Source organism: Hemiscyllium ocellatum, chromosome 5, assembly GCF_020745735.1.
Source record: "Hemiscyllium ocellatum isolate sHemOce1 chromosome 5, sHemOce1.pat.X.cur, whole genome shotgun sequence".
In the NCBI taxonomy this organism is placed as follows: Eukaryota; Metazoa; Chordata; class Chondrichthyes; order Orectolobiformes; family Hemiscylliidae; genus Hemiscyllium; species Hemiscyllium ocellatum.
Genome location: NC_083405.1, coordinates 104755540 through 105043897, shown reverse-complemented (window position 1 = coordinate 105043897; position 288358 = coordinate 104755540). Strand labels below are relative to the sequence as shown.

Here is a 288358-nt window from a genome sequence, read left to right as displayed (position 1 = left end):
TTGACTCATCATTTTGCATCTGGATCAAAAACAACCCAGTCTTGAGCATCTAATCTCGACTGGTTTTCCAGTGAGAGCACTGACAGAATGCTACATTGCTGATAATATTATCCTTCAGACAAAATATTGAACTTTTGTCCTGGCTGCCTCTTTGATTGGATGTTGAACACTCTGGCTTAGAGTTTCTGATCAAAAGGCTCAGAGTAATCCATCTAAAATACTGATGGCATTGCAATGGGAAATTCTGGTCTCCTGTGTCACGATTCAAAGACGCCCATGGCGTCATCTTGCTGCCTTGGCCAACATTTGTCCCTCAAGTAATCATCGAATCTTATAACAGAGAAGGAGGGGATTTGGCATGCTTTGCTGAGCAGGCTCTGACAAAAACAATAGAATTTTGACCCACAGTCCAACTTTTCCACAGAACCCTGTGAATCTCTCCTCTGCAAGTACATATTTTGGTTGCCTTTGGAAAGTTAACACAGAATGTGCTTTCAAGGAATCCATTGAAATCTAAACAAACTACAATGCACAGAAATACTTCCATATTCCTTCATTTCTGCCAGTTATTTTAAATTGATTACTTGTGCTTTCCTAATCACTTGTTAGAGCAAATATCGCTATATGATCTATGTAAGCCCTTCATACTTTTAGAGACATAGTGTCATAGAGATGTACAGCACAGAAACAGACCCTTCAGTCCAACTCGTCTATGTTGACCAGATATCCCAATCCAATCTAGTCCCACCTGCCAGCTGGCCCATATCCCTCCAAATCCTTCCTATTTGTATACCCATCCAGATGCCTCTTCTATGTTGCATTGTACGAGCCTCCACCACATTTTCTGGCAGCTTTTTCCATACACGTGCCATGTTCTGCGTGAAAACGTTGCCCCTTAGGTCTCTATTATATCTTTCCCCTCTCACCGTTAACGTAAGCCCTCTAGTTCTGGACTCCCCCATCCCGGGGAAAAGACATTTTCAATTTATTCTATCCAAGCACATCATGATTTTATAATCCTGTAGATGGTTACCCCTCAGCCTCCGACGCTCCAGGGAAAACAGCCCCAGCCTATTCAACTTCTCCCTATAGCTCACTCCTCCAACCCTGACAACATCCTTGTAGGTCTCTCCTAAACCCGTACAAGTTTCACAACATCCTTCTGATCGAAAGGAGACCAGAATTGCACACAATATTGCAAAAATGGCCTAACCAATGTCCTGTACAGCTGCAACATGATCTCCCAACTCCTGAACTCAATACGCTGACCAATAAAGGAAAGCATACCAAAAGTCTGCTTCACTATCCTATCTACCTGCAACTCCACTTTCAAGGAGCTATGAACCTGCACTCCAAGGTCTCTTTGTTCAGCAACACTCCCTAGGACCTTACCATTAAGTGTATAAGTCCTGCTAAGATTTGTTTTCCCAAAATGCAGTACCTCGCATTTATCTAAATTAAATTCCTTCTACCACTTCTCAGCTCATTGGCCCATCTAATCAAGATCCCGTTGTAATCTGAGATAACCTTCTTCACTGTCCACTACACCTCCAATTTTGGTGTCATCTGTAAACTTATTAACTATTTTGATTAGTTCAATGAGGTTTCCCCAAAATCTCTGCACTCCAAGCTTCATCTCTGCTCATAACTGAAGTCCTTCTTCCCTAGTACCATCCTAATAAATCTTCTTCACATCTACTCCAATTACGAATATCCTTGTTAATAGCTTGGAATTGTACAGAAAGTTTGAGCTGAGGCCTATCCACTGTTCTGCAAAAGTTTAGATAACTTTATTGTTGTGATGTTTAATTCTCCTTTACAGAAAGGAAGGATTCTGTCAATTTTCTTATTTGTCTTATTACCTTGCCCTGTCAGTATAAAAAATTCTGATTATGCACCCGAGGTCCTATGTTCTTGTACTCCCTCACAATGGTGTAATTTATATTCTATTGTTGCTTCAGGATGTTCCTCCCTTAGGATATCATTTCACACTTATCTGCATCTGCACTTCCATCTGCTAAAAACATGTTCAGTTTAGCTGTCTGTCTTTGTCCTCCTGAAGTCTGCTGCTATCCACCTCACTAAGTAATAGACCTTCATGTTCTGTACAATGTGAAGACAATGAAATTGTACTCTGAATGTCAGTTAATTCATATGTGGGATAAACATTAGGCCTAACACCGATCTCAGGAGTCCCCTCTGCATACTTCTCACCAATATTATGATTCCTGTGAAGATTGATAACTTTTAATGAGAGAGATGAATTTTCCAATGGCCAAAAGAAAATAATTCCCTATGATAAAGGTTCAATTTTAAGACTTTTAGTGTCACGAAGAAACTAAAATCAAGATTAACTAAACAACCTATTGAATGTTATTGCTGAACTAGCTGCAGAGAGGCCGATATCTTGTGACCAGTATTTATTTATATTTGGACTGTATGTGAACTAGCTAGTCAGAACTAGGCACTAGAGTGAGGAGAATCCCCGAGACCCCTGTTTTTTTTATAAATTAAACAATTACAAAAGAGGTTACAGAAAAACACAGTTAACATTTACAGCTGTACACAACAGCAATTTTACAAGGGAGAGGAGCAGCAAAGCTAGGCCCCAAACTCTACCGTTCAAATAGTTTACAGGGAATTGAGGCAAACCACAAATCCCAGTTTCAAATATAAAAAGACAGCAACAATGACATTTGAACATAAGACAATCCTGTTACAAATAGAAAGTGCTGACAATACAGACCCAGCAAGCCACCGTCCCTCCCACCTTCTGACCACTCTAAGGCAGTTCTCCCCTACATGCCTTCTGGCTCTCTGTCCACCCCATGCCCCTTCCGGTTCTTGGTCCGCCCTGACACACCTTTCGACCATCTCTAGGACAGCCCGCCCCGGTACCCGCCCGGGGTGACAGCGCTGAGGACGGCTACCATCCTTCTGGCTCTCTGTCTACCTCTACATACCATTGGGCTTTCATCCATGCCGATGCACCATGCGGCCAGTGGGAATCCTGGCACACCTTCCAGCCACCTCTAGGACAGCCCGTCCCTTTCCCAGGGACAACAGCGTGCAGGGTAGCCCACAAGCCTTCTGGATCTCAGCCTGTCACTATGCGCCTCCTGGCTCTCGGCTGCTCTGACACACCTTTCGACCACCTCTAGGACAGCCGTCCCGATCACCCCTTCTCAGGACAACAGCGCTCAGAACGGCCTACCCACCATCTGGCTCTCAGGCGACTGGCATACCCATTCTCCGGCTTTCAGGACAGCCTACCAATCTTCAGGTTCACAGGTTGGCCTACCCACCCTCCGGCTCTCGGGATGGCAGCTTTCAGGACGACCCATGAGCCTCCCAGCTCACAGTAAGACCTGCCAGACCCAGGGACATGCAAGACAGTGCAGGTGATAACCCAACAAACCATATGACAGTTAATTATCAACAAAAAGAGTCCTTTTTAGTCCAGAGTCCATTAGCACCAACATTTTTCTTCAAAATGTAGAGTCCATTTCCAGGAACAGAGTCCAGTCCAGTAAACAATGTGCATTGTCGGAAATAGAGTCTTCTCCAACCTCCAGAGTCCGTTACTAAAAACAGAGTCTGCAACTAAAGGCAGAGGAAGGCAGTAAATGCACACCGCACAGGTGTTCAGTCTCCATAGAGTCCTGGCACATCATTGGAAAACCAGGGACACTCACAGGAACACAGTACATTGTACAGGCGCAGTTAACTCACTGGGGTTTTGGTCCACTCCTAAATGCAAGATCTTCTCCAAAACTCCAGGATACAGCAAGCGCTCACCTCCCAGCACACACACAGGTATTCAATCTTCAGAGGCCCAGTCCCAGGGCTAGGCCTCCCCACAGGAACAGCTCCTCTGGTGAAATGTATGTTTCCACAAGGGCTCAGTCCAACCACCAAAAACAGTGAAGACACTTACAAAAAAAAACAAAGGAAACTAGAGTCCAAGGGCTAAGCCTCACTAAAAAGGAATGCCAGTTAACAAACTGGCTCAATATTTCAGCCAGTTCAGGAATCAGGTTTCCCCCTCCCAAAAAAAAGGAAGCAGAAACTAACAATAACATACTGACTGACTCTGTGCTGTCTGCTGCTACAATCCCCTAAACTGAGAAGACCTCAATCTCCTGTTTATTATTTTATTTTATTAAACAAATTACAAAACACAGTTTACAAAAAAAGGTAATATTTACAGCTGCATACAACAGCAATTTTACAAGGGAGAGGAGCAACCGTTCAACCAGTTTACAGGGAGATGAGGACAAACCTCGAATCCCAGTTTCACATATGAAAAGACAGCAACAATAACATTTGTACATAAAAAGCCAATCCAGTTACATAATAAAAAAAGTGCATACAATACAGACCCAGCAAGCCCCCATCCCTCCCACCTTCCAGCCACTCTAAGGCAGCCCGCTCCTACGCACCTTCTGGCTCTCAGTCCACCTCATGTCCCTTCCAGTTCTCGATCTGCCCTGACACACCTTTCAACCACCTCTACGACAGTCCGCCCCAGTACCCGCCCAGGGTGACAGCGGTCAGGACAGCCTATCCACCTTCTGGCTTCACTAACCACTCTCAGCACCTTTCGACCACCTCTGGGGCAGCCCACCCCAGTACCTTCCCAGTGTGACAGCGCAGAGGACGGCCACCCGCCTTCTGGCTCTTGGTCTGCCCCTATGTACCATTGGGCTGTCACCTACCCAGATGCGCTGTCCAGCCAGTGAGCTATCCTGGCGCACCTTCCAGTCACCTCTAGGACAGCCCGTCCCCTTCCCTGGGATGACAGCGTGTAGGGTAGTCCACAAGCCTTCCGAATCTCAGCCTGCCCCTATGTGCCTTCAGGTTCTCGGCTGCTCTGACACACCTTCCGACTACCTCTAGGACAGCCCGTCCCGATCACCCCTTCTCAGGACGACAGCGCTCAGAACAATCTACCCACCTTCTGGCTCTCAGGGCGACTGGCATCGGGGTGGCCTACACACCCTCCGGCTTTCAGGACAGCCTGCCAACCTTCAGGTTCACAGGATGGCCTACCCACTCTCTGGCTCTCAGGGTGACAGCTTTCGGGATGATCCATGAGCTCCCCAGCTCACAGTAAGGCCTGCCAGACCCAGGGATATGCAAGACAGTGCAGGTGATTAAATCCAACAAACGACATGATATAGTTAATTATCATAAAACAGAGTCCTTTCTGGTACACAGAGTCCAGATATAGAGTCTTCAAAAATAGAGTCCATTCCTAGGAATGGAGACCACTCCAGTTTTTGAGGTGCATTGTCCAAAATGGAGTCCACTCCAAACTGCAGAGTCCACGCCTGAAGGCAGCAAATGCACACCCCACAGCCCACAGGTGTTCAGTCTCCATGGAGTCCTAGCACATCCTTGGAGAGCCAGGGCCACTCACAGGAACAGTACATTGTACAGGTGCAGTTAACTCACAGGGGTTTGATCCACTCCTGAAGGCAAGGTCTTCACCCAAACTCCAGAATACAGCAAGTGCTCACCTCCCAGCACACACAGGTGTTCAATCTTCAGAGGCCCAGTCCCAGAGCTAGGCCTCCCCACAGGAACAGCTCCTCTGGTAAAATATATGTCCTCTGCAAGTCTGAACACATACAAAAAACAAAGGAAACTAGAGTCCAAGGGCTAAGCCCTACCACAAAATTAACACATTGTCCTTTTCTCAAAAAAAAGTGTAACACACCGACTGTAACCAGCCAGTGAAACAACAATTCTCTAATGAGAACTGAGTTACACCTGAAATACATTATGTGCATCAGGAGTTTAACAATCGGTCCTCACTAAAAGGAATACCAGTTAACAAACTGGCTCAATAATTCAGTCAGTTCAGGAATCAGGTTTCCCCCTCTCAAAAAAGGAGCAGAAACTAACAGTAACACACTGACTGTAGCAACAGACAGTACAGAATCAGTCCCCTAAACTGAGGAGAGTCTGAATCTCCTGTTTATATCTGTCAGCCAGTACTCCCTGATTGCCCCAGGTTAACAGCCCCAGCAGGGAACACATACTCAAGAAGATCCATCTGGCCAATTGTGTCCAATCACTACAATTGCTCTTCTCCAGAACCATCTCTTGAGGACAGGGTAAAATTCAGACAAGTGTCTTATGTTTTCTTTGCTATGAATCATCTTTCCTTATTAAAGGATGGCTAGGTAATTACTTGTTTCTCTGCTGTGCCTGGTTCATTCCAGATTTTATTCTTTGCTGGAACTGATAACAAGCAGAATTGTTAAGTTCTCCCAGCTGAGTTTTAAATGTCAATGGAATGACTTGCAGTGAATACATTCCTTGTATTAACTACTAACTTGGGTTGAGATCAAGCTGTTTTTCCTTTCTGTTTCTGTTGTTGTTCTTACTATTGGTCTTTAACTGTTCAATAATGCTGTAAACTCATGTCTAGCTGCAGTTTAATGCTCATCAAACACATCAAAGATATAAAAGGTCTGAACGATGTCTCCCCAAAACAAGCTGATATGAATCTGCCACTTGAAAAAAAGAAGTACCTGTTAGTAAAAAAACTCAGGCGAATTGAATGACTAGTGACTATTTGAGAATTTATTCTATGTCTCAATGCTATTTGGAATAAATAACCCTTCAAAAATTTTGAACTAAGGCTGCTTTTCTAATGTCAAAATGTGGTTCTGTTTTCCAGAAGGAAGCTTGAGGCACCTATTGGATCTAACTAAGGAATTCCTTCCTAATTGGAAGCTAAGGGCTGTATTAATAAAATGTTGTTATGTGTGGAACATTTTTTAATTCACTTGTGCTCAACTGCTAGCATACAAATGTTTATTAATGGGGAATATGCTAATGTATTTTATGTAGAATAAAGCCTCAAAGGACTACAGTGACATATGTATACCCACAATGAATGGAGAAAAGCGAATACTGCTTGAAAGATACCTCAAACAATATGTTTAGACAATAGTATTTTGAGTGCAGTTCAAAAATAGAATGCCAGTGGAACTTTAATTCAAAATGATATATTTTCAATTTAATGCAATAAAACTGAATCAGTCCCAGGAATTTATGAAAATACAAGATAGAAGGATGGTTGGCCTGTTTGACAATTGACAACTGGTAGAGTGTGATAGATTCAAACTTACAGACCCCTGAATGTGTGGTTTCAAACATATTCTTGAAAGGAGTCAGGACATCCCTGAGCAAAAGGAAAGTAAATCAGACAGTGAATGGATGCCCAGGTATTTTGTTGCACATCTTTGTTATTGGCTATTAGTGACAACTGCCAGAGACCTGGAATTGAACTTTAGCCTGGTAAATCCAGAAATCAGTTAAAATCAATTTTAACTTGTATCCCCTTTGCTCACCTAACAGAAATTGAGCGGGTGGGTGAAGGTCAATTGTAATAAAGACTGCCCATTGATTCTGTTCAGTGTGTCTTCTGCCTTTAAACATGCTTTATCAGGACCAGTGATGCATTTAAAGTTAAAAATCACATAACACCAGGTTATTAGATTACTTACTTACAGTGTGGAAACAGACCCTTCGGCCCAACAAGTCCACACTGACCCGCCAAAGCGCAACCCACCCAGACCCATTTCCCTACATTTAATAGGCCAACAGGTTTATTTGGAAGCACTTGATGAAGGAACAGCATTGGACTATAACCTGGTGTTGTGTGATGTTTAACTTGGTACATCCCAGTTCAACACCGGCATCTCCAAATCATGTATTTAAAACATTGCTTTGGGTCATAACATATCCAACCATTACTCACACACAACCCACCTCTGATCACATCCAGACAGTAAGTTAAATTGCTTTACCATCAGGACTGCTTGTGGCAGTTACCACTCAATCAGCAGCAGGTACGTTTGAACATATGAGCTGGGAGCAAGACTTTTGGACCTTCAAGCATGCTCTGCCATTCAGAAGATCATGGTTGAGCTGACCGTTCTATGTTACTGGCTATCATTTCACCCCTTTACGTATCAAGAATCTATCAATGTCTGCCTTAAAAATATTTAAAGTCTGGTTGAAGATTTGTAGCTCGGGTGTCCGTTGTTGTGGTTCTGTTCGCCGAGCTGGAGGTTTTTGCTGCAAACGTTTCGTTCCCTGGCTAGGGAACATCATCAGTGCTATTGGAGCCTCCTGTGAAGCGCTGCTTTGATGTTTCTTCCGGTATTTATAGTGGTTTGTTCTTGCCGCTTCCGGGTGTCAGTTTCAGCTGTAGTAGTTTGTATGTGGGGTCCAGGTCGATGTGTCTGTTGATGGATGTTCTTGCCGCTTCCGGGTGTCAGTTTCAGCTGTAGTGGTTTGTATATGGGGTCCAGGTCCATGTGTCTGTTAATGGAGTTTGTGGATGAATGCCATGCCTCTAAGAATTCCCTGGCTGTTCTCTGTCTGGCTTGTCCTATGATGGTAGTGTTTTCCCAGTCAAATTCATGTTCCTGGTTGTCTGAGTGTATGGCTACTAGAGATAGCTGGTCGTGTCATTTTGTGGCTAGCTGATGTTCATATATGCGGATTGTTAGCTGTCTTCCTGTTTGTCCTATATAGTGTTTTGTGCAGTCCATGCATGGTATTTTGTAAACTACGTTAGTTTGGCTCGTGCTGGCTATTGGGTCCTTTGTTCTAGTGAGTTGTTGTCTGAGTGTGGAAGTTGGCTTGTGTGCTGTTATGAGTCCTAAGGGTCGCAGTAGTCTGGCTGTCAGTTCTGAGACGCTCCTGACGTATGGTAGTGTGGCTAGTCCTTTTGGTTGTGGCATGTCCTCGTTCCGTGGTCTATCTCTTAGGCATCTGGTGATAAAGTTGCGTGGGTATCCGTTTTTGGCGAATACCTTGTATAGGTGTTCCTCTTCCTCTTTGCGCAGTTCTGGTGTACTGCAGTGTGTTGTGGCTCTTTTGAATAGTGTCCTGATGCAGCTTCGTTTGTGTGTGTTGGGGTGGTTACTTTCATAGTTTAGGACTTGGTCTGTGTGTGTTGGTTTCCTGTGTACCCTTGTGGTGAATTCTCCGTTGGGTGTTCTCTCTACTAACACGTCTAGGAATGGGAGTTGGCTATCCTTTTCCTCTTCTCTCGTGAATCGTATTCCTGTGAGTTTGGCGTTGATGATTCGGTGTGTTTTTTCTATTTCTGTGTTTTTGATGATTACAAAGGTGTCATCGACGTATCTGATCCAGAGTTTGGGTTGGATTTGTGGTAGGGCTGTATGTTCTAACCTTTGCATAACTGCCTCTGCTATGAGTCCCGAGATTGGTGATCCCATGGGTGTTCCGTTGATTTGTTCGTATATCTGATTGTTGAATGTAAAGTGTGTGGTGAGGCACAGGTCTAGTAGTTTAAGTATGCCGTCCTTGTTGATAGGTTCGGCCTCCTGTGTTCTGTTATGTATGTCCAGTAGGTTGGCAATTGTTTCTCTGGCTAGGGTTTTGTCAATTGATGTAAACAGTGCCGTCACGTCGAATGATACCATGGTTTCTTCTTTGTCTATGTGTGTATTCCTGATGATGTCCAAGAATTCCTGTGTTGATTGTATGGAGTGTTTGGATCCGCTGACTAGGTGTTTCAGTTTTTGTTGTAGTTCTTTGGCCAGTTTGTATGCTGGTGTCCCTGGTAGTGATACTATGGGTCTGAGTGGGATGTCTGGTTTGTGTACTTTGGGTAGTCCGTAGAATCTGGGGGTGTTGTTGCTTTCAGGTTTCATTCTTTGCTGGTCCGCTTTGGTTATCTGTCCGTTTTTTTGTAGATTCCTTAGTGTGTTGATTATTCTATTGGTGAGTTGTGGTGTGGGGTCGGAATCCTTCATTTGGTAGGTGTTGGTGTCTGCGAGTAGTTGTTGTGCTTTATTGATGTAGTCTGATTTATCTAGGATGACCGTCATTCTGCCTTTATCTGCCGGTAGTATGATTATGTTCTTGTCATTTTTCAGTGCTTTCAGTGCTTCCCTCTCCTTGGTGTTGAGGTTATGGGTATGTCGTTTTCTTATCATCATAGGTACGACCGTTTGTCTCACTGTTTGTTGTGTCTCTTCTGTCAGTCCATTGTTCCTGAGTGTGCATTCTAGTGCTGCTAGGAAGTCTGCTGTGTTGGCATCCCTGTAGTTGTATTTGAGTCCCTTGGCCAGTATAGTTCTTTCCGTGTCTGTGAGCTGTCTGTGGGAGAGGTTTTTAACCCAGGTGTGTGTTGTAGTGTCCTCCTGTTTGTGGGTTAGTTTGTCCATTTTTTCTTTTAGTGCCGTTTTTTTGCAAAGTTTTGTCCTGTTCTGTCCTATAGTGATAGCCTGTTCTATGGTCCGGGTCCATTCCTGATTAGTGGTTTTTAAAATTAACGACTTTTGGCGCGCAATTTCTTGCTTGTATTTGTGCAGTCGGTTGTGAGCGTCTGTGATCATTACCTGGACCATCCTGAATCCGTTCTTCTTGGCTGTTTCCCTGGCTTGTGGATTATTTACTGGAGGGTGTCCGTTGTTGTGGTTCTGTTCGCCGAGCTGGAAATTTTTGCTCGGACACCCGAGCTACAAATCTTCAACCAGATTTTAAACACTTGCGGGCGAGAAACGCTGAGACAAGCCAGGAGATGGGAATCCTGCGCTAACCGCCTAAGCGCAACACATGAACAACTCCGGTTCCTCCACGAATGCAGTAAAAATCAAACCCTGCCACAATGTGTCAAGTACAGACCTCCAGTAAATAATCCACAAGCCAGGGAAACAGCCAAGAAGAACGGATTCAGGATGGTCCAGGTAATGATCACAGACGCTCACAACCGACTGCACAAATACAAGCAAGAAATTGCGCGCCAAAAGTCGTTAATTTTAAAAACCACTAATCAGGAATGGACCCGGACCATAGAACAGGCTATCACTATAGGACAGAACAGGACAAAACTTTGCAAAAAAACGGCACTAAAAGAAAAAATGGACAAACTAACCCACAAACAGGAGGACACTACAACACACACCTGGGTTAAAAACCTCTCCCACAGACAGCTCACAGACACGGAAAGAACTATACTGGCCAAGGGACTCAAATACAACTACAGGGATGCCAACACAGCAGACTTCCTAGCAGCACTAGAATGCACACTCAGGAACAATGGACTGACAGAAGAGACACAACAAACAGTGAGACAAACGGTCGTACCTATGATGATAAGAAAACGACATACACATAACCTCAACACCAAGGAGAGGGAAGCACTGAAAGCACTGAAAAATGACAAGAACATAATCATACTACCGGCAGATAAAGGCAGAATGACGGTCATCCTAGATAAATCAGACTACATCAATAAAGCACAACAACTACTCGCAGACACCAACACCTACCAAATGAAGGATTCCGACCCCACACCACAACTCACCAATAGAATAATCAACACACTAAGGAATCTACAAAAAAACGGACAGATAACCAAAGCGGACCAGCAAAGAATGAAACCTGAAAGCAACAACACCCCCAGATTCTACGGACTACCCAAAGTACACAAACCAGACATCCCACTCAGACCCATAGTATCACTACCAGGGACACCAGCATACAAACTGGCCAAAGAACTACAACAAAAACTGAAACACCTAGTCAGCGGATCCAAACACTCCATACAATCAACACAGGAATTCTTGGACATCATCAGGAATACACACATAGACAAAGAAGAAACCATGGTATCATTCGACGTGACGGCACTGTTCACATCAATTGACAAAACCCTAGCCAGAGAAACAATAGCCAACCTATTGGACATACATAACAGAACACAGGAGGCCGAACCTATCAACAAGGACGGCATACTTAAACTACTAGACCTGGAGATCCAAGATGGCGGCGACTCAGCAAGTCTGAGTCTACAGAGCCCTTCCCAAAACCTGGGTAAAGTGGGTTTCCTGTCCCCACCACACTTGCCAAACCACCCAAAAAATTTCTTTAATCTTAATTAGCTGCTGAATATTATATTTAAATAGTCTAATACTGAGTGGATAATGAGTAAATCAAAGGGACCCCGCAGCTCTCAGAAAACAAAGACCCCTCCCCCACCCTCCTCTCCTCTGGCTGCAGCTGATGTAAAAACAGGCCTTGTAGAGATGATTGCCAGGTTGGAATCGACACTCGTCAATTTCATTGCAGAATCCCGACAGAGATGGAATGCATTCGAAGAAAAGCTGCAGAAACAGAATCACACCATGGAGGAGCTGCAGGGCCGAGTGGAGGGGGTGGAACTAAAGGCCACGACCTCCGAGGCTGCAGGTCAAACAGTTGCAGAACAGGTGCGAGCTCTGGAGCAGAGAGTCCGGGCCTTTGAAATTTACATCGATGATATTGACAACAGAAATCGGAGAAAAAATATTCGGTTGCTGGGCCTTCAAGAGCAAGAAGGGAAAGAACAGTTAGTAGTATTTCTGGAGCGATGGTTGCCCCAGCTTTTAAACCTGGGGGCTGAAACTGACCGGGTAAGGGTGGAGTGGGCCTACCGGGTCGCAGTACGCGGATCTGGCCCAAACCAGCGCCCACGCCCGGTCCTGTTCCGGCTGCAGAGTTATAGAGAGAGGCAGATACTCCTGGATGCCTCCAGAAAGCTTGGAAAGGATCCTAAAGCTATGATTCATGAAGGATCCAAGATTATGTTATTTCAGGACTTCTCCCCGGCTTTGGCACGAAGAAGGAAGGCGTTTGATGAGGTGAAGAAATGTTTAAGGGACTAAGATATTCAATACACCTTACGCTACCCAGCGACGTTATGCTTTACCCACGAAGGATCCGAGTATAATTTTAGATCGGAAGAGGCCAAGAAACTTTTAGACTCGGTTAAATAAATCGTAAGAGACAATTTATGTTGGCTTGCCTCTCCCACACTCCGTGGGGAGAAATGGATACTTTATTCTACTTTACTTTTGCCTCTGGGAGCGGGGTTGTCTTCCTTGCTATGTTATTATACTTAACTGTAATCTGTTGGAGTTGTAATTTTATAGTTATGTGTGTTTGTACGTGGCATTGATGCTATTAGATATACTCAGGTATGGGTGGGGAGGGGTGGGGGTGCGGCGCTCACTGTTAACTCTAGCTCGGTATTATATCTAAATCCTATTAAGGAGCGCCCGGGTCGAGGGTGGGACACTGTTTGGGAGAGGATATGGTGGAACGTTGGAAAGGTAGTAAGGCCCCCTGAGAACAGGGGGGGAAGATCTCCATTCAAACATGTTTAATTTTTTTTTTGTTTGTTCTTATTGTTTGGAAATAGCCTTCTTTTTATCATACTGGTATGAGTGTATTAGAGAACATTTTCTCTTATTTGAAGGATGTAAGCGACTCAACTATACACTCTGGATGATTGTGGATTAGTTGAATTTTGATGATTATATATTTAAGATCTATTTTTATATTAATGTTTGTGCTTGAAAATTCTGCTTATTTTTGTAAATTTGTCAAAATGTTAAATTCCCAATAAAAATATCTATAAAAAAAAACTACTAGACCTGTGCCTCACCACACACTTTACATTCAACAATCAGATATACGAACAAATCAACGGAACACCCATGGGATCACCAATCTCGGGACTCATAGCAGAGGCAGTTATGCAAAGGTTAGAACATACAGCCCTACCACAAATCCAACCCAAACTCTGGATCAGATACGTCGATGACACCTTTGTAATCATCAAAAACACAGAAATAGAAAAAACACACCGAATCATCAACGCCACACTCACAGGAATACGATTCACGAGAGAAGAGGAAAAGGATAGCCAACTCCCATTCCTAGACGTGTTAGTAGAGAGAACACCCAACGGAGAATTCACCACAAGGGTACACAGGAAACCAACACACACAGACCAAGTCCTAAACTATGAAAGTAACCACCCCAACACACACAAACGAAGCTGCATCAGGACACTATTCAAAAGAGCCACAACACACTGCAGTACACCAGAACTGCGCAAAGAGGAAGAGGAACACCTATACAAGGTATTCGCCAAAAACGGATACCCACGCAACTTTATCACCAGATGCCTAAGAGATAGACCACGGAACGAGGACATGCCACAACCAAAAGGACTAGCCACACTACCATACGTCAGGAGCGTCTCAGAACTGACAGCCAGACTACTGCGACCCTTAGGACTCATAACAGCACACAAGCCAACTTCCACACTCAGACAACAACTCACTAGAACAAAGGACCCAATAGCCAGCACGAGCCAAACTAACGTAGTTTACAAAATACCATGCAAGGACTGCACAAAACACTATATAGGACAAACAGGAAGACAGCTAACAATCCACATCCATGAACATCAGCTAGCCACAAAACGACACGACCAGCTATCTCTAGTAGCCATACACTCAGACAACCAGGAACATGAATTTGACTGGGAAAACACTACCATCATAGGACAAGCCAGACAGAGAACAGCCAGGGAATTCCTAGAGGCATGGCATTCATCCACAAACTCCATTAACAGACACATGGACCTGGACCCCATATACAAACCACTACAGCTGAAACTGACACCCGGAAGCAGCAAGAACATCCATCAACGGACACATCGACCTGGACCCCACATACAAACTACTACAGCTGAAACTGACACCCGGAAGCGGCAAGCACAAACCACTATAAATACTGGAAGAAACATCAAAGCAGCGCTTCACAGGAGGCTCCAATAGCACTGATGATGTTCCCTAGCCAGGGAACGAAATGTTTGCAGCAAAAACTTCCAGCTCGGCGAACAGAACCTTAAAAATATTCAAAAGCTTTGTTTCCAATGCTTTCCCAGGAAGAGAGTCTCCTAGCCCTCTCTGAGAAAAGGCTAATTTTCACCTCTGTGCTAAATAGGTGACACTTTATTTTTAACAGTGACCCCGGTTCTAGATTTTGCCACAAGAGGAAACTTCTTTTCAAAACCCATCTGATCAAGAATTCTTTAGGATCACATTTATCTCAATCAAGTTGCTTTTTCATCCTCTAAATCCCAGTGGATATGAACTCACCCTGTTCAATCTTTCATTAAGAAAACCTGTTCATTCCAGGTATTTGTCTAGTAAACCTTCATTGAACTAATTCCAATGCATTTCATGCTTCCTTAAAAGAAGGAGACCAAAACTGTACACAATGCTCCAGATATGGTCTCACCAATGCTCTGCATAACTGAAGCATAGCTTCCCTACAGATCTATTCACATCTTCTCACAATAAACAAAAACATTTAATCAGCTTTCCTAGTTATTTGCTTTACTACTAAAGTCTCTTTTTTGGTATGTTTTTGTGGATGAAGGTTTTTGGAAAGTTGTCCCAGTGGCTGCTGGACTGCTGTAATGTGCAGATTCTCCCACAGTGAGGACAAGTGAAGATGTAGTTACTGGGTGTAGTTAGATCTATCTGCCACCTCCTTTTCCCTTTCCTGTTAATTCTCCATTCAGTCTCAAGTCTGTCTATTGCACTTGAGAGGAATTCCCACCACAAGTGAAAATGTGTTGCTGGTTAAAGCACAGCAGGTTAGGCAGCATCCAAGGAATAGGAAATTCGACGTTTCGGGCATAAGCCCTTCATCAGGAATGAGGAGAGTGTGCCAAGCAGGCTAAGATAAAAGGTAGGGAGGAGGGACTTGGGGGAGGGGCGATGGAGATGTGATAGGTGGAAGGAGGTCAAGGTGAGGGTGATAGGCCGGAGTGGAGTGGGGGCGGAGAGGTCAGGAAGAAGATTGCAGGTTAGGAGGGCGGTGCTGAGTTGAGGGAACCGACTGAGACAGGGTGGGGGGGGGGGGGGGGAAAATAAGGAAACTGGAGAAATCTGAGTTCATCCCTTGTGGTTGGAGGGTTCCCAGGCGGAAGATGAGGCGCTCCTCCTCCAGCCGTCGTGTTGTTATGTTCTGCCGGTGGAGGAGTCCAAGGACCTGCATGTCCTCGGTGGAGTGGGCGGGAGAGTTCCCACCACAAGGCCTGGTGAGTCTTATCACCATACTATACCAAAGACACCTCCTTAACTATTTATCTATTTACCCCTATGGAGTTCTTCACATTCAGTTGCGTATCCATCTTAATCCACACCATTTCCAGAACAACTTGGCAATCAGTGATTTTCCTGGAATTCACCAGCACCCTTTACACTCACCTCATCTTTCAAAGTCTGTTGTTGACTCAGACAAACGCTGTCAGTCTGGAGCTGCCCAGCAAGATTCTTGACCTTTGCTCCAGACATGGCAGACATGCCATTATGTTAGCAGGCACCCGAAGCTCCTCCAGGATGGGCTGGTGCAGAGGTGGGACTTCCTTTCCCCAAAAACCAGCAGTGTAGGCCACAATGCCAAACCATTTCACATCGGTCCAAGATCGCACTCAGATCAGTGCAGTCTCTGCATCTGGAGGAATACCCATCTGTTTATGTCTTTCTACTACCTCACACTCATTCTATTTCTGCTAATTCCAACACCTCCCGTCAAGGCTCATGCTCTACCACTCTGACTGCAATACCTGGAATCTCTTCTCTCATTCACTGTAACCCACCCCTATAAACCCTACTAACCCTTGCATGCTCTTTGCATTGCCTGCTCACTTACTCATTCCACCTCTCCACCTACACCAACAGTAACCACTGTGCTACTCATTTTCATCTCCTTTTATGCCTCCTCCTTTCTCATATCCTGGGGAAGGAAGGAGAGGGACCTTCCATAATAGGATAGGAAGAAACTAAACAGTTGGTAATTGCCCAAAATTTGACTCCTCACTCCTATATGGAGAACATTCTGATCCTGACTGCCTCAAGTGGCTGATTTATGTTTATGCCTCTGGCCCAGTATCAGAGGCTGCTCTAAACTTACTGTACCAAGTCACCATAGACTAACTTTAAAGGCAAACCTCATATAGTGGGATTTCAATATCACTTCCCAGAACATTAGCCTCGAGTTCTAGATGACTAGACCAGCAACATTACCACTGTGCCCCCACTTCCTACATGGATATACAATTGGCTTAGTCATAGAAAACAGAGGGTAGCTGTGAAGGGGTATTTTTCTGACTGGAGGTCTGTGACAAGTGGTGTACTGTAAGCATGAGCACTGGGACCTCTGCAGTTTATAATATATATACAAATAATTTGGATGAAATGTGGCTGATTGGAATAATAACTTCACAGGTAACACAAAAATTGATAGGGTTAGGATAGTGAGGAAGGTCATCAAAGGATACAGCAGCATATAAATCAGTTGGACCGTTGGACAGAGAAATGGCAGATGCATTTGGTCCAGGCAAGTGTGAGATGATGCATTTTAAGAAATCAAATGCCAGAGCAAAGTATACTCTAAATGGCTGGATCCTGAGCAGTACTGATATAAAGAGGGATTTTGAGGAGGAAGTCCATAACTCTCTGAAAGTGGCAACATAAGTGGCTAAGGTGGTAAAGAAGGTGTATGCTTTCATCAGTCAGAGCACTGAGCATACAGTTGGCAAGTTATGTTGCAGCCGTTTAATGGTTTTAGGCCACATTTGGTGTATTATGTGCTGTTCTGGTTGTCTCACTATTGGAAGGATGTGGAGTTTTTGGAGAGAATGAAGAGGAGGTTTGCCTGGACTGGAGTGTATGAGCTATAAGGAGAGGTTGGACAAGATTGGATTGGTTTTTTTTAGAGCATTAGAGGCAGAGGGATGACCTGATAGAAGTATACAAAATTATGAAAGGCATAGATAGGGTGGATAGTCAGATGCTTTTTCCCAGGGAGGAATTGGCATGAGTTTAAGATGAGACAGGGAAAGTTTAAAGGAGATATGCGAGGAAAGCTTTTTATTACATAGAAGATAATAGCTGTCTGGAATGCACTGTCAGTGGATGTGGTAGAAGCAAATACATTAGCAATGTTTACTAGGCATATAGACAGACCCATGAACAGGCAGGGAATAGACGGATATAGACAATATTCAGGCAGATGGGACAATCAGTATTAGTAAGTTTTTATAAATAGTTCTAAGTTTATTTGTTTGGGTAAACTTTGTTAAGAATCAGAACTGAAAATAAAAGAACGTTCGGCTACTTAAAACGTGCATCCTGTGCTTTGTTGGAACTCCAGAACATTTCCTATGTCCTGGGTAACCATTTGTGCAGGAAATGTTGTCGGTTACAGCAGCTTGAGCTTCAAGTTTCGGAACTTAAGCAGCAGCTGGTGCCATTGTAGTGCATCCATAAGGCTGGAAGCCACATGGATAGCACATTTATAGATGCGATCACGCTGCAGCTTAAGGGTACGCAGGGATAGAGGGAATGGGTGACTACTAGGCAATCAAAATAGAACAGAGCTGTAGTAAAGATATGCCCAGAGTACTTTTCACTCTCCAATGAGTATTGAATACTGATGGGACAAATGTTTGGTTTGAGAGTGTTGGGGTCAGAGCCAAGTCCATGACACAATGGTTGGTACAAGGAAGATTTGAGGAGTTAGTGTGATTGGTGGTTAGGGAAACTGAGAGGTGTCTCTGCAGCAACAGATCTGAATCCAGGAAGGTGGGTTGTCATGGACTACAACAGAATCAACAAAACATGGAGAAAAAGGAATGTGATCCTGCAGTCAGAGTATAGAGTGCTAGGTAGAGAATTAGCCAGCAGCACCTCAAAATTAATTGTCTTTTAGGTTTTCCACAATTGACTGAGGAAATAGTTCAGGATAAGACAATTAATTGGATAACTAAACAGTTGTTGCTTGGAACATTTGGACCATCTTCTGTGAAGATGGGGTCTGTTGAGGCAGAATGGTTTGAAACTGAACAGAATGGAATTCCTTGTCGGTATTTGGCTCAAGTTTTTGGGAAAGGTTTAAACAAATTTGTATGGGAACGTGGACATAATATCAGAGAGGGATACCAAGGTACACTGGGAAAAAGAGTAAGTAAATTATTGAGGTTTGAGTATGGGCAATGTAATAAAATCTAAATCAGAGGGTGGAATTGTCTGGGCTCATCCAAAGCAATCAGAAGGGCAAGTTGGAGAACCTAATTGGGCATGAGGTCAAAGTTCTGCTTCTTGAAGGTGGGATGAAATTTTGCTCTGATTTTCCAGGAAACTTTCAGGTATCTTCCAAACCTTTGTTGTAAGGGACTGTTTTGCATTCATTAGCATTTCACAGATATTCATTAATATCTCAGCTCAGTGAAATAATGTTTCTGGGTATAATTTTGCAAGCTAGAAACAGGAAATGCATAACTATACATTTCAGGCATACGCCTGGATCCTCCAAACTTCAGTGAGTACAAAATCGCATCACTAGCTTTGAGCTTCTTGAGCAACACGTTACCTTCTGCAAGTCCAGGTTATCAGCTCATGAGAAGTCTCAATCATATATAATCTGCCTTCCTGTGTTAAATACTAGCATCATTAGAAGTGTAGGCTGACTGAGCCCACTCGCCTACACAAGTGAGGCAGTCACACCAGCTGATTCCAGCACACATGACTGCAACAAGCCAATTAACAGTGGATAGAAAGGTGGACTAGTTGGAAAGGAAAAGTAGGGAATTGAAGTTAAAGAGTGTGTTTGTTGGGGGTACAGGAAGACCGTAAGACCGTAAGAAATAAGAGTGGAACTAAGGCCAGCCGGCCCATCGAGTCCACTCCACCATTCAATCATGGCTGATGGGCATTTCAATGCCACTTGCCCGCACTCTCCCCATATCCCTGGATTCCTTGTGAGATTAAGAATTTATCAAATCTCTGCCTTGAAGACATAAAGGATCCTGGAGAATAGAGAGAGCAAACTGAGATAGGAGTAATGGAGACAAGGTAGGCTGGAGTAAGTTTGTGTAATAAAGTCCACTGCAGAGGCAGTACAAGATCAGTGAATGCAAAGGAGCAGGGTAAAAGATCAACAGGACAAAGCTTTTAGAGAGGTGGTCACAGCAGGGGTTAGAGAGTACTATTACTCCCTCCAACTCCATCATAATTTAGTTCCCTCCTTCTTTCCCTCCCACCCCCTATTGTTTGTGGTTGTTGCACTGCCCCTGCTGAGCAGTGGCTGTAGTCGGCTTATTGCTCCATGGGTGATAGGGGTAATTAAACCACCATGCATCGATAAAAGATGGGCTGGGTATGGGGAATGTGACCAGGATAAGAGCAGGAAAATGCAGGCGAATAACGAAAAGGCCGACAGTCATGGAGGAGATTTAAGAAGGACAGAGGGAAGGAGAGTAGAAGGGGGCAGTGTATTCTAAAGGAGAAGGGTGAAAGGTAAAAAAAGTCAAAAGAGAAGTTATCCATCACCACCTTTATCAGCTTTTTCAAAGCAAGAACCATCAGAGGATGCTCAGTGTAAAAAAGGGACTCCCAGATCTGCATCGAGCTGATTGGGTGCCAGGCATCTCTAGCAGATGTCACATGAGCTATGAATACTACATCATTGCAGTTCCCAATGTCTCAGTTGCACTGCAGTGCTATTGGCTCCCACTCATCTTTCAAGGTTCACACTTAAAACATAGAAGGAGACGTAATGCTCAGCAGCTCATTGACCTTCATCAAAACTCAGAACATGTGCATCTTTTCATGTGCTTTCACTGAATGGGTAGGATATGAAATTCAATACAACATGGTGTTGATGAGGCAAATAATAAATGCATTTAGGCGAAAGGTAGGCAAGTGCATAAAAACAAACAGAGGAGAATGAGATGAATTAAGATGAGAGGATGTTTTTGTGTGGTACATAAACAGCAACTTGTATCCATTGGGTTGGATAGCCTACTTCTGTATTTTGCACTTATGCAAAGTAAATCTCAGTAATGCGCTGAGGAGCTTCAGGAAGTAGCTCTGAGCACGCTGGTCAGCAACCATCTTTGACAATGCCTATCTGTCTCCAGTGAAAAAGGTCAATACAAGCCTGTTAGATCATAGAAACTACAAGGCGGGCGGGCGGGCGGGGGTGCTTGTTTGGAAAATAACTCCACAGAGGCCAGTATCCCATCACCATCACCAAATCACCCTTTATTTACACATATTGTAGTACTTGACACTAGTCCAGCATCCACAGAACCAGTTCTCAGATTGAACAGAACCTTTGACATTCCTGTTTATAATATTTTATTAAACAAATTACAAAACTGTTTATAAAAACAGTTAACATTTACAGCTGTATACAACAGCAATTTTACAAGGGAGAGGAGCAGCAAAGCCAGGCCCCAAACCCTACCACTCAACCAGTTTACAGAGACATGAGGACAAACCTCAAATCCCAGTTTCACATGAAAAGACAGCAACAATGACATTTGTACATAAAAGGACAATCCAGTTACATAAAAAAGTGCATACAATACAGACCCAGCAAGCCCCCGTCCCTCCCACCTTCCAACCACTAAGGCAGCCCGCCCCTACCCACCTTCCAGCTCTCGGGCCACCCCATGCCTCTTCCAGTTCTTGGTCCGCCCTGACACCTTTCGACTACCTCTAGGACAGCCTGCCCCAGTACCCGCCCAGGGTGACATCAGTCAGGATGGCCTACCCACCTTCTGGCTTCACTAACCACCCTCAGCACCTTTCGACCACCTCTGGGGCAGCCCACCCCGGTACCTGCCCAGGGTGACAGCGCTGAGGACGGCTACCCGCTTTCTGACTCTTGGTCTGCCCCTACATACCATTGGGCTCTCACTCATCCCCTTGCACCATCCAGCCAGTGGGCTATCCTGGCACACCTTTCAGCCACCTCTAGGGCAGCCCGTCCCCTTCCCTGGGACGACAGCGTGCAGGGTAGCCCACAAGCCTTCCGGCATCAGGGTGGCCTACCCCACCCTCCAGCTTTCGGGATAGCCTACCAACTTTCAGGTTCATAGGATAGCCTACCCACCCTCCAGCTCTCAGGTGACAGCTTTCAGGATGACTCATGAGCCTCCCAGCTCACAACAAGGCCTGCCAGACCCAAGGACATGCAAGACAGTGCCGGTGATAGACCCAGAAAACACCACAATACAGTTAGTTACCAAAAAAAGAGTCTATACAGTCTTCAAGATATGGAAACCATTTCCAGGAGGAGTCCACTCCAGTATACAATGTGCAATGTCAGAAATGGAGTCTGCTCCAAATTGCAGAGCCCATTGCTAAAAACAATCCGGAACCTAGGGCAGAGCCCACTCCTGAAGGCAGCAAATGCACACTCCACAGCACACAGGTGTTCAGTCTCGATGGAGTCCTGGTCTAGCCTTGGAGAGCCAGGCCCACTCACAGGAACATAGTACATTGTACAGATGCAATTAACACACAGGGGTTTGGTCCACTCTCAAAGGAAAGGTCTTCTCCCAAACTCCAGGATACAACAACCGCTCACCTCCCAGCACACACAGGTGTTCAATCTTCAGAGGCCCAGTCCCAGGGCTAGGCCTCTCCACAGGAACAGCTCCTATGGTAAAATGTACATCTTCCATAAAGGGTCAGTCCAAACACCAATAAAAAGTGAAGACACATATAAAAAGCAAAGTAAACTAGAGTCCAAGGGCTAATCCCTACCACAAACTTAACATTGTCCTTTTCTCAAAAAGAGAAAGGAGTGAAAAGAGTAACATACCGGCTGTAACCAGCCAGTGAAACAACAATCCCCTAATGAGAACTGAGTTACACCTGAAACACATTATTGTGCATCAGGAGTTTAACAGTCAGTCCTCACTAAAAGGAATGCCAGTTAACAAACTGGCTCAATATTTCAGCCAGTTCAGGAATCAGGTTTCCCCCTCCCAAAAAAGGAAGGGAAGCAGAAACTAACAGTAACATACTGACTGTAACACCAGCCAGGTAAAAAATGAGGTCTGCAGATGCTGGAGACCACAGCTGAAAATGTGTTGCTGGTTAAAGCACAGCAGGTTAGGCAGCATCCAAGGAATAGGAAATTCGACATTTCGGGCCACAGCCCTTCATCAGGAATGAGGAGAGTGTGCCAAGCAGGCTAAGATAAAAGGTAGGGAGGAGGGACTTGGGGGAGGGGCGATGGAGATGTGATAGGTGGAAGGAGGTCAAGGTGAGGGTGATAGGCCGGAGTGGGGTGGTGGCGGAGAGGTCACCTCCGGCCTATCACCCTCACCTTGACCTCCTTCCACCTATCACATCTCCATCGCCCCTCCCCCAAGTCCCACCTCCCTACCTTTTATCTTAGCCTGCTTGGCACACTCTCCTCATTCCTGATGAAGGGCTTATGCCCAAAACGTCGAATTGCCTATTCCTTGGATGCTGCCTAACCTGCTGTGCTTTAACCAGCAACACATTTTCAGCTGTAACACCAGCCAGCACAGAGTCAATCCCCTAAACTGAGGGGACTCTGAATCTCCTGTTTATTTTTTTTCCTCCTTTTTTTCTTTTTACCCCCGCACTACCGCCTAACTGCGGTAGTGCTTATTTTTTTCCCAGCACCCATGGTGTGTGTGTGCAGGTGTAATCACAGTGAGAGACACACAAAGTGCACAAATCTTTATTTAAAATCTCCTGGTTTTTTTTATTTTATTAAACAAATACAAAACAGTTTACAAAAAACATTTACAGCTGTACAAGAGATAGCAATTTTACAAGGGAGAGGAGCAGCAAAGCTAGGCCCCAAACCCTACCGTTTGACCATTTTACAGGGAGATGAGGACAAACCTCAAATCCCAGTTCCACATAAGACAGTGACAACAACATTTGTACATTAAACAATACTGTTACATACAAAAGTGCAGACAATACAGACCCAGCAAGCCCCCCACCCCTCCCACCTTCCAACCACTCTAAGGCAGCCCGCCCCTACCCACCTTCCGGTTCTCGGTCCACCTTGTGCCCCTTCCAGTTGTCGGTCCGCCCTCACACACCTTTCGACCACCTCTAGGACAGCCCGCCCCGGTACCCGCCCGGGGTGACAGCGGTTTGGACGGCCTATCCACCTTCTGGCTTCACTAACCACCCTCATCACCTTTCGACCACCTCTGGGGCAGCCCGCCCCGGTACCTGCCCGGGGTGACAGCGCTGAGGACCGCTACCCGCCTTCTGGCTCTCGGTCTGCCCCTACGTACCATTGGGCTCTCACCCACCCCGTTGTGCCTCCGACCAGTGGGCTATCCTAGCACACCTTTCGACCACCTCTAGGGCAGCCCGTCCCCTTCCCTGGGACGGCAGCGTGCAGGGTAGCCCACAAGCCTTCCGGATCTCAGCCCGCCCAATTGCGCCTTCTGGCTCTCGGCTGCTCTGACACCTTTCGACCACCTCTAGGACAGCCCATCCCAATTACCCCTTATCAGGACGACATCGCTCAGAACAGCCTACTCACCATCTGGCTCTCGGGATGACCTACCCACCCTCTGGCTTTCCAGGACAGCCTACCAACCTTCAGGTTCACAGGATGGCCTACTCACCTTCCAGCTCTCGGGGTAACAGTTTTCAGGGCGACGCATGAGCCTCCCAGCTCATGACAAGGCCTGCCAGACCCAGGGATGCAAGTCAGTGCAGGTGATAGATCCAGGAAACACCACAATAAAAAAAAAAGACTCCTTTCTGGTATACAGTCCAAATCTAAACCTAGAGTCTTCAAGATATAGAATCCATTGCCAGGAAGAGTCCACTCCTGTATACAACGTACATGGTCAGAAATAGAGTCCGCTCCAAACTGCAGAGTCCGTTGCAAAAACAGAGTCCACAACCAAGGGCAGAGTCCACTCCTGAAGGCAGCAAATACACACCCCACAGCACACAGTTGTTTAGTCTCCAGAGTCCTAGCCCAGCCTTGGAAAACCAGGCCCACTCACAGGAACATAGTACATTGTACAGGTGCGGTTAACTCACAGCAGTTTGGTCCACTCTTGAGGGAAAGGTGTTCTCCCAAACTCCAGGATACAGCAACTGCTCACCTCCCAGCACACACACAGGTGTTCAATCTTCAGAGGCCCAGTCCCAGGGCTAGGCCTCCTCACAGGAACAGCTCCTCTGGTAGAATGTATGTCTTCCACAAGAGCTCAGTCCAAACACCAATAAAAAGTGAAGACACATACAAAAAACAAGGAAAACTAGAGTCCAAGGGCTAATCCCTACCACAAACTTAACATTGTCTTTTTCTCAAAAAGAGAAAGGAGTGAAAAGAGTAACATACCGGCTGTAACCAGCCAGTGAAACAACAATCCCCTGATGAGAACTGAGTTACACCTGAAACACATTATGTGCATCAGGAGTTTAACAATCAGTCCTCACTAAAAGGAATGCCAGTTAATAAACTGGCTCAATATTTCAGCCAGTTCAGGAATCAGGTTTCCCCCTCCCAAAAAAGGAAGGGAAGCAGAAACTAACAGTAACATGCTGACTGTAACACCAGCCAGCACAGAGTCAATCCCCTAAACTGAGGGGACTCTGAATCTCCTGTTTATTTTTTTTTCTCCTTTTTTCTTCTTTTTTTCTTTTTACCCCAGCACTACCGCTTAACTGCGGTAGTGCTTATTTTTTCCCCAGCACCCATGGTGTGTGTGTGTGCAGGTGTAATCACAGTGAGAGACACAAAGTGCACAAATCTTTATTTAAAATCTCCTGTTTATGTCTGGCAGCCAGGGCTCCCTGATTGGACCAGGTTAACAGCCCAATCAGGGAACTCATACTCAAGAAAATCCATCTCACTGACCTCATGATAATCACTACAGTTTGGTGTTTAACAAGTTAATTCCTCACTACTGTTTGTAATTTAATTGACATTAAAGTGATTGTCAGATGTTCAAAATCTAAATGGCCTAAAGAAATTCTTTGACCTCTCCTCTTTTGAAAAGTACATATTATAGAAAATTGTCATTTATTAAAGGTTATAGACACTAAGAGAATTCTGCATGCACAATGCCTCAGGCAGCATGCGCCTAGAATTAATATGAGTTCTGCAACCATCAGTAATACAAGAGGCTGAATGTATTGTTCATATTGATATTTCGTTTCAACTTGAAATAGGCTTGATCAGCTTCACATCATGTTACTTAATTTAAAAATTCCACTGCACCAAGTATTTGTTGACATTTTTTTGGCTTTCCATTTTGTCTAGAGTATTACTGTTAACTGTTGCAGATTCAATGGAAAAGTATTCCAAGTTCCAATTAATCAAGAATTAGCTGTTTTAACTCCCTGGATTCTATAAAATGTATTCCTCCATAAATATGAAATGTACGAATTGACGAGATGAAATTGGCGAAGAAGCACAGAGGCACGTAGACATTCAATTAGTGCCTAGTAAAACACAAACAGCATAAATAACATGCATTTACATAACTTCTCTCACAGGAATATAATTAGACAGCCTGAATGTGTACAGCTGAAGAAGCTTGACACCATCCAAGACAAAGCAAGCCACAGGAGTAGCACCTAACCACTACATTAAACATTCACCCTTTTGGCCACAGGCACACTGTGGCCACTGTGTTTATCAAGTAATAGATACAATACAGCAACTCACCAAGACTCCTTTAACAAGCACCTTCCAAACTTGCAACCTCTACTACCCAGGAGAGTGAAGGATGTCACCGCTGTCCCTTGATTTGAGTATGCAGCTACGCAGGGTCACAAGCTTTTGACATGTTTTTACATATGATTGAGCAGGCCACTGCTTGACCCACTGGTCCCAAAGGAAAGGGATCTGGAGTACAGGATTTGCTTCCTTTCCTCCTCCATCACTACTCCGCCTCGTCAGTCTGATGACATGACTCAAAACCTGATGCAGCTTGATAGACAGGCTGTCCTTATTCTGAATGAACTAATAGAAAGCTCTTCGCATTCAGTAATGTCAATGCTGCCTATGCTTTCAGGAGAGCTTCAGGGTCTCCCACAATTCATTTGTCCTCTCCTGGAAGGATGATCATTTGACAGTTGAGAATCAGGACCTGGAGTGAGAGATACTTTGCAGCCATCTGGACACAGTGACTAGCACATGGAGGCCAATTTTGGTGGTATTTCACATGAATTCTTGCAGAACTGATTTCAAAAAGCATTTGTTGGATGGTACTCCCATTGAATCTGATAGATGCAGCAGAGATAATGCTGTGGAATTTCTTTAGTGCTCTTATTTGTCACTAATGCACAATCCTACAGTACAGGTGACAACTGCCCTGTCACCAGAACTCAATTGAGGAGATCTTTTTTGTCAATCACTCACTTCCATTATTTGTGGAAGACTGAGATGATGCATTTGGTCTCCTTGTTGGATGTTGACCTTTTGAACAAGGTGGCTGCCATGTTATGGGATGCACTCAGCACGTACCACACTTCATCCTTCAACATACATGGGAAGTGGAAGGTGGTCAGTTTAGTTTTGCTATAAATGCTACTGAAATTGAAGTATTTAACACTGACACAACATCTTTGTTGGAATGAATGGCCTTTGTCAGGTGCATTGTAAATATGGGAAGTAATACTGCATTTTTACTGTATTTAAAATTGCAGTACATGTAAATAGTTTAGTTTATTTTGTTTTACTTCTTTTCCTTTGTGTAATAAATTTCTGTTTTGTTATTAAAACCAGATGTGCAGCATTCTGTGCTTGTGTTTCAGTGAAAAAAACCCCATTAGATAAAAAAGGAAACAAAGTATAATCTATCAAAACAGATTTCAGTCTGGTATCTGGCTTTTCCCGCAGTAACTTTGACTAGCACTACAGCAACTCTCACACTGATGGTGTTTTTGCCATAGATTCTACAACAGGGAACTTTAAACTGGTTTTATCAACTGCCATTCTGGTTTCCATCCTTGGTAGATGTTTTTGTCATCCCTGAGAAGGGAGACACAATTCTGTGAGGACCTCTGGGCCATGGAATAGCCATTCATGAAGTGCTTAACAGGCTGATTTGCAACCTGTAAATATTTCCACAATGCCTAGCATGCATTTAGAGTGGGAATGTCTCCTACTCAGCCACAACTGCATGATTTCTGCAAGGCAACAACCTCTCCACATTAAAAAGTTCCATGCACATGTACTAGGCTGGACTTTGTGGTCAGGATCCTCCTCATTTCAAGGACAACCAAAAACAATAACACAATAACAACAATAACGTCTATGTATAAAATTATGAGGGCCACAGACAGCGTATACAAGGAGAAACATCTCTCCTTGGTGGACGAATCAATAATTGGAGACATAGATTTAAGATAAGGTTTAGAGGTGCGAGGAAATATATTTCACCTAAAGGGTGATAGGAATCTGGGGTCTCACTCCATGTAAGAGTGGTAGACAGAGAAACTGTCATTCCATGTAAAATTTATTCAGACGTGCACTTCACGTGCCACCGGTTGTGGGCGAAGTGCCAGAAAATAGAGTTAGAATAGTTAGGTGGTTGGTTTTGACTGACACAGACTTAATGGGTCAAAAATCTATGCTTTAGACCTCTATGACTCTTAACACCAACATCCTGTGATCAAGGGGTCTTTGCCCATCTGATCTTGCTGTATAGGGCTCTCTGCTGTCTTCACAAAAGTTTTGCATGACATGATAGTCTACCTATTGCTGAAAGTCTCGAGCTTTTCTTCCCGCCGCATGTTCTTTATCTTTTAGATTTATCTTTAGGCATCAGCATTTTGGAACACTATCTGATGAGTTGTAAGTTTGGGTTGTTCCACCAGGCACTTAAGGTATTTTTCACTCAGGAGGTCACATATTTCAGCTTCATTTTCGTCAATCCAGTCCTGACAATGATGACACTCAAACACAATGGACTGGGTAGAGGAGTTTAGTGCAGCTAAGTAATTTAATTCCGGTGTTCTAGAATTATATTAGATGCATGATAATCTTCTGGATCGGTTGTGAGCTACCCTTGAAATTCTTCTTTTTTACTGAGCAGCATTAGGGCTCACATGTTGATCTTCCTCTTGGCGGTTTGGTATGAGATGGATGCTCAACACTGATTAACAGGTCTGAGATCTGTCCAGTAGGCACCAACCCCAATGGATTAAGTAATTCAGATATTATTTAGATCTTTGACCTGAACAATAACATAACCCAGGGACATTCCAGTTCTTTGGTCGAGGATGTATTATGTAACTTTTCATTGTCCTTCTCATGGAAAAGCATATTTGTCGTACTGAGGTTTTAATTAAAATACTTTATCACTAGGAGAGCAGCATTTCCCAGTGGTTCCTTAGCAAACATCTGAGCCATGGCCAAACCTGGAAATAAAGTCTTCCAGATAGATGATTTTTTTTTTCAGGATGGTAGTGAGGACTTCACGAAGGTCAGAGCAGACCTTTCCTTTAACAGTTTCATTGGAGCCAAGAATGAGTGCGTGAGAACTGATAATGGTGGCATGTCAGTAAATATTGAGTCTTAGGTGAAATATCAGGAGTCTTTCATTTAGGTAACTGGAGATTTCTGGCAGTGCATCTGAATCTTATGCAAGAGTCAGTGTCATTCTTTCCTTCCTAGTAGATGCTGTATGCCTGGCTTGTTTCTTCAGCACTCCTCCCCGGGAGGGTGGGTCTCAGGGTAGTGATTTCAATTTTAGTCTCTTAATAGCAAATCTGAAATTGCTATCAGATGCCTTTCTGACCATCGCTCTGGAGATTATCATGTGTTCTGACATTCCAAGTTGTAATATTTAAAGTGTTTTTTTGACCACCAAGTATATAATCTTGCAGTGCGTGGTGCTCAGCCAGGAGAAATAAACAAAGCCAAGTAAAATAATAGGACAAGGCAAATGGAAGCACTATCCCTCCATCCTCATTTGGAAATATATCACCATTCCTTCATTATTGCTGGCAAAATAGAACTTAGTCCCTGAACGCACATGGGTGTACCCAGAAAACACGGACTGCAACAATTCAAGAATGTAACTTATCACACCATCTGAAAGGCTATTAGTTCAGCGACGTTAATGCTGGCTTTGTCAGTGTTGTCTATGTGTGGGAGCATTTTTAAAAAAAAACTGCCACTGAGAGTTTTCTTCATTAAAATTAATGGATGTGGGAAGTTGCTATAGTAGTTTATATGTGGTTTCTTTAGGGATGGCAAGATTATTTTAAGACAATTCAAATTGCATATTATTCTATATTGAGAGGCTATGAAATATTTAAGAAGGAAAAAGCAAAGAAATTGAAGAAAAACAATGCCATAATGTAACTGATATCAAAGTAGTCATGTTTTGATCTTTCACATAAATTAATGTCAAAAATTTTGACTTCAGTTGTGCATGACAATAGTTACCTTACAAGCTGAACTGCCTGAGTCTAACAAAATGCAGGGCTATTTTTGGTAAAGTGAAATTGAATGTTTTTTCAACTTTTACACAATAAATTAAAATTCATTTTTTGACATTTTTATTTGGTTGGCTGTTGAATTATTGTTAACAATTCTTATTTTAGATGTTCCATGATCAATTGGTTCTTTTTTGTCGTTCCTAATGGATCACATTCTTGGTAAATGCATATTTCCTGGTGGTTTTATTGGCAAGTCATTAATTCCGATGAAACGTGGGCATTACTCTTGGTTTTCACTGAAAGAAGATCTTAACCAATTGAGGCCTGGTGTGAGACTTGAATGACAGAGCAAGCTGAGTGACCTGAATGCCCTTGTCTCACTCCTATGGTCTTATGTTGTTAATTGAAGGTCCAAATCTCTTTGAAGGAAACAGCTTTATTTGCATGTGCACAGAGAATCAGTTCTTGTGGAGTAGACTGCTGAGGAGAAAATAAAGTTGCACAGTGGAGCACGGACACAGACTTAACAGCTGTAAATTATTACCCTTTTTTACACAGAGGGTGATTCTTTACACAGAGGGTGATCAACAGCTGGAATGGGTTGTCAGGAAGGAAGACCGAGGTCAGAACACTGGATTTGTTTCAGTAACATCCCGATGCTGTAATGTGATGATGGTAGGGTAGGTGCTCTGAGAAATGGTTCTACTTCCTCCAAACCTACCTTGTATGATGATTATTATGGGTGTTATAAGTAAACACATCTTCCCTAATGAGAGGTGATTCAGAAGAATGCTGTATTTTTTATTGTTTAGTCAGTCATAGGCCAATCCAGATCATGGTATAAAGTGGTGAACCTTTTTAGGGTTATACACTTATATCTTTTTCTTAATATTCGCAAATGCAGAAAAGTGTAGCCTGAATGTTGGCTACAGCAGGATAAAATAATGAATTAATAAAAAAATTCCAGTTAGAGGCAATTTCCTTTGAAGCCCATATATAATAATATTATACAGAAAGATATACAAATCTCAGATCATCTTGAATACCAGTCTACAATGATAATGCATCATTCCTCACCAGTAGACTAATTTCAAATTATTTTATTTGTTCAAAGATAATGTGTATGAAATTTATAATAAAAGGATATTTGCACTGAAAATGAAAAATCTAACAATGGCGTTTTGCAACCTTATAAATGGTGATCATTTAAACTGCAACAAAAAACACATCTCTGAGATAGCTACTGTGATGAATATGAGCTCTGAAATGGCATGAAATAAAATCCATCAAACATTAATAATGCATTTCTCAGCAGGCAGCCTACTGCTTCCTGATTTAACCATCCAGAAGTAATGCAGAGTTGGCAGCCAAATATCATCTTAGTTTTTTGTTCAGTAAATTCCAGATACACAATTTTGCTCTGCAACATTCCAAAGGTATACAGCTACATATGTGCAAGTGCAAAATAACATGAAAAGTTGTCATAAATGAAAAACTCAAACTTCTTGCAGTTTTATTTGCCTGTGTAAAACACACAGGATTGCAAACAAGTTTACTCAGAGAAACGATAATGCCTACCTAGGGATAACAGTGCAAATAATTACATTCATTGGATGAGTTCTGCAATAATCAAGCACCAACTACTGACCAATCAAAGTTTTGACCTTACCCATGCAAATCTCATTCATCCTGTCTAAGAGTTCTTCTAAACAATCCTTCTGTTCTTGTGTCATTAAGAGAAATTGAACTATTCAAAACTTGTGGCTTTGAACAGAGCACTGTCACAACTGTAACTCTTTGATGTGTGAACACCATAAGTTACATTTGGAAATGATTACATTTATGGCAGCAGGTAGCACCGTAGGTGCTCAATACTGAGACAACTCAGCTGCTCGCCAACACATTAAAATACACTGCCGTTCACAAATATTGGCAAGTACATTCATGTGACACACTGGTAGTGGATTTTTTAATCGATTCTGCCTTCAGTAATATAGAGCTCATTGTGTTTGTTATTAACTGGAGTAATCATTGAGCTACTAAATTAACTAGGTGTCAGCTGTGTCTCAGTTGGTAGCACTCTCACCTCTGAGTCAGAGGGTTGGATTTGATCACAAAATTTAGACTGTCACTTCAATGTAGTCATGAGGGAGGGCTGCACACTCAGAGGTGTCATCTTTTGGTTGTCATGCTTTGTCCTTGTATCCTGGCCAACATCTATCCCTTAACTGGCATTAATAAAACAGATGATCTGGCCATTATCTTAATTCCATTTGTGGGTCCCAACTGTGCACAAATTAGCTGCCGTATTTCCTGCATTATAACAGAGACTACACTTCCAAAGTACATCAACGGCAGTAATGGGGGGTCCTGAGATTGTGAATTACATGAAGACTTGCAAGTTTTTAAAAATTAATTTATTGTTAGAATATGGAGCAGGGCTGTGGAACTAAAATTAGGGTTGATTTTAATGGATTGTTCTGTCGTGTGTAAAAACATTGTCTCCCAAATTGAGTCAATCGATTATAATTTTTGAAAACTTTTAATTTGGTTTCTAGCAATCATAACTGAGCAGTATAATTTTGTTGATTCATTCCTCATTCTGATGTCTGGCTTTTCCAAATCTGCTATTTACAAAGTATTTATAACTGGCTGCATTACAATATGATAAATGGCAATTAGGTTGTCATGATTAACAGATGTCTGAAATAAAACCATCCTTTAAAATGAGGTAAACTTCTCAATACAGAACAGACAATGATTTTTCAAAGAATATCCGTAAGATGGAACAATCAACCAACATAGCTGCTTACTTTCAACTGATGTGCAATGGCTCAGTCAGAAATATCAACTAATAATATTTCTGCTTTGTGTGAAGAAGCTTCATTGTGTGTTCTGTATTTAGACTTTATTGATAACTGATCAAAGGTTTCTATGTTTTAAGAAACAAAGCAGCATATTACTGCTGCAACATAATTGAGCACTTAGCTCTGAACTAAAATGTCACTGGTTCAAGCCCTTTGACTGCCTGTCACTCAAGTTGTGTTGCTTTGGTTAGGTGCAATTTATCAATTTGAAACCAAGCAGCTACAGAGCACACTATAAACCACGGGAAGAATGGGCATTCCTTTGCCTGAATCATTGTTCATTTTGGTCTATTATCAAACAACATCAGCCATGAAGTTCAATATGGATTGAGCTAATGGAATTTAGTGTCATAGACACAGTAGGATAAAGTTTAGCATCTATAAATGCATGGGCTAGAGTAAGATCAAATGTCGAAGTATTAAAAATCTGCAATCCAATCCCAGCCAGTTTCCCATCTATTGAGTTTTGCTCCCATGACTGAATTTGGCAATTTAAATATTTTAATGAGGTTTGGTAACCTCAAACTTACCCGCTTTTCAGGTATTATGGTGGACGCTGGCTAATGCAGTCCTCACAGGCCAGACAACTTAAGCAATGTGGGTCACACTCTGAAATAAGGGAAACACCTTTATAACATGGCTTGGAGGGTGGCATGGTGGCTCAGCAGCTAACACTGCTGCCTCACAGCACGAGGGTCCCAGGTTCGATTCTAGCCTCGGGCGACTGTGTGTGTGAAGTTTGGGTTTCTTCCCAAGTCCAAAGATGTGCAAGTTAGGTGAATTGACCATGCTCAATTGATCATGGTGCTAGGTGAATTAGTCAGGGGGAAATGGGTCTGGATGGGTTACTCTTTGGAGGGTTGATGTGGGCTGAAGGGCCTGTTTCTGCAGGGAATCTAATCTACTGTATTTAATTGTAACCCTCAAGCTCCCTGATAGACAGAGGACCCTAGGGTTAGGAATTGTATATTGAATACTATAACTATAGTCATAAAATGGTGCAGCAGAAGTAGGCTATTCAATCCAGTAAATCTACTGCATTATTCAATCTGATCATGACTGAGCTGATAATCCTCAACTCCACTTTCATGCCTCATCCCCCCAAAAACATGCATCCCTCATGGATTAAACATCTGTTGGACGTCAAACATCTTCCTCTGTGGGATTGGACAACTGTTCACCCCCTCTACAGAATTGGGGATCAACATGCCTACGCACAATTCTGTGATTCTGCTAAAAAAATAATTAGACGATCAGAGGCTTGACATTCAGACATTCACAGGTCAGTAGGTGAAAATGCATCCATTGCAACAAACAACTTATTTGTTTTTTTAAAATTTTCTAATCAACCTGTTCAAAGATGTTGTCAGGTACTTCTGGAGTAGGTGGGACTTTGAACCTAGGCTACCTGGTCCAGAGATAGGGGCACTACCACTGTGCCACAAGAGTCCTTGCATGTTCTATTTGTAAGGCAGGGAGCTTAAACGAAAAAACATCCTTGAACAACTTTGCTTGGATGACACTGCACCTGAGGCACCACTATGTCAAAGAAACTTGTGTATATTTTCATAAATTGCTCTAATTGAAGAAGTTTATTACTTTGATTGTGCCACAGAAAACCTCAGTTCACCGTGGGACAGTCTGTAGGAACGTGCCTAGTGAGATGAAGAAGATAGATCTCTGTAATATGAAACATTAATCACAAATGTGTTCTCCATTTATTCTTCTAAGTGTTATTCTTGTGATCCACACAACCACACATATTCCCATCTAAGAGAGCAGGCAAGATCTTTCAGTCAAACCACTTGAATACAGCTCTTTGTGTAGTGACTTAAGGTTTATACTTTGTTTAGTTCATTCATTGGATAGCAGGGGCTGCTGCTAGGCCAGCATTTATTGGCTATCTCAAAGGGTAGGTAACAGTCAATTGCATTGCAAAACCAGGGAAGGATGGCAGCTTTATTCCATAAAGCGTATTAGTGAACCAGATGGGTTTTTCCTGACAATTGACAATGGATTCATCTCCTACTTCTAGATTTTTATTGAATTCAAATTCCACCATCTGCCATGGTGGGATTTGTTTGAAATCATGAGCTTTTGGAGCACTGCTCCTTTGTCAGGTGAAGTCCACTCCACCCGATGAAGGGGCAGCACTCTGAAAGCTTGTGATTTCAAATAAACCTTTTGGACTATAACCTGGTGTCAAATAACATTTGAGTTTATCCACCCCAGTCCAATACTAGCACCTCCACATTGTGGCGGGATTTGAACCTTGGTCCCCAGAACGTTACCCCAGCCTCTGGATTAACAGTTCAGCGATAATGCCACTAGGCATTAACTCCCTCTCTTAACTATTTTTCTAACAAAAAAGTCAGCAACCTGATTAGTTTTCTGTTGTAGAATTTAGCACATCCATTCAAAATGGTTGGATATTTTAGATTCAGCAAGTTATGGATTTGCAGAGTATTAAATGTGACATTTCGATGCCTGCTGTTTGATTGAAAATGCGATGGATGGTGTTGCATTCCCGTCTCATCACTGTTCACATGTCCCCAATGCAATTTGAATGGTCTAGAGGATGACCTATGTCCTATGACTAGTGAGGCAGCAGACAAGGCTAATAAAGGGAAATATTAAATTTATTTGGTGGACCAGGAGGAGCAGGATTAATGTGGGTCACTTCTGCCTCCTTCTTCACACCACCTTGGTATTGCCTGCTCATTTCAATGATTGCCACATGCAATCAGCACTGACATTCACACAAAACAGCCCCTGCTGTAGCTTCAGACATTGCATAAATCTAGGTAGCAGTGGTTAAACCTAACCTGCACCCCCTAAGGTGAAAGTGCACAGTGGTTGGTGATGGTGCTGGCAGTCATGCAGGAAGTAAATCTGACCTGGGAAAGAGTGAGAAATGACACGCAACAGGAGCATGTGTTTTCAATACACATTATGTCAGCAAAACAAAGGAGCTGCTCATCAGCTTCAGGAGTGTGGGACATGCTCCATCCAAATCAATGGTGCTGAGGTGGAGTTGGTCAAGACCTTTAGGTTCCTCGGGGTAAATATCACCAACAATCTGGCCTGGATCATCCACGTCGATGCTATAGTCAAGAAAGCACAACAATGCCTCTACTTCCTCAGAAAGTTAAGGAAATTCAGCATGTCCACAAAGACTCTTACCAATTTGATAGATGTCTCATAGAAAGCACCCTATCCGAATGCGACACAGCTTGGTATGTCAACTGTTCTTCATAAGACTACAAGAAATTACAGAGAGTTGTGAATGCAGCCCAGTCCATCAGGAAAACTAGCCTTCCTTCCATTGAGGATAAAGTGAACACTGCAGAAGCTGGAGACCAGAGTTAAGGGTGTGGTGCTGGAAAGGCACAACCAGTCAGGCAGCATCTAAGGAGCAGGAAAATTGATGCTATGGGCATACGCCCTTCATCAGGAATGAGCCCATGCCTAATGCCAGGCTTATGCTTGAAACGCCGATTCTCCTGCTCCTCGGATGCTGCCTAACCGGCTATGCTTTTTCAGCACTACACTCTCGACTCTTCCTTCCATTGACTCTGTCTACACTTCCTGTTGCTTTAGGGAAGCAGTTAACTGCTGTGCTCTTCCAGCACCACTGATCCAGAATCTGGTTTCCAGCATCTGCAGTCATTGTTTTTACCTTCTTACAACATAATCAAAGACCCCTCCCACTCAATTATACTCTCTTCCACCCACTTCTGTCCAGCAGAAGATATAAAAGTTTGAAAACATTTACTGGTGTTGGATTGGAGTGGACAAAGTTAAAAATCAGCTGCAAATGTGTTGCTGGTCAAAGCACAGCAGGCCAGGCAGCATCTCAGGAATAGAGAATTCGACGTTTCGAGCATGAGCCCTTCATCAGGAATAAGAGAGAGAGCCAAGCAGGCTAAGATAAAAGGTAGGGAGGAGGGACTAGGGGGAGGGGAGAGTCCCTCCTCCCTACCTTTTATCTTAGCCTGCTTGGCTCTCTCTCTTATTCCTGATGAAGGGCTCATGCTCGAAACGTCGAATTCTCTATTCCTGAGATGCTGCCTGGCCTGCTGTGCTTTGACCAGCAACACATTTGCAGCTGTGATCTCCAGCATCTGCAGACCTCATTTTTTACTCAAAGTTAAAAATCACACAACATCAGGTTTTAGTCCAATAGGTTTATTTGGAAGCACTAGCTTTCAGAGCGCTGCTCCTTCATTAGCTACCTGATGATGGAGCAGTGCTCAAAAAGCTAGTGATTCCAAATATACCTGTTGGATTATAACCTGGTGTTGTGTTATTTTTATCTTTGTCCAACAGATTTAGGAACAGCTTCTTCTTTGCTGTTATCAGACTTAGGAACAGACCTCTCATATATTACAGTTGATCTTTCTTTGCACCTTTTCTGTAGCTGTCACACTATATTCTGCATTTTATTCTATATCCCTAGTGTACACATGTAAGGTATCATTTGTCTGGTTAACATGTAAATCAATACTTTTCATTGTACATGGGACAATAATAAATCACATAAACATTATGAGGGAGATGTGAAGGGAGAAGAGGTGTTGTGTATTTACAGGGGCCCAGGAAGCCCTTCAGATATGATCAACAGGCAGTGGAAGCAGAGAACTGTGGTGGTCAATACCAGGGGACAAGGGATAGGATTGCAGTACTGCAAGAAATTGAAGCAATATGCATGCTGTCAATGGCATGCTGTATGAGGCGATGACTTCTTAAGGGCCTCATCTTGCCATCACTGTACCTGCTGCTAAAGGAAGCCAAGCCTACATGAAAAACCCGGCAGCCTTAGCTGTGCAGCCTGGTATTAGGCATGAGGGCCAACCTCCTGTGCAGATCCTGGGTCTATCAAATGCACTGCCTCACAATCTCTATTCCATACACCTGTTTTTAACCTTCCTGAAGCCTTTTAAACCTGGCCTGCTATTCCCTCATTTCCCCCATCCCTCTCAATGACACTCTTTACCCAGTGCTCCTTAGTGTGGTGGGACTGCCTGTAGTCCCAGCAGCGGCTATTATTACTGGATGACATCCAATTGGCCAGCAACACCAAAATATATATCCTAATTCCAAGGGAGGGGTGGAGATCTTGCTTTAAAGCTATTGATACTGTTCTCAGTATTAAGTTGTAACAGGGCAGCCATTGGGATCTTCGGCAGGATCCTCAGACTTTTTAGCTGGGAGAGTGGGGACTGTGAAATCCCATAAACTGCAGGTGGTAGTAACAGCAACACAGAAAAAAAATGACGCAGCAACAAGCCCATGAGTAGTCAATCATCAGTTTAACTAGTACAGCCAAGGAGTCATTCCAACCGCTGAGTAGGTGATCTGCTGCCGAAGAAGCACAAGATTGTTATGGTACAGAATGAGGCCATTGCTCCTGAACCAATCCTAGTACCCAGTGCCAATCTCCGGCCTTTTCCCCATATCTTGATTGCCCAGTTGAACCTGCTTTCACTACATTTACAGCAGTGCACTCCACACACTATCTACTCTGGTGTGAGAAAGCTTTTTCTCATATCACCCTTTGTTCATTTGCACATCACTTTAAATCTATACCCTCCCATTCCTCTTTCTTTTGTGAGTGAGATATGACAGCATATTAGGATGGAGGATTAAGGATAATATGGCACTGTTTCTTATATCAGTGTTATACAGTGATTGACGCGATGAGTAAACTGCTCTACATACCTCTGTTCACTGTCCATAGACCAACTCCCTCACCAACATGTTGTTGCCTCAACAGTGCCGAAGGGAACTTGCAACACCCAAAAAGAGCTCAATTTCTTGCCTTTTGTATCATCCAAAGTGAGAAGTTTAAAAGCGCCTATGATAAATGTGTTCAAATTTAAGAGAGGTTTTGATCTGTGAAATAGGAAATATATATTCTTTCCACCCGTCAGTAACTAATGGGCTTGAAGTTAAGATCACCATTGAAAGAAAGAAGGGGAGATTAAGATAAATGTTTTTATACAAAGGGGTTATTAAGGCATGGAATGACCTACTAAAAATAGTAATGGAAACAAAATCCATAACAGCTTTTAAAAGGGAAATAGATAAATATTTTGAAAAGAATATCATGAAAGGGCATGGAGAAAAGCTGGGGAAATGAGCTTAAGTGGATAGTTCTTTCAGAGGGGCCTCGCTGTGCACTATTTAAATCAAAGGCTCTTTAATTCTGTAAGAATTCTGCCTGCTAACTATTCATATGAGCCACGGATTGGGTTTGCCAGACTGTACCTTGTCAATTATTCTGTAAATGCTTTATTCATTCCGTAATGTCATCAGAATGGGCTGTCGGGAGTTAGCTAAAGGGAAACTGTTTTAAGATCAAAGTGAAACTCTGAAGATAAATGTTATTGAACTGACGATTCTCACTCAGTTCTGTTTGTCTTACCATGATGTATGGTATGAATTAAGCTCCGTAGTGTATATTTATGTAATTCTTACAAAAATTATATTCTGTTTTCAATCAGTCACGTTTTCTTTCTGGGAAGCATGTCATTTTGAACACAATATTAAAAAGAATTCAAAAAGTCATGTCAGAACTTTTGTTTGATTAACTCTTTATTAACTTGTTTCCAGACTTTGTGCTCCATCATGCTATTCAATAGTGCATCAAATTCTACTCATAAATAAACCGGTGAAGTAGTTTTAGCCCATTACTACAACTGGGGCATGAACTGCAATAGAAGCTAACAAATTAGACTTTGAGTGCTCAACATTACAAAGCATAAATGTGTTACAACTTGGATACAGTGGGTAAGAAAGCTTGTTGTTAGTAGTTGAAAAATACAATTAACTCACGAGAAACAGGCATGGGCATGGTTCATGCACATCACCGTAGGGCTGCAATCCCCTGTTCTGGAGGGTAAAGCAATCAGCCAATGTTTCCCCTCTTGAACTCTGTTTAGCCATGTGTATTTGAGAATCCATACAGGAAGGTGATGATAGCATCAAATTTTACAAACAAAGACTCATAAGACCAGAAAAATTAGCCTAATCTTCCTCTCTCCACAGATGCTGCCTTACTTGTCGAGTACTTTACAGAACTTCCTGTCTTTGTTTCAGATCTCCAAATGTCTGGATCATTTTTGCTTTTCTTTTGGTTTAACTGTAATGAAGTTGGGTGCAAACATCCAGCTAAAATATTCTGTTTAAGCTCTCATATAAGAAATAGCCACTTTAGTAGAGTTGAATTCATTCTGTGTCATAGCTTCAGAACCAAAACAAGGCTAGTTCCAACAGGCAAGCTACACCTGAGATCAAAATTGATTCTTTCCCTGAAAGACATGTCCTGCCTTGTTTAAAACTGATCCTTGATCCATGATCCAACATTTATATTGTAAAAACTCATTATTCGAATTGCTCATTCTTCAATTCTCCCTCATGTGCTGAAACCTTGCAAAGCCTTCAGTTACCATCAGCTTTCTTATAGATTAGCTAAGACTTCAATTTAATTTGGTTTTCAAGTAAACACTTCACCGACAAACATCACACAATAAGTTTTAAAAAAAGATTGCGTTTCTTCCATGAATTGACAATCAAAATAAATCATCCAAGCAACATTTAAGCAAACAATAAAACTGGATTTTCTTTTAACAATAGCTATCTTCCTCTGGATCTTTTAAAATGTCAAGCATGGGATTTCCTTAGACTTCTTCTTATTTGTGGAGAAGACTCCCCCCTTCCCACACCCACCCCCAATGCCATTTCATCATGACAGACAAGCAACCTGTGCTGAGCTGCAGATTGAATGCATTGTCGTGTTTAGCTGAAATTGTGGCTCATTTTTGACACAGCCACTTTCAGTCAGCCAAAAGCTTGCTGAGAAAATTGTACTGTACACAGCATTAAAGTGATACAGATTGATTTATGTGGATCGGTGGGTTTCCTGGGTCTCAGTACCTGTTGCATTCTTGTACTTCTCACCATGGCAACCAAACTACTCAAGCCTAATATGGACTGATCAAAGTTGAACCTCTGCCTGATAACAAAAGCAGAAATTGCTGGAGAAACTCAGCCGGTCTACCAGCATCTGTGGAGAGGCAGCACAACTATCTCCTCATCACAACTATTCATCACCATTCTCCCTAACAAGCAAATGTTATGATTTTGTGCTCTCCCAATGTAACGGTTTATAATTTTTAACATCTATCTAAATATGTCAAAGCAAACAGGATCACAAAAATAGAAGACAACAAAACCAATGTCTTCTTCTCTGAATCTAATAAGACAACTAGAGGTATCTAATCCAGCTGCGTATGATAAAGGAAAACTATATCACACACAATGGCAAATTTAGGACTTACCTAAAGATGTTGTACACGAAAACAATGATCAACTTGTGGACTGGACTTCTGGGTATGGTAAGGATGGCAGAACCTGCGAAAATATTTGGATGTGAGAATTGGCTGAGTGGTCTACTTTGCTCATGCCTATCTCGTGCTTCCTTGAACCATATTCAGGCTGGCTTGGTAATTTTAGATGAACACTGGCCATGCCTACATGCCTGAGGTGAATTGTATGCAAGTCCGTTTTTGGCGTGGAGCCTTCTAAATGGAAGTGCTTGGAGATGAGGACATTACACAACATAGAAAATGTGCAAGCTGTGCTTCCAACTAGCAACACCCCACACAGAAAGCAGACCACAGTTTAAAAGATACTCCTTTATTGTTAAACACTGTCTTTTATTACATGGGTCTATTGACTGAACAAGTTTATCATGTCTGGTCAGTAATTTATTCTTTTTTTAAAATTCACTAGTAGGACATGGGTGTCTTCATGGAGTAATAAGAAATTATTTTTGTTCCAGTTCCTAATATGATAGATATTCTGACAACAGAAGCAAGGTCTTTGCCTGAAAAATCTGGATCATTGCTACACTCCCCAAAGGAAAAAAATGCTCAGAAAATAAAATCAATTGCCTGATGTACCCCTTTAATGAAATACTGAATAATCCACATCTCGTCTCAATTCTTCGGGCCCTGACCTCAGCATGGAACATATGGGAGGTGTTTTATACAATTTCCTCTTTCCCAGATCTATCCATGATGCCACAGTAATGATATTACTGGACCACCTCTGTGAAACCACATTCCCACACACACTAACTCTTTGATATCAGGTTATGCTTGTCTACTGGAATTCAGTAATAACTATTGCCTCAGATTGCCCAGGTAAATAAGAATTGATGAAAGACTCTGTCTATTCTTAAGTGTTATCCCTTTGTCACAATTACATATAAAGTAGAGCCCCCCAAAGACATTTTGAAACAAGATTATACAGTTACTCAATGCTACTATTAAGTCTATCCATGTATCTATGAACAGAGAGTCAAATTATCATATAACAAAAATTTCATGCTACAACATGTCGACACTTAGGAATCATAAAAATTGATTTAAAAATGTCTAAATCAGCTTTACATTCTTTCACAATCTGTTTCCATTCTGTAGACATACTAATGTTTACTGAGAAACGTAAAGAATAAGGTCTGATGCAGCACAGAACAAAAATGCTAGTCTTATCATCCAGCCCGTAGGTATAGCAACAACAAGCTACACAGAAATCCTCTGCTTCCCATGAAGCTGATCCTTTCATACTGAGGCCCGATGGGTTTTCCACAGCAATTCAAATAGCAAAGCTCAATTATTAGCTCAGTCTGCATTTTCAGAGGTCAGGATGACATCTGCCTATATTCAACATCTCATATTCTTTTCCTATGAAAAGCAATTAATGGCACATATTTCAGTCGGATATTTCCACTATTATATTTCCGGAACAGCTGGCTTACATAGCTTGGAATTCTTTTGCCATCGCGGTCGTTACTACTGTATCCAAATGATGCATTCTTTTAATCATTTATGTGACGCTCAGAGGCAAACTCAGAAATGGCAAAGGATAGATGATGCTAGGTTGCAACCTAGGGCAGACAGCATTCTCTGAGTTCTTCTGTGAATGTCTGTTGTATTTTATGACAAATGCTCCAGGTTTCCATGAGAATCCTGTGCCTTTTTGTGGAAGTCAAACTACCTTCAGTAATCTTTCAAGGTGGTCTGGTTTGGATTGACGGAAGGTAATCTTGCCTTGGGGGAGGCTGTCCATCAGTTTCCCAGTGGCAGAAAAATCTCTGGCAATTATCTTGGATGCAGGAAGGAATCGATGCAAAAGAACACTCACATGTAGCAGGATATCAATTAGGCTCATTAAGGATCCAATTGACAAAAGCTATCACTGAGCCCATTGGAATTTTGCAGTGGTTCAGTGTTTAAGTGGGGATCAGCATCCTTTCCTGAGTGTAAGGAAGGCTGCTCAGCAAACTCTTGTCAGGATCTAGCGGAGACCCAGTGTCAGGAAGAACTGGATGCAGTGCTGTCTCCTGCCCTACATCTCACACCTAGAGTCACAGTCTGAGGACGCGCATTAGGCCATTTAGGACTGAGATTAGGAGAAATTTTGGCACCCAGTGAGTAGGGAGCCTTTGGAATTTGCCACCACAGAAAACAGTTAAAACCAAAACATTGAGTGTTTTCCAGAAGGCGTTGAATGCAAGTCCTAAAGTTAAAGGATTCAAAGGGTATGGGAGAAAGGAGACGGAGTTGCATGATTGGTGATGATCAAACTGAATGACTGAGCTCACTCAAAGGGCTAAATGGCCTACTCCTGCTTCCATTACTATGTTTCTATGTTTATTTCTGACTTTGCTGACAAGCTCCCCCTGCCCAGTCCCACCCGTCATGACCCTCTTCCAATGCCCCCAATTAAATTCTCATTCTCCTCAGTCCAGGGATCCCGTGATGATTCCTGGTAAAGTTCTTTCAGTACTACTAGCAGCAGTCACTGCTGTGGGTGTCACTGCAGGCAATGCAGAGTTGTCAGCCTCTCTTCGGACGCAGACAGGGTTTCTGCTGCTTAGGTCCTCAATTGCAGAGAAGACCTGAAGTTGGCCAATTAATTGCCTGAGAGGCACCTAATTTGATCGGGCTTCCTCCACAAAAATGACACAGGTTTCGCACTGTAGCACCATCTGATGTATGGGACCCAGGGAAAGGAAAATCAAATTCTGCACGGTATATGATTAGCTACCTAGTCCATTACACATAACTTAAAATTATGTCAGTGTAACAATAATCAAATTCTAATTAGCTTCCTCACGGAAAGTTATACTTTAAAATACAATGTTTATCATTCAATGCATAAATCGAACATACCTGAGAGGTTCAGGTAACTTTCAATCATTGTTCCCAAAGCTTTCCATCGGGGTTGTCTCACCTGATGTTTGGATCTCGTCTATCCTTTTCTAACCTGTCCATCTTCCTACTCACCTATCTGCTCCACCCTTCCCACTGACCAATCACATAACACCCAACCTGCATTCACCTATCACCATCCAAACTACCCTTTCCCCAGCCCCACCCTCTCCTTTTATTTACTTCTGGGCTCCCCAGTCCCACTCCCACCAAATCCTGACAAAGGATTTCGGCCCACAACATTGACTTTCCTGCTCCTCTGAACTTGCATGCTAATGTTTTGTCATCTATGCATGATGATCTCCAAATTGCTCTTGTACCATAATGTCAATGAGATGTTAGGCTGAGGTCCCATTTAGAGAGCACTTGGGTCCCATTAAGGTCCCATTTAAAGAGCATGGAATTGGGAGCAGAGTCTTGAGATGAATGAAAGATTGATTAGGAGACAAGAAACAAAGAATAAGAATAAATGGATACTTTTCCAAACGACGAGTGAGGTATCTTGAGGATCAGTACTAGGACCCCAGCTATGTACAACGTACATTAATGATTTAGATGAGGGAACTAAATCTAATATCTCCAGGTTTGCAGATGACACAAAGCTAGGTGGAAGGGTGAGCTGTGAGGAGGCTGTACAGATGTTTCACTGTGATTTGAACAGGTTGAGTGAATGGGCAAATACATGGCAGATGCTGTTAAATGTGGATAAATGTGAGGTTATCCACTTTGGTATTATTCGATTGTTTGTAAAGTGTGAGAGGGGGAAGTTTCAGCAAGAGCTGAGCATCCTCATGCACCAGAAAGTACACACACAGGTGCAGCAGCCAGTAAAGATGGCAATCTGTATGTTGGCCATTATAGCAAGAGGATTTGTGGCCAGGAACAGGAATGTGTTGCTGCAATCGTACCGGCCCTTGGTGAGACTATACCTGGAATATTGCATTGAGTTTTGGTCTCCTTATCTGAGGGACAATGTTCTTGCTATACAGGGAAGGTTTACCAGACTGACTCCTTAAATAGCAAGACTTGTGTATGAGGACAGGTTGAATCAGTTGGATTATATTTGCTGGGTTCAGAAGAATGAGGAGGGAGCTCACAGAAACCTTGAAAATTCTAGCAGGACTGGAGAGGGTAGATGGAGAAGGGATGTTCCTGATGATGAGAGAGTCCAAAACCAAGAATTGCAGTCTAAGGAAATGGGGTGAACTATTTAGAGTCATAGAGATGTGCAGCATGGAAAGTAACTCTTCTGCCCAACTTGTCCATGCTGACCAGATATCCTAAATTACTGTAGTCACACTTGGCCATATCTCTCCAAACCCTTCTTATTCATATACTTGTCCAGGTGCCTTTTAAATGTTGCAAGTGTACCAGCCTCCGCTATTTCCTCTGGCAGCTCATTCCATATATGCACTACCCTCTGGTCCCTTTTAAATCTTTCCTGTCTCACCTTAAATCTGTGCCATTTCGTTTCGGACTGATCTACCCTGGTGATAAAATCTTGGTTATTCGCCCTATCCATGCCCCTCAGTATTTTATAAACCCCTCAGCCTCCAACACTCCAGGCAAAATAACCCCAGCCTACTCAGCCTTTCCTATAGCTCAAATCCTCCAATCCTGACAACATGCTCGTAAATCTGTTCTGAACCTTTTCAAGTTTCACAACATCTTTCCTATAGCAGTGGAACCCAAATTGCATATAATATCCCAAACGTTGCCTAACCAATGTCATGTACAGCCACAACATTGCTCTCCCAACTCATATACTCAATGCACTGATCAATGAAGGCAGTCATACCAAACACCTTCTGAACTATCCTGTCTACCTGCAACTCCACCATCAAGGAAATATGAGCCTGCACTCCAAAGCCTCTTTGTTTGGCAACACTTCCCAGGATCTTACCATTAATTATGTAAGTTCTGCTCTAACTTGGCCTACCAAAATGTGACGCCTCGCATTTATCTTAATGAGACTCCATCTGCCACTTCTCAGCCCATTTGCCTATCTGATCAAGGTCCTGTTGTACTCTGAGGCGACCTTTTCATTGACCACTACTCCTCCAATTTAAGTTTAATCTGCAAATTTACTAACCATTGCTCCTATGTTCACACCCAAATCATTTATATAAATGACAAAAAGCAGTGGACTCAGCCCTGATCCAGCTAAGACCGAGATGAGAAAAACATCTCTTCATCCAGAGTGTGGTAAGCCTGTGAAATTTGCTAGAACAGCAAATAGTGAAGGCCAAAACATTAGTCAAAAAAGTGTTAGAAGAAGCACTTCGGGCTAAAAGGATTATAGGGTATGAGGAAAATGTGAGAACAAACTCTTGATTTGAATGATCAGCCAGGATTATAATGAATTCCTTCCCTTACAGCATTGTGGGTCAACCTACAGCACATGGACTGCAGGGATTAAAGAAGGCAGCTCACCACTGCCTTCTCAAGAGCAGCTGGGGGAGGACAATTAATGCTGAACAGCTAGCAGCATCCACATCCTACAAATGAATTTAAAAAAAGGCAGAGCAGGCTGAACGGCCAAATCGCCTATCCCTACTAATATCTCCTATGCTTCTATGTTCATTGACCCTGAGGAAGAAGTTTCCAGAAGAGAATGGACATTTGAGTGCTCCAAGAAAGGGCTACAGCAATATTAGTCCAGTAGTCTGGCTATGTTTCAGTTGTAAGTTTAGAAATAACAAAGGATAAGACAAGAAAAATAAAACAGTTATAATCAGGCAGTCAAACTGGACTTTTGTTTTCATTGTACACTACAGATACCATGCCCAGTTTATTTCCCAGGCTGTGTAATTGCTGTTAGTGCACTGTCAGATGCTGTTCAATAGCTCTCACCAAGGTTTGAGGCATCCACTTATTGTTCAATTTGACCACTCTGTTTTGATTTTTGAACCACCCACAGTCTTTCCTACCTCTGTTACTTTGCTCATTTCTCTTCCTCTGAAATATGCACAATGACAGAGAGTAATAGGAGGAGAATCAGAAACTGAAACAAAAAAATACAGTACTTTGAAAGACAATGTGAAGAGAACAGCAAAAAGGAACATGAGGGAAAACAAATGGAGCAAGGAAAACGAGAAAGCAATATTTGCCACAAGTTGAAAATACAGACGTAAAGTAAGGAGAAAGCTGGATGAGAAATGTAATAATAGACAAGGAATCAGATTAACAAAGGAAAAAGAATGTGTGCCAAAAGTGTAGAGTATTCAGGTTTCAGTAAACTGCATGTAGAGGTAGGTTAAGGGTTCACAGTGAAAATTCCCCAATAGAGGGGCAAAAATATAAATCAGATCAACATTTACCTCATGGACTCACTGCTAATAAATCATGATTACCAGAAACCTTGGAGCAACTCCAAACTGTTTCTAAACTGGGTAGAGTATATAAACTTGAGGAAGAAAACAGGGTCACTAGTCATCATGATTATTCTTATTCTGCTATTGAGATATCTATGGTAATAAACAAGCAACATCATCCCATTCTATCTTGGGCATGTATCTAGAGTCATATGATTCAAAGTGCACTTCAGCAGCAGTCCTAGTTATTTTGATGCAAAGAGTTCTTCTTGATTGGACTCGATCTCTCTTCATTCAATGTTTCCATTTCCACCTTTGCTCAGGAACCCTTGGGTCACGAATTCTCAGGCTATATGTCCAGCTCTTTTCCAAAATGTTGCAGCCAGCATTTCAGTTGGACTTTCTGAAATATATCATTCATCACTTTGTTAAAATGCCTGGTATTATAGATCCAACACCAGAATAAACTGGAACCAGCTGGTTGATTGTTTAAGACTGATACATTTCTAATCCAAGCAGGAACACAGTCAGAACATTGATTCTAAACTTTCTTAATGTTGCTATAGTCTCCAATCATATCTGATGTCTAATTTGAAATGAAATGTTTGAAAAGCTCCATCAAGTTTGCCAACAATAGCTTTGATTTTTACCCAGGAGTCTTGCATCGCACTGGCTAAACTGGTAAGCAAATATGGTTTCCAGTTGTACACCCTCTGCATCCATTTATTCGTCAGACCCAACATTATCTTTCATGACCTGAGCTTTTGAATCATTGATGCACAACTGAACATTTCTGACTGAGAGGTTGCTTGTCTTTCTGTGCATGTCATTGTTTTTCTTTATTTATGAGGCATGTTTGCCTGCAAAGTCTAGGTCCCCAACTTCTCCACTGGTCCGTGCAATGTCTAATTTGCTCAGTGAATGTCTGATCACAAAATTAAATCACAATGCTAAAAACCATCAGGGACAAGATGCAGCCTTGTCTGACACCAGTTGTGATATTGAGCCAGCAGATAGCTCATTGTCTATTCCCATCATACACCATGAATACTTATTCAGAATATTGATGAACTTGGAGACATCCCATGGTAGCCCATACACTCATTATGAATTTCTACCCAAACTATTATATAATCCATGAAAGTCAACAGAATTTTACCACCTCTGGTAACTGCCAACTTTTGGCTTGCTGAATTAAATTGCAAAGACACAACGCAAAATTTAATTTGATGGGCGCTGCCATACATTTCTTAGAGCTTCCATCAATGCCAACTCAAGTGTACTAAGAGTAATGTCCAGATTGGCTGAAGGGCCAATGGTCTCATTCCAGTGTAGACAGGACAATAGACAATAGACAATAAACAATAGACAATAGGTGGAGGAGTAGGCCATTCTGCCCTTCGAGCCAGCACCACCATTCATTATGATCATGGCTGATCATCCTCAATCAGTATCCTTATCTCCATAACCCTTGATTTCAATATCCTTAAGGGCTCTATCCAACTCTTTCTTGAAAGTATCCAGAGACTTGGCCACCACAGCCTTCTGGGGCAGAGCATTCCATACACCCACCACTCTCTGGGTGAAGAAGTTTCTCCTCAACTCTGTGCCTGGGGACCCTGCGGAATCCACACTGAAGGGATTGCCAGGGGAATTGAATATTCTGTTAGCCAATTCCCCTCTAAGCTTGCAACCCTCTGATCGCATCCATTTAAATTGAAGATTACTATGAAATTAAGTAAGTAATCATTCAGAAAAATATGCCGTGTAACTCCTGAGTAACTATTCAACTGACTCTATACTTATCTCGCAAATCCCCAACAGCACCTTTCCCAGACCCCTTACACTCCTTCCCCGTCACACCAGACACACCCACTCCCTCCTCCACCCAGACCTGACTCCTAGTTCCCATTTTTCCCCACTGCAGACCTGACATCCCTATCTTGTACTTCCCCCCTTTCACCTTTTCTGCCTGATCTGCCTCTGATTCTCCCCCAGGACTTGCCTCCCATTTCCCGCAATGGACTTACTGCCTACCCCCACTACCTTCATCTTCTCCAGACATGATCTGTCTCTGCTGGGGATTTGCCGTTTCACCCTGCTCCCCTATCCCCTCAACCCTTTCTCCCACATCAGGCTTGATCTGCCTTCACCATCCACTCAGGACCCAAATCCACACCAGATCTGATATTGGTCATTCATGCCAGACAGTCCTAACACATTGAATCACCTACCTATCACTTACCCACCTGGTACACTTCACTGGCATCCTCCTACCACATATCCACTAATGCTTACCCACCTGGTACCCTCCTCTTTTCCCTCTCCTACCACCCAGTTGAAGCTCTATCTACCTGGCACACTACTCCCATCAGCCAACCAGATTAGCATTCTGTGAATCTGGCACTCTACCCCATGACCAAGTATCTCGCCCCATAATAATCTCACAGGGGATAGCAGAACTGTTTAGCCAGCAGGATATCTGTTTATCTCCACTGCTAGGTACTTCAATGATATGAAACAGAACGATGTCCTGGCCCCCATTTTGTTTCTTATCTTCCTCTCTGTGCCCATGACCTTTCTGTAAGTGGAGGTAGCCAGTGTCAGATGAGCAGTAGGACACCCAAAACTCTGGTTCAAATATGATGAGAGGTTCTAAAACTTGGTGATTGTACCGGGGAGTGACTGGCTGACAGCAGAGGAATCTGGTGACACCTCTTGCGAGCTGGAGTGTACCATCACAATGATTAGTGGCTGCAGGTCTTAGTGACAGATCCCAACACCTGAAATAATAAAACCCCACAATACCACTCTGTAGATTCATGTTGGCTACTGTAGCAGAAACTGCCTCTCTAGGATTGGGCTCAGCTGAAAATACTCCATCTGAAATGGATCTTCTAAAAAACATTTTTCATGCCTGTCATTAGCTGGGCCAGCATTTATTTCCCATCCCTTCAGAAGATAGTGGTGAGTTGCTTTTGTTAACTGCTATAGTCCATGTGCTATACGTACAATATCCTTATGGAGGGAATTCCAGGATTTTCACACCGAAGGAACAGCAATAAATTTCCAAGTCAGGATGGTGAGTGGTTCGGAGGAGAACTTACAGGTGACGGTATTCCCAAGTCTCTGTTGCCCTTGTCCTTCTGGATGGAAGTGGTTGTAGGTTGGAAGACGCTACTTAAGATCTTTGGTGAGTTTCTGCAATGCATGTTATATATGGTACACACTGCTATTACTGAGCTTCGGTGGTGGAGGGAATGGACATTTGCACATGTGGTGACAATCCAGTGGGCTTATTTGTCCTGGATGGTGTCAATCTTCTTGACAATTGTTGGAATTGCACTCATCCAGGCACTCATCTATTTATATATGCAGATATCTGAGTGAGACAGTCTAACCTTGAAATTGTTAAACTGCAAACACCCATCTTGCTAATGTCCAATCTGTATATGGTGTGTGCCTTGCAGATGACCTTTAACCTGACTAATATCTAAAGTGATTTTATAAAGTATATGATGAATCTATCAAACCATTTGTCATTTGTTTTGTCCCTATTTAGACCAATCAATACCAGACCCAGAGATAATACTTGAAAAAAGGTACCACGTTAATTCATAGTTTCATGAAAGCATTAATTGTTTCTGTATTCATTTATAATGCATGATAGGGATTATTTTATGAGAAAGTAAAATGATCAGCAACAGACATCAATCTGTTGTAGAGGGATGAATGGTATTTCTATAAAATAGTAGGAAAAGAAAGCAACAATTCTAAACCAAACAGAAAAAAGAAACAGGTTTTAAAAAAACAATAAGTTTGAAAAAATTTACCATAAATTTGCACTTGAATTTTAATAGGGCTGAGTGGAAGTAGGATAAGTTGAAAAACAGAAAGCAATATAAAATGAAGAACTTTTATCACATCAGGCCAGACAGATGCTATTTAAATTTAAACCATTGCTATCAAAAAAGGCCAAATTCATATAGTTCTTGTGAACTGTGTGAGTTATCCAGCATTTAGAAGCATTGCTGTCTGGTTAAATCCCACTTTATAGATCGAAATTTGATGGTCAACATTACTATGAAATTATAGAAAAAGAAAACAAGATAGACTGCAAGGAATGAGAAATAAGCAGAAAATAAGTTTTATGACTTAAAAAGCGAGAAAGACAATAAAATATGCTCCAGTGTATACTTGTTAAAATTCATTATACACACGTGCTTAAAATACTTAACATGACCATTTCTAAATCCTTCTTCATTATTTGAACTCAAACTGACTGTAAGTGGGGTATAATCAGGTATCATTGTGTGCAAATGCAGAAATCCTCACATAGTTCATAAAATCTATTTGAATTTATATTACTTTAATGGCTAAATCTTAAATTCAAGTCAAGTGTACTTGACCTAATGTGGCGAAAGTTCTTCGCTTTCTGTTCCAGTTTGACAGAATTTAAAGGCAGATTGAAACAAACTGGAAACAGATCTGGTATGCAGACTTAAAAAATGAACAAAGGCTTAAGGTAAAATTGCACGGTAGTCGAGCTTCTTTGAAAGTTCTAGGACACACATCTGTTAAAATAGAAATGGGTTCAACAGGTCTGATTCATTTGTTTGGCTAAGTGAATCATCTCAAAAGCAGGCCTTAATCTCACATTGAAATAAAGACTGAAAAAAAACTTTAAAAAGACTTCCATCTATGTTGCACTTTTCATGACCACGAACCACATCAAAGAACTTTACATGCAATGAAATAGTTTTGAAGTGTCATTGCTGTTTTAGTTCAGGAAAAACAGCAGCTAATTTGTGCACAGCAAATTCTACAAGCTGCAACGTCATAAAGTCACAGAGATGTACAGCATGGAAACAGATGTTTCAGTCCAATTTGCTCTTCACCATCCACGAAACCTCCCCAATTTTGGTGTCATCTGCAAACTTACTAACTACCTCCTAAATTCACATCCAAATCATTGATATTATGGCCGAACACTGATACTTGTGGGATACCACTGGTCACAGGCCTCCAGTCTGAAAAGCAACACTCCACCACCACCCTCTGTGTTCTACCTTTGAGCCAGTTCTGAATCCAAATGGTTAATTCTCCCTGCAGTCCATAAGATAGAACCTTGCTAACCAGTCACCAATGAGGAACCTTGTCGAATGCCTTACTGAAGTCCATATAGATCACATCTACTGCTCTGCCCTCATCAATCCTCTTTGTTAGTTCTTCAAAAAACTCAATCAAGTTTGTGAGACATGATTTCCCACGCACAAAGCCATGTTGACTATCCCTAATCAGTCCTTATTCTTCCAAATACATGTACATCCTGTCCCTCAGGATTCCCTCCAACAACTTGCCCACCACTGACATCAGGCTCACTGGTCTATACAGAGGAGCCTCAATTATCCGAACGAGATGGGCGGGCACTATTTCATTCGGATAATTGATTATTTGGTTAATTGATTCAATGCCTCTCTTCTGGAGCTCGGAGTTTTCTCTTACGTCAGCTCCCCATTCAGGAGCAGCAGCACACTGTGCGTAAGCCTCCAATCCCCACCCGCACTATCCCCAACACTGTCCCGGTCCCCCACCCATCCCCACCCCCGCTGCCCCCCAACCTCATCCAACACTGCCCTCTATCCGCCCGCCCCACCATTCACCCCCACCCACCCATCTGCCCCGCCCCCTCTCCGGGGCAGCCAAACTGGACACCAACAACAAGACTGCTGCTGCCTTTTGGTGGGGTGAGTGTCCAAGTAACGCTCATACACACACACACACACATACAAACACACAACTTTTTGACAGGCTCCATCTTTGCCCTCTACAAGACAATGTTGGAGAGATTATCTGGGGATGGGGGATTTAGGGTACACCCCTGTGTAGAACTCCAGGGAAAGTGTGTTGGGGGAGAGAGAGGGCAGGAGGTCCAACATTTAGAGAGGGTACCTGGGCTCCCATCATTCCAGGATAGTTCTCGGTAACATTTCAGTAAGCTGAGAACACTTGATTATTGTAAACAAAAGACATGATCAGTGTTGGAAACACCTCTTTGACGTAATGTTTCTATTGGGATCTCCAGATCTCCTTTGGATAATCCAATATTCAGAGAATGATATTCCAATAATTGAGGTTCCTCTGTATTTTGTTCAGATGATCGAATGTTCGGATAATCAAATGCTGGATAACACAGTTTAGCCAAGCATCGGGACTTTGCAATCTTGTCTGGATAATCTAAAATTCAGATAATCAAATGCCAGATAATCAAGGTTTCTCTGTAGTTCCCTGGCTTTTCCTTACTACCTTTCTTAAATCGTGATACCACGTTAGCCAACCTTCAGTCTTCCAGCACCTCACCTGTGACTATCGGTGATACAAATATCTCAGCAAAGGGTACACCTGATCAGGTCCTAGGACTTTATCCACTTTTATGTGTTTCAAGGCATCCAGCACTTCCTCCTCTGAAATATAGACATTTTTCAAGCTGTTTCCCCACATTCTATTTCTTGCAAAATACTAGTTTGGTATCTCCCCCATCTTCTGTGGCTCCATGCATAGGCTGCCTTGCTGATCTTTTGAGGGGAACTATTCTCTCCCTAGTTACCCTTTTGTCCTTAATAAAAACCCTTTGGATTCTCCTTAACTCTATTTACCAAAGCTACCTCATGTCCCCTTTTTGCCCTCCTGATTTCCCTCTTAAGTATACTCCTAATGCCTTTGTACTCTTCTAAGGATTCAGTTGATCTCTCCTGTCTGCACCAGACATATGCTCCCTTAGATAATCTGATGTGAATTCTGGAATACATATTGATCAAGTCAACAAGGATGACTAACTCCCTTCCTCATCTCAGAAAAAGTGCCATGCAATCTTCTGCATCTATCCCAGCATTAAAGTAGGCTCGATTTAATGCTGCATCTAAGAAGCAGTACTTCCAACACCATGGCACACTGTCAGTACTGCACTGAAGTGTCTGCCTTGATTCTCATGCCAAAGTCTCAGAATTGGAATCCAACCTGGAATCCTTGGACTCAGGGATGAAAGTGCTACAAACATCAGTAGACGTTCCCCTGTCCACTACTTTAGTCATCTCTTCAAAAAAAGCCGACAGAGGAGGGATTACCAGCAAAGACAGGGTGAGTCTGGAGAAGGGTAAGGTGGGGGCAGTGAGTCCATTGTGGGGGAAAGGAAGCAGGTCCTGGGGGGAGGCTCAGAGGCACTTTGGTCTAGAGACAGGAGTGGAGACGTGGGAGACGGAGGCATCAGGTCTGTGGCAGAGATGTCAGGTTCGGATGGAAGGGAGGAAGTAGGGTGCAGTGGTCATGGTATGTGGGGGAAGTGGTGTCAGAGATCTGGAAAAAGTCCCATTAGGAGTATGTCAGATAAGTGTAGAATAAGTTGAATAGTTACTTTGGAGTTAGATTACGTATTGAATTGTATAAATTTTTGTGAATGATTATTTACTTGATCTTAATTGAGTACTTCTCCATTATTCCTAGTTTCTGGCACCTGCCACTTAGAGTCATAGAGTCATAGAGATGTACAGCATGGAAACAGACCCTTCGGTCCAACCCGTCCATGCCGACCAGATATCCCAACCCAATCTAGTCCCACCTGTCAGCACCTGGCCCATATCCCTCTGAACCCTGCCTATTCATATATCCATCCAAATGCCTCTTAAATGTTGCAATTGTAGCAGCCTCCACCGCTTCCTCTGGCAGCTCATTCCATACGTGTACCACCGTCTGCATGAAAAGGTTGCCCCTTAGGTCTCTTTTACATCTTTCCCCTCTCACCCTATACCTATGCCATCTAGTTTTGGACTCCCCCACCCCAGGGAAAAGGCTTCGTCTATTTATCCTATCCATGCCCCTCATGATTTTATAAACCTCTATAAGGTCACCCCTCAGCCTCTGACGCTCCAGAGAAAACAGCCCTAGACCATTCAACCTTCCCCTACAGCTCAAATCCTCCAACATCCTTGTAAATCTTTTCTGAACCCTTTCAAGTTTCACAACATCTTTCCGATAGGAAGGAGACCAGAATTGCACACAATATTCCAACAGTGGCCTAACCAATGTCCTGTACAGCTGCAACATGTCCAATTTCTCAGCCATAAACAAAGGGAATGACAATAGGATGAGGGAGGTGTTTGCTAAAGTAGACTGGAAGCAAAAGACTTTACGATGGGACAGTTGATGTTTAGTGGAAGACATCCAAAACATTTTTTTTAAATGCTCAGCAAAAGTACATATCAGGGAAATGGAAGGGCTGTAGGAAAAGAGGTAATCTGTCATGGGTGTCTAAGGAACTAAGGGAGGCTATATATTAAAAAAGAAGGTACACAAATTGGCAAAGACCAGTGGGAAACTAGAAGATTGAGAAAACTTTGAAGGTCAACAGAAAGCCACAAAAAATGCTAGCTCAGAATATAAAGACAGATAACATAAGTTTCTATCAAAATATAAAAAAAAAGAGTGGCTAAGATAAACATTTGTCATTAACAGGATGAGAAGAGGGATTTAGTAATGGGTTATGAGGAAATGGCTGAGGCATTGAACAAGTAGTTTGTACCAGTCTTCACAGTGGAAGGCACGAATAGCTTGCCATTAATTGACCAGGAGATGAAGGTAGGTAAGGTACTAGAAACAATCATTATTATGGAAGAGGTAATGTTGAGCAAGCTAATGGAACTAAAGGTAGATAAGTCTCCTGGCCCTGATTGAATGCATCCCAGGGTACTAAAAGAGACATTGAGAGAAATAGCAAATGCACTTATTGTAATTTTCCAAATTTTGCTCGATTCTGGGACAGTTCCAGAAGATTGGAAAACAGTCAATGTGACACAACTGTTTAAAAAAGGAGGTAGGCAAAAGATGGGGAAATTATAGGGGCTTAGCTTAACTTCTGCAGTGGGGAAAATGCTTGAATTTATTAACAAGGAAGAATGACAAGACATCCAGACAGAAATTGTCCCATTGGACAGATGCAGCATGGGCTATCCTTAACTAATCTACTGGAATTCTATTAAAACATTATGAGCATGGTGGACAATGGAGACCCAGCAGATGTGGTGTAACTAGATTTCCAAAAAGCATTACAAGGTGCCGCACCAAAGGCTGCTGCATAAGGTAAAGATACATGGCGTCACGGGCAAAGTATTTGCATGAATAGAGCATTGGTCAACTAACACGAAGCGAACAGTAGGGATAAATAAGTGTTTTTCTGGTTCGTGATCAGTGAGTAATGGTGTGCCTCAGGGATCAATATTAAGACCACAATTTACATGGATGATCTGAAGTTGGTGTAATCTGTCAAAGTTTGTGGATGACACCAAAATGATTGGTAGGGAAACATGTGCAGAGGACTGTGAAAGTTTGAAGAGGAACATAGATAGTTTAAGTGAGTTGGCAAATGTCTGGCAGATGGAGCACAATGTTAATAAATGTGAAGTCATCCATGTTGGTAGGAATAACAGGAAAAAGGAGTTTTATTTGAATGGTAAAAAAAACTGCAGCATGTGGCTGTGCAGAGGGACCTGGGTGTTCTTCTGCATACATGACAGAAGGTTGATCTGGAGGTGAAACAGGGAATTAAGAAGGCAAATGAAATTTTTTCCTTTAGTACTAAAGGGATTGAGTTTAAAAGCAGGGAGATTATGTTGCAGCTGTATAGGGTGCTGGTGAGGTCACACCTGGTGTATTGCATACAGTTTCTGTCTCCTGACTTGAGAAAGGATATACTAGCACAGATGGGGTGCAGAGGGGTTTCACTAGGTTGATTTTTGAGTTGAGAGGGTTGGTTTATGATGAGAGACTGAGTAGACTAGAATTATTTTCATTGGAATTCAGAAGAATGAGGGGGATCTTACAGAAACATATAAAATTGAGAAGGGAATAGATAGGATAGAAGTAGAGAGGATGATTCCATTGGCGGGTGAAACGAGGACAAAAGGGCATAGCGTCAAAATTTGGGAGAGCAGATTTGGGATTGAATTGAAAAGAAACTTCTTCACCCAGAGAGTTGTTGAATCTGTGGAATTCCCTTGTCCAGTGAAGTAGTTGAGGTTTCCTCATTGAATGTTTTCAAAGCTAATATAGATAATTTGTTTTGAATAGTAGAGGAATTAAGGGTTATGGTGAGCAGGTGGGTAAGTGGTGCTGAAGCCATGAGAAGATCAGCCATGATCTTATTTAATAACGGAGTGGGCTCAAAGGGCCAGATGGCCTACTCCTGCTCCTTATTTCTGTCTGCTCATGTTCTTATAATAATTTATCCTCAATATTGACCTGGGGCCGAACTCCAGAAATCTGCTTTTGGCCCAATACTTAATATGTTGCTTAACAACAATTTACTCATTCAAATTTAAAGTTAACAACTATCCAGCATCCACTGAAAATTTTATGGAAGAGAATTTCAAATATCGGCCACTCTTTGTGTGTAGAAGTGCTTCTTAATATCTCTTCTGAATATCTGGTCCTAATTCTCAGATTATCCTCTCTAGTTCTAGAATCCCCAGCCAGTGGGAGGAGTTTATCTTTTCTACTCTGTCTATTCCTAGACTTCCTAGATTTCAATCAGATAGTCCCTTACCCTTCCAAACTCTAGAGAATGCAGGCCTAATTTATGTAATGACTTCTCATAACTTACCCCAGAAGGCCTGATATCATTCATGGAAACACTTGAAGTACTTTCCCCAAGATTAATAGATACTTCCTAAGGTGTGGTGCCCATTCCTGCTCATTGTACTCCAAGTGAGGTCTATCCAAGCTTTTGTATATCTGCAGCATAACTTCTTCATCCTTGTACTCCAGTCATTTAGATATAATGGCCAGCATTTCATTGGCCACTCTTGATTACTTTCTGTACCTGATTATGGCATTTTAAAGATCTGTGCACCTGAACCCACAATTCTCTTCGAACATCCAATGTATTTAACTTCGTACCATCTAGAAGGCACCTTGATCCTTTTTTGGTCCAAACGGATAACCTCACAATTGCTTATATTGGACTCTATTTGCCATTTGGTCTGTCAATGTCCCTTTTGAAATTTTCTGCTATTTTCTTCGCAGTTTGCAAAGTTGCATAACTTCATACCATCAACAAATTTGGATATATGACTTTTTATGCCATTATCCAAGTTGTTAATAAATAAATTGAATAATTGAGGTCCTAACACAGATCCTTTTGGGACAAAACTGGTCACACATCCTGCTAATTTGAGCATCTAACCATTATCCCTATCTCTGTTGCCTGCTATTCAACCAATTTCATAGCCACGTCAATGGTTTGCCATCAATTCAATGGGCACCTACCTTAGTTGCCCTGTCCATGATCAAAGTCACTTCTTCAAAAAAAATGGTGAATTTTGTCAAGAATGATCCATTTGTCTTGAATTCATGCTGGGAGAAAGTGAGGACTGCAGATGTTGAAGATCAGAGTTGAGAGTGTGTTTCTGGGAAAGTACAACCAGCTCAGGCAGCATCTGAGGAGCAAGAGATCAAGTTTCGGGCAAGAGCCCTTCATCAGGAATGAGGCTTCTGAGCTGAGGGGGTGGAGAGATGAATACATGCTGGGTCTCCCTGATTAACTGAAAATTTTTAAGATGATCCATTACCCCATCCTTGATTATAGCCTCCAACAATTTCCCCTCTGCGGATGTTAGACAGAGAGTGAGAGAGAGCAACCTAGAACAGGCACTGTCTCTTAATCTGCTATGTGTACTCCAGTGAAGTCATTGGTACTACATGTTCCTGAGAGGTTAGTGAACCTTGACGAGTTGGTCATTACAAGTGGGCTGCTGCTCGGTCAGATGGAAGGGGTTGCTCCTATGACAGGCCATTCGATGACAAATCCGCTGACAAGCTCTACCTCAGAAGCCTCAGATAAAGACTTCTATTGAGTGGTGTACTGGGCAATGCTGAAATGTGAGCACACCAAATACTTGGGGCATTGGAAGGCTAGCTAGACAACCTCTTGTCACTGTCAAAGAGGTTCCCGTTTCCAATATCCCACAGAACAAGGTGCAGAACTTGGGCACAGATCCCTTTCATTCTGGAAGTGGTGGCCAACTGCATTAGCTCATGATGGAGTGTCTAGTGAGTGCTGTCTCAACTTCCATAGAGACACAGCCAGGAGCTCCCACACGGTGCAGTGGAAGGTCAAATGGAGATAATGAGATTCAAACTTGTTGCCGTCATAGCTGTGGATATCAGCACTCTGGCTGGAGGCCAGCAATCTGCCCTCTAATAGCTTACTCGGATTGCTGAGATTTTGCCATGCGGGAGAGGCAGTTTTGGACCAGTGCCCAATTCTGCTCCCCCAAGCCCAATACAACAACATTTATCAACCCACTCCACCAATGTCAGCCCACCAGTGCCTTACCACTGTCCCACAATCAGCCAGCCCAGACTGAAGGTGGCACAAGGCAAAAGCCAGGCCTTTCAGTCCTGAATTGTCGAGGCTGCTGTGTATTGTCCAAACAAAGTCTCCTCCAGTGAGAGTCAGCATCTTTCTTTCCAGCACCCTCACTGTACTGGAGTGCTGGGTCAGGCTAAAGCAACCACCTGATTGAAACTCATAGAATATACCAAGGTTATTAAGAGTTCAATAATGTTAGAACCTGAACATCATCTTCAATGCCCTTTATTAAATCTCACACCCCAGGCAGACATGGGCTGCTTTCAGCACGGCTAACCCGTTTCACTGATTTATGGCCCCCATTATTATTTTATTTTCTCTGGCTTACTAACATGCATCCTTTTGTCTGCCTAGCTGCCATTCTCTGTCATACCCTGAGCTCCATCCCTGCCAACCTGCTCAATCCTTTCCCCTCATGGCTACTTCCACCTCCAACAACCTCCCCCACCCTCCCCCCCCCCCCCCCCCCCCCCCCAACCGCTCCCGCCCAATAGTCTTCAGCATGTACACTACCTTTTCCTAGCTACTATCAGCTCTGTAGAAGGGTCACTAGACTCGAAACATTAACTGTGCTGTCCTTGCACAGATGTTATCAGACCTCCAGCAATTTCTGTTTTTGGCTCAGATTTCCAGCATCCTCAGTTCTTTGTTTTATTTATGACAAAGGTGATTATTTTATTTCTGTTTATATAAATGAGTACATTGCTGGGTAAAAATGTTAAGGAATAGTGGGCAATAGAGGGTCCATATTGTAATGGGCAAGTTGTATCACTGAAATCAGAGACTGATGGTCCACCCCCTCACAGCCTAACTAGAATAACAGAGTCATAGGCATGTTCAGCACGGAAACAGACCCTTTGGTCAAACTTGCCCATGCCAAACAGATATCCTAAATTAAACTGGCTATTCTACCTCCTCATTCTCCTTCTCCTCTTCCTGAGTTGCCCGAGGAATTCCCTGGAAGTAATGGCTGTACCTTCATTACCGAACAGGTGTGGAGGCTGCAATAAACCACCATGAGCTTTGAGAGCTGCTCTGAACTTCTACAGAACTTCCCACAAATTCACGGCATAGAATCTATTGTTTGAGCAAGTCAAACATGCCTGCTTGTTACCAGAAGTTCCAAGGCATTTGTCGTCTGCTTGCACCACTCCTGCAGTCGGCTGGTGGAGGGAGATCATTCGCTACTTCCAGAAGGAGTTTGATCTTGTTCCTGAGCTGTTGGTCTCTGGTTCGAAAGATGATGAGTTGTGCTGACTGACGTGTTAATAACATATTGTAGCTGATGCCAGGCTGATGGACATTCACCATCAGGGTAGCAGTCACGCTCCAACTATTTCCGTATCAGAGGTTCATGTACCTCCTTCCTTTAACATGGAAGCCTGCAGAGTGCTTTAAGTATATGATTAATAAAGTTACCATATTTTGCAATTGTAGCATTAAATTTATAGTAAATGAAGAGGGTCATGTGACTTGTTCTGCAGTCTGCCTGACAGTTTGCTTATTAAGTAAAAGGAAGACTTACATTGTTTTACTGAGAAGAAAGTCCAGGCTATTTATACTTGGAGATAATCGCAGCAGTCTGTGAATTGATAAAGGGTATTCCTGAGGCTTCCAACTGACCAGAAAGATGTCGAAAGTACTTGTTGTAAACAATCCCTGTGTTTCACAGATGAAAGGAATTTCTGGTCAAAAACAACTAATTTACATTTCTTCTAAGATACACGGTTAATGTGTTTTAAATTGCCATGGAGAAGTGGACAGAGAAAGTCATTTTGAGATTGGGTTACAGGTTTCCCTACAAATACAGAATCACTGGCATAAAGCAAAGGTTTTGTGTGTTAGCAGGGAGAAATTCCTGCTTGACTTTGCGAGATATTGTCGCAAGATACAGAAGGGAAACAAGGAAGAAGACCCAGGATTTACTTCTGCTGATAGATTTCAGAAACTCTCAGAAAACTGCTGAAAATGCCTGGAGACAGTCACTTGAAGTTTCTACTTAATGAAGCAGAGATAATGAAATCCGTTGGAAGCTGTAGCATCTGTAGACTGTGTGCTATAAGAACTGTAATTCCATGGAGAATATGATGGGTGAAGAACATAATTGGGAAATGTTCTTGTCAATAGTTTAAAATATAAATTAATAACAAAAAGGAAATAGTGTTTAGTCAGCAGAGCTTTTAGTCACTTGTTACAGCAAAACTTTTAAAAGACTAGGCCATTCTATCAACTATAAGTGTGAATTTCCTTTGAAATGTCATAGGTCTCTGTGGGAATGATAGCAAGAGCCATAGGATCCCTTCAGTGTGGAAGCAGGCCATTCGGCCCATCAAGACCACACTGATCCTCCAAAGAGCATCCCACCCAGGCTCACTCCCACCTTATTGCCTGTGATCCTGCATTTCCCATGAAATATCTAAGCTGGACACCTAAACTGCATATCATTGGACTGTTGGACTCGACACAGACATAGGGAGAATACACAAACTCCACACAGACAGTCACCGAAGGGTGGAATTGAACCTCAGTCCCTGCCTCTGTGAGGCAGCTGTGCTATCCACTGAGCTACCATGCCACCTCTGACATTGGGATTCCCAGTATCCTTGTAAAACCATGCGCTCTTTCATCCTGCATGTCTCTCCTTATATGGAAGGAACTGAAGCCTCCATTACCTGTTGGCTGCTGTAACAGATGGCAACATTGATAACTCCCCACTTTTTCCTGTATAGGTTTGGAGATGGAAAATTTGAGAATGTAAAAGGTGTTCATGACCATTCATAAGGCTTCCCTTGCCCTGCTGTGAGACTCTAGATTAAATTGAAGAGCTGGTACAGTTCAGTGACAACCCTTTCAGTGAGCAGAATTGCATTAGGCACTGTTCCTGTGTTAGGTGTAGCTTGGAAAAGTACTTTTTAAAAAACCCTTAAAAACCCCTTGATGGTAAGAGTAGAGCCTGTCTTATGCTCTCTCTGCCTCTGTCCTTGCCTCTCTGAATTCTCTGCTACAGTTCCTGGCAGATCATGAGGCACTGTCTACACAAACCCTGTAACCATGTCATCCCTTTGTTTTCTGTGACTGTAAGCACCAACTCTCAAAAATCAATTGCAAACACTCAGCACAGTATTTCCACAAACTCAGTATAATCAAGTCAAAAGCACTTGCGATTTGTTGACTGGCCTTTTAAGTATCCCTGGTACAGAAAATTAATGCAATTGAACACTTGACTTCTATTGAGTAACACAGGAATTTATTCAGTGGATCTGAATGTTTGGAAAATGGGCATCTGATCAACTTGTGAGCTGTGTAATGTGATGATATAACCAGTTTCATTGCTTCCAGTATTTGTAAGGAAGGCCAGCGTGAATGCCTTTCTCAAGGTGGATCACTGTATGGACCACAACTCCAATGGTGCTTCACATCCACGTTTCATGCCTGATTAGTCACGTGGACATAATAGCTTACAGGTGCTTAACACGTTCATTTATGTCTAATTTTCTTTCCATTTTAACCGAAGTATTAAGTCATTTATTACAATAGCAGGTAAAGAAATCACATCAAAACATATTAGACATGAGTGTGCAAATATTTGCATAGGCCACTGAGTATTGGTGAGTCTCACTGAATATTACACTGGTTTCACATTTTCTGAGGAAAGCATTAGGTGAAGAAATTGTGTCAAAAATAAACCAAAAAGAAAATACTCCTGAGCTGGTCTCCCATTTGATTGTAGCTCCCAAAGATCAGAGTTTAACCGATAGCCCTTTGAAACCAACCTCTTGTTCATTTTCATGGGAACCTATTTCAATATGCAATAATAAGATGCATTTTCTCTGTGCATTCTTGTAGTTCATTTGCTTAACCTCACAATTACAGTAACAATACATTAATTATTAACGTGCCAATGACCTCAGTTTCCCATCCATACATGTATAAATCTTCATGTTGCTAGAAGAGTTTATTATTCCAACTACATATCTGTCAACCTCCAAAAAAGGGCTTTGGTAGTGTAATGGTCAGCTTTTATTTTTGACTAGGAAACCCGGATTCAAGTCCCACCTAGTCCAGAGGTGTGTAATAACATCTCTGAACAAGTTGCTTAAAAAGCTACTACATTAATCATTTCTTTTAGTAATATTGACTTTAAATGTAAAGCAACAAAAAGGTTGTCGCAGTGGTGACCACTGTTGCCTAACAGCACCTGGGACCCAGGTTCAATCTTGCTTTGGGTGATTAGTCTATGTGGAATTTGCACATTCTCTTTGTGCCCCTTGGGTTCTGGTTTCTTCCCACAATCTAAAGGTATGAAGATTAGATCGATTGGCCATGCTAAAATTGTCTGTAGTGTTCAGGGGTGTGGAGTCTGGGTGGATTAGCAATGGTCAATAGGATTTGGGTGGGATCATGTTTAGAGGGTTAGTAGGGGCTGAATGGTCTTGTTCTGTACTCTAGGCAGTTTAAGAATGTATATCTGAATTGATGCCATTCTTAAATAGAACATTCTTTTTAAGTGTACACTGTCGATAAATGTCTAAGAAGAATCAGTTATGCACTTAATATAATAACGTTATCACGACCAACTGAGAGATAAGGCAGGGAATGAATGATAGTAAATGATGTGTATGCTAAAAGGAAATCTAAATAAAAGTGAGACTCAGAAAGAGATGGGAGAGTTATTATTAAGATGGATATACAAAGTACAGCCTAAAGCCTTAAATAAACGGTAGACAGCTTGGTATTACAGCTCTGCTATTGAATAAATAAACGACCAGTGTAATTTGTAAGAGAAATGTAGTTTCAGTGATTGCTGTTATACATATGTTACTAATGCTCTCTTATCACTGCTGGGGAATTCAATCAAGTATTTTTGCACTCAGTATGACATAGCAGTTTAGACACCATTATTGGTGTTATTGGTGGATGAATGCTAAATTGGTATTTGGTGCCACTCACATTATTATTGTACAGTGGTTAATATATTTATTTTAAATAGAATTGCATCCTGACAAAAGTTGTGACTGCATCAAGCGACTGCAAAAAAAATTCTGAGGTTGATCATTCATTTTAATGCAAATACTCAGCTGAATATTTGCCCACTTTCTGTTTCATTTGAAAGAGTGATGTCTTGACTGAAAATTGCACTTCAGGGAACAGAAGAGTTGAAACCGATTTGGTTTCTTCAAAAATATCTGTAATGATAAATGATGCAGGGAAATATAAAGTTACAGAGTGTTTTTATACATTTAATGGAAGGGTTTAAATTTATACATCCTATTCAAAATAGTCATTAAGCACATTTATTGTGTATCATCTTCATGGTCAGTTACAGAATGGTTACAATACAAAAGGAAACCATTCAGCCCATCATATCTGTACAGGTTTGATTACATAGTTCCAATCTTCGATCTTTTTCCCATTTCTCTGCACTTTATTCCTGTCCAAATACACATCTAATGCCTCTTGAATGCTTCAATTGAACCTGCCTCCATCAAATTTCCAGACAGTGCCATCCCCTGCCCTAACTACTCCGCTGTGTGAAAACGTTTCTTTCTCATATTACCTTTGGTTCATTTCCACATCACATCACCGTGGGCGGCACGGTGGCAGTGGGCGGCACGGTGGCACAGTGGTTAGCACTGCTGCCTCACAGCGCCTGGAGACCCGGGTTCAATTCCCGACTCAGGCGACTGACTGTGTGGAGTTTGCACGTTCTCCCCGTGTCTGCGTGGGTTTCCTCCGGGTGCTCCGGTTTCCTCCCACAGTCCAAAGATGTGCGGGTCAGATGAATTGGCTATTCTAAATTGCCCATAGTGTTAGGTAAGGTGTAAATGTAGGGGTATGGGTGGGTTGCGCTTCGGCGGGTCGGTGTGGACTTGTTGGGCCGAAGGGCCTGTTTCCACACTGTAAGTAATCTAATCTAATCTAATCTAATTAAAGTCGGATCATCAAAGAATTCCTCGCATGTACCAGTAAAGTCAAAGTTGGCTGACAGAAGCATTGACCACTGCTTAAGAATCAACATTTTTAAAATTACTGCTTTTTTCCCTTTCAGGCCAGCTCAATCTTTAATATATATGCAGCAGAGCCTGGTAAATTCAATTCATGATCCAAATGAGGAATGTTGTCTTATGCTAATTAATTATACCACTCTTATAAATTCTGCATGCCTAGTCAGCTTTTCCTTCAGATCAAAAGTATAACCAGCTTTGAAATTTCACTGGCTTGATCTAGTATTCTTTTTCAATCAGTGAAAAGTAGTCTTTATTACCAAATAGTGCAAGCTACCTCCTCAACTTCCATACAAAAAGGCTGGAGGAGTAGGAGACAAAAAAGACCTACCCATATGAGAAAAGGTAACATGCAGCAGTGTAATTTTCAAGCAAACAAACAAGAGAAAACCACTAGCAGATGTGGTGCAAGGCTAATTGTCCATCACAATCATTACATTTAACGGGGTGAAATGATCTGAAATACTTTTACTGGAAGTTTTATGCTTTATTAAATTGGGAAGTGTGAACAATAAACTTATTCACGCCTTTTAACAAAAATAGAACTGTATGATTTGTTTGAAGGGGAATTTCTTTCTGTGAGTATATCATGTACAGAGAGGTTGGATCAACTTGAATCAGCACTGCACATTATCTGCCAGGTTTTTATTGATGGTTACCGAGATTCATTTCAGGCACCAGTGATATCAGATTAACAGCCTGAAGTGTGAATCAAGTATTTCTGTCTTGCCCGAAATAAAAGAGATTCAAATGAGGTATATGAGCTTGATATTAATTTTGTGCTTTGTAGCTATGCACAACATTGAGGTGAGGAACTTACTGCCTACAATGCTGTTGGGAGCTCAACCGTTTAATGATTTAAAAAATAATTGGATGGACACGTAAGAGAAATAAACTTGCAGGGCTATGGAAATTCAGTAAGGGAAAGGGACTTTTTTTTGAGAATCCCTACAGTGTGGAATCAGGCCCTTCAGTCCATACCGACTCTCTGAAGAGTATCCCACCCAAACCCATTCCCCTAGCCTATTACTATACATTTATCCCTGACTAATGTACCTAACCCACACATCCCAGAACACTATGGGCAAATTTGTATGGCCAATTCACCTAGTCTGCACACCTTTGGACTGTGGGAGGAAACCAATGCAGGCAAGGGGAGAATTGCCCTACAGAGAGCCACTGTGGACCTGATGGGTCAACTGGCTACTTTTGGTGCTGTCATGATGCTATGGAGTGATTTTATGCAGCAGGTCACAGTGGGAAAAATAGCAGTTGGTTCCACTTCATTGCGAGAAAGATGACTTCAATCTCCCAGCATCACAGAGGTGGGTGGTGGGAGGAATGCCATTTGGGTTAATTATGGAGCCTATTGTCACTAATGACCTCTAAGCCCACTGGCAGTCAATAGTGGATCAGCGGTGTCATGTGAGTGGAATGGTTCTCCTATTAGTTCAGAAAGTGGTCAGACTGCTTCTTTCTTGGGGTTGTTCTTCTTTCAAAGGACCCATTGAAGCACTGGGCACTGGGAAAGGAAGTGGCTACTGGAAGTCATCTGCCGGACTCTTAACTGTAATCTTCCCTCAACCTGTGCCTCACAGTCCCTAGCACCAGAATCCTAGCAATCCCTGGTCAGCCCCTGAGCAGTAGCAAAGCAGCCATCTCTCTCTCAGTGGCATGGGCACCAAGGAACAACTGTCAAACTTTGATTGGCTGGCAGCTTCCAGCAGGTGGGGTTTCCACCACTGGGACCCTAAATCCTATGGAGGACACAATGCTGGACAGTAACGTGCCTGACAGATGCTAAATTCAGGCAGACCTCCCCTCTCAGAGTACACACCAGCTTCCCACCCATTTCTTCAAACACTGGACAGTAAATATCTCCCAGATGACTCTATAATGCAAAATGGTTTATCCCAGACTCTGAAGGCAGTAAATAACTGAGTACTGGTTATTTTTGCTTGGAAACTGTAAATTTGATCGAACATTATACTGAACCATCAAAACTTTTAATAAGCACAGATTGAGAAGAGACCTTTCTGACCATTTGCAAATTCTAAGTGGCACAAAAAAAGTTCTTTAAAGTTTCTCACTGTTCCTATATGGAGATAGTGAGGACTGCAGATGCTGGGGAGACAGAGTGGATAAAGAGTGGAGTTGGAAAAAGCACAGCAGGTCATGCAGCATCAGAGTAGAGGGAGTCGATGTTTCAGGTGAGTCCTGATGAAAGATTCCGACCTGAAACATTGACTCTCCTTCTCCTCTGATGCTGCTTGACCTGCTGTGCTTTTCCAACCATTCCTATAGCTCTACTATTTAGTCCTGACGAGTGACAACAGCAGCATAGTGAAAGGCATCCTATTTTTTAGAGGTAGCACAGAAACTATCATTCTGTGGAATACTTGGTTTCTTTTGTCCACATTTTGAAAGTGAAGGAGTTGCAAGCTGAGGAGACAGAACTGTTAACCATGGCAGTGAACAGGGAGGCAGGAAAAGACATTGTTATTCTGCTCGTTGCTGAGAATAAGGTCAAAGGAGCAGCAGCACGTCTCATGAATCAGATGAGTTCCAAGATGGCCTAAGGGATGATGGGAAAGAATCTAGAAAAGGTCACAAGATCAGACTGTGGCCAGAGAGCCATAGTGCAAGATTAACATGGTGGGCAACATGACAGAAGGGAAACAGTAGAGAAAGCTGAATGAATACTCCCAATCTTGAGGACAGCAAAATCCATGAACACTTTGCACTTACTTTTTGAGAATGGAGGGCAATGGCAAGAGTGTTGAAGAAGATAGTTTTCCATGAAGAAGAGATACTGGTTTCGTGTTCCCGAATGATCCTCAAATACTGAATACTTTGGGTAAAGGAGAACAAAACCCAATAGTGCTTTATATGGTCCAGACAGATCTGACAAAGAATGGCTAAACCAATTGTAATAGATGTTCATATCTATGTCCCTTTGATCACAGAGCAACGAGAGAATACTGGGACTGACCAAAATGAGAAAGAGTCATGGTGCAGTGGTGCCTGCTTGCTGCGTCAAAGGTTCACTGTTGCATCTTCTAAGTGGGTGGCATGGTGGCTCAGTGGTTGGCACTGCTGCCTCACAGCGCCAGAGACTGGGTTCAATTACCACCTCAGGTGACTGACTGTGTGGAGTTTGCACATTTTCCCCGTGTCTGTGTGGGTTTCCTCCGGGTGCTCCGGTTTCCTTCCACAGTCCAAAAATGTGCAGGTTAGGTGAATTGGCTTAGCTAAACTGCCAGTAGTGTTAGGTGAAGGGGCAAACGTAGGAGAATAGGGTCTAGGTGGGTTGTGCTTCGGCAGGTCAGTGTGGACTTGTTGGGCTGAAGGGCCTGTTTCCACACTGTATCTAATCTAATGAAGACTAGGTCATCAGAGGTGAGGGGGTCAGGCAGGATTGGGACTGAAGAGGTTAGTAGCTGCAGAAATGTCATGATGGATGGAGGGGCAAAGCTTAGATTCTTATATTTTAGCATTATGAGGGATGGAACAATGTGGGAGGCTCTCAGGGAAGCAGATGTGGCCAAAGGAATGTAGCAGATCAAGGTGTGATTTACTGGTGAGAGCTAGAGCAGGATGTGATGAATTGAGTGAAAGTTCCAGAAGGTGTAGCCATGTGGGGAGGCTAAATAACCTGGAAGGTGTCCTTCCCCCTCAACTTGATCTTCGTCAAAGCCACGATGTTAATGTAATCCTACTCCAAACTCTATATCTCTTTCAAATTTGCCGTTGTTACCCTTTTCACCAAAAGATGTACCCTCATCCATTTTGACCCTACAAACTACCACCAGATCTCCAATTTCCTTTTCTTCTCTAAAGATGCAGAGAACGTTGAACTTCCCAGATCTGTAGCCTTCATCCCTGCAAATTTATATTTGATTCTGTCAACCATATTTCTCACCCTGTTATGGTTTTTCAACTTTACTCACTGCACTCTGAACTGCTCCTACAGTAAGGACTCTAACTTGCCATTGTGATGATTTTTTAATTATTTTATTTCTAGCCCACACTGCTTTTTTTCTCTCCTGCACCTCTTACCGGCTCTCAGGTGAATGTTTTCTTCTGAAGTGCTGCTGCTTCCATGAGTGTTGCTAATTGCTTGTCCTTTTACCCATTTGGAGCTTCTAACTTCTGTCTTCTTAATGTGGTATGTTCATAAACTAGTTAATCCATTTTTTTTCTGAAAACAAATTCTCTTGAGCTGAATGGATTTTTTTCTATTACTGCGACCTGAAGGTATTCAGAAAATAATTTGTGCACTGCCACAATGTCATACAGGTGGCATGAATTTGGAGCAAACTTCTGCTACCAGTCCTCCTTTCTGTGCTGAGTCTAAGGGCCTATCTATTTTGCAGTGGTAGCACATAAACCATTATTGAGTTTAACAAGAAGAGGTACTTGTCTTAAGATTGAGATGATCTTTCCAATACTCTCAGGTCTGGACTCTCATCTCTCACCAAACCTCTCTTATTGCATCCTCACTTACACCAAGTCCAACTCACCCATTACCCACATTGGCTAAAAGGCCAGCCATGCTTCACTTTTAAAATCACATTCTTGTTTTCAAATCTTTCCATTGTCCTACCTTCCCAATTTTTGTAACCTCCTTCAGCTCCTTAACACTCCAAGATCTCTGAAATTATCTAATTCTTGCATTTTGTTAATCTCTGTTTTTTATCAATCCATCACTAACTACCTTAGCCCTCAGTGCTGAAACTTCCTGTCCCACCCAACACCACCAAACCTACCCCTCTTCATCGTCAATCTCCCTCGCCACTTTTCAGATGGTTTATAAAATATGTCACTTTGCCCAAATTTTTAGGTTATCTCTCCTGAGATCTCCTTCTGTGCCTTTATTAAATTGTCATAATTTGTGGTTACCTTCACAAAAGCTGGCTGTTGAGTATTTGTGAAGAGTGAAGCATAAACAAGCTGTGATTTTATATTTTATGATGATATTAGACAGAGTTTTTGATATTGCTCCTATGAGATACCTTGAAGCATTTTCCTACATTAAAGATGCTATCTGAATTCAAGTTGGTGTTGCAACTCTATACACAAGAATAAGCAAAATAAAAAGGCAATTGAGATTTGGCAGTTTTCGCGTTTACGAGGCTTAATTTAGAAGCTGTTACGAATGGACACTTCTCTTAATGGATTTCCAGCAAAAGCAAATTACAAATCTTTTAATGAACAACAAGCAAAAGGCATTATCCCTAAGAAAGTCAAAATTGACAAGAGAGTTTATAAGAAAGTGTTTAACTATTATCTGTATTGATTCTGTACTAAGAGCATGTGGTATTGTGATGTTTGTGTGGGAATAGCAGCTTATCTAAAGTAATGAGTATTGAATCGATTGTAATTGGAAGTAGGTTGCATGTGCATCGATTATTCAAGTTGAAGGTAACCAGTTTTAACTGTAAGGTGGTCATAATTGTCATTCATTTTTGTTGACTGTGCTTGGTTGTTTTCTGACCAAATGCATTTCTAACTGCACCATTCATTGGAGAGGACCTGTGGTCACCGATCATATCCGAATTATTCTTCACAAATATAAATCAAAGAACTGAGGATACTGGAAATCAGAAACAAAAACAGAAATTGCTGAAAAACTCAGCAGGTCTGGCAGCACCTGTGGAGATAAAGCAGAGTTAACTTTTCAGGTCCAGTGACCCTTCTTCACTAATGCTAGTTGTTAAATTCTTGTGCACAATGAAGCACAAAAAGAAGAGGCTGTGATTTTTTTTATTTTTATGATGATACTAAACTGTGCTTCAAATGCAAATGAATTTTATCACTGCAATTTTGTAAAAAAAAACAATTTTATGAATGAAACACCTGCACCAAGATTTAGAACTCATCAATCTAGCAAGGGGCAAAACTCCAATTATTTTTGGCAGCTCTATTTCTTTACCACTTATCAAATAATTTTATTATTTTGGCTGCCATCAGTAATCATTTCTGATGGAATGAATACTGAATCTTGTTTGGCAGAGTGCAGAGTTAAACATTCCTAAGTTCTGTGCAGTTTAAGCCCACGCAGACAAGAAAGGTTTGAGGTTTTAACTTCATGCTTCTATAACATCAAAGAAGGATCATTATCATCCTCCATGAGAATATCACTTTAACATCTTGGCAAAAGTTGCTGTGGCTTAAAATAGGCCTATATTTCACTGCAAAGATTACAAATACTGTCCTACTACAACTCCAGATTGTATTTCAATCCCACATTTTCACAATATCGCTAGTAATAAACTTCTATTTTTGATCTCCATCCACAGAAAAGCAAATGTGGAATAAATCATTAATATCTAGACTAAGTTATTGAAACATACATCAGACAATGGCAAACCTATGATTTGCCTCTGAGGCCTGAACACAATGTTTTGAAGATTTTCAGCATCGTGGTCAATTTTCTTGCAATTTCTTATGGTACTAGTGTACCTCTGGTATAATATACAATTCATATAATGGTAATCCATATTACAGTAAATGCTCAATAAAAACAGAACCTGCTTATTGCTACATAGTGGGTAAGAAGGAACCATACTGTGACATACAACTTGTATATTTCAGAAGAAAAGCTTTAGACAGTAATGTACAACAGACATTTCTAATCACCAATTAACTGAACTAACCAGAGTAAATGTAAGGAAAATCAAAATTAATTGTGCAGACTTAAATGGCAATTTCATATTATTATTTCAATTTAAATGATAATAGCTGTTGCTGTCTTGTAAAAATAAAGACAGGAAGAATCATGAATGGAAATGTTACAGAAGGGGTCAAAAATATATTGACAGTTCATTGGCTTCCTATTGAATGTTAAATAATTAGCAGAAATTTCATTTGGCACTTCCTTTGAAATTGTCAAGAAAGACAAATTAGATTTGTCACTATCTCTGGCTACATGGCAACCTTCAACAGTCACCACTTCCTTTAGGCAAGGGCAGAAATTCCATTTTCTTTCCTTGACTGCTATGTTACTTTATCAACCTTCATAACTTGTTCCAAATCCTGAACATCAAGTATTAATAAGCAAATTGCATTCAGATCTACTTGTTTTCACGATGCAACCGACTCATAAAAAAATTAATAATTTTCACATAGTAGACGTGTTAGTGCATTAACTATATTTTCAGTAAAGGAACATTCCCACATGGTGTGCAGATGCCATATTTCTGGATATTTCATCTATTTTGAAATAGGTTGAGATCATTTTTCTTTTTTTTATACTAATGATTACCACATGGTCAAAAAACTGGTGGTCAGCTTTTAAAACTTATGTATGTAACAGATAATGGAAAGTGGAAGTACACTTATGAATTTATTTATTTGTTAGAGGTTGGATATGCTGCAGCAAATGATGTACCTCCTGACTCAATGAAGCCTCTATAGTTCCTGACTCCCCAATGTCTCTCTACCATCTATAAGGTAAAAGACAAGAATGTGTGAGAATAGCCAACTGCCTGCATAGCTCAATCAGTTTGCTTTATTAGCATCCCATCCACAGGCATAAATATCTACTGCCTTTACAACGGCTGCAGTAATATCCATAGAATATACTGCAGTAATTTGCTAGGGCTTCCTCGACAACAACTCTGATTCTCTTGTTTCCGCCATCTATATGGTCAAGGGCGTAGGTACCAGGAACAACATCAATTACACATCACGCACTTTGGTGGTATGTTGACATCCTTTCATTGTCCTGGGAATCCTGCAAGTGGTTTGAGCAGGAGGTCTACCACTATCTTCTCAAGGGATGGGCATTTATTGGCAGTTTTGTCGGAACAAAATTTCATGGACCTCTTACCTCCTGAAGTTAATGACTTGTGAACACGGGCTTTACTAGCCTTATTTACACACTTGGAGCTCAGCCCGGAACCAGTCCATAGAATCACGGAATCATACAGAACAGTTAGAGATCCTTAGGTACCAGGCACATATACTACTACCTACACTAGACCCCTCACTTTCTCATGTTAAACCCATAGCTCTGAATACTCTGACAGTTTGAGTGCTTTTTAAAGATTGTGAGAGTTCCTGCCCCAACTAGGCAGTGCATTCCCGATTTCCACCACCCTCTGGGTGAAAAAAGCTTTCCTCAAACCCGCTTGAAATCTCCTGTCTTGCACTTTCAGATTATGCCCTCTTGTCATTGATCCTTCAACTAAAGGGAGTTGCTGCTTTCTGGTCACCCTGTCGAGCCCCAGTGATCCTGTACATCTCTAAGAGGTTCCCCCTAAATATGTTTTGTTCCAAAGAAACCAATCCAGCCTCCCTGCATAGCTGAAGTGTCCCATCCTCCCAGTGAATTGCCCACAGTGCACTGATCAGAACTGTACACATTACCTCAGCTGTGGCTTGGTCAATGTTCTGTACAACACCTACATAACCAACTTCCCAACTCCTATGCTGGGATGTGAACACCAGAGTGTTTGCCTAGGTACTAGGTTGCCAGTGTGCTGCCATCTCCTGTCCTAATCTGGGATGTGGTCTGTATCTGCATCATCCACAAGACACCACAGCCAAGCTTGTGCTGTCTGAGGAGAAAGGGAGGACTGCAGATGCTGGAGATCAGAGTCCAGAGTGTGGTGCTGGAAAAACACAGAAGGTCAGGCAGCATCCTTCATCAGCAAACTGAAAAAGGGCTTATGCCCGAAATGTCCATTCCCCTGTTCCTGGGATGCTGCCTGACCTGCTGTGATTTTCTAGCACCACACTCTAGGTGCTGTCTTAGTAAGTATGCACTTTCCAGCAAGAGTCAGTACAGAGTGACTGGAGCAGGAAGTCCTGGCTCATACTGCCCTGCCCAGATATTGAGGCTGAATGTACCACTTCCTCCTGCTACAGTAACTGGCAACAATGAGCTCAGTTAAAAATCACACAACACCAGGTTATAGTCCAACAGGTTTATTGGAAGTACTAGCTTTCAGAGTGCTGCTCCTTCATTAGGTAGCGAGGACACAGAATTTATAGCAAAAGATCATAGCGTCATGCAACTGAAATGATATATTTAACAAACCTGGAAATGATATATTTAACAAACGTGGTCCACGCCCCCCCTACAACCCACCCTTCCATCCTGGCACCTTCCCCTGCCATCGCAGGAACTGTAAAACCTGCGGCCACACCTCCTCTCTCACCTCCATTCAAGGCCCTAAAGGAGCCTTCCACATCCATCAAAGTTTTACCTGCACATCTACTCATATCATTTATTGTATCTGTTGCTCACGATGCAGTCTCCTCTACATTGGGGAGACTGGACGCCTCCTCGCAGAGCGCTTTAGGGAACATCTCTGGGACACCTGCACCAATCAACCACACCGACCTGTGGCCCAACATTTCAACATGGAGGTCCTGGGCCTCCTTCACTGCCGCTCCCTCACCACCAGATGCCTGGAGAAAGAACGCCTCATCTTCCGCCTAGGAACACTTCAACCCCAGGGCATCAATGTGGACTTCAACAGTTTCCTCATTTCCCCTTCCTCCACCTCACTGCAGTTCCCAACTTCCAACTCATCAGTGTCCCCATGACTTGTCCTACATGCCTATCTTCTTTTGCACCTATCCACTCCACCCTGCCCCCGCCCCAAACCTATCACCTCCATCCCCTCCCCTACTCACCTATTGTACTCTATGCTACTTTGTCCCCACCCCCACCCTCCTCTAGCTTATCTCTCCACCCTTCAGGTTCTCTGCCTGTAATACTGTTGAAGGGCTTTTGCCCGAAATGTTGATTTTACTGCTCCTTGGATGCTGCCTGAACTGCTGTGCTCTTCCAGCACCACTAATCCAGAATCTGGTTTGCAATATCTGCAATCATTGTTTTTTACCCTTGGTTGGACCATAACCTGGTGCTGTGTGATTTTTTTTAAAGTTTGTATAGCCCAGTCCAACACCAGCACCTCCACATGAGCAAAGGGCTCCGCTTTCGAGCCTGCAGGAATATCAGCTTTTTTTCTCTCAGTGTGACTCAGTCAGTACCACTTCAGCGACCAGTCACCCAACCCAAGCCCTTGGAACAACCGGAGGAATTGTATTCCAAGACCGCGCCTAAATGTCCGACCTAACCATTCGCTAGTTTACATCATAGTGTGATGGGCAGAGTGCTGGGAAGATCTGGCACCCTGGTCAGCACGGAATTGTGAACAAATGTGTGGGGTGCATTTTGAACATTTGATGACAGGAAATGACTGACCAGATAAAAAATTGACAATGTCCACAAAGCATGAGCCGAGGCTCTGTCAATGGCAATGAAAAGTCCTGCTGGCTGGGATTCGTGGCGCACTTTTCCCACCTTCCAATCAAACATGCTTCATGGAAAACAGTCCAGCACTGAGCAGGAATTGCCAGGCACCATGACCATGACAGTGAGCCACATGCATATCTGAATTGCCCATGAGTCAGATTGTCAGGATCTGACCTGGTGCGCCTCCTGTTGGCTGATACACAAAGTTCTGCTGCGTTTGGGAGATGCTTCTTTTTGTTATTTTTATTTTTTTCATTTTTTTTAAAACCCCCACACTACCACCTAACTGCGGTAGTGCTTATTTTTTTCCCCAGTACCCATGGTGTGTGTGTGCAGTGAGAGACACAAGGTGTACGAATCTTTATTCAATTTCCACCACCAGGAAGAAAGGAAAACACCCGAGTGGCCAGTGATAAGCAGTGCTCTTCACAAAAGGGCAATGCTGTGTGATCAAACAGTGAAGGGGAGGGAGATGGTTCTTTTGTGCCCAACATCAATAAACGCGGATATGAGGGGTCGGCATCTAGGCAGGGCCACATTGTTGGGGAATATGAAATAGTCTGAAATGGCTTTACAGCTACATTTTATGTTTATTTACAGAATTCCACATTTGCTCCACGGATGGGTATGTAAACCCGGAGTTGCCCAGGTAGGAGTAGGTCTGCACTTGTTGCTGCATCCGGTTAGCGCTCCCATCTGGGTGAAGGTGGTTGCGTTTTTTTAAAAAAGAAACACTTCTCGCTGTCTGCCTCCAACTGGACAGTTTCGCTTCCCTTTGCGTTCTCCCTGTGTCCGGGCAGGTAAAACATTCTCCCCGAGCCAATGACAGGCTGACAGAGCAACCACTATGGAAGAATTCTGTTTCAATGTGTACTAACAACTGCATGCAGAATGCACATCGAACGATGGCTTTGATGAAGTGTGCACAGTATTAGCACAGGGATTCTGTGTGTGTGTGCACAGCCTTAGTATGAGAATTTTGCACAGGAATTGTTTGAATTTGTACAGTATTAGTGTATTAGTTTGTGTATCACTATTATGTGGGTGTGAAGCGTGCTTGCTCACGGTGTGTGTAAGGTGTTCAGGAGACACGCAATATTCTGCACAATAAGGTTTTGCTTTGCACAGCTGTATATAACAGGGAATTGCAAGTCACGCAGCCAATTCCTTTGGCAGCCCTCCCTCAGCTGACTGCTTTAAAAAGAAACAGTCCACGTCTTTTCTTTTTTTAAAAAAAAGTCTTTCAGGGAGGTGTTGTTCTCCCCTGAAAAGTGCTGATCACCTGGAGCAGATGCGCGGTGCTGGCCGAGCGTGTGTCTGTGTGACTCCGCAGCCCCCTTCGCTTTTCACTCACTGACCGAATTATTTGTGTTGCTGGAGTTTGCTCGGCTCCCGGAGCCTGGGCGCTCCTCCCTCTCCCTCTTGGGCCGTTCAGGACGCTGGCTGGCCTGACACAGAACCGCCGCTGAGGGGAAACCAGCGACTGAGCTGGACCGGGGAGCGCGCTTTGAGTTCTCAGGGACTTGACGTGGTTTGGAGCGGATCCCCCAGCTCTCTTTCTGTTCTGTATCTCTCCCCCACCCTGTATCCCTTGCTAGATCTGCTCCGTGATACTGATAAGAGTTCCGCTGATCTCCCTCTCCGTGTGTGAATACAATAATAAGGGAGTCTTAGTCAATGAATCTCCATTTGTGACTGTAACTGGGTGGTGGGGGATGTGACCCAGGCTGACTGGTCTTAATTCTGACTTTGGTTTCCCTTTAGCGGGGCTAATCGCCCAGCCTTGCATCATTTACAATTTGATAAGCCATGTGAACGCCTTTTTTTTTATCCGCCCCCTTCCCACCTCCCCGTCTCGAACTAGTTTCAGATCTTTGTGGATTTGACTTTTTTTTAATTGCCTTCAACATATTTCCTAGCCAGTTTGTTCTCTCTCCCAGTTGGCTGCTTTCCGTGTCTACTGAGCGGCGAGGAGTCTCTGTGTGTGTGTGTGTTAGGGAAGGGGTGGGGGGAGTCTGTGCAAAGCTTTTATTGGCTCGGGATTTTTTTAGGAAATGGCAACGCCAGACATTGCAACAGGAACCGTGTATCCGCATGCGGCGAGAGGAAGCTGAAAGATGAGCTTGGTGATCGTCCACAATCCCCCAAACTAACCAATTCAGCTCTCAAGTCTGCTGTTCGTTGTTGTTGTCGTGTCGGCTTTCCTGTCTCTCCCTCTCCGTCGCTGGGAGTGTGTGTGTGTGTGCGCGCTGTTTTCCTTCGCCATCTCCACTTGCCAAATGGGGAAGCATCAAGTCTCTCTCTGCCTCCTGGCCGTGGCGATCGGTGTGTCCGGGGCGCTCCGAAACGGTGAGTAATGAACGGCACCCGCTCTCCACACTGTCGCTTCGGGGGCCCGGAACCGCCAACAGCCACCAACCACACCGAGCAGCAAGTGGGCGGCTCTGGGTCCACTCTGGGCAGGGCGCACGCACAGAGTCTGCGGGGTTTGGGGAGCTCGGTTCTGTTCGTTCCATCTTACACCCGGGTTGGGGGAGGGCTCCCCCAGCCTGCTGAGATCTCCCCACGCTGGGAGAGTCCACCCCCTACACTGGGAGAGGGTCTACCCCCATACACTGGGAGAGGGTCTCCCCCCATACACTGGGAGAGGGTCTACCCCCATACACTGGGAGAGGGTCCCCCCACACACTGGGAGAGGGTCTATCCCCACACACTGGGAGAGGGTCTCCCCCCATACACTGGGAGAGGGTCTACCCCCATACACTGGGAGAGGGTCTACCCCACACACTGGGAGAGGGTCCCCCCATACACTGGGAGAGGTCCCCCCATACACTGGGAGAGGGTCCCCCCATACACTGGGAGAGGGTCTACCCCCATACACTGGGAGAGGATCCCCCCACACACTGAGAGTTCCCCCACCTATACACTGGGAGAGATTCCCCCCACCTATACACTGGGAGAGATTCCCCCTCCCCTCCCATACACTGGGAGAGGGGGTGGCAAGTGCGGTTTGTTCAGAGTGCGGTTTATCCCAGAGCTATAGCAGAACCTGAGGTACCTGCAGCCTGAACTAGGGGAAGCTCGACTTTCTCGGAGCTGTGGGACTTTTTCAGGCATGTCCCTTGGCAGGGAGAGCAGTGCCCTATCCCACAGTGTGTGCACTGACCGCCCCCAGTCCGTGTTGGAGAGGGGGTGCTCACTGAGATCTCTCTGATCCCCCTCCCCGTCCTGGACACTGCACCCGCTCCCAGGAACTCGCCTCCCGCTGCCACACCAGTTGCTGGGAAAAGCGGTCTCTCTTCAGGCGGTTCGCCAAACTCAAAGCTGAACCAACCTGAAAAACCCAAGCCTCCAGCAAGTGCCGGCTGCTGTATACCGCCCTGAGCTCCACAAGGGCAATGGTTCCTCTCCCTGCGTTTCTCCAGCACTTCCTGCTCAGTGTGTGGAGGGGTGTTTTTTTCTCTGTTTTAAATTTGGGACTGGGTAAACAAGACACTCCACAGAGATCAGGAGGGCCTTGCGTTCAGAAAACTGAGAATCGGCTTTTGAGGGATTTTTTTTTGGAGTTTACTAAGTAAAGCGGCGAGAGTCAGACTCTCACCCACTTCGGCGCCTGTTTCATGTAGATCCTGCCTGGACTGACAGCACTGAGCACTCCGGCTCTTTCTTATCTGGGCCAGGACACCAAACGCTCCTTTGACACCCAGCCTTCCGGCTCCAGCGTTAAGCCAGTTCGCTGTGCCCTTACCCGGGTTGATCCATGGCGCTATCCCCCTTCCCCGAACCCTTCCCCCTTCCCCGACTGCGACTCCCTCTCCCTCTGTCTCCCCGAGCCGAGGATAAGTTAGAGGGGAGGGGGTCAGTGTGGAGATGGGGTGGGGGGGGGGGGGGGGGTGGTGAGGAGAGCAGGTTAACACTGCACAGCAACAGCCCAGGTTGGAGCTGAAGTGCTGGGACAACATTGAACATGACTAACCCAGTGTTCAGAGTAAAGTTTAACTGTAGGATCAGTGCACGGGAGGCTGTGCTGTCAATGTGAAAACTAGGACACAGGGTTGAGTCTCACTTTCAGCTGAACCATCGTGGGTTTGGCTTTCGGCTCCTTTTCCAAGTAGAGAGATAGGGAGAGCCGGGCTCTCAAAGCGGAACACTGCACTGTTCCTCCATGCGTGAGGAATTTCATTTCACTTCACTTCTCCCGGGCCATCTCTGTTCATTCAGTAATGCCCCTCCACACCCACCTTGAGATTAGAGACGAATGAGAATAAACTGGAATCTTCCATTGTCCTACCCACCCATCGATTTGTGTGTGTGTGTGTGTGTCTGTGTACGTGTGTATCTGTATGTTCTGGAGGTCTGTGTGTCTATGTGTATCTGTATGTGTCTGCGTGTGTCTTTATGTCTGTGTGTACGTGTGTATCTGTATGTCTGGGTGTATCTGCGTGCATGTGTGTCTTTGTACGTGTGCTACTGTGTGTCAGTATGTGTATGTATGTGCGTGTGTTTATGTGTGTACATTTATGTTGGATGTGCGTGTATGTTTGTGTGTGTGTGTCTGTGTGTATATGTGTATGTGTGTGTGTGTGCGCGTGTGTGTATGTGTGTGTGTATGTGTGTTGGGGTTTTGGTAAATTTGGGGGCTCCCAAATTGATTAAACCGACCTGGGAAAAGCGGGGGCTAACTACAAAGTAAAACGCTTTCTTAACTCGGGATTAATCAGAGACTCAACCCCTCCAAACACCCTGAAGTCGAGGAACAAAAGCTCGTTTTGTGAAGTTCCAGATCTTTTATCTGGTTCTGGATGAAGTGCAATGTTAAAACAAATAAACAACCTTCCATGCTCAGAATCCGTTCTGCCTGTGAGATGCCGCCTTCAGTAAATCAGGGTTGTCAATGCTCTGACAATCTCCTGCTAACAGGGCTGGGTGGAAACCACAGAGCCCGCACCCGCATCCAATGTGGAGTTTCAAAACCTGCCAAAATATTTTACAAAACAAGGCAGGATTCTGCCCAAGTATTTGACAAAACGAGGCAAGATATGTCCAAGTATTTCATGAAAACAGATTCAAGATTCCGTTAAAGTATTTAGCAAACGGGGCGGGGTGGAGGGGGGCGAGATTCTTTCCAAATATTTTAGCATATCCAGAGAAACTATAATTCTGCGCAAAAGAAAATGTGTATCCTTATTTGCGAGTGCGAGATGTGAAGGGAGGGAGGGGGGATTCCGTTAGTTCCGTTAGTTTATAAGTGTTTTTCTCACATGTAGATCGGTGTGGAGATACTATACAAATCACCATTCCTGGCTACCTGAACTCTCCGGGATATCCAAACTCTTACTACCCCAGGGAAAGCTGTGCCTGGGTGATCCAAGCACCCGAAGCTTACCAACGGATAATGATCAATTTCAACCCTCACTTTGATCTGGAGGACCGGGACTGCAAGTAAGTCAAAGCAGATTGGGTCGCATTTAGGTGCACTGACCTCTAGTGGTTACACGATATTTACTGGAACTTGCTGAGAGGGAGCGTCAACCCTATTTGTTTCTCTGCGCTGTATTAGACAAGGCTAATATCCCTCTCAACATGAGAAATGCACGCAATACAACGAACACACCTGCTCCCACATGTCAGACTCTACTGGACTATTTTCTGTTACAGTTACCTCAGGAATGTTAACTATTCCGGTTACTCTTGTATGAATGCAATGTAATGCACATCGTTAGGCAAAAAAAAAGATTTCCCGAGGAGGCAAAAGGAGGGAGTATTGTGTCTTTGGAATTGGCTTATTTGTGATTCAGCCAGTAGATGATTTTGGGAAAGACTCCCATCACAATTGATCATTTGAACTATTATATACAAACCAGTTTTTGTGCAATGTGAAGAGAGACACTGCTTCACTTTGTTAGTCAGATGTTGTTCAGCGACTTGAAATGTAACAACCAATAATAACCTTCCATCTTCATCTCAATTACAAAATACAGAAATAACACACTTTTGAGATCAAATTATTTTGCTAAATGTTAGAAACTATTTCTACTTGAATCCCTATGATGCAGGGAAGGCCATTTAGCCTGTACTGATCCTCTGAACAGCATTGCATCCTGTAACACTACATTTAGCATGGCCAATCCACCTAGCCTGCACATCTTTGGGAGGAAACAGGAGCACCCAGGGAAAACCTACATAGACACAGGGAGAACAAACTCCATACAGACAGTCACCCAAGACTGGAATGGAACCCAGGCCCCTAGCACTGTGAAGCAGCAATGCTAACCACAATACCACCATAACTTATATTTGGATGGTAACTCTACACATAATTCAGAAGGAAGTTCCAAAAATGAATTTATACAAAACTGTGTTGCACTGAGAATAGCTGACATTTACAGCTGAAGTAGTTTTCAAACCTTGACCTGTCCAGAACTAGAGGGCAAAGGTTTAGGGTGAGAGGGGGAAGATATAAAAGAGACCTAAGTGCTGGCAGGTGGGACTAGATTGGGTTGGGATTTCTGGTCGGCAGGTATGGGTTGGACCGGAGTGTCTGTTTCCGTGCTGTACATCTCTAATGACTCTATGACTCTCTTAGCGTTGTCATGCAGAAAAAGTGGATGTTTCAGTAGCACAGGCTATGGGTCGAGTGATTTGTGACAAGCAATGTTTTGGGTAATAGATTAGCACAGGTTAAAAATAACATTTTGACAGCTTATGCTTTTAAGTTTGAATACCATTAAATGCATTCTGGAAACTATATTACATAATGGGACACTCTAGATGCTTACAACCTAAAAAAAAGTGTTTTGGCCTTTCCTGCCATTTATCACATGGTGATTGTTGCCTGAGATATTTTTGGTTTTCGTACTTTTGTGATTCATTCTTTATTTAGCCCCTTTGTTGTAATAATGTTTGTTGGTTAGCATCCACATTGCTACCTTCCTGCAATCTCATTGTCTTTGCTCTTGAGTATGAGTTGTGTAAATTCCTAATATATTTCATTGAAATATGTGTGCCTTCTCCAATCATAATTTAAAATCAACCTTAAAATTAAAGTTGTACATTTAATACATAGAAAAACATTATCTGTAAAATTATTCCAGTTGCATCTTTCTAATTCCTAAGAATGGAATATCTGGATAAACTGACTAGTTGGTATGTAAAATTTGAAATCATAACAATGAGGTTTTATACCACTTTTCCTTCTCATTTTTCGAAGGACAGTGCCCCTGTCAGAACAATGTTTTCCAATTTAGCTGAAAAGCCTTTAAGAAAATTTGGTTCAATTGATTTTCTTGCTTTTGATAGTATGTATTACTTATGTTGCCGATAGAAACAATTATACATTTTTCAAGGCGATCAGTCATAAAATGTACTGTGCTGTCAGAAGGCAAATCATAAGATTATTATTGCAATACTATTTATCCTGTGCACTGTCCAAACAAACTGACAGAAAGGAGTTTTACTCGCTGTGAACAACAAAGTCAAGAAGTAGGGAAAAGCTGAGTGGCCTAATACTGCCTCACTTCCTCATGTTTTGAATGCCTTCTAAAATATCGCCATAAATTTGCTCTTTCTATGTACCTTAATGATCTTGAAATTACATTTTATTACACTATCTTCTGCTGCTGTTCTTTTGCAGGTCTTCACCTCTGTGTACCCTTCCCTGATTATTCCAGCCCCCCCACCAACCTTCCTCCATCTCCTAATTTTTCCTCTTAGTACAGTTTGCCGGCTTTTAAAACTCAAGTTTGCCATCATCTAAATACTATCTCCTGACTGACCTCATCTATTATTTTTGTCTTTTAGTCTTTGTAATATTCTGCAAAGCTTTGCTATTGACTTTGGTTTCCAATGAAAACAAGTATTTGTTTATTAGGAACATGCGAACATAGTCAAACTTGCATGGCATTCCTTTGTCTTGCCAAATTTGACACCTTGTCCCAAACTATAAAACACATTCCTTACAAACTACGGAAAGAAAATATCTTGTACTAAGCCATTAGGAAAAGCACAAGTCTGAAATCTGCATCATGTGCTCTAATATTCACAGAGGTTTTTAGTATATTTTACTGAGGCAAGAAAATTTGGGAAAGGCGATTGGAAAAACATATTTTGTGATAGTAGCTTATCTGATCAGAACATAAATTGAGATTAAAGTAAATTGAGCCGTCAGGTCAATTGGATATCATTGCATTTTAGTTTTGTAGAATGGTGTTAAGTCTCTCCAACCCAACTGGAAAATCACATCTATGCTATCTACTGGTACAGTGTGAATGTTCACTCCTGCAAAGAAAGTTTTATTTCGCTGAAAGCTAAGGAAAGGTTGGCACCAACCAGTACTTAGAAAATACTATGTGTGGACAGAGTATTGTTGAATCTAGCCAGATAACATAGCATTGCTTATCAGTACAATGCACTGATAAGCTTCAAGCTGCTTATGTAACCAGAACAACTGAACCCATTAGGGCATTTATTTGCCAGTAAGGTTATCTGCACACACCTCCCCCATCCTCAGGAAAAGACATTCCTCCAGTTGCCACTGATGATACAAACAAGCTGGCAATCATCAGCGGTGCCCTGGAGGGTCATTAATCTTTGTGACTCAGCTATCTGTTTTCTGACAAGGGTATTGACATAATTCTGGCATTCTATTGTGAGATAGAAGCCCACTTGATGCCTAAGTGACTGTTAAGCTTCCCAAGGAGGTTTGCTTGCAGTTGACCACAAAAGAAGTAGGAAGGGAAGTTTGAGGTCTAGCTAGCAGACAGTATGAATTCCTCATCAACTGAATAATTCTCCACATAAAACATGGATTCTTTGGTGAATTCCTGCTGACCACAGCACAACCATGTCATACCATATGATTTAAAATATTGGGATCCAGCTGCAGTTGCTTGAGTTTCTGTAGCTTTCTCTTTACTGATTAAGGGGATATGTGCTTCTCTGGCTAGGCCAATATTTATTGTCCATCCCCAATTGCTCTCAGGAGGATAGTGGTGAGCTGTCTTCTTGCACTGTTGCAGACCCTTTGATATGGGGACACCCACCTAATCAGAATAGGTGCTGGTTACACAATTTCTGTTACATAACCTCCAGGTACCATTTAGAATTAGAACCCTTACAGTGTGAAAACAAGCCCTTCAGCCCAACAAGTCCATACCGACCCTCCAAACAGTAACCCGGCCAGACCCATTTCCCTACCCCATATTTACTTCAGACTAATGCACCTAACCTACACAACCGTGAATGCTATGGGCAATTTAGCATGGCCAATTCAACTAACCTGCGCATCTTTAGATTGTGGGGGGAAACCGGAGCACCCAGAGGAAACCCATGCAGACATGGGAAGAATGTGCAAACTCCACACAGTCAGACATCTGAGGCTGGAAGTGAATGTGGGTCCCTGGCGGTGTGAGGCAGCAGTGCTAACCACTGAGTCACTATGCTGCCCAATGTCTTGCTATTATTGTCAAACATCAAGTTCCTTCATTTTGATTCAAAAGATAGCATGGGTTAGAGTGGTTGGGAGAGCCAAGAACATTAATGGTCTTGATATATTAAGCATTCTCAGTACAATTATTAATATAGCTGCTTTTATGAGGGTGTATTGGCAACGTGATATGTCCATTCTTTGGCAGACTTTCCACCTTTGATACTGAGTGGCAGGTCAGTATAGGCCAATGTTTAGATCAGAGTGGTGCTGGAAAAGTACAGCAGGTCAGGCAGCATCCAAGGAGCAGGAAAATCAACGTTTTGGGCAAAAGCCTTTCATCAGTATAGGCCAAAGCCCACCCTCAGCTATGTTCCCTTCTTGCTACAAATCTAGTTTACATATTTGAAGTTAGTCCATCAATGACCGCCTTTGGAATCTGAAGCACATTTTAGAACTCTGAGTGGAAGATATTTACCAGATAACCTAACAGAAGGAAAGAGAGTAAAAAGAGCTTACATTAATGAAGTGTCCTTCAGGCTCTTAACGTGCCTCAAAATGCGCAGGAAGATCTGCAGTCAACATCGTTATCAATTAAGTGTCTTTTGAAATTGCTGGTTAATGTAGGCCTAGACGTTCTATTGACAAGAATCTTTTGTTCAGGCAAAAAAAGTAGTGAAGTGTCTGCCTGAACAGCTGATTTGAAAAGTAGCCTTATCTCAGTTAATTTAATATTTACAGCCATAAAGAAAGAAAGAAAGGATTCTGAAGGACTCAGTCACAAAGTGTCTTGTACCTCAAACTGCCTGAACCATTGGCATAATTTTTCCACTACTTCTGTGTCAACTGTCAATTCCACTTCTAATTTTAATACTTGTTTCTTGGACTGGAATGAAAGATGCTGTAGTTGTCTGCTAACTTTCCAGATTTTGCAGCAGGAAATAGAATGTAATGCGGATTTTGAAATGTTGCTAGCAAATTGCTTAATACTTGGCTTGAAAGTTGGTGTCTTGATCTACAGTCAGTTCTTAATGCCATCTCTTGTTGCACCTGCACTCATAGTTCAAATTCAAGTACAGCCAGATCATTATGTTTTGCAAAATTCTTGTCTCTCCCTCTTTATCTAGTAAAAAATGAGGTCTGCAGATGCTGGAGATCACAGCTGCAAATGTGTTGCTGGTCAAAGCACAGCAGGTTAGGCAGCATCTCAGGAATAGAGAATTCGACGTTTCGAGCATAAGCCCTTCATCAGGAATAAGAGAGAGAGAGCCAAGCCGGCTGAGATAAAAGGTAGGGAGGAGGGACTAGGGGGAGGGGCGATGGAGGTGGGATAGGTGGAAGGAGGTCAAGGTGAGGGTGATAGGCCGGAGTGGGGTGGGGGCGGAGAGGTCAGGAAGAGGATTGCAGGTTAGGAGGGCGGTGCTGAGTTGAGGGAACCGACTGAGACAAGGTGGGGGGAGGGGAAATGAGGAAGCTGGAGAAATCTGAATTCATACCTTGTGGTTGGAGGGTTCCCAGGCGGAAGATGAGGCGCTCCTCCTCCAGCCGTCGTGTAGTTGTGTTCTGCCGGTGGAGGAGTCCAAGGACCAGCATGTCCTCGGTGGAGTGGGAGGGGGAGTTAAAGTGTTGAGCCACGGGGTGATTGGGTTGGTTGGTTCGGGCGGCCCAGAGGTGTTCTCTGAAGCGTTCCGCAAGTAAGCGGCCTGTCTCACCAATATAGAGGAGGCCACATCGGGTGCAGCGGATGCAATAGATGATGTGTGTGGAGGTACAGGTGAACTTGTGGCGGATATGGAAGGATCCCTTGGGGCTTGGAGGGAAGTGAGTGTGGAGGTGTGGGCTATCCCACCTCCATCGCCCCTAGTCCCTCCTCCCTACCTTTTATCTCAGCCGGCTTGGCTCTCTCTCTCTCCCTCTTTATCCCCTCCCTTCTTATTTTTCTATTTTGAGCTCTAATACTGTGGGCAAAATTTGTAATACCTAAGTTAGACTGTAATTTAAAAGTTGAATTAGATCTAAAGCTTCACTCTATTCCACCAAAGTCAAGCATCCAATCATGATATACTTGAAATAGCTTACATGGTCCAGTTGGTGCTGCTATAGACACGATTGCCCATCTTGATGTAGGCCAGTATAATCATACCCAAGGACGTCCTCTCCCGCCTGTTACTTTTTCTGTTCCATCAGTTGCATCCCTTCCAATGCTGTGTAAGTGTTATGCTATGTTCTGTCCTCAATCTGCTATTACTACAGCTTAAACAAAACACTTTTTTAATAAAGAAATTATTAGTGGACATAATTCACACTGTCTGTGCAATTAGGAACGGACAACAAGTGTTGGCCTAATCAGTGATGTCCATATCCATGAATCAAGAGAAAAAAGGCATAGTGCCAACAATGTCCTGAATAGCTGGAGCAGTATATTTCTACTTGTAAACTCCATCCTGTCATGCAATAAAGGAGCAGGATGGAGTACAATAAGTCCATTTGCTTTCCTAATTAGTTGTTGTACTTGCAATCTTTGTGGTTCAAATGCAAGAGCAGCCAGGTCATTCTGTTCTGTAAACTTCTTGTCTCTCCCTCCTACTGAATAATAGTCTGCCTTTCTATCCTCATCACATCTCACATCCTCATACCTTCACAATCCGTACCAAAGGTTAGACTTGCTGACGGCTTTCAGGCCCAGTGGTGGGACATGTCCCACCTCAAAAAATAGCTCATCGTGTTGTATCTGCTGTGCTTCAAGTGGTAGAATTCTTCCTTCTAAGTCTAAAGGTTATGGGTTCAAATCCCACTTCAGAGATATGACTATAAAGTTATCAGCTGGCACTCCTGATAGTATTGAATTGTGCTGCCTTTCAAATGGCATGTTGAAACTATGCATTGTATGCTCTCTCGGGGAGTGCAAGAGGTTGTAGGACTGTATTTTGTGGAAGAGCAGAAGTATTTTTCCTGATGTCATGCCCAATATTTCTTCCTTGATCAACAGCATTGAAGAAAAGATTGTCAGGTGATTATCACCTGGCTGTTTATTGAACTGCTGCGCTTTTCCAGCACCACACTCTTGACTCTGATCTCCAGCAGTCCTCACTTTCTCCTTTTCATTGAGCCCTGCTGTACGCAAATAGTCTTTTGTATTATCTACATTAGAATGGTGAGTACAATTCAAAAGTACTTCACTGGATGTGAAACGTTTTGGGACTTACACATTTATGAAAGGCACTATATAAATGCAAGTATTTGCCTTTTAGCTTGGCCTCACATATTCGAAATACTGAGCAAGACTAAACAAAATGGGACTAAACTGTATGATTTGCCTTGCCAATTTGAATCAGATTTTCCTTGACTTTGACATGCACCAACAATAAATATTGTGATATCCACTGGCTCAGAACAACGTAACTCTAGAAACCAAGATGCTATGTTACAATGGGGATCAAATATCTTTCGACAGGGCATGATGAAATAATGTCAAGGCAAAAATTCATGGAGGAACTCAATGCACATGTGAGGAATAGTGACAAAGGTCAGGACAATTGCATGGATTCACTCTCAATTTATATCAAAGCAGTGAACACACTTCAATGAATGTAGTTGGTCATAGATGTAAAATAATTTCATTTCGAAATTTCATAAAGAAAATGGTTGTTAACTCTGCAAGCTGTATATACTCTTTGTATATGCTTATATTAAGCGTTTGGAATTTTTTTTAGCCAGTGAGTTACCTGAGAAATAAGATTAGTGGATTGCCTAAATGCAATAGTGGAAGTCCCTGGGTTACGAATGTCCGACTTACAAACATCATGTACTTACGAACCGACGTCAGGCTTCTCATTTAAAAAAAATTAAAAATCCAAATTATGTACAATGTTTCATCCTAACGAACGGGGCGGACTAATTCGCCCGTATCTGGTACGACTTAGGAACAGTGGAAAAAGCAGAACTCATTTGTAACCTGGGGACTTCCTGTCCAGCTAGAATTTGTTCAATACGCTTGTGGTGCAGAAAGAGTGGATACTAAAAATTGACGCCTTTCTTCTACTTCAGTCACATATTTTCAGCTGACCCCCGACATTGTGGTGAAGATAAACAGAAGGAATGTGGAGGAGCGCAGCCTAGCAACCGCAGGGCAATATAGGCAGGAACGAGGCATATTACGTTAAGGAGTCAGGCCAGTCAATTGTTTCAAATGTCTGAAAAAGGAAAACAATGGATAAACATAACAAGGAAGCAAATGGGGTGTAATATTATAACAGTTCAGAGAGCATGAGAGCCAAAACCTTGATTAATAAACAGTTTTTAAGGAGGTCATAGAGAAGGATTGATAATTGATTTAGAAGGGCATTCCAGAGTGAAGGATTCTTCTTCAATTTGTATTGACGCAAAAAGAGAAGATGAATTGAATAGACTGAAAATGAAATTTGTAGGACAGAAGGATATCGTGTGACATCATATAGAAAGGGATAGTAGGAAATATTGTTGAGGTACCAATTGGGGATCTTGGTGAGATAAGATGTAATCTCTTAAATTCAAGTCTAGGTTAAACAGAACGTCATGATTTTGCTTGAGTGGTTGAGAAGGGAGATGAAAATCATTTGAAGAAAACAAAATTCAAGGTGGGGACCAGAAATGGTTATCTCAGAATTTCCAGATGTTCAGTTAAATCTTTTCATTTGACTCATCTGCAATCTAACATCAGAAATGGAAACTGACTGCAGAGGTGATTGTGAATCAGAGAAGTCTCTGTGATGCATGTCCTGATCTGACTCTGAAGTGCAGTATCACCGGTAACATCATGTCACATGGCTGAGGCTTGACTGTGCTGTCAAAGTGTTTCAAAAAGGTATTTGTCATGAGCTTCATTCTGTGCATGCATGTAAAACTGGGAGTGGTGCTCTCTCAAGGTAGTAGAATGGGATTTATTTGTTCTCAGCAGTCTAGGCCCTGTTAGTTGAGAGTCAATCTTGACAGCTACTTCTTTGACCTCAAAATACAAACAGAGCTATTGAATTTAATATTCCAAGTTGACATTGGATTTAGCATCGTTATCATGCAAATCCAATATGCATTTAGAATGCAGCATGGGGTAATAGAGTCATTAAACTGGAGTGCTTCACTCTCAACTGAATATGTTAATTCACCTTCTTTCACAGGCAATTCAGTTGTTTCTCTGTAAGACTTCCTCCAAAATTGCCCTGAATATTCTGTTTTTAAAACAAATGGCATGCATGTCAAAATTATGTCACATTGGACTATTTTATTTTAAAATCGATCAACTTCCTCAAAAGTAGAAGGGAGAAGAGTTTCAGACAATTGTATGCTCACAGTCCATGTTATCATTTGGACTTGAATTTTTTTATTCAAATGATGATTTAGGTTTATCTGTCTTTAAAGATAAACCTAACAAAAAACGTTCAAAGGTAATTATTACTTAACATAATACATTGAATTAAAAATGTCACTGTATCATTATACATATAAGAAATATAATTTTTAAAGAAAAATATTCTTTAAATAGATTACTATCTGACACGTCAGAACAAAATTTAATATATTAACCATAAAGGTATACTAAAGACTTAGTCTTTTTAACAAACAGGTTTTATGGACTTTGCTAATTGGGTGTGACATTGGAATTCATCATAAATCACATGGAATTGACACAGTCAGCAATCCGTATGGTTTTTGTGGGGCGTTAGCTTCTTGAAAGTAAACGGATGCAAGACTGCACATCCTTGAAGGAATCTGTCCCATTCCTGAAGCTAACAATTTATAAATGCAGCATTTAAAATCTGACAATGTTGTCTCCTTAAACAAAATTGGTCAAAGAATTACTGAAGGTCAGGGCTGAACATGTGGGCTTAAAAGGGTCACTGGGTGAAGAACAAATTTCACCAGGTTCATTCTGTTGAATAAATCATTGGAAGGCAGCCTTGACCTTAGGCAACAAATGACTTAACCAAGTACTGTACAATCACAAAACGTTTTTCTCTGATGCTTTGTGTTATTAGGAGATCCAATTAATATAAGGAGAACTCTGACTTTATTTAAAGCCAGGTTGTTTGGGAAGAATTAAATCAAAGATTAGGCTACTAATTTTGTTGGAGTGGTGCTGGAAAAGCACAGCAGATCAGGCAGCATCTAAGGAGCAGGAAAATCGATGTTTCAGGCAAAAGCCCTTCATCAGGAATGGAGGCAAAGAGCCTCCAGGGTGTAGAGATAAGCTGGGGTGGGCATTTCCTCCATGACTACCTGGTCAGGTTGACGTCCCCCAACAACCCAACCCACCCTCCTGCCTTGGCACCCTCCCCTGCCACACAAGAATTGCAAAACCTGCGGCCACACCTCCTCCCTTACTTCCATCCAAGGTCCCAAAGGAGCCTTCTACATCCATCAAAGATTCACCTGCACATCCACCAATGTCAGTTATTGTATCCGTTGCTCCAGGTGCTGTCTCCTCTACATTGGGGAGCCTGGACGCCTCCTCGCAGAGCGCTTTAGGGAACATCTTCGGGACACCCGCACCAATCAACCATACCGCCGTGTGGCACAACATTTCAACTCCCCCTCCCACTCTGCTGAGGTCATGGAGGTCCAGGGCCTCCTTCACCGCTGCTCCCTCACCACCGGACACCTGGAGGAAGAACGCCTCATCTTCCGCCTCAGAACACTTCAACCCCAGGACATCAATGTGGACTTCACCAGTTTCCTCATTTCCCCTTCCCCCACCTTACCCCAGCTCCAACTTTCCAGCTCAGCACTGTCCCCCTGACCTGCCAATCTCTCCTCCCACCTATCCGCTCCATCCTCCTCTCTGACCTATCACCTCCATCCCCGCCCCCATCCCCATTCACCTATTGTACTCTTTGCTACCTTCCCACACCCTCCTCTCTGACCTATCACCTCCATCCTCACCACCATTCACCATAAGTACTCTTTGCTAACTTCTCCCCAGTCGGATATATATATATAATATATATACACACACACACACTCTCTTATCTGTCCACCCTGGACACTCCCTGCCTCTATTCCTGATGAAGGGCTTTTGGCTGACACGTCGATTTTCCTGCTTCTTGGATGCTGCCTGACCTGCTGTGCTTTTCCAGCACCACTCTGGTCCAAATTCAGGTTTCCAGCATCTGCAGTCCTCACTTTTGCCTACTAATTCTGTTGATTACATCTTCCTGTATGCACCATGTGGACACAGAATTCTTCTTCTTCTTTTCTCCTGTCACAACTATCCAATTACTTTGTACTTGTTGTTTACTTCTCATGTGAACATTCTCTCCGTTACATCAAATCAGAGAGCCATTCATAATTGCAAACACCTTGAATTTATAAAGCACTTTGCATTATCAAATAAAGTTTGACGCTGAATCACATTAGAAGATATTAAGACAGTTCATCAGAAAAAAAACATGCTTATAATTGCACTTTGTTAATAGAATCTTACAGAGAGGTGAAGAGAAGTAGAAAAACTTAAAGGAATTGTGGAGTTTAGTGGTGAGGTAGCTAAAGGCACAATCACCGGCAGTGGGATGACACAAATTGGGAATGCATAAGATGCTGGGCCGTAGGATCACAGAGAGCTTGCAGGGTTATAGGCTTGACGTATGGTAGGGTGATGTGATGGGGAGATTTGAAATCACAGGTGAGAATTTTAAAATTTAAGCCTTATCAGACCATAAGTTAGTTGGTGCGGAGGGTGGTGGATGAATAGAGTTGGTATGGGATATAATATGAGGAGCCGAGCTTTGGATGAACTCAATTTTCTAATGCTAATATTATCTTGTATTTCAATTAATATAAAATATGATTAATAAGGATGAGATTGGATAACTGTTGATTTGCTTTGGGCTAATATGGAGATATTTCTTTAAATGAATCATTTCTAAAAATGATATAACTTATGTGGATGGTGAAATTGAAAGGCGGATAAGCTAGGAATGAAATCCATAACTGCATCCTTTGGCAGAGTTGACAGTTTACCATCCAATATACTTCTGGGCTACCATTTATTTTTCATTATCTCCCACTTAAAAGTTGTCTGAAATTGCTTGATTTGCCAATGAGATGGATAGAAATTACTTTTAACTAGATTCTGTGGTCAAAGAATAATTTGGACTAATGCATTCATAAATCGTGCTCGGGTCAATAATTAACTTAACTATGCACAATTGGTCAGTAATCTGCCTTGTGAGATCAAAAACTCTAATACATATGAAAAATGGGGAAAAACAGTGAGACAAAACGTGGCAATGTTTAGCTGTGATGAGGTGAATGCTTCCAAATAATCTTGTCCCCCACCCCCAATAAAATCATAGTGTTGAGAAAATAACAAAGATAGTATTGACAACAATAATAAATAACATCATCTTCTTTGGCTATTATGGCATTTCCAGCCCTAAGGGTGTTATTACTGCTCATCAAGCCTATAATAAACACTTCAGTACCGGTAATGGCTGTAATGTGTTTCAAAAATGAAGTTAGAGGTCTTCCAGACAGACAGCACAATGGGGTGCAGATACCAGACTTTAGGTTACTGAGAACGACATAGATCTTGCCAGAATACACAACGCATATCATTTGGAACCTTTCTTCGGCACTCTGTTGAGAAAGTGCTGGTTAACTGGTTCCTAGCTAGTGTTCATCTGGCATTTGAGCCGACATGCTATTTAGTTCCACACTTGGGCAACAAATACTGTTGTATAAATATTAAGAACTCTTCAGTTATAGAGGCATAGAGAAGTACAGCATGGAAACAGACCCTTCAGTCCAACTCGTCCATGCCGACCAGATATCCTAACCTAATGTAGTCCCATTTGCCAGCACTTTTCCCATTTCCCTCTAAACCCTTCCTAATCATGTATCCATCCAGGTGCCTTTTAAATGCTGTAATTGTACTAGCCTCCACCACTTCCTCTGGCAGCCCATTCCATACACGCACCACTCTCTGCATGAAACAGTTGCCCCTTACGTTCCTTTTCTATTGTTCTCCTTTCACCCTAAACCCACGCTCTCTAGTTCTGGGCTCCCCCACCCCAGGTAAAAGGCTTTGTCTATTTATCCTATCCATGCCCCTCATGATTTAATAAAACTCTCTAAGGTCACCCCTCAGCCTCCAACGCTCCAGGGAAAACAGCCCTAGCCTATTCACATTCTCCCGATAGCTCAAGTCCTCCAACCCTGGCAACATCCTTGTAAATCTTTTCTGAACCCTTTCAAGCTTCACAATATCTTTCCGATAGGATGGAGGCCAGAATTGCACACACAATATTCCAAAAGTAGCCTAACCAATGTCCTGTACAGCCACAACATAACCTCCCAATTCCTATATTCAGTGCTCTGACAAAGAAAGGAGAGCATACTAAATGTCTTCTTCACTATCCTATCTACCTGTGACTGCACTTTCAAGGAGCTATGAACCTCCACTCCAAGGTCTCTTTGTTCAGCAACATTCCCGAGGACCTTACCATTAAGTGTATGAGTCCTGGTCTGATTTGCTTTTCCAAAATGCATCACTTCGCATTTATTTAAATTAAAGTCCATCTGCTACCCCTCAGCCCACTGGCTCATCTGACCAGGATCCTGTTGTAATCTGAGGTAACCTTCTTCACTGTGCACTACACCTCCAACTTTGGTGTCATCTGCAAACTTACTAACTATATCTCCTATGTTCACATCCAAATAATTTATATACATGATGAAAAGTAGTGGACCCAGCACCAATCCTTGTGGCATTCCACTGGTCACAGGCCTCCAGCCTGAAAAGCAACCCTCCACCGCCACCCAGTCAATAGGTGTACTGCTAAAAACAACAAGTACTGGAGATCACAGCAGGTCAGACAGCATCTATGGAGTGGATATTCCACTTCATGGCTAACATCGACACCGCTAACTGCTGGCTCAATGTGGAGAGGATCTGCAAGAAGATTGCGCATATTGACACAGATATCATGTTTCTGCAGAAATGCAAGAAAGCAGGAAAGATCCCAAAAGGAGTACAGATCATGAACCCACTCAAGTTAACCTACAACACAGACTGTCTAAGAGACTGTGCCACTACACCTCTCACTAACGCCCCAAAACATCTCGTGCACCAGCTCTACAGCAGGTGTCACAATCTTGAAATGGAAATAAGAGTCCACATTCTCAGCTTGTGCTCAAGATACAGCAGGACAGTTACGAGACACTGCCAAGCAGTCAAGGCAATTAAACTACACCACCTACATGCACACCAAGAACAAGAAACTTGAAAAACTTGGCATCACCACCAGCGGTAGCCAAGCCTCCCCGGCACCACAGTTGAAAATGGGGAAATCAATGTCCAACAACAGCATCCATGGAGAGAGAGCAAGCTAACATTTTGAGTCAAGATGACTCTTCAGAGCTGAAATAAAGTGTGGAGGGAATAACATTTATGCTATAGTTTGGGGGTTGGGGGAGGTGGTCTGAGTGTAGTGGGTGTAGGGTGCTAGTGAAGATAAAATATTGATAGTACAGATTAAGTGATCGGAATATGAGAATGACAGAACAATGTCTCCTGCCAGACTTGAAAGGGCAGTAAGTGGGACGGGTTGAGGGGAAGACATAGTAACAAGCTAAATGAAAAGGAAGAAATGTTCACAATTTAAGGTGTTCAACTCAATATTAAGTCCAGAATGCTGTAAAGTACCTAGTCTGAGGATAAGATGTTGTTCCTCCAGTTTGCATTGTGATTCACTGGAACACTGTCGCATGCCGAGGACAGAGATGTGGGCATGCAAGCGGGATGTTGTGATAAAATCACCGCCTCTGGAAAGTGTATTGCTGTTCAGTACGCACTGTCTTTAAAGTGTGTTTGAAAGTTTGCTAGCAGTAGCATATCTGGAAGATCTTCACAAAGAAATTTGTGATGCTGCTGCAAATATTTGTATGGAAGAACTTCCATTATAGGGGGAGAAAGGTCAATCAAGTTCAACCTTTGCAAGCTGCAGAATAAGACAGGCTGTCTGGAAATGTTTTATGTTATCCAGCAGCACTCTCAAAACCATCTTGTCCATTCAATGATGTACAATGTCATATAATGCTGCACCCTTACCTACTGCAATCCTATTTTAAGGAAACAGCAAGGCATTTCCTAGAATTACTTACATTCCACAGCCATTACTTCATTAGAAATACAAGAACCATCTTCAAACCGCCTTGGTAAAACTATGACCATGAAGTGTGTGGGTCTCTGAGGAATCTACAATGGATATGTTTTTTGAGCAGTGCTGATTGAGTACAGAATTTTTCATAAATTCATACAGTAGGGAAGAGGCTGTTTAGCCTATCATGTCTGTACAGCCAAGCGTTTACCACTATCCATAGTCGTCCTACTTTCCTGCATAAAACCCAAAGCCTTGAATGGTAAGACATTTCACTTGCTTATCCAAGTTCTTTTCAAAGATTATGAGGTTTCTTCCCCACCACCCTCTGGGTGAAAACATTTTTCCTCAAATCCCCTCTCAACCTCCCGACTATCAGTTTAAAATTATACCCCCTTGTTATTGCCCTTTCAACTAAGGGGAACAACTGCTTTCTATTTGCCCTGTCCATGCCCCTCATATTCTTACACCCTCAATCAGGTTCCCACCCCCACAAGTTTCTCTGCTCCAAAGAAAACAACCCTAGCTTATCCAGCCTGTCTTCATAGCTAAAATACTCCATCCCAGGCAACATCTTGGTGAATCTCCTCTGCACTATCTCCAGCGCAATCACATTCTTCCTACAGAGAGGTGACCAGAACTGCACACAGTCCTCTAGCTATAGCCTATGGTTGATTTCTAAATTCTTCCATTGTTGAGGGAGGTGTTTTGAAAAGATGGTATTGCAGAGTAAGTTATGCTGGCGGTACAGTGGAACCAATTACAGACTGTGTATATAATTCCTGGCATATATCAGGGAAACATTTCAGAAATTGCATTTAAAGGGAGAGGAAAATAATTGATTCTTATCTGATAAATTCTATTGTTTGTGCAGTAGTAACATCTTCTCCAGTATTTCAATAGTTGTGTTTTGAAAGCTGTTTTTACAATATAATCAATACCACGCTGCTAAACATTTCAACAGGCATAAATGTTTCTTGTGGAAGCCAGAACCAAGTTACCCTTTCAAAATTACCTCCAGTATCAATTTGGAATTTGGCTGATTTTCAAATTGTCTCAGCCTTTTTTTATCAGTTGAATTGTCTCTTAATGATATTGATGATAATCATTATTGCAAGCTATCAACCTGCACAGGAAAATGCAAACAGCTGGCAGTTCTACCCAAACACTGTCAAACATAAGGAAATGTATCTCTAAACATTTTCAAGTCTTTATGTGCTAAAATCTCTCAAAAACATCCTCCTAATTAAATGATTTCACTTTCTGTCACAGCATTCTGGTAAAAGTCAGCAAACAATGATGGAAAGCATAATGGAGTATTTCCAATGGTAGAGTAAAGCACAGAGAATGTTTTATCTTTTAAGCAAATTTTAAAGGAGTATGTAGCTGTTGAAGTAGAAAAGTATGTGAGGTTTATGTCCTTGATTCTGAGAATTAATAAAAACCTTGCAGCGTATGTGCACTGTAAAGAGGTCAAACTCATCACTTGAAGCATAAAGAGACAGGCATCTGATTTTTTTAAATGTAGTTTTCCGGAGACTTTCAAGCAGCTTTGTTTACAAGTGATAAGACAATGGAAACTCACAATTAATTATTCATAATCAAAAACTTGCATTTAAGTAACATCTTTAATAGCAAAATGTCCCAAGGCACTTCAACAGGAGAGAAATCCAAAAAGAATTGGCACCAACGCGAAGGAGGATAGGTGACTAAAAGCTTTATTAAAAATGTAAATTTTAATTTGGAACAGAGTGGAAAGGAGTGGGACAGTATCAACCATAAATCCAATTACAATATAAGAACTTAAGGCTAACGTAGAAGTATAGTGAGAAAGGTGAGTCCATTTCTGAGTATACTCTCTTAGGAGTTTATTATAGTCTGATAAGCATTAGAATGGAGACATGAAGTAATACACAGACAAATTAGAGAAAACACACAAGTGATAGCACTGCAGTAATGGCACTTGAACTCTGTTTGCTTGGAGCATAGCTGTTGGGAATGTTACCAGTAGAAAGCTACTGAACGAGATGAATAGAGTTGACTCTAATGCTGGAATTTTTGCCCTTATTATCCTTGGTAGTGCATAATGAGCCTCACAGTCCTCTTCTCTGGGAGATGATGGCTGTATCTTTGGTCTCCTGCAGGACCTTATCCCCAATGAAGAGTGAATGAGAGTGTAGCTTTTGTATGGATTGACAGAAGGAATGTGTTCCTAGGCTGACTAATCTTTCATAGAATCCCTACATTGTGTGGGAAAAAGCCCTTCAACCCACCAAGTCCACACTGAACCTCTGAAGAGTAACTCACCCAGACTCATTCCTCTAGCCCATATTTCCTATTGCACATAACTTACACACCCCTGAACACTAGGGGCAATTAAGCATGGCCAATTCACTTAAGTGCACATCTTTGTGAGAGGAAACCAGAACACCTAGAGGAAATGTGCAAACCACACAGACAGTTGCCCTAGCCTGGAATTGAACCCGGGTCCCTGGCACTGTGAGGCAGCAGTGCTAACCACTGAGCCACCGTGCCACCCCTAAATCTTTCCACATATCTGATTTCATGATCCCAATGCATTGTGGGAGAAAAGTACCTTTCAGCATTTTGGACCATCATAGCAACTTCACTATTTCACAGAACACACTGGATGTTAGATTATAAGAGCAGGGAAGTCATGTTAGAGATGTTATGTGTCATGTTGGTTAGGCCACAGCTGGGGTACTGTGAAAAGGACATGATTGCAGTGGAGGAGATTCACCAGGATGTAACCTGTTTATCTATGAAGAGAGGTTGGATAAGCTCAGGTTGTTTTCTTTCGAACAGAGAAGGCCGAGTGGAGACTTGATTGATGTATATGAGATTATGAGGAACATGGATGGATAGAAAGCAGCTATCCCTCTTAGTTGAAAGATTAATAACAAGGGGGCACATTTTTAAGTAGAAAGGCAAGAGGTTTAGAGGGGATATGAGGGAAAGAAAATTCACCCAGAGAATGGTGGGAATCTGGAATGAATTATGTGGGAGGGTAGTTTGAAATTAAAAGCTTCACAACCTTTAAAAATACTTTGATGAGAATTTAAAATGTCATAACATTCAAGGCCAAGTGCTGGAAAGTGGGACTAGTGTAGATTTAGAGCAGCTCTGTGCAGACTTGATGGGGCCAAATGGCCTCTTCTGTACTGTATGATTCTCTGACTCTATGCTTCAATGGTATTTCTAATATTCTACCCTTTTTCTTAAAAGAAATGCATTTGTGCTTTTAATGAATGCGTATGAGGTGTTGGTTTCTATATAATGACGACTATTACGTTCATCAATTTGAATACAGAGTTGTATAAGTATTACAATGCAGAGGGAAACCATTTTGGCCAATTGTGTCTGCTCTTCAACTGAACATCATTACCTAATGCCAATCTCCTGCCTCTTCTGCTTCTCATTCTACTGTGACAGAAGCTTTTATTTTTATGTTTCAAGATGAATGCCTAATGATGCACATTGTGTGTAAGATATTCCACACTTTCTTATTTTGAATAATTTGGAAAAGCAGAGTACTATGAACTCTGGAAATCAGGAATAAAAACAGAAAATTGCTACTATTTCTGGAGAGAGAAACAGAGTTTACATTTCATGATGGGGAATTCTAATGAAACGTCACTGATCTGAAACACTAACACTGTTTAAATAAATAGGAGAATTTGGAGTTCATATAGGATTGGGATCAGTCAGGAGAATGTTGGACAAGTTGGGTTGGAAAAACCAAAAGCATAAATGGGTTGGTAGATTGAGGTTTAAATTCCACTATGACTTTGCCTGTCTCTCCTCCTTTGTGCATCTTCAAATCTCATACCAAACATTCTGTTCTTCTAATGTGTGCTCCTTGTGAATCTTCCTCTTCCTTTGTCTCCCCACCATTGGTAGCTGTGCCTTCAGTTATCCAAACTCAAGAATTGGAGTACTCATGCTCAACTTCTTCATTGCGATATCTCCCTTAAAGCTCAGCTCTTTACCTACTTTTGTTTAACCCTTCTTTGGCTTGGAGACCATTTTAAACCTGTCACCACCATGAAATGCCTTGGATAATTTTTTAAGGGAAATGTAAAGGTTATAAATAGATTAGATTCCATACAGTGTGGAAACAGGACAACTGGCCCAACAAGTCCACACTGACCCTCCAAGGAGTAACCCAACCAGACCCATTTCCCTCTAACTAATGCACCTAACACTATGAACAATTTAGCATCGCCAATTCACCTGACCTGCACGTCGTTGGACTGTGGGAAGAAACTGGAGCACTGCACAGACACGGAGAGAATGTGCAAACCCCACACCAACAGTGCCCAAGGCTGAAGTCGAATCCAGGTCCCTGGTGCTGCAAGGCAGCAGTCCTAACCATTGAGCCACTGTGCTGTCCTATAGCCATGTGTGCTTTATAAATGCTTATTATTTTTGAGGTAAGGACATTAATAGGTGCTAATGTTGTGCAAGAAATAGCAGAGCTGAAAATGTGTTGCTGGAAAAGTGCAGCAGGTCAGGCAGCATCCAAGGAGCAGGAGAGTCGACGTTTCGGTCTGACCTGCTGCGCTTTTCCAGCAACATATTTTCAGCTCTGATCTTCAGCATCTGCAGTCCTCACTTTCTCCTAGAAGAAATAGCAGATACAATCACGAATTGGATTGTGAGGCAGAATTAATAATTGGTTCAACAGGGCTGGTATGTAATCATTGCACTGGTGGAAGAAGCAGAAGACCATTGATTATAACATTAAAATAATGGAAGGTATTGGAGAATTGGTGCTTGAGTTTTTCAGAAAGGGATGGATAATGAAATAATTGTATTTCAGTTATTTTCTAAAGGGTACCTTTTGCTGTCAGACAAAGTTCTACTTTTCAGATGATTATCTGAGACAGGGAAACATTGAGCAGGTTTGGTTCTCTGCTCACGGAGCTTGAAAGAATGAGAGTTGATCGAAAAGATACATGGAAGATTCTAAGAGGGCCTGACAGGATGGATACTAAGAGGATGTTTCTCCTCCTTGAAGGGAATGGAGATTTAGGCGGCATCATTTGGAAATAGTCATTCCATTGTTTACGATGGAGGTGTGAAGGAATTCTTCTCTCAGGATCATTAAACTTTGGAATCCTCCTTCCCAGAGCACAGTGAAGGCTGGAATACAGTTGCTGAATATATTCGATCCTGAGTTAAACAGATTTTTGGTCTGTAGGGAAGTCAAGATCATGGGAGGCAGGCAAGAAAGTGGAGTTAAGATTACAATAAATCAAGCCATGATAGCAGAGCTGATGCATTGGGCTGAAGAACATACCCTTGCTTCTATTTCTTATTATCTATGTGAGTTTATCTCATCCACTTAAGGAAATATCTGTGAAAAATCATTGCTCTCCTGTAAGCACTTATCTTAGGTACGCAATCTATTGTTATACTTGACTTTCTCTGGAAATTAATCTTCCATCAAACTAAACCAGCTGCTTTTTACCAGGTGATAATTGCAGCATTATTAAACTATTATTTTTTTAATCATCCCATTTATATTGCTGATGATGACAGTTAGGAATTGCTAACTGTGGCAGATTGCCTGATGTGAATCTTCAGTTTACATATCAGCAATAATTAAGTACAGTATTGCTGAATGGCAATACCTTTATTGTCATATTGACTTCATTTGCAACCTGTCTGTTTCCACCACTAGTGCACTTCTCCAGCCTCCACAGTTTACTTCCTGTCCACCCAACTTAAATTGCTAAAATAAAACAAAGAACTGCAGATGCTCAAGATTCAACAGAAATTGCTGCAAAAACTCAGCAGGTCTGGCAGCATCTGTGGAGAGAAAGGAGTGCTAACGTTTTGAATCCAGTGATTCTTCTTCAGAACTGTGTCACTAGAAGGGATACTGGAGTTGAAAAGTTAACTCTGCTTTCTCTCCATAGATGCTGCCAGATTTTTTTCTAAGCTATTCATTTTTTGGGATTTGGGCATCTCTGGCTGAGCCAGCATTGAGTGCCTGTCCCTAGTTGCCCTTGAGAAGGTGGTGGTGTCCTGACTTCTTAAACCGCTGCAGTCCACCAATTGAAAGTTGCTCCACAATGCCAATAGGGAGGGAATTCTAGGATTTTGACCCAGTGAAAGTGAAGGAACAGTGATATATTTCCAAGTCAGGTTCGTGAGTGAATTAGAGGGGGACTTCAAGGTGGTGGTGTTCCAGATGGAACTGGTCATGGGTTCGGAAGGTGCTATCTGAGGATCTTTGATGATGTTCTGCAGTGTGTCTTGCAGATAGCACACATTGCTGCTACTGAGTGTTGATGGTGGAGGGAGTAGGTGCTTGTGAGTGGAGTGCCAATCAAGTGGACTGCTTTGTCCAAATGGTGTCAAGCTTCTTGAGTGTTGTTGGAACTTCACTCATTCAGGCAAGTGGGGAGTATTCCATCACACTCCTGACTTGGGCCTTGTAGATGATGGACAGGCTTTGGGGAGTCGGAAGGTGAGTTACTTGCCGCAGTATGCCTAGCTTCTGACCTGCTCTTGTAGCTACTGCATTTATGTGGTGAGTTCCAGTTGAGTTTTTGATCAATGATAACTCCCATGGTGTTGATAGTGGGGAAATCAGTGATGGTAACAACACTGAATTCAATAGGCTCTGGTTAGATTGCCTCTGTGTCTGATGGGTATATGAATAGGAAGGGTTTGGAGGGATATGGGCCAGGTGCTAGCAGGTGGGACTAGATTGGGTTGGGATATTTGGTTGGCAAGGATGAGTTGGACCGAACGGTTTGTTTCTGTACTGTACATCTTAATGACTCTATGACTCTATTGGTAACGGTCATAGCCTGGCATTTGTGTTGTGCAAATGTTACTTGCCACTTGTCAGCCCAAGCCTGGATATTGTCCAGATCTTGTTGTATTTGAAAAAGGACTGCTTCAGAATCCGAGGAGTCAGGAATTGTGCTGAATATTGTCCAATCATTGGCAAACATCCCCACTTCTTACCTTATGAGGAGGGGAAAATCATTGATGAAGCAGCTGAAGTTAGTTGGGCCTAGGACATCATCCTGAGGAACTCCTGCAGACGTCCTCAAGCTGAGTTTCTCCAGTAATTTTTGTTTTGTGTGACATCACTAACTTGTACCATTCATTCTGGTAGAAGAGATGATATGAAAATCCAATACAAGATCAATCTTCACTTGAAGATTGCATTCCTGAACTAGTCCAGATCTGGAACTGATCACTAAACAGTAATATTGCGAAAAGGCTCTATTGTGAGCAGACATCATTTATCCAACTTCTTGGCATTCATAGCAAAAAAAACCCAAAATCCTGAAAACCAGTTGCACTTGCTTCTTTTGCAAAGCTAACATCAATGTATGAAAAGAACACTCCAAGGGCAGTATCTTTACAGTAACATTAAAGCTGGGATTACGGGTGATCTTACAACTCAGCTTAGCTTTTGGGTCTGTAGATATTTTAACTTTGACGGTTTTCCTCTTTTTGCTGTCTGTGGATATTCATCAAGACATTTTTGCCACTCCAGCTTGGAATTTTAACTGTAGCATTACTAGACTATTTAGTCTGGCTTCACAGTAAAATCCACAGCCACCCATTTAACTGTTGCTCGCTGTTTTAATGATCCGCTGCATTGCTATTGTGCAATGGTGACAGATTAGAAATATGTTCCAATAGGATTCTGAAAGCCTTTTGACTTCTTGGCCTGACTTTATGGATTAGACCACATCAATTAAAGAAGTTTTCCATACCCTTTGTATTTCCGTCAGCACCTGGGTCCCCCCACTGACTTTTCATTTGAATGCTGTTGTGCAGGTTTAAAAACTATTAGCAGCAATGCCTGACCTTTACCCTGCAGGGCAGGGCACCCTGTGGAGACAAATAACGTAAAAAATAGAAAAGAGTAAGATCAAAAAGGTAGTAAAATGTCAAGTGAGTGGACCACAGTTGAATTATTAAGTGATGCTGTCTGTTGCCATTCAACGCAGGGTAGGGCAATAAATGATACTGCTTCTGCCTGTTTCCCTTTCTTTCTTCTGAAATAATTTGGTGATATTTACAGCAATTCAAGTACTTTATAAAAGTAGTTCAACTCTAGCACTTTAATTTTTCAATCTTAGTGGGCAATGCACAGTGAGAAGTCAAGGGATGGACATTCGCCTCCAGACATAGCAAAAGAGGTGTTGAGAAGGGAAAATGTGGAGCTAATGGGCTCTGAGGAGATGGTCACCAATTAGCTTCTGGGTGAGAAGTGCCACTGAGGACTTTCTCTACCCGCTATTGAGTAAGGCCCTTCAGTGGTCAACTAATAGCCAATCAAGGGCTTGTCCTCACTACCACCCTGAGCTGTCCTTCTTGGCAGGAGAGAGAAGTGGAGTGTTCCCCAACTGGGAAACAAGAATGTTTTGCTTGTTGGGTTGGTGGAGGGGTTGCAATACCCCAGCCTGGCCTCTGAAAATCACCGCCTGCCTTTCCCTCTGACCCCCAGGAGCCTGCCCCATGACAGGAAGATTAAAAGTCATGTCCCTTCTCACCTCGATGAGTAGGAAGCGCCTATGGAAACATCCCTATGCCCGCCTGTCATCCTGTATTGATGAGCTGATTGATACAGAATTGGGTGAGTTATCTGAGTGTGGATGGCCTGTCAGTTGCTACCTAACACATTCATTCCCACTAAAAATGAGAAAATCATACCCATGGAATATGAAACTTAGCTCACATTAGTGAAACCAAGGCAGATCTGACTTGTGTAATTACTGGTGATAATAAATAAATAATTTTTCAATGAGTCCTTCAACATCTTGCTATCAGGTCCTCAGGATATAGCACAACTCTCATGTATACAGGGAGTATGATATGTACGCTTATAGCATGTCAGTCTCTGGTGGTTTTCAACATGGGGAGTCGGGTTGAAGTGCATTACTCAGTTTTGATGGATATAGACAATAGAGTGCATAATTGGAGCAGAGGAGAAAAGAGCAATGGCAGGATAGGAGAGAATGGAAGGAAGCAGTAAAGTGTGGAGGAATAGTGGGGAAGGAGGAAGAGGGAGATGGACTGAAGGGAAATTTGAATATTGAAATGGGAGTGTTTTGTTTCCTTACAAACATATGAATTAAGAGCAGGAGTGTGCCATTTTACTTTTTTGAGCTCACTCTGTCACTCCAATGGATTTGACTATAGCTTCAATTCCACCTTCCCCTGATAATCTGCCACTCTTGTGTTAGTCAAGAATCTATTTCCCTTAGCCTTAAAAGTGTTAATTGACTGGGCCTTGTCCAAGGTCCCCGGCATCACAGATGGACAGACTTCACTCGATGCAATATCAAGAAATGGGTGTGGACCCTGACAGCATTCCAACAATAATACTAAAGCTGTGTGCTTCAGACCTAGCTGTACCTCTAGCTGAAGTGTTCCAGAACAGCTATAAAACAAGGATCTACCCAACAATGTATAAAATTGCCCATGTATGTCCCGTCCACAAATAGCAGGATATATCCAAGCCAATTAATTATTATTCCATAATAAGTCATAGAATCATAGAATGTACACACCCTTCGGTCTAACTCGTCCATGCTGACCAGATATCCCAAACCAATCAAGTCCCACATGGCAACACCCGGCCCATATCCCTCCAAACCCTTCCTATTCATATAACCCTCCAGATGCCTTTTAAATGTTGCAATCGTACCAGCCTCCACCATTTCCTCTGGCAGCTCATTCCATACATGTACCACCCTCTGCGTAAAATAGTTGCCCGTTAGGTCTCTTTCATATCTTTCCCCTCTCACCCTAAACCTATGCCTTCTAGTTCTGGACTTCCCTACCCCAGGGAAAAGACTTTGTCTGTTTATCCTATCCATGCCCCTCATGATTTTATAAACCTCTATCAGGTCACCCCTCAGCCTCCAACACTCCTGGGAAAACAGACCCAGCTTATTCAGCCTCTCCCTATAGTTCAAATCCTCCAACATCCCTGGCAACATCCTTATAAATCTTTTCTGAATCCTTTAAAGTTTCACAATATCCTTCCGATAGAAGAGAGGACCAGAATTGCAAGTAATATTCCAAAAGTGACCTAACTAATGTCTTGTACAGCTGCAACATGACCTCTCAACTTCTGTACTCAGTACTCTGACCAGTAAAGGAAAGCATGCCAAATGCCTTCTTCACTATCCTACCTACCTACAAGGAGCTATGAACCTGCACTCCAAGGTATGTTTATTCAGCAACACTCCCCAGATCTCACCATTAAATGTATAAGTCCTGTTAAGATTTGCTTTCCCAAAATGCAGCACCTCACATTTATCTAAATTAAAATCCATCTGCCACTTCTCAGCCCATTGGCCCATCTAATCAATATCCTATTGTAATCTGAGGTAACCTTCTTCGCTGTCCACTACACCTCGAATTTTGGTGACATCTGCAAACTTAGTAACTGTACCTGTTATGTTCACATCCAAATCATTTATATAAATGATGAAAAGTAGTGAACCCAACACCAATCCTTGTGGCACTCCACTGGTCAAAGGCCTCCAGTCAGAAAAACAACCCTCGACCACTACCCTCTGTCTTCAACCTTTGAGCCAGTTCTGGCTAGTTCTCCCTGTATTCCATGAGATCTAACTTTGCTAACCTGTCTCCCATGGGGAACCTTGGTGAACGCTTTGCTGAAGTCCATATAGATCACTTCCACCACTCTGCCGCCATTAATCCTCGTTGTTGCTTCTTAAAAAGACTCAATCAAGTTTGTCAGATGTGAATTCCCACGCACCAAGTCATGTTGACCATCCCTAATCAGTCCTTGCCTTTCCAAATACATGTACATCCTGTCCCTCAGGATTCCCTCCAACAACTTGCCCACCACCGACATCAGGCTCACCGGTCTATAATTCCCTGGCTTGTCCTTACCACCCTTCTTAAACAGTGGCACCAGGTTAGCCAACCTCCAGTCTTCTGGCACCTCACCTGTGACTATTGATGATACAAATATCTCAGCAAGAGGTCCAGCAATCACTTCCCTAGCTTCCCACAGAGTTCTAGGGTATACTTGATCAGGTCCTGGGGATTTATCAAGTAAGCTTTCGATCAAAAGCAAAGTGTTGGAAAAGGCCCTCATCAATTGTTAGGTTGGATTTGTTCTGTTATTTGTGCACATGATATACCTGGCCAATATTTCACATTGTCAGGGAGATGCCTGTCTTATAGCTATACTGGAACAACTTGGCTCAGGACATAGTCAGTTCTGGAGCACAAGACAATTGCAAGTGGCACTGGTAAAGGAATGATCTATTCACTGATGTACAGTTTGGGCCCTTTCAGGCCACTCAACCACTCTTGGTTCAAGCGTGGACAAGGGAGCTGATTTCAAGAGGTGAGTCTAAAATGACTGCCCTTGAATCAAGGCTACATTTGATCAGGTGTGGCATCAAGGAGCACTAGCAAAACCAGAGTCCATGAGAATCGGGCGAAAACCCTCTGCTGGGCAGAGTTATACTTGGCACATTGGAAGATGGTTGTGGTTGTTGGAGGCCAGTTATCTTAGCTCTGGAACATCTCTGCAGAAGTTCCTCAGGGTAGTGTTCTAGACCCAACCATCTTCAGCTGTTTTATCAAGAAAGTCAGAAATGAAGATGCTCAGTGATGATTGTACATGTTCAGCACCATTTGCAAATCCTCAGATACTGAAGGAGTTCATATCCAAATACAGCATGATCTGGAGAACATCATGGCTTCAGCTGACATTCATAAGTACCATTCATAAACGTGCCAAGCCATGATTACCTCAAGCAAGAGGGATTCTAACCATCACCTCTTGACATGCAATGGCGTTACAATTGCTGAATCGCCCACTACCAACATCCTCATGGTTACCATTGACCAGAAACTCAACTGGACTATCCAGATAATTATTGTGGCTATAACAGCAGGTCAGAGGCTAGGAATCCTCCAGCAAAGAACTCACTCCCTGTGTTTCCCACAGACTGTCCACCATCTAAAAACATAAGTTAGGGTGAGATGAAATAATCTTCACTTGCTTGAAGGGGTGCAACTCCAACAATTCTTAAGAGACTCAATACCTTCCAGGACAAAACATCCCATATGATGGACACCCCATCCATGACCATCAATATCAATCTCTTTCATCACCTATGCACTAGTGTGTGATCCAGTTATAAGATGCATGGTTGCATGCAGTAACTCACAAAGACTCCTTCAACAGTATCTTCCAAACCTGTGACCTCTACCACCTAGAATGGCTGCAGACATACTGGGGTACCCTATCAGCTATAAGGTATTTTCAAAGCCGTACAACATGCTGATTTGGATATGACCATTCCATCACAGTCATTGGTTAAACTTCCTGAAATCCACTTCCTAATAGCACTGCAGATGTCCCTACACCCAGGTCTGTAGCAGTGTAAGGACACAATTCACCAGGACTTGAGGGGTGCAGGGTCTTGAGGGATGGATAATAAATCTTGGCTCAGCCAATGATGCCCACAGTCCCATGAAGGAATAACCAAAAATGAGTAACTTCACTAATGAAGAAAGTTTGGACAAATTGGGACTATAATCCTTGGAGAAAGGACCGGGATGAGATTTGCAGAGATATTTATAATCATGAGGGGTTGGGATACAATAGCTGGAGAGAAACTGTTCCCACTTGAGAATGAGAGAGCTCAGATTTAAAGTAATTGGGAAAAGAAGTAAGAGTGAGATGAATAACACTTTTTTTTTCACAGCCAGTCATTTGGAAAGCATTGAAAGAATAACATAGATTAGACCACTAAGTTTCATTTTGTCATCTTTCTTCCCTACTGGCAAGAAAGTACTCTTGAATGGCTAACATTGGGAGCTCATTGTGTATTCAGTGTCGTGAATGAGCATTGTTCAGTTTCTGGAATGTTATCTTTATATACAGCACTTTATTGTAATAGTCTATTCTTGTACCTAAATTTTGATTTATGTGGCAATACTTTTGTGAGAAGTGAAAAAAAAACATTCTCCATAGCAACTCAGCAGGTATCTAACATGTCTGCATATAATTGGGCTGTTAACGTTCTATTAAGTCGGATTAGTCATCAGCAATGAGTAAAGTAGCTGTAAGCTATTGTTTTCAACTTCATATTCAGTTAAAGGGAAACTGCATTCTCATTTTAGAATTCCAGACAGTTCGAAAGTGCATTCTTCACTATGGTTAGTTTTGAGTACTTAATAAGCTAAACTGTTGGAGTCAGAAAGCGTGCACAGTCACCCCACTGTTGCACACAGGATAATAGATGGCTGGCACTGAGTTACAAGACAGTAATTCAATCAAGCAGTTCCGATGACATCATAAACCATGAGAGCAAAGCTCAAGCAATTTTATGAAGGTCAGCAAAAAGGCAGAGATTGAATTACAACCTTAAACTGACCAGAAGCTACTTGTTATCATATAGAACAAATGGTGAGTTTAGTGACAAAACTTTTGGTTTGTAGCTCTTTTTATGTCGGGTTAAAATCAGCCAGCATAGAAATCACTCCCATTTTTTGCTTAAGGTGGATAACAACATTCACAAATCAGTTCTGTTTCATTTCATCAACTTCAGTTAATCCATTAGTTTTATGTTCTGCATGTTTAAAAACTTCTTTTGTTCTCAAGTAATTAAAGTCAAGCTGGTATGGCTGAAAGGGAATAAAGCTGGTATTATACTGTTGGAAATGTTTGCTCTCTTAAGATGTTTAATGGTTATTTTTGGAAGAGGACATGAATTGTAAGTTATTTACTTAAGCAGCTTCATATTCACGTGGTATTCTACATAAGAAAGCTTCTATTTAAATGTTGAGTGCATGTTTTGATAAACATCTGTCAGTGAGGGCACAGGATAAAGATTTGACAGTGTGTTCTGAGGATTAATACCAGATGTGTAATGCTGCAGACAGTCTGTTCAGCATTAAAGGTCACTGTCACAGAAACTTATGCATTCCGTTAAATAGCATATTTATCCCATTTCCAATATTGATGGAGAACCAGAGAGTGGAGCCAAAGTGATGGAAGACTGATGGTATTTGAAGGATAGGAGAGAAAAGAGTCCAGCATCAGATGCTGAAAAGTACTGAAGGCAGTGTAGAGATTAAAAAGAAATGGCAAATTTATGGTGGGATAAAGGAAGTCAAGTTTTGAATGGCAAGAAACAAAGATAAGTGCAAGATCAGGTACATGCGTTTGCATTTTGGGCGACCGTGTGACTAATAGAATACTCCACCTTGTTACAACGTTGAAGCCTGTTGTGCTGAAAGTGTTTGGAAGAGTTTTCAGTCAGAAGTGCAGAGTGGGTAAACCTACTGTTATGCCATTATTTCACTCATTTAGCTTACTCCACTGTAAAAAGGGCATTGGAATCAATAAGGATATGGATTCCAACAATATCGTGTAAGCATTGCTGAAGGTCTGTGTTCCAGGGCTTCCTGCTTCCAAAGTTATTCCAATATAATTGTGAAATTGGCCCTTATACAATAACATGAAGGATTGCCTGTGTCTAACCAATCCATTAAAAAAAAGGATAAAGACCATCAGCAAATGTCTGACCTCTTCAAGTCTTCAGTGAAATAATAGAATCATCAGAATGGGTCTGGCTGGGTTGCTCTTCGGAGGGTCGGTGTGGACTTCCTGGGCCGAAGGGCCTGTTTCCACATTGTAAAACTAAAAAAAAGTGTTATCAAGTGACCATCAAGTGACACCTACTCATTAAAACCCTGTTCACTCACACACACTGTGACCACTGTCAGAACCAGGCTTCGGATCTCCAGATAGCCTCAATCCAGGTATGAACACAAGGACTGTATACCAGAAAAGTGGCAAATGTTGCCATTCATAACACTGCTGGAGGTTTCAATCAAACATCAAAGAGCCGCAGAAGTTTTGCAATGCAGAAAGAGACCATTCAGGCTATCGTACCTGCACCAGCTCATTAACTGGGCATCATTACCAAGTGCCAATCTCCTGCCTTTTCCCTGCATCCTTGCACGTTATTTTCATCCAAATAATCATCAAGTACCTTCTTGAATGCCTCAATTGAAGCTGTCTCCAACACACTTCCAGGCAGTGCACTGTAATCTGAGCAGAAAAGGTTTTCCTCACTATGCTCACTATCCTCATAACTGATGTTTTTCGTCCCTGGAACCATTCTTCTAAACAGTGTCTGCACTGTCTCAAATACGTTCACATCTTCCCTATAAAGGAGCACCTAGAACTGTATACAAGCTCCAACTAAGGTCTAACAAGTGTCATATGCAAGTTCAACATTACCTCCTTGCTCTCTTACCTTATGCCCTATTAATGAGGGTACTCTAAGCTGTATCATATCTTTCAGCAAACCTATGCTAACTGATATGATTTGAGACTTTCTTGATTCTAGGGATGTGAATTGCAAGGTCAGCATTTATTGCCATTGACCTTGAGAAGGTGATGACCAATCACAATATACAATGGGATATTTAATTGACTTCACTGTTTATGGCGAGTGGGATTGCGGGTTCAGAAATAGAGCATTGGAATAGTTAAGTTTAGGATTCACTGTTAGTGGTAGAGACTGAGATATTGTCGATGAGGAGGTAACTTTACCCTTACTGAAAATGGTAGTCATGATGGATTTGAAGCTCAGTTGCCAACCTTGAGATTTGTTGGTATTTTATGTAGCTCAATAATAGCCTGCACTTATGTCGGAATAGCTTCTGTTATTTGTTGAGACAAGTACATTTGTTCACAAGTTGCCAATCAAGTAGTACCTTCTTCTTCATCAGTGATTCCTTAAGGTCAAATTCAGCAGGATATGCATTCTTGATAAAGCTTCTACTCACACACTCAATAGCTTTTCTTCATGAGCTAATTTGCCTCATCCTCATCCATAATTAGTTCTGCCCTCAAAGTCATGCCTAATATCAGTCCAGTGCTTGCTTCAACTGGCATGGCTGAGGCAAAGTGCTGTAATAAGTGTATCATTACTGAAGAAATAGGTTCATTCCTATGGATTTCTGTGGTGTGAAATTAGACTTGGTGGGGGATGTAATGCAGGCAGAATTGCTTTTGCCGGCCATTATACGCTCCGCCTGATATTCAATTCAATTGAAGCCAATGGAACTGAATATCGTGTGGAGCATGTAACAGGTGACTGATGAGATTCAGCATAGAATCAGCTGAAGAGCACTGTTAATAAATATTATTGCTATGACGACAAAGCCTAAGTATTGAATTTAGGCATATGTAATTATCTGTGCATATACCCGAAGTAATGCAGTCTTCATATCTTCAGCATTTCCAATTCCTGCTTAGCTTCCCAGCATCTGGTCTCTATTTAGGTCCACATTTTCAGATACCGCATGCTACAACCAGTTTTTTTTTGCATTGGCATCTGCTGAATGTCATCATCCGTGAAGAAAAGAAATGGTGACACTTGAGAGAATATTTTACATGGAGAATAGAAGGCCACTCAGTATAAACCTTGCTGGCATAACAAAATAAGATGTCAAATATCTTGTTAGCTGCAATGAGAAAATTCAGAGCAAGCATTTTAAAGTTTAAGAATGTTGATGATTCAAGGGTATTAAGGAACCTTCATGAAATTTATTTGCCTGCTGTCACTTTGGATATGTGATTGTGTAACCTGTTGTAACGTTATGAAATATTCTCATTACGTGTCTTTTCATGCTCCATTTTCAGCATGTTCATGGATAAAATTGGGTTTGCTTTTATTTTGTAAAAGTATTCAAATATGCTGACACTTGCAACCCCCTTGGTTAACCATCTGAAACATTGCAAGATAATTGACAGACCTTGAAAAGCCGTGTGTAAGAGAACTGACACTCATCTTCACTGCCTGGCATGGAACTCTATTTCTCGCAATCATCTGTCATGTCTGTTGGATCCGTTGTCTGTATGGAGTCACCCCCCCACCTCAGAAGTGGAGAAGGCATCTGTGCATTTCACTGAAACTATCAATAATCATATGAATTCCCAGTGAAGTGGGTGTTCCTAGTGCTGATGCCTTCGACCAGCGCTCCAACGTGTGCACTCTGTAACTGACCAGGCACACTTATTCGTCCATTATGATAATTAACAAGTGCTTCTGTGCCATTATTGCAGATATACTCTGAGCAGCCATTCACCCTTTCATTGGTTGTAATGCATGTGACCTCCAACAATGTACTTGGAGTAACCTTGTATATTCCTACAAGTACACCAAAAAAAACCTCTCATTAATCAAAAAAACAGCCTGCGCACTGAGTAAATTGACCCCAGTGGAATCATTGTCAAAATAATATAGTTTTGTCCATGACTTTTGCTATTTGCAGGATAGGAACATTTACATTTTGTATTTCCAAATCATAGTTATCTATTATCATCATGGAAGAGAATTTTTAAAAAATAAATTTTATTGTTTTGGATTGGGACATATTACCTTTGTTGCTTTTAATTGCTTTGTAAATATTGTCAAACATTTTCTCCGAGACTGGCATTATTATGCCATTTGTAAAATGGTCTGAGAAAGTATTTCTAAAAATGGGGCTTTGTTTGCATTTTATATTATTCCCAATTTTTCAACATATTTGTCCTTCACACCTTCACTGCTGAGAAAGCATTCAAGCAGCCTGCTCCCAGGCTAATGTCATGAATGCCCCTGTGGTTAGCTACCAGAGCACATTAATCAGGTAGGTCTCTCCCTTTGGATTCCAATCTGCCCAACAAATCCTCACTTTTGGTGGGTAGAGAATAGAGAATTAATGAGTGCTTCCACAGGATATGGATCAGAAAATGAGCAGGTCTGGGATGAGAGGCTAGATATGAACTCAGAGGCAGAAAGTGAACATTAAGCTGATTTTAGATCAGGAAATCCAGAGAAATAGGCTTTCCAAAGGTCCAGCTGAATTTCATGACACATTGTGGCAGCTGGGAGAGGATAGAAAGATGGATGTCTGCAATTAGCAAATATCGGGGAGACATCAGTAGGGGAGATGGTTGGGTCAAGGGGAAGGCCATCACAGTGTGGAGCTAGTGAAGATCAAGGAGACTGGGGTTGAGGTGGGAGTGATGGAGGGTGGGTAGGGGAATGCAGAAGAGCAGTTCCATTGTTGAGCTGGCATTGTCAGGGAAGCTCAAGAGAGATTATAGGTCCAGAGTCAGATAGCGAAGGCCTTGTGAAAGAGATTGACAGGTCCAGGACCTGAGGGGTTGGGGTGGGAAGACCAGGTGTTGGAGCTGAGAAAACCTGGCCATTGTTAAATTCCATATTGTGATTAAATATGGAACATGTTGATATGTTATAATATTTAAATCATATCTGCCTCCTGCAAATGGATTTCCTAATTCTTTTGTGGGACATGGGCATCACTGTCATGGCCGGAAGTTGTAGCTGATCCCTAATTGCCCTTGAATGAGTGGCTTGCTGATTCATTTCAGAGGACAGTTCAGAGTCAACTACATTGATGTTGCTCTGGAGTCACATGTAGGCAGATTTCCTAAAGAACATTCATGGACCAGGTGGATTTTTTCGGCAATCGATTAAATCTAGACAGGGTGGTTAAGAAGGCATTCAATGCTCAGACCTTTGAGTTAAGGCTTGGAAATCATGTTGACAACATTGGTGAGACCTCTTCTGAACCATCATGTCCAGTCCTGGTCTCCCTGTTATAGGAAGGATATTATTAAACTGGAGAGGGTTCAGAAAAGATTTACCAGGATGTTATAAGGAGAGACTGGATAGGCTGGGAATTTTTTCACTCGAATGTAAGAGGTTAAGGGGTGGCTTTGTAATGGTTTTTAAAATGGGGGGTTATAGATAAGGTGAATGGCAGATGTCTTTTCCCGATGTTAGGGGATTTCAAAACGAGGAAGCATATTTACAAGGTGAGAAGAGAAAGTTTTAAAATGACATGAGCAGAAACATTTTTACACAAAGTTGTTTTTGTGTGGAATGAATATACAGAGGAAGTGATGGATGTGAGTACAGTTACAACATTTAAAAGACATTTGGATAAGCACATGAAAAAGAAAGGTTTGGAAGGATATGGGCCAAGTGCAGGGAAGTGGAGCTAGCTTAATTTGGGAACATGGTCAGTGGGGTTTAATTGAACTGAAGTATCTGTATCCATGCTGTATGAATCTTTGACTTTATCTCTAGCTTTCGGCTTTTATTTATTCATTAATGGGATGCAGACTTCCCTTCCTGGGCCAGCATTTATTACCCATCCCTAGTTATCCTTAAGAAGGTGGTAAGCTGCCTACTTGAACCACTGAAGTTCCTTTGATGTAGGTACACCCATGATTATACCAGGAAGAGAGTTCCAGAATTTTGACTGAGCAACAGTGAAGAAACAGTGATATATTTCTAAATCAGGATGGTGAGAGGGTTGCAGGGAAATCGGAGGAAGTGAGGACCGTAGTTGCTGGAGATTAGAGTCGAAGAGTGCGATGCTGGAAAAACACAGCCAGTCAGACAGCATGGAGCGGCACGGTGGCTCAGTGGTTAGCACTGCTGCTTCACAGCGCCAGGGTCCCAGGTTTGATTCTAGCGTCGGGTGACTGTGTGGAGTTTGCACATTCTTCCCGTGTCTGTGTGGGTTTCCTTCAGGTACTCCAGTTTCCTCCCACATTCAAAAGATGTGCAGGTCAGGTGAATTGGCCATGCTAAATTGTCCATATTTGTTAGGAGCATTAGTCAGAGGGGGGTGGGTTACTCTTCGGAGGGTTGGTGTGGACTTGTTGGGCTGAAGGGCCTGCTTCCACACTGTAGGGAATCTAATCTAATCCAGGGAGCAGGAGAATCGATGTGTTGAGGGGAAATTGCAGGTGGTGGTGTTTCCCTGTGTCTGCTGCTCTTCTTCTTCAAGGTGGAAGCGGTCATGGATTTGGAAGGTGCTGTCTGAGAATCTTTGGTAAATTTCTACAGTGTATCTTGTAGGTAGATGCACATTGCTGCCACTGTTCCTAAGTGGTGGAAGAGTGAATGCTTGTAGATGTGGTGCCAATGAAGCAGGCAGCTTTGTTCTGGATGCTGTCAAGCCTCTTGGGTGTTATTGGAGTTGCACTTGTCCAGGCAATTGAGGAGTATTCTGTCATGTTCCTGACCTGACCTGTGCTTTGTAGGTAATGGATAGGCTTTGTGGGAACAGAAGGTCAGTTACTTATTGCAGGATGCCCAGCCTCTGGCCACTCTTTCAGCAACAGTATTTGTGTTGGCTTATCCATTTCAGTTTCTGGTTGTTGGTTACCCCCACCATGTTCAGAATGGGGATTCAGAGGTGTTAATCCAATTAAATGTCAAAAAGTGATGGTTAGATTCTCTCTTGCTGTAGACGGTCCTTACCTGGCACATTTGTACAGTGAATGTTAGCTGCCACTTTCTAGCCCAAACCTGGATATTGACCAGGTCTTGTTGCATTTGGACATGGACTGCTTCAGGACCTGAGGATTCACTATCTGAGTATTGATTGATTAACTGAATTTCCATTTTAGCAGTAACCATTGTGGGATTTGAACCCATATCACAAGAACATTAACCTGGACCTCTATGCTACAGGTCCAGTAACAGTATCATAAAACACCACCTTTCCATCATTTGCCAACCTGCTGCCCTGTCTCTGTTAAAACCAGAACTGACAGATTGGAGCCAGGATTGAGAATTTTACCAGTTTAATATCTCACACAGTCTAAATCTGTCACTTTGGTGGTCTAGTATTCTTTCTCAAATCTCTGTTCACCTAATTTTGTGACATTGTGTTCATATTTTGTTCCTCAGTACTGTGAAAGTCTATATTGTTTATTGAAGTTAGATTAGGAATGGCTTAAAATGCTGCAAAATTCTAATGTAAGTGTTTGTAGGTGTTTGTTGTTTATAAGCAAAGTTATTGGTGTCACATGATAGTCTTAAAATTTATTACTGCAGCAAGTTTGTATAAACATTCATCCAGTATTTACACATTTCATAGCTTTCAACATTTGACGTGCTGTCGGCTGTCACCTGTTTTTGCCAATGAAAGTTTGACTTTATACATTTACCATCCATCACAATTATTGGTAGCATTTTCACCTCCGAGTCAGACGTTTCTGGATTCCAGTCTCACTTCAGGAATTGTGCTATAAGGTCAAGCCTGACTCGTTATTCTAATAGTGAGGGAGTCCTACCTTGACGGAAGTCTGTTTTACTGATGTGATGTTAAACTGAGGCCATATTTGCCCGTAAAAGAACCCATTGAGTAGAGGAGCAGGGGTCATCCTTCATATTCTGGCCTATATTTATCTCTCATTCAACATCATTCAACAGAGGACTGGAGGATAGCGAATGTGGTCCCCTTGTTCAAGAAAGGGAGTAGGGATAGCCCTAGTAACTATAGGCCAGTGAGTCTGACTTCAGTGGTGGGCAAAGTCTTAGAGAGAATGGTAAGGGATAAGATTTATGAACATCTGGATAGGAATAACGTGATCAAGGGAAGGGTGGAGAAAGGTAGAGCGATAGTTCTTGGGGACTCGATAGTGAGGGGTACAGACAGACGGTTTTGTGGGGGCGACAGTGACTCACGTTTGGTATGTTGCCTCCCAGGTGCAAGGGTACGTGATGTCGCTGATCGTGTTTTCCGGGTCCTTAAGGGGGAGGGGGAGCAGCCCCAGATCGTGGTCCACGTTGGCACCAACGATATAGGTAGGAAGAGGGGTGAGGATGTCAGACAGGCTTTCAGGGAGCTAGGTTGGAAGCTCAGAGTTAGAACAAACAGAGTTGTAGTCTCTGGTTTGTTACCCGTGCCACGTGATAGAGAGTCGAGGAATAGGGAGAGAGAGCAGTTAAATGCGTGGCTACAGGGATGGTGCAGGAGGGAGGGATTCCAGTTTCTGGACAACTGGGGTTCTTTCTGGGGAAGGTGGGACCTCTATAAAAAGGATGGTCTACACCTGAACCTGAGGGGCACCAGTATCCTTGGGGGGAGGTTTGCTAGTGCTCTTTGGGAGGGTTTAAACTAACTCCGCCGGGGCATGGGAACCTGGACTGTAGCTTTAGGGTACAGGACCTTGAGTGTAGGGAGGTTATGAATAATGCAGTGATCTCGAAGGAGGGTGCCTCTAAACAGAAGGGTGGATTGAAGTGTGTATACTTCAATGCCAGAAGTATAAGAAATAAGGTAGGTGAACTTGCAGCGTGGGTTGGTACCTGGGACTTCGATGTTGTGGCCATCACAGCGACGTGGGTAGAACAGGGACAAGAATGGCTGTTGCAGGTTCCAGGGTTTAAATGTTTTAGTAGGATCAGACATGGGGGTAAAAAAGGGGGAGGTGTGGCATTACTTGTCAAAGATAGTATTACAGCAGTGGAATGGACGATGGAAGAGGACTTGCCATCTGAGGTAGTTTGGGCTGAGGTTAGAAATAGGAAAGGTGAGGTCACCCTGTTAGGTGTATTCTACAGGCTTCCTAATAGTCCTAGAGAAGTAGAGGATAATATTGCGAGGATGATTCAGGAAAAGAGTGAAGGTAGCAGGGTGGTTGTTATGGGGGACTTTAACTTCCCAGATATTGACTGGGAGAGCTATAGCTCGAGTTCATTAGATGGGTCGGTGTTTGTCCAATGTGTGCAGGAGGGTTTCCTGACACAATATGTAGACAGGCCAACAAGAGGTGAGGCTATATTGGATTTGGTTCTAGGTAATGAACTAGGCCAGGTGTTAGACTTGGAGGTAGGTGAGCACTTCGGGGACAGTGACCACAACTCGGTGACTTTTACTTTAGTGATGGAGAGGGATAAGTGTGTGCCGCAGGGCAAGAGTTATAGCTGGGGGCAGGGAAATTATGATGCAGTGAGGCATGACTTAGGATGGATTGGAAAAACAGGCTTCAAGAGAAGAACACTAATGAGATGTGGGGATTGTTCAAGGAGCAGCTACTACGTGTCCTCGATGAGTATGTACCAGTCAGGCATGGTGTAAAGGGCCTTGTGAGGCAGCCGTGGTTTAGTAAGGAATTGGAATCCCTTGTGAAAGGGAAGAAGGCGGCATATGTAAAGATGAGGCGTGAAGGTTCAGTTGGGGCGATAGAGAGTTATAAGGTAGCCAGGAAGGATCTAAAGAGAGAGCTAAGAGAAGCGAGAAGGGGACATGAAAAGTCTTTAGCTGGTAGGATTAGGGAAAACCCAAAGGCTTTCTATAGGTATGTCAGGAATAAAAGGATGACTAGGGTAGGTATCGGTCCAGTCAAGGATAGTAGTGGGAAGTTGTGTGTGGAGGCGGAGGAGATTGGAGAGACACTAAATCAATACTTTTCATCAGTATTCACTCAGGAAGAGGACACTGTTGCTGATGTGAATATGGAGTCACAAATGATTAGAATGGATGGCCTGGAAATATGCAGGGAAGAGGTTCTGGGAATATTGGAGAGGATGAAAATAGACAAGTCTCCTGGGCCTGATGGCATATACCCTAGGATCCTATGGGAAGCTAGGGAGGAGATAGCAGAGCCATTGGCCTGGATTTTTATGTCGTCATTGTCAACGGGAATAGTACCAGAGGACTGGAGGATAGCGAATGTGGTCCCCTTGTTCAAGAAAGGGAGTAGGGATAGCCCTAGTAACTATAGGCCAGTGAGTCTGACTTCAGTGGTGGGCAAAGTCTTAGACAGAATGGTAAGGGATAAGATTTATGAACATCTGGATAGGAATAACGTGATCAAGGATAGCCAGCATGGTTTTGTGAAGGGCAGGTCGTGCCTCACAAACCTAATTGAGTTCTTTGAGAAGGTGACTAAGGAAGTGGATGAGGGTAAAGCAGTAGATGTTGTGTATATGGATTTTAGTAAGGCGTTCGATAAGGTTCCCCATGGTAGGCTAATGCTAAAACTACGGAGGTATGGCATTGAGGATACATTAGAGGTTTGGATTAGGAATTGGCTGGCTGGAAGGAGACAGAGGGTAGTAGTTGATGGACTATGTTCATCTTGGAGTGCAGTTACTAGCGGTGTACCACAAGGATCTGTTTTGGGACCATTGCTTTTTGTTATCTTTATAAATGATCTAGAGGAAGGGCTTGAAAGCTGGGTAAGCAAGTTTGCGGATGACACAAAAGTCGGTGGACTTGTGGATAGTGAGGAAGGAAGTGGTAGGTTACAGCGGGATATAGATAAGTTGCAGAGCTGGGATGAAATGTGGCAAATGGAATTCAATGTAGCTAAGTGTGAAGTCATTCACTTTGGTAGGAGTAACAAGAAGGTGGATTACTGGGCTAATGGTAGGCTACTTGGTAGTGTGGATGAGCAGAGGGATCTTGGTGTCCATGTACACAGATCTCTGAAAGTTGCCACCCAGGTAAATAGTGCTGTGAGGAAGGCATATGGTGTACTGGGCTTTATTGGTAGAGGAATTGAGTTCCGGAGTCCTGAGGTCATGTTGCAACTGTATAAGACCCTGGTGCGGCCTCATCTGGAGTATTGTGTGCAGTTTTGGTCGCCATACTATAGGAAGGATGTGGAGGCATTGGAACGAGTGCAGAGGAGGTTTACCAGGATGTTGCCTGGAATGGTAGGAAAATCTTATGAGGAAAGGCTGAGGCACTTGGGGCTGTTCTCATTGGAGAAGAGAAGGTTTAGGGGAGATTTGATAGAGGTGTATAAGATGATTAGGGGTTTAGATAGGGTCGACACTGAGAACCTTTTACCGCTAATGGAGTCAGGTGTTACTAGGGGACACAGCTTTAAATTAAGGGGTGGTAGGTATAGGACAGATGTTAGGGGTAGATTCTTTACACAGCGGGTTGTGAGTTCATGGAATGCCCTGCCAGTAGCAGTGGTGAACTCTCCTTCTTTATGGTCATTTAAGCAGGCATTGGATAGGCATTTGGAAGTTATTGGGCTAGTGTAGGTTAGGTAGGATTCGGTCGGCGCAACATCAAGGGCCGAAGGGCCTGTACTGCGCTGTATCTTTCTATGTTCTATGTTCTATATCACAATATTAGATTATCGGACCAATTATCACATTGATCTATCTGGAGCTTCGCAGTAGCCTAATGGGTTACCATGTTTATTATATTATATTGTGGCTGCACTTCAAAAGCAATTGGTAGGCTGTAAGATTCACTGGGAGGCCTTGAGGTTGTAAAAAGTGCTGTGGAAATGTCAGTCTTTCTTTTTATGCAAAATATTCATAGCATGAGTCTAATCTGCCATTGCCATTGCCAGTCACTGCACTGGTTGCCTATATCTCATGTTTACATTGAATTTACTTATCTTCATTTCCAATTGCTGCAGCTGACTTGCTTTGGTATATTTAACATCATGTGACCGGAAGTGTCTATTTGTTTACAGCATTGGAATTAATTGAGTGTCTCAGCAAATAATCCCGAGGCAGTTTAATTAGAAATTTTTAAAAAAGTGTTCAAAATAGTTTTGGTCATGTCCACATTATTTACACAATGTTTTTGAAGTGGTTGAGGGGTTGCAGATCTTTGTGAGAAAATATCTTGTGAAGTTTATCCGTCAGTGGAACCCTGAGGTTGTGTACTCAGTTTGGGCCAGACTTTCATAGATCTGTCATTGTACCTAATACAATAAAATCCTCATTCTCACACCCTGTGATACATCTTAATGTCTGATATAATGACTTCCCTTCATCATAGGGAACCACATCTCACTCTCTGTAGCTCAGTCCTTGCACTCCTTGATGCACATGCCTTTTATGTGATCTCTCAAGATGACATTATCTTGTTGAACCACTCCTTTTAGAGTACTGAACCCTTTTTGATGACATTTTTTAGATTATGTTTGCTTTTGCTGTACAACCCTGTAGTAATGAGGGGCAGCGCTCATCATGCAGCTCAATTCCAATCTTTTTCACATTATACTTCCATTTTCATACCTGAAAATTGCCAAGAAGATGATTGCAGAGAACTGAATACGTTTCTCCATTTTTCTGAGGTTATGTTTAAGTGTGCACAACTTTGCAGTTTAACACTATGTTGTTGACTTTTAAACAATCACCAATGTTCTAAGGCACTGAGAAGCACCAAAACAAATCACATTAGCTAGCACCAAGTGACAGTCATTAGGATGCAACTTCACTATTTTTTCAGGTGTGATATCAGGCAGTTCTGTTGTTTATACATTGCCATTCCTTCTGTCAATACACTACAGTAATTGCTCAGAGCTGTTAGTATGTGACTTGAAAACATCAGCTTAATGTTGACACTCTGTTACTATCAAGCTGCAAAAGTCACTCTTTCCCTGGTGCATAGTTGAGGGCTGCTTGTGGAAGAGTTTGTTGCTGGCAAGGAGCTACACCACCAGCAGTGCATATCAGCAATATGGCCAGTCCTTACATCATTCTGTTCTCCATGAACAGAACAAACATTTCCAAATGCCAAAAAAGCACTCCCAGTAGTTGAGGCTGCATTCCTAGAGTTCAGTAAGCTGTCTTACACAATTCAGTGTGAAAATAACGGTTCCTTTTCTTAATCAATCATATATTCACACAAATTCACACATGTAAACAGGCATGGTAATGTTCAAATACACAAACACACAACTAGACACACATCCACACAAACAGATACCCACCCACACCAGTAGATACATAATAACACTAGTAAACACCCACCAATACCAGTAAACACATAGCCACACCCATAGACACACAACCTTGCTGATAGACGCATAGTCACGCACTAGTTGACACCCACCCACACCAGTAGGTACATAGCCACACCCACAGACACACAGACAAACCAATAGACACATCGTCATGGTAGGACACACATGCCCACATCAGTCAACACATAGCTACACCAGTAAGCATATACCCACATCAGTAGATACACACCTACAGCAGTAGACACACACTCGCACCAGTAGAAACATACCCACATCAATAAATACACATCTGCACCAGTAGTCACACACCGCACCTGAAGGCACACACCCATACCAGTTCAGTAGCAGGGGGAGTATTTGATCAGATGGGAGTGCAGCAGGTGGGGAAATGCCATATTCCTGTCTTCAAGTCACCGGTGATTCCCTGCCACCAATTGTAGTTCTTAAGTGTCCAATTAATGCCTACCTAAAGGTCTGTCTTGATGGCCAGGGACTTAGCATGGGGCAGCACAAAAGTCATGTAGGACAGTGTGCAGACTGCCAGGCTGTCCCTCACTCAAAGACGCTTGATGTTTGATCCAGAGACTTACCACGAGGAAAGGAGAGTGTCTGCTGAGAGCCACACCCTGGCCTTGCTGTCAATGCCTCCCATGACTCAACTCAACTGCAGCCTGGGATCCAATAATGATACTAGGCCTTGGGTGAGTGTGGTCCTGGCAGCAAGCACAGCCTTCCCAGTGGACTGCTGTTCATGGGGTCCTTAATCTGAGGAAAGGCCAATGACTGGTCTGTCGTGTGCCTGAGTAATGCAGCTTCCCTTCCTGGAAAGAGGTACCTTTTATCAGCTCTATAGCTGGTGGCCAAGACCCGTGTCATTGCCATAAGACTTAGACACAAATACACAGACACATAAATACTGTCACCTAAACAATACTCAGGTATGTGCAAATATAGAGGCTGACACAATTCAAATGGAGACACTACCACTACCACTACTACTGAATTAAACTCCATCTGCCACTTCTCAAGCCTATTGGCCCATCTGGTCCAGATTCTGTTGTAATCTGAGGTAACCCTCTTCACTGTCCACTACACCTCCAATTTTGGTGTCATCTGTAAACTTACTAACTGTACCTCTTATGCTCGTATCCAAATCATTTATATAAATGACGAAAAGCAGAGGACCCAGCACCGATCCTTGTGGTACTCCACTGGTCACAGGCCTCCAGTCTGAAAAACAACCTTCCACCACCACCGTCTGTCCTCTACCTTTGAGCCAGTTCTGTATCCAAATGGCTAGTTCTCCCTGTATTCCGTGAGATCTAATCTTGCTAACCAGTCTCCCATGGGGAACCTTGTCGAACACCTTACTGAAGTCCATATAGATCACATCTACCGCTCTGCCCTCATCAATCCTCTTTGTTACTTCCTCAAAAATCTCAATCAAGTTTGTGAGACATGATTTCCCATGCACAAAACCATGTTGACTATCCCTAATCAGTCCTTTCCTTTCCAAATACATGTACATCCTGTCCCTCAGGATTCCCCCCAACAACTTGCTCACCACCGACGTCAGGCTCACTGGTCTATGGTTCCCTGGCTTGTCCTTACCACCTTTCTTAAACAGGTCCACCACGTTAGCCAACCTCCATTCTTCCGGCACCTCACCTGTGACTGTCAATGATACAAATATCTCACCAAGTGGCCCAGCAATCACTTCTCTGGCTTCCCATGGAGTTCTAGGATGCACCTGACCAGGTCTTGGGGATTTATCCACTTTTATGCGTTTCATGACATCCAGCACGTCCTCCTCTATAATATGGACATTTTGGAAGATGTCACCATCTGTTTCCCTACAGTCTGTATCTTCCATAACCTTTTCCACAGTAAACACTGATGCAAAATACTCATTTAGTAGCCCCCCATTTTCTGCGGCTCCACACAAAGGCCGCCTTGATGATCTTTGATGATCTATTCTCTCCCTAGTTACCTTTTTGTTCTTAATGTATTTGTAAAAACCCTTTGGATTCTCCTTAATCTATTTGCCAAAGCTACCTCGTGTACCTGTTTTGCCCTCCTGATTTCCCTCTTAAGTATACTCCTACTTCCTTTATACTCTTAAAGATTCACTCGATCTATCGTGTCTGTACCTGACATATGCTTCCTTCTTTTTCTTAACCAAACCCTCAAATTCTTTTGTGATCCAGTCTCAAAAGGACATTCTAGATATTACAAAGGGGTTAGGCCATGATGGAATTTGAATACAGGGATGAACATTTTATAATTGAAACATTGGATGACCAGGAGCCACTGGAAGCTAGTGAGCACAAGGAGGTGGGTCAATAGGATAGTGTGAATATGGATATGGACAACAACATTTTGGACAAAGTGAAGCATATGAATAATGAAGGATAGAGACTGAGCAAGAGAATTTTGCATTATTGAAATCTGGTGGTGAGAGTTTTGGAAGCAGATGTTCTGAGGCAGGAGTTCAGATGGTTGGTGTTATATATGGCCTGATTAGATTATCTCAATCAATGACAAAGAAATCTATATGAACATTTGTCACTTGGATTCTACTTTCTAGCATTCTGAATGGTAGAGACCAGGGCCTTATTCTATATACCGAGACAACCAATCTCAGCCAGTGAAGCTGTTCGGAATTAATCTTCAATGACTCTGGGCCAGGGAAGGGAATAAGACTATACAAGCTCCCTGCTGCACATTAGCTTTAAGTGATGTGGCTCATTATTCTCATCTTATTACCCAATGTAGAACAGCTGAAGGAATCAGTGACCTTGCAAGCCCCAGTATGACTCACTATCCGAATACACAGGGTATTGTGCCCACTAGAATGTGTGCTGAAATAAATGTCAGGTAAAGATTAACCAGAATGGAAAGTGCTGGGCTAATGGTAAGATTAGCAGAGAGATCTCTGTGTTCAAGTACACAGATCCTTGAAAGTTGCCACCCAGGTTGACAGGGTTGTTAAGAAGCCATACAATGTTTTAGCTTTTATTAATAGAGGGATCGAGTTGTGGAACCATGAGGTTATGCTACAGCTGTACAAAACTCTGGTGCGGCTGCACTTGGAGTATTGTGTACAGTTCTGGTCACTGCATTATAAGGATATGGAAGCTTTGGAAAGGGTGCAGAGGAGATTTACTAGGATGTTGCCTGGTATGGAGGGAAGGTCTTACGAGGAAAGGCTGAGGGACTTGAGGCTGTTTTCGTTGGAGAGAAGAAGGTTGAGAGGTGACTTAATAGAGACATATAAGATAATCAGAGGGTTAGATAGGGTGGACAGGGAGAGCCTTTTTCCAAGTATGGTGACAGCCAGCACGAGGGGGCATAGCTTTAAATTGAGTGGAAATAGATATAGGATAGATGTCAGAGGTTGTTTCTTTACTCAGAGAGTAGTAAGGGTATGAAATGCTTTGCCTGCAATGGTAGTAGATTCGCCAAGTTTAAGTACATTTAAGTTGTCATTGGACAAGCATATGGACGTACATGGAATAGTGTAGGTTAGATGGGCTTCAGATTGGTATGACAGGTCGGCGCAACATCGAGGGCCGAAGGGCCTGTACTGCGCTGTAATGTTCTATGTTCTAAGATTCGGTTGTGATGCTTAGACTACTCAAAATCTATCTCACTTGTGCACAGGTGCTTTCTAAATCTAGCATTCAGCAGGTTGCATTAAGGAAGGAAAGACATGGGATAACCTTTCAAGATCATTGGTCAATGGTGACTCAGGTATCCACATTTTAGATGTATGGAAGCAAGAAAAAGAATGAATGATTATTGAATTCATTAACAATGGAACACTTCTAATTAAATTCCCTGTGTTTTCCCTCAGATATGATTTTGTGGAGGTACGAGACGGTGGAGATGAGAAAGCACCATCCCTGGGAAAATTCTGTGGGAAGATTGCCCCTTCTCCACAGATCTCCACAGGACCACTGCTATATGTAAAGTTTGTGTCCGACTATGAAACACACGGAGCTGGCTTCTCCATCCGTTATGAAATTTTCAAAACAGGTTGGTCACACTGATTTTGCCGCAGTAATTCCATTGGAGGGTTTTGCAAGACATATTGAGTGTTTTCTTTTCCCCAAATTATTTGAAACAAAAGATTCAAAGTTATCCCAAAATTTGTACTGCTGTAATAGTTGAAAACAATTTTGTGCAGTATGCAAACTTAACTTTCATCAAACTTACTTTCTATGGAAATACAGCATGTAAGTTTAATTCCAAAAAAGTGTGTTTTGACAAGCGTCTATTTCCACTGATTTCTGCTAAATTGAAATGCAAACTAATGGACTTGGCTGTCAATCGAACTTTCAGTCATTTTTGGTCGGTTCTCAGTCTGTTCAGTAATGTGCTATGTTGGCAAAGCAAGAGCAAAATGAGATTACTCTTAGTGGTCTCTGTGTGCAAGAACCTCAGAGCCATGGTTTTTACCCATTTGTGCTACATCTGTGATTGATCAAAAATGTCCAAGGAATTTTAATGGGCACTCATGCAGCTAAACCTTCATGTCTTGGCGCAGTTCCCTATTCAGTTTTCTCCTTCACCTTGACAGGCCTCAAGGAACTGCTGCCATTTCGTGTAGGTCAAGAGCTTGTTCTGATAAATAGTAATGTTAAAAATAATTCTTTACAAATCATGCAATCTTGTAACGTAATCCTTGCAACTTTGACAAACTGGTACCATAACTTGATCTTTAAAATTGCAGTTACTCAAAGCCATTACAGTTTACCATTCTGTTAAGTCCAACATAGATTACCTCTTATGGTATTCTGAAACTTGCTTTAAATTTGTATGTGAACACTGAAGCTGAAACCAAAGTCAGAACAAATGTAATGTCAATGACTGTCAGGTTTAATATGGAAGTAGTGCAATAATATAATTACAATAGTCCCACCACCACCGAACTCCCTACCAAAACGCATCCACTATTCCTAGGGAACTAATTCCATGTAAAACAGAGTTGTATTGGCAAGAAATGGAAAATTGGCCAAAACAACAAGCAATCTCTTGGTGTGCAGTAAATGCCAGAGAATCAATATGCAGTACATAACTATATTTGATTAAAGAACATATACTTTAAAGACAAATTAATTCTTTTCATATGAGGGGACACAGCTGGTTTGTTGGAAGTATTTAAGATGCTTGTTGTATCATATTATGTATAGCACAAACAAGTGAAATGATTCAATATTCTTTTACGTTCGCTGTCTCAAGCACTAAAACTGTTTCATCTTCTGAAATTTGCCCCAACCTTAAAGTGTATAAAATGACAACAAATATAGGGCATGAGTTCAACTGCTGCTTTTAGTGCAAGGCTTATACACTGTGGGCAGAAGCGAATTGTCCACTGTTCAAAAAACTCTAACCCTGAAAAACAATAGTCTAATTTCTGTTTGCAGATCATTAACCTCATGGTTCTGTGTTCTGGAGTTTCTCATGAACAGATGTAGACGTCTGTATGGTCTCTGGAAAGGCTTCCTGCTCTAGTTGATACGAAGTAGTTTCGGTCTTAATGAGTTCGACAGAACTATTACACTCATTGCATTAAACCCATTGCTGTCAGTGATGGGTTAATTACCTTAATTCCAGGACATTTGAAGGACAATTTCTGAAAATTGTGTTTAGTGCAGATATACTTGAATGATTTGTCTAATAGGATCATTTGGATAAAAGTACTGTTTTGGTTACCATGGAGGCAGCCCCATCAGAGGACTGTACTGCACAGTTTGTAACAGCACATTGAAAATGATAATGTAAAGCCTAACTCCAGCCAGTTTTACTGTCTCATACAAATTAACTTCGAAAACTGTAAGTGAATGGTTGAAGGTGAGTCCTGAGCATAATGTTTTTCTTGTGCTATTCCTAGTTGGGAAGTTTATAATTTGTTTGCAAATCAATCATGATTCAACAGGCAATAAGGAATGATGTCAGGGTCACAAATCCTTTAGGAAAATGGTGTGAGTCAAAATTTGATCGCAAGACAAATACCCATGTAGATAAGAATTCAATTTTCACATAGTATGCCTGAGGATCCAAACAATCTGGTTCTGTGTCCAATGATAGTTCAAGTTTCGGTCCACCAATAGGAAAGGGACAAACCAGTTTACCAGCCATTCTTTAATTCTCCATGTTGAAGCCCAAGGCTGCATGAGTCATAAAGAGCGAAGGGCCTGGTTATCATCTGGCTACAGATCATAACCTCAAGCCACACAATGTCAGAGTCATTGAGTCATGCAGCACAGAAACAGATCCTTCAGTCCAACTCGTCCATGTCAACCAAGTTTTCCAAACTAAACTAGTCCCTCTTGCTTACATTTGACCCATATCCCTCTAAACCATTCCTATTTATGCAGCTGTCCAAATGTATTTTACATTTAACTATACCTGCATCCACCACTTCCTCTGGCAGTTCATTCCACCCTCTATGTGAATAAATTGCCCCTCAGATCCCTTTTAGATTTTTCTCCTTTCACCTTAAAAAAATGCCCCAAGTTTTGAACTTCCCCACCGTATGGAAAATACATTTGTTATTCATCTTATCCATACCCCACATGATTTTATAAACCTCTATAAGGTCATCCCGCAATCTCCTACATTCCAGGGATTAGTATTATGTTAGGTAACCATAGTTTTACCAGACCATAGACTGCCCTCTCATTATAGGTGGTGTTAAAACGTAAGGGGTCATCATACCTCAGCAAAGGAAGAGATTGAGAACAAGATTCTTTTCATGGTAGCCTTAGTTGGTGTGGAAATTGACCCCGCGATGTTGGCATATGCCACATCACAAACCAGCCATCCAGCCAACTGAACTAAACCCACCTTGTCCGTAAGGGCAGAAAACTGCTGACTTACCCGGTTTGGCCTACGTATGACACCAGACCCACAGCAATGTGATTCATTCTTAGCTGCCTTCTGGTCAATTATTAATGGGCAATAAATGCTGGTTTGGCCAGTGACACCCGCAACCTGTGAATGAATTTTTTTAAAAAGGTACATGTTGAGTCTCTGTGAGACACCTCTGGTATTTTTAAAGGGCTTGACTAATTCAGAGTTGAAATGTGGACATTTGCAAATACATTGATAAGTAAACAATTCAAAGCACTTCAGCATTTCACAGATGTCACGGGTGTGCGGAACGCCAAACATACAACTGAGTGACAAGGATCAGATAATTGTCTTTCTGAAGAATTTACTCATGTCTCTTTGTTGCTGATTAACTGTGTACTGTACTGTGTACTGGAGCAGTATAAATACAACATGTGGATCAAAAAGCACCCCATCTCATGCTTATTTAACTCAGAGAACGGTGACAGTTGTCAAAGACAGGCATTCTGTATGGATTTGTATGGTGTAATTCATCAAAATTATAAACGACAGTTATTTCCTCATGGTATTCGCCGTCTAAGTAGAAGCAGAGTTTTATCGGCTGTTTGCTGGTGGGGGCAGGGAAAGAGTTGCTTCCAAAGTTGAATTGTGCAGTTTTTATTTCTCTATGAGCTAATAACGCGCTATCCCTTGTTAACACTCCTTGGAAGGATTTTCACATTGGTAATGTCCACATGGCTGTCCTGTCCTATTTCCAATTAATGAGACAGTCTGTAACCTTGGAATTTTGTTTTCATGCCTCCCCATCACTCTTCAACACTCCCCACTCCCTCTCCACTGCCTTTCCTTTCTATCCCACCGTCCCTCACAACCTCCATTCCTTTCCTTTGCCCCTCCTTTCTTCACCATTTCTTATCCTGTTCCAACAACAGTCATCCCTCATCTTTGCAATCTCTCACCTCTACCCAGCCTTGAGCTAAATATTTTGCAGCTAAAGATGAATAATTTTATCTTGATTTCCCAAGCGTCACACCATGAATGATTATCTAGTTCAGGAACACAGAGAAGTTGGAATTTCAGATTGGGATTGGAAAGAAAATGCATATTATCTTTGGAATGTGGTACAGCCAAACAATTGCAGGTCTATTGGGAAAGGGCAGGGCAGTGTGACAAGCTAAATTGGTCTTTCAGCATGTTGTCCTGGATATTGTGGACGGAATAACCTCTTTCAGTGCTTTGGTGAAGGTAAGGACGGCAGGTGCTGGAGATCAGAGTCAAAAAGTGTGGCACTGGGAAAGGATAGCAAGTCAGGCAGCATTCAAGGAGCAGGAGAGTCAACATTTTGGGCATAAGCTTTTCCAGCAAAAGATGTTTCAGCTCTGATCTCCAGCATCTGCAGGGTCCTCACTTTCTCCTTGTCCATTCTATAATCCTGTAAGGAAGACATTACATTGGGAAGCCTTGTGGTTTAGCTGAAAGTCTTCCAATTGACTAACCTTAATCCAGTTCGATAAACAAAGTTGTCATTATTCTCCACTTTTCTATTATGATTCCTCTAGTTATCTCCTGTAATCTAGAGCATGCTTTGCCTCATGCAGCAATAGTTTGTCCAAATGGCTGTTTTTCACGGGTCAAGGGCATAAGCATAGAACTGACTCCAGTCCTGTTCTTTTCCAATGTCCAAACATGTTCTTTTCAGCAGGGAGGCGACAAGAGAAATGGAGGAATTTGCATTTATATAGCACTTTTTCAAAACCTCAGCCTTATCCCATTATGTTTTGGAGCCAGTGCAGTACATAGGAAGTGTTATAATGTAGGTAATAGGGCAGCCAGATTTTGGGTTCCACAAATGACTAGAGGATCTGTCTTAATGATGTCAGGCATTTGTTAAATATTAGAGTGAAAACGAGGAAAGATTTCCCTGTTCTTTAAGATAGTCCCATCGGATTTTTAGATCTATCTGAGGACAAGGGCTTGGTTTCCCATCTTAACCAATGTACTCTGACAGTATAGTGATCCCTTGGTACTGCACTGGAGTGTCAGCCTATATTCTGCATTGGGTTGGTCCTGACCCCACAGTCTCCTGACTCAGATCCAAGAATGCCAAAGCTAAGTCATAGCTGACACTATAAAGTATTCTTTGAAAATGATCAAGAGTGAGAACTTTTCTGATAAAAGATGTATGATAAAAGGATGGAATCTTATCGGGGTCTGAGTGATGTGGGCTACAATGAAATGTGTAGCAGAATCAGATGAGAAATCTGATGATGCCCGCACTGATGTTGGGAGCATCTCTTGTCTTCTATGCTTTTGCCAAGCGGTGTAGCGAGTATCTCACTCGACAGCAGCGAGATGCATGCCAAGGAGAATAATAGTTTCTTAAATACTTAGTAATCCCACTAAGCACCTCATTAATATTCAGCTTTATATCTCACTGCATGCAGCAAACAAGCCAGACTTGGAAAAATCCTGACATAGAAATCAGAGCCAGTACCTGGTGATTTCAGTTTGCCACTCACTCCTTGGGAACTCCATGTTGGGCATTGGGCATCAACATTTTAACACATGCTCTGTGGGCATCAGCTACATGCAATCCATATCCATGGACATTGGCATCCAGGATGTGCCAGCCTCTAATAAGCCAAATGACACATTTCTGATCCACTTACAGGCACTTCATTGCGATACCTCATTGGCCAACAGCTGCTATCATTGTAATGCTGCAGCAAGGACTCATGGACTGGACTAGACTGCATCCCCGGGCTCTTCACTTGCTGGCATAACACTTGCTTGCTCTGCGCCTACTTAGATGCTAACTGCATCACTGCCGTGCGTTGCCTTGTCTTGGCGTTTTGCCTTTTGCCCCCTCAGCCAGAGTTACCAGGCTCAAATAACTTATTTCTTGCCATGCAGACACAAAGCCAGGAAACATGGCTGTAATTGTCAGCAAGCCTCAGTCAAGTCAAGGAGAACAGCCTTTGCTGAGGGGGAATTACCAGCACAGAAAGGCAAGACTGGCATCTGATACCAGTCCAGGGGCTTAGTCCATGGTCAGTTAGCCACTCAGGCCAATGGCAGTCAGGATGCTGTATACATATGGGTTGAGAATCAGAGCAGAAAGCAGCCCATGGCCCACCTTGACTCTTTCTACCTTATTGGAAGCTGCTTTCCTCCTGAAATGGAAAAGAGGCAAATATTAAAGGCGATGAAAGTGGGAGGCAAAGCTGTTACTTGCCATGCAGGTGGGGGAAAGACCCAAGCGAGTGAGTAGTGCAGAGGGCTGTTGCAGTGAGAGTGGTGTAGCATGGGCTTTGGGAGGAGGTGAGTGCTGTAACAGCGAGTGAGTGGGAGGTATCAGAGAGAAGATGGTAGTACTTAATGCTGCGCTGTGGTAAAGTTCGTTGACCTTCTTCCTCCAGTGCTGGGCATTCCTGCAGACGCCTGAGACTGCAGTACCCAAGTGACAATCTCAGACCTTGTTGTTGCGGTCTGGTATCAAATCTGTGTGGTTAGTTCAGGGGGAAGATGAAGTCCTGTGTCTACACTACCCCTTAGAGCAGGACCTTCACATCCCTGTCAGCAAAGCAAGGTGCCAATTTGGCCCCCGTTTACCATGTCTAGGGCAAATGTTAGGATCTGTGCAAGACAACCACAGACTCCAGTTCCATTTAGTTCATTAGCTAATGTGGTTTTAGTTTGTGGTGCTTCCAAACTGGGAGAGCCTGTGTAGAAGTCTTCAAGTTGCCGAAACTGAAAAAAGTTTAGGCCATCAGAATTGCAAATGCTTGATGCAAGTAAACTGAGAAAAGAGTCATAAAACTACCTCAGCAGTGCAAGGAAAAGAAATTGGGAAGAGTCAGTTATGGAAAAGAAGGGATAGGAATGATATTCCAATGACTATCTGTGAAAGCATGTGTTGGGCAACAGGTTGAAATTTGGAACAAAAACAGAAATTCCTGGGACAGCTCAGTAATTCTGAAGAAGGGATCCATAACATTAATTCTGCTTTCTCTTCACAGATGCTGTCTGACCTGCTGAGTTTTCTCAGCTACTTCTGATTTCCTTCATCCGCAGTTCTTTGGTTAGGTTGAAATTTATTTGTGTTAAGATCTTTCTAACTGTTTTATGGCTTTTTATTTGATTTTGAGTGATAAATTTATGTTCCGTTATTAAGGAACGCCTGCAGCCTTCGCTGAATATGTTTCAGTGAATCGCCATCATGTTAACCAACTGCAGCATAAACAAAATGATCCATCAAGGTAGGCTTCACTCTGGGATTTGACGTAGCCAGTATTATGATCAGCCAGGACCATAACATTGTTGAAAAGAACTGGACATCTTTATAGCTGTCTTTTTTTTTGATCATCAGAAATGACTTGACAGCAGAGGCCAGAGATCAAACCTGTGACCCACTGGTCTACTGGTCATTTGTGCTAGTGCTGCTTCCTTAAGACTCAATAGCTTTGTATTTTCTTCTCACATGCTTAATCAAAGCTTTTACACATTTTTCACATTTTTGAGTGAGTGAGTGAAGCATTTCTTTCTTGATTGATCAACTGCTAAACGCTAATCATGCAGAAAGCCCGTTTCTCATATGCTTTTCCTCAGTTATCTGTTTATTGGACTGTCAGTCACACATGGCTGTTCTCCTCCCTTTACTACATGCACAGGGACAGCCACGCTAGCTTACTCACATTAAATATTGGATGCGCATACAAAAATTAGATAATGGCTAGGGCAATTTTCTGATGAATGATTGACTGAGGTGCTCATTATTGAATGACCCCAACCACACTGAGCAAGGCGACAAATCACAGCCTTCAGCTGAATGCCATTCTATTTAAAGAGGGTGATGGGTTAAGTGTAAAGGAGGCAGACACATTTTGGAAGTCACAGCAATTGTACACGCTGTTAACATCGAGACAAAAGCTCCTTTTATCAGGATGGTGGAGTTCAAAGTGCAAGTTTGACTGTCAAGATTTTGAAGGCTCTATGAAAAAGTAGCCCTTAAACTGCTAAAACTGCGAAAAGTTAATTTGATTTTATGACACCTAAAGATATGATTACCGTTGCTGCAATAACAATGCAGGGGGAATACTGTCAATGAATATTACATGTCAAGATTCATTTAGTCAGCATACAAGTTGAAAGTTTAATAATAATTCAATAATAATAATACAAGCTTTCTCTTTGAATATTGTCAATTAAAACAAATCACATTTGTTCTCTATGCAGCTAATCTCGGTAATTTCTTCCCAATTATCTACAATTATTGGTCAGTAATTCTAAATGTAATTTACTTGCTTGTGGAATTATGCCAGATACTTTGAAAATCCATCAAAGTCGCAGTTATCACCTTTATCTACTCTACTTATTTAATCTTTGTATACACATACACGATCTATGAATGCGCCGTAACAGGTGTGTAGGGACGTATATAAAACTAGACAGTACAATGTATCTGATCTCCTATTGAGATATTTTCTAACCAACCTTTTGAGAGATTTTCTTACATACCTCTGGAACAGGTGAGACTTGAACCTCACCACAGGAGCCCCTGTTTATAGATTCACTTTACAAATACAAATGTTCCTCACCTTTATCTGTTTCACAGATATACAGTACAACTGTTCTGATTGCTGAAGAGAAATAGCATTGATAACATTTAAAAACAATTTCAAATACCAGTGAATAGCTGAAAGTGATGACACAACATGATTTTGTGTTTTTAAAATTTTTGTCATAAGAAATACCGAGAAATACTGTTGACTATACACTCTTTTGTAGGCAACTTAAAACTACACAGATCTTTTCTCCTTTATATTTAAACTCATGGCACTTCCCCTGGTGTTAGAATTCTTATAGTGAGCAACTCAGTCATTTCCCGCTTCCAAAGTCTTCATGTTTTTCAGTTTTGCTGAGTCGTAATTTTAACAGACTCTACGGACTCAGGGCTCTCTTCCTCAGTTTTCAGAGAATTTCTAAATCCATTATCAGCAATTAAGCGTGCTGTGATGATTCTCCTTCCCTATGGCCATGCCAGAATGAGTGTCTTGGATTTCTTCAATAGCTGTTGAATATGTCTCTTCGACTAGATACTGTCTCCGTCTGAGATCGGGTTTCAGTTGGAGAGGACCTGCTGCTTCCTTTCTTTTCTGACTGCCTCGACTACAGTTTCTCTCCTTCCTTGCTTTCTTCTTCTTCCCCAGAAGCATGGAGCTGGAAAGTTTATGCCCCGTTAGCCCAGTGAACTTCACACTTTCCTCAGGTAGTCCCTTCACTGAGCTAAGCTAGTTGTCAGACTGGACCCTGAAAAATCACATCACTGCTCTCGTTTAGCCTGATTTGGAGATGCCGGTGTTGGACTGGGGTGTACAAAGTTAAAAATCACACAACACCAGGTTATAGTCCAACAGGTTTAATTGGAAGCACATTAGCTTTCGGAGCAACTATCACCTAATGAAGGAGCGTCGCTCCGAAAGCTAGTTTGCTTCCAGTTAAACCTGTTGGACTATAACCTGGTGTTGTGTGATTTTTAACCTCATGCAGCATAGTTTTAATGACATAGTCCAAATCACATCCTATACATACAAATATACTTCACCTGCCTGATCCAAAGGTATAATTCAAACACATTCTCAATGAAAATCCCACCCACGCATTCCTCATCTACATGCATATTGATGTATGCAGTTTAGATCAGAAAATTTATAAAATGGTAACAATACAGAAGGAGTCCATTCAGCCAATTGTATCCATACTAGATTGTCGCTTTGGAAACCCAGCTAGTCCTACTCCACTACCCTTTCCCCATCAGCCTGCAAAGAGTTTGTTCTTTAGGAACTTGTTGGATTCTCTTTTGAAAGTTATGGTTGGATTTGGCCCAACACATTCTCGGGCACTGTATTTACAGCCTGACTATTTTCTTCACAATTTACTTTTCCTCATGTCACCATTTTTTTGCTAGTCACCTTAACAGGATGCTGTCTTGTTCAGATTCCTTCTACCGATGCGATCAATGTTCTCCTTTACTCTGTCTCAACTCTTCACAAGATATTTAACAAAAACATATCAAGATATGCTCTGTAAATTCTTCACTGGGTGCATGTCCGGATACTCAAATGAATGTTACAAAGATGTCAATTAAATCATTTTCCACCGGTCTGCCCTATAGACTTGGAGTTGTGTTTAAAATTCAAATTGAAAGAAAACAAAAACTTTCTGAATCTGCACTGAAGGTGATGGAAATAGCAGTGAGTTATTTTGTGTTTTTTTTAAGAAGTAATATTGAACAACCCTGTGGTAATTTAGATTGGGCAGCATGGTGGCTCAGTGGTTAGCACTGCTACCTCACAGCGCCAGGAACCCAGGTTTGAATCTCACCTCAAGTGACTGTGTGGAGTTTGAACGTTCTCCCCATGTTTGTGTGGATTTCCTCTGGGAGCTCCAGTTTCCTCCCACAGTCCAAAGATGTGCAGATTAGGTGCACTGGCCATGCTAAATTGTCCACAGTGTTCAGGAATATATAGGTTAGAGATAAATAATGGGGGGGGTGGGTTACACTTCAGAGCGTCAGTATGGACTTGTAGGCCTAACAGCCTGTTTCCATGCTGTAGGGATTCTATGACTCACTTCCCCACCCTAATGAGGCAAAACTGAGGACTGCAGATGCTGGAAACCAGAGTTTAGATCAAAGTGGTGCTGGAAAAGCACAGCAGGTCAGGCAACATCTGAGGAGCAGGAAAATCGACGTTTCAGACAAAAGCCCTTCCCCAGCTAATGAGCCCACTGTTTTATTTGAGGGTGAGTCCTCTTTTGGTTCTTTCCCTTCTCCTGACTGGGTGTTTTTTTGCTACACACCATTCCTGGAGGAAAGAACAAGCAAACAAGAAGCTGGATTACTCAGGCTACTCTGATTTTCAGGGACAGCTTTTCAGGATGCTCAGAATCAGGTACAGGGCTAGCATTAAGTATGCACTCCTCTTCCCTATTTATTCTGGTAGCTCAGTGTACAAGAAAAGTTTGAAACAAAAACAGAAATAGCACAACGATGTCAGGCAACATCTGTGAGAGAGCAATTAAGTTAACATTCCAGGCTGAAAGAGTTTGTTGTTTCACTGGAACATCAGATGCCCCCTTAAGTAATGTCCTCAGCTCTTTGGTTTTATTTGTTCTCATTTTTGTTGCAACCTTTTTTGCTGATGTCACAAAGATAGGCCAGCAAGTAAATTGTAAGTAATGTGCAACTGTCCATTTTAGCAGGAAGAATTAAAAAGAAGCATATTATCTAAAAGGTGAGAGATTGTGGAGTTGTGAAATGTAAAGGGCATGTCTTGCTGCTTGAATCACAAAAGATGCAGATGCAGTTAGTTTTTGTAGAGAATGTTATTGGTTATTATGAGGAGAATTATGGAGATTATGATTCCATTATGGAGGGTATTGGTGAAATCACATCTGGAGTACTGTACATAACACTGGTCTCCTTATTTAATAATGAATATAAATATGTTTGAAACAATTCAGAGAAGGTTTACCAGACTCATAGCTGAAATGAATGAGCCAGTTAATGGGAAAGGTTTGGACAGACTAGGCTTGTATCTGCTGGAATTTAGAAGAGTAAGAGGCAGCTTTATTGCAACTTATAAGTTCCTGAGAGGTCTTAAAAGGATGGATGTAGAATTGTTCCTTTTTTGGGAGAGTCCAGAACCAACAGTTACTTTTGCAAAGTAAATAGCTGTCCATTTAAAACCGAGATGAGGAGATTTTGGTTTTCACAACAGGGTTGTGAGTCTTCAAAACTTCAAAAGTGGTTTGATTCCAGCTGATGTTATTACTGTACATGTCAGATCTCAGACTGAAATCTAGCTCAATAGGTTTCGTTTTAGTTTTAATGAGGTGGACTTTCACTGAAGAACAAGAACACAATGTTGCAGATGTTGTTTTAACAAGAAAACAGAAGTTTATTAAGCAAAATGAAATAGAATGAACCAATTGTTTATCTATAATACATATTCAAAGAGTTTTACACACAATAAAAATATTATGATATTAATACCAAAACACTCTTTTACCAATTCTCAAAAAAGTTCCTATATACCTTACCCACTGTAAACCTTTTACAATATTCACACCAGAATCTTTTTAATCTAACAGCTCAATAGGTTAAAAATAGCAATGAATTTAACTTCTAAACTGGAATTACTGATTGTTTATTCATGGAGGTATAATACACCTGAACCTGAATATACTCAACTTCAAGTAACCTCTTCAGGATTTTATCATAACACTTCTGGTTTGGGACTATGGCTAACTCCTTACTGTAACAAAGTCTAGTTTGCTATAGCCTTCCTTTCTCAGGAGCACTACTCTATACATGTACTTCCTTGTAAGGATTTCACAGAGTTGCCCAAAACAATGTACCACTGAACCAAAAACCTTTCCATCTGAGCTACGGGTGTTTCTTTTAAACTAAAAAACTGTTCAGTCTAGAAATTTCCAACAAATCTTCAAGCATAATGGCTCACCTGTGAAATCCTAAAGTAAACACAAAATCATTTGGTTGTTAAAGTAGCCTTTACAAAATGTTTTACAAGTTATCACCATAGCTACCCAAATACCTACAAGTTATTATTAACTTCAAACACATACAAAACCTGTAGATTATAAGTCAGTCATCCAAAGCTTCAAAATAGTCATGGCTCTGCATCTGTGACATAAACTGATTTTTTTAATCATATAATTTGTTTTAAATTTGAGAGATAGATAGATTATTGGTAAACATGAGGGGTGAATGGTTCTAGTGGATGGGCAGGAAGCTAGATTAATCAGATCAGCAATGATTTTATAGAATGGCAGAGCAGGTTAAACTAACCAAGTTACCTTCTTCAGCTTCTTAACCACATATACTTATGTTATGCTATGCTATTAAGATTAAGTTCATTTCCCACCTTAGCTGCTCTGGGAAGCAACAAGGTTTTTGCATTATAACATAAAAGTCTTTATCACAAGAAAACTTGAGTACAGGAGCAAGGAGGACTTCCTTCAATTTTAAAGAACATTGGTGAGACTGTAGCTGATACATTGTGCGCATTTCTGGTCCCCTTGTCTAAGGAAGGCTTTACTTAGAGATTCATCACACTGAATTCTGAGATGGTGGGAGAGATTGAGGAGACTGAGTCCAGAATTCTTCAAGGGATAGACAAGTGAGAAACACAGTAAGGATATTATCCCTACCTGTGGGTTTAGACCAAGGACAGTCTCAGAATAAAAGGCAAACCATTTGGGATTGAGATGAGCAGGAACATCTCCACTCAGAGAGTGATGAACCTTTTGAATTCTCTACCCCGAGGACTGTCATTAAGCTCAAGATTGATAGATTTCTAGTTACTAATGGCATCAAGGGATATAGGGTCAGTGTTGTAATATAGTGTGGAGGTAGATGACCAGATGACCTAGAATAGCAGAACATACACAAAGGCCTGAACGGCCGACCCCTACTCCCATGTTCTTTGTAACAATAGCACCCCTATAATTGTATTTGCATGAGATTCCAGGATATGGTTAATGGTCTAGAGGGAAGCATGATAGTGATTTCCATCGCATTATTGCTTGCCCTTCCTGATGTCAGAAGCTGCAAGGGAGGGAAAGGTGAAGTAAGTTTAATGCGTCACTGAAGTATCTTAGAGAATAGATGGCTATTCTGTGCAGGAAATAGAACTGCTGCAGACTGAATATGCTCATGTTGAGGCTGATCAATTGAACTAATCTGTCCCGAATAGCATTGTACTTCTTCGCTTTTGTCAAGGCCGCATTCATCTTGGCCAACGGTGTCAGTTTGAGAATTGCTGGTCCACAGGCTGGCACCAGATCGGCCCTTCACTGAAGTTAGAGCATACTTGCCCTGTTGGTAGCTCCTAAGACGTTAGCGAGACTGTCCTGTAATGATCCTGCTTTTGGTTATCTCTTACACACTGGAAGAAAGCAATAAGTCACTCTTCAACTGCCTCATCGCAGTCACACAGCTGAGATTGGTGACACGGATATGGATATTGTTGGAACATACCAAATACCTTATCATTCTGTCTCTCAGGGTGTCACAACTCCAATGACCTGTGTCACCCCACACAAAACTAATTTTCTACAGGTTTCAGGTTTTACCCATGTTGATAGATGTTTTGTGCATAATGTAATTTATTCTATTGGCGTTCTTGCTCATTTCACAGCATCGGAACACGATAATTAACTCCAGTAAGAATGAAAAATGATAACCAACTGCATTTAATTATCACATTATGTCTGGCACTGTGCGATGCATCTAAAACATGTTTAAAAACAAATCTCAGCTTCACGATTACGAATCTGGCAAACACAGTGTCTTTATATGAAATTGTGTCACTCAGGCTCAGGAGACCCTGTGTTCAAACTGAGCTCTTTAAATAACCTCAGTGCCACAGGGCAGAGATGGCAAGAGTTTACAAAGTATTCCTACCTAGTTCCAGATTGCTCTCCAGTCTGTGTCCATTTGGATATAAGAAATAGGACTGGGAGTAAGTCGTTTGGCCTCTCAAGCCTGTTCAGCCCGTTCATTACCATCAAGGCTGATCTCATTGTGGCCTCAGCTTCCCTTTCCTGTGAGTCTCTCCATAATGCTTGACTCAGTTATCAACTGAGTCTAACACAGCTTTGAATATGTTCAGTGACCCAGTCTCTACTTCTCTCGAGTGTTGTGAATTCTGAAGATTTGAGAGAAGAAATTTCTCCTAATGTCCATCTTAAATGGACAATGCTTTAGTCTGAAACTATGCCCCCGGTTCTTGGTTTCCCCACATCCCCTCAACATCTGCACCACCATGGCTCCTTGGAACCTTCTCTGTTTCAATAAGATCATTGTTCATTCTTCTAAAGGCCTCATTTGGCAATCTGTGAGACAATTCTTAATCAGGACTGAGGATGTCTTGCTTTAGTTCGATGGGCTTTGTGATGGTTGATGTAATCTGCAGACTACTCCTTGCGCAGGGTAGTTGGTGTTTGGTGGGTTATGTAGATGGGTTGTTTGGAGGTTCCCTCTGAAATCTCGGCTTCTCCTCTGTGGTCTCTTGGCAATGTGGTCAATGCCTCAGCAATGCCACTCTTGTCCATTTTGGTTGGTCTGGGCTCCCAGGAGTTAACAAGGATGTTTAGATCTCTTCAGGAATGGTTTGAGGACCTCCCTAAAGTGTTTCTGCTGTCCTCCTGGAAGTAGTCTATCATAGCTAAGTTCCAAGTAGTGCAGTTGCCCTGGGAGTCTGCTGTCGGGCAGATATAATTAATATAATCTGCCCATGTTTCTTGATACTCAGCATGCTTGTTTGGGAGAGGATGGTGCTGTGGGGCCATTCTGCTCACCGCAGGTTTTGAATGATCTTGGGTTGACACAGCTAGTCGTACCCATCCAGTTGCTTCAAGATACTGGCTGAATGCCAACGATTATAGGCACAATCAGCTCATCTTTTCTCATTGCAAGATTCAATCTATGAACCTGATGCGAACTGCCTCCAATGGAAGTTTATCCCATTAGATCAGTGAATGTATGACATGGATGAGAGCACAGACTTGTTCAGCACTGATACCCGTCCTTCCCATGAAGCCTGTTGATGTTCAAAGCAAATGCAAACCCATGTAAGAAATAAAATGCTGTGCCATGCCCATTGTTTGGTTAATGTGAAAGGCTAGCATTTGGCAGGTATACTCGCAAATATCTCCAACTCAATGTTATTGCTGCTGCTCTTTATAACTTGAAATGCTTGATGTATATCTCTGGAATGCTTATGTTTAACAGCCTCCTTTCAAGCTTCAGAGACTTAATGATTTTTCAGCTTTTTCTGCAAGAAGTGATGAGGCATTGTATAAATGTGTGCTTCTTCATTTTCAATGCTGCTCAGAATAAAGAGGAAAAATACATGTATGTGTGCAAAGCTTGCACTAACTACTGCAATTTATCAGTTCATTTCATTACAACACTTTATAGCAACACCTGTGTCAACACTGGTCGCCCTGTATCCCAATGACAGGCACATGTTGTATGCATTAACTCTTCTACCCTGTGTGTCAGTGCACGATAGGTCGCATCTGGCTAGCAAACAGAATCACTCCCTGTGGAAACATATGCCAGGACTCCCTCAGCTCATAGAGACTTGTGTATCCCACTGGTGTTTGTAAAATACTGCATTCTCCATATAAAACCTTCTTTAAGATTTAAATTAACAACAGGAAAGGTACAATTACTATTTCTCTGGTGGACGGCTGAAATTTCAAGACTCTGCACTTACCTCTTCCTTCGCCTGTGCAGCATTAGGAATGCCATTCTATTTAGTGCTGGAAGTCACATAAAGCCAAGCTATTAAACCTTAAGAAACAGGCTTTTATGTCAAAGGCCACAATTATTGTTCAGCAAGAAGGTTGTATAGGTCTCTGCTTGATCATAATGTACTCCAATTAATGAAGTTTGGTCTAATTATCAGCAGTGGCTTATTGCATTTACTCTATGAACTTGCACAAGGCCAGCACTGGCTGCAGTAGTCTCCTGTCACACCTAATTCTACCACCTCTACCTACTGGTAAAGTGCCACAGGTCATCATTTACTGTGTGTTGTTAATGTTTACATGTGGCAACAGTTATATGAATTAAAACCCTACCAGTCGTTTTTTTTTAATATATACCATTGTTCGGAACATCAAAGATCCTCAGGATTGTAACTGTGCAACATGAAGGGTAAACAAGTGAATGTACAGAGACACAAGGGTGACAGGGTAGCTCAGTGTTAGCACTGCTGCCTCACAGCACCAGGAGCTCAGATTCAATTCTACACTTGGGAGGAGGAACTGTCTGTGTGGAGTTTGCATGTTCTCCCTGTGTCTGTGTGGATTTCCTTCCACAGTCCAAAAATGTGCAGATTAGATGGATTGGCCAGACTAAATTGTCCTGTAGTATCTAAGGATGTGCAGGCTAAGTGGATTAGCCATGGGAAATGCAGGGTTATAGGGTGGGGATTGGGTTTGGTGATGTGCCTTTCAGAGGGTTGCTGCAGTCTTGATGGGCCAAATGGCATCTTTCCGCACTGTATGGATTCTAGGAGCATATCAGGTGATTGCATTTTGGCTGAAAGTCAACTGAAGCTGAAATACATATTTATCAAAATTGATGCTATCCCATTCTACCATCACACACACTACCAACACCACCACCCCTCCCCCTACCTCTTCCAGACCATAGACTCTTCGTTCAAAGGTTGGAAAAATCCAAGGCCCTCCCAGAATATTTCCACTGGACTACAAGTTAGGCCCAAACCTGGAAAATACAGGCCACTCATTCCTTTTCTAAGATTATGCTACATTTGCTCCGACTGATGTATGCCCCAGAGATGGGGCTTTACCATAACAAAGAGTACCATCTCCTTAGCAAGAGCCACAAAAACTGTAGTAACATACTTTTTTGTTTAAGGAGATGGGAAGCAGAATGTGGCATCTCATTTCATGGTGAGCCCCAAAGACAGGAGAGATTAGTTCCTACCACTGCAGAATTGATTGATTGATTATTTATCCGTTGTTATGTGTTTTCAGGGCCAGAATGTTCCAAAAATCTCACTGCACAAAGTGGAGAGATAAAATCACCTGGATTTCCTGATAAATATCCAAACAATTTGGAATGCACCTACATGATCTTTGCACCAGCAATGGCAGAGATACATCTGGATTTTGCAAGCTTTGATCTGGAACCGGATGATAATGTACGAGAAGGAATGTTGTGTCGTTTTGATAGGCTAGAAGTCTGGGATGGTTTTCCAGGAGGTAAGAAAGGAACAATATTTCTTTTCAAAATTTGCATGGTTTTTATTGCAGTTTTTGTTGGTGTCGGTTGAAATCGTTTTGATAGTGTTGTACTCATAAACTATTGAATTGAAGGAAATGTTAAGGATAATATCACAGAATGTGACATGGAGTACGGCAGAACTCATTCATATTTGGGGAAACACCATGACTCAAAAATTGACAACATTTTGAGACATCGTTTTAATTTGACAATTTGTTTTAAGCAAAAACTTATCATTAATTATTGCCCTGTTACTATACCAGGACTTTGGTTGCAGTCTTAAACTGCACAATCTCTAATGCTTGTTTTTCTGCATAGAAATTTTGAATAATGGTTACAATTATCTGATGTTAAAATCAATTGTTCTCTCTGCCATAATGCTGTAAACTCATTACCTCCAAATTGTTCTGGATTTTGATATATAAAAAGAACCACTTGAGAGACCAAGACGTGACAAGGTTACAACAACATGAATTTCCATTTACATAACCTATTGGAAGCACTAAGAAACCCCAAGACTTCAAGAAAGCATATAAAATAAAAATTGACAAGAAGGCAAAGAAGAAGAGATTAGGACAAATTTTTCTACAGGTTAATGAGAATTTTTTAAGTGGAGCCTCAAAGGAGATAGTAGGATGAAAGAGCTGAGGATGTACAAGATGCTAGAATTGACAGAGAGAGGAGTAGCCAAATTTGGTTTGAAAACTGAAGGTTCTAACATGGAAAAGCTGAAGGGTGGGAATAGGGAAAATTCAGTTGTTCAATCAATATGAGTTCCCACAAGAGAATTAAAGCAGAGACTGTGGGCATGAATTTCTGCAGAGAATCCATCATTTGTTTTGCAAACAGTTAAAACCAGAGTGTAATGAACTTTCAGTGTTCTTCCGCCAAAGTTTACAATGGGCAACCAGGAGAACACCCCCACAGATATTCAATCCCAAAGTTCAATGAGTCTTAAAAAAATTAAGTCTTTCAACAGTGTATCTGTAGGGAAGGGGAAAGGCTTTTAAGAAGGCAAAATTCAGTTTGGGAGACATTAATCTTGATAAAGTGGAGCATTTTAAGATGATATTATGAGTTGTAGGCAGTTCATTAACTTTATAATTACAATACTTTTTGAATCTCTGATACAGTGATTTCAAATCTCAAAAACAGCAGAAATTACAAGAGGAATTTGACTTGTCAGTCCTGTGTTGCTGCTATCTCTAAAGCTGTTAGCTGAAGCTAACTAATCTGCTGTTTCTCTGCCCTCTCCCCTCATTCTTTAACATGCTTCCTTTTCAGGAAAGTATCCAATTGCCTTTTAAATAATGTTCATATCTCAGCTTCAACAGGCACTTGTTCATCTTCGAATAACCCTCTCTATGAAATAATTGCTTTTAACTTCCTTTGTTTTCCCTCTCCTAGAAATCTTTGTTACCATTTCACCCACTACTGGAAATAATTTTCAAATTATTTACTACTTAAAATGTTTCATCACTTTGAACACCTTCCCCCATAACCCTTCTTGGCTCATAAGAGAGGTACTATATTTCAAGAATTTTTCATAATTATAACCTTTCATTGCTGATATAATTCTAGTAAATCTTTACTATACAGTACTCTTTTCATGGTTCCATTATGTTTACTATAATGGAATATCTAGAACTGCACATAATAATTGAAAGTGATCTAACCACTTGCCTTACTTTTATACTCAGCACCTCTATGGAACAAATCCAGAATTCTAGGTGCTCCTTATGACATTGCTACTTGTGTTAATGTAATGGTGCAGACACACTTATCTCTAAATTACTCAGTTTTCCTACTTTGTCAAACATTTTTGCCATTTAGGATATTTTACTTTCACTATGCTTTTCACCGAAATGTGTAACTGTGTGTGTCTTTGCACTCAACTACATGTATCATTCTCCTGAATTCTACCTCAGAGTTTGTTATGGCCTTTAAGTAGCAAACTTTAAACAGTTGTTCCTCTTGTACCTGTATCCAGATAATTGATAAAAATGGAAAACCAAAGAGAAATCCCTAGGGCAATGCTCAAGTGCAGCCAATCCATGAAATACTCATTCACCTACTTTCTGCTTTACAAGTCGCAATCATAGCTTGTGGTTATCATCTAAAATGACGAAGAGCAGTAACTTTGAAAGAGAACGAAGGAGATGAATGTCAGAGTGTCATTATTTAGGGATGCCTATCGGGTATATTTTTCCAGAAGCTATTGAGAGCACATCTCTGGGATTACCACAAATTCAATAAGTACATAGTCCATTGTAGGAGGTAAGCAATGAATCAAACAATTTTGTTAATTTGCCTTTCTAAAAATAACTGTGAAAGAATTTATTGTTCTTATGACAATTATTTGTTGCTATTAAATTATGAAAATGTATATTTATCTGAAGGTGCCAGAATCTGCAGCATTGTCAGCAAAAGAATTGATTTCTCATGAGTCAGAAATAAAATGTTAGGAATTTTTGAAACATGTGCCTGTGCTTTGGCAGGATAACTAGCTTCCAAATTGAGCTGAGTAAATTGAAATACAAGGCAGTGTTTGATAACATTAGACCCAGTCATCTATTTAATTATGACCCACTTGACTTGTGTGTGGAATGAAATCAAAGGCAATTTGACCATTAGTGGGACACCTCCCAAATCAGTTGTTTCACATCAGCTAGCCACAGGACTTTGTTACACACTCTTGCGCAAACTGTGTCTGATGTTAAGGCTGAGGAAAGTTAATTGTGACAAAAATTACTATTTAATTCTATTTTCAAGTGTCAGTCAGTATTTGCATTTTGATAATTGTCTGAACCTAGTCATTTTATGAAAGAGTTTGATTCACTGCTTCTTTTAAGTGTGTACCACACGTTTATTGAAATCCTAGTTACCTTGGAAATATATTCAGGAAATGTTACCTGATTGGCATTCCTAAACACAAATGTTTTGATATTCATTCTCTTCTTCCTTGACACATCCTGGCACTAAAACAGATTGATTGGTCTCAGAAGACTTCTAACTGCTTGCCAAGATATTATACCATTTTTGCAATGAAAAAGGAGTGACAATTTAACTCAGACTAACAAAAGTATTTTTGATTAACAACATAAAATGTCTATAAAATTGTATTTGCCAAGAGCTTTCCTGTAGCTCACCATCAACTCTCCTGTCATCACCTATCTCTATATTTTCTGACCTCCTGTACTGGATGTACAGAAATGTCTTCCCAGTTATTGGGAAGATGAAAAGCATTGCCTTCGGTCCCCTGACTGAATCTCTGCCCCTTTTACCAAGAATTAATCCTTTCCATGTGTCTTGGACTGAATCACGCTCTTTATAACATTTGTACTGCATTTGACCATTGATCCACGCAAACACTATGATTGCCTATTTTCAACTTCTATAATATCACCTAATCCTTTCTGTGCCCAACTCATCTGTTTCTGTAATCCTTATCCGTATCTTTGTAACCTAAAGACCTAAGCTATTCCAACACACTCTTGATCAACCTCCTAAATGTTGAAGGACATCAAAAACTCTGCCATTCATGTATTTGCACCAAATTCTGTTTAGCTGGTGCTCACTGACCATCATTGGCTCCTTATTAAAAGAAAATACTCAAATTTAAAACTTACATTCTTATTTTTAAATTCTTCTATGGCTTCATCATTCCAAATTGCTGAAATCTTCTCCAGGCACACTACCCTCTGAGGTATACGTGCTCCTCTAATTTTAGTCACTTGAGGAACTTTTTGTAATCATGCTAATAATGGTCATGCTGTCAGTTACCTGGGCCCTTGGTCATGGAATACCCATCCTAACTCTCTCTAACCCCCTGCCTGTGGAATACCCATCCTAACTCTCTCTAACCCCCTGCCTGTGGAATACCCATCCTAACTCTCTCTAACCCCCTGCCTGTGGAATACCCATCCTAACTCTCTTTAACCCCCTGCCTATGGAATACCCATCCTAACTCTCTCTAACCCCCTGCCTGTGGAATACCCATCCTAACTCTCTCTAACCCCCTGCCTGTGGAATACCCATCCTAACTCTCTCTAACCCTCTGCCTGTGGAATACCCATCCTAACTCTCTCTAACCCCCTGCCTGTGGAATACCCATCCTAACTCTCTCTAACCCCCTGCCTGTGGAATACCCATCCTAACTCTCTCTAACCCTCTGCCTGTGGAATACCCATCCTAACTCTCTCTAACCCCCTGCCTGTGGAATACCCATCCTAACTCTCTCTAACCCCCTGCCTGTGGAATACCCATCCTAACTCTCTCTAACCCCCTGCCTCTGGAATACCCATCCTAACTCTCTCTAACCCCCTGCCTGTGGAATACCCATCCTAACTCTCTCTAACCCCCTGCCTGTGGAATACCCATCCTAACTCTCTCTAACCCTCTGCCTGTGGAATACCCATCCTAACTCTCTCTAACCCCCTGCCTGTGGAATACCCATCCTAACTCTCTCTAACCCCCTGCCTGTGGAATACCCATCCTAACTCTCTCTAACCCCCTGCCTGTGGAATACCCATCCTAACTCTCTCTAACCCTCTGCCTGTGGAATACCCATCCTAACTCTCTCTAACCCCCTGCCTGTGGAATACCCATCCTAACTCTCTCTAACCCCCTGCCTGTGGAATACCCATCCTAACTCTCTCTAACCCCCTGCCTGTGGAATACCCATCCTAACTCTCTTTAACCCCCTGCCTGTGGAATACCCATCCTAACTCTCTCTAACCCCCTGCCTGTGGAATACCCATCCTAACTCTCTCTAACCCCCTGCCTGTGGAATACCCATCCTAACTCTCTCTAACCCCCTGCCTGTGGAATACCCATCCTAACTCTCTCTAACCCCCTGCCTGTGGAATACCCATCCTAACTCTCTCTAACCCTCTGCCTGTGGAATACCCATCCTAACTCTCTCTAACCCTCTGCCTGTGGAATACCCATCCTAACTCTCTGTAACCCCCTGCCTGTGGAATACCCATCCTAACTCTCTCTAACCCTCTGCCTGTCATTCGTCCTTTAAGGCACTCTTTAAAGCCGTAGCTTTTTGACTAGGTTTTTAATCCATCCACCCTCATATCGTATGCGGTTCAGTATTAAGGTTTGTGTGAAAATGTTTCCTTGAAGTGTTTTGGCACATTTTAGTACGCTGAAGGTGCTTTATAAATAATAGTTGTTGTTGTCAATTTGAGACTGTTGACAAGACAGTGATAAAAGCAAGGGACATGTTAATTTGGATTGGCTGGTGGCATGAATATCAATTCTGCAAGTTGTTTATTCACAATACCACTTATTGGAGCTTGATTACATTTTCACAAAAGGAAACTACATTTATTTTATGTACTAACAGCTGGTTTAGATCACGGATTTACACGTGTGTAACATAATCTCAGTAACTAAATGACTTTAAGTTATTGTTTTCACAGTTTATGAGGTAATCCAAACTCCTCAGTGCAGCGACATCGACAGGCTTGTTAATACATTCCAAGCCATCAATTATACAAAGCGTAGAAAATGTTTTTGTCAGATTTGGATTTGCTGTTGCGGTAATAGTTACTTTTAGAAACCACATTGCACTATGTATCTGAAGCAATCAGTATGGAAAGCAGCAGAGATTTCTTTCTCAAATGATGTCTGAAAGCAACCTCCTGTGAGACACAACTGTTTCTGTGCATTTGAGAGTGTGGAAATGTCATCTTAAGGAAGCCAAGCACTCTCAGATTTACGATGAATAATGTACGATGCAAGAAGCATTTTCTGTAGGTTTCTTTTAACATTTGCTTTTGGAGCGAAGGAAAAGCTTCACAGAGAGTCTTTTCTCAGAAGATGATGCAAAGAATCCATGACAAAACACATTGTATCTAGCCTGTGACAGAATTAAGTGTGAAGTTGGATGGCCCTTTGTGTTTTATGTTGCTTAAAATGGAATCAAATATATTCCATCAGTACTCTTTGTCCTCCATGAAAATGAGTGGAAGTCCTGGCACTGTGGAGGAGGTGGGAACATTGATGGATAATAAGTGATTTTGCCACAGTAACATTCCTAGAGCCATCCCATCTCAGTGAAATCCCTCCCCAAGAACTGGCAGAAAAGGAAAGGAAACACACAGAATAAATAAAAGAGAAATGAGACATAGCAACAGAAGCAGAGTTAGGACAGAAGGGATATTGGTAGAGTGAGGAACCTGACTCTTACACAACAGTAATTAGAAGGAGAAGGAAATACAAAAAGAATTGAAGATGGTGGAACTGCTAAAAAGTTGCACAAGAACAATCAGTAACCAGAAATGGTCGATTGGCCTATCTTTAGCAACCCTTTCCGGTATCTCACTGGCATGGTATTGCTTCTTCTCAACTATCTTGACTGACACAGCATGTCAAATATTGCTTACATCTTTCCTATGCTGAAAGCATATGTTATATTTTGTGGAGTTACTAATAAGAGGAAAGGTAAATTTGCCGTAATCCCGCTCTCTTCAGAGAGAGACAACTGGGGTTGAGTTTAACCTGAGGGTCACCACACTTGTGGTGAAGGTAGAGGTTGAGAAGGCAGGACCTTCATGGTAACCTCAGCCAGTGTGGGAATTAAACCTATCCTGTTGCTGTCAGTCTGCATCACAAACTGGCCATCCAGCCGACTGACCCCACCCCTATCCCCATTCCCCCCCCCATAGCTACTAGTTCATAGGAAAGAAAGAAATGTGGGGAATGCTGGCATAATGAAGGTACACACAGAGAAAGAAAATAGCAAAATAATGTAAAAGAAAAATGTAACGTCAAGTAAATTTTAGGAAGAACACTGAAGACAAAATAATGTGTATGTGTGTCTTGCTCATTAACGTACAATTTGTTACCATGCACAAAGATTATCAGTCATTAACTTTCTAAACAATCGTGTTCTCATCAGTGAAGCTATTTTGGGTAGACATTGATTGAATCAAACAATAACATTAAGGTCTGACTATGTTCTGAGACATCAATGCATCACAGTTGAGCAATTCATTTGGATTCCTTAAACTTCTAACATTTAGTCCAGAGCCTTTTTAATGTTAGGAGAAAGTGCAGATACTCTTAAACATTTAAGTGAATGTCCTGGGAATTGAGCCATGTTCGTACCCATGATGCATTGTGTGATACATCTTTTATGCCTGGCTTACTGCACCCTGCTGAAGTGAGCACACAGTTAACAATAAAAACACAGAAATTAACTTACTTCTAGATATTCCCTATGTACACCATCTCCATCGCCTTTGTCCAATGTCCAAACCTGTGAATGTTAAATTATTTCATAAGCTAAGTCATGAACATTAACAAGTATGAAAGAAAACCATCCCAAAGCTGTTGGCTGATCAGGTTTTGAGGAAGTTCATGCTGGTTACAGTGCTGAGCTGGCTTCTACTGTGGGAGTGGGGTGGTGATAATTGCAGTGTAGTTGAGAATGACTCAGCAAAAATGGCTGAAGGATCGTTGTAGAGTGCTCTTGCTCTTCCTAATTGTGCAGGAAGTATGCTTCTGTTTGCATTTTCCATTAGTTATTGGTAGGACTGCAACGAATTGAGCAGACTCATATAGCTGATGGTAAATTTAGAGCAGCATCCTGAAATTAGCTCAGTTACCCAAATTCTCAAATACAGGTGCTGAACATGTTTCTCGAATAGGGGCTCTACACGTTTGGAAGTCTTCACCTTCCAATTTTGACTGACAACCCAATTCTGCTATAGGTCAGCTGTGACAGGTCCAAATTGCCAACCCCACCTTCCATCGTATCCTAACACATTGACAAAAACTTGGTATGCAAGGGTAAATTTCACACCTCGGATACAGCGGATCTGCTGTTCATGTCCAATCAGCATTCTGTCTTTCTTCTTTAACGCATTTCCAGAGCGGTTAAGGAAATGGTCCCAGAAATAATGGATAGACTCTGTTACAGTTCCTATGGATTGGAAGTTTTTTTCATTCATTCAGGGGATGGGGGTGTGCATGGGGGGATGGTGTGGAGCAGGGGCATTGCTGACTCGGCCCAGCATTTATTGCCCATAGACCATTTAAGAGTCAACCACATTGCATGGGTCTGAAGTCACATGTCGGCCAGACCAGGTAAGGATGGCAGTTTCCTTCCCTAAAGGACATTAGTGAACCCCCAGAGGAAGTTTTCCCAACAATCAGCAATGGATTCAGGGTAGCATCAGATTCTTAATTCCAGATAGTTATTGAATTCAAATTCCACACGGCTGTGGTGGAATTCAAACCTGGGTCCGTAGGACATTATCTGGGTCACAATCCAAGTGATAATATCATTAGGCCCTTACCTCCCCTGATGCTAATGTAACCACTTCATTTTTAAAAGGGGAATTATGGACTGATTAGCCTGACATCGGTAGCAAAGAAAATTCTAGAATCCATAATTAATTATGTAATACCACAGTACTTGGAAAACAATGGACTGGATGTACCTGGAGTGGTATGGTGGCTCAGTGGTTAGTACTGCTGCCTCACAGCACCAGGGACCCAGGTTTGATTCCAGACTTGAGTGACTGTCTGTGTGGAGTTTGTGCGGGTTTCCTCCGGGTGCTCTGGTTTCCTCCCACAGTCCAAAGGTGTGTAGATAAGGTGAATTGGCCATGCTAAATTGCCCATTGTGTTAGGTGTATTAATCAGAGGGAAATGGGTCTGGCTGGGTTACTCTTTGGAGGGTTGGTGTGGACTTGTTGGGCCAAAGGTCCTGCCTCCACATGTAGGCAATCTAATCTATTTAGCATGGGTTTATGAAAGGGAAATCATGCTTGACCAATCTACTGGAATTTTTGAGGTTGTGACTAAACAGGGGAACCAATGAATATGGTTTACTTAGAATTTCAGAAAGCTTTTAACACAGTCCCAGGTAAGAGATTCTCAGTAAAGTTGGAGTGCCTGGGAATGGGAGAAGTGTACTGACATAGATAGTGAACTGTTTGGCAGAAAGGAAACAGAGAGTAGGAATAAACAGGTCATTTTCCGAGTGGCAGTGACAAGTGGTGTACTGCAGGGGTCAGTGCTTAGACAGTAGCTAATTGCAATGTACATTAATTGTTTAAATGAGGGAATTAAGAGTAATATCTCCAAGGTTGCAGATGACAGTGAGCTGTGAGGAGGATAAAGAGATGATTCATTGTGATTTGGACAAGTTGAGTGAGCGGGCACATGCATGGCAGATGAAGTATAATGTGGTTAAATGTGAGGTTATCCCCTTTGCTTTTTCCACAAACAGGAAGGCGGATTAGTAACTGAATGTGGATAGATTGGGAAAGGGAGATGTGCAATAAAACTTGGGTGTCCTTGTACACCAGTCACAGAAAGTAAGTGTGAGGGTGCAGCAGGCAGTGAAGAAGGCAAATAGCACATTGGTCTTCATGATGAGAGGATTCGAATGCAGGAGCAGGGATGTCTTGTTTCAATAATATAGGGACTTGCTGAGACCACACCTGGAATATTTTCTGCAGTTTTGGTCTCCTTAGCTGAGGAAGGATGTTCTGACTATGGAGGGAATATAACAAAAATTTTCCAGACTGTTTCCTGGGAAGGCAGGACTGCCATATTCATACAGGCTGGATTGTTTAGGACTATACTTACTGAAGTTGCAAATAATGACTGGGTACCTGAGGGTGTATGTAAAATTGTAACAGAACTCGACAATGTAAATACAGGAAGCAAAAAATACAGGAAAGACTCGAGACCAAGTTAAACTAATCCCACTGTCTCTACACGGTCCATATTCTTCTGTTCTCTGCCTGTTTATGTGACTGCCTAAGTGCCTTTTAAACTTTCCTAGTGTATCCACTTCCACCACCTCCCCTAGCAGTGCATTTCATGATACATCACCCTCTGTAAAAAGAAAATCCTGCCTTGCAAATCTCGTTTAAATCTAAGCTCCCTGGTATTTGATATTTCCGCCCTGTGAAAAAGACCCCAACTATCCACCCTATCCATACCTCGATAATTCTATCAGGTCACCCCTCTGCCTCTGATGCTCTAGTGCAAACAATTCAAGTATGTCCATCCTTTCCTTTTAGCTGAAATACTCCAATCCAAACAAGATCCTGGTAAATCTCTTTTTCACCAACTCCAAAGTCTGCACATCATTCCTATAGTGTGATGACCAGAACTACACACAGTTCTCCAAATGTGGCCTGACCAAAGTCTTATACAGTTACAAGATGACTCACCAACCTTCATACTCAATGTGCTGACTAGTGAATGCAAGCATGCCATACATTTTCTTTATCACCTTATCCAATGTTGTTTCTACTTTCACGGAGCCATAGTCGTGGTCCCCAAGATTCCATTGTGTATTAATGCTCCTAAGAGTGCTGCCATATCCTACATACTTTCCTCTTATATTTGACTTCCCAAAATGCATCACCTCACACTTGTCATAATTAAACTCCAAATGCCATTTCTTTTCCTAACTTTCCAACTGACCTATATCCTTTGGTAACCTTCCTCTCTATCCAAAACTCCACCAACTTTCATGCTGTCTGCAAGCTTGCTAATCAGACTACCTACATTTTCATCCAAATCGTTTACATATTTTACAATCAACACAAATCCCAACGCTGATCCTTGCTGAACACCACCAGTCACAGACTGCCAGGTAGGCGAAAAACACTGCATCATATTTATCAGTCTTTCATAACCTTTATTTATGCCTCTCCTTTCTTCATTATCGCCATTACAGGGGACAACAGTAAGGGCAATTCTGACACAGCATCGATCCAAATATTTCTTCTTCTTCTTTTGAGGGTAGGTTTGACCTAAAGCAGCATGACCTCTGGTGTGTAGGTTAGGTAGCTAGATCCTGAGTCCATCTCAGCCACAATGGGAATGGGCTGCACTGTGGCATCAATGTAATCCTCAGCGGCCATTCAGCCAATTGAGCTAACACCCTCCACCCACAACTCCTGCCTGTCCTTGGTTATGTCACTCTGAACCTGATATGACAGCATCTGAAAGCAGGAACAAGGAAGCAGTGGATAGTATTGAGTAATGGAGGGCGGCACGGTGGCACCGTTGGTAGCACTGCTGTCTCACAACACCTGACACCCGGGTTCAATTCCCGACTCAGGCGACTGACTGTGTGGAGTTTGCACGTTCTCCCCATGTCTGCGTGGGTTTGCTCCGGTTTCCTCCCACAGTCCAAAGATGTGCGGGTCAGGTGAGTTGGCCATGCTAAATTGCCTGTAGTGTTAGGTAAGGGGTAAATGTTGGGGTATGGGTGGGTTGCGCTTCGTCGGGTCGGTGTGGACTTGTTGGGCCGAAGGGCCTGTTTCCACACTGTAATGGTGTAATCTGATCTAAAGTGCTGCAGGACTTTGGAGCAATTTTACGAAGATGTCGTAAAGATGCACACCAACGATTTTGAACAACACAATGCGGGTGGAGATAGAATATGCTACAATAAGAGTAAAGAGTCTCCAGAACACATGAACCTGAACCCATAAAGATAGATTAGTCATTATCGAATGCAACTATAAAGTCAGAGCCTGGTGTACCTGTGATTATCCAGAATAGGAAGTATAATAAACAGAGGAACATTGAAGTCTAGTTCTTGACAATAGTTCTTGACTTTGCTTCTCCTTCCCCAGTGTATCTTGAACCCAAACTCATGTTGTGGCATCAAACAACATAAGATCATGGAGCCCCATGTTTATGGCTATGGGTTTCCACTGAGTTGATAAGACAGCAGTGCTCTGAATGCATCTCCTACTTTTATCCAGAGGTGGCTTGTGGATTCTTCAAAGTGCACTTCAGCTGTTCTAGTTTTCTTGCTAGATTGCCTGCCAATGGCAACTTGCTTGTATGTTCATCAAGTTTGGCTGCCCTTAGCTGCTTAACTACAGAATGACTCAAACTGACGCTTTGGATGTCAGTATTCTTGCTGCTCCATTACCTCCTATTTGTGAGCAATCCATTGCTGCTGCTGTCAATGGACTGTTCCCTCACGGTGATTCTGTCTGGCTACTCCATTGAAGATTGAGGCCAGTTCACTTGCAGAAGTGCTCCTCCTCTTTTCCCAGAGAAAGGGAATTCAAAGAGTTAATTGGACAACTGAATCGTGTGGAGAATGAGTTCCATTAGAATTTGGCACAGCTCCTTGCACTTGAGTGCATACATGGGTGTTAGTGAGTAGACAAATGAATAGGCGAAGTAAATAAATCCTGTTGACCTCAGCACATTTATTTCTGAAACACAGCACTGGGATGAAGTGGGCTCTTGAGCCCATTGTATTCCATGGTTTGAGCATGGCTGGCAGTGCATCTTCCCATTGCAATATTAACCACATTTTTAAATTTACATTCAGTATCCTAACATGACTTATCCCTGCTCCTGGGCTACTGCTTCCAGCTGTGTAAATAAATACTTCCTCATATCTGTTTTTACCATCCAACCTGAGGTTTCACACATATATTTGCAACAAATAGATAATTGGTAGATACCAGTACAACAATTTAGGCAGGAGGGTGAGGAAGGTGGGATGAGTGGCTACAGCTCTTTCTTTCACTTAGTCCTGGGTGAAGGATAGCAGATATTCATTCATACAAAATTCCCATCTTGTCACAGAAGCACCATAGATGCAAAGAAATACGATTAAAATGGAAGGATCTGAAGTAATTGCTTCAGTGAAAACAAAAGCAGTGTCAAATAAAGATTATAGCAGATGGGTAACATGGTCGGAAACCACAGGACAGCTACGAAACGTTACCGAAAGGAATCGACTCAAGGGAGCCCATTAAAAAAATTTAATTGACGTTACTTGCCATGATCAATTACTATAGTTTGACCATTTCCTCTGCAACTGAGAACGCTTAATGCTGTACTAAATTTAGACTCCATTTTAAAATCAGGAGCAATGGTTGTTGACTCATGTTCCATTATTTTTTGATGTCGCTCAGTGAATTTGAAAGCCCCTGGAGTGAGGTATTCCAGACAGTACAGCATACTTTATTGAGTCAAATGAAGATCCCCTGTTGCTTTGTTCTATTGAAAAGCATTGTTAATTGTGTGGTGTTACAGCACGCTGGCTTATGAAGATTGTTTCTCTTCAAACTCCCTCTAGTTGTACACAATAAAGGCATTACTGACGTAATTCTTCAAAGGTGCTTGTGTGCAAACGTTCGCAAGCATCCTAAGATGCAGCCTATTCACTGCTCAGTGTGGTAAAGGAAATTTCCCAATACTGTATTCCCGACACTGAAAGCAAACAATGCTAGAATCACAGCGGGTAAGGCAGCAACCATGGAGAGAGAGCAAACTAACATATTGAGTCGCGATAACTCTTCATCAGAGCTGTATTCATGATAACTATGGTGAGCATAGTGAAACGAGTTTTAAAAAAAAATTTGCTGAATTGGCAAGAGCAGTTTGAAATGTTACTGAAATAAAGGTCAATAATTTAATCCTTGTGCTCAGTACAATGAAATAACCTTAACTTATGATAAGCGTTATTTTATGGTAATCAAAAAAGAGAATGCACCAACACTGGAGGCAGCTCATCCCCTTTGTAACCAATTGGCTGGGTCAGCACAGATTCTGAACTGAGGAACAAATATTCACAGTACCAAGTAATCAGAGTGCCTGGTCTACTCCTGATCCTTTGTGCTATAGAAATTCTCACTGTGGGGAGGTGGCCAATTTGTTTCTTCAGAAAAAGAAAGCAAAATATAATAATGCTTCTGGTTTACTTCTCTTTAAATAATGACCTGTTGAGGAAATCGCTTTTTTCTCAGGAATTGCACATTTCAAATTTTCACAATAATTGATTGCAACGAAAAAGCCTTCCACTGATCCTCCCCCCCCTACTCCCGTCACCATCCCCTTTTTAAATGAGAGGAAACTCAGGCCCCTGGGTTAGAAAATCGAGCTGTAACAGTGTCTAACTGATTGACAAACATCTGTGCTGTGAATTGACATTTTCATATCATTCATGAATATTCAATCAGAGTTTTCCAAGTTGGATCACATGATGTCCCTCACTCGACATTATAAGGTATGATCTAATGTCTGAAATAACTCACTCTTGTTGCCACTGAGTCCATGGAACAAAAAACAATGCCCATGGCACCTGCTTTTAAAATGGAGTCTAAATTTACAGCAGCAATAGGTTTTATGGGATGTACAGGAGACTGTCAGCTTGACCACAATTAATTAGTGCAAGTGAGGTAGGTTAGTGTCTTCTAATGGCTTGTCCCTGTTAATATGTTCTTATTTTATTTTATTGCTTTTTATTTGCTGTTAACCCATGTAGACCTTGTAATCTGTATGTTGTATAATTAATTAATTTTAAAATAAATGGCAAAGGAGTTTCATGCGAATGCATTAACTAATGATGCAGAGCATGTTTTCAATCCATTATTGGCTGTATTCTAGGTTCTGGTTAGGACAGCTGGTTGCTCTAATTTACTTAGCTGAACATATTGTTCACTCCTCTGCATAGGGCGGGGTGGACAATCTGCATAATATATGTGTCCCTTTAGATTCACTTCGCTCAGAGCAAAAGTAATTTACTTTTCACCCCATTACAATTAGGTCTCTACACATATGGAAACATCTGCCTGCATTTTCTCCCAACCTCTCCTCAAGGCGCTCATGGCTAGTGCAGTGTAACTCCACATTTCTTGACCAGACTTGAGCCCAAGTCATGATTCTGGCCATGGTGCGGATCACCAGATCCATCTGCCTTGTCCTGACCTCACAGTCAATGGCCCAGATATAATTTGATCAGTGTTTTGGACAAAACCACCAGACATTGATTAATGTAAAGTCAAAGCAGTACCATTTTTGCTGTGGGTGGGTCTGTTTTAGAGTTGGCAAGAGATGGCAGCTGCTAACTTTAACTCTGGACCTTCTACAGTGGGTTTAATAGACTGCAGTTTTTCTTCTTTCGTAAGATTGAAAAAGTAATTTTCATCTCATTATTTTGTTCATTGTTGGACTGAATTCTATTGTTGCTTCTGTATTCAAGAAGTACATTTACTGTCACTGATTCAAAAGGAAGTACAAACTGTACCGTCATAGAGTCATAGAGATGTACAGCATGGAAATAGACCCTTCGGTCCAACTCATCCATGCCAACCAGATATCCCAACCCAATCTAGTCCCACCTGCCAGCACCGGCCCATATCCCTCCAAACCCTTCCTATTCATATACACATCCAAATGCCTCTTAAATGTTGCAATTGTACCAGCCTCTACCACATCCTCTGGCAGCTCATTCCATACACTTACCACCCTCTGCGTGAAAAGGTGGCCCTTTAGGTCTCTTTTATATCTTTCCCCTCTGACCCTAAACCTATGCCCTCTAGTTCTGGTCTCCTCCACCCCAGGGAAAAGACTTTGTCTATTTATCCTATCCATGCCCCTCATAATTTTGTAAACCTCTATAAGGTCACCCTTCAGTCTCCGACGCTCCAGGGAAAACAGCCCCAGCCTTTTCAGCCTCTCCATGTAGCTCAGATCCTTCAACTCTGGCAACATCCTTGTAAATCTTTTCCGAACCCTTTCAAGTTTCACAACATCTTTCCGATAGCAAGGAGACCAGAATTGCACGCAATATTCCAACAGTGGCCTAACCAATGTCCTGTACAGCTGCAACATGACCTCCCAACTCCTGTACTCAATACTCTGACCAATAAAGAAAAGCATACCAAATGCCCTCTTCACTATCCTATCTCTCTGCAACTCTACTTTCAAGGAGCTATGAACGTGCACTCCAAGGTCTCTTTGTTCAGCAAATGCAGTATATTACAACATGGAATGAACCCTTTGCATCTGTAGCTGAGTGGGCAGAGGGTACATAAACAATCAACGATTGTATATTATGAAAACAGAAAGTATTGAGGCACTCTAGTTTTATGTTATGCTTGGACCAAATGGTCTGTTTTCATCCTATATACTGTAATTCTATGACTCTACGACACTGAGAAAAACTGTCAGGATCTGTAGAGAAAGAATTAATGTTTCAAGTTTAATAATAATTGTGTATTGTGGTTATAATCAAACAAGGTGTGTGTGAGCTTATTTTTATCCATGCCTGGTCACATTTAGTGTGTGTCCTGATTGTTTCCAAATGCAATCTCTGTTTTGAACAATGTGACTGTAATAATTCTGATAGTCCAGTTTAACTCCTCGTTCTATAACAGCGTTTAAGTCAGGCTCAGGCTTGGAGGGCCGAAGGGCCTGTTTCTGAGCTGTAATTTTCTTTGACCTTTGTTCATTCTTCAAAATATATACGATCTATTCAGAGACAACATTCAACCACAAGATGTTACTGATAACATTCCACAATGCAGCAAAACTGTAGCTTTACACCATTCAGCTTTAATAATGGAGAAAACCTACTGGAGTGGTGGAACATTGTTTGTTATTTCGGCTTGGATAAAAATAATCCTTTCTTTGAACACTGATAAGCGAGAAGGCATAGTTGTTTTTGTGAAGGCAGTATCTTAATTTCTGATAAAACTGTTTGCAATTTTACTTGGATGACCTTACTTAGAAGGATGTGAGGTCCTTTTATTTTTATTTTTGCAGGTACCTTGCCAAAAGCGCCAAGACAGATTCTGTTTTCAAGCACCAATTGCATTTTTGACATGCCTTTTAAGTGCATGCAGTATAAACACATACAGCGTTTTGTCTTTGATATTCTTTGCAATGAACGTATGCAGGGAGATGATATCGCCATTCACCATGGTCAAGTAACAAGATGCTGTCAGATATGCATATTATTTTCCAGAAATTTGAAAATGATGATAACAGAAACCTTATTTTAGTTCTTGCCAAAAATCTTCCCAGTGTAAATAGTTGCTCCATTTTGCATAGGCTGATTTGGCCAAGTCACATAAATTTAGTAAGAATTGAAATGGAAGCAGCTGTTGGAACTGAATTGTGACACAGGCTCCAAATGTTGTGACAGCTCACAAAACATCAATGAAATTTAATGAAGAGAAAAGAAATCATTGAGCAGGATTGAATGTGGAATTGGGACGAAATGAAAAGTTCAGTAACAATTGTTGCATAAATAAAGCAAGCCATTCACTTCCTCCTATTAAAATGATCGCCATTTGGCATATAACGTGAGCAACTATTAAACTCTGCAACATTTCTATGGAGGATATAGGCAACTGTCCAGCAGGCAGCTGAGTAAAACTTGTCTTTGTAACTTGGCTATCCAATCACTCATCGGTTCTGATTTCACATCATTGGCAAGTATGAAAAGGTTAATTTTGCGACCATTTTATTTAAAACTCAATTTATGGTTGCTGTATGCCAACTGAAAAAGCTGATGTGCATACTTTGGAGGCCAAAGAATGAGTACTGGAAAAATTAATACAGGAACAGAATGGGAAATAATTGCCAGCAGGTCATGGATCTTGGAATAGGAATTGATATTAATTGAAATGTTGTGTACCAGAATATTTTGAGAAGGTTTGGTTTTAGTTTACTGGTTGAAAGGAGGAAGGTTTTCTTCAGTTGTATCGAAGGTGTCTACCTGCTTTGCAGTATCTACCATTTAGTCTCTGGATCCTTATGAAAATGCTGTGAGATAAATTGATCCTTTTCCAGTAAGAATTTCTCTCCCGGCTCAGCATTCTTCCATTGCAGGGAGTCTGGACATAAGGCGAAAAGAATTATACAGCATAAAAGGCATGAAGAAAGGATGGCAAAGGATGACAATGACTCATTTTCTAATGGTCAGGTAACCATTGGAGCTGCACAGACTGAAGTTAAGTGGGTTGGGACCCTGCAGAAACTCCAATGCAACTGAACCCATGGGAATAGCCCAGGAAAATGAACATACCAATGGGCAATTCCCCTGTGTCTGGAGTCCTCTGACAAAGCTCCATAATGTTCAAGAATTCAAAGGGTTCTAATTCATTCACACTTAGTATTTACCCAGGAAAGGTTAGATAACCAGAAGTTGTCTTGGAGTCCTGGGTAATGATTAAACTGCATAAAACTTTTCTCTCCCTCCCTCCCCCTCTCAACCTCATGGCCTAGACCCCTGACAGTATCCAACCGAAACCTCCCCCTCCCCCCATCAACCCTGAAACTTTGTGGGACTTGATCTCAGTCCTCCCTGAAGAAACAGGAGCCTTGGTTTAATGTCTGATCAAAACAACGGTGCTTTTAGTGATGCTGAAGCACATAGATGCATTGATGCACAGATGCACAGAGCAGTACAGCACAGGAAGAGGCCCTTCGACCTACCATGACATAGTTATGTGCTCAATTAGTCCCATCTGTCTGCACATGGTCCGTATCCTTTATTCCCACCTGGTACAGATGTTGCTATTGTCTCTGGTACCATCTCCCCTGGCAACGTACTCTAACCAGTTACCGCCCTCTGTAAAAAAATGTACCTCGCATGTCTCCTTCAAACTTCCCCCTTTCACTTTAACCTACGCCCCTAGGATTTTACATTTCCATCTTGGAAAAAGACTCCATTTGTCCACCCTATCCATACCTCTCGTAATTTTATAAACTTGGTCAGGTCACCCCTCAGCCTCGAGTACTCTAGTGAAAGCAATTCACATTTGTTCAAGCTCTCTTTATTGTTAATACACTTCAATATAAGCGATATCCTGGTAAACCTCTTCTGCACCCTCCCCAAAGTCCCCACATCCTTTCTATAGTGTGGCGATCAGAACTGTACACAATACTCCAAATGTGACCTGACCAACATCTTTTCCAGCTGCAATATAACTTGCCAACCTTTATATTCAGTGCTCCAAACTATGAAGGTGAACATGCAGTATACCTTCTTTACCACCTGACCCGCTGCGTTGTCACTTTCAGGGAGCTGAGGACTTGGACCCCAGGATCCCTCTGTATGTCAGTGCTCCTAAGGGTTCTGATATTGACTGTATGCTTTCCTCTTGCATTTCCCAAACCACTGCAACTCACACTCCGGGTTAAACTCCGTCGGCCATTTCTCTGTCTGTCTTTCCAACTGGTCTATATCCTGTTGTATTCTTTGATAGCCTTCCTCACTATCCACAACTCCACCAATTTTTGTGTTGCCTGTGAACTTACTAATCTGACTGCCTACGGTCATTTGTATATTTTACAAGTAAAAAATGAGGTCTGCAGATGCTGGAGATCACAGCTGCAAATGTGTTGCTGGTCAAAGCACAGCAGGCCAGGCAGCATCTCAGGAATAGAGAATTCGACGTTTCGAGCATAAGCCCTTCCTGATGAAGGGCTTATGCTCGAAACGTCGAATTCTCTATTCCTGAGATGCTGCCTGGCCTGCTGTGCTTTGACCAGCAACACATTTGCAGCTGTATATTTTACAACACAGGTTACAGTCCTTATCCTTATGGAATACCACTGATTATAGATCTTCAGTCAGAACAGCACTCCTCCATAACAATCCTCTGTCTTCTGTGACCAGAACAACTTTCTATCCACCCTTTAGCATCTCACCATGGATCCCATGTGACTTAATCTTCTGGACCAGCCTACCATGAGAGATCGGGTCAAATGCTTTAGTAAAGCCCATGAAGACAACATCCACTGCCCTACCCGCATTAAGCATCTTTGTCGCTTCCTTAAAACTCACCTTTACTGCATAAAGTGGGGCTGACTAAGCTTAATAAATTCAGTCTTCTCCAAATGTGATAAAGTAGTTGCACTTTAATCCAAACATGAAGTTTTAAATCACAACCTTCTTAAAAGCAAGACATAAAGACACTGTGCCAAGCTGACATTCCACTATCATTGCCTGGTGTTTTTCTAAGTCTATTTGCATTAGTTCAATTGTAGTTTTATGGGCGGAATCTTCCCAGGTCCTGAACGATGTGGGTTATGGAAAGAACTTTGGGAAAATCGGTTGAGATGTCCAGCGAAGCCCTTCTCGATGTCCAGACCAAATCGTCGCATTCTCCAGCCAACTCCTGGGCACTGAGGCGAGATTCTCTCTTGTGAGTGGTGAGAGGCCTATTAGCATGGATTTTTGCTCATGATCACCCTCATTAATCTTGCCTCATCAATATACAGCCTTCCATTCTGTCACCCACCGGATAGAACCAAAGTGCTAGGAGTTCCTGACATATAAATCTGAGCGGGTGCCTAGCGATCCCCAGTCACTGGACCCACAGCTTGGACACCGAGTCATCAGCATCTCAGGGCGCATTGCATGGGTAGCAACCGCATGCATTGCATGTTCATGGACATTGGCATCCGACATGTACCACCCTGTCAGCGACATTGTGGCTCATCTCCAATCTACCTGCAGAACACTTCTGCATTTCAGTGTGTTGCCCCTTGGGTTGCCCTGGTGCCTGTTATTGCAGCACTACTGTAAGGACACCGCATACCTCAACACATACCAAGATGATGCATTGGATCAGGCCATATCTCAGGGTAGCTCATTTGCTCACTTAGTGCTCAGTCACTTTGCACCAGTGTGGATGCTCACTGTATCGCTGTCTTGCTTTAGACCTGACCTTTTTTTCTTGCTTTGGCCCCTTCAATCAGATCTTAAAGACTCACCGTACTTCAGTCCTGCCTCACTGTGTATTGCAGACACAAAGGCCAGGCTCCTTACCTCCAGGGATGATAGGAATGTAGTATTATGAGAGATTGAGTTGGAGAGGATTGTATTCACTGGAGTGAGAAGGAATCTCATAGAAATGTATACATTTTGAATAGAGCGAGACAGGTTAGATGCAGGTACGATGTTCTCAATGGCGGGGGAATCCAGAACCAGGGACAATATTTTAAAGCTGAGAGATAAACCTTGTCACACTGAGATTGGAAGAAAGATTGAGGGGCAATTTCTTCACCCAAAGAGTGGTGAGGCTGTGGAATTCACAACCACAGGAAGTATTTGAGGCCAAAACATGATGCGTTTTCAAGGAGGAGATAGATGTAGCTCTTGAGGCTGTGGGGATGAAGGAATATGTGGTGAGGGTTCAATTAGGGTATGAGTTCAATGGTCTGCTATGGTCATAATGAATGATGGAGCAGTTTTGAGGGGACAAATGGCCTACTCCTGCTCCTAATGTCTACGCCATGGTTGTGAGCCGTGTTCAGTCAGTGAGCATGTTGCTGTATGGCACCATGCTATGGTGTTACAGTGGCATCATCCCCATACTTACCAAAAACACTGTATGTCCTTCACGCAAGCAGCCATTTTCTCCCAGAATGAGAGAAATGGAAGGATTGAATGAGATGAAAGTGATGTACAGCTGTTAGTGCTCTTGGTAGCTGCAGGAAGAATTGGTGACGTGTCCTGAGTGAGTTAGAATTTAATGGAGGGAAGGCATATGGCGTTGCTGTACCTTAATGTCCTTGTAATAAGTTATTGATAGGGAGACTACAACCAAGTTCAGTACTGAATTTGTAGGATAGGGCATAATCATAACTTCATAACTGGGTAATGGAAAGGAGGGGGAGATGCCCCGAAAGGTTTGTGTTGGATCGCTTTCTATTCTGAGGATATAAACGTGATTTGTATCTACAGTCTCAGTGCAAAGCAATTAAATTCACAAGCAGCTGGCTCAGAGCTGGGACCATGGACAGACCAATGTAAGAGTTTATGAGGAAATCTTGACAGGATTTGCACTAGGGCTGATCAGTGCTAAATTCAGCTTGTTAGCGATAATGCAGTGAACAGAACATTGGGACAAAAAAAAGGCCAATTCATTTGCTTTAAGTAATCTTGGTTTGAAGGACTCATATTTAACAAGAACAATGGGACAACGTCATGCCTTTCTTTGACATTTAGCTACACTGCAGAATTTAACTTATAAAACAGGAAAGCAATTTAAACCCACCCCCAAGTTTGGCAGGAATAAAAGTAAATACTGCTGATTGTGACAGTGGATGCACATTCCCCAGATTCAAGCAAATGCCTCGTGCAGTGCTATATGGGTTGTTGTGATTCCAGGGGGACCCAGGGAGTACATGAGTAGAGTTTATTGTGGGACAAACAGTCATGACTTTCCCTAGTGTGTCAGCGCCCAGGGGGAAGGAGGATAATGCTTCTTGGGTAATGGAAAGCTTTCTGCTGAGGAGCCGGAGTGTGTAGTTTCCCTTGCCCCACTCTCCATACCATTCCCTCCCGTTAGACCCTCCAGGAGTCCTCTCTCCTGTGACTTGCTTGCAAGTTGGCAATGGTGGGTGACCCTTCGCTTCTCGATTTGCTTCTGCAGCCATACTGCCTTGTTGTTTTCATCAGGCAGGAGTTAGGACAACAGCTTTCAAATGAGGCCCAGGAGTTAATATACTCCAGGCCTGATAAAAGGACAGTTTGTACCTTTCACTCATCCAATCTCAAATGTGGTTAAAATCAAGCCCTCAGAATTGAGAGGGAGCCAGTAGGAAGATAACTAAAGGCTAAGTTCACAGATTCTCAAGTGTTTGTGTTGATTCTTCATTTCAGGATGAAGAATGGATTTACTACCTTAGGTACCTTAAGAGATATTTTCTAAACAACCTGTTCAGAAATGTTCATACAAACCTCCTGGGGCAGATGGGATTTGAACCTGGATCACCTGGCTCAGAAGTAGGGAAACTATTTGTATCAGAAGTACCCTATTGATATTATTTGACAACACTGGTTATAATGCCAAACATCTGTTTGCTTCAGATGGCCTCCAGGCAATGTTTCAGTTTCTCCAGCTTTGTATGTGTAATTACAATGGATTGGTAGGAACTCCAAATAAAAGTGCAAATATATTTTTACTGATTGGACAGTGATGTTACAACAATAGGAACCGAAGAAGGAAATTCTAGATTTAAGTTGCCTAGCTCCACAAATCCTTTGAGCTTGAATTATTCCCCTCATGTCCTGCTAAAGGACTTTATTCAGGCTGTTAAATTAAAAAAAACAGTATTTCAGAAGGTAATATTAACCATGTTTCCCCCTTGAATGTTGTCTTTGAGCATAGTAAACGCAGAGTATTCCACAGCAATAGTAGACAAAATCATTAAAAATCTATTCATGTAACTGGAATGAAGAGACTTCAAAAGTTCTAACAAGGTTAAGTACCATGCAAATCTTTCAAGGTTAAATGGTGCTGGTTTTTCAACAGACTTGAAGATTAGCCAAATGTACAGTAGAGAAACCTTTATTATTACAGACATACAAAGAACCAGAGGCTACATTCTGTAGCTCATCAGCAATCATTTCTTCATTGTAATTACACTTTCCAGTCATTAATAATTACTGTTTTTTTCTTGAGATATGAGAGCTGATTGAGGAGATAAAATAGATCACTCCTCCTTGTTCTGCTTTCTTGTCCATGTTCTTCTTTGGAACTTAGTTTTTCTTGCATTTGGCTGGGACAGGTTCATTTAATAATTCCACAAGTAAAACTTTAATATTGCATTGCAAAAACTGCAGTGAATTCTTTTATTTTTTTTCTTCCTCAGAATCTCATTGCTACTTCATTAACTGAGTGTCAAACATGTGTGGATATATATATACTAAACAGAATCATACAATTGGGGAAGGCACATCAGCAGAGTGTCTAAGTAGCACCTCCCCTCCCAGGTTGTTTGCCTTCCATTATTCCTGCAAATTAAAATTATCTCCATTTTCCTTAATGGGAATATTTTAAATTGTGTCATGTATTTCAAGATTGGACAATTTGCGTTGCATTTACCTTACAGAGGTAGAAAATAGTAGTCTGTTCTGCTCTGATTTGGGTACTGCTCTTTTTTTCATTCACTCGTGCAACATTACCCATCCCTAGTTGCCCTGGAGAAGGTCATGAGACATATTCTTGAATCACATATTCTCTATGTGCTGGAAGTAGGCCCATACTGCTGTTCAGGGGGGAATTCCAGGGTTTTGACCCAGTGACAGTGAAGGAACAGTGATATATTTCCAAGTTAGGATGGTGAGTGGCTTGGGGAGGAACTTGAGGGTGATGGTGTTTCCTTGTTTTCTGCTGCCCTACTCCTTCTAGATGGAAGCGGTTGGGGGTTTGGAAGATGCTATCTGAGGATCTTTGGTGGCCTGCCTGTGGTGGGAAACTGATTAAAGTCTCGATTTCTAACGTGGGGTTGAGCCCTGAGCTTGGAGATGGATAGCCTCTCCGATTTAGGGGAGGTAGGTGGGCTCTGGAATCAGAGGGGCAAGCTGAAAATCTTCCAACCTCTGAGGGGCATCTTGCTGCCCAGTCCCTTACCACTTCCAGAAGGTTTCAACCATCAATTATGACAATGGATGGGTCTTAAACTTTACTTTTCTTCTGAGAACGAGCGAGAGAGGCACAGTGGGGCTCCCAGTTGTACTCTTGCAGATCACGAAGCTGAACTGAAAAGCTTGGACAAACATCCAACTTCACTTCAAACCCAAAAGCTTCAGGATTTTTCTTCTGAGTTAATGTGTAGCATTAGAGTGAAAACCATGCAGAAGTACAGGTAGTGTTCCCAATCCATATCCAATCTGCAATCTTGGTGAAGCCGCAGCCTGTTCGATCCAAATGTAATGATTCTTGATTGCAATGTAGCTACTGCTGTAATGATGCAAAGAGCTAATGTTCGAACCACTAACAAGAATTAGATTGCTTGGGCTCATCCTCCTTGTGAATAAAAATCACAATGTTTTTCTTGAATGCTGAGGATGTCATTAATCAGACTAGATATTAATCTTCATCCTCTTTCTATATAATTGTGTTAGGTTGGTGTGTACGTATTTTTCTTTCATTTGTAACAAAAATCTTACAATCCTATTTACATCTGCTGTTGAACTTGATGGCAAACGGCATGTTCTCCATCCCCAGTTAGAAGGAATGGAAGAAAATTAATACAGAACTAAAAGCTGTGAAGGTTGTCTATTCTCAGTTTAAGTTTCTGCAGGATATGAATGGATTACTAAAAATTAACACAAGTCCATGAAAATTGGCTTCAAAAACAACATGACTTAAAACCATCATGATAGGCAAAATTGAACAGATATAGGACTTCATTGCCACAAGTGGATGTATAATCACAGAAAGTCCTCTCAGTTTCCCTCATCTCTGAAATCTTCCCCATGTTTTTTATTTCTGCAATGCACAGGACTAAAAAGTACTGCGGGGGCTTACAGAATCACAGAATTTCACCTTGGTTATGGAGAGAGATAGGTGCACACAACAGGGTAGATTTTACAATTGGGGGAAGGGAAATTACGATGCTGTAAGACAGGATTTGAGGAGCATAAGTTGGGAGCATAGGCTGTCAGGGAAGGATGTGGTGGAAATGTGGAACTTTTTCAAGGAGCAGATACGACGTGTCCTTAATATGTATGTACCTATCAGGCAGGAAAGAAATGGTCGTGTGAGGGAGCCTTGGTTAACGAGGGAGGTTGAATGTCTAGTAAAGAGGAAGAAGGAGGCTTACATAAGGTTGAGGAAACAGGGTTCAGACAGAGCAGTGGAGGGATACAGGATAGCCAGAAGGGACCTGAAGAAAGGGATTAGGAGAGCTAAGAGAGGGCATGAAAAATCCTTGGCGGATAGGATCAAGGATAACCCCAAGGCATTTTATGCGTATGTGAGAAACATGAGAATGACGAGAACGAGGGTAGGTCCGATCAAGGACAGTAGTGGGAGATTGTGTATTGAGTCGGAAGAGATAGGAGAGGTCTTGAATGAGTACTTTTCTTCAGTATTTACGAACGAGAGGGACCGTATTGTTGAAGAGGAGAGTGTGAAATGGACTGGAAAGCTAGAAGAGATACTTGTTAGAAAGGAAGATGTGTTGGACATTTTGAACAACCTGAGGATAGACAAGTCCCCTGGGCCTGACGGGATATATCCTAGGATTATGTGGGAAGCAAGAGAGGAAATTGCAGTACCGTTGGCAATGATCTTTTCGTCTTCACTGTCAACGGGGGTGGTACCAGGGGACTGGAGAGTAGCGAATGTTGTGCCCCTGTTCAAAAAAGGGAATAGGGATAACCCTGGGAATTACAGGCCAGTTAGTCTTACTTCTGTGGTAGGCAAAGTAATGGAAAGGGTACTGAGGGATAGGATTTATGAGTATCTGGAAAGACACTGCTTGATTAGGGACAGCCAGCAAGGATTTGTGAGGGGTAGGTCTTGCCTTACAAGTCTTATTGAATTCTTTGAGGAGGTGACCAAGCATGTGGATGAGGGTAGAGCAGTGGATGTAGTGTACATGGATTTTAGTAAGGCATTTGATAAGGTTCCCCATGGTAGGCTTATGCGGAAAGTCAGGAGGCATGGGATAGAGGGAAATTTGGCCAATTGGATAGAAAACCGGCTAACCGGTCGAAGTCAGAGAGTGGTGGTAGATGGTAAATATTCAGCCTGGAGCCCAGTTACAAGTGGAGTTCCACAGGGATCAGTTCTGGGTCCTCTGCTGTTTGTAATTTTTATTAATGACTTGGATGAGGGAGTCGAAGGGTGGGTCAGTAAATTTGCAGATGATATGAAGATTGGTGGAGTTGTGGACAGTGAGGAGGGCTGTTGTCGGCTGCAAAGGGACTTAGATATGATGCAGAGCTGGGCTGAGGAGTGGCAGATGGAGTTCAACCCTGCCAAGTGTGAGGTTGTCCATTTTGGAAGAACAAATAAGAATGCGGAATACAGGGTTAACGGTAGGGTTCTTAGTCAGGTGGAGGAACACAGGGATCTTGGGGTCTATGTACATAGATCTTTGAAAGTTGCCATTCAGGTGGATAGAGCTTGTAAGAAGGCCTATGGTGTATTAGCGTTCATTAGCAGAGGGATTGAATTCAAGAGGCGTGAAGTGATGTTGCAGCTGTACAGGACTTTGGTTAGGCCACATTTGGAGTACTGTGTGTAGTTCTGGTTGCCTCACTTTAGGAAAGATGTGGAAGCTTTGGAGAGGGTGCAGAGAAGATTTACCAGAATGTTGCCTGGAATGGAGAATAGGTCGTACGAGGATAGGTTGAGAGTTCTCGGCCTTTTCTCGTTGGAACGGCGAAGGATGAGGGGTGACTTGATAGAGGTTTATAAGATGATCAGAGGAATAGATAGAGTAGACAGTCAGAAACTTTTTCCCCGAGTACAACAGAGTGTTACAAGGGGACATAAATTTAAGGTGAAGGGTGGAAGGTATAGGGGAGATGACAGGGGTGGGTTCTTTACCCAGAGAGTGGTGGGGGCATGGAATGCACTGCCCATGGGCGTGGTAGAGTCAGAATCATTGGCGACCTTTAAGCGGCAATTGGATAGGTACATGGATGGGTGTTTAATCTAGGATAGATGTTCGGCACAACATCGTGGGCCGAAGGGCCTGTTCTGTGCTGTATTGTTCTATGTTCTATGTTCGATGTTCTAATTGGCATGGTGCAGAAGCAGGCCATTTGGCCCATTCTGTTTGTTTTGGCTCTCTAAGAATTTGACTTACAGCCACCCTCTGCCTTCTTCCTGTAACCCTGCACACAGTTTTTATTTGAATAATCATCCAATGTTATCTTGAATGCCTCAATTCACCCTGCCTCAACCTCATTTCCAGACAGTGCATTCCAAACTTGAATCTGTCACTGGGTGAAAAGGTTGCTTCTCACATTGCACTTGCTTTTTTTTTCGCAAATCACTTTAAATCTCCGCCGCCTGGTTCTTGATCCTTTTACAAGCAGGAACAGTTTCTCCTTATGTACTCTGTCGAAACAATCAGCCATTAACCTTCTCCTGTCTGAGGTAAAAACAATCACCCTAACTTCTCCACACTGTTTTCAGAGTTGATGTTTTTGAAATCAATCCTGTAAGCCTCTTCTGCACTCTCTGCAATGAATCCATATGGTTTCTAAAGAATGGCACTCAGACCTGTATGCAGTACTCCAGAAGGCGACTAACCTGTGGCCTATATAACTTCAACATAACCTTCCTTCTCTCGTACTCTATCCCCTATTAATGAAGCATGGAATACTGTGCTTCATTAAAAGCTGTCTCTACCTATACTGGCACCTTTAGTGATTTAAGCACATATACATCAAGTGCGAGTTGTTCAATGAAGCTTTTAATTCACAAATTAAATTTTAAAGTATCTCAGTTCGATAGATACTGGCATTTCTCACAGGAGCTAAGACCAAATCTAACATTTGGGTCAAGTGGGGATAATTGGACGCAGGCAAGGGTGAGATGGTACTGGGAGAAAAGTGGAGAGAAGGGAAAGGATATGAAGATATCAGGCAGGAGAGGCGAATCGAAGAAATGGAACATGAGAAAATGATGAAAGGTCTCATTGCATTTACTGAGGGGGCTGTTTCTTCATGGATTCTGGATTAGTGGTGCTGGAAGAGCACAGTAGTTCAGGCAGCATCCAAGGAGCAGCAAAATCAACATTTTGGGCAAAAGCCCTTCATCAGGAATAAAGGCAAAGAGCCTGAAGCGTGGAGAGATAAGCTAGCGGAGGGTGGGGGTGGGGAGAAAGTACGCTAGAGTATAATAGGTGAGTGGGGGAGGGGATGAAGGATCGATTTCGCTGCTCTTTGGATGCTGCCTGAACTGCTGTGCTCTTCCAGCACCACTAATCCAGAATCTGGTTTCCAGCATCTGTAGTCATTGTTTTTACCTCATTGATTTTAACCCTACTGTGAATACTCTTGCAAGGATGCCTGCCTTGAAGAAGTTTTCCTCCTCTCTCTACAAGAATATCAGGGAGTCCCTTTCCCACTGCAACTCCCAGGTCATTTCCTCTGCCCTGAAGCTCTTCAACCATGTCGTACCTACCTGCCTATCTCCTTTTCCACCTATCCACTCCACCCTCTCCTCCCTGACCTATCACCTTCATCCCCTCCCCCACTCACCCATTGTACTCTATGCTACTTTCTCCCCACCCCCACCCTCCTCTAGCTTATCTCTCCATCCTTCAGGCTCACTGCCTTTATTCCTGATGAAGGGCTTTTGCCCGAAACGTTGATTTCGCTGCTCGTTGGATGCTGCCTGAACTGCTGTGCTCTTCTAGCACCACTGATCCAGAATCTGGTTTCCAGCATCTACAGTCATTGTTTTTACCTTGTTTCTTCATGGATGCAGGAGAAGGCAAAATAGGAAGGAAAAGAAGATGATGGGTGAAATTTTGTTGGCATGAGGCCACAGTGGGCTTATTCCTCGAATCAAGACACCACGGGCATAAGTCTCACCTACCAATTAGAGGATGCAGTTTTTTTTTGCTCAGCAGCACCACTGGGGAGACAGTGGTTGCTGCTGGAAAGGACAGGCACTGGAGCCCCAGGATCGGAGCAGCCCAGGGCCACAGGGAAGTCATGTGGCAGGAGGGGCAGCAGTAAGGGCAGGTAGTATCGCTCTGTATATGTATCCCCCCCCATTTTCTGATATCCATTTACACCCCAGCCTCCAGACACACGCACACAAGGTGACAACAGGCAACCCTGTACAGTTTGACCTGTTATATGTGAGTGGCGTTATGAAAGGAGCCTTAAGTAGTTGTTCTTTGGTCAATTAAAGGACTGTGGTGAAAATGGGTTCAGATATACCATCATGCTGCCTAATTCAATGCTACTGCCAGGTCCAGTCTCATCAGCAGTGAGATCAGGAAATCCCCTCCATAGTCAGGGCAAAGAAGGGGCGAGCATTGCATCTCAATGGTTCAGGGTCAATTTTCCAAACAGCTGGCAGGTGGTGGGAAGGGAATACTCGGCTTTTGGTACAAAGCTGGCAGAGACCCAAATGGCTTCCAAATGTGAGTAACTTCCCACATGGCCAGGAAAAGCCATATACAGCTCCAGAGTAGGGAGGTAACTTGAGATCCAAGCTTCACATTTATCATTCCCGATTGTGGAGAAAGACTTGACCCCATCTTGCATCAATCATTTTTTTTCGAATACATATATCAAACTTAGAATATAGAAACAAGCCCAACTAGTCTATTCAAATTCCATATGTGCCTCCTTCATCTCACTTTATCAGCACACCCACCTATTCTCTCCATCATGAATGTAGCTTCCCCTTAACTGCACCCATATTGTTTTCCCCAATCACTCCACGTGGCAGGAAATAACACATTCCAAACACTCTCTCAGATTCTGAGATAGTAAGGATGCTGGAAGTCCAAGTTGATAAACATGGAGCTGGAAAAACACATATCTCAAAGGGTTGTGGGGCTGCAGGTCAGACAGCATCAAGGGAGCAGGAACATCAACGTTTCCGGTCAGGACTCTTCATCCTGACCCAAAACATCGACTTTCCTGCACCTCCAATGCTATCTGACCTGCTGTGTTTTTCCAGCTCTACATTTTATTGGCTCTCTCAGATCCAATTCTGTTCTGCGCTGTGCTGACTGACCAACACTGATTCCCAGTCAAGCGTCTCTTCCTGACTGTTGGTGTCAAATCCCTCTGCCGATATCCTTTCCTGTCTCTGTAAGTTCCTCCAGCCCTACAACCCTTTGATGCATCCGTGATGCTCTTGTTTAGGCCTCTTGAGCATTTCCAAATGTATTTCTACCTTCAGCTGCCTGGCTGCTAAACGCTGGACTCCAGTCTCTCCCTCTCAAGCTCACGTTGCTCCTTTAACTCAATTTTTAAAACCAAACCCTTTGACCAAGTGTTTGGTCATGTGCCCAATGATCTTCTTACCCAGATCAGTGTCTGTGCCAGTTACTTGTGTTGCTAAAGGGATGTCTCCTGAATTTCTAAAAAGTTAACTTCAAATTCGTCCACACATATGAACTTTTTATTAAGCTAGCCTTATAAAGGCCCTCTTCATCTTAAAGAGCTTGATGAGGTCACCTCACATCCTGAAAAGTCCTTGTTTTTCCTGACAGCTATTATTTCTTGGCTCTGGAAACATCATCATAAATCTTCCTTGTATGTTTCCAGAAGGATGTTATATATAGAATCAAGGCCTAATTAGACCGATAATCTTCTCCTTCACAAGACATTGCCCTGTTACCGATACCTGAAAGGCTGATGCCCTTTCCTCACTCAGAAACATTCCTGGTATTATTGCTCTTTCCACCCATGTTCCAGACTGTGTGTTTTCATGAGAACATAGTTTTTGTTTTCCCTGCAGCATGAGAACCATGGTCAAAAAACCCAAAAGTTTGACAAGGTTCAAAAAGAAGTCTTTGTAGGAAATCTGTTTCAGATTGGGTAAGATGGGAGCCATGTGAAAAAAGTAATTGCAAAAGAGCTATTATAAAAATAACTATTAGCAGTAATTTCTGGATGAAAATTCACATCAGACTCAAATCAAGAGGAAAATGCCTCATCGAAAACATATGTTGCAATTGGCATTTGCACATTGCCTTATTTAAAAATATGGGCAAATAAGCAATGAATTCTACATCTCTCAAATTGCCAGGGATTAGATTTGTCTTCTGCTCGAACAGGTAATTGTAGAATATGAAATACCAAGCAAAATATTCTGAGTACCAACTGACTTCCATTATATTATCAGTTAACAGTAGAACCACATGACAGTTTGTATTGTACTGCCTTAGAAATGTTTCCTGTATGAAGTATAGCCCAGAAGTAAACATTTTCTGATCCACAGTTAGCCTCTAAAGACAAATTAAATTTTAGATGGCAGATACCAATGAAATTGAAGTTCTTGGGGTGGGTTCAATAAAAGCTAGGAAAGAGGTAAGAGCTAGGAAATCGGGAATTTGGAGCAGTACTTAGAACTGCGCAATTTCCTTCATAATATCCCTTATGGGGAAGGCAACAGCCTAGTGGTATTATTTACTACACTATTAATCCAGAAATTCAGCTAATCTTCTGGGGATCAGGGATCAAATCACACCAATGCAGGTAGTGGAAATTGAAGTCAATAAAGAATTTGGAATAAAGTGAATCAGAAAATTCCATCTGGTTCATTAATGTCCTTTAGGGAAGGAAATCTCTCATCATTACCCAATCTGGCTTACACATGATTCTATGCCTGCAGCCAAGTGGATGACTCTTAACTGCCACTTGAGCAGTCAAGGATGGGCAATACATGTTGCCCTTGCCCGAGATGCCGACATCTCATGAGTGAATAAAAGCAGTGTGGGGGTAAAGGAGTGATATCTGGTGTTGTTCTTGGAATATCCCAGGAATTCCCCACAGGAGTGCAGAACCAGGGGTCACTACATAAAGATAGGGGCTAGGTCATTTAAGACTGAGATAAGGAGAAATTTGTTCACCCAGAGAGTGGTGAGCCCACGGAATTCTCTGCCACAGAAAGCCTTTCAGGGCAAAACATTGAATTTTTCAAGAAGGAGATCGACTTACTATAGTTCTTGGGGCGAAAGGGATCAAAGTGTATGGGGCAAAAGTTGGAACAAGGTACTGTTCAATAATTATTCATGATCATGTTGTTAAAAATCACACAACACCAGGTTATAGTCCAACAGGTTTATTTGGAAGCACTAGTTTTTGGACCACCGCTCCTTCATCAGGTGGTCCTTCATCAGGTCAGAACTACCTGATGAAGGGGCAGCACTCCAAACGTTCGTGCTTCCAAACAAAGCTGTTCACTATAACCTGGTATTGTGTGATTTTTAACTTTGCACACCCCAGTCCAACACTAGCATCTCCAAGTCCTGATGATCATATTGAGCAGCAGAGCAGGCCCAAAAGACTGAATAACTTACTCCTATTGCTATTTTCTATGTTTCCATGAGATGATCTTTTAGGCCATCAGATTCTTTATGTATGGGAGGCAAATATCAATCTCCAATGGCCCCAATCATGTTGTAGCACCAACTGGAGTATCAAATACATCTGAGCAGAAACCCTTCCTTTCATCTGATAAACAACAAAACGTCATCTTTCTTCTTTGTTCATTTGAAAACATCTTGTTTTTACAAATTTTCTCTGGACCCTTGGGACAGGCACCTCCACCACAGCTTCAGAGGCAAATGAACTCAGAGTTACAGAACCTACAGGTAAATGCAAATGGGGTGCAGTTTGAGCACAATTGAATAGAGCGATGGAATAAGCTGGAGCAGTTGGATGCCCTACACTTGACTCTAGGTTCCCATTGTAGCAACCTTTTCCTCAGAATTTGCAACCACACGGGTAACTGGATAAGTTGAGAGTTGGAAGATCCAGGCTGCTATGTTCCTAGTGCCATCTTCGATCACAATGGCTGCAGGATCAGTGAGTTCATATTGACAATTAAAGAGGGGATTTATGCAGCTGGCCGTCATGCCAGTGTAAAGGGAATTGGAATAAATCCTCTTGTTGCTTCTTCTTTCTCTATTCTCCTTTTCCAGAATGCAGCTTCCTGGATAATAAAAACATAGATGCATCTTTTATGGGCCACTGCTGGTACAGAACACTCTCTGGGGTTTACATCATTACATAAGTCTAATTGTGTTGACACTTATTGCAGGGGATAGCTTCCTCAGTAATACTTTCAAGCCCACATCTTTTATAGTGGATTCCTGATTTATTGTTCTTGGGACTGGTTTATAGAACCCCCCGAGGAACCCCTGAGGAGTGCCTGAGACACATGAGCTGAGAGCTACAGTGGTGTCTTGGATTGACACCATGCACTGTCTGACAGTGGGCTAGGGCTGTCACTCCTAATTACAAACTCTTAACTTGATAATACAAGGCATATTATTCAACACATATAAGAATTAAAAACAGACCTGCATTATGCACTGGCAATAGGAGGAGCATAAGACAAGAAGCATAATCTGCAGTAAGGCCACTGTAGCCAAGGGTGAACATTTGCCCACCTCCTTTTTTCTACCCAGCTCCCCTGAAGGCAATGATTCAGGCTATGTTTGGTTCCATAGGTCCCAGGCTTTGTCTTATACCTGCCTAGGTAACTACTATTAGCATGTAAACTTCACAGATTACCATAACAAGCATCACAGCCCATTTAATCAAAATCAGACTAATTTAATATCCCTGAAAACTGTACTTCCTGGAATTATCTATAACTAGCTATTAATACACGAACTAGGTAAAAACAATGACTGCAGATGCTGGAAACCAGATTCTGGATCAGTGGTGCTGGAAGAGCACAGCAGTTCAGGCAGCATCCAACGAGCAGCGAAATCGATGTTTCGGGCAAAAGCCCTTCATCAGGAATAAAGGCAGTGAGCCTGAAGGATGGAGAGATAAGCTAGAGGAGGGTGGGGATGGGGAGAGAGTAGCATAGAGTACAATGGGTGAGTGGGGGAGGAGATGAAGGTGATAGGTCAGGGAGGAGAGGGTGAAGTGGATAGGTGGAAATGGAGGTAGGCAGGTCGGACAAGTCCGGACAAGTCATGGGGACAGTGCTGAACTGGAAGTTTGAAACTAGGATGAGGTAGAGGAAGGGGAAATGAGGAAGCTGTTGCAGTCCACATTGATGCCCTGGGGTTGAAGTGTTCTGAGGAAGATGAGGTGTTCTTCCGCCAATGTGGACTTCAACAGCTTCCTCATTTCCCCTTCCCCACCTCATCCTAGTTTCAAACTTCCAGCTCAGCACTGTCTCCATGACTTGTCTGGACTTGTCCGACCTGCCTAGCTCCTTTTCCACCTATCCACTCCACCCTCTCCTCCCTGACCTATCACCTTCATCTCCTCCCCCACTCACCCATTGTACTCTATGCTACTCTCTCCCCATCCCCACCCTCCTCTAGCTTATCTCTCCATCCTTCAGGCTCACTGCCTTTATTCCTGATGAAGGGCTTTTGCCCGAAACGTCGATTTCGCTGCTCGTTGGATGCTGCCTGAACTGCTGTGCTCTTCCAGCACCACTGATCCAGATTTTTACAGTGTGACGTAACCGAAATTACATATTGAAGCCTGCATTTCTGTAGAAACTTGACATCTGTGTCGATATGTGCAATCTTCTTGGAGATCCTCTCCATTTTAAGCCAGCAGTTAGGGATGTCGATGGTAGTCATGATTTGGAGACGCCGATATTGGACTGGGGTGTACAAAGTTAAAAATTACACAACACCAGGTTATGTGAAGCAACGATTGGACCCTTTTGTATAGAGAGCAGCAATGAACAGATTTCATTAGCAGTCACCACAGGATTAAGCACTTGCAGCTTCCCTTACAATGCTGGAGCGGGGCTGGGTTACACTATTTGAGTATAATTGCATGCTTTATAGCCAAGTTTGGTACTAATGGGGATGGCCTCAACTGGGACCTTGGTTTCATGTCACACAACAGGTGACCCCATTGCACTATACACACACATACACACACACACACACACAGTCACACAAACACACACACAGATGCACAGACACAGACACTCCTACACACAGACTCTCCTATACACACACACTCTGACACGCACACACACTCACTCCTATAGACCCATACACTCATGCAGACCCTGTCTGACACACAAGCTCTGTCTCAGTCTCATACACTCACACATACACACCCACACTCATATGTATACACGCACCTCTCACAGAATTATACCCCTTTACACTCACACTCACGCACATGCACACACTGTCTTACAATCACTCATGACAACCTCCACACACACACACACACACACACACACACACACGCACAAACACACACATACACACACACAAACACACACATATATATGTTTGTGGGGTGAATTTGTACTTGCTGAATTACATTTTACTGCATGAATCCATGTAAGATTCTGTATTTTAGATTAGAATCAGTCTGACCATTGTGGCACAGACAGTCTCACACAGGGCACCTCACACCTTAAATGCATTATCTTGGCCGACATGTTGTCAATTGTGTGACACGATCACTTGAGAATGTAACTTCCCAAAAGTTCTGAGTTACATATGAAAGAACGGAAACCAACATGGTCATTCTAAAGGTGAGAGACTTAACAAACAATCCAGGTCTTTTTCAATATATAATTTCAGTTACATCACGCAGTAAACGTTTACTATAAATTTTGTGTCTTATGATCTTATACTCCAAATGAAGGAGCAGTGCTCCAAAAACTAGTGCTTCCAAATAAATCTGTTGGACTTTAACCTGATGTTGTGTGATATTTAACTTTGTAGATCCCAATCTAACACCGGCATCTCTAAATCGTTATTTGTTATGAGCGCATAATGATTGAGGAGAAATTTAAAAGAAATATATGGGATCAAGTTGCTAAGTGATGCGAATAAGCTGATAATAAGAATAATCAAAATCAGCAGAACCTCAGAAAAGCAAGATAAGCTGGGTTATTTTAATATGGAAACAAATTTGATGATTATGGTAATAATCTTGAGCTCAGCGCGCAGTCTTTCAATAAAAGTTGCAGACAATCAATGCTATGTATTGCCTGAAGAAATCTTGTCAGATGGAGCCCAAGAGTGTAATAAAACCAAATAGTTGTGACTTATATTCTGCTAGTAGTGGTGTAGGATTTCCCCACAGACTGCTGTAGTAACCTCAAATGTATAATGATGCCAGCAGTAGCTGGTTACTGGTTAGTCTAGCAGTTCTCCTAACAGTGATTTCCTGGTGTTGTTTACAGGAGTACTGCTATTCACAGGCTGGGGGATCACTCTGTTTGGAATCTTAATGTCACATTAGTCTTAATGTAATTTTGGCTCCTCCACTGAAAACAAGATAGCATTCATTACAAACATGGTGTATCCCTCATGATGTTGTGCGCCCTGTTTTAGTTGTTTACACAGAAAAGAGAAACTGCTCAGTATTCAAAGAAAATAATATTGAAATAATCAAGTTGACCAACTGCGTTGATAACTGTAGAAGCTAGTTAAGTATTAAGAGGCAAATGTTGACTTTGCGAGATGGTGATGGTTGATACCACACCATCAGCCTTGTTAGACGTCATGCTGATTTGATAGTTGAGCTTGTGGAGCCTTTGAAAATCAATGGGGTTAATGACTATTAAAATCCTGGACAAAGGAATGTCACATGGAACATGTAATGTGTTCATGTGCTGGTTTTGCAAACAGCAATTTCTGTGCTTCACTGTTTCTGCTGTGGCATTTAATATTGCGTCGAATGCACCCAGCTGATTTAAGGATCAAAGTATGCACAATCTCGCACATTACCATTCCCCATCATTGTTGAGCATTTCCTCAGTAATTCAACATGCCTTAAGGAAGTAAGCGAAAAAAAAACCATACCGGATTTACCCAAACAAGAAATTACAGTGACTTACGCTGAAATCAAGTGCTACCCAACAATCTTTAATCTAAATCTTTTTGCGTTTAAAATAAAAACTGGGAGGATTAGAATTCAAAGAGACTGCGAGATATTTTAATAAACTTTCAGGCAATGCTTTCCAAACAGAGCAGTACGTGACCAGAACTATCAGTGTTTGTTTTTTCTGCAGCCTTGAATCTCCAAGGCAGCTTTGTTCTTTAGAGCTTTTCTTGGCAGTCTTCAGCAGGCAGTTCTGATGTGACATAGCTTCTCTTGGGTCTTAAGAATTACCCGCACTCTGTGTACTGATGCTGTCCTTTCCAGTGAGCATTGCACTTAATAATCCTGCAGGTCAGGAAGAATCATCTCAAAGGCCATAAGCCTTTTAGTTACTTTCTCCACAGCAGACTAAACAAGAGTCATTTAGTCATTTTTGTATCCATAAATGGAAAATCAAATTATGAAAAAACATTATCTAGAAAAACATTGCACCAGGGGTTATGTGCCAGCCTTATAAGTGTAATGCTTTTAAGTTTTCTCATTTCTATTTCCTGCCATATTGTTGATGTCTTTGTAATTTTGAGAGGAGTTCTGGAAATAAATGGTTATTTATAAGGTATTTGGTGATTTATTTCCCCCCCTTATGTTGTTAATTATTTTCTTCCTTCCACCATTGTTGTTTCCCTTGCTGTGCTGTTCCTCTGGTTTGTGCAGTATTTCCTGCCCCAGGAGGTTGGGCTGGTGGAGGTGATCTGCTCTCAGTCTTCTGTCAGCATCGCTCTGAACTGCCTCCTTATGTGTGTATTAAAGGAGCCCCAGATTTTGTTTCTTCCTCTTGTGAGGATGTCTCTTACCTCAACTGAGTCAGTCCACACTAACGACCGGGAATATTGTTGACTGAGTGAACATGAACTTAAATTCATACCCAGCAGTGCCATTGATGCACTACTTCAGTCACAGTGTGAAGAGAAAATGGTGTTGACGTCTCCCACTCTGCCATCACAACTTCAGGGAAGCTTCTATTAAAAGTACCAAAATATAAGAAGCCTGGGGCAGATTCCAGTGCATCATTGTCCTTTGTCAAACATTATTTTGCAAAACTTCAAAACTATGCAACCCTTTCCTTTTCTTGGTCTATCTTTCCACCAATAAACTTGAATATTTTAAACAACAAGGCTAGTACCTTTTCGCAAATATTTCTTCCCGTATCCCACTTACTCTTTTCATCTGTGCTGCTGTGTTAATGGGTCTGTGCTTTCACTCATTTTTCCCTGTTTAAAAATATTGGCTCTGACATTTATATCCACCCAACCCCGCCCATTTAAAATTACTTTGGACACATCAACTATTCATCCTGGATGATGATGAAAACTCAGTACCATAGAAAAATATTGTTCTGCATTAAAAAAGATTCAACTAAATGCTTTTCTCCTCAAGAAGACTGAAAGATGATTTTGGTAGAGTTATTTATGATTATAAAATAATTCGGTAGGGTATACACAGAGAAAATGTGTATGTGCTGGAGAACAGAATAAAAGGTCATAAAGATAATAATGAAGATATCCAGTCAGGTACTCAGGAGAAATTACTTTACCCCCAGAGAGTGTGTTGAGTACAGCACAAACTACCATTAGGAGAAGTAGTGTTTTTCAAAATTCATTCACAGGATGAGGACGATGTTGGCTGGGCTAATATTTATTACCCATCCCTAGTTGCCTAGAGAGCAGTGTGAGGTCAGAAATCACATGTTGGCCAGACCAGTTAAGGATGGCAGTTTCCTTCCCTAACGGGCATTAGTGTACAGGTCGTTCTGCTATAACATGCATTTTCTTAACACAAATTCACTATAACACGATTGACCAATTGGAGACAGTTTCCAAAGCGCAAACTTTCAAAGTGTGTATTGGTTATAACGTAATTCTGGCCTCATTAGTTTAAATGGTACTGCTATTACACGATTTTCTTATAACTCGGGATTACACGAAAATGGAAGTACCACGTTATAGCAGAACTGACTGTATTAGATGGGTTTTTCTGACAATCGGCAAAGGTCATCATCAGGCACATAATTCCAGATTTTTATTGAATTCATCTGCCCTGGTGGGATTTGAACCTGGCTCCTCAAAATATTGCCTGGGTCTCTGGATTAACATGTCAGCAAAAACACCACCAGACTGGAGGAACATAAGAATATTTCAGGTGAAGCTAGATATCTGGTCAGCATGCATGGGTTGGACCAAAGGGTCTGTTTCCATGCTGTACAACTCTATGACTATATAAGTGCATGACAGAGAAAGGAGGACAGGATGTTTTGATGGAGTTAGATGCAGAGGGTGAGAGGAGGTGTTTGTAGAATATAAACGCTGACATGGACCTGTTGGGGTGAATGGCTTGTTTTTGTATGGAAGCTGCTTTTTATTTCTCTCGGCAATGAACTTATTCAGGAAAGATTGTTAACTGTGCAAATGAAAGTTGCTACTGAATGTCAAATTGCGGCAATCAAAGGTCACAAGTATAATTCAGAATGTGAACAAAGGTATACCTAATGTTTTCTTTCTCCCTTTCAGTTGGTCTTCATATAGGACGTTTCTGTGGACCTTATGTTCCTGGTCATATTCGGTCACGTACTGGAATTCTGTCTTTAACGCTGCACACAGATACTGCAATCGCCAGGGATGGCTTTTCTGCTAACTATTCCATTGTCCAGAGGAATTTATCTGAAAGTAAGTAAGAATTGCTTTCCTAACATAATTTCTTTGGGTGGACTTTAAATCTGATGTTCACTGTATTGACATACTGAGTAAAATTGCATGAAAAATGTGCCATTGTAATATTCATTCTCAGAAATGTACATACAGCGTTCTTTTCAGACCAAACTAAACTGTGTCTTATCAGAAATATTGATGCCAAGGTAAAAGAAAATGCAATGCTGTTCAAAAACAATCTTTCTATTTAGCACGATCTACTGTAGTAAAATGCCCAAATACAGGAGTGTCATCAGTCAGAATTTGAAGTCAACTACAGAAAGGTGTTCAGGTCAAAACTTTGAAAGTTTGCAAGAAGGAGCTAGATATAGTTCTTTGGCCTAATGGGACCAAAGGGAAGAAAGCTGGAAAAGGGCACTGAGTTGGATGATCAGCCATGATCACATTGAATGATAGTGCAGGCCTGAAGGGCCGAATAGCCTACCCCAATCTTATTCTCTACATGTCTATGAACCAATGAAGACAAAATTAGAAAAGTGGGCAAAAATGTAGCCCAAAGGCTGCTTATTAGGAGGATCCGAAAGGAAGTCAGAGGTGCAGAGAGGCAGCGAAGCCTAGAAAGTCTTCAATATTAGCATCAATCTTGACCCCTCCTTGGGAAACTGGGTGGATATCTTAATACATGATGTTGGGTTTCCACATTGCTTGGGAAGCATATACAAGAGAGAGAGTTTTTATTACTGGGCTTTTCTGTTTATGTTTGTTGATGCAAAACCAATACTAGATATTGGGTTGCAGGGAGTACTGTCGGGGACTAATGTGATGAGGATTACCATATGTCTGTCGCCATGTATTTGGGAGGGGAAGCCCATGATAGGTAATAGGTGTTTGGTGTGTACGGAACTGAAAGAGTGAACTGGCAACTATATAATACCTTGCCATATCCCAAGGGCAATACAAAGTAATCCAGAGCTAACAAATTAATTTTTAAAGACAGAATCCAGTATTGTTGTCTAGTAGGAAGGCATTGCAATTAATTAGCAAGTAGTAAGCTTCCATAAGCTGAGCATGAGATGAATGGCCAATTACTCTTTGCTGATATTCATTGAGAGAAAAATGTTAACCTACAATTAAATCTTCTGGATCTATCAGAATTTGCAGTGGGAGCCTCAGTTTATTACATCATCTGCAAAATATCACCTCCTGCGACATAGCCACAGCATAACACCTTGGAGCATTTTACTGCCTTTAAGGTGCTATATGAGGGCAAATTGTTGTTATTGCACTGACGTTTACAACAATAGTCAACGTTCATTACAGCAACACAGTAACTGCCTGTTTTCCTTGCTTTGTCCTGCTGTTTTCCGTCTAGTGTCCCAGGGGAAAATTGACAAAAAGCCTTGTAATGTAGGCCAGATTTGACAGCAAAGGCCAGGATTCAAAGCAGAATTTTACAGGCAGAAGCAGATGAAGTTTCAGATTCTGACAGTGTTAATTATGACTTTTATTGACCAAAAATTAAAGTGAAAGCTTTTAACACCATCAACCAGGAAGAACTGTTTCTTTTCTGACCATCAGCAACATAATGGATCATGTTGAAATGACAGAAATGGTGCAGCCATTTCTGATGTGCAAGTCCAAATATCTGACAAGTCAGCCTTTTGAAGTTACATACGATTGGCAATGATAATTTAGACATGTACCTTGAGCTGAGTCACTCTCAATATCATTAGAAGGTTTGTATTACAGCGTCATGTGGAGTACTTTAACATTTATCCTTTAATTCTTTCTGTTTGATTTCTTTGGCACTTTTCTGATCAGAACAAAGAGCTTTTTACCACGTGTGGCTACTGTGCAATATGAACGCCATCTGTTTCTGTCATTCTGTTATTCACCGTAAAACACTTCTCTGTCTCAAGGCGAAGAAAGGCATAGAAAGAATTTTTGGCAATTGGCAATAAAGCAGGAAAGAATGTTTCTGGGGAAGTATAACATTAGCAGTGAAAAGACTGGGAGATGGAAAGCCAGCATCAGTGCTGGCAATATTGTGTGTGCCCAGATTACTGCTTAAAGCTGCAATATTCCTTTTCTCAGGAGCTGCTGTCAGTTCCAGAGGTAATCTCAGATATGCCAAGGCAGACAATAATCTCTGTAAACAAAGATTTGATATATGCATGAAGAAAAGAGCTTTTTTTTCTGACACTTAAGCCAACATCTGGGTTCTTATTCATTATTTCTGAGGAAAATATTACCATACTTCTAAAGGGATTAAGCAGTGTTTTTAAAAAAACCTGAAAGCTCAGTTCATAAAGGATTGATCCAAAAGGATTTGAGTTTAGCCTCCAGTATCTGTTGCCTGAAAGAGAAACAGAAAATGCTTGAGATACTTAGCAGGTCTGGCACAATTTGTGTGGGAGAGAGAGAGAAAGTGAGAGAGAGAGAGAGAGAGAGAGAGAGAGAGGCAGAGTTAACAGCCTGGATTTTCATTGAGTCAGGATGATATTGGAGCCCTTGAACAATCAACAGGTCCTGATTCCGTAAACCTTAACTCCATGCCTGGATTTTGTGATTACTGAGAGTGCATAAGACCATATGACCATAAAACGTAAGACCATAAATTAAGTCATTCAGCTCATTGCGTCTGCTCCACCCCATTCAATCATGGCATCTCCTTATCTCTGTCCTGAAAGGTCTTCCCTTTACTCTAAGGCTGTACCCTTGAGTCCTAGTCTCTCCTACAAATGGAGACATCTTTCCAACATCTATTCTATTCAGCCCATTCAGTATTCTATAAGTTTCAATTAGATTCTCCCTCATCCTTCCAAATCCATCGAGTATAAACTCAGAGTCCTCAAATGTTTCTCATATGTTAAGTTTTTCATTCCTGGGACCATTCTTGTGAACTTCCTGTGAACACACTCCAGGGCCAGTACATCCTTCCTGAGATATGGGGCCCAAAACTGCACTCAATACTCCAAATATGGTCTGACCAGAGCCTTATAGAGCCTCAGAAGTACATCCCTCCTTTTATATTCACACCCGCCCAAAATAAATGCCATCATTGCATTTGCCTTCCTAACTACTGACTCAACCTGCAAGTTTACCTTGGAAGAACTCCCAAGTCTTTTTACAATTCAGATTTCTGAATTTTCTCCCCATGTGTCTTTTGGATTGTGAGACTAGATCCATATCAGACATGCATCAATATGGATTTCACTAGTCTCCTCATTTCCCCTCCCCCCTTCCTTATCCCAGTTCCAATCTTTCAACTTAGCACCGACCTCAGGACCTGCCCTACCTGTCCATCATCCTTCCCATCTGTCTGCTCCACCTCCTCTCCAACCTATCACCATTATCACCACCCCCATCTATCTATCGCACTGTCAGCTACCTTCCCCCCCCAACAGCTCCACTCCCCTCCCATTTATCTCACCACCTCACTCCTGATGAAGGGCTTAGGTCTGAAATGTTGATTCTCCTATTCCTCGGATGCTGCCTGACCTGCTGTGCTTTTCCAGCACCACACTCTAGACTCACATCAGACATTCCAACCAGCTGACTCATTGTGGATTGCTTGCCGATTTTTATGGACTCAGGCCAGCTTTCAAAGAACTCCCAGTTCAAGGTACCTCAGGTACCATCAGACCTGTTGAGCTTTTCCAAAGTTTGATGTTAACTCGGTCAGTACTAGCTGTGATACCACTGTGTCCCTGAGCTAAACAAGTCAAAGTCATCCCAAGGTTATCCAGAACTACGATTTTTTGGCTCAATAAAAGTGAAATCTTATTTGTTTCACTTGGAAGGTGCAATTAAATATTTTATATTATTGTGCTTTTTTTTGTTAATCCAGATGTTTACTGTAATGAATCACTTGGCATGGAATCGGGCAAGATTCATGCAGATCAAATTATGAGTTCCAGCAATTATAATTTCAACTGGTCTCCAGAAAGATCAAGACTAAATTACCCCGAAAATGCATGGACACCATCTTCGGATTCCAGCAAGGAATGGATACAGGTAAGCACAGTGATGGAATTGCGTTTTCCACTGAATGTCATTCGGTAAATTAATATCATTATCCTTATCCTCGCCCCTGAAAGTTTGTGATCAAGGAGAATGGTCAACTGCAGAGTAAATCATGTTTCTTCAGTCTAAACATCAAACCAATCAGCTGGTAGTTTTCTTCTTGTAGCAGACATGAAACTAGGGGCAGCGACTATCATAAGGTAGAATTTTATGAGGAGTTTTATTGCTTGGCTCCCCAGTCCAGTTAAAAAAGTTGCTGGGGAAGTGGCTGACATAAAGGATGGTAGCAATAACCCATTGCTGACAACCTAAATGAAAGGTGAAAGTGGGACTTCAGCCCCTCTGATGGACTGGCTGCTGTAACTGTCCCAGCACTGCCAAATCTCAATAGTGGCTGCCTCTGGGACTGTAAGGAATGCCTGTGATGAGGAGGACATGGCTATTGGAAGGAAGTCAGTCTAAGGTTTTGGATGGGGACGGCTATAAGAGCCTTTTGGTTGGGGATGGGGAGTTGAGGGGGTTGGGCCATGTGATGTAACTGAAAGTCTTTTTCAACACTAAATTTTTGCTATAAATTCCATCATACGATCTTACACTCCACAACCACATGATGAAGGAGTATCACTCCAAAAGCTATCCAAAGAAACCTGTTGGACTATAATCTGGTGTTGTGTGATTTTTAACTTTGTCTAATACCAGCATCTCCAAATCAGGACTAGTTTAGTTTGGGAAACCTGGTTAACATGGATGAATTGGACCGAAGGGCCTGTTTCCATGCTGTAGAACTCCATAAATGGGGTCTTTCCGTGGTTAGTGGTATTTACATTCCAAATCAGAGAGATTAGGTGGCTGTCTTGTTAACAAAGGAGCAGCTGAAAGGATATGAGAATAGGTTGAGTAAATGTAAATAAAATTATTGGCTGGTGTACAAGGTAAACAGCAAATCACATGTCCAGGTTATAACTTAAAGTGCAAAGCTATGTAGATTGTAAACTAACACTGACTTCCAAAGGTAGCTGTTGGCCTACATGAATATAGAGCAGGGAGGGAGCCAGTGTAGTCTCTGTGAAGCTACTTTTGAGTGACACATTGTGGTGAACAGCAGCTGTAATGAGCTTGAGGCCTGAGGTGAATTAACAAGTTTTATTGCTTAGATTTGAATGTGATTATACGTACATGACAAGCACAGTTAGAGGATGAACTACTAATAGTTTTTTTTAATAAATTGCGCAGTGAAGAGGAATCGAAAAGATAATAGGCGATAACCTAATATCTTTCTGCCTTTGCTGAAGAACATAAGTTTATTTCCACTGGGAATTTTTTTGTCTAAAAATTCTTACATTTGACAGAGAAGCTGACATGTTGCTGTGAAGTTTCCAGATATCAATATCACAGTACAGTGAGGGTGAAGTTCCTGACTGCAAGGGTTCTACCAGTTATCTGCCCTAACTTGATGGCATTGCCACTGAAATTCCAGAACAATGGTGTACACACTCTTACAGTCATTTTCCTAGGGTTTCTCTAGCTTGAACATTGAGGTAATTCAGTATTGGTTAATCAGGAGAACAGCCCTGAAAATTCACACCCAATGTGTGTGAATGGCAGGGAATCTCATTTGTAGATAACATAGCAGGAATGAGTGACACTATCACTTTAGTCATTGTAGCCTGGCTTCAGTTACATTTTAATAATCATTGAAATTATATATATTTGAAAAAAAGGATTGGATCGAACACAGTCTGGTATTGAGTGTGCCGGGCCAGCAGTGAAGGCTTTGTTGGAGGCTGCTGTTAGACTAAGCCTGAAATCCAGCCTGTTCTGAATCAACCCTTTAAATCATTCTGCAATAGCTTTGATATCATAAATAGTGCAAATCTCAGAAATAGTCTCCCTGTGAATAGCTTGATCATTTTTTACATTGTACCAAACAATTTCACAGAGGAAAATAGATGTATTTTTTCTTTATAAATATCTCAAAGAATCATAATAGTCATAATGCCACAGCCAGCTCTAAAGCCCAGAACAAATCATCTGTCAGGGTAAGAGGTCCCACATCTGGTTTTAGTCTAAGGTGCAATTCAGCTTTTTGTATTGACTTTATAATTTAAACCACCATTATTATTAATCCTTTACTGGGGGCCCAAGGAAAGGTAAACATAAAATTCATTACAGAATTATTGTACATTAATTTTAATTTGACATGCTGGTGGACTATCATTTCTTTGCAAACACAAAATGGATGCAGTATTCCATAAACCTGACTTTCTAATTTGTTACACCTTTTCTCATTTCTCATGTGAAAAACATGCAGTTGTGGGATTACAGTTTACCATCTGCACCAACGCTGTTTAAAGGGATACTCACTTGATGAAAAACTGTTTGCCATCTCTTTAAACTTTGTCTACAAATGCACAGATAATTGTCTAATGGTTACAGCACAGATGGAGGTCATCGGGGCAGTCACATTCATGCCAGCTCTGTCTCCACTGTTTCCTCACAAACGTTTTAACATCAGATGCTTATCCAATACATTCTTGAAAAACACATAATTGAATCGCCCTCCATCATCATACCAGGCACTACATTCCAGATCTTATCCATTAGAATAAGGAAAAGGATTCTTGTGCCAGCTTTTGTTCTTTTGACAATCATCCTGACTCTGTTGCCTGGTTCTCACTTCCCTTGACAATAGAAGTGGTTTCTCCCAGTCAATGCAGCTTAGATCATCGTGATTTTGAATGCCGCCATCAAATTTCATCCCTATCTTATCCAACAGAACAGAGCCAGCCACTCCCAGCTGTGGTGTAACCTCAGTCTCTCATTCCGTTTTGATAAAACGTTTTGGGATCCTCTCTAAAGGCTTCGTGGCTGTCTTCGAGTGTGGTGGCTCAGAAATGTTGACAGTCAAAGTGTTTCACATATGTTCACCCTTGCTTCTTTCTTGCGTTTGTGTCCTGTGCCTTGATTCATAAAGCCCAGAATCCCCTCTGAGCATTCTACCCTGCCACCTTTGATGATTGTGTACAGATAAATCCACTGATGTAATCACATAGGTCATTGCTGGACAGAGTAGCATGTGCTGCTCTTGAGAAGATGGGCTTAGGATACCTTCTGGAACTCTGTAGTCCGTTGGCTGAACATATACTTTAATGCTGTTTGAGAGTAGAGTTTTGACCCAGTGACAATGTAATATCATCCTGAAACATCTTCCAAAAGTCCTCACCCCTTTTATTCACACATCTCTTCATGAACATTGTGTCCTTTTAATATAAGTAATCAATAAATATAAAACAGCATATCCAATTTATCTAATCCTTTCATCTGATAAAATCTTAAAAGAGACCACCTTCCTTTTATCAGCCTGCCTTGCTACATTTGAAGAAATAAATGTCTCTAAATGTGTGCGACAAATACAATTTTCTACTTAAAGGAATTTTTTTTTTAGAAATGCATCAATGCTTTGGAGCTTCAAAGATGTAAGCTGGTGCTGGGAGGTGAAGAATTCTGGTAGTGCATTGATCAGAAGCAATATGATCTTTCACTAATAATGGTGCGAGAGGAGTAAAGAAATCTTCTTAGAAAGATTTTACACAACGGAGTTTAAAATCTTCCAACTTCCTTTTAGATTCTAATGCCTATCTGGCACCTATGTGCTTTTTAAACATGGTCATTATCTACTGTAAGTTAGCATTTAGTTTCAATGTTATTGAAATAAAACATGACTTCCATTGGCATTTGAGGCAATGGGAAAGCTTTGAGTAGGACAAGTTTGGTACCTATTCCATCAGTACTAAGTTAATTTAGAGAGAATGCTACTTAGAATATGATAAAGTTCAAAATCACAAAACACCAGGTTATAGTCCAACAGGTTTGTTTGGAAGCACTAGCTTTCGGAGCACTGCTCCTTCATTCAGTGGTTTTTTAAAATATATTTATTGATTACTTATATTGAAAGGACACAGTGTTCATGAAAAGGTGTGTGAATAACAGGGAAGGTGAAGACCTTTGGAAGATGTTTCAAGTTGATGTTACATTGTCACTGGGTCAAAATTCTACAACCACATGATGAAGGAGCAGCACTCTGAAAGCTAGTGCGTCCAAATAAACCTGTTGGACTGTAACCTGGTGTTGTGTGATTTTTAACTTCGTACACACATGTCGAACACTGGCATCTCCAAATCAGAGAATATGATAGGGACTTTACACCTAGTTTTGGTTGCCACGCAAAATACCTGCAAGGCTCCCCACATCAACCTCACAGAGGTCTCCAGTGCTGATAGATTCGGAAACGTAGCTGCTGTGGAATTGTCTTTTCTACTTAGTTTTCTTCCCAGAAGTAGGTGCAGTAACTACTCCAATATATTTATATACCTTTCTTTTGAAGTGGACCATTACAAAACTATTTGGGATAACGTGCAAGGCCCTTCGGAATGGACCTTTCTGGAATTCTTTGACAGAATTTATTCAGACATCTTCAAACATCGATTTCTGGCTTGTGATAAGTGAAAGATATAAACCAATGTTAAGAGTTTGATATCTGATAGCTTGTATAACTAGGCTGCACAAAAGGAACACCAGATCTTTAAGGATTGTGAACCCGACATATGCAGGAATTTGGTACAGCTGGAGAGCTTTCAGACAGCAGGATGCTGTATGTTTGAGGAAATCCCAAGTTGATATATTCTGACATCCAGATGAATCTTGTTTCCTACATCACTGGAAGTTTGAATGAAGTAAACTTTCCCAGTTATCCCTTTTCTCGATAGAGCTACAGCACATAATAGCTTTTCATACTTTGCAAGCAATTTTCATTTATCATGCAGGGATCAGTGCTGTTTCCCCTGTTATTCGTCATTTATATAAATGATTTGGATGAGAATTTAGGAAGAATGGTTAGTAAGTAGGCGGACGACGACAGGATAGTGGACAATGAAGAAGGTTGTCTAAGATTGCAAAGGGAGCCTGATCATTTGGGACAATGGGCTGAGGAGTTTAAGATAGCGTTTAATTGGGATAAACTTGAGTATTGCATTTTGGAAAGGCAAACAAGGGCAAGACTTACACAATTAATGTGAGAGCCCTAGTGTTGTTGAATAAAGAGACCTAGGTATTTAGGTACATACTTCTTTGAAAGTCGTGTCACATGTACACAGGGTGGTTAAGAAATTGTTTAGTGAGCTTGCCTTCATTACTCAGACCATTGAGTAATTGAGTGTTTGGACTTCATGCTAAGGTTGTACAGGACGTTGCTGAATCCACTTTTGGAGTACTGTGTACAGTTGTGGTCACCCTGCTATAGGAAGAACATTATTAAATTGGAGAGGGTTCAGGAAAGATTTACCAGAATGTTGTTTGGACCAGAGCGCTTGCATTATAAGGAGAGGCTGAATAGACTGGGACTTTTTTCAAGCATAGGAGGTTGAGGGGTGACCTTATGAGGTTTATAAAATCATGAGGGGTATAGATAAGGTGAATAGCAAAGGTCTTTTCCCTAGAGTAGGAGAGTTCAAAACGTAAATTTATGGTGACAGGGAAAAGATTTCAAAGGGACCTGAGGGGCAACTTTTTCCACACAGAGTGTGGTTCTTATGTGAAATGAACTGCCAGAGGAATTGATGAATATAGGTACAGTTACAATGTTTAAAAGGCATTTGGACAGGTACCTGAATAGGAAAGGTTCAGAGGGAAATGGATCAAATACAGGTAAATGGGACTCATTTAGTTTGGGAAACTTGGTTAGCAAGGACAGTTGGATCGAAGGGTTTGTTTCCTTGCTGTGTGACTTTATGTCTGCTGATTCAGGTGGGTGTGAATTTAAACCTTTCAAGAATACTCTTGGAGAGTCAGGTACACTTTATTCTTCTTTCCCTCACATTTGAAAGAACACACAGATCTCACTAAGCAAAACCATGTCACCATCCCTTCAATAAGGCTACTTGCAAATTACTTGTTGGGGAATGGACAGGAACAGACTGTTGATTGAGCACTTGCTGATGTCCATCTTTTATAGCCAAAGTCAGAGGCTTTTACCATTCTCACTGACAATGGTGCTGTTTGTAAGTGTGGAGAATCACAGATACGAGCCCACAGTGTAACACATTGCCATGTGGTTGAAAATGCGATCCAAGCTATTGATGTTTCAACAACATGACAATAATGGAGACAGTTTGGAGTTCCTCATGGCACATTAACTACAGAAATATCGAGTCATAGAGATGTACAGCATGGAAACAGATGCTTCAATCCAACTCGGCCATGCCGACCAGATATCCTAAACTAATCTAGTCCCATTTGCCTGCACTTTGCGCATATCCCTCTAAACCCTTCCTATTCATATACCCATCCAGATGCCTTTTAAATGTTGTAACTGTACCAATCTCCACCACTTCCTCTGGCAGCTCAATCCATGCATGGAACTATAGAGGTAAAAGTTTACTTCATACTAAATTGGTTTAAGTTTCAGTATGAAAGGCCCAGAAAGCTGATGTAATGCCAGCCCATTGAGACCAGTGCAGAACTTTGGACTTTCTTTGGCTTGACGAGACCATTAGGCAGTACAATGTATCATTGAAATGCCACTGTTTGGGAAGCTCTTTCTCGGTTGAAGGAATTGAGAAAAACTGAGAGAAATATAATTTATTAGAAGTAGGTTAAAAGACACCATAAAAATAAAACCAAAAAAGTATACATCAGAGTCCATTCAGCCCATATATCTTTTCCCCTTAGCAAATGTTTCCTTTTCACATGTATAACAAACTATTTTTCAAAATTATCACTGACTGTTTTAAGGCAGCGCATTGCAAATTGTAGCTGCTTACCTTAGTATAAAATGTTCTCATTTCACACATTTTGTACCCATTGCTGTTGCTTTAGATCGTTGCCTGATCAAGGGACCTGGCAGCAGGCTGATGATAATGTGGTTTAAAGCCTGCCTTTGTGCTGAATTCCACCCACTTCCTTCCCCCACCTGCCCATATGGTACACGCACAGTGCTGTGCACCATTACCCTTCTATGCCAGTGTCTGTGCGTGATTCTGGACCCCAGGTATGGGCAAGTGCTGGTAGTGACTGCTGCCAAGAAATTAAGTGTTGTCGACTTCTGATTATGAGCTGTCACCCAATCAAACAAGTGGGAACTCTGTCGCAGGGTCCTTGAACGTGGGCCTGCCCCCTGCCCATTTCAATGTGGGCCTTCCTAAAAAGGTGACATGGGACTCTCACCATTTCCCCTTAAATACCACCTAATATTTTTGCTAATTAATTCATAGAATGTGGGCTTCGCTGGCAAGACTGATATTTATTGTCACCCCTGACTGCCTAGAGGGCAGATGAGACTTAACCACATTGCTGTGGGTCTGAAGTCACATGTCAGTCAGGCCAGGTAACAATGGTGGTTTGCCTTCCCTGAAGGGATTAGTGAACCAAATAGGTTTTTCCCTCCTGACAATTGGCAGTGGTTTCATGGTCATCATTAGACTCTTAATTCCTGATTTTTATTACATTCCACCATGTGCTATAGCAGGATTTGAACCTAGGCCTCCAGAACCACTGGGCCATTGATATATTGATCACCTCTCCAATGTTTATATTTCAACTCCACTCACCTCTGCCACTAAAGCCACTTTTCACGGTCAACATGCTACAGCTGTACTTCCTACAGAATGTCCTGTGGCAATTTGCGAAGATTATTCAGCACCTCCCAGTCCCAAGGCATCTACCATTGAAAGCAGCAAGAGTGTCAGGCTACTGGGAACACCATTAGCTGCCTCTCCCTCTCTGTACAAACACCATCATGACTCAAGCACATATTGCCAGCCCTTCAACATCATTGGATCTTGTTCCTGGAATTCCCTAGCTTGGAAGTAGCACTGGCACAAGGATTTGTCGCAATTCCGTGTGATGGTCCGTCACCAATTTCTCAAGAGTATGGAGGTACCAGTCTTGAGGTTCAGCCCTGTTGGCCACACCTTTCTTCACAAGATCCAAAGAAAAATACCTGTTTCAAAGGTCACATATAGAGATTGAAATATCATGTTGCAAACAGTGCAGAAGGTAGTGTGCATGCTTGGGAATAAAAAGACCTCATGGTTTCCAAGACATCAGAGCAGCATTGGAGTCTTCAAGCTGGACAAATGCTGTCAGTATTCCCCTGCTGAGGTGTTAACTCCACTTTCATCCACCCACTGGATGTCTGCTTTGTTCCTCATTATCTGATCAATAAGTAGACAGACAGCTTGAGGACAAATTGCTTTGATATATGCAACTCCAATTTGTTGCATTTTGGATTGGCAAAACTGGGTCAGAAGTCAAAGAGGAGCCTGTGATCTATTCATCCAACCACCCAGCTGAAGAAATAATGCAGTTGTATATTTGGCTGCAATTGTTAACAGTTAACAACACAATATCAGAGATTCAGATAATGCTAAAAGAGATACATTCCTTCACCAATTTAATTCTCTCATATGAACTTCCCCATTTTAATTTTGTGACCTGCTTTTGAACAGGTGAAAGGTCTAAAGTTAAACCACATCAAGAAAACACAACCTGAAAAAAGGAAATCTTGCAAAAATTAAAAGGCAAAACATACCTGAGTGACTATATAAAAGTTAACTGCCATGTGGCGCCACTATATAAAAGAGCTTTTGCTACAGTATCTCCTGTGTCAAAGTGATGGATTATCCACTTGGTTTAACCATAAATATCTTTATTAGTTCCTATTGTATTGCACTCACATTTCTGTTCCCCTGCTTTACAAAAATTGACATCCAAAGAAAACCTTGCCTCTTTCTGTGTGCTGTATTTTGGGCTGTGTGCCTTTATGCAATCCAGTTGATCAACAGTATGTCGCAACTTGAACCCTGCAAAGGAAAGGAATCAGTAGCATTTTTGTTTCATTTCCCTTGTATGTGAATCCAAATGATGACCAGATGTGTGACTTACACAACTTAGCTATAAGCATGGACTCCCACTAAACTCCTCCACAGGCCAAATTCAATCTGCATTTTTCTAACACTATTTTAATTAGAACTTTGTGTTGAATCATATGTTTCAGGCATGTGAAAGGCAAATGAAGTGTAGAACAGTGACTAAAAGCAAATAAAAACTTTACAGTGCAGTTCTGCAAATGTGCTGATGCCCTTGTACCTCTACTGCAATACGAAAGTCACGTTTTTGTTTCCCATGCCCTTTGCTTGAGCTATCTATGACCACGATCCACTTTATGGTTCTTCCCCTACCTCAAGGGGAGCTAATTAGGTCTAGGCTTCTCTGTAGCAATTGTTATTATTGGAGTTTATTTGCCCATCTGCTTAAATAAGTCTTTTAATTCAAAAGAGACAGATGTGAAGCGAGATTACTTCAATAGTGGCTTTTCTAGCTCAACTATTAGAATGTTTCTTTCCTTTTGAGTTTATGAGCTTCTTGCATCAATAGATGAACAAGACAAGGTAAGTTTCAGTCTAGCTGAAAATCTTGAATGACCTCCTTGCTTGTATAATTGGGGAAGGTTTCACTCACGAGACAGTAATGTCCATTCAGACAAAATTCTTGGAGCACCCTCAGAACTGACAAACATGAAAACAGTGAATTCATAAATAAATAAACCCAGGGTTGCAGTGTATAACCATACCATTACAGAAATCTGAACTGCAGATTCACTTTTCCAGCATCTCACTGCGTATTTGACCATTGTATGCATGCTGCAGCAAGCATACACAAGGAATGAATTCTTATTTCTGAACTGCCAGACAGTTCTGTTTTAATATTTAAAATTTAATTGAAACATTAATGAGAGCTGGCACCTTATTAATAAGTTTCTTCACCAGATGACTAGTACTGTTGTGTGATGTAACACATTACATTAATCTCCCTAACAAGCTCTGACTGACTGCATTTCAATGTTGCAGGTGGACCTGGGTTTCTTGCAGCACGTTTCTGCCATAGCAACGCAAGGTGCTATCTCCAAAGAAACTCAGAGGATGTATTTCATCAAAACCTACAAAGTGGATGTGAGCTCCAATGGCGAAGACTGGATAACTGTGAAAGAACGGGGTAAACAAAAGGTATTTTGTTTCAAGCAAACGTACGTTGCAAATATGTCAACAAAAGTGCTCTTTTGGGAATGAAATGCATGACTGAAAGATTGTTATTTGATTTGTTTGTTACTTGACAATTCTTTAACTTCAGAAGACACTTATGATTTTTTGTTCTTATCTGTGAAGGGAACATGCATTGCTGCCCCTTTAAGTCCTAAGTTAAAGCTATCCTCCAAAGTTAGAAAAGTCCAATAAATCTGACCTACAAAACTAAAATTCTTCAGATTCCCATGTTGGAAAGGATCATATATTGAAACTAAACAAGCAGAAAAGATCAGTCAAATGTGCAGGCTTTTTTTGAGCTAATAGTATATGAATAAGGGACTTGATGAAGCAAGTGGATTAAGTTTCCTCACCAGTCCTTCCCTTGACAGCGTAGACCTAATGTTCTAAGCACAATTATGCATGGTTGAATGGCTGCATTTTTATGATTTACGGTGGCTGTATTCTCTTATACTATGCAGTTTGAGATAGAAGGTATATGAAAATGTAAATATTAGCCACAAAATTGCCACAAAACACCTCACATAACCTTACGAAAAAGCCTACATAAAGAAACATAGAAAATAGGGGCAGGAGTAGGCCATTCTTCCCTTGGACCCTGCTCTCCTATTCATTATGATCATGGCTGATCAGCCAACTCAGCATCTGTTCCTACTTTCGCATAACACGTGTTGATCCCTTTAACACTAAGAACTGTATTTAACCCCTTCTTGGAAACATTCAGTGTTGTGGCCTCAACTGCTTCCTGTAGCAGAAAATTCCACAGCGTCACCACACTCTGGGTGGAAGAATAAGATCTCACACTTCTCTAGGTCTGCTTGCTATAATCCCAGGTGATCTTACTACATACTGGATAGGTCAGATCCCAGAGTAAAATCTGCTTGATCATTCATTGTTTTTATTTCACACTAAAACATCTGCGGAAAACTCAGCACACAAAGCTGCAGCTCCTCTCTATTAATAAAACAGAAGTTTATTATATAAAAGGAAAACAATAAATAAAATGAACCAATAATTTCCTTGCGTTTGCATCTCAATAAAATCCTACCTTGTTTTATTTGTACACTACCTCCAGTTCTCCTGTCGTTCACCAAGAAATTGGATGGCATTGATTCCCTGTAAGTTGGATTGGCAGCTTGCCAATGCTGCTGCAAATGTGTTGCTGGTCAAAGCACAGCAGGCCAGGCAGCATCTCAGGAATAGAGAATTCGACGTTTCGAGCATAAGCCCTTCATCAGGAATAAGAGAGAGAGAGCCAAGCAGGCTAAGATAAAAGGTAGGGAGGAGGGACTAGGGGGAGGGGCGATGGAGGTGGGATAGGTGGAAGGAGGTCAAGGTGAGGGTGATAGGCCGGAGTGGGGTGGGGGCGGAGAGGTCAGGAAGAGGTTCCTAACCTGCAATCCTCTTCCTGACCTCTCCGCCCCCACCCCACTCCGGCCTATCACCCTCACCTTGACCTCCTTCCACCTATCCCACCTCCATCGCCCCTCCCCCAGTCCCTCCTCCCTACCTTTTATCTCAGCCTGCTTGGCTCTCTCTCTCTTATTCCTGATGAAGGGCTTATGCTCGAAACGTCGAATTCTCTATTCCTGAGATGCTGCCTGGCCTGCTGTGCTTTGACCAGCAACACATTTGCAGCTGTGATCTCCAGCATCTGCAGACCTCATTTTTTACTCGAAGATTTTGCCAATGCTGCTGGCTACTACCATCCAACTGTGGCTTCACAACAACACTCCTTCATGGTCCATGCCACCATCTCCCCTACCCTTTCTTCCAGGCAAATTGGCATCGACAAACCATCAGCCTCACCATGTCTGATCTTGGACCAACTCTCTCTCCACATCACCGGTAGTAATATCACTGGTGGAGTAATCTAGAACGCCAGGTTAATAACCCGGGGTCGTGGATTCAAATCCCATCATGGCAGATGATGAACTTTGAATTCAATAAAATCTGGAATAAGAAGCTGGCTTAATGGTGACCACTGGTGATTGTTATTCAAAACCTCCCTGGTTCACTAATGTCCTTTTTGGGAAGGACATCTGTCATCCTTACCTGGTCTGGCCAAAGCTGACTCCCACAGCAATGTGGTTGGCTCTTAACAGCCCTCCCGGCAATTGGAATGATGGCCTGGACAGTACCGCTTGCGTCCTATGGAGGGATGTTCTGGAAAGTGCCAGCCATTTATGTGGCAAACAAACTGCACATGCTTCAAGAAAATGGTGATGTGTGAAAGTTAAAGGGGAGCATTCTCTCGTGGGGTTAAAGGGGGACTACAGTGAGTCAGGGGAAATGTCAAAATCAGGCAGGCACTCTGTCCTACTCAGAGTCCAGGGATCTGTGACCTTGCAGTCTAGGAATTGGTTTAGGCTTAGTCCCGCAGGTCAACAGCAAGCAGCCTGAGGATTATAGTTAGGTGCCTTGGGTACTGTTGGGACGTCAGACCTGGGGGTGAGACACTTTTCTTTTCCTGAACTGAGACAAAGGAAGGGATTGAGTAAGATGGGGATGGATGTAATGAGTGAGAAGGAAGCACAGAAAGTAGGAAGGGCTTGTTGTATAGGAGTATATGGTGAGTGGACATACAGCATGCTAAGTTGGTGGGAGGTATGTGCAGTGGCAGAACTAGAGTGACTGCTGACCCTGTGAATATGAGCTAGTTGGGTAAAGACAGTGGCATCTAGCCTTGCAGAGCGCAGAACATCATTGATCTTATCACTGTACTGCTGAGCATCGCACTTTAACCAAGAGGCAACATGTTTGGGTCTCGTCTGGCTGTGACCTATGGACTGACCTCCCGAGGCAATCAGCTGGAAAGAGGAGACTCCGCCGCTCCCACCCCCCTCCCAAACTCCATCCACCTGCGCAAATTATTCTTTGTCCACTAAGCAGGGACTGAGCTTCCCTGAGTTCTGGGCCATACCTTCTGTAATATTTAAGCAACACAGCAAGAGGGCCAGTTCCTGCCTTGCTGTATCTGAATCTGGCATTGTAACGATGGCGCCGGAGGCCTGAAAGCCTGAACGATCCTAGCAGTGGTGAACACTTCTGCCTCTCGAGCCACACAATTCCCAAGAAAGGTACCATGTTACATGATAAATGAGGTGAGGAGTGGAAGGTTGTGCGGGAAAAGTTGCTTCTTGCCATGGCGGAATGGGTATGATGAATCTCACTCTGAACTAAAAATGGGGAAAATTCTACCCAACAGCTTCTTGACATTTCATTATTGGAAATTTCTGCTTGTTCAATTCTGGTTGTCAGGCAAGCAGTCTAATAATCCAATGGAGGAAGGTAGATGAGAAAAATGCTTGTGTGGTCAGGCTGGTTGTTATCAGGCGTACCTTGAATTCCAGGAGCAGTAATGACTGTTTTATATGCTGTTGCATTGTTTTGGAACTTCGGAGAAAGAAAAGTCACAACCACAGCCCTTTTAAAATGGAGAAGGACAGACAATAGGAAGCACATGAAGGAGAAAGAGAAAGAAACCCACACTGCTAACTGACACAGCAGTGAATCTGCACAGTTACTGTCTTTGCTGGACATCAGAGTGTGTCTAGGAAAACTTAACAAACAGCAAAATTCACAACTGACCTTGGAGGAACCTGTGTGGGACAGCTCACAGCACAGGAACAGATATGTGCATAGTTTTTAATGTGTAATCTTGCTGTAAGTCTAGATTAGTGAGTAGAGTGGATTCTTTCTTGATTTTATGTTCTATTGAAATCTGTCTCTTGATTAAACTTAAAAATATAAACTATGGTATTAAGTTAGCCTTGAGCACTGTTTTGTTTAGAGCAAAAATACTGTGCTATTTTCTAGGTCTGTAGATAGTGAAGGAGCAAAGATGGCCTTTAGTAGAGTGATATGCTCTTCCTGTCAGACGTGGGAGTTTAGCGCAAGCTTACATGTTACTGAAGATTACAACTGCAGCAAGTGTCTTTGTTCCGAATCCTATCAGACCAAATAGATCAGTTAGAGGCAATGAGGAATTTACAAGAGCTGGGAGGTCGGGGATGGCGGGGAAAGATGTGATGAATGGCAGTTAAAGAAAGAGAGAAAAGCTGCAGATACAGTCATATAGATGGGTTAACTCCAGGAAAGGTAGGAGGGTTAGGCAGATAGTGCAGGAGGCTTCTGTGGCTATCCCCATTTTAAACAAGAATGGTATTTTGGAAAATTGGGGGTGGTGGATTCTCAGGGGAATGTTGCATGAACAATCAAGTTTCTAGTATCAAGACAGGCTCTAGTGGAATGAGGGATTCTTCGGGTTCCAAGTGATCGAGTGTGACAGGGGACTTTCTAGTCTGAGGCAGAGATAGACATTTCTGCGGCCAGCAGTGAAAAATCAGAATGGTGCATTGCCTTCCTGGTGCCAGGGTCAAGGATGTCTCAGAGAGGTTGCAGAATGTTCTCAAAGGGGAGAGGGATCAGCGGGAGGTCACTGTACACATTGAAAACAATGACATAGAAAGGGAAAAAGATGAGATTCTTAAGGGAGAATATAGAAAGTTAGGCAGGATTTCAAAAAAGAAGTCCTCGATGGTAGTGATATCTGGATTACTCATGTGGTACGAGTGAGTGAAGGTAGAAACAGGAGGATAGAGCAGATGAATGCATGGCTGAGGAGCTGGTGCAGGGAGTAGGATTCACATTTTTGGATCATTGAAATCTCTTCTGGAGTAGAAGTGACCTGTACAAGAAGGGTGGATTGCACCATGAATTGGAAGGGAACTAATATACTGGCAGAGAAATTTGCTAGAACTGTTTGGGAGGATTTAAACTAGTAAGGTGGGGGTGGGGAGGGTGCCAGGGAGTTACTGAGGAAAGAGATTAATCTGAGGCTGGTACAGTTGAGAAAAGAAGCGAGTCAAACAGTCAGGACAGGCAGGGACAAAGCAGATAACAAGGTAGGACTGAGAAATTAAACTGCATTTACTTCAATGCAAGAGGCCTGACAGGTAATGCAAATGAACTCAGGCCATGGTTAGGAACATGGGACTGGGATACCATGGCAATTACAGACACAAGGCTCGGGGATGGACAGGACTTGTAGCTTAATGTTCCAGGATACAAATGCTACAGGAAGGACAGAAAGGGAGGCAAGAGAGGAGGGGGAGTGGCATTTTTGATAAGGGATAGCATTACAGCTGTACATGGGAGGATATTCCTTGGAATACAGCCAGGGACATTACTTGTATGGAACTGAGAAATAAGAAGGGGATGATCACCTTACTTGGATTCTATTATAGACCCCCTAATAGTCAGCGGAAAATTGAGAAACAAATTTGTGAGGAGATTTCAGCTATCTGTAAGAATAATAACATTGTTATGGTTGGGGATTTTAACTTTCCAGACATAGACTGGGACTGCCATAGTGTTAAGGGTTTAGATGGAGAGGAATTTGTTCAGTGTGTATAAGAAAATTTTCTGATTCAGTATGTGGATGTACCTACCAGAGAAGGTGCAAAACTTGATCTACTTTTGGGAAATAAGGTAGGGCAGATGACTGAGGTGTCAGTGAGGGTGCACTTTGGGGCCAGCGACCATAATTCTATTAGATTTAAAATAGTGATGGAAAAGGATAGACCGGATCTAAAAGTTGAAATTTTAAATTGGAGAAAGGCTAACTTTGACAATATTAGGCAAAAACTTTCAAAAGCTGATTAAGTACAAATGTTTGCAGGTAAGGGGATGGCTGGAAATGGGAAGCCTTCAGAAATGAAATAACAACAGTCCAGAGACAGTATATACCTGTTGGGGTGAAAGGAAAGGCTGGTAGGTGTAGGAAATGCTGGATGACTAGAGAAATTAAGGTTTGGTTAAGAAAAGGAAGTATATGTCAGGTATAGACAGGTTAGATCAAGAGAATCATTATAAGACTATAAAGGGGCAGTATACTTAAGAGGGAAATCAGGAGGGCGAAAAGGGGACATGAGATAGCTTTGGAAAATAGTGTTAAGGAGAATCCAAAGGGTCTTTACAAATACATTAAGGACAAGAGGGTAACTAGGGTGAGGATAGGGCCCCTCAAAGTTCAGCAAGGTGGTCTGTGTGTGGAGCTACAGGAGATGGGGAAGATACTCAACTAGTATTTTGCATCAGTGTTTACTGTGAAAAAGGACATGGAAGATATAGAATGTGGGGGAATAGATGGTGACATCTTGAAAATGATTATGTTACAAAGGAGGAAGTGCTGGATGTCTTGAAATGCATAAAAGTGGATAAATCCCCAGGACCTGATCAGATGTACCCTAGAACTCTGTAAGAAGCTGGGGAAGTGATTGCTGGGCCTCTTGCTGAGATGTTTGTATCATCGATTGTCACAGATGAGGTGCCAGAAGACTGGAGGTTGGCAAACGTGACACCACTATTTAAGAAAGGTAGTAAGGACAAGGCAGTGAGCCTGACATCGGTGGTGGGCAAGTTGTTGGAGGGAACCCTGAGGGACAGGATGTGCATGCATTTGGAAAGGCAAGGACTGATTAAGGATAGTCAACATGGCTTTGTGCATGGGAAATCATGTCTCACAAACTTGATTGAGTTTTTTGAAGAAGTAACAAAGAGGGCAGAACATTGGACATGATCTATATGGACTTCAGTAACGTGTTCAACAAGGCTCCCCATGGGACATTGGTTAGTAAGGTTAGATCTCATGGAATACATGGAGAACTAGCCAGTTAGATACAAAGCTGGCTCGAAGGTAGAAGACAGAGAGTGGTGGTGGTGGAGGGTTGCTTTTCAGACTGGAGGCCTGTGACCAGTGGAGTGTCACAAGGATCAGTGTTGAGTCCACTAGTTTTCGTCATTTATATAAATGATTTGGATGTAAACATAGGAAGTATAGTTAGTAAGTTTGCAGATGACACCAAAATTGGAGGTGTAGTGGACAGTGAAGAAAGTTTCCTTAGATTACAGCGGGATCTTAACCAGATGGGCCAATGGGCTGAGGAGTGACAGATGGAGTTTAATTTAGATAAATGTGAGGTGCTGCATTTTGGAAAAACAAATCTTACCAGGACTTATACACTTAATGGTAAGGTCCTCGGGTGTGTTGCCGAACACAGAGACCTTGGAGCGCAGGTTCATAGCGCCTTGAAAGTAGAGTCGCAGGTAGATAGGATAGTGAAAAAGACATTTGGTATGCTTTCCTTTATTGGTCAGAGTATTGAGTACAGGGGTTGGGAGGTCATGTTGCGGCTGTACAGGACATTGGTTAGGCCACTTTTGGAATATTGCGTGCAATTCTGGTCTCTTTCCTAATGGAAGGATGTTGTGAAACTTGAAAGGGTTCAGGAAAGATTTACAAGGATGTTTCCAGGGTTGGAGGTTTTGAGCTACAGAGAGAGGTTGAATAGGCTGGGGCTGTTTTCTGTGGAGCGTTGGTGGTTGAGGAGTGACCTTATAGAAATTTATAAAATCATGAGGGGCATGAATAGGAAAAAAAGACAAAATCTTTTCCCTAGGGTAGGGGAGTCCAGAACTAGAGAGCATAGATTTTGGATGAGAAGGGAAAGATATAAACGGGACCCAAGGGGGGCACGCAGAGGGTTGTATGTATCTGGAGTGAACTGCCAGAGGAAGTGGTGGAGGCTGGTACAATTGCAGCATTTAAAAGGTATCTGGATGTGTATATGAGTAGGAAGGTTCAGAGGGATACAGGCCAAGTGTTGACAAATGGGACTAGATTAGGTTAGGATATCTGGTCGGCATGGGCGGGTTGGACAGAAGGGTTTGTTTCCATGCTGTGCATCTCTATGACTCTCTGGTAAACAATCCTCTGTTGCTGTAATCTGCAATGGTTACCCCTCAGCACTCTCCGGCTAACAAAACTATCATTAAATTTGATTTTTCCCATTTGTCAAGGTCAGTCATATTTATGCATTCACAACAAACATCAATCATACAAATCATCAGCCTGTAAGGTAATCAGTAATTGTTGTGACTTTAATATTCAACTGAAAATGTTAATCATAAATCCCAACTCACCTTCAGTCATAACTAAATCTGAGGCAACTGCAGCAACGTCCTTTCAGTTGATGCTAGAATTAACTGACCCAGTTTTCTTCATCAGATCATGAGTTTATGCATTGGATTTTGCCAATATTTTTGTAATAAGAATTAGAAAGGGGTGAGAGGGCTGGTTATGTGAAGAGTATAAGCAGGAGTTCTGATTAAAAGTGTGGTGCTGAAAAAGCACAGCCGGTCAGGCAGCATCTGAGGAACAGCAGAATCGATGTTTCGACATAAGCCCTTCATCAGGAATGTGAGCTTATGCTCGAAAGATCAATTTTCCTGCTCCTCGGATGCTGCCCCACCGGCTATGCTTTTCCAGCACCACACTTTTTGACTCTGATTTCCAGCAATCTGCAGTCTTCACGTTCTTCCAGGGCCTCTGATTAAGCATGATAAATGAGCGTAGCTCCTCTCCAGTTCTCACCTCTTTTGCATCCCTAGTTTTCTTCAGTTCATCACTGCTGGTCAAGTCTTTATCCACTTGGCCTTAAACTCTGGCATGCCCTTCCTAATCCTCTCCACCTCTCCTTTTTTTAAGATGCACCTTAACATCCTTGGCTAAGCGTTTAGACACCTAACTAAACCCCCTAATACGTTGTATCAGGGATCCTTTGATAATCACTGATGTGAAATATCTTTAGTGTTAAAGGCATTTTTTTTGTTGGAAGCCATCTCTAGCCAGTCATTAAAGACTTTTTTTTAGGATTCATGTCAAAGTCACTCTCAAGGGAGAGGATGTGGTGTCGTGGCAATGTCATTAGTCTAGCAATCCAAAACTCTGGGCTAATGCTGGAACAATGGGTTTGAATCTCACAATGGCAGATTGTTCAATTTCAATTCAATAAACTCCGGGCTAGAGAGCTGGCCTGATGGTGACTATATAACCACTGTTGTAAAAACCCATCTGGTTCAAAAATTTCCTTTGGGGAAAGAAATCTGCCTTCATTCCCTAATCGGGCTTACATGTAACTCCAGACACACAGCATTTCCGACAACTCTTAATTGCCCTCTGGGCAGTTTGGGATGGGCAATAAATACTGACCTGGCCAACAATGCCCACATTCCACCCACTTTTTGTTTAAATCATGAAATTTAACTACAGTGAAGTTTGCACATTCACCAGAACTGATGCCTCTATGCAACCAACCACAGAAGGGTGCAAGTTTGTTTGATGCTGAGCTCCTTCTTGGTCATTAAATGTAGCAGTTAATGCTGGTCATAGCTCATCACACTGAGAGAACTCTAGTAGAATCTCCTTTTATAATCAAATAAGGGAGCCTGGAGTAATTGAGATTTGAACAGTTCTTGCAAGACAACATAGGAAAAGACAATTCTGATTTTCTGTCCTTTTTGTCCTCTGGATTAGTCAACACAAGATATATTTTTCTTTATAATCACGGAACTGGCAGCCACAGCTTATCAAAGCTATTCCCTAACATGGACAGCAGTTCAAACAAGGTTGATCTATGACTGGTAGTACATCACCTTTCAGCTCTCTGTACCCATGTACACCATTTGAGTTGAAAACCAGCGTCTGGAGACTATACATGACATGAAAGGAACAAAAAAAACAAACCCAAGGGACCTGGAATGGGGTTCAGATGTCAGGCAATCAAGGAAGAATTTAACGAGTTTAAACATATATTTTGGCAAGACTTGTGGAGCTACAATTTCTTATTCTCCAGAGATAAGATTATGGATAGGTCCAGAATTCACACTAAAATTGTTTAAATTGTCAGTATCTTGTTGCACTGCGTTACATATACGTATTATAGCAACATTACCTCATTGGTGGGCCATGAAGGAGTTTCATTTTTAAGACCGAGAATTCTGTCATTTTGATCTACAGCAAAGAACATTCAATCAACTTAATTCACAAGAGTTATTCACACTTCCTTTCTGCAAACCAGGAATCCATCAGATTTCTAATATGAGAACATTAACAAGGAACATTTGCTGAAGAAAAGTAGCCTAATTTAAAACTGATCATATTTCTACAATGCACACCTTGGAAATGACAGTTCCAATATTAGTCAGCGGGTGCTTAATCCATTCACATGGCCTCCCTCTGTTTGCTGTTTTAACAGAGCCATCAACACATGTAAAAAAGTCTGAAGTCCTAATGTGAATCATTAAACAGATCATTCGCAAATCCTTTCAGTTGAGTAAACTCTTGCCACCTGCAAGCCCTCAAATTAGATGTAATTAAATGAAAGATGGTCTCAACTGAAATGCTTTGTGAAGTAATGAGGTATTACCAAGATGTGCCTTAAAATAGTTTAAAACGACTGGTCGTATCATCTTGGATGTTGAAAGTTTTCATGGGAACTTCAGAACCACTTTATTGTGCAGGAAAACTCAAAGTAACAGTTTTAATCAATTTGAATTATTTTCAAACACATCAATATGAAATGATAATTGTCTCAAACAATCCTTATAAAGTTTGGAGTCAGTACTTTTTGGTGGAGTTCATTCCATTTGTAATGGAATAGAAAATTCTTATGATGTTAGCAGAGTAAAAGCACCTCAAAGGCAAAAGGGCAGTTGAAAAACTCCCTGAATGTCTCATTCGAATGTTGAATATTTGCGTCTTCCTTAATTTGCAGAAGAAATGGTATGAGCCTTATTTTAATACCTTAACCAAAGGATGTACCAATTTCATACTTTCTTCATTGAGAGCAACAGTGACCGTCCTTTGATTCGAGGATGACACCTGGTCAGAGTCATGAGACTCAATAGGCCAATTCTCAACCTATAGACCTCTGGAGATGTGGGCAAGATCTCCCACAAGATATTGAAATGCAGAGTGCAAGATTTGCTCTGTGACATCACTGTGCCTCATCATTAAGATGCTGTGAATCCAAACACGATGTAGCTTGATGAGCAAGTTGTCACCATTTTGAAAGATTGGTGAAAGACAAGCTCCTTTTAATGCTGCCATCATCGAGGAGAGCTGCAGAGTATTACTGAAGTGTTTTCTTCATTCCCCCATTGGAGCACAGGCCATTGAAAGTTCAGCAAGGAGGACTTAGCAGGGGAAGGAACCTTTTGACTAGACAGACACACTATCCAGTCTGTCAAAGTTGAATTTATAGGAGTTTTGCATGAATGGAGCTGCATTCAATAAGGACACCAAGGATTTGATCCTTCCATTGAATCTGGAGAATGCGGTGTAGAAATGTTGGGAGGCCTCACCAGTACTCCTGCCTCTTGCTGATATACAATCTAGTTTTCATGAGAGTAGTGGGGACAACTGTCCAGATGCTCTGACTTTTGTTGATTTGCTGAGATCATTGTTGTCAAACACTCTGCAGTAGTTTATCAAAGGCTGAGCTGGTACATCTAGCTTGGTGTGGCGTCTCATTGTCCAAGGTCACATTTAGAGAGAACCAAGACTGAGGAAGTGCTCACCATATTCCTGAGTTGAACCTTTGACTAACCAGGAGCTGGTTGATTGAGCTTTCTATTGGTAACATTGTGTGAGCTACAGATACATGGCAACACGATCACCCACAAGTCCCCCTCCAAGCCACTCGTCATCCTGACTTGGAAATATACTGCCACTCCTTCAGTATCGCTGAGTCAAAATCCTGAAATTCCTCCCTAAGGGCATTGTGGGTCAACCCACAGCACATGGACAGCAGCAGTTCAGGAAAGCAGCTCACTACCACCTTCTCGGGGGCAATTAGGGACGGGCAATAAATGCTGCACCAGTCAGCAATGCATTGTCACACGAGAGAAGAAAACATTTCAAGACCAGGCTGGGTTTATTGGCTAGAGAATTGAAGAGGTTGGTGTTGGCTTGAAACTCTCCTGGAGATGAGCAGGAACACAGCAGTGATCTGCAAACTGTTGGTCACATGTGCCATTGCTGGTCAGGTTACTTTTTCACACAGAGGTGACTGAGGTTAAAACATTTTCTATCTAGCTGACATCTAGCCAGTGGATACGTGATCTTTGCGGAAGTGAGTAGTTGCTGACAAGTAAGTTATAAATGTACTTAGTTAAATGGTTTAGTATTATTGATGAATACCAGAAAGAGTTCCTGGTGGTGTTTTCAATATTTTTCTTGTATTTGTCTAACAAATGCCAGAGGTTCCTCTGGAAGATCTGTAGCTATAGCACGTCTCTGGCAGGATTTCCTCAGTCACAGGAAGGAGGTGATTCAGGAGAATGTGTATCAGGATTTTCCCTGGTGTAGAGAAGAAGGAAATAATTCAATTGTTTCCACAGAATGTTCCCTTCTTGATGATAGTTGCTATTATTGCATTTCTAAAGTAAGAAGTGGAGTTCTTCTTCCTCCCAAATCTGTAATAGTAATGCATGGAATCTGGAAGTGACCAAAGGTTCAGTACCTTTGAAGACCTCAGCTTGAAGACTTGAGATTTTGTTGTCTTTCATCTGGTTAATTGCTTATTGCAGATTTCCTGTTGAGGGTAACGGGGACAGATAACCTGCAGTTGCCATGGTTGAAGAGGTATTGAAAATGTTCCTTCCAGTGTTGACGAAGGCCGTTGCCACCTTCACGAAGAGAAATACTATCCTGTCCACAAATGGCCCTGATGGCATCAAAGAAAAGTGGCATGCCATGATCATCAGCAAATTCTTGGATCTGGGGTGTTCTCTTTCCACCACATGTCCTCCTTTACCTCTCTGGTCGAAGCCTGTGCATGACTTAGCTTAACGTGGAGGACCTTGGGAAGCCATCATGATTCACATGACCTTGATGGGTCATTGGCTTGATTTAAAGGACATGTCCAACCACCACCTTGCCACTGCATTTCTCCCATATTCGCCACCATCTTTGCTTGTTTTTGGGCAAAGGATTGTCCGTCTGCCCCTAACTCTGGTGCCAAGGGTGGCCCTACCATAACATCACTCAAGGTGCACAAGTCTGTCCACCACCTTTAAACTGACAATGCACGGAGGGGTGGGGTGGGGATCACCTACTTCTCACTGTACTCAAAGATCATTTCGAATTAAGGGTTCAAGTCCTGGACGGGGAGAAAAGCCTGCAATCTACTGTCTAGAACGTGAGGCTGTGAGTGGGTGAGCCAAGCTGTAAGTGTAAGCCAATTGAGTGATTGTAACTGTTCTTTTACTCTTTTAAAAAGCAGTCTAAAAGAGTGCACTCTGCTCACTCACCTTTTAGTCTTCAGTTCACTGGCAGTAATTTGTAGATCTAACCACTTTGCAATCCCATGAGCACTTTCCAATCAATTAAAGTCAAGATGAGAATTTATTGGCACCTGAAGTTGTGCTGAGAATGTGATCATGGATAACTTAATGGCCATTTGGAAGTCAACTATGATGTTGTGGAATGGGAGTCACGTTAGCCAAATCCAAAAATGGACGGCAAGTTCATGTCGCTCAAAGGATTTTCGCTGGAATTTTACAATAACTTACCGGTTTTTTGATCAGTTTTACTGATGCCAGATTTTTATTTCTCGATTACCTTTCAAAACTGATTTCATATTTTCAAGCTGCCGTGTTTATTATTGAACTCAATCTCCAGACTCATTGACTAAGTTCAAGTCCATAATTCATTGCTTTGCTCCCCCACTGCAATTAATGGAGACTACTATAATTCAGCATATTAAGGTGCAACAGAGTGAAAGACTTTCAAAGCAAAATAATGCGGATGCTGGAAATATGACCTGAAACAGATTTGAGAACTCTCAGCAGATCTAGCAGCATCTGTGGAGACAGAAACTGAGTTACTACCTTAAGTTGAATATGCGTTTAAAGATTTTATTCCATAATTATTGAGGAGCAGTATCATAGCTCTCACATACCATTTCAATTGTATGGGTCTGTGGTTGACAGGGAAACAATGTAGTCCCCTGGGTTGCTCACTTATTAATTCTTTTGACATTATTTCAATGTTTGGACTTTTTGCGGTTGCTCAGAATTGAGAAAATCAATTTTATTTCTTTATTCTTGTTGATATGTTATGAGTATTGTCATCATAACTCAAGCAAGGGTTAGAATTTAAAATTAGGTCCAGAATAATCCTAGCGGCATCAATGTGCGTGTCGAATGTCAATGTCGTGATTCTGATTATTACAGGTTCCACAGTGAGGAGGCTAAAACAGTATTTCATAAAGTTGAGAAATTGCAACACAGTGGTGTATTGCAGGTCTGCCAAACCAGGGGAATCTAGAAAATTATGGTGTAAATTAATGTAGAAAAATAGTGATTGTAAACATTTCTATGTAGGTTGTGTATACTAAGTCAAATACCTTCCACTCTGCCATTACCATCTTACAAAGTGAAAAAAAACTATTCAAATTAATTTCAAATGACTCATTTCAGTATTATATTTAATTACTTCATCAATTGGAATGTTTCCTTATCAAGAAAAGACAAATGATTATTTGGACTAACTTATGATGGAAAAAAAGTTTTGCACGCTGTTGACGTGACTGCTAACATTCTGTGGAAATAATGCAAAACCTCACTACTCCAGTATCATTAACAGCTGTACAGAGAAGTAAAAGTAAACCATTGACTGGCTGGAATCTTGCGCACGTTTCTGCAGGAACACAGTTAACTATAAATAGAGATCCTTATCCAGCCTGGGATTTGAGTTCCGCCACAGCTGATAAAACTTCAAGATAGTGGACAATATATCCTGAAGTAATCACATTTCAACAACACACTAAAGACGTGGAAAATGCTGAGAATCCTCAACGCTGATTGTACAAAGCAACTCTTTAGCCTTAAACACCATTCTTCCTTCTGAAGGCTAAAATTCAAAATACATTTTAGCAGTGACAGATAAAGATCTGATTTTTACTGCTGACTGTTAACTACCTCAAACAAAAAAGATCTATTTGCCCCAGGGTAGACTTCAGTAGGTCTTAATCCATGATGTTAAATTGCATTTTGAGCTGCACTAGAAGTGAAATGTTGAAATTATCAGAGTTCTATGGGGCATGGCAGGGCCTGGTTGAGCAACTTTGGGAATGTCTATCATAATCACCACTTCACAGTAAAGATGATAATTATTAGTCCTGGCAGCAAATTAAAATTAAAATATTCTCTAAATTTTTCCTTTCATTGAGTTTTCTCCCTTCTTTTTGTTCCCCGTCTCTTAAATTTGATTAATTGAAGATACAGTGACGTGTCAACTGACCTTGGTTACATTGTTGCCTCTGAGCCTTAAGGTTCCAAGTTCAATGCCAGAGACTTGACCACAGAGATCGAGGCTGTCACTCCAGTGTAGGGGAGGTGTTCTTTCAAAGATGCCATCTTTTGGATGAGGTGTTAATCCAAGACTCTGTTTACCTTCTCCGGTTGACACAAAAGGCTATTATGAAAAAGAGTATCAGATTTATTCCACCATCTTGGTAATTACACAGAAGCATTAGAAGCTGATGGTTTCTGATGATTTCTCCATGGCAATGCTTCAATCAATCAGTCTAGTTGCCAACCAATTGGCACTCCTTTTCTCTTTTGGTATAAGTTGTTATGATCATTTGAGATTTGGCATTCTTGTGTTTGTCCTGATGAAAGAAGATAAAAAGCTTTCTATGTTTTTAACAATATTTGAGTTCTACATTACTAAACTTTGTTGCTGTCTAACGCCTCAAGTTAAAAATATCATGATTCTCACAAAGTCGGGTCGATTTGGAAAGAATTTTACATTTGCAGTTGGGATCCAGTTCCTTATTTCCATTTCTAGTAATATTTGTCTACACAGAATAAGAGTCTTGGGAATAGCACTCCTCCATTTTCTGGCTCAATAAAAATTAGGCATCAGTAAGTATTGCTTGCTGAGATCTGAGCACTTTAGCTAAATGTAAACATATCAAAACTCAAGAATTAGGAACAGGAGTAGGCAAACCAGCCACTCCAGCTCATCCTGTCATTCTATACCTGATCTGCCCAAAATTAAACTCATCCTTATTTAATCAGCATAGAACAATTGTTATCTTGGAGTGTACAACATTACTTGCTCCTGGTTATAATCACATGACTCTTACAAGCTGTTCTCCTATAAAGCTGTTGTGCGTTCCAGCGAAACCGCACTGAATAGAAAATCGCTTCATATGAATAATGGGGCCTATGGGAAAGGTGGGATTGGGGCAGACCAGCAACAAATATCGCTCCTGATTGCTCAAACATCATCCAAAGGTCGAACACAAAGAATAGCGCAGCCTGAATGAAGGTTGAAATCATATTTATTAATGACACAAAAGTAAATTTAACACAGTAAATTTAAAAAATGTATAAAGCTGCTGTCTGTATAGTACCTCTCACAGAAAGCTGCTCTGTTAGTAGCTGACATCGGTGCATGTGCAGAACAACAAGAACATTGGTGCATGTGCATAATAAAGTGCACGAACCAATCCCTGCTGGAATCGCATTATTGCCAGCGGAAGTAAGCGTTCTCTAAAATATCATTCCCTAGTTCTTCAGCGATGTTATAGCCAAATTGCACTGCTGAAACACACATTATCACAGAACTACCTGTACAGGCAAGTGTGACTATTGGGTGGGAACAAGTTTGACTGAAATACTGCTCCACAGTCTAGGTTGCTGAGTGCTGAAAGCAGTGCCCTTAGAGCCCTATCCTTAACATGAGTCACCATGGGCAGAGCAAAACAAAAATGAAGAATAAGCAACTTGCCTGATATGTGATCTTTTCTTTTGTGTTTGCAGATATTCCAAGGTAACACCAATCCCAAAGACATTGCTTTAAGGCAGTTCCCTCAGACAATCTTGACACGATATGTTCGCGTAAGGCCACAGACATGGGAAGGTGGTGTTGCACTTCGGTTCGAACTATATGGATGCAAGATTTCAGGTAAAGAATCAACTTCTGAGAAATCTAACTATTATTAATGGTTTGTTCACTCAGACAAACCATAAACTCTGCTTACAAAGAAGTAACTATTTTCTACAGCACCAATCATCTTTTCTGTAACATCATTCTTCACCAGTTAAATACCTACTGAAGGAAGACACGTTGTTCACCATGTTTAGAAATCCCAGAAACAAGTTACTGACAAATGAAGAGAAACACATTCATCCTTAAGATGTGAGTGTCACTGACAAGGCCAGATTCTATTGTCCACCATTAGTTGCCGTTGAGAAGGTGGTGATGAGCTGGTTTCCGAGACCATTTCAGAGGGCACTTAAGGATCAGCCACAGAGATGTGGAGCTGGACTCACACATAGGTCAGAGTAGATTTTTCTTCCTAAAAGATTGGTCAGGCTCAACAGGAGTATTGGTGAGGTCACTTTTGGGTAAAAACAATAACTGCAGATGCTGGAAACCAGATTCTGGATTAGAATGGTGCTGGAAAAGCACAGCAGTTCAGGCAGCATCCGAGGACCACTCTAATCCTGAGGCCACTTTTGGAATACTATGTTCAATTCTGGTCTCCCTGCTAGAGGAAAGATGTTGTGAAAAATAAAAGGGTTCAGAAAAGATGTACAAGGATGTTGCCTGGGTTGGAGGATTTGAGCTATAGGAAGAGGCTGAATAGGCTGGGGCTATCTCCCTGGAGTGTTGGAGGCTGAGGGGTGACTTTATAGAAGTTTATAAGATCATGAGGGTCTTGGATAGAGTGAACAGCCAAGGTCTTTTCCCCACGGTAGGTTAGACACTTAGGAGGATGATTGTGGTTGTTGGACATCCATAATCTCATCTCTAGGATATCTCAGCTGGAGTTCCTCAGAGTGGTGTCCAGGGCACAACCATCTTCAGCTACTTCATCAATGACCCACTCTCCATTGTAAAGTCAGAATGGGGATGTTCGCCGATGGTTCCTCAATATTCACCACCATGCCCGACTCCTCGGGTACCGAAAGCAGTCCATATTCAAATGCTGCAATAGTTAGGCTGCAAGTGAGCTGACAAGTGGCAACTGAGTTTCATAACACAAGGGCGAGGTAATGATCATCACCAACAAGAGAGAATCTAAACAAGAGAGAACCCACAACCACTTCCATCTAGAAAGATAAGGGAAGCGGATCTATGGGAACACCACCACCGACCAGCTCCTGTCCAGGCCACAACATCCTGACTTGGAAATATATCACCAATTTCTCAGTGTGTTGGCTCAAAATCCTGAAACCTGTTCCCTCTTTATCATATGGTGGCAGGGTAAAAAGCTCCAGTCGGAGCTCCTGTGCTCACCAGTTCCCTTTCCTCATTTTTCTTTTTTTTTCTCCTCTTTGTAATATGTTTAGTGCATCCCCTCCCCCCCCGGCAACTTCTAACTACCCCTACCAGGAGAAAGGAGTCAAGGGAGACAAGACAGGCCTGGAGACTGGGTGGGAGCCAGGACTGTGGGCCATATTTTGCAGTGGCAGCAGGGCAAGTGCAAGCTGAGTTACAGACCGAGTTCCTGGAGTGACGGATAGCAGAATGGCCAAGTCCCCTGAATGATGGCAGCAGGGGTATCCCGAGTTCTGGAGTGATGGACAGGCTGAAATCCCCAAGCAACTGCAGCAGGAGAATCCCGAGTCCCAGATTGACAAGCAAGCCAAAATTCCGAAGCAACAGCAGCAAGGGAGTCCTGAGTCCTGGAGTAGCACGAGGTGAAGCAAATCCTGGTATAGTGTGACTAGTCACTGCTGAGTGCCGGTGTGGACAGGTCTGGAGGCTGGAGCGATGCAGGACAGTTGCCTTCTTGAGAAAACTTAAGGTTTCTCGAGTAGGTGACTTAAAAGATGTTCTGGAATTTACATATTAATAAACCAAAACCTGCAACCCATTCTAAAAGATGAAAGACTTAACAGCAATCTAGGTTTGTTCAATGTATCATTTCAGTTGCAAGATCAGTATTCATTAAATCATAACCCCCACCTTTTAGATCATTTGCGCTGATGTAAAACTTGCAAAGAATACTGTTCTGACAAAGAGCTCAGACAGGGCTTCACTGAAGCCCTGCATGTAACAATAACTCTCATTTTCATATCTGAGATATGATCAATGGTCGCCCTTTAGTGCAGCCTGTTTGTGACAGACCTCGTTAATTAGCAGAACAGCTCATAATATTATGTGAGTTTCTGATAAAGCACTATATAATTCTAAAAATACCTACAAAAAGCCTTAGATATAATTGACACATAATGAATTACCATTAATATTACAAAGCTCCAATGTAATCAATCATTTAAACAGCTCCAGATATTAAGATGTCTCTTAACAATGTTGTCATTGGAATACAAACAGAAAATGCAGAAACTGCTCAGCAAGTCTGACTGCACCTGTGAAGAGAGAAGCAGAGTTATTATTAAGAGTCTTTATAAAAACTGAAGGAAGATAATAATACGACCAGTTTGAATGTGAGGGGCATGGAAATTTAATCAGAGTTAGAAATGTTTAATGGTCAGGTCAACCGTGATCTTATTGAATGTGGAGGGTCCCACTTGAGGGTCCCAAGTGGCCTACTCTAACTCATCTGATCATATTTTTAATGCTGTTGTGCAGGGCAAGAGAAAGAGAAGCGAAGGCTTGGGACAGTTTAAAGGCTGAGAGATTTTAAATGATATGAATGTGGTGAAACAAATTGCCAAAGGAAGTTATAATGGTAGTTGCAGAAAAACAAAACATTAGTGTGTGTGAGAATAATTGAAAACTCTATCTGAAAGCAAAAGCATGACAAATAAAATTAAGATCTCCATGTGACAAAATAAATCTTCAATTTGGGGGACAGGATTCACTGCCTTGAATTATTGAACTCAATGTTATGTCCAGAAGGCTATGCAAAATGTCTAATTGGAAGATGAGGAGGCATTACTCAAGCTTATATTACGTTTCACTGCAGCAGGCCAAGGGTAGAAAATTGAGAGAGAGAATTTAAATGGCAAGCAACCAGATGCTCAGGTCATGCTCACCGATGGACTGGACATATTCCGCAAAGGGGTCACAGACTGCATTTGGTCTCCCCAGTGTAACCAAGTCCCTCTTGTGATGAGTGAATGCAATAGACTAAGTTGACAGAAATACAAGTAAATGGCAGCTTCACCTGTTTGGGGCCTTGAATGGTAAGGAGTGAGGAGGGTATTATATTTATTGTTATTGGAACCTACTCATTCTCAAAAAGTAACAAAAGAGCACCTTAAGCAGCATGCCAGAATAAATGAGACGTGCTGTGAATTGGTTAATGGAGAAGCAAGAAGCAGTCGCTTAAATCAAATAAATTAGCCATGCAGCAAAATTGAATGAAAGATGAGATGCCTTTAAGAAAATCAAAACAACATATTTGCTGTGACTGTTTCCTACTCACTATTACATCGGAGCAGGCTGAACAGAGGAGATAGGGTGAAGCTGTTTCTGTTTATTAAAGAACCATAAACAAAAGGGCATAGATTTAAACTGATGTGCAAAGAAAGCAGCGCTGATGTCAAGAAAAATGTTTTCACACAGCGAGTTGTTAATCTATGAAATGCACTGCTGGGAAATATGATGGAGGCAGGTTCAATGCAGGCATTCAAGAGGGCATTAGATTTTTTTTTTGGGTAGTAATGGTGTGCAGGGATATGGGGAAAGGCAGGAGATTGGCATTACGTAATAGAGCTGGACTGGATCATAGAGCCAGTGTGGGCATGATAGGCTGACTAGCCCCAATTGGGCATAATATTTGGGCAGTTGTGTGATTCAATGAGATTAATAGTTAGCATTCAACAGGTAGGATGTGTCACAGAACTTTCCAACTGCATTGGTCATTCCTCTATTTGTTAACAGATAAGATTGATATTAATTTTTGTCATAATGCTTCATACTCCACAAGCCTTGTACTTGGGTATATCTTCATAATTGTGACCTTATTCCTCTCTGATGACTGATTAATTTTGTCTTGCAGATTATCCCTGCTCTGGAATGTTAGGAATGGTATCAGGACTCATCTCTGATAGCCAGATCACAGCCTCATCCTCCATGGACCGATACTGGGGTCCTGAACATGCCCGTCTTCTCACCAGCAGAGCAGGCTGGGCATTAAAACCGAGCCTTCCTTCATATAACAACGAATGGTTAGAGATAGATCTGGGAATGGAGAAAGAGGTGCGCAGCTTGATCATTCAGGGAGTCAAGCTGAGGGACAATAAGGTGTTCATGCGGAAGTTCAAGCTCGGCTACAGCACAAATGGATCAGACTGGAAGTTGGTAACAAATCCTGGCAGCTCCAAACCAAAGGCAAGTAGACTGAGATCACAGCTTTAGACATGAATATGTCTTTTACAAGCAAGATACTGAGTTCTAGTATGTGCTATCATTGCTGCCAGTAAAATAAACACTGAATCCACACAGTGCAAAAGCAAACCATTTGGTCCATCAAGTCCACACTGCCCCTCCAAAGAATACCCCACCCAATCTCTGTAACCCTGCACTTCCCATTTCTAATCCACCTGGCCTGCTCATCCCATGATATTATAGGCAATTTAGCATGGCCAATCCACCTATCCTGCACAGCTTTGGACTGTGGGTGGAAATCCATGCAGTCGCGGGAGAATGTGCAAACTCCGCACAGTCACCCAAGAGTGGAATTGAACCCATATCTCTCTGGCACTGTGAGGTAGCAGTGCTAATCACTGAGCCAACATGCCATCACAAGAGCTTTTATATATCTCAAGTACTTTTACAATAAAGAACACACATGGAACATAGAATATTACATTAGGCCCTTCGGTCATCAATGTTGCACCGACCAGTGAAACCAATCTGAAGCCCATCTAACCTGCACTATTCCATTCTTGTCCATATGCCTATCCAATGACCATTTAAATGCCCTTAAAGTTGGTGACTCTACTACTGTTTCAGGCAGTGCATTCCACGCCCCTACTATTCTCTGAGTAAAGAAACTACCTCTCACATCTGTCCTATATCTATCACTCCTCAATTTAAAGCTATGTTCCCTCATGCTAACCATCGCTATCTGAGGTAAAAGGCTCTCACTGTCCACCCTGTCTAATCTTCTGATAATCTTATATGTCTCAGTTAGGTCACCTCTCAACCTTCTCTTTAAAGAAAACAGCCCCAAGCCCCTCAGCCTTTCCTCGTAAGACCTTCCCTCCATACCAGGCAACATCCTAGTAAATCTCCTCTGAACCCTTTCCAAAACTTCCATATCCTTCCTATAATGCAGTGACTGGAACGGTACGCAATAATCCAAGTGTGGCCGCACCAGAGCTTTGTACTGCTTTGGCATGATCTCATGGTTCTGAAACTCAATCCCTCTCCCAATAAAACCTAACACACCATACGAATTCTTAACTACACTATCAATCTGGGTGGCAAGTTTCAAGGATCTATGTACCTGGACACCAAGATCCTTCTGTTCATCTACACTACCAAGAATCTGACCATTAGCCCAGTACTCTGCATTCCTGTTACTCCTTCCAAGTGAATCATCTCACACTGCAATAAACTCCATATGCCACCTCTCAGCCCAGCTCTGTAACATACAACATCCAACATATTATTCACTCACTCCTCATCTGGTCTCAGTATTACTTATCTGCATGAAGTAAAGGGGCAGTAAGTAGGAAGAACATAAGAAATAGTAGCAGGGATAAATCATTCATCCCCTCATGTCTGCTTCAACATCCAATAAGAAAATCATCTACTTGCGGCCTTAACTCCACTTCATGTCTGTCCCGTAATACTTGATTCACTTGTCAATCAACAATCAAAGTCAACTTTGAACATTTCCATTGACTCATCCTCCACTATTCCTTGTGATAAAGAATTCCAAAACCTAACAACCTCCTCATCTCAACCTTAAACGGGAGTCCCTTCATTTTAAAAATATGTAAAAATCACATGTCAAGAGCCTTGTGTCGTATTTGCCACGTTTCCAAAATGATGAACATTTATGCATTAAGAAGAATTACTGTCCTTTTACCTTCCCAGTCAGAATATATTAGTCTCTGTCCTGCAACAGGACATGGCTACAACAAAAAAAAATCACCATTTTGTTCTTGTGGATTACACTGAAAGTACAAAGTGCTTTGGCAAAACAGAAGACTCCATGACAATTAGAATGTTAGGGTGCAGTAGGACCTGAGTGGATGGGAAAATGGTCAGGTTTCCTTTGTTTGTACACGAGTGGGCAGTTTTCAATGCCTGTTAGCTTGACTCTTGCACTTGACTGCAATAGTTGTCAAAGGGAATGACAGTAAAATATTCTTCCTCCTCATAGTATTGTTGGTTAGGGAATGCTTGAGAAAACAACAGAAGAGAAAGCAGGACAAAACAAAAAAATGATTGCAGGGCAGACATATAAATTTCAGTCAAAAGTTGCAGTAACCTAATATCACCTGAGAATATAAAAAAAAGAGTTTAAATAAAATTTATACCATATCATAAATACTCAGTGCTGTAGCCTACCAAATTCATTGCATTGTGAAAATATCTCTTGTTTAAATCTTTCTTGAATCATAGAATCCCTACAATGTGAAAACAGGCCATTTGGCCCAACACTGGTCCTCCAAAGAGCATCCCACCCAGACTCCTTCCCCTACCCTATAATTCTACATTTCCCTTGAGTAATGCACCTAGCCTACACATTCCTGAACACTATGGGCAATTTAACATGGCCACGTCACCTGACCTGCACATCTTTGGACTGTAGGAGGAAACCAGAGTACCCGAAGGAAATCCACACAGACACAGGGAGAATGTGCAAAACTCCACACAGACAGTCAGCTGAGGCTGGCACTGTGGGACAGCAGTGCTAACAACAGAGCCACCCAAGAATAATAGAATCACTTCAGTCTAGAAGCAGGCCATTCAGTCCATCAAGTCCTATCCCTACATTCTCCAGTGCTAACCCACCTAGCCTGCACACTATGGGCAATTTAGGACAATCAATCCACCTACACATTTTTGTGACTATGGGAGGAACCCAACATCGACACAGGAGGATGTACAAACTCCACATAGAGTGGGGGGGGGGAATTGAACTATTGTTGCTAACCACTGAGCCATCACTCCTCCAGGATCATGGAAAGCTTTCTTAAATAGGGGTAGAAATTGGTAAATATCAAATAAAAACTGAAAGAACTGCGGATGCTGAAAATCAAAAATAAATGTGTGTGTGTGTTTTGTACTGTCAGTCTTGATGCCATATTGACAGTAGGATAATGTGTGTTCTGCTCTTAAATTACTGACAGTTGATGGCAATCTTTGGTTTGAGTTTTTGAGAGAAATCTTTTGGACCACACTTGTTGATTTACAGTTATTGTTAAGGAATAACACAGGAAAAGCTCACCACTTGATGTGTGGCTTTTCCACTGTGTGTCTGTACTTATTTTTCAATTTACATTGGTTTCCTTGTCAAATTGCATAAGATTCACTGAATAATTTCAACATCTGTTGTACGTAATTCCAAAATTATATTCAAACTGTCAATTTTTGAAAATTCGGAGCAACATTGTAATCACAGATGCTGCTAAGTTATGAAAACGTAATGCAGATAATGCCGATGCAGCTCATTATGGATGTAAGTTTGCTCGCTGAGCTGGAAGGTTCGGTTTCAAAAACCCGCTAGCTGATCATTATATTTTTGTCTGAGAAATGAGCATATTTTATCTCTGGTGTGTGTTTCTGTTAATGGATTCAGCTAATGTCTGCATATTTCTTTTCATATTGTCTAGACATTTGAAGGAAATACCAACTATGATACGCCAGAAATTCGGAAATTTGAACCATTGTTAACAAGATACATTCGTATCTATCCTGAGCGAGCATCGGCAGCTGGGCTGGGCCTGCGTATGGAGCTGCTGGGTTGTGATATTGAAGGTATCAAGACTTTTAAAAATGCTCCATGACTTGATTGCTTAGTGTATCCATCAACAGGAACTGCCCTTGGGGGTGGGCTGGAGGATTGAAACAAGATGAAGTGCTTGAAGTCCCATTCACGGTTAAATCTTCATTTATTTCTTTTGTGTGTCAGTAAGGGCTGGCAATTTGTAATCTACCTTCATCATTCTTCAGTGCAGGTGTTCCATTGGTTGTAACAGTGTTTGCCTAGAGGACATATGGTTCTGTAGATTTATGTTAATGGTTACAATATTGATGTATGAGAGCTCATATAAACTTTACAAACAGGGATATTTGAAAAACCGTGTCTGACACATACGTAATATTTTTGCCTTTTTTACTGCTGCAATCATTTACAACAATGAAACAAATTTAGAAAAGAAAATCCCTTTTGCACTAGCAAATATAATGTACCAAACATTGATGACAGTATGTTGGTATTTTGACTGTAAAACAAAACATGATTGCCATTTGTTTTGTGTGTGACCCCCATACTTATGCAATAAGAACCTACAAAAATGTTAACAAATTTGTATGAAATTCCTATGGATGCAATTTCAACAAAGTGTCATTCTGTTCAAGCTCTTCATGCTAATTGCTGACCTTCCTGGATTGCACGATGCCTTTGGATATAATCATGGATGTTGTGTTTACAAACCTGGCTATTTGGCCCTAGGTTTCTGAAGATAACAACAGAAATATTCAAAACATATCAATGTTTATCTTCTGCCTTTTGCTTCCAGTTCCTATTATTGATGAAGGAAATATGAATGGCAAAGTTCTATTCATTCACAATGAAACTTTGATGTCACCATTTATTCACCTGCTAATGATCTTGTCTCCTCATTACACTTTGCACAACAGGAAGAATAAGGTTTTACTATTTGCTAAAACCTTTCCAAATTCTGCAAACCTTTTTAAAAATCTCCTTCCACCTTCTCTGCAATCTTCCCTTAAAGCTATTTTGATCGTGCCAGCCTTGGCTTAGCAATAGCTTTCTCACCTCTGAGTCAGAAGCTGCAGTTTTAAGTCTCAATCCGGAGACACAAACAAACAATATTAGGCTGACATGTCAATGCACTGCAGCACTGAAGGAGTGGAGCACTGTCAGAGGTTCTGTCTTTAGAATGAAATCGTAAGATGAGGCCATGCCTGCCTTTTCAGGTCAGGAGAAATGATTATACCACACTACTCAAAGAAGAACAGGGAGCTTCTGTCAAAGACTTGGTCAAGATTAATTCCTTAACTGAACATCACTAACTTATCGGGTCATTGGTTTCATCAGTTGGCTGCTGCAGTTTTGATATTTCAAGTGACGGCACTGCAGAAGTATGTATCTGGTTATAAAGAAATGATTTCCTGAAGCCATAAAAAACCCTACATGTTCTTTCTTGCTTTTACTTCTTAAACTTGATTCTTGTTAATGTTATTGTGAATCTTCATTACAGCTTCATGTCTCTAAGTTCCTATTTAAATGAGGAATTGTGTGCAAAACCGGGCACATTGTATGTCCTTGAACTATACAAGTAAATTGTGCATTTTCTTGCAAATTCATTTTAAGTAAAAACAGGAATGTAAAAACGTACAATCAAAATTCCCAATAGAAAACAGTGAAATGCTAGTGTTACTCAGGATTTGCAACCCACAATTGCCCAAATATTTTCCAGATGTTTAAGGATTAGAATATAGGATACAGATTCAATTCCAGATGTGTTTTTTCTGCTGTTCTATTTGAGGGCCAGGTTGGAGGGGTAGTGCTGGGATGGGACTGGGAGTCCTCAGGATCTGTAGCAATGTATTTGCCCTGGTGAGATTGAGTCACCCAGTGCTGTTATAATGGCTCAGTTTATACTTCTTATGATCTTTAAGAACTGTATATCGCAAAATTAATCTTATCAGCAACTTCAATCAGGCAGTCATTTAACTTGGAGTCCCTTGAATGCTAAAAGTAATTCTAGAGTGGTAAGAATTGAGGCAAAAAATTCTCAGGTATAGTTATTCTAGTTGTCGGCATTTCATGATTCACTAAAATGCAGTATGATTCTATTAGAAAACAGAATTTGTTCTGAAGAATCTGTACCTGGATATCTTGTAACTAAAATGGTGCCATAAGAGGCGACTTGCAAACTTTTCACTGTACTCCTGTGAGTATCTGTGACAATGAAGATAATGCAGTTCAGCAGCTGAGAATTTGACATTTTTTCTCTGGACATTTTGACAGATCAGTGCAGCCACTTTACTAATGGTTCGACACCAACAGTGTAGTTGCTGTATTGTAAACTCCACAGCTTTTTACCAATCAATTCCACATTTCAAATCTCATCTGCTATCGGAACGCACTGCTACGTGAGGTTTGTCCTTAGTGGTACTGCTCACTCTACCGAGCTGTGCATCGCTGGAATAATTGTGTAATTCAAACCACTCGAGGATCCTTTTCTTTGGAGACCTACTCGAGTGAAACAGTGTCAGAGAGTTTAGTTGCAACGTGTTCCGTTGGGGAAAGTAGTGTGACTGTCATCCAGGCACAGTTCGTTGGCCTATTTAATGAGCATATTAACACCGGCAATTATGAAAACATTACACAGTAAAATAACAGTAGGATACCAGTGCATTTACTCGATCTGTTTACCATATGGTTCATTCCACTAAAATCATATCAATGGTAAAGCATGTTAACATATTACTGATATTTCAGCAGGCAGATATAATTTAACCCTCAACAGTCAAATCTATCTGCTCAACTGCACAGTCTATTATACCAATCCATCTGTAAACATTACATGTATTCTTCTGTGCTGTTTTCTTGCTTCTAGCCAACAGAACCTCAGGAGATTTATATTCAGGGAAGTAACAAACACCTCAGAAATGACATTTTGAATGGAAAGCAAATTTATGCACTGAAGACTTGAGGACATTCAGATGACCACCCTCACTGAACCCATGATTGAAAAATATCCCATGGAAGCTGTAGTGACAGCTTTGTGAGTTTATCCAGTGATTTATCTGAACCATGGAGACTTGGTTGGGTCTCAGATATGATCCCTGGTGAGTCAGCTGATCTCAGCCAAATGGGAGTCAGGATCTTCAATTCAAATGAAAGAAATAAGCTGCATTTGTGTAGCACCTTTCACATCCAGCAGCCAGTACATGTTGTCATGTTTTTCAAAAAGGAACTCTGGCAGGCAGTTTGCACATAGCAAGCTCCCACTAACACTGTTGTGATAACCACAGGATCACAGAATTGTTACAGTGCAGAAAGAGGCCATTCAGCCCAACATGACTACACTAGCTCTACTACCCAGTGCCAATCTCCTGCCCTTTTCCTACATCCCAACTCTATCTAAATAACCATCCAATGCCTCAGTTGAACCTGCTATTATCACATTTCTAGGCAGTACATTCCATGCTTTAACTACTCACTGAGCAAAAATGCTTTTCTCAGATCACCCTTGCTTTTTTTTCACATCACGTAGTGGATGGATGAATGAATGAATGACAGTGATTTATTGAATTAAAATTAGGTTTATTGTCACATAGATTTTGGGAGATATAGTGAAAAGTGTATCTTTAAATCTATGACCTCTCATTATTGTATCTTTTATGAACTGTTGACCAGATAATTTGCTTTTTTGATGATGTTTTTTGAAGGATGAATATTGTTCAAGACGCTTTGGATAACTTTTCCGCTCTTTTTTGAAATTGTGCCATGAGAGAGGACATCACCAACAATGCAGCTCTCACTCAGTAGGGTAGCACAGTGGAGGGCCAATTCAGATTCTGTGTTAAGGTCTCTGAAGAAGCACATGAACCGATATCTCTCTGAGTCAGACACAAGAATGTGTGCACAGAGCTACTGATTACACTTTAGTTTCAATGCCCCTGTATTAGGGTGTGAACCACAGCTAGTGTCCACCAACCCTCACTTGATGTGGACACTTGTAAACGATGGGTAAGGGCAGGATATGCATTATGATAGTGCCCCATAACTCCCGGTCAAATCCCACCCTGATCACTGAGGGTTCACACACAAATGATAATAAGACACAATTGTAATCCTGTCCTTCAGAAGAGAAGGGAAGAAAATATGTTGAAAATGGTCAGTGTTGTCTAGATTTTATAATCAAACTATTCAGAGATGTCATTACATACCTCTGGAGCAGTAGGACGTGAACCTGGGCCTCTTGATTCAGAGATGGGGACACTACCACTGCACCACACAAGCCTGTCAGTCTTGTTTGAGTTTACAATATGATGATCTATGCATAATGCATACTTTTAGACATATAAATAATTATTGCAAATTCTTAACCTTTTTGTCTTCTAGTCACAGTCCCAACCTCCCCACCAACGTTGGATTCTGATGAGTGTGACGAAGAATTTGGGAACTGCCACAGTGGAACAGGTGATGGCTTCGACTTTACAGGTGCTTAACATTTCTGCACACCGCCACTGTAACCCTTCTCACTCGCTTCCTCTGTGCGCTACTGTTAATGAGCCAGAAACCACAAAAACACATGTGGCTCATCCTACTAATAAACAGCTTATCCTTACAAATCTGTCGCTATCAACACCTTCTATCTACTAATTGGGACTAATCCTTCAGCGTTCATTCTTTCTTCCTTTTTAGGAACTACGGCATCACTTTGGAAGAATAAATAAATAAGCAAGGAATAAACTGGCGATGAAGCATTTGTTGCAAGCTTAAGATCAATGTATGGCTTGAATTATTGTTAACACTCTGGGGAAGGATGCACTTCTGAATGAGTCCAAATTCTCATTTGGAGCTTTGTGTTTCGGTTTTCTGTTCTCAACCTACACAGTCAGCCTCCTTGGGAAAACTGTTAGCTCTTGGATCTGGCAGGAGTACTGCAAAGAAGGGTTGGAAAGCGAGGCACATGGGAAATTTGGAAGCCAGTATTCCCCACGCACATTAGAGTGCTTTAACTCCATAGCCTGTCTGTGTGTTTGTGTGTGTCTGTGTCTGTCTGTCTGTGTGTGTGGCATCACTAGGAGGTCCCCAGCCAGAGGTCAGCCTGAGTGAGAGACTTGGCTTCCTGACAGACAGTGAATACTCCTACGACCCACACCCAATCCCACCTGCTTCCCCATGACAAAATTCCCCCCGCCACATCCAAAGCAAATCGTAAGCTTCTTTGAAACCCGAGATTTGTGGAATAATCCCACACTAACTTGCAGTGATCAGTAATAGCATTATCTGCTTGCTCATTGACGGACTGCAGTGTTTCGAAACAGCAACACCTTCTCAAGGCCAGTTAAGGGTATCACAGAATCCCTGCAGTGTGGAAGCTGGCCATTCAGCCCATTGAGTCTACACCAACCCTCCAAAAAGCATCCCACCCAGACCCACCACATGCCTGTAACCCTGCATTTCCCATGGCCAACCCATATAGCCTCCCCTGGGTAATTTAGTGTAGCCAGTCCACCTAACCTGCACATCATTGGACTGTGGGTGGAAACTGGTGCACCTGGGGAAAGCCCACACAGACATGAGAAGAAGGTGCAAACTCCACACAGGCAGTCACTCAAGGCTGGAATTGAACACAGGTCCCTGGCACTGTGAGGCAACAGTGCTAACCACTGAGCCATCGAGCTGCCCCATTGAGTCACCGTGGCAACAAGTAATTGAATTCGGATCAGCCGCAAGGACTATGGACCTTAACAAACTCCAACAAGATCATTCTTTCTCCATATTCAAACTTGTGCCTCCACCTTTGATAGGTGTTAACTTAAGACTTTTGTTTTATCTATTATGGTTCCAGTTGCCTTGGGCTGCACCATGTTTCCAGAATTTACAGAATGCCAGTTGCAAGTTGTCTTTGTTTTATTGCTGTCAGGTACGGACAGAAGTTTGAAGAAAAGGTGGGAGTTTGTGAATGATAATCAGTAGTGAGAAGCAGTGATCTGGTTTTGTTCTCCTTCAGTCGTGTCGCCAACCCATATAATAGATCCCTTTCTTGTTGATAAGCACCAGCTTTATTCAAGAGGTTTTCCTGCTGTTGAATAAAATATTGTGCTCATCTGTGAAATGCAGGTTGGCAGTAGCTGAGGTGGATTTATTTTTATTTAGCACTGCAATTTTGAAGGTATAGGGTTGCTGTTGTGGTGTTGGTAAACTGACAGTTAGCAACAGTACTGTATGAGAGCCAGAGCAAGTTATTGAAACTGCTGGAGGTGTTATTGTGGCAGCTTTACAAAGAAATAATCTCAAGTCAGCTGCAGAACAATTCTTTGTTCAATGAATATTCCTTTTATGCAGATTTATTCAAACAAGTTACTGTTTTGCATGAAAAGGCCCAGCTCTTTAAAAACCTCTTATCGATTCTTTCGAACAGAAGGCATTGTAACAAAGGGACCATTTTAAGTTTCTTCAGTGTGATCACTGATATTTGTAAGAGATAGAAATCTTTAAGAAGCTGCTATTTCATTTCGTGTGCGAGTGACTTGTTGATATGTTTAGCCCTAACAAGAACTATGCAATAATTCTGCACATACGCATACAGAACATTGTGTATCTCCCCCCAACTTTGTACTAAAGTAAACAGTAAAACAAAGAAGCAGGAGGCATTTTAAAGATGTTCTCTTTTCTTTGGTCTTCCTACCTAATCCAATGCAAAAAAATAATGTGTGTATGAGTTCTAAAAAGTACATCTTGAACTCCCAGAAGAGAACCTCCCTCCCATCTTCCCAGCACTCAATTACTCCCCTCCCTGACCTTTGTTCTCTCAAGTTTGTTTCTATCTGTGCGACTGGCCTATCAAAGTAAGTGCCTATTTTGGATGATAATTGTACATTAAATTGCAGACTACAGAAACTCAGCATTTAATTCCGCAGTGATCTTTCATTTATTCTAACAGGACAATGTTTGTCCTTGTTCTGTGCTGTGGAATAGTATGTTCATTAGATCTACTTTAGAGATTGCCACACCTTGAGGGTGTGACACCCCATTAATACTCATACTAATCAGTTGATTTCTGATCTTATTCCTGTTTCACAGGTAGCAACACTGCCCTAGGAACAGAGGAACCAACGTTACCTGAATTACCTGGGTTCCCAGGTAAGAAGCATGTTTGGTCACAGTTAATGTGCAGATGTGGGCGGCACGGTGGCACAGTGGTTAGCACTGCTGCCTCACAGCGCCCGGAGACCCGGGTTCAATTCCCGACTCAGGCGACTGTCTGTGTGGAGTTTGCACGTTCTCCCCGTGTCTGCGTGGGTTTCCTCCGGGTGCTCCGGTTTCCTCCCACAGTCACAAAGATGTGCAGGTCAGGTGAATTGGCCAAGCTAAATTGCCCGTGTTAGGTAAGGGGTAAATGTGGGGGTGGGGGTATGGGTGGGTTGCGCTTCGGCGGGTCGGTGTGGACTTGTTGGGCCGAAGGGCCTGTTTCCACACTGTAAGTCTAATCTAATCTAATATATGTTGTTGATGCATATTGTTGATGATTTGAAGGACATAACAGCAAACTTGGAAGGACACTGGAGAAGCAACAAGCTCCAAAACCACCCCTTGAGATTAAAGGAAGATTAAGTAGATATTACAAAATTCCACCCAACTGCTTAGAGGTAAAATCCCTAAGTACCTGTTTGAATTTTCTTGGTCATTCTCCCACTTCACTGTCACTAACGCATAGACAACAGTTATAAAAGTGTGAACACTTTTGAACTTCAGTAGAGATTACAGCATTGGTGTGGAGAGGAGCCCAGAAAATTTACTCCATGGTGCAGTGTAGGGTCAGTTCTTTCAGTTAAGGGCACTGGGTGTCAGTACTAAACACCTGAAGGGTAGGTATAGTATAGATCAAAAACTGAACAAAGTTCTTCCTTGCTGTGCTTCGATAATGAACTTAATTCCAATCACAGGAAAACAATCCCTGGAGTACTAGATTGGTGATTCAGCTTCATAGATCTATTTATAGTTATCAAAAGGAGCAGAAGACCTAAAGTGCTCTGGTAGTGGAATGAGGAGATTCATGTTACCATGGTAACAGATTCAATTCTTATTGGAGATTCAAACTTAGAAATAAAATATATGACTTTCACTTGTCCGTAGCCTGGCTACTAGGGGGGAAGGTGTGGAAAACTAAATCCTCTCTGTTCTTATTGCTTGGAAGCACACCTCCTGTTTGTCAGACAGTAGCATGTCAGGCTCCCTGTGTGCTGCCAATTACTACATTTACATCCAGAGGAGATATCTGGACTTTAAAACTATGTTGGCTCAACCAAATGTGGCTTACTTCACAAGGGGGGGAAGGCATTAAGTTGAACGTTACAATAATTTCATTTCATGCTGGTCTGGTAGACTTGTCTAATACCTACATGTGTAAACATTTATGAATGTACTCAAAATTAGCCACGGCCAAACAATGCTTTGTTAATTTGCTGTGTATCAAAGTGAGGCTGTTCCCTATGATAAGTCTGGGTTTATCGGTGAACCGAAGTGCTGTGAGAAGGCCTGTGAGACACTTTGCTGTGCGCCTGACTAATGATGCTGAGTGTTGCTGAAGTGAGGTAGATGCATAATAGAACAGAGAAAAATAAAAAAAGAAATATCCTGCATTTTGCAAAAAATTAACAAAGCAGCTGTGGACTTAGACTTCAGCAGGTTTTGTACGAAGAAAAAGGCTCCTAAATGTACTTGTGGGATCACACATTCTTTTATGTGGAGTGTCTTATTATTCCATTAAAATCCACTCCCTTGTTTTTAATTTGTTGCATGTAAATAGAGCATTTTCTGTGCTCCACTGTGCTGCTGTGTTGGCTTTGTACTGCACTGCTCATCAACACAAGATCTGTGATCACTGCAAACCCAGAGCTAATTGGATTACAGCCCCTGCCCAGGGAAGATCCAGTTTTTGTTTTGAAAAGCAAGTCTTCCCAGTGGTGGGTGTATTGAATCTGCCAGCGTGCCCGGGGTGGGGCGTGAAATGGGGGGAGATGTTTCCTGTCAGCTTTGTGGCAGGGCCCTGACAATACCACCCCTCCTCAGAACCCTGGCAGCTAGACTTACAGTGCTATTGCGTCGGCCAAATGGGAGATGTGCAATTAAAGGGGAAAGTTCAAGAAATGCACCATTCTGCCATTACCTTGGCTATTACAGTAACTGTATTTACTCCTCGCTTGCTGCCTGACCTGCTGTGCTTTTCCAGCACCACACTCTTATCTCACAATGTCATCATCACTTGCCAAAATTTTCTGCAGCAGCATTTTCATGATTTTTTTTTCTGTGCATTCATGATGCAAAGAGAGGCTCAGAGAAAGAGGGGTCGCGGTTTCTGACAGAGAGGTGATTACATAAACACTTCCTGATCTTGTACTAGCATTCCTCACTTCGCTGTGTTACCAAAGACGTTAATCCCAGAGTAGCTCTCCCCAGGATCACTGGTAACAGCAATTGCTGCCAATTCCTCCCTCCCACCCTGCATCCACCTACCCTCAGGCACCCTCCACGATCTTGAGCCTTGGATAGTGGAGGAGGGGGAGAATTAACAACAGGAGCCAAGCCCCCTCTCTCCCCACGTCCAGCTGGTACTGCTGCAGAGCAATGAAGAGACAATAAGACAACTCTTAGTAGCTGGTACCTTAGCTGCTGGGACCCATGATGTCAGGACAGGCGAGACACTGCCCAGTAATGCAGAGGTCCTTCCCTAAAGGAGGCCACCCTTGGCCCTCCAGCATGTGGGTGGGAGTCCCTTCACCCACATTAAATTCTGCCCATAATGTTCTTTCAACACCACACACTCCCTCAGTCCACCCATGTTGTACACAGGCAAAGGAAAGCGGTCTTGAATCACATTAATTCTTGTTTGAGGAGGTGGTGGCTCAGTGGTCATGTCACTAGATGCGTAATCACAAAGCCTTAGGTCACTGTTTGGGGAATGTGAGTTTGAATCCCACTATGGCAGATGTGAAATTCGAATTCAATTTTTCAAAAATCTGAAATGAAGAATGAGCCATTGTCAATCGCAACCACCTCCAATTGTCGTAAAAACCCACCTGGTTCACTAATGCCGTTCAGGGAAGGAAATCTGCCATCCTTATCGGGTCTGGCCTACATTTGACTCCAGATCCACAGTGATATGGTTGATTCTGAACTGCCCATTGGGTAATGAGGGATGCACAAGAAATGCTGGTCCAGCCAGCGATGCCTACATCCTCTGACTGAATTTAAAGAAACGTTACTTGAGAACATACATCCATCGCCCCCCTCCCCTTAGCATTTCCTTAGATATGTTAAGCTACCACCTCAGATGGGAACTGACAGGATCAAATCGGTCTGTCTGCTTTATAATTCAACCAACGTTACATTGACGCCATTGATTTTCAAAAAGACTCCTAAACTTTTCAGAGTTAATAGTTACTTCCTGCCAAATACATATTAAATGGAAAGTCAGGTTGCAATTAGCTTTGACTTAAAAATAAAGAGACTACATTTACTGCTAATTAATCAATAGGTTTATCATTCCGACCATTTATTAGTCAGCAGCACTAAATTGGTTGAGTGTGTCATCCTGACTGAATCCTCCTGATTATAAAATGCTGGATGTTTGGGTTCCGAAGGATGCTGTGTAAAATATCATCTTTGTCTCTGTGCTTTCTTTCCCCCGGACACAGTAAGGAAAAGCAGAAGTGATAGGAGGAGAAAGGTTTCCTCATATCTGATGTAGTGAGAAAGGTTTCATCCGAAAGAATGTGGCAGCAGATGTTGAATCGAAGTGGGAAACGATGATTAAAAAGTAGGGGAGCGGGGTTTCACCTAAAATGGTGTGTCCTTGATCGAGAGAAACCGGTCCGGGCTGATCCTGAGGGGACCCATCTGCCTGGTTTCCATGGCATTGGTATACGTTGGACATGGGGAGCAGCCATCAGAATGTCTCAGGACCTGTCACTCGTTTCGATGAGGAGGTGGGACAGAAAATGAGCTGCTAAGTTACCTGTTCTTCTGCCTCCCTATGGTCCTCCTGCGAGGGCCTGGGGACCCACTGTGTCAAACTTCTTCAGCCGTTCCTCCGACCTATCATAACCAGAGATAGAGCTAGACGCAAGGTCAGGAATGCCTCTTCCCACCAGTCAGCAGCGAATCTGTTATCTCCCTCACATTGGTAGGGAATACCACAGGAAGTTTCAATGCAGCAGGACAAAGGCAGAGAATGAATTTGATTCATCCCCCTGCCCCATTATCCTCTCCTTTACATCTGGATAAAGAAACATAGAAAATAGGAGCAGGAGTAGGCCATTCGATTGTTCAAGCCTGCTCCACCGATCATCCAACTCAATCCCCTGTTCCCGTTTTTTCCCGTACCCCTGGATCCCTTTAGCCCCAACAGCTATATCTAACTCCTTTTTGAAAACATCAATATGATCTGGTCTAGTGGTGCGCAATTTATTACTTAAAATAATTGGATGGCCTCACCTTTCAGAAATACAGGGAATTCAGAGATAAAGTCCTTTCTTTGAACAACTTATTGAAAAGCATAGGCAGTGACCCATGCTCATTCATATCTTCCACACCAGGCTGGCAGGCAGGGACAGCAGTGATATAATCATCCACTGAGTCTTTCAAATTTGGGAACTGGTCTGATTAAAGAGCAGACTGAACTCAAGTCTTTGTTGTTCATCAACTCGAGAAGCACCTTTAGAAGCTGCTGTTCAGTGAGGGCAAAACAGAATCAGAGATAATTCTTTTCAGTTGTATGATGACAATGTGTCTTGTGATCCATTTTTATAAATCAGGGAGGATTCCTTACCTTTCCCAAACATCACCTTACATACGGATCCCAAATAATGGATTGCTGAGAGAGCTTTGGGACCTCCATGGAGTTCTGTCACTCTGTCATGTTCAGAAATGAGCGGCATCAAAATGGAGGATCCGGTTTCTGTACAGTCAACTTTGCTAATCATGGATTAGTACAAAACAGAGGGAGACCATTCAGTCCATCGAGTCTGGGCTAACAAAGAACACAGAATCGTAGGATATCATTGCGGGTATATGGCAAGTACTGAGTAAATCATTTGATCTTGCCTAATTTTTAAAGCTGTGCTGAAGGGATGTGCAAATTGCTAGCAGCCAGCATTTGTTACCATCCCTAATGGTCCAGAGGACAGTTAAGGGTGAACCACATTGCTGTGTGGGTCTGGAGTCACATGTAGTAGATTTCCTTCCCTAATTGCCAATGGAATAATGATTTAGAATAGAATAGTAATTTATCGTCACTTGTATTTTTACAAAACATACAGTGAGAAGTGTTTAAGTTACCATACTCCAATACCTATTTTATTAACAGAAATCATAGATTAAAAAAAAATTAAGAAAAAGTCCACCTTTGTTCAGTTCACGGCTCATGGGTTCACAAGGTAGAGGAAAAGACAGAAACTACCTTCTCCACCGTTGCAGAAAGCCAACATAGAATCTCGGGCCAATCGAATCCCAGGTCAGACCGCCATGTTGACAAAGACATCACAGGAGCCCCCTCAAGGACCCACCCGATCACCAAAGTCACCATTGAAGCAGACCACCGGGCAGTTGGAATGGCGGGCTGGATCCACCAGGACGCCGATGTCAAAGCAGGCGACCACTCTGCAGGACCCACCAGGATGCAGCCACAATGTCCATGAGGGACGGGTCACATCACCTTTGCTGCAGCAGCAGCCTCCCAAAGCATTCTTTCTCCTTTTCACTGTGAAAAGCCGATGAAACTGAGGAGTTGATGAATGGACTGACTCTGTCAGATCTTGCTGTGATGTTTGGTTGGAGCTGACCATCTGGAAATTCTTCCCATTGAATGTGGGAGTGGACAGACAGTCCCTCATCGGCAAACTTCGCTAGAATGCTCCCAGTCCCTTCATCCAAATCATTCATGTATAACGTGAACAGCTGCGGCCCCAACACCGAACCCTGCGGGACACCGCTTGTCACCGGCTGCCATTCTGAAAAAGAACCTTTTATCCCAACTCTCTGCCTTCTGTCAGACAGCCAATCCTCAATCCATCCCAGTAGCTCACCTCGAACACAATGGGCCCCCACCTTAATCAGCAGCCTCCCATGTGGCACCTTATCAAAGGCCTTTTGAAAATCTAGATAGACCACATCCACTGGGTTTCCCTGGTCTAACTTACTTGTCACCTCTTCAAAGAATTCTAACAGGTTTGTCAGGCACGACCTCCCCTTACTAAATCCATGTTGACTTGTTCTAATCTGACCCTGCTCTTTCAAGAATTTAGAAACCTCATCCTTAACGATGGATTCTAGAATTTTACCAACAACCAAGGTTAGTCTAATTGGCCAATAATTTTCCATCTTTTGTCTTGATCCTTTCTTGAACAAGGAGGTTACAACAGTGATCTTCCAATCATCTGGGACTTTCCCTGACTCCAGTAACTTTTGAAAGATCTCAACCACAATTTCCTCAGCCACTTCCCTCAGAACTCTAGGATGTAGCCCATCAGGGCCAGGAGATTTGTCAATTTTAAGACCTTTTAGGTTTTCTAGCACTATCTCTTTTGTAATGGCAACCATACTCAACTCAGCCCCCTGACTCCCTTTAATTGTTGGGATATTACTCATATCTTCCACTGTGAAGACTGACACAAAGTACTTACTAAGTTCTCCAGCCATTTCCTTATCTCCCATCACTAGCCTTCCAGCATCAGTTTGAAGTGGCCCAATGTCTACTTTTGCCTGTCGTTTGTTTCTTATGTATTGAAAGAAACTTTTACTATCATTTCTAATATTACTGGCTAGTCTACCTTCATATTTGATCCTCTCCTTCCTTATTTCTCTCTTTGTTATCCTCTGTTTGTTTTTGTAGCGTTCCCAATCTTCTGATTTCCTAGTGCTCTTGGCCACTTTATAGGATCTCTCTTTTTCTTTAATACATTTCCTGACTTCCTTTGTCAGCCATGACTGTCTAATCCCTCCCCGGATAATCTTTCTTTTCTTGGGGATGAACCTCTGTACAGTGTCCTCAATTAAACCTGCCATTTTTGCTCTACTGTTTCTCTGCTAGGCTCTGCTTCCAGTCAATTTTCGTCAGTTCCTCTCTCATGCCCCTGTAATTACCTTTATTTAACTGTAACACCATTACATCCGATTTTGCCTTCTCTCTTTCAAAATGCAGACTGAACTCTACCATATTATGATCGCTGTTTCCTAAGTGTTCCCTTACTTTAAGATCTTTTATAAAGTCTGGTTCATTACATAGCACTAGGTCCAGAATAGCCTGCTCCCTTGTGGGCTCCAATGACAAGCTGTTCCAAAAAGCCATCCTGTAAGCATTCCATGAATTCCTTTTCTTTGGATCCACTGGCAACATTATTTACCCAGTCCACCTGCATATTGAAGTCCCCCATGATCACCGTGACCTTGCCTTTCTGACATGCCTTCTCTATTTCCCGGTACATGTTGCGCCCCTGGTCCTGACCACTGTTAGGAGGTCTGTACACAACTCCCATTATGTTTTTTTTTGCCTTTGTGGTTCCTCAATTCCACCCACACAGACTCCACATCATCCGATGCTATGTCATTCAGTGCCATAGATTTAATTTTGTTCTTAACTAACAAGGCCACCCCGCCCCCTCAGCCCACCTCCCTTGTCTTTTCAATAAGTTGTAAATCCTTGGACATTTAACTGCCAGTCCTGACCCCCCTGCAACCATGTCTCTGTGATGCCTACCACATCATAATCATTCACAATGATATGTGCCATTAGTTCATCTACTTTGTTACAAATGCTACGAGCATTCAGGTAAAGTGCCTTAATGCTAACTTTCTTATCATTAGAGATATTGGAAGTCATAAGATGTCCTAAGTTATCCTTCCTTTTTGTTGCTTTCCTAATCTGCCTCAAGGTTAAACCCACCTGCAGACATGTTATCCTCCTGCTTATCTTTCCATTTAACTCCATACTCCCTGTCGCTTTCACTTTCCCCTCCCCCCAACTCAGAAGTTTAAAGTCCTACTGACCACCCTATTTTCCTCTTCGCTAGAACATTAGTACCTGATCGGTTCAGGTGGAGACTGTCCCAACGGTACAGATCCCCCAGTTCCAAAACTGATGCCAATGTCCCATGAAGTGGAACCCCTCTTTCCCAACCCAAACCCTTAGCCACATGTTTACTTCCTTAATTTTCTTATCCCTATGCCAATTGGCACGTGGCTCGGGCAGTAATCGGGAGATTATGACCCTTGAGGACCTGTACTTCAATTTCCTTCCTAGTGCTTGATAGTCCCTAAACAGGTCCTCCACCCTAGCTTTGCCTATGTTGTTAGTCCCAATGTGGACCACAACAACTGGATCCTCGCCCTCCCGCTCCAATATCCTTTCAAGCTGGTCGGAGATGTCCCACACCCTGGCACCGGGCAGGCAACACACCATGAGAGACTCCTGATTCGGCCTGCATAGGATACTATCTGTCCCCCTAATTATAGAATCCCCTATAACAACTACTTGTCTTTTTGCTCCCCCCTCTTGAATGGCCTTCTGCACCATGGTGCCGTGGTCTGCTGGCTCATCCTATCCAGAGCCCTTTTCCTCATCCGTACAGGGAGCAAGAATCTTATACCTATTGGACAAGGTCAAGGGCTGAGGCTCCTGCACTCCTGAACTCAGGTTCCCCCTACCTGCCTCACTTACAGTCACACTCTGATGCCCCTGATCACTAACTGAATGTGAATTACTTAATCTCCCAGATGTGACTGCCTCCTGAAACAAAGCGTCCAGGTAACTCTCCCCCTCCCGGATGTGCCGCAGTGTTTGAAGCTCAGATTCCAGATCATCAACTCTGAGCCGGAGTTCTTCCAGCAACCAACACTTGCTGCAGATGTGGTCACTGCCGTTCACAATGGGATCAGCCAGCTCCCACTGCCCAGCCATCTCTGCTTAGTTAATTACTTTATTACTTTGTATAAATTTCAGTTAAAATACTTTCTGATACCTCTCTGCTATAGTCTTTTTCTAAAAAAGAATTAATAGATAAACCATAAAAAGTAAATTTTTAACCAGTCCCCATCACTTCCTCCGCTGCTTCTCCTCCTTCTGTGAAAGAGAAAAATACCGCAGCCCGCTACCGGTAAGTAATTTTAATAAAAACTGCCTTACCTTATCTGCAGTCTTCCGAGTTCGTCCTACCTCCGCTGCTGCTCGCAATTAAAATGCTTGTCAAAGACTCCTGAGTTAAAGCCTCACTCTTCACTCCACAGGAACTTCCTTGGGGCAAGTCTGTGGACTTTTAATTTAGGGTAGAGGAGGCCCTACTTTGTAGGACCTGGGGTCTAGAACACACCCATTCAAATAACAATCACTTACCTTCCCGACCGGCTTTGCGCTCCAACGTCGCTTCCACCCAGCACCCGCTGCTATTCCCCCCCCCTTGATATCTGATGCAACACTGAGTCCTATCACTTCTGCACACTGAGTCTTTATGACTTCTGAGTATGTGACTTTTGCAACTGTCATGTCAATACATCTGTTTCTACCAGTCGACCACCTCCCCTTTCGGTTAGTTATTTTTTGGTAGACACCCTCATGATTCTGTCTTGCGATTTCTGCAGAAGCAAAATGCAGCTACTTGTAGCTGTTTGTGCAAGCATATCTAGTTAAACATACCCCCCCCCCTTAGGATTCAGCCAAGTGATTTTTGCAGAAACAACATTTGCAAGCGCGTTGTCCTGTTACTGGAATAAGTCGGTTTCTGTGACAATTATCAATGGTCATGGTTGACCCTAGGGATTTTGCAACAATTGACATTGAGTGCATGGTCATCATTAGGTGAGATTTTAATTTCACATTCTCACTGAATTCAAATTTCACCAATGACATTACCACTATGCCACTGTCTTCCCAGACACAAAACATCAAGAAATTGTTTCCTTTTGCAGTCTTTTTTTTATCTCACACAATGATGATGGCTAGCTCGCCATGAAATATACCTCACAAATGCACAGAAACAGTCAAAGTTACAAGTACCTTTAACTACAGATGGTGCTACCTTCGACTGTACAGTGCTAGCTGGATGCCTGCCTATGTTGCCTTTCTGTGACATTTTAAGTGCGGTTTGAATGATTTACATAAGCTCCTCTAACAGGTCCTTTCATGGTGAGTGTTGCTCACGTTTCTAGGCCGCATGACAGAATGCAGCCAGTAATTTGATCCAACACAATTCATTGCTGAAGTATTTTTTTAACAAAAGGTCTGGCAAGGGTAGCACAGGTGACCTTGGGATGAAAAGTAAACATTGACACAGTAATAGTAGAGCGCTCAAAAGAATGCACTTCACAATGAGTCGCTCCCACTGTCTCGTTTAAAACTAACTCCTGTCACAAATTTTATCTATGATGTGCCTCAGTGTTGTCCCTTTCTTGATCAGCATTATAAATCTGTGAATATTAAATGCAACCTGAGCCCATTATTGATACTGGTAATACTAACTGAAAGAACACTGTTTTCTAAGCTGTTCGTGTTTACTTTAAAAATGATAAGTACTGATGTTCCCTTTCTTTTAAATGCATCCTGCCCTGATCTACGTTTTACACCTGTTTCCTGCAGCTTTCAAATTCCCTTAAGAACTAGGACCAGTTTTTGACGATTTGGAATGAGCTTTCTTTATAGTTTTCATCTGTAACGGTGCTGTTAATCCAAATTGTAAATCTGTTTACCTAAAGTTGGGTGATGCCATCATTTCATTTCATTAATAGGCCTGCACTGGCTGTTTGTCATTAAAATCAATGCAAATGTGGTTTTGTGTTCATGGACAGGATTGGAAACAGAACTGTGTTACATAGAGGAAAAGAAAGGGTCCAGAAAACACAGGTTTAACTTAATTTTAAATGATCAAGGGGAACTTGTGGACATAGTGTATTTAGATTTCCAAAAAATATTTGATAAGGTGCCTCACAAGATAAGACCTCATGCATTTGGGGGTGATATTTCAGAGATAATCTTCAAACTTTTTGAGTCAGTAGTTAGGTCTCAGCTGGAGTATTGTGAATAATTCCAAACACCACACTTCAGAATAAATGCAAAAACCCAGGAAGAAGTTTGCAGTGATGAGGTGAGGATGGGAAGGTACAGACTATTCTGTTCTCAACACAGACAGTGATGAAATGATTAAATAGTAGTGTTCAAGTTGATGGAAAAGATAGAGAAAAACTATTCCCTCTGGCAGGTGAACACAGACTTACAGAAGACGTGAAGAAAAGATGAGACTCTTTCTAATTCAGCACTGTCAGGAATCTGAAACTCTGCGTTTGAAAAGATGGCGAAAGTCAATTCTAGAAATCTTTTTTAAAAGAAATTTGTACAGCAGAAATCGTTTTTTTCTCCAAGTTGGATGAGACTTCTTGGGAAATGTAAGCGACTTTTAGCTATATTTTTCAAAGGAGTAAAGAGACAAATTAAATACATTTATTTTATTGCCCATGTACTATACAAACAAGACCAATTGACACCTCCCTTGGCAATGTTGAGGACCTCAAACACACACAGTGCCAAGAAGTTGCATGCAGTATTGTGTTTAGAGATACAAGTTGCTGTGTGGGGAGGAGGCATCATGCTTTATGTTATTCCATTTACTTCAGAGTTCTATCAGCAGATTCAATCAAGTTTAAAATGTCATGTTCGTCTTGTTACGTGAAAAGTTTAATAAGTACATTCACTAGATTTGTTTTGAGAGTTTAAAGCCTAATAGGGAGCATGATAAGGTCAAGGTCCAAGCTGGGTTGATGGTTAGGCTTCTGATGTTCTTCTCTTAGCTGCTGATGGGAATTCATTGAACAGCTTTATAAAGGACATGTATAGATCTTAACAGCTATCAGTTGAGATGCGCTGCACTATTAGTTATAAATGCCTTCAAGCAGGTTAATGTGTTTTTGGATGCAGACATTTAAACGGATGCATTTATACATTGGTTAGCATGGTCATTTCAACCCTAAAGTGTACAGCGGAAGAAATTGATTGTCTATCTAAACCCTGCAGTAATTCCTTTTGAACATAAATCCTTGTCCATTTTGCTAAAGTAGTACCACGATAAAGAGCAAAAAATACTGAAAGACCTGTGGATGCTGGAAATCAGAAACAAAAACAGAAGTTACAGGACCGTAGAGAGAGTTCAGAATTAATGTTCTGCATCTAGTGACCCTTTTTCAGACCTATTTTGAAGAGGAGTCACTGGACCAGAAACATTAACTCTGAGTTCTCTGCACAATCCTGCCAGACCTGCTGAGTTTTTCCAGCAATTTCTGTTTTTGTGACTGTAATGTAGAGAACGTGCTTGAAAGTTCGAGTATCCAATACTCTCTTAATAAATGAAGCCAGCACATGAAAAGTGTATCAGTGAGCCTTGAGGCTGTTTCAGCTTTAATCCTGACATGGTCCAGTGCAAAATGTGACTGCAGTTATTACATGGGTATCAAAAGAGCTCATTCTGCAGTATGTGTAGAGCCTGCTGCTGAATGCAGTGTTACAATGATGATATATTTTTTGGTGCATCCCCATTGTATGCCTACACCTAGAAATGCAATAAAGTAATAATTGACCAAGTTTAAACTGTTCCTTCAATCGTCTGCAAATCCAGAGACTCAGCCTGAAAGTAAGTCATTCACCAAAAATGCATGCAGCTGATGACCCCAATGTTGTCCAGAGGTGACCTTTTGATGGGTTGGGTGGGGGTAGTGAGTTATTTTCAAAGAGCTGCAACATGAACTAAGGTTTTGGCTTCACATGTTGGGTCAGGTCATGGTCAGGAGGTTTTGCAGTCTCTGAAAGCGGCTTGGACCAACAAGTACAGAGGCTATGCTTGTGACAGGAGGTCAGTGACTGCCTGAACAGAACTTTTGTGAAGTGAAAATCTGAGTAGCTGCAAGTCAGTGTGTCACTGTATTTAAGGAACAAATTTTCAGCGTGGTGCAATGTTCTGCAAGTTATTTTTTTAATTCTGTTGTCCCAGAAACAGCAACTCTGTGGTTGTGAGATAAAAGCATCACTCGAGGCACTTTCAAGTTACAATAAGGCGTATCAGTAATGCAAAATAGTCTGCCCCATATGTCTAGTTCCTTGTTACACTTCAAGAAACATCCGCTTATTGAAAAGTGCTAGTGCGACCTCAAGTCAATTGTGTCAACAGGGACCTTAGACAATGACCTGTATTTCAGCTCTCCACTGCCCCCAAGTGTACACACACAGAAAACAAGTGGCAGAGAGCTCCGTTCCCAAAAGACAGGGGTGGATTTAAACAAAATACAAGCAATTCTCAGCACATTACTAATAGAAAAGTCTCAAGCCTTCAATTAGTAGTTATTTTTGAATATAAATTACCCAATTATCATGGTAATTTTCTTCAAAAGTGTTGATGACGACTATAATTGAGAGTTGAAAATATCCTTTGTGCCAAAATATGTAAGCCTAGAAATTAGCATCTGTGATATAGCAGGCACACAATTCACAGGTATGTGTGATATTCTTCTGCCTTCTATTTAAGGCAGGGCGAAACATTTTAAATAGTGCTCCAATTCCACTGAGCAGCATGTTCCCTAGGGAAGATTGGCACTTCCTAAATATCATAGATGGGTGGATGTACCAAATACTTTGGTTAAAAGTTAAGAAAACTCCTGAGCCCTCAACTGTTGATACATTGAGCAGTCTGATATATTTCACCGTTCGTTTTATTTTCTCTGACACACAAAACCTATCAGTTTGTTAAGAATCTCCAAATGAAACAAGTGAGAAAATCACAGAGCTCTCGTTTGCCTGACACTCTCACCAGACAAGTTTACAAACTACAGCCCTGGGACCCCACGGCTCCCCTACTGGGCTCGCAGGGTCAGGAGGTCACTACATTTCTGTCTTTCTGTCATCGGATTTCTGTGTTTGTTGACTTATCCGCACAGTATACCAATGAAAACAATGTTTGCCATGGCAGCATTGTTATTTTTTGGGTAGCTAACTTGTCCTTTGGAAGTTAGGCCAGGGCACAATCAGGAATACGTCAACACTTCCAGGGGATTCCCACCCAAAAATGTTTGAAAGGCAAGTTGTTTGGGAATGTGGTGTCCCCGACCTTTTTACATTCGATCAGAGGATATGGAGCAGTGACTGCCCATTCTTAATTACCTTTGGAAAGCTATCTTCTTGACCTGCTGCAGTCCATTTGGTGTCAGTAGACACAAAATGGTGATGTGTTTCCAAGTCAGGATGGTGAGTGATTTACAGGGAAACTTGCAGGTGGTGGTGTTCCCATGTATCTGCCACCTTTGTCCTTCTAGATGGAAGTGGTCATAGGTTCTATTAGCAACGGATCCTGGGAGAATTTCTGTTGTTTCTTACTCCAGAGACATTTGGTGTCATTAGGCAATATCCAAGACTTGGGGACCACTGTTTATGTATGTTTTGTCAGCCAAAACACAAATATACCATACAGATTCCCACAGCTTCCCCAACAAGGACTACCTGGCCCATGAACACACTTTTTCACACTGTAATCTCTGGCCAACTGAGAAGAATCCAGGCTGCAGTAGCAAATTTAGTTCTCAAAAAGATTCCTTTCTAATTATTCCATCATGTTCGAAAGAGATGGTACTTAATAGGTTTCCAAATAGGAATGTCACTGAAATATATATTGACTAGTAATATATGAAGTTACATGTAAAATACTTAAAAACGTCTAACTTCCAAATTGATTTTTATATAGGTCAACCTTAATATTACATTAACAGTGCATTAAAATAATCTATCACGTTTAAGGAAACATCTATTAAAATGCAGACGATCCCAAAGATTCTTCTGCACTTTTTAGTAGCTTGAAGTGGGAGATGAATAAACTCTAAATTGTTTTGCAGATGACAGCTTCTGATGGAAATTTATTTAATGCCTTCTAAGTTAAATACATCTCTAATATTACATATGTTTCCAGAAATTTCTGGTAATTTTTACCAGCAGCTTTCTGGAGGAGTAATATTTCATTGAGTGAAATAAATTAATCATCTTGAGATTATGGAGACAGTCTGACTGGTAAGCAGTTTAAGGAAAGACAGGCAGCTGACAAATTACTCCTTCCACATAGCAGGAATTGAGAGAGTTCTTTCTTTCTTCATTCATTTAATGGACATAGGTGTCATTGGCTGGTCAACATCTATTACCCATTCCAAACTTGGGCAACTGTCTGTGTAGGTTTTGCATGTTCACCCCATATCTGTACGGGTTTCCTCTGGTTTCCTGCCCTAGTCCTTGAGAAGGTGGGCTGAGCTGCCCTCTTGACCCACTTGCAGTATGCTATAGGTAGACCCTTGGTACTGTGAGAGAGAATTCCAGTGACAGTGAAGGAATAATGACACAGTTGCCAGTCAAGAGACTGTGTGATTGGGTATAGGTCTTAATATTAATGTGGTAAACTTATTGTTGATGTTCTTGCCAAAATATCACCCACTCTAGATGGTGTGGCATTGTCCTATCTCCTGCACAAGCTCAGCGACTCATTGAGTCCCTACTGTGCAGAAAGAGGCCGTTTGGCCCTTTGAGTCCAGACCAGCTGTCCAAACAGCATCTCACCCAGACAACCAAAGCTATTCCCATATTTAGCATGGCCAATCCCTCTAGCCTGTATGTCCCTGGACACTACAGACAATTCAGCATGCCCCATCCACCTAACTTCTACATCTTTAGATTGTGGGAGGAAACCTGAGGAAACCCACGGAGATACGGGAAAATGCAAACTCTACACAGACAGATGCCAATGGCTGGAATTGAAACCTGTTCCCTGGTGCTGTGAGGCAGTAGTGCAAACCACTGAACCACCCACTGCCAACTGCCTTTAAGCTTATTTGCAGTTTACTGGGAAGATCATTTGCTTTGTTAGCTAATATGTAGTGGGCCATGATGTTAAGTTATTAAGAATTGTTTTTGAGGGATAATGGTGAGTGGGATCAGATTGTTAAAAAACTGGATTGTGACTATTCCCGCTCCAATCATCACTGAGCGCTGCTCTCCCCAACATCATGACTGTGATCAACATTCACCTTCCACCCCAGCCCTCCTTCACTGCATTCTTCCACCCAGCCCCTACCTCCTTTGCTGTTCAAGGTCACATGGTGGTGCGCTGACACAAATCCAATGAGCCACATCAAGATGCCCATGTCGAGCAGGCTAGCTGCCCCCAGTTCTATTTCAATTAAATACAAGCCTCAATTTAGTCCAGTCCTCCCAGTCCATATCTACTCACTGTGAGAATGCCTAAGTAAGATTTGTGGCGCAACAGGAGGCCACAAATTGATAGAGTCAGTTCAGCAAGTCTTGATATTTTCATTGCTACCCTGGGGAGAGGCAATAGCCCAGTGTTATTATCACTGGACTGTTAATCCAGAGACCCAAGTAATGTTCTGGGGACCTGGGTTCCCACTCAGATGGTGAAACTTGAATTCATTTTTTAAAACATCTGGAATTAATAGTCTAATGATGACCATGAATCCATTATCAGGATAAAGCCATCTGATTCACTAATGTCCTTTACAGAAGGAAACTGCTACCCTTACCTGGTTTGACCTACATGTGACCCCAGACTCACAACAATGTAGTTGATTCTTAGCTGCCCTCTGGACAATTAGGGATGGGATTAAATGCTGGCCTAGCCAGTGATGCTCTCATCCCATGAACGAATTGAAAAAAAATTCTTCCCCTCAGTAATCTTATTTCTAAATCACAAAGGACGTAGCTGTAAATTTGGAAGTAACGCTGAATAGTGTATGACATTGCAACCCAGGCTGGCCAAAGGAATTCTCGTCACAGTCTTTACAGGGACCATTTTCCCGGTGGTCCCTTAGCAAATTGGTTTAGATTTATGAGTCTATGCTACAGGAAACTGTCAAGCCATCCTTTCACTGTAGTATTGACAGCCCTGAGAGACTGCGAGGTGCTGCAATCACTGAAGGAGAGAAGGTCAAGGGAGATCTAATCAAAGTTTTGACAGGGTCTGAACATAAAAAGTGAAAGCATTTTTCCCACTGATCAGTAAATCAGCAATGCAGGGACATAAATCAGAATTACCACTAAAAGCTTTAAGAGAGAGGTTTGTATATTTTTTTTCTTGTTTCACACAACTGGTTATTAGAATCTGGAATGTATTAATGTCAGTGAAATTGGAAACTAGTCAGTCATCACCTCTTAAGAGGCAATTTGATAAACAGTTGAAGAAAAATAGTTATTCCCTGGCCTCATTACAGGTTTTTTTAAATTATGGCAGAAAGATTTTGTTGATTATGCAATATGGATTCATAGAATAGTATAGCACAGAAGGAAGCCATTTGGCCAATTAAGTTTGTGCTAGCTCTGTCAAAGAGCAAACTGGTTAGTCCCATTGCCTTCAGAGCCCTTCATTATTTTTTTCTCCTTCCAATATTTATTTTAGGCTGGCATTTGAATTTATGTACAACATCCAACAGGCAACATATCCTAAATCCTAACCATTTGTTGCTTAGACAAGCTTTTTCTCATATTGCCTTAAGTTCCTTGGCTAATCACCTTACATCCCTGCCCTCTGGTTATCAACTTCTCCATCACTGCTATCGGTTTCATTTTATTTACTCGATCTAAATGTTTCACGATCTTAGTGAATCTTACCAAGTCTCCTCTCTTGGCAACTTTTTGTCTGAAGGAGAATGACTTCAACTTCTCTCTTCGATCTATGTAACTGTAATCCCTAGTCCCTGGAATCATTCTAATATATCTCTTCTACATTCTCTTCAAAACCTTTCACGTCCTTACTGAAGTCTGGTGCCCAGATTGGGATGCAATTTTCTATCTGGCTTCTGAGACTTTATAAAGCTCCAGTTAGGCCCCATTTAAAATACCGTGTGCAATTTTGGGCCCCACACCTCAGGAAGGGCATACTGACACTGGACCGTGTCCAGCGGAGATTCACACAGATCCCTGGTAGGCTAGCATACGATGAACGGCTGAGGATGCTGGGATTGTATTCAATAGAGTTTAGAAGGTTGAGGGGAGAACAAATAGAAATTTACAAGATAATGCATGGCTTAGAAAGGGTTGATGTTGGGAAGTTGTTTCTTTTAGGCGGGGAGACTAGGACCCATGGGCACAGCCTTAGAATTAGAGGAGGTCAATTTATAGCAGAAATGAGACATTTCCTCAGCCAAAGAGTGGTGGGCCTGTGGGATTCATTGCCACGGAGTGCAGTGGAGGCCAGGATGTTAAATGTCTTCATGGCGGGGATTGATAAATTCTTGATCGCACAAGGAATTAAGGGCTACAGGGAGAGTGCGGGTAAGTGGAGTTGAAATGCCATGATTAAATGGCGGAATGGACTCAATGGGCTGAATGGGCTTACTCCCACTCCTATGTCTTATGGTCCAATCACGGCAGAGATGGTAGTAAAGGGGCACCCCATTTGCAGGGAAGTTGTTGCCATGAGAGGTAAGGGGGAGATGATTCAGGGATGACCACAGGGTCCCGGGTCAAGGGAAGCAGCTAGACCCTGGGTCTGAAGGAAACATTCCTTCTCCCATTCCACTTTCCTCCCAAATGCAACCCCACCACCTCCTTTCATCTGCCAGGTTTTATGAGACATTTAAAATTGTGTAAACATCAATTAAAGTTAGAATGGTGGTTGAAAGAAAGGTGCGTACTTACATTATATTATTTAAATGGCCAGTCCTCCTGTTGTGAGCTGTTTGGTTCCCTCCTATCACCTCACCTTCAAACAAATTGGAAGGAGTTGGGCTCAATTTCTGTTTCAGGTTTTCTGAATTTTAACTTTGCTTCTGAACCCAATGCAAGCCATTTTGGAAATTAAGATTTAACTATCTTCTCTATTAACAATAGCCAGGATTCCATATCTTTTGTTAACTATTTGTTAAACTATTCACCTATCACCAACAATTTGTTGACAAGCCATTCCAGTCTCTCTGTTCTTGCCCTCCCCAGCTATTTTCCTGGTTATTGTCTCTTGTCGTTCTTCCTGCCTCCACATTTTTGTTTAATCACTGAGTACACAACACATGCAGGATGTATTTAAAATGGCAACCACACCATCCTGAACTGAATGTTGATGTTTTGGTTGCAACACAATGCAGCATTTGACTAAAATCGTACCATTTACCATGAGCCTCCATCTATTCATGACTGGGATTAACCTGCACTGTCTCTTCTGTCTGAGTCACAGAGGGAACAATTGGAAATAACTCACTGACATCGTAGCGAGATGGTGGCTTGTGCCTGGAAATGTTGTGGAATCTGGACCAATTGAGGCATTCAAGAGGGCATTGGATGGTTTTTGGGATAATAATAGTATGCAAAGACATGGGGGGACAAAAACCCACAAGACTGGCACTAGGTAATAGAACTAGTGCAGGCATGATAGGCCAAAAACCTTCTTGCTGCACCATTATCATTCTCTGATAAGAAGGACAAGGCAAGTTAAAACTTCTATGAGAAAAACAACATAGTGGCACTGAAAATCTATAACACTGAATTGGTGTTGCAGAGTATTTGTGGTTGCCATGGTTACACTTGACATTAAAGTCATGCAGCCTCCTCTGTGCGAGTAGGCAGAAATCTTGCACGTCTTGACTGAATTGTATTTATAAAATCAGGTCGATGACTGCTGGGATTCAAAGATGACTGTGTAATATTGAACATGAATGAAAAATCAACCAACTGAGGACCTCCTCACTGCTTGACCATATACATTGGTGTGTACTCACTGTCTTCAACTGCATGGTCTGTTTCTGTTGCAGCTGTCTTCTCTCCCTTTGACGAGGTGCCTGGATTCAACTGCAAGTTTGGGAGTATAGCCCTGAAGAGTTTCTGTGATTGGCACCTTGATAAATCTGCAGACTTTCTATGGAAAGTACATACAGGGAAAGGAGAATCCTCTAATACAGGACCAGCAGGGAATTATACAATGGGTAAGACTTGTGAGGTGATGCTCTGAGCTTCATGTTCCATTCAACATCAATTTATTTCACTACTGGAAACTGTCTTCAGATAATCTTCGGCACTGTCTCAGTTTATCTGCTGCTGAAACTCTTATCCATGTCCTTGACACCACTGATGTGATCATTCTAATGTTCCCCTGGCTGGCTTCTCACTTTCCATCCTGAACAGACTTGAATTCTTCCAAAGTTCTCCTGTGCATGTCCTCACTTGCAGTCAGTTCCGTTTAGTCATTACCTAGGGCATTTTGTTCACTGGGGGATGTGAACTTTGCGAGCAAAGTCAGTATTTGTTGTCCCATTCCTGACCTCCTGAAGATAATGGTGAGCTACCTTCCTGAAAAGCTGCAGTCCATGTGATGCAGTCCATCTACATTGGGTCCCAATCCAGCATAAACTCAACTGCAAAATTGGCATCCTTATTTACCAATTCCTGTCCCTATCTCTATCAAGTCCTCCAATCCTATAACTTTACCAAATTTTGTTTTTTTTTAAATCTGGCCTCTTGCTTAGTCTGGACTTTCATTGGCACACCATTACAGTGAATCTTCAACACTCTAGACTCTTTGAATCCCACAGTAAATCACTTCATGACTCCACTTCACCTCTCTCATTTAAGAAACTCCTTAAATTCACCTTGTCAACCAGGCATTTGGTTCCAATATCATCATAAGTGACTCTGTTTCAAATTTTATTTGGTAACATTCTTGTTAAATGCCTTATTCACAATGCTATTTAAATGCATATTGCTGCCCATGGCTTAGACAGAGGAGATGATAGAGTGTGAACTGATGTTTGGAGACTCTATGAGATACCTTAACTAAAAACTGAAAGCACTGGAAAAACACAGCAGTCATGGAAGCAAGTGTGAAGCATCGTCTTCAGAACCTGAAGAAGAGTTAAGCTGGATTTAAACCATTAGCTCTGTTTTGCTCCCTACAAAGGGTTATTGGGCTTTCTGACTTTCTCCAACACTTCCTTGTTTTCCATTGGATTTCCAGCAGCTACAGTACTTTGCTTTTGTTTGTGATTAGATACTTATGTTACTCTTGATCAATCAGAACTGATACTTACCTGAGACACAATACGCCTTATTTTAAAATGGGAACATTCACATTCAAAAGATCCAAATTGGGATGACTGCTGATTTCCAACTGGCTGTTTGCTGCAAGGTGAAGATTCTTTTAATTTTGAAAAACATTCAGCATTGGACTGCGAAATAGCTATTTCAGTGTTTCAGCTGGGTAAATGACTGGCTAGTTCATACAGATGAAGCTGTCAGGTTTAATCTATACTCCATGCTGAGTTAGCTATCTTACTTGGGAAAGTGATTGGAACACACAATGTCCCTGGTTCATGAGTGAAATTGCTCATTACCAACCAGCAGTGTCCCTGGAAGGCTTGTAGAGCCTGGATGAAGTTTAACTAGGATACAGACCAACACCATGCAAGTTATCTCAAAAGGATTAGTAGTGATAGTTCTAGAAATAGTTACAGATTGAGATGATTGGGGTGCAGGTTCCCAATCCACTGGCTCCCAATCCAGCATAACTCAATTGTGAAATTTGCATCCTTATTTACCAATCCCATGCCTTATCTCTGTCATCTTCTCCAAATATTTACCTCCAAATTTTACCAAATATTGGTGTTCTGTCAAATCTGGCTTCTTGCATTGTCTGGACTTTCATCAGCACACCATCGATAGTTGTGAAATTGCTCACTACCAACGAGCAGTGTCCCTGGGAGGTTTGTAGAGCTTAGGTGAGGTTTAACTAGGATACAGGCTAACACCATGCAAGTTATCTCTTCAGGAGTAGCAGCGATAGTTCTAGAATTAGTTACAGATTGAGATGATCAAATGCTTCACATGCGATCTGTACAGCTGAGCTGGAGAAGGAGGGAATGTTCTCTGTGAAAAGCAATAGGTCAAGCTTTGAGCAGTGAACAATTAGAAATCAATAACCGTTCAGAGTCATGGAGATCTAAAGATCAGGGAGCGGATGGAACATCTGATCAAGACGTTGAATGGTAGCTAGTGGGAGAAATTATGCCCACAACTGGAAGCAATGGAATTGTCTTTCTCCTGTTCTGTATTTGTGCATTGCAACTGAAAGATGTTTGAAGGATTTAACATTTTCTTGTCCTTGCAGGGAAAGACCATTTTATTTATACTGAAATAATTGGACAAAAAGAAGGACAAGTTGCCCGACTCTGGAGCCCTCAGCTGTTGCCCATCCATTCGGGACGTTGTCTGGTCTTTTGGTACCAAATCCATGGCACACAAAGCAGCAGTTTAAATGTGATTCAGAGAAAACCATCCATTGATATAAAGCCTGAGGTTCTTTGGACCATCAGAGGATCGCAGGGCAACCATTGGCAAGAAGGTCGGGTGCTCCTTCCTCGATCACTAGACAACTCTCAGGTAACTCCAAGAGTTTGCTGCAATATGACACAGTTACTGAAACTGTTTATGGAAGTTAACTGTTTTCAACACGCCAAAGCAGCACCCAGTTCAGTCATGTGTCTACCCAGAGTTCAAATCTCTTAAGTCACGAGGAGAAAATTAGAGATGTTGTCACTGGTGTTGTGACAATGCTATGGCTTTAAGAGGTTATCTTGTTCGTTTTTTTTAAAGAGAGGTTGTAAGACAGAGATTCCGAGCAGTCTACCAGGATCACTAGAATAAATAGTTTGTGTGTCTTTTTTGCAACAATAAAAGCAGCCTGGATGGGTGTTGCCAGCTCTCACAGGCCAGGATTTCTAGTTTAATTTTAGTTTTGACATTTAACTTAAAGCATTTGCAGTTGTAGGCTTGAAGAAGTGAAAGCTAATTTTCCCCCTCTCTGTTGTAGTCAAAAGAGTTCTCAGGGGTTCTCTTCCTAGGCTGCTAGATTATATGTGAGACAAAATCTATTTTTCTGATTTTGCCTTTTTGCCGATGGGATGTTACTATATTGGAGCACTTAACTAGTGATAGTCACTGCTTCTATCATTCTGTTGAGTTTTCCAGTAAAGTTATTCTGAATTCTTCTTTCTTCAGTTGTATTTTAACGACAATGTTTAACTGAATCGTATTTTGCTTAATGTCCGGTATTTTGACCATTGCATTGCAACTGGAACATGGCACTTAATATTTGCCTTAAAAATAAGAAAAAGTTAGGGTTGGGACTACCTTCTTCAAACATTTTGAAGGGGTCTGGTCTGGTCCATAACAGTATAAGGAGGATTGTGAGAAAGGATGGTCCACATCAAATATTGAAGCATAGATATCAGAGCACATTTGATCAAAATGTGATTTTCAAGTGGGAAATAGTGTAGGTGGTTGTTTGATCAGAGCACTGGAGAGGTGGGACAAATCCCAAAGTCAGTATGATGTTGATAACTTTCCTAACAGAAAAAACAAGTGAACTAAAAAATGAAGCACAGCAGGTCAGGCAGCATCCGAGGAGCAGGAAAATCGACTTTTCATCAGGAATGAAGGGCTTTTGCCCAAAACGTCGATTTTCCTGCTCCTCGGATGCTGTCTGATCTACTATGCTTTTCCAACACCACTCTAATCTAGACTCTGATCTCCAGCATCTGCAGTCCTCATTTTTGCCTAACTAAAAATGAAGCATGGGCAAAAATATGTAGAGAAATAGGAGATTTCCAACAATATGGTTCCAGGTGTCAGGCTATTAGAAAACCACCAGTAAAATGTGAGTAATGTAGCGTGGAATATAAAATTGCTGTCCAGATGTTATGGACTTGATCATCTTCAGGAATCAGGATGAAATTTCACTGGAGTTTTCCATTATTATGTACACTAGTTGACTCTGACTTTCTGACTTTTGAAAGAATAATCGATTTATGATGAGATGGCTAAGATATATGCTTTGCTCAGGTGGTTAGAAGCTTGTTTTTTTTCAAAGGTGGGCCTGGAAGTAATGGTTGGAAGAGGAATCCAGGGAGGCGTGGCAGTGCATGATGTGGAGATAGCGAGCAGCCGGAATGCAATAGATTGCATGGGTAAGTTTTGTGCAACATGTGCCTTTCTGATTGGTACATAGACCAGAAGCTGAAGGTAAAAACCTTGCCAGGCCATGCACTACTGACAGATCCTTGTACTTATTGGGCAACTTTGACCAATCATGGGTGCCTAGCCTTCAATTTTCCACTCACTAATTGCCATATATAAAAAAAATTGGTGGGCAGTGACTCCGTGATTTTCCAAGAAGCTGTCTACTGCACAAGAGGGTCCGAGTCAGAACAGATTCTCAGAATATCCAGCGTTTCTAAAGTGTAACCTTGCACACAGTCTTATTTGTCAACAATCGTCTTCAGTTTGGTTCATAGGTAGCAGGAAGAGTAATTCCACTTTTGTCTTTTTATTCCTGATTAGTCTAAAGCCTGTCATGTAAAAAAATAAAGTCGCAAGTCCTCCAGGAACTTAGGGCTGCTCTTTCATTAGGCAGCAATGACTGGTGGCAGTTTAACAAGAGGATCACTACGCTCAGGCGAAGCGGGGAGGTTGAGAAGGAGAATTCTACATCGTAACCATCTAATGCGCCCACCATAGTCCAAGAATGACATTTGCTACCTGAAACATTGATAAAACCAAAACTTCATGCTTGACTTAATAGGGAAAAAAAATTCCACTGGACCCTGGAAAGTTTGTGTGCTCTGTTCAGGTACAACAGACTCCCAACAAAAGCATGATGTTGTTGATTAACTTCTCCATGATATTTGGCTGAGATCAGAAAGGATTAAAGAGATTGAGTGGAGTTTGGAACTATTAGGTGCAAGAATGCAAGTCTGGGGAACAGTAAACCTGACTTGAATAATTTAAATATGAGGCTAGATGAGTGTTGAGAAGTTTTGAATGCTAACCTTCGTAGATCTGGGAATATTTATGCAGGAGATTAAACTGATGGAGTAGACTCCATGAGAAGATAGACTCTATTTAGACTGCATTTAAAAAACCTACATATGTAGCCTCCACTGGCTCAGAATTAGCTGCTAAATCAGCAATCTACACTAATGGGTAAGATCTAATTTAAGATGGGATTTAATTAGAGATATTTACAAAGTGGCTCTGCAGAGAAGAAATCTAAAGCGTGGAACTTGCAGAAAACATTGCTGATGCTGATGGTATTTTTTAACTTTCTATAGCTCCCAGGGATGTCTTTCCAGGTTCGGATAGTTCTGCAGCAATCTTTCCCACTGGTAAGTCCCTTATCAGTGAGTGTAGCAAATGAAACGGAACTTTAACGTGTTTATTACCCAAAGCCACAGGCATTGCAAGATGAAGATCTGCGCTGGTGCTTAAAAAAGGGGTTTTAAATGTTCCTGAACACATGGCCAGTCACATTTTCTTTAGCTTGTCAACCTCAACATTAGTTATAGGAAATTAATCCTGAAAAACATCCAACAACATATCTTAGACCTTTAGGCGTGTTAGCCACTTGGATAGGGAAATATCACAACTGGCAATAAAGAATCAATTGTGCTGGGAAAGTGAAAGGAAAGTCTTTATGCTTCATGTTAAGTGTGTACAAGTGCTGTCCCCACTTTATGATCCCACAAAGGATCATAGGAATAGGAGCAGACCCTTCAGTCCCTCAAGCCTGTTCTGCCGATTGATTCAACAGTAAGAAATCTATAGCACAATTCCATTTAAATCCAAATTTGTTTAAAGGCAGCTCACTAGATACTCTTAGAATGTTGAAATTTTGAGAAAAATGATGTGAACAATGTTTGAAATTAAGATTGGAATTATAATGTTTTAAAACAAAACAAACCATTCTTTGGAGAGTATTTGGATGCCATGGTTGGATATCATTTTGACACTTCTTGGGATCTATGGGAGGATTTGATTTGATCGCTATGTGTAATGAACATTATAAACAAAGATGAGCAGATTTCCTCGTGTTTGTATTTGGAGTTGCTTTCCCTTTAAACATTGTTGAAGATGATCGGAAAAGATAGAGTTTCCATGGTTATTGAAAAGTTGAAATGGACTCAGTTAGGCTTTAATACCCTTGTCCGGTTCCTAAGCTTACAGTGTGACTATGTTCAGTGACTGGGCAAAATCAGTTTCAAATCCAGCCCAGGATGATCTATTAAACATTGATTGTGATTGGTTTCTGGAATTCAGTCTGGGCTGGCTGTAGAACCAGACAGGAAACGATCTTCGAATGCCCCAACTTAGTGAGTGTGGGCTTTCCCTGAATAATCAGCTTTAATATGTATCTCACTCAAAACATGAGGTTGGTGTGGGAAATGAAAACAACTTCAATGACACAATATTGGGTGTCTCATTTGTGACTGGTATTTAAAGCACATTTCTGGAGCAGAAGGAATGTTACATTGAACCTGTGCCATAGATGGCCCAGAAAGGTTTGACCTTGACACGAAGTACTTGAACAGGAGTTATGGTCCATGTTGTAACAGTGTCATCCTTTATCTTTAACAGCACAAAAAAAAACAAATAGGGAAGCACTTTCCTGCAGAAATGTTGTATTTTACCATGCTCTAAAAATATAACCATGTAATTTACTATCACTAGCTGAGACCCACAAAACATTAGAGTGAAATTTGTATATTTAGTCCACTTATCATCCCATTCACCATCCCCATGCAAACCCTCCCTCCCATTACCATTACCATCTTATACCATTCTCCTGCTTTGTATCTGTCATGTAGTTTTGATCTTTTTGTGTGCAGTTTTGGCCTCCTTATTCAAGAAAAGATATATTTGTCATATAGGGAGTTCAGCAAAGGTTCACCACTTGCATTACTAAAGTGACAGCTTTGTTGTATGAGAAGAGATATAGTTAATGTGCCCTCTATTCACTAGAGTTCAAAAGATTGAGAGAGACCACATTGATTCACCGACAATTCTGACAGGGGTGAATGCAGGGATGATATTTCCCTTAGCTAGGGTGCTGTGTCTAGAACAAAGGGTCACAGTATCAGGTTTTAGGGTAGACCATTTAGGACTGAAATAAGATGACCCTGTAGAATTCTCTACCACATAAGGCTGTGGAGGCCAAGTCACTAAATATATTGAAGAAAGTAATAGGTAGATTTCTCTACACTAATGGCTTCAAGGAATATGAAGAAACAGCAGGAGTAGAAGTAGAATTAGGTTTACTGTCAAATTTACTCACATGAGTGCAGTGAATAATTTATAATGTCACCACTTGTGACGCCATCTTAGGTACAAAGATGCAGGAATTTAGGATTAAATTATAAGCTCAGTATGATAGTCCTTGAAGCAGACTGTGCAGAGATAGAGGATCAAATAATATCATATTGAATGGTGGTACTGGACCTATGGGCTGAATGGCCTACAGTTTCTATGAATAACACAAAAGACTAATTTTTTCCCCATGTTTATTAATTTTTTTTTAATTTCAGCTGTGAATCCTGAAGATCCCACTGACAAAACCTTTTTTGAGAATTCTGGAAATGTACTGAAGACTCTTGACCCTATCCTTATTACGATCATAGCTATGAGTGCATTGGGTGTCATTCTGGGGGCTATCTGCGGGGTTGTCCTATACTGTGCCTGTTGGCACAGTGCACTGGCTGAAAGGAATCTATCTGCTCTTGAGAGCTACAATTTTGAACTGGTGGATGGAGTGAAACTGAAAAAGGACAAACTGAACTCACAGAACTCATACTCTGAGGCGTGAGAAAGAAGCAGTTGAGGAGTTTAAAGTGGCTGTGGAAGAATGTCTGAAACTGTGGAATTCTTTGAGTTTTTTTTTGTATAATTGTTTGTCTTAGGAAAGACAAGAAGAGCTCTGGATAATGCTGGTCTGTGACTGAGCCAAGCTTTTCTCAGGAGCAACTGATGAAGCAATCAAACGGGATGCTATGTAAAAAAAAATGAATTATGTACAGTTGGCTTTTTAATTTTTAAATTAAAGTTTTAAATAAACAAATGCTGGTGTTGAGACCAAGTAAGATCATTTTACAAGTATTTATCGTTTTCTGTAAAGAGTTATAAATTTGTATCATTCTATTTGTATAATGACTTAGCTTCATAAAATATGTTTCCAAAGGGCTTTAAAAACCTATGTTTTTGTATATTAGTCCAGATTTTATACTTTGAGTATACAGTATATTGATTTTTCCCACCTTCTTCCTACTTTGAGAAAAATTAGCATTTAGCCTCGTTGGACACTGAGGGTGCTGTGACCTTTATATCAAGAGTAAATGATATGATTTGGTAACATGCTACACAGGGCAACTGTCTGTACGCTGATAACATTGTGATTGGCTTCAGGCCAGTGGCCTGGATTTACAATTGCTTGCACTGAAATATGCGCTACAAGGTTGATTTTTTTTCCCCCTTCTCTGTTAGGAGAGTGTGCTAAAAGGACAGTGTTAGAGACAGATTTGAATCTACATTATTTCTGTTTATGCAATATTAGTTTAAACAAAAAAAAGAAAAAAAAGTTTTGTTATTGAAAAATTATTAAAGATATCTATAATTATATGGTTGACGTTTCTTGTATGGTATTGTTTCATGTTTTGTATCGCTGTGAAAATTTCTCTTCTGGATTGTTTTTCCTATAAAAAAATTTATTGGCATTATTGCTTGAGTAAATCATTGCTTTGAAACTGAAGAGAAAAAATAGCCTTAACTCAAAATGTTTGTATTCTTGACACACAGGAAGCCTAGACAATTCACACTGTTGTGTTGTATCTTGTACTCAAATCTATGACTACTGCCTTCCAAAGATTCAATTAAATTTAATCTTTTCCTACAGTACTCTATTTGTGGTTTGTTGTAGTGGGACCTCAGAGTCCAGTCTATTCATGAGCTGCAGTGTCCTATAATTTCCATGAATGGACCATTAACACCGTGCTAATCACCACACTAGCAATTCCTGGCATTAACAGGGTCAGAGTTCATGTAATGTAACAGTAACACTAAGTCACACTAAAACAGATGAGCAGTGGGAGATGTTGCTGTATTAATTGTCAATAAACAATGAGGCCGTTAATAGTGCCACAAATCAGTGCTTAAATGTGTTAAATTTCTAAAACATCGTTGGATGCTAAAAGAATCGGGAACAAACAGTATCTTTTTAAACAAGTTATTATGGAACACTGCAGATTCAAATGACTAAGTTGTCACTTTGTCTTGTGTGATTGCAAATGGCATTCTTGCAATTTGAATTTATACTGAGATTCCTGCTGTATTGTTGAAGAAGGTTTTTAACATTATATGTCACTGTGTACTGTTAACTTACCTTAATGGGAGAAAGGCATGATCCAAAGTGAGATATATGGGGGAAATAAAAATGATATGGAGAAAATAATGTATTATTTATGACTGAAAGCAGTATTCAAATAGCATTCTGTAGGATTTGCAAAACTGTTTAGGGATCCATTTGGTACATGATAAGACTTGCCGCCCAATATATGTGGCCCACCTTTGATGACTTACCTGACTAATGAATGTTGAGAGCTGGGTTCAATACTGTTTCCTCTCTGTCTTGCAGTTCAGTAAGTGAAATCAAAGACATAACGATTAGGAGACAGCTAACTCAGTCTCCATGACATGGTCAAAAGGGTCCCAGTGGGAAAGTGCTTGGTCACCACTTTAATTGCCTAGAATTGTGTAACTAAAACTTAGCACATGGAGAATCATTGAAACAGGCTTCTGTCACACAGCTTTAAGGCTCAAAAGTAGCCCTTAGTAAAAGCCCTGCCTGAAATATTTGTGATGAACAGAAAGGTAACAAGGAGCATTGAGTTAATGAGAAATCCCACCATGTGAGTGGACAGGAAATGGCTGCAAGAGTTTCCATTGATATTCCAGAACTTGAACATCATTTATGTTTTATCTGGAACAGCAACCTCAAAACAATTGGACATAAAAGTTTTCAAATGGAAGGCACTTAATGTCACCTGGACTGTAAGATAAATACATCTAGTAAGTTGGATTGAAAATGTAAAACAATTAGCCTTCAAATAGTAATAGACATTCCAACAATGATGTTTGAAGTAATATTCCATAATATAAAAAAAGCAACAATAAAAATGCTGTCTCTTCACCATAAGCCTTTCCTGCTCGAGACTGGGCAATAATGTCTGGAGGTCTTAATGAAAATAATAGAGACCCCTGTGAAAGTTTGGATTTAAGACAGTGAAACCACCTTAAAGAGAAATTGAAAGTCCTATCTTTCTTTGTAATTTTCATATTTGTTTGTATTTTATCAAAGGAAGATCTGTGATATGTATATATTTCTATGCTGTGTATTAAACAGAAGGGTTTTCACAACAGCTTTCCTGCTTTTTATTTCTTTTATTTCCATGTCAGTCCTGCAAATCTCAAACAATTGGCAAGTAAATTAAACTAAGGACCTATTTAGAGATTAATCCCAGCTGATGAATGTCTCAATAGCTAGATTGTCAAGCAAAAGAGCGAAAAAGGTATTCGCTGATGGAATAATGCCCCACATTATCCTGTATTCGAGTGAAATAGTTTGATGTGTTTCGGTATCTTCTTCCCAATGGTGATGATGACCATGAGAAGTAGCAGCTGACAGTGAATTTGCTGCAGGTTGGATTTATGCGAGAACAATTGGATAACAGTTCTGCCAGAAAAAAATAAATCGTCAATCATTACCTTGTTCTCAGTGAATGGTGTGTTAATCTGAACCATTGACCACAAGGCAGTGGAGAGGGTGGCTCCATGAAAATCCAGGCACTATTCTAAGTTCTAATTCTAGGATTTTAAACTTACAAGCTTGTGAAGAGCGGTTTTCAGTCCATACAGCTCCCTTATCACAGTTGCCATTTCTATGAGTCGCATCAATGTAAAAAGGCCCAAGTTGATCAAAATCCCATATTGGATTGGTGTAATATTTGACATGACTATAAGATTATGGTTGTGGATGAATAATTCAGAGGCCCCAGGACTGACAATCCAGAGGTAGGAGTTCAAATTGCACCATGTGCCTGAAAATTTAAACCTGGTTAACTAAATAAATCTGTAATGATAAGGTGCATCAGTTACAGTAATTGCTAAGTTACAACCTTTTTATAAAAATCCATCTGATTCATTAACATCTACTCAGAGACAAAATCTGTTCACCTTAGCCAGTCTAACTTAGATGTAACTCCAGACCCACAGCAATGTTATTGACACTTTACTGCCCTCTGATGTAACCAAGCCTACTATTTAATTGTAGTCCCTAAGACTGGTCAGGAAGCAGCTGGATGTAGTCACAGTCAAGGACTCATACCTTGCACACAATATCCCAGTTACACCACCACAGTCCCTGGGAATACCCTGCCCCAGAGACAGGCAGACCCATGAGAGATGGTAGGTAAAAACAATGACTGCAGATGCTGGAAACCAGATTCTAGATTAGAGTGGTGCTGGAAAAGCACAGCAGTTCAGGCAGCATCCAAAGTGCAGGAAAATCGATGTTTCAGGCAAAAGCCCTTCATCAGGAATAAAGGCAGAGTGCCTGAAGGATGGAGAGATAAATGAGAGGAGGGTGGGGGTGGGAAGAAAGTAGCATAGAGTACAATAGGTGAATGGGGGTGGGAATGGAAGTGATAGGTCAGGGAAGAGGGTGGGGGAGGGTAAAAGCTTCAGGGCAGAGGAAATGACCTGGGAGTTGCAGTGGGAGAGGGACTCCCTGAGATTCTTGTAGAGAGAGGAGGAAAACTTCTTCAAGGCAGGCATCCTTGCAAGAGGATTCGCAGTGGGGTTAAAATCAACGAGGTAAAAACAATGACTGCAGATGCTGGAAACCAGATTCTGGATTAGAGTGGTGCTGGAATAGCACAGCAGATCAGGCAGCATCCGAGGAGCAAGAAAATCGCCGTTTCGGACAAAAACCCTTCATCAGGAATAGAGGCAGAGTGCCTGCAGAGTGGAGAGATAAATGAGAAGGGGGGGGGGGGGAGAAAGTAGCATAGAGTACAATAGGTGAGTGGGGGTAACACATTGATATGCAATCAGGATGGAGTTGACCTGGGAAGCCTCAGTAATGATTCCTGACTCATTAAGTCTCATGGCATTGTTTAAAATGTGGTCAAGGAAACCTTCTGCTGACTATTACTATTTGTGTCCTCCACCCTATTCCCCCACCTTTACTCAACTGATGAATGATCTTTCCTTCACATTGAACATCACCTGCTGTGGTACTGAGGATAGCAAGGGCACTGAACTTCTGTACTTAGGTTGGGTGACTCAGCAGGGCACCAGCACTCACAAATGTAGCTGAAACCTAGCTGCAAGAACAGGCGTTGGGCAGATGGTGAGGGAACCAACAACAAGGAGATATGTACTCGACCTTATTCTAAACAATCTGCCTGCCAGAGATGCATCTGGTCATAGCAGTATTGCTAGGGGTGAGCAGCTCATAGTCCTTGTGGAGACCATTCATCTCTTCACCCTGCAGGCACACTGCCTCTATTCCTGATGAACGGTTTTTGCCCAAAACGTCGATTTTCCTGCTACTCGGATGCTATCTGATCTGCTGTGCTTTTCCAGCACCACTCTAATCTAGACTCTGGTTTCTAGCATCTGCAGTCCTTGTTTTTACCTTGTGGAGACCAAGTCCCATCTTCACATTGAGGATATATTCCATTGTTTTGTGTGTCACTACCACTATGCTAAATAAGCTATATTTCAAACAAAGCCAGCCCCTCAAAACTCGGTATTCAGGCAGTGCTATTGATGGCAGAAATGTATTCAAACACATTCTGCAACCACATGGCCCTGAAAATCCCTCATTCCATCATTATCACCAAGCCAGAGAATCACCGTTGGATCAGTAAAAAGTGCAGGAGGATGTGTAAGAAGCAACATTTGGCATTATTAAATATCTGGGACCGATTTGGTGAAGCTACAATACAGGACTTGTCAAACTGCATAAACAGCAAGTGATGGACAGGGATAAGCAATTACAACAAACAGATCAAATCTAAAATCTTCAACAGTTCCACATTCAGTGAGGAGTTGGTGATGGACAACGAGGTGACTCACTGGAAAGGATGGCTTCACAAATATCCCCATCCTTACTTAGGGAGGAGACTGTCACATGAGAAGAAAAGTCAAGGCCGACGTTTGCGTATCTAGCATCAACCAGACATTAATGTGTGAACAATTCATCCCAGTCTCTTCCTCAGATCCTTAGTATCACAAACACCAGCCTTCAGTGAGTTTAACTTACTCTGCATGAAATCAAGAGATGGCTGAATGCACTGGATACTGCAAAGATAGCAGGCTCTGACAACAGTCTGACAATCGTACTATAGTCTTGTACTCCAGGGGATTTGCTGTGGTTCAACTAGCCAAACTGTTCCAGAACCATTACAATGTTGCCAACTGCCTGATACTATGGAACATTTCCTAGGTATGTCCTATACACACCATGCAGAGCAAATCCAACCTGGCCAATTACCACCCAATCAACTTACTCTCAATCAGCAGCAAGCCAAGAGAAAGGTCCAACTGCAGAGCTATCAAGCAGTGCTTACTCAACAACAACCTGCTCACTGATGCTCAGTTTGGATTTTGCCAAGGCCATTCCATCTCTGACTTTGTTACAGCCTTGGTCCAAACATAGACAAAGGAGGTGACCTTGAGAGGAAATGAAGGCCCCTCTTCTTGTCTTCAAGACAGTATTTGAGTGAATGTGGTACCTCTGAAGCCCTGATATACAAATGTATGAGGAAGGAGTAGATCACGTGGCACCTTGAGTCTGCGTCCACCATTCAATAGTAACACCCTGACCCATTTGTTTGCAACTACTCATCCACATTTGCACCTTTTTCTGATAATGTTCCACCCATTACTTGCCAAGAATTACTTCCCTCCACCTTAAAAATATTCAAAGACTGCTTCTTTTCAGGAAGTTAAAAATCACACAACACCAGGTTATAGTCCAACAGGTTTAATTGGAAGCACACTAGCTTTCGGAGCGTCCCTATGAAAGCTAGTGTGCTTCCAATTAAACTTGTTGGACTATAACCTGGTGTTGTGTGGTTTTTAGCTTTGTGCACCCCAGTCCAACACCGGTGTCTCCAAATCTTTCCAGGAAGAGTTTTAAAGATTCATGACCTTTGAGAGAAAACAAATTCCCTTCATCTGTTTTAACAAGGTATCTCCTTATTTTCAAACAGCAACCCCTAATTCTAGATTCTCCTACAACATCAAACGTTCAGTCTACATCTAAACTATCAAAACCCCTCAGGATCAGTTCAAGTTGCCTTGTGCTCTTCGAAACCCCAGCAGACACACGCGAGCATGTCCAACCTTTCACCAATATACAACCCCCATGTTTATGAAAGCATGAATAAAGAAGAAGAGTAGGCCACTTAGCCCTTTGAGCCTGCACCACATTCAAGAAGATCATGGCTAATCTAATTTTAACCTCAACTCCAAATTCCTACATAATGTGCATCCTCTGGGTAATCAAGAATTTTTCCTGTCATTAAAATATTGAAAGCCTCTGCATCTATCAGCTTTTGAGGAAGAGAATTCCAAGGACTCGTCTCTAATTAAATAAACACCCACTAATTTTTAAGCTATGACCCCAGTTGCAGATTGTCCCACAAGAACAAATGCCCTTTCAATGTCCACTCACTTAAGTCCTCTCAGGATCTCAGATGTTTCACTTCAGTTACCTCTGACTGTGCTAAACTCCAGAGGATAGCGGGATAGTCTGTCTAGCCATTCCTAATAAGGTTCATGCCAGATATTAGTCTAGTAGACCGTCTCTGAACTGTTTCCATTACATCAACATCCTTCGTAAATATGGAGACCAATTCTGTACTCAGCGCTCCAGATGCAGTCTTATCAATGTCCTGAATACGTGAAGCATAATCTCCCTATTTTTGTGTTCAATTTCCCTTGTGATGAACTATAAGGAAGGAAATGAATGTACTGCAGCCAAATTTGCAGAAGACACAACATAGGTGGAAAGGCAGTTTGTACAAAAGATACAAACTGTTTACTGAGAGATATTGATAGTTAAGTGGGCAAAAAGTTGGCAAGTGGAGTATAATGTGGGAAAATATGAAATTGTTCATTTTGGAAGGGAAAACAAAGGGACAGAGTATTATTTAAACAGAAACACTACAGGAAGCTGTAATACAAAAAGGATCTTGTGGATACTGATGCACAAAACACAGAAAGCTAGCACACAGACGCAGCTGGTAATCAGGAAGGCCAATGGAATGTTGGCCCTTATTTCAAGGGGCTTGGGGTGTAACAGTAGGGAAGTCATATCTCTTCGCTGTCCACTACACCTCCAATTTTCGTGTCATCTGCAAACTTACTAACTATACCTCCTATGTTCACATCCAAATCATATTTATATCAATGACAAAAAGTAGTGGACCCAGCACTGATCCTTGTAGCACTCCACAGGTCACAGGCCTCCATTCTGAAAAACAACCCTCCACCACCTCTGTCTTCTACCTTTGAGCCAGTTCTGTTTCCATGAGATCTAACCTTGCTATTAGTTTTAAAATGGAAAAGGATAGACCAGATGTAAAAGTTGAAGTTCTAAACTAGAGGAAGGCATTAGGTAAGAACAGTATTAGGTAAGAACTTTCAAAAGCTGATTTGGTGCAGATAAAGGGACGGCTGGAAAATCGGAAGCCTTCAGAAATGAGATAACGAGAGTCCAGAGAAAGTATATTCCTGTTAGGGTGAAAGAAAAGGCTGGTAGGTGTAGGGAATGCTGGATGATGAAAGAAATTGAGGTTTTGGTTTAGAAAAAGAAAGAAGTATATGTCATATGACAGGATAGATCGAATGAATCCTTAGAAGAGTGTAAAGGGAGTAGAAGTATACTTAAGAGAGAAATTAGGAGGGCAAAAAGGGGACATGAGATAGCTTTGGCGAATAGGGTTAAGGAGAATCCAAAGGGTTCTTATGAATACATTAAGGACAAAAGGGTAACTAGGGAGAGCTCTCAAAGATCAACAAGGCGGCCTTTGTGTGGAGCCGCAGAAAATGGGAGAGATACCAGTCAACTATTTCGCATCAGCATTTACTGTGGAAAAGGACATGGAAGAGATAGAATGTAGGGAAATAAAAGGTGTCATTTGAAAAATGTCCATATTACAGAGGAGAAAGTGCTGGGTGTCTTAAAATGCATAAAAGTTGATAAATCCCCAGGAGCTGATCAGATGTGCCCTAGAACTCTGTGGGAAGCTAGGGAAGTGATTGCTGGATCCTGGATTTGTGGTGCTGGAAGAGCACAGCAGTTCAAGCAGCATCCAAAGTGCAGCAAAATCGACGCTTCGGGCAAAAGCCCTAAGCTTTATTCCTGATGAAGGGCTTTTGCCCGAAACATCGATTTCGCTGCACTTTGGATGCTGCCTGAATTGCGTGCTCTTCCAGCACCACTGATCCAGGATCTGGTTTCCAGCATCTGCAGTCATTGTTTTTACCTAAGTGATTGTTGGGCCTCTTGCTGAGATATTTGTATCAACGATAGTCACAGGTGAGGTGTTGGAAGACTGGAGGTTGGCTAACGTGGTGCCACTGTTTAAGAAAGGTGGTAAGGACAAGTCAGGAAACTATACACCAGTGAGCCTGACGTCGGTGGTGGACAAATTATTGGAGGGAATCCTGAGGGACAAGATGTACATGTATTTGGAAAGGCAAGGACTGATTAGGGATAGTCAATGTGGCTTTTTATATGGGAAATCATGTCTCACAAATTTGATTGCGTTTTTTGAAGAAGTAACAAAGAGGATTGATGAGGGCAGAGCAGTAGATGTGATCTATATGGACTTCAGTAGGGAATTCGGCAAGGTTCCACATGGGAGAATGGTTAGCAAGGTTAGATCTCATGGAATACAGGGGGAGTTAGCCATTTGGAAACAGAACTGGCTCAAAGGTAGAAGACAGAGGTGGTGGATGGTTGTTTTTCAGAATGGAGGCCTGTGACCTGTGGAGTGCCACAAGGATCGGTGCTGGGTCCACTACTTTTTGTCATTGATATAAATATGATTTGGATGTGAACATAGGAGGTATAGTTAGTAAGTTTGCAGATGACATGAAAATTGGAGGTGTAGTGGACAGCGAAGATGATTACCTCAGATTACAACAGAATCTTGACCAGATGGGCCAATGGGCTGAGAAGTGGCAGATGGAGTTTAATTCAGATAAATGCAAGGTGTTGCATTTTGGGAAAGCAAATCTTAGCAGGACTTATACACTTAATGGAAATGTCCTAGGGAGTGTTGCAGAACAAAGACACCTTGGAGTGCAGGTTCATAGCTCCTTGAAAATGGAGTTGCAGGTAGATAGGATAGTGAAGAAGGTGTTTGGCATGCTTTCCTTTATTGGTCAGAGTACTGAGTACGGGAGTTGGGAGGTCATGTTGCAATTGTACAGGACATTGGTTAGGCCACTGTTGGAATATTGCATGCAATTCTGGTCTCCTTCCTATTGGAAAAATGTTGTGAAATTTGAAAGGGTTCAGAAAAGATTTACAAGAATGTTGCCAAGGTTGGAGGATTGGAACTCTAGGGAAAGGCTGAACAGGCTGGGGCTGTTTTCCCTGGAGCGTTGGGGCTGAGGGGTCACCTTATAGAGGTTTATAAAATTATGAGGGGCACGGATATGATAAATAGGCAAAGTCTTACCCCTGGAGTCGGGGATTCCAGAACTAGACAGCATATGTTTAGGGTGAGAGGAGAAAGATATAAAAGAGTCCTAAGGGGCAACATTTTGACACAGAGGGTGGTACGTGTATGGAATAAGCTTCCAGAGGAAGTGGTAGAGGCTGGTACAATTGCAACATTTAAAAGGCAGCTGGATGGTTAAATGAATAGGAAGGGTTTGGAGGGATATGGGCCGGGTACTGGCAGGTGGGAATAGATTGAGTTGGGATATCTGGTCGACATGAATGAGTTGGACCAAAGGGTCTGTTTCCATGCTGTACATCTCTATGACTCAAAGGTGGTTGCAGAGATCACATCTGGAGTATTTATTTAAGAAAAAATATTGTTTAATTGGAGACAGTTCAGAGAAGGTTCACTGGGATGATTCCTAGTATTGAGGTTTTGTCTTATGAACAAAAGCTTAACAGGTTGGAACTCGATGCAACAGAATTGAGAAGAATGAGAGATGATCACATTGAACCATATTGGATTCCTGAGGAGCTCGACTGGGTAAATGCTGGGAGGATGTTTCTCCTTGTGGGAGAATCAAGGGCCAGAGGGCATAGTCTCACAGAGTAAAAGGTGCTAATTTAAGGCTGAGATGAGGAGGCATTTCTTCTCTCAGAGTTAAAAATCACACAACACCAGGTTATAGTCCAACAGGTTTAATTGGAAGCACACTAGCTTTCAGAGCATTGCTCCTTCATCAGGTAGTAGTGGAGGGCTCAATCCTAACACACAGAATTTATAGCAAAGGTTTACAGTGTGATGTAACTGCAATTATACATTGAAAAATTGATTGTCTGCTAAGCCTTTCATCTGTTAGAAAACCATGACAATTTCACTTCTTTCAAGTGTAAATGACAAAACCTTTTTTATAAAAAAAGTTGCATTCTCAGGTTAGCTGTTAACAATGGTGATAGCTTGACAATATGTTGAAGGTGTTAGCCCCCTGTGTTCTCTGCCTATGCCATGATGTTTAGATTGATTCTAATCTAAAAAGTGAAATAACGGAGTTTTACATGAATTCATGCAGTTTTTGAGCAAAATGCAATGTAACCCTGCAAGTGCAAATTCACCCCACAAAATATGGTGCATGTGGGTCTTTGTGTGTCTGTGTGTGTGTGTATCTCTGGTTTGGGGCTTGTGAGTGTGAGAAAGTGTATGTGTGTGTGTGTGTGTAGTGAGTGCAGAGTGTCTTAAGTCTGTGAGGGGATGCATGTGTGAGTGTAGGAGTGTGTGTGTCTGTAAGAGTGTGTGTGGGTGTCTGTGTGCACGTCTGTATATGTGTGCCCATGTGTATGTGTGTATAGGAGTGCCTGTGTGTGTGAGAGAGTGTGTGTGTGTGTAGGAGTATCTGTGTGTGTGTGTATAGTGTAACGGTGGTCACCTGTAATGTGACATGAACCCAAGGTCCTGGTTGAGGCTCTCCCTATGGGTACCGAACTTAGCTATCAGCCTCTGCTCGGCCACTTTTTGCTGCTGCCAGTCCCAAAATCTGCCTTGGAGGATGGTCACCCGAAGGTCGTGGTCAAATGTCCTGGACCTCTGAAGTGTTCCCCAATTGGGAGGGAACATTCCTGTCTGTTGATTGTCATGCGATGCCCATTCATCCATTGTTGTAGCCTTTGCTCGATTTCCCCAATTTACCATGCATTCAGGCATCCTTGCCTGCAATGTAAAAGATAGACAACACTGGCTGAGTCACATGAGTACCTGCCATGTACAAGGTGGGAGGTGTCCCCACGTGTAATGGTGGTATCCATGTCCACACTGTGACACGTCTTGCAGCGCGTACCGTGACAGGGTTGTATGGCGTTGTCCTGAGACTTCTCTCAGAGAGTTGTGAAACTTTGGAGCTTTTTGCCAAAGAGAACTGTGGGGGCAGAATCCTTGTGTAAGTTTAAGGCTGAGATCAATAGATTCTTGATCACTAGGGGAATATTAGATATTACACTAATAGATTTTTGATCAGTAGGGTAGCAGGGAAAGGTAGGAAAAGCATGAAAATGGATATGAAGAATGTCAAATCTGCCATGATTCAATTGCAAGGTGGAGAAGGCACAAGGAGTCAAATAGCTACTCCTATTACTATTATTTATGGTCTCATGGTCTTACAGAACTCGACCAGCTTTCCTGATTATTTATTATAACTGCACACCAACCTTCTGGCATTCATGCCCCAGGACACACAAATTTCAGTGCATCTCAGACTTTGGGCCCTGGCACTGTGGCTCAGTGGTTAGCACTGCTATCTCACAGTGCTAAGGATCCAAGTTCAATGCCAGCCATGTGCAACTATCTGTGTGGAGTTTGCACATTCTCCCCATGTCAGTGTGGGTCTCCTTCGAAAGTGTGCAGGTTTAATGGATTAGCTGTGGTAAATGCAGGGAGATGGGTCTGTGTGGGATGCTCTTTGGAGGGCTGATGGGGCACATGGCCTGCTTCCACACTTTACGAATTCTTTCACCATTTAGATAATATGCTTTTTTTATTATTCTTGCCAAAACAAATAATGTCACATTTTTCGACATTATGCTCCATTTGCTGCAACGTTTGCCACTCACAACTTAGTGTTTGCTTTTTGTCACCTCTTTATGTTCTCTTCACAAATTACTTTCCAAACTATCTTTGTATCATCAACAATTTTGGCAACCATACCTTCAGTCCCTCACAGCCAAGTCAATACTTGAGATTCTAATAAAGTTTCCACAGCTCAGTATTCTGATTACTTTATACAATCTAAAAAGCTGAACTGTGATCCATCCAAAGATGTGGAATAAGCTTGAATTCCATCAAAACTGAAATGTTGTAAACCCCTTTTAAAACTTCATATCTTCGCCAGCTTTTGTGTGGTGTGAATATATCTATTTTGAGATTAAATGGAGAGACAGTTGGATTATGGTTTAAACATGAACCACATTTACCATTTGTTTTTAAAAGTGCCTTTTATGTTATAATATGTAATATCCTATGATCATGAGCTATATGAGCAGAAGTTGATCATTGAACCCAGTGAGTCTGCTTCACCAGTCAATAACATTATGGCTGATCCAATCACTTTTTCATTAATTCTCACCTTATAATCGATCTGCTATTATGTTCTTGCATCTTACCCTGCATTTATTTTCCATCCATTCAAGGGATGTGGGCATCACGGGCTGGGTGAGTGTTTATTGTCCATGCCGATTTAGATGCCTGCCTTTTCCCCACAACTCTTGATTTCCTTACAGATTAAAGATTTGTCAATGGGTTACTTGAGTTCATTATAGAAGCCTGGTAAAACAATGGTCATTTTGATGATAGAATCAAAATATTTGTAATGATGCTGTGACTTGTGGACTGGTAGGACTTGAGTACCAGTGCATTCCTCCCATTACAGTCACAACATCAGACAAACTGTGGCTTGAAGAGTTGGTCAGAGGCTAGAAATTCTGCAGCAATCTAACTCCTATCTCCCTAACGTCAATCCATCACCTGCAAAGAACAAGTCAGGAGTGTGATGGACTGCTCCCTATTTGCCTGAACAAGTGCAGCTCCAGCAACACCCAGGACAAAGCAGCCACTTGTTTGGCATTCCATCCATCACCTTCAACGGTCACTCCCTTCACCATGACACACACTGACAGCGGTGTGTACAATCCACAGGATGCACTGCTGCACCCCACCAAGACTCATTTGACAGCACATTCTAAACACGAGGGACAATAACAGCAGGTACATGGGAACACAACTACCTATAAGTTCTACTCCAAGTCTCAGAATATCCTGACTGGGAAACGTAATGTCATTCCTTCAATGCAGCTGGGTGAAAATCCTGGATCCCATCCATCTGTAGCACATGGATTGCAGTGGTTCAAGAAGGCAGCTCACCATCGCCTTCTCTTGGAAAACTAGCAATGCGCAATATATGCTGGCCTAGACAGTTATGCCCACGCCCCACTAGTGAGTGAAAAAAAACATTGTGAACGTTCCTACGCTCCAAGGACTGCAGCAGTTCTGAAGCATACATCATATCACCACCTTCTCAAGAGCAATTAGGGATGGACAGTAAATACTCACCTAGGTAAAAACAAGGACTGCAGATGCCATTTTCTGTAGTTACACCGGCACCACTCCCCACCTCTTCCTCCGCTACATTGGTGACTGCATCAGTGCCACCTCGTGCTCCCACGAGGAGAGTGAGCAATTCATCAACTTCATCAACACATTCCACCCCAACCTTAAATTAACCTGGACCAACTCTGACACCTGCCTTCCCTTCCTGGACCTTTCCGTCTCTATTAATGATGACTGACTTGACATTGACGTTTTTTACAAACTCACCGACTCCCAGTTACCTGGATTACACCTCTTCCCACCCTACCTCCTGCAAAAATGCCATCCCGTATTCCCAATTCCTCCGCCTCCACCGTATCTGATCCCAGAAGGACCAGTTCCACCACAGAACACATCAGATGGCCTCCTCCTTTAGAGACCGCAATTTCCCTCCCCACATGGTTGAAGATGCCCTCCAACGCATCTCCTCCATATCCCACACCTCCGCCCTCAGACCCCACCCCTCCAACCGTAACAAGGACAGAACCCCCACTGGTCCTCAACTTCCACCCTACCAACTTTCGCATAAACCAAATCATCCGCCGACATTTCCGCCACCTCCAAACAGACCCCACCACCAGGGATATATTTCCCTCCCCACCCATTTCCGCTTTCTGAAAAGACCATTCCCTCCGTGACTACCTGGTCAAGTCCACGCCCCCCAACAACCCATCCTCCCTTCCTGGCACCCTCCCCTGCCACCGCAAGAATTGCAAAACCTGTGCCCACACCTCTTCCCTCACCTCCATCCAAGGTCCCAAAGGTGCCTTCCACATGCATCAAAGTTTTACCTGCACATCCACCAATGTCATTTATTGTATCCGTTGCTCCAGATGCTGTCTCCTCTACATTGGGGAGACTGGGCGCCTCCTAGCAGAGCACTTTAGGGAACATCTCTGGGACACCCGCCGCCCTGTGGCCCAACATTTCAACTCCCCCTCCCACTCTGCCGAGGACATGCAGGTCCTGGGCCTCCTCCACCGCCGCTTCCTCACCACCAGACGCCTGGAGGAAGAACGCCTCATCTTCCGTCTCAGAACACTTCAACCCCAGGGCATCAATGTGGACTTCAACAGTTTCCTCATTTCCTCTCCCCCCACCTTACCCCAGCTCCAACCTTCCAGCTCAGCACTGTCCCCATGACCTGTCCTACCGGCCAACCTCCCTTCCCACCTATCCACTCCACCCTCCCATCTGACCTATCACCTCCATCCCCACCCCCATTCACCTATTATACTCTATGATACATTCTCCCCAACCCCACACCCCTCTCATTTATCTCTCCACTCTGCAGGCATCCTGCCTCTATTCCTGATGAAGGGCATTTGTCCGAAACATCGATTTTCCTGCTCCTCAGATGCTGCCTGACCTGCTGTGCTTTTTCAGCACCACTCTAATCTAGCAAATACTCACCTAGCCAGTGATACCCACATCCCTTGAATGGATGGAAAATAAGTGCAGGATAAGATGCAAGATAACAGCAGACCTCACATCAGGTGAAAGTTTATAGAAAATGAAGTCAGGAGATTAGCAAGGAGAACATTACAATAGTTGAGGCGAGAGATGATGGTGGATCAGAGGTGGAGTGGACGTGTGCAATACTGAGAGGTGAAAGCATGTAGCCTACAATAATATCTTTGAAGCATTTAATTTTAAAAAAAACACAGTTTTGTTTCCCTTGCTCTAACCTGAAGTTAATTCCCCATGTGAATCACCTTCTGAGTGTGTTGCTATGAATCCAGTTGATGGTTTCTCGAGGACAAGTCATATCCCAGAGTGAAATCCTGACAGACCGTAAGTTTTATCTTTTTGTTTGTTTATGTGGTCAGTCCTTGAATGTATTCACTAGAGGCTGCTGAAGTACTTTTGACAAAAGAACATAAAAGTTTATTACTCCAGAGACTAATACAAGCTATATTGCAATCGACAAGAACTAATGGAAGGTTTTCATTACAAGCATCAGAAAGAAACATCAATCCCTTTAATCTCAGCAACATGCTTAGAGACACTCGGATCTCAGTGAATAGTCGCACTTAACTCCACACTAAAACTTCTTGCCCAGCCAGAACAGCTGCGATCGGTTTCCATTCAACAGACTGGAGTGTCTGCAGCTGTAGACATGATTCCAGGATGGTATTGTGTCTCCCTAGTTATATTCTCTCTAAATTTCTTTCTATGCATGGATTTCTGAGGTCTGCATGCAGCAGTGACTTCCAAAACCAGAGCCAATGCATCATCATGTCGATTGGAGAGCACAGAAACTCAGAGGAACCATAGAACGACTGCTGAGAAGTTGCTCCTTGGAGCCAGTGTCAAGGACATCACAACTTGGCTGCAGGACAGTTGCCTAGAAGTTATGGTCTATATCAGTATCAATGGCTTGTGTAGGAAGGGGGATGAAGAACTGAAAGCAGACTTAAGGGAGCCTGGGAGGAAATTGAAAAATGATGATCTCAGTGATGTCATCATTCCATATGCTCGTGACCATAGCAAGCGGAGAATTGAATGATCGAATAGATGGCTGGAAAACTGGCATGAGAGGGTGAGCTTCAGATTTCTGAGGCACTGGAGGCAATTCTGGGACAAGTGGGACCTGTATAAGGGAACTGTATCTTAGCAGCACACTTTAGGGGGACTCAGTAGGTGCTACGGCTGGTAGAGAGATGTTGGGGCAGGGGGAAAGGTGAGAGGAGGATGGAGGCAGGTAAATCATATTGCCAGAGGGATGGGAATCTAAGAAGAAGTTCATATTCAAGGGAAGCAAAACTATTAAATGCAAGTAGAAGAGTCGAAAGGAAAAAACAGAATATAGACAAAGCAATGGGAAACATTATACAGGATCAAAATGGAAAATGATGTTAAAAAAACTGAGTTTAACACTCTGTCTTAATGCACATTGCGCTCATTAAAAGGTTGATGATTTAGAATCACAAATTGAGGTAAATGGGGATAATGCAATTTCACTGATGTAGCTACAGAGTGAAGAGAATTGGATTTGGATGGGTATATGAATAGGAAGGGTTTGGAGGGGTATGGGCCGGGTGCTGGCAGGTGGGACTAGATTGGGTTGGGATATCTGGTTGGCATGGATGGGTTGGACCGAAGGGTCTGTTTCCATGCTGTACATCTCTATAACTCTATGACTCTATATATATATAGGCCTTGATTCTTGATCTCAATTATCATTTCCTGCTCAGTCTCAATATCCTCCCCTTTTGGCCCATTATGTCTCAAATTCCCTAGCGCCTTACTTGGATATTAAAGAGCAGAAGTACTTACTAATGAGAGAAGAGATGGACAGATCATGTCCTCCCTTGTAGGGATTGGAACTAGGTGGTTCTTATTGACTATGAGATCCTTGATTGGGTTTGTTAACTGACTGATGTAAATAGGGGATTCAGGAACTCTTTACTTCAGGGACTGACTGTGCTGGCTGGTGCTACAGTCAGTATGTTACTGTTAGTTCTGCTTCCCTTTTTTTGGGAGGGGGAAACCTGATTCCTGAACTGGCTGAAATATTGAGCCAGTTTGTTAACTGGCATTCCTTTTAGAGAGGACTGACTGTTAAACTCCTGATGCACATAATGTGTTTCAGATGTAACTCAGTTCTCATTAAGGGATTGTTGTTTCGCTGGCTGGTTACAGTCGGTGTGTTACACTTTTTTTCTCTTTTTACTTTTTGAGAAAAGGATAATGTTAATTTTGTGATAGGGCTTAGCCCTTGCACTCTAGTTTCCTTTGTTTTTTGTATATGTCTTCACTGTTTTTGGTGGTTGGACTGAGCCCTTGTGGAAGACATACATTTTACCAGAGGAGCTGTTCCTGTGGGGAGGCCTAGCCCTGGGACTGGGCCTCTGAAGATTGAACACCTGTGTGTGCTGGGAGGTGAGCACTTGCTGTATCCTGGAGTTTTGGGGAACATCTTGCCTTCAGGAGTGGACCAAAAACCCCTGCGAGTTAAGTGCACCTTTAAAATGTACTGTTCCTGTGAGTGGCCCTGGCTCTCCAAGGATGTGCCAGGACTCCATGGAGGCTGAACACCTGTGTGCTGTGGGGTGTGCATTTGCTGCCTTTGGGAGTGAACTCTGCAGTTTGGAGTAGACTCCATTTTGAACAATGCACCTCAAAAACTGGAGTGGACTCCATTTTTGGGAATGGACTCTGTATTCTGAAGACTCTACACTTGGACTGTGTACCAGAAATGACTCTGTTTTTTGGCAACTAACTGTATTGTAGTGTTTGTTGGGTTATCACCTGCACTGTCTTGTGTCCCTGGGTCTGGCAGGTCTTACTTGGAGCTGGGAGGCTCATGGGTCGCCCTGAGAGCTGTCACCCTGAGAACGGAGGGTGGGTAGGCCATCCTGTGAACCTGAAGGTTGGTAGGCTGTCCTGAAAGCCGGAGGGTGGGTAAGCCACCCTGTTGCCAGTCGCCCTGAGAACCAGATGGTGGGTAGGCCGTTCTGAGCACTGTCATCCTGAGAAGGGGTGATCGGGACAGGCCGTCCTAGAGGTGGTCGAAAGGGGTCAGAGCAGCCAATAGCCAGAAGGCGCGTAGGGGCAGGCTGAGATCCGGAAGGCTTGTGGGCTACCCTGCACGCTGTCGTCCCAGGGAAGGGGACGGGCTGTCCTAGAGGTGGCCGGAAGGTGTGCCAGGATAGCCCACTGGCCAGATGGCGCATTGGGGTGAGTGAGAGCCCAATGGTATGTAGGGGCAGACCAAGAGCCAGAAGGCGGGTAGCCGTCCTCAGCACTGTCACCCCGGGCAGGTACCTGAGCGGGCTGCCCCAGAGGTGATCGAAAGGTGCTGAGGGTGGTTAGTGAAGCTGGACGGTGGGTAGGCTGTCCTGACCACTGTCACCCCGGCGGGTACTGGGGCAGGCTGCCCTAGAGGTGGTCGACAGGTGTGTCAGGGCAGACCGAGAACTGGAAGGGGCATGGGGTGGACGGAAATCTGTAAGGTACGTAGGGGCGGGCTGCCTTAGAGCGGCCGGAAGCGATGGGGGCTTGCTGGGTCTGTATTGTCTGCACTGTTTATGTAACTGGATTAGTTTTTTTATGTACAAATGTCATTGTCGCTGTCTTTTATATGTGGAACTGGGATTTGAGGTCTGTCCTCATCTCCCCATAAACTGGTTGAACATTAGGGTTTGTGGCCTAGCTTTGCTGCTCCTCTCTCTTGTAAAATTACTGTTGAATACAGCTGTAAATGTTAACTTTTTTTTGTAAACTGTGTTTTGTAATTTGTTTAATAAAATATTGTAAATAGGGGATTCAGAATCTCTTTACTTCAGGGACTGACTCTGAGCTGGCTGGCTACATCCTGTGCACATATAAACAAAGGATGACTTGGTGATGGAATACCAGCCTCTGTGTGGTTATTTCATCCCTGCTTCACCAAACTCCAGTAACAATGTAATGCAACAAAGAAGCACTCCAGCATTCAAATACTTCTACCTTAACCATACTTCAAGACCAAGACTCCACCATTTTCTATAGTAAGAAGTTCCAAAGGTTTACAAGGCTCTGATGAAAAGAAAATCTCATCTCAGACCTCAGTGATGTCCTCCTTATTTTGAAATTGTGCCATCTGGTTCTAGATTTCTGACCAGAGACATCTTATCCATATTTACCCTGTCTATCTCTTTAAGTATTTTGAAATCGTCTCTCATTCTTTTGAAATTCTAGAGATTACAGGCCCAGTTTGTCCAATCTTTCCTCATAGGACAGTCCCACCACCTGGGAAATGGCTGGAAAATGTCCCTTCCATGAATCCATGTTAATTCAAAGCCCAAGTTATTGAGTGTCTTTAAGTCAGAGGTAGATCAGTTCTTGATTGGTAAGGGGATCAAGGGTTGCAGGGAGAAGGCAGGAGAATAGGGTAGAGAAACCTATCAACCATGATCGAATGGTGGAGGAGACCCTCTGTGCTGCATGGTCTAATCCTGCTCCTAAATCTGATAGACTTATGATCACCAATGGCATACAGGTTTTGGCGAGGAATGCATGAAAAGTATTGAAGTATTAGATCAGCCATCATATTGAATAGCAGAATGGGTTCGATGGGACGAATACCCTCATCCTGTTCCTATGCTCTTATATTCCTATGTTCCTATATCATAGTTCAGAAACTTTTTGGATTTCTTTGAGTACGTTACTTGAAGCATTGTTAAAGGAGAAGCGTTGGAAGTGTTTTTTTTATTCACTCATAAGGATGTGGGCGTTGCTGGCTGGCCAATATTTACTGCCTGACCCTAGTTGCCGTTCAGACAGCGGTGGTGAGCTGCCTTCTTGAACTGCTGCAAACCGTATGCTGTAGGTAGACCCGCAGTGCTGTTAAGGAGGGAATTCCAGGATTTTGACCCAGCAACACTGAAGGAAGAGCAATATAGGTCCAAATCAGGATGGTGAGGGGCTTGAAGGGGAATTTGCAGATGGTGATGTTTCCAAGTAACTGTCCTTCAAGGTGGAGGTGGTTGTGGGGCTGGAAGGGCTGTCTAAAGTTTTTGGCATATTTCTGCAGTGCATCTTGTAGGTAGTACACACTGCTGCTACTGAGATTTGGCAGTGGAAAGAATGGATGTTGGTGGATAGAGTCAGAGAGTACTACAGCACAAAGAAAGACCCTTTGGCCCAAACTGGTCCATGCCAACCAAAATGTCTGTCCAAATTAACCCCATTTCCCAGCAATTGGCCCATATCCTTCTAAACATTTTCTATCTATGTATTTGTCCAAATGCCCTTTAAACGGTGTTAATGTACCCACCTTAACCACTGCTGGCAGCTCATTGAATATGTGTACCACCCTTGGTGTTAAAAGGTTGCCCCTCAGGTTCCCTTTTATTCTTTCCCCTCTAACTTTAAACTGATGCTCTCTAGTCCTCCCCAGTCCTGGGAAAAAGAGACTATGTGCATTCACCCTATTCATGCCTCTCATGATCTTCTACACTTCCGTATGATCCCCCCTCAGTCTCCTATTCTCTAAAGAAAAAAGGCCTACCTTGTCAAACCTTTCTCTCTAACTCAGACCATTGAATCCAGTCAACATCCTTCTAAACTACTTCTGCACTCTTTCCAGTTTAATAACAACCTTCCCATAACAAGGTGACCAAAACTGAACACAATACTCCAAGTGTGGCCTCACCCATGTCCTATGTAACTGCAACATAACTTCCCAACCTCTATGCTCAATGCCCTAACTGATGAATGCCAGTGCGCCAGAAGCCGTCTTCACTGCCCTTTCTAACTGTGACTCCACTTTCAGAGAACCGTGAACATGAACTTCAAGATCCCTCTGTTCTACAACACTCCTTAAGGCCCTATCATTCACCATATGCTGCCATTCAAGTGGCCTGCTTTGTCCTGGATGGTGTCAAGCTCCTTGAGTGTTATTAGAACTGCATTCATCCAGGCAAGTGAGGAATGTTGCTGGAGAAAGTGAGGTCTGCAGATGCTGGAGATCAGAGCTGAAAATGTGTTGCTGGAAAAGCGCAGCAGGTCAGGCAGCATCCAAGAAACAGGAAATTCGACGTTTTGGGCATAAGCCCTTCATCAGGAATGAGGAAAGTGTGTCCAGCAGGCTAAGATAAAAGGTAGGGAGGAGGGACTTGGGGGAGGGGCGATGGAGATGCGATAGGTGGAAGGAAGTCAAGGTGAGGGTGATAGGCCGGAGTGGGGTGGGGGCGGAGAGATCAGGAAGAAGATTGCAGGTTAGGAAGGCGGCGCTGAGTTCGAGGGATTCGACTGAGACAAAGTGGGGGGAGGGGAAATGAGGAAACTGGAGAAATCTGAGTTTATCCCTTGTGGTTGGAGGGTTTCCAGGTGGAAGATGAGGCGCTCTTCCTCCAACCGTCGTGTTATTATGGTCTGGCAATGGAGGAGTCCAAGGACCTGCATGTCCTTGGTGGAGTGGGAGGGGGAGTTAAAGTGTTGAGGCACGGGGTGGTTGGGTTGGTTGGTCCAGGTGTCCCAGAGGTGTTCTCTGAAACGTTCCACAAGTAGGTGGCCTGTCTCCCCAATACAGAGGAGGCCACATCGGGTGCAGCAGATGCAATAGATGATGTGTGTGGAGGTGCAGGTGAATTTGTGGCGGATATGGAAGGATCCCTTGGGGCCTTGGAGAGAAGTAAGAGAGGTGGTGTGGGTGCAATTTTTGCATTTCTTGCGGTTGCTGGGGAAGGTGCTGGGAATATAGGTTGGGTTGGTGGGGGGTGTGGACCTGACGAGGGAGTCACGGAGGGAGTGGTCTTTTCGGAACGCTGATAGGGGAGGGAAGGGAAATATATCCCTGGTGGTGGGGTCCGTTTGGAGGTGGCGGAAATGACGGCGGATGATATGCTGTATACGGAGGTTGGTGGGGTGGTAGGTGAGAAGCAGTGGGGTTCTGTCCTGGTGGTGGTTGGAGGGACGGGGCTCAAAGGCGGAGGAGCGGGAAGTGGAGGAGATGCGGTGGAGGGCATCTTCGATCACGTCTGGGGGGAATCTGCGGTCCTTGATGAAGGAGGCCATCTGGGCTGTACGGTATTGGAACTGATCCTCTGGGAGCAGATGCGGCGGAGACGAAGGAATTGGGAATATGGGATGGTGTTTTTACAGTGGGCAGGGTGGGAGGAGGTGTAGTCTAGGTAGCTGTGGGAGTCAGTCGGTTTATAGTAGATGTCCGTGTTGATTCGGTCGCCCAAGATAGAAATGGAAAGGTCTAGGAAGGAGAGGGAGGAGTCTGAGATGGTCCAGATGAATTTGAGGTCAGGGTGGAAGGTGTTGGTAAAGTGGATGAACTGTTCAACCTCCTCGTGGGAGCACGAGGCAGCGCCGATACAGTCATCGATGTAGCGGAGGAAAAGGTGGGGGGTGGTACCAGTGTAGTTGCGGAAGATGGACTGTTCCACATATCCTATGAAGAGGCAGGCCCTGACTTGCGCCTTGTGAATGCTGGATAAGCTTTGTGGAGTCAGGAAGTGCCTTACTCACCACAATATTCCTAGTCGCTGATCTGCTCTAGTAGCCATTGTGTTTACGTGTTGAGTCCAATTGAATTTCTAGTCAATGGTAACTCCTAGGTTATTGATAGTGTGGGACTCAATGATGGTAACATCATTGAATATCAAGGAGTGGTAGTTAGATTGTCTCTTATTGGAGAAGCTAGAAAGTTAAAAAAAACTAGCAATCAACCACACCACCCTGTGACCCAACATTTCAACTCCCCCTCCCACTCTGCAGGGGACATGCAGGTCCTGGGCCTCCTTCACCGCCGCTCCCTCACCACCAGACGCCTGGAGGAAGAACGTCTCATCTTCCGCCTCGGAACACTTCAACCCCAGGGCATCAATGTGGACTTCAACAGTTTCCTCATTTCCCCTTCCCCCACCTCACCCAGTTCCAACCTTCCAGGCTCAGCACTGACTTGTCCTACCTGCCTATCTTCTTTTCCACCTATCCACTCCACCCTTCCCCCGCCCCCCACCCACACCCCTCAACCTACCACCTTTATCCCCTCTCCCACTCACCTATTGTACTCTAGGGTACTTTCTCCCCACCCCCACCCTCCTCTCTCTCCACCCTTCAGGCTCTCTGCCTGTATTCCTGATGAAGGGCTTTTGCCCAAAATGTCGATTTTACTGCTCCTCGGATGCTGCCTGAACTGCTGTGCTCTTCCAGCACCACTGATCCAGAATCTTATTGGAGATGGTCATAGCCTGGCACTTGTGTGACATGAGTGCTACTTTCCACTTGTCAGCCCAAGCCTGGATATTGGCCAGATCTCATTGCATTTGAACATGGACTGTTTCATTATCTGAGGAGTAGTGAATGGTGCAAGCATCAGCAAACATCCCCACTGCTGACCTTATGATGGTGGAAAGGTCATTGATGAAACAACTGAAGATGGTTTGGCCTGGGACACTATTCTGAGGAACTCCTGCAGAGATGTCCTTGAGTTCAGATGACTGACCTCCAACAACCACAACCATCTTCCTATGTGCCAGGTATGGCCCCAACCAGCAGAGAGCTTGCACTTTGATATCCATTGATTTGATTTGATTTGATTTATGATTGTCAGATGTACCAAGATGTGGTGAAAATGATTGTTTTGTGTGCTAAACAGGCAAATCATACCTTATATAAGTACATCAGGATAATAGAATAGAATGTAACATATAATGCTACAGCTACAGAGAAGGTGCAGAGAGAGACATATGAGGTTCATTAAAACTCTGGTAACAATGAGGAAGTAGCTGTTCTTGACTCTGTTGGTACATGTTTTCAAACTTTTGCATCTTTTGCACAATGGAAGAGGGTAGAAGAGAGTATAACCATGTAGGAGGGGTTGGCTGCTTTCCTAAGGCAGTGGCAAATGTAGATGGAATCAATAGTTGGTTTGTATGATGGACTGGGCTGCGTACACAATTCTTTAGGATTTCTTGTGTCTTAGACAGAACAAGCTGCCATACCAAGCTGTGATGCATCTGGATAGGATGTTTTCTATGGTACATGTATGAAAATTGGCAAGAGTCATTGTGAACATGTTGAATTTCATTAGCCTTCTGAATAATTGGAGGCATTGATGTGCTTCCTGAGTGTATCATTGACGTGGATGAACTTTGACAGATTGTTGGTGATATTTACCTCTAGGAACTTGAAGCTTTCAACCACCTCCACTTCAGCACTATTGTTACAGACAGTGGCATGCCCTCCACTCCACTTCCTGAAGTTATGACCAGCTCTATCATTTTGCTGACATTGAGGGATAGATTGCAGTCTTTATACCATGCAACTAAGCTCTCTACCGCTTTCCTGTACTCTGTCTCGGCATTATTCGAGATCCAACCCACTATAGTGGTGTCATCAGCAAACATGCAAATGGAGTTAGAGCTGAATTTGGCCACACAGTCATGAGTGTTTGAGGAGAATAGCAAGGGGCTGAGTATGCAGCCTCACAGGGCACTGGTGTTAAGGATTATTGTGGAGGAGGTGTTGCCAATCCTTACTGATTGCAGTCTGTGCATCAGGAGGTCAAGGATCCTGTTGCAGAGGGGGGAGTAGAGACTTAAGTCTCAGAGTTTGGATGGAATTACAATGTTGAAGGTGGAGCTAAAGTCAATAAAAAGGAGTCCAATATAGATGACCTGGTTGTCCAGATGCTCCAGAGATGAATGTAGGGCCAGGAAGATGGCACCTTCCATGGACCTGCTATGATGGTAGGTGAATTGTAGTGGATCAATCAGGAAGGCCGGAGTTGATGTGTGCCATTACTAACCTCTTGAAACTACTCATAATTATCAATGTCAGAGCCACCAGAAAGCAGGCTGCCTGATTTTCCTTTGGCACTGGGTTGGCAGTGACCTTCTTGAAGCAGGTGGGAACCTCAGATTGGAGTAAGGCGAGTTTAAAGATGTTGCAAATACTCCCGCCAGTTGGTCCACACAGGATGTCTAGCATGGTTGGGGACTCCACCAGGCCAGTCACTTGATTCAAATGTTGCTAGGGCTCTTTGACGCCACACACAGTTGAATATCACCGATGTCAAGGGCAGTCACTCTCAGCTCACTTCTGGAACTCAGCTCTACTGTCCATATTTGAATCCAGGCTGCAATGAGGTCAGGAGCTGAGTGCCCTGGTAGAACCTAAAGTGGGTCTCACTCAGCAGGTTATGGCTGAGCATGTGCTACTTGATAGCACTGTTGATGACAACTTCCATCAGTTTATTAATGATCAAGAGTCGACTGATGGGTGGTAACTGGACAGGTATAGAGATGTTCAGAAGGATTTTGATAAGATCACACATAAGAGGTTAGTAAATAAAGTTAAAGTTAGAGTGCATGGGACTGGAGGGAGTATACAGGTATGGATTAAGAATCAGAGAACAGACAGAAAGCAGACAGTAGGAATAATGGAGCATTCTCAAGAAGAATGGTTTTTCTGGCATGGTATTGTAATGGTTAGGGCTGGGTTCAGAATTATTCACAGTCTATGTCAATGATTTGAATGTGAGGACCAAATATAATATTTCCACATTTGCTGATGACACCAAACTGTTTTGAAATACAAGCTGTGAACAAGACGTAAGACAGCTTCCAGAGGGCTTGGGCAGGCTAAGAGAATAATTTAGAACATGACAGATGGAATATGTGAATAAGTGTCACGTTAATCATGTTGGAAAAGAAAAGTAGAATATTTCTTATCTGGTAAAAGGTTGTGAAGTGCAGATCTCCAAAGATGCCTGGTTGTCCTTGTTCATGAGTCACTGAAAGCCAGCCTTCAGATGCAGCAAAGTATTAGGAGTCAAATGTCAAACTATGACATTCATCTCAGAGTGGCTTGAGTACATAAGTAAAGAAAGAGCTGCCGGAGGGATCGGTGGCGGCTGGTACAAGTACAACATTTAAAAGTATCTGAATGGGTATATGAATAGGAAGGGTTTAGACGAACATGGCCAAGTGATGGCAAATGGGACAAGATTAATTTAGGATAACTGGTTGGCATGAATGAGTTGGACTGAAGGGTGTTTCCATGCTGTACGTTTCAATGATTCCATGACTCTATGTCTTGTTGCAGCTGTTTAGAGACTGAGGGAGACCTTATCTGGGGCCATTGTTATTGTACGTCATTTTGGTCTCCTTATCCAAGGAATGATCCACTTGCCATAAAGGAAGTTCAAGGAAATTCGCCATGGGATGGCAGGATTATTTCACACGGACAGGCTGTGGAAGTTGGATCTGTATTCCCTAGGGCTTTGAGGAATGAGAAATGATCACTTTGAAACTTATAATGTTTTTATGGGCTGTAGCAGGGTGGATGTTGAAAGGATGTTTCCCCTGGATGGTGATGTTAGATCCAAGGGACATAATCTCAGGTTAATAGGAGTGAAAGTTATGATTGAGTAATTTCTTCACTCAGAGAGCTGTGGACGCTCAATCATTGACCATGTTCAAAACAGAAATCAAAAGTTTTCTGTAGACTTCATGGCGTAAGGGGATATAGAGATAATGTGGGAAGGTAACCTGGAGGTGTAATATTAGCCTGATGTGACTGAATGGCAAGGCAGGCTCAATGGGTTCAATGGCCTATTCCAATTCCAATGTTGCTACACCACATGTGTTCCCAAGACACATGTCCTCAACAGCCTTGTAGAATGTCTTTCTTTCTGGTATCTCCATGGTCTTCTGCTTCTGGAACTTTCCCCTCACTGACTTTTAAACTCTTCAGGACTTCTCCCAAGCCCTGACTGCTTGGAGACTGCTAATAACAGCAGCGCTGCTGATATGGACCTCTTCCCTCTACATGAACCTACTTTTGGCTCCCCTCACTCTCTCTGGTGTTTGTAAAACTCAAGGCAGCAAACACCTTAGCAACTAACTCCCCAGGTAACTGACCCGTCATTTAGCTGAAATCACTTCTTGTAAATTCTGTTTTGAGCTCAATGCTCAAAATGATTCTAAAATGATAAACCTTCACACAAATGAGAAGCTATAATTCATTTCTTTCCCCCGTTACAGCCCAAGTTTTCAAATATTAAAGACATATTATGAACCTTTTTAACAATGTGATACCTCTCAGAATGGCGTTGACTCTCGTTCAAGAACCTGCATGTGGAATCTTTTAAAATGAGGAGGCTAGTGCTCCATAGCAACCAGAAAACACTCACAGCCTGTTATATCTGGATCTAAGGTTTGTTAATTTAGGGATGCCCTTTCGGGAAGGAAATCGATTGTGCTTACTCAGTCTGGCCTACACGTGACTCCAAACCCACAGCAACGTATGTGTCCCTTGTCTGCTCTTTGAAATGGCCTGGGAAGCCATTCAGTTCAAGGACAATTAAGATGCCAACAATGAAAAGATTAAAACAAATTCCAGATTAAACTCTTTTTGTTTGGTATTCGAGCTTCCATATCTTGATGAGATCATCTCTTAGTTATCATCCTTCCAAGCTGAAAGGCTCAAGTTTCTCCCAGCCTTCTGCATAAATCAATATAATAAACAGCCTCATTGCTCAACTCTATGCTGCCTTTAATGCTTAACTATCTCTCCTTTGTCTTAAATGAGCCAAAAATCCATTCCCATGTTCCAGTGATCCAGAACCTGGTTCCCTATATTCTCTGGAGCAGTTGTCCAAAGCCTGCCGTGCCCCTGTTGCACACAGGATGTTGTAATGCAGTGAGGAAGCATCAACAGAGCTAAAGGATTATATCCACCTCTCATAACAGCTTGGCTCAGTTTGCAGTTTTCTCACTTCTGAATGTGATTCCAAACCTCATGGCACATAACTCAGGCTGACAGCTGCGTTCAGTATTGAGGAAATCCTGTATTGTTGAAGGTTTCTATCTCACTTAGAATAATGAATCTAAGTTGTATCTGATCAAAAAGGAGCAACACTATACCCCAATAATGCACAGCCCAATTTGACAGGGGTGTTTAATGCGGAAAGGTGTGAGGTTATTCACTTTGGAAGGATCAACAGGAATAAAGAGTACTGGGCTAATGGTAAGATTCTTGGTAGTGTAGATGGGCAGATAGGTCTCGGTATCTATGTACATAGATCCCCGAATGTTGCCACCCAGGTAGATAGGGTTGTTAAGAAAGCATACGACGTGTTAGATTTTATTAGTAGAGGGTTTGAGTTTCGGAGCCATGAGGTCATGCTGCAGCTGTACAAAACTTTGGTGTGGCTCTACTTGGAGTATTGTGTACAGTTCTGGTCACTATATTACAGGAAGGATGTGGAAACTTTGGAAAGGGCTCAGAGAAGATTTACTAGGATGTTGCCTGGCATGGAGGGAAGGTCTTACGAGGAAAGGCTGAGGGACTTGTGGCTCTGTTCGTTAAAAACAAGAAGATTAAGAAGTGACTTAATTGAGACATATAAGATAATCAGAGGGTTAGATTGGGTGTACAGTGAGAGCCTTTTCCCTCAGATGGTGATGGCTAGCACGAGGGAACATAACTTTAAATTGAGGGGTGTTAGATATAGGAAAGATGTCAGAAGTAGTTTCTTTATTCAGAGAGTAGTAAGGGTGTAGAACAGCCTGCCTGCCACAATAGTATACTCGCTAACTTTAAGGGCATTTAAACGGTCATTTGATATGGATAAAAGTGGAATAGTGTAGGCTAGATGGGCTTCAGATTGGTTTCATAGGTTGGTGCAACATTGAGGGCTGAAGGGTCTGTCCTGCCCTGTCATGTTCTATGTTCTATGACAGGTACAGCTTCTTTTTTCCTTGGAAGGTAATCTTGGTTTTAAAGAGTGTAATTTGTGAATTAGACTATTGTGGGTAAAAGTACGATGCTATGTGATTCAGGAAGCCTTAGATCAAGGAGGAAGATGCTGTTATGCTGCCCCTTTCATTGATTTCTACATGTAATAAGCAGTTGATGCGCTGCTGCCGTTTTCCACCACCATCAATTGTTAAACCAGCCCTCATATGTTTCAAGCTTTGACCAGCCCTTTCTCCTTACCAGTAGCTAAGGAGGACTGTCCTTGATTAGGACAAAAGGGTCAAGTTGCAAAATATTGTCTTCTGCAGCACTTGCGTGAGCAAATTGAAAATAAGGAGTGTGAGAGGTAAAGGTGGTTGCTGTTATTTAGATTCTAAAATGTCTGGCAGATGTCACCTAGGACTAGATATTTCACCTTCTCCAGAACAGAAGAACCAGAAGACACAGCCTTCACTTAAAGAGGGAATAATTTACATACAACAGTTGGAAATGCTCAGTGAGGGAGTGGTCAATCGATGGAACAGGCTCTTTGAGAGCTGCTGGGAGCAAGTGAAATTAGATGCATTCCTCCAGAAAATAACATGCTGAACTTCAGTGTTACAAGTGATGGAAGGTGTGACACATGCTTGAAAAG

General features: G+C 42.1%; 1 protein-coding gene across 3 annotated transcripts; it reads left to right on the top strand.

The window, feature by feature from the left end:
* The first annotated feature begins 77973 nt into the window (after positions 1–77973).
* Positions 77974–261057, top strand: nrp1a (neuropilin 1a). Of its 3 annotated transcripts, none has more exons than XM_060825078.1 (17): positions 77975–78627; positions 81546–81720; positions 127308–127489; positions 144908–145135; positions 184767–184922; positions 188755–188921; positions 198836–198991; positions 215708–215852; positions 219865–220196; positions 223658–223802; positions 228148–228225; positions 230839–230898; positions 250576–250746; positions 252924–253195; positions 254685–254781; positions 255925–255978; positions 258175–261057. In XM_060825078.1, the coding sequence occupies exons 1-17, from the start codon at positions 78558–78560 to the stop codon at positions 258450–258452; spliced, it is 2766 nt and encodes a 921-aa protein (XP_060681061.1). In that variant the 5' UTR covers positions 77975–78557; the 3' UTR covers positions 258453–261057. The 3 variants fall into 3 exon arrangements, with proteins under 3 accessions (XP_060681062.1, XP_060681061.1, XP_060681060.1); XM_060825077.1 differs by having other exon boundaries at positions 228148–228246; XM_060825079.1 differs by lacking the exon at positions 255925–255978 and having other exon boundaries at positions 77974–78627; positions 228148–228246.
* Positions 261058–288358: the final 27301 nt, after the last annotated feature.

Excerpts from the sequence above, each read along its gene's own strand:
- nrp1a (XM_060825077.1), top strand. The coding sequence starts at position 78,558 with ATGGGGAAGCATCAAGTCTCTCTCTGCCTCCTGGCCGTGGCGATCGGT. Across the intron at positions 230,899-250,575 it reads TGAATTACCTGGGTTCCCAG|CTGTCTTCTCTCCCTTTGAC; the intron begins GTAAGAAGCATG and ends TTTCTGTTGCAG. Across the intron at positions 250,747-252,923 it reads AGCAGGGAATTATACAATGG|GGAAAGACCATTTTATTTAT; the intron begins GTAAGACTTGTG and ends TTGTCCTTGCAG.